The sequence below is a fragment of the Lytechinus pictus genome, unplaced genomic scaffold (assembly GCF_037042905.1).
Source record: "Lytechinus pictus isolate F3 Inbred unplaced genomic scaffold, Lp3.0 scaffold_19, whole genome shotgun sequence".
NCBI classification, from domain to species: domain Eukaryota; kingdom Metazoa; phylum Echinodermata; class Echinoidea; order Temnopleuroida; family Toxopneustidae; genus Lytechinus; species Lytechinus pictus.
The window spans coordinates 15,735,543-16,023,900 of NW_026974140.1; the positions used below are offsets into that span (position 1 = coordinate 15,735,543).

Consider the following 288,358-nt stretch of genomic DNA (forward strand, 5'->3'; position numbering starts at 1 on the left):
AAAAACATATCTATGCTTGTGCTTCTTTTTCATTTTATATCTGGTGCAATGATATGCATGTCACTAAATTTTGTTGGTTCTATTTCTACATACATCTATGAAGATTGCAGCTTTTATTCTAAATAGGAATGTTATTGGAAGGCTGGTGGTGGTCATTGAATTGTAATATTTTGCAGAATGAATTACAGAAATATATATGTATTTAATAATCAGATGGCAAAACATGTTAATGGGATGGCTTTTGTAATGACTCTGATTTCATGGTAAATTCAATAGGAAAGGAAAATTTGTGTCACATGACTTGTAAATAGGTAAATAGGATTATTCATATTGGAGTGTTTGAGGGTATTAGTGTGTGTAAAACATTTTGATTTGCTCTGTTAGGTTTAATAGGATTGAAAAGATGATAGCGGACTCTCCTCTTCTTAGAATTGATATGAGATTGAGTGAGTCAGGGGATAAAGAGGGGGAGGGGGAAGAGAACGATAGACAGAGATAAGGGGCAGAGAGAAAGAGAGAGAGGGGGAGAGATGGTAAACGAGAGAGCTATGATAGATAAAATGAGAACGAAAAGTGAGAATAGAAATATGGCTTCATAATCAAATTATTGGCTTTGCTTCACTCATGCATGCCCCCAATTCCCAGTAGAGTAGAAGAGATCGTTTGAGGATGAAAAGCCGCCTTCCAACTGAGCAAACGACTTACTAGGTGACAAAGAGGAGTCACCCCCGGTAACGCAGACCGGCCGATCCTAGATAAATATCGTCACGAGCGGAGGATGGCCGATGGCTTTGTCATTTAAATGAAGTGGAGTAGGAGGGTTGGGTTTGATTGGTGGAGGGAGGAAGGGTTGGATTATTGGTCTGGTTGTAGCATTGACTTTCCTCCTCCATCGTAAATATGATATTGATTAAACACGAGGGTAATGATAAGATATGATTGGATGGATGGTGGTCAGTACTTTACCCCCCTCCTCCTCCCCCTCCCTCGTCAGTGTGAGTAAGAGATGATGAATGAAGGATATCTTGTCTCATCCAATTAAATCTACCTGGTATCAAGTTTGATAATTTCTGGTAATACCACTTGAAATATGTAATCAGGGGTCTTAGTCAGGCAGAGCGCTTCAACATTAACTATCAACTTTTGTAATCTGTATAGAATGATATGATATTTGAGTTTGATGTTTTCAGTAGTATCTTGTTGTAAGCGATATCTCATTCATGTCCTGAAATTGAGGTCAAAGACACAAATTGATGCGTTCCCATTCTCTCTGCTGGGGACTGGACGCCTGATTGTTTATTTTGGTTGCAAGAGAAGACCTGGAGATGCACTTTGCCTAAATTGGTACTGATTGAACAGGAGGATAATCTATCATTGCCAGAATTCTGCCCCAAAATGGAGATGATTTGGAAATTACTGGTCATTGTGAGATAAATGCTTATTATCCCATCAATCCTAGAGAAAGCTTAGAAGGTTTCTTTCATTCCCTTGCGATTCATCTCTGACTTCAACTTTTAGAAAAAAGGTACTGGATGATGGAGTAGTTCTGTCCAGATATAATTCACTTTGCTTGTGGATCATTTTGGCCATTTTGATCCAGTCATCATTGAATTGATAGAAGTTCCACTACTCTCTGAAAAGCATATTTCCGTTTGGCTGGGATTCCTTCAATGGAAGATGTTCGGAGACAAAGGAATGTGTGATATTTTTGGGGATTCCTACCAATAGGTCAGATGAGGATTCTTGGAGTTCATTAAGAAGTTCTGACTCACTCCTCGTATCTAATCTGATGAATTGATCCTGTTTTTAAATAACCAAGATAGTTTTAAGAGGAATGACGTCATTCATTTTCTGGTCACACTGATGATTACTTCTTTCATCTTTTTCATCAATGGTTCATTGCTAGATAAATTGCAATTTTATTTTCCTAGGTGTTCGAAGGACGCAATGGAATGAAAATTAACTTGGATTTTGTTTCTTTCTTCAACACTTTTCCGAAACTTTAAACCCAGGCAAATTTAAAAGGAGAAATTATTTCATTTGAAAACTAAGAAAATGATTGCTTTATACTCATATTGTATTAATGTTTCTTAAAAATTTTAGTTGAAGGGGAAGCATAGGGGAAGTGTGTCACCATTTTATTTAATTTTTCATCAGAAACCAAAATTGCTTCCATCAGCACACAATCATTAAGAAGGAACTCTGCAGGGAAGACAAAATATCTGCAAAAGAAATAAGAATTTTATACAAAGACAAAAACATGATGATGATACCAGGCTAGCAATCACAAAGGTGATTATATCTACCTCGTCAGGTGACAATTAACCAGGCCGCAGCATTCAAGCATTTTCCCCCTCCCCTTCCTCATCATCGACCATTCTCCCCTCACCTCATTGCCATTGCCTCAGCCTCCATCGCTGAACGAACAAAGGACCAGAGCTGCCCATTCAGTAAACAATTTTGAGGAAATTGTGCTGAAGTTTGATTAGCTTACCATCCAATAATTGGAGATTGTGCAAACGATCGATGCAGTCCCGTCTATAGTGAATGGTGTTGGTGCATTGATTCAGCATGTTCCGTGGTAATGTTGAGCAGTAAATGTATCCAAGATCATTTTGTGTGATTTATAGAAGAGCAAGTTGGAAATTAGATGAATGATATGGTTGTCATGGTTACAAAGAAGGAACTAAAACTTTCTATGGCTTCCTATCTCTTCACATAATTTGATTTATCTCACATGGATATTGGTTTGTCTGATACCCTTATTCATTGAAAGTAACAAGAATAAAATTTTATGATAGCTTTCTTCTCAGCTTAATGTGGGCAAAATCACCATCAGACACATCTTATTCATGGAAATGACTTTCTCACAGGGCTTGTGATGTTGCCATGGTAACTTGTCTAACTTGACACCATTTTTCTCCCTAAATGATGGATACTCGATGCTTCCTGTGAAGTGCTTTGCTAGATTCTTGTTTCAAAATGTCGGTATACATTGTGGAAAAACTTTGTCAAAGTGAGTATTTGGCGAGATGAAATTGGACTTGTGGAATGGCGGAGTATCCTGATGATACAGCATACTGGTCGTATCTTCTCTCGTTTTGTCGACTGCCTCATCCCGCTGATAATCAACACTGTGCTACACCACATCTACAGGTAACATATATTCTTTATATTATTATAGCGGACATTACTAGGAAAGACTTTATGTGATGATAATCACACAGTGGCTGCTTCATAAAGCTGTTTGTTAACTTGTGCCATGTCGTGAAGTACATGTATGGTAAGCCAATTGTGTGTCTCAACCCCAGTTGCTGAAATTAAAATACCAATCAATCTGTATTGACTAATATTTATATTATTAAGGGTTTAAATTAAATTTCAAGGCAAATTGTATTTTTTTCTTAGTAATGTATGAAAACAAACAGAAATACTGTCAAAGTAGTTTGATAGAAACTCCACTTTCACCTCATTATTTGGAACTTCATATTCTAGCCATGAATATAAAAGTCAAACTTACTAACAGAGCAAATATGAAATTCCGCCATGGACGTACACTGTAGGATATATGGGACATTTCCCATTTCAGGCCATTGCATAGATTAAAGTTTCTCAAAAATTGCCAGTCAATTAAAAAAAAACGTTTTGCTTACCTGTTTTTGCCTGTATTCCATATGCTTATGCATAAACAATTCTTAAAAAACACTAATATGTATGGTGTATGACAACTGACAATGCTGCATGCATAAAGAAATTATCAATGGTATAATGTAAAACCTGGCAGCTTTGCAGTGAAAATTTGGAAATATGTTTTTATTGATTTTGTGTGCCTACAATGTAGTGATAAAGCAGTATTGATTGACTGGATGTATTTACCAACAATTTCAAATTACGATTGAACAAATATCACTTTTGAAACAATTACATGTAGGCCTACTGTTTGGAGAATGTTACACTTCATGTTCTTTTGAATGTATACTATGTGAATATTTTTGTAAAATTTTGGAATGGAAAATCATAAACATACAAAAGATAAACTCTGCAGCTTCTGTTATCCCTGGCCCAGGGTGAATTAATCCATGTGTGTTTTGTGTCTAAAGTAAAGTATGGACATGTTTGTTTCTTGTAGTACTTTGAGAAGTCATCTGATGAAGATGTGAACGCAGCTAAACTTGTTAGATACCGCAGGAGAAGAAGACGAAAAAAGAGACATGTTGAGGTACAGCTGCTCTCTATGTGTAGACAGCCTTCTTTGTTCACCTGCTGAATGTCAGAAAGACATTAACTCTGGTTAATGTCTTTATTGCTCTGAGAAATGAGTAGTTACTGTATTTTTGTTCTTGTACATTTGTCTAGATTCATAGTTTTATACAGTATATGATTTTACATACACACTGTAGATAGATTTAGTAGTTGTTGAAAGATGATTTGAGAATACAATAGTTCAATCACTTGATGGACATTCACTGTAGTTCTCTGGAGTGTTTCATCAAGCGTCATTTCAGTGATTTTCTCTGGCAAATTTGCTCTAAGCCAATCAGATGCAAGGATTTCAGTAGCTTATAACAATTAGCCACTGAAAATCTTGGACTATTGTTTCATGAAATTCTTTCCTGATTACAGAGCATTTTCCTGTATTCTGCTTTGTCTTCTGTATTGAAATATAGAAAGATAGTCACTATTAGTGTTGGTATTTATATGCATCGTAGAAGGTAGAGGTCCTTTTTTTTTGCATTTTTATTTATGGTAGGATAGTATTTAGCTTTAGGAATATATGTTTCTTATTGTGGAAGTCTTGCAAATGATGTTGGATAAGTGTTGCATTTTTTGGGGAGGGGATTACATTATGATATCCTTCTTGAAAAGAGGATTAGTGAAATAGAGTGAAGAGAAAAATAGTGAGAAAGTGAAATACAGAGAGAGAGAGAGAGAGATAGAGGATGGGGGGGGGGTGGAAGGGGTGAGAGTTTAGAAGGGTAAACAGTATTTTAAAGACATGCCCTTTTCGATGAAGAAAATTAGCACTTGACGTTAGAAAATTTGCACTTGACGTTAGAAAATTTATCTTGACCATGTCTTTCTTCATTTCGAAAATCAATTTCCTTACCATTTATTACCATTCATTTTGCCCAACTTTCTGTACGTCAAACATCCTTCTGTAATAGAAATCACACACATGTTCTAGTTCTCATGGCTCTTATAGTTAAATAGTTGCCAATTTGATAGCAAATAGTGGAAACACCGATAGCTGTAATGTGTATTGATTGCTCTTTCGAAGTTCATTGACCATTCTCTGTTTCCCATTTCACGCTTTGGTGAACGAGAAATTCATGGTCAGTAATCCTATGTGTTGTCTTCATGTTTAATGGAAGTATTACATGCAATGGGGGGGGGGGGGGGGGGGAGCACGCACTTTGACAATTAAGGGGATAGAAAATCAATTGGAATTCGTATCATTCATACAAAAGAATTGTTTCTGTTCTGCTCTGAAATGGTTTTAGAGCTAATTAATTAAATGGCAAGGGTAGCAATTATTGTCACAAAGGCAGGGTAGTAATGAGAAAGTTGATTGTTTGATCTGATCGTCATCAGGGACTTTTGATTATGCCGTAGTCATGGAGTTGATTGAAAAAATAAAACAAAGTTCATTGACCATTAATTTTGTGTTCATGATTTTAAATGGAAATTTACTGTAAAATTAAAATAAATTCACATTTTTTTCTTTTAAACTCCATTAACATTGGTCTTGTTATAGGTTAGGTTTAATGAAAGAATATATTTCTTTGCAGTATGGAAATATGATATAACCCATAGGAGATTATTTCACATAGAATTTAAAACTGAAACCCTAGGCAGCTTGTATTTACATGAGGATATGTAGGTTACTATTATTTCTCTTATTTCGGAAAGGAAATATCAATCACTAACAACAGATAGCTTCAGAATTGAAGAAGAAGAATAAGGATAGTTCTTAGGATCAGTTTGGGTCTCATTCAAGATTCATGGTTGTCTTCAAATGTACAGATTTGCACGTTCCTTGAGATATTGCCATCGGAAGGAATTAATGGAACCACTAAATATGCTATGTTAGGCAAGGCTCTGCTGATAGGTTATTAAAAATTTTACTAAAATTGATTGTAGTATAAAGTAGCTTACCCAAGTATGCAAAAATAAAAGTATAGAATATCAACTGAGTTATATTAGGAAGTTTGTGTGGGATTAGAATTAATCTTAATTTCATATCATGTTAAACAACACTGCCAGATCAGATACACACTGTTTAATCCCATTAATGCAGGGTGCCAACAGTATTATTTGATCCATTCGTAACAGAAAGCAGTAACTCCGGAATTTGAATATCAAAATGATTTGTCAATATTGTTTTAGATGTTTTATGTGCAATGATTGGCTTATAATAAAGATCTGTGATTTGTACTTTTCTTTAGTTTTTAATATAAAGGATTTGACTGTGAGGTCATATTGAGATGACATACAAGGGAATAATCATTTGTAAAATGGTTCTTGAATAACAGTATTTTTTTAAATATTACTCTTGCTGGAAAATGCACTTCATATTTTGTTTCCAACCTAATTCAAACTTTGTGTTTGACAAAATAGTGTGACGTAATTGATAATTGATATGATCCATATTAGTTTAGTACTATGATTACTTACATTTCTATGTAAATAGGAGAATTACACTGTAGATATGTGAACTGTACATAAGCCTAAAATGAATGACAGATATTCTGGTTTATCAAAATAGGTGATATAATACAAGTATTTTATGTGTTTGGCACATGTTACAATCCGTCCTTATGATATGCAGCTGCTTGTAATACACCTTGTGAAATTCCAGCTTAAGTTATTAAATCTCTCCTAAAACATCGTATATAAGATTTACAATGTCCGCTACCTTGGCCAGAAAGATTAATTAATTTCCTCTATCGTACATAGAAATACATACAAGGGACTACAGGCATAGCAAAAAGGGTAACTCATACATGAGTCTCAATTTGTCATTAATCTCCTGTTGTACACTGTTTCATCATTGTTCATGGCATTAGAACATGTTGCATTGATTTTCCAGATTTGTGTTTTTTAAAAGCTGATTTTGGTTTTATATCTGTGTTATCTTGATTACCCTGGATCCACTGATATATTTTTCGAGCATAATTTTCTTAGCATTCCTACCCAGTTTGGTAAAGTGTTTGTGAAGTGGAGTGAGTGGACACCATAATTCCAGTGGATTAATTCCATGGTATGCTTTTTTTAAGATAGGTGAGTGATCTTACAATAGATTTACACCATTGCCCTCAAAATATGAAATTCATATGACTATAATGATTATTTACCAATACCTTCTGACTAGGAAAATGTACCTTGATGTTGAGAACTGGTCTGGTGAGTCGGTGATTTTTCACCGATAAATTTTCTCCGAGCCAATCAGATGGAAGGATTTTGGTAGCTTACAACAATAGTGAAAAATCACAGACTATTAATTTCATGAAATGCTCCATTGATAATTTATTTAGAGTATTCACCCCTACCTGAAATGGATAAAGTTAATATTAGATAAAGTTCTCATAATTTGGAGGCTAATATAAATTTCTATAGCAAAGGATGTGCGTTATTGTTGCTTTACGTTATACTTTCTTTCACCTAGAGAAAAAAAATCTGGTAATTTGGAACAGTACATATAGGCCCATGAACTAATTAGTAGGTATTTTCTTTTTTGATATTACAAAAGTAATATGCTTCACACTGTCGAAATGTCTAATATTTCTAATTCTGATCAGAGTATAAAATCAGGGTAGTTTTCCTGATCAGGAAATACCAGGTATGTTGCTTTTAAAGTTGGTCTGAAAAGCCTAGTATATTTTAATGTCATACTCCTCAGAATAGAATATTTCCAGAAAGATGGTTGTTATTAAGAACAGAATGGAGTGAGGAAGAAGCTACCCCTGTTGAGTTTGGTTTAATATATATTGTATAATGTTTGTGTGATGTGCAGCTGTGAGCATTCAAAAGGGTTTTTAGTTAGGTGACATGAAATATTTCAATTTTTCTACTGTTATTGATACCGATTGCTCAGCGTTGTATGACTGATCTTCTTTAGATCTATCTGACTTCATTTGTGAATTAAAACATCCCGAAGGACAATCATCTAATGAAGTGGAAAGATATCAGCAAACATTGTGGAATTAAATAAATAGTTTCATGAATAGTAGCTGTTTGCATGTGGGATAGTGATGACAATAGTAAACAAAAAAACAATCATGAAATGAATTTGAACTGAAATATTTTCATTTAATAGTACTAGAAATTAAACAAACAAAGAATGATTGGGAAGGAAGAGGTGCATGAGGACAGGGATGGGTAGAGAAAGAAGAAGAGAGTGAAATACTGTAGGTCTGGGGCAGGGTACCTTTGTATTGAAAAGTCACTTCAGGTTTGCGGCTGAAAGTGAGGCTGTAATGTATGTATCGTTTGGTGATGAGAGATGGGATATGTCTCTGCATAGCATGAATGCTGACCTGTATGGATGAACTCTTACAGTATAAACATTGATGTTAGCATCAGAAATAAATATTAGGAGGCCTATTCATTCAGGCACCTATAGTACAAGTCATGTACAGTAGATTTATTATACTCTCATCTATATGAAATTGTGCTTTTCAGCTAATTGCTTACTTTTCATAATCAATATTTTGTCAAATTTACAATATAGAATTTTTTTTAATTCATACTTCATTCAAACAATATTTATGAAAGTAATGGTGGGATGAGATTAAATAATGCCTATTTTCAAGATCATTATGATGATGATGATTTAATGAATGATGATGATGATTGTGATGAATTGATGATGTGATATTCTAAATGAGGATAATAGTAATATAATAGCTTGAACAAATTCAATGAATTTTTACATATTCCAATAAATCCTCAGTGCTCCTAACATTACAATCTCTTTTTAAAAGTATCTAGGGGCCTACATTTCATTCCTACTTTATAGTGAACAGTAGAAGAATGGACTTTACTTTTTGTGAACAAGTCAATATAGGGTAAAATGCCATGATCATTGCATTATGTGGTCATGTTTAATGATGTGTAAATACTCATTTCTATAAAATCATTTACAATTGAGGGAGCACTTTGATAATAAGAAGAGTATAAAACTGACTCTTGAAATAAGATGGAGCATTATCATTCATATTTGAGCAGATATTGGGTTTTACACATATAAGTTTGAATCATTCTTTAAAACATGTATTATTGGTAAAATGTACATGAGACTGAATGTAGACACAATCAGGCACCAAAGAGTGATAATACATGGATGCAAAGTGTAGAAAAAAAGTTACTCAATTTTGATTAATGATTAAATATAGTGATATCAACCCAACATTATTCCTGTAGAGTTAAATACTCTTATTGGAATATAGCTTTGATGATTATTAGATCAAATGTGAACATGTGTGGATTATAGCAGTGTTAGTGGTGATGAGAAGAAATGAACTTATTAATGAATGTGTAAGGTCATCAGATGAGTTATGATGCCTTTAGGATTATCATGTCTAGAGGGGAAACATGTTAAAAGTAACCCTCGTCAGGTGATGTGAAGGTGTTATACAGGTGAGTCAATTAAAGATGCTACTATTCAGGTCATTCACACAAGAAAAAACTCAGCATTACTTAAAAAATGCATAGTTTAGGATGTACATACAGAAACTTGTCTGAATGGGGAGGGTTTCTGATTACCTCCAATTCGGTAGATTCACACAGTGAACAGCACATCACTAGAGGTGTTCAAGTCGAAGATTGAAAAGAGCTACCTACGATACGACTAGATATCACCGCGCCCTCTCTTACCCGCTGCATTCATACCAATTTGTCTAGCAGTGTACACATCCAGATCCACAATACAGTGCACCATCTATCGGTTGCAGCAGACAGGCAGAAATTCTGCCTGCGCCTGCATGCGATGTCGACCCTGAAGTTAGAAATTTGGTCCATTCGCTGCAACCGATAGATATCGCACCATATTGTGAATCCACCAAATTGTGATTAATCCTTTATCATGACAGTATATTAAATTATTAACCTACTAAAATGACAACATTTAATCAATGTTAAAGCCTATCCTGAGTTCTACTCAACAAAGGTAAATAATATTGTGCAAAAATTTTGACATTCAATTTTACAAAGACTGTATTTTTTAAATATAATTTTCCATTGATTGATTCTCTGTAAAAAAGTTAAATTTAAACATTAGACCTGATTAGCGCCATCTCTTGGTGATATTCATGTCTGATAGTTTTAGTTATCGTACATGAAAAAGCCATACAAGAAGTTTGTGCCCTGACATTTTTGTGCTATTTCATGCTTGAGACGTGGTCTCGTATAAATAATTCAGAGGCCCAAACTTTTCACTTTGTCAAGTTTATGAATTTGACCCACATTACGTATAAGATTTTAGATTATATCTTTCTCACTCTATATGTTTGTGATAAAGTCATTCCCTTCATCACCCATTAATTTAAAAAAGAAGCAAAAATTGTATAAAAATAATGATGAAAAAAACCCTTTAGCTTGAGCAAAACCTACTGTGGGCTTCTATGCATTTTTCTTCTCAGTAGAAATAATGTTGAACTTGTACTCCAAAGAAAAAAGAATACTTGCAGAAGAAAGATGAGGAGAAAGAAAGAAAAGGAGAGAAAGATAATCTTCCTTGGAATGTTAAATTTGTAGAATTCCAACCCAATAAAAAGGCCCCAGAAATGTTGATGACATCGAACTGGGTAGTTATGAAACAATTTCTTTTGTCTGTCTGGATAAGTCGTATTTGATTCTACATGTATTCTCATTTCCTCATGGTTGCATGCCTGTATGTCAATCGCGCGCTATTCAAAGGATCGGGGGCTCTTATTAAGTTGCCACGTGGATTCCAAAACCATCACGACAAGAGGAAATTGTCGTGTCATCCTGCATTATACAGGCAAAGTTTGGATATGGAATCGGCTGGAAAGTGGACATGTTTGAGGAGGTTTAATGTCTAGACATTGTGCAGATTTCCAAGTCCAGCCCTTTTTTGTACAATACATTATAGAAGGATGTTTGTCTTTGATGAATGTTAGGTCACATTGAACTGCAGCCAAACTATATAACCCATCTATATAAAAGACAAAAGGTAAGATTTCTCATCTTCAAAATGGTTAACATCATGAATAGATATTACACACAATTTGCTCATGTTATGCATTTTCTTAAAACTGCTTGTTTATTCCTAAAAGATGAGTGAATACATTTTGTGTTAGTTCAGAATTAATTCCTAAGATGCACTGATTAAATGAAGAATAATCATGTTTGTTTCCAGAGTTTTTATCCTAAGTTCAACTTTCAAAAGTAATAACCTTGGAGAAGATCATCACTCTTTTAGTGTATTGGTTATAAAAAGTAGACAATTATTTCCAAATGTCAGCAACATTTAAGGTACTTCTGGAATTGGCTTTTACCTCGAAAAGACATTCATCTAACTCTGAATTGGAATGATGCAGCTTTTTACAAAAATGGAAAGCTGGATATATTTTTGGAGTTGAAGTGACGTTTAGTTGCCAACTCATGTACTTTTCCTCGACCTGTTGGTGATGTTGAAATCCCTCAGATTTGTGGGTATTTGTAGTCAAGAGAAAAAGATAGTTATGGTGATAGGAGTCAGGTGTTGGTGAGGTCATGTTGTAGGTTGCTAAGGTCTCACCGATTACGCTCGTTACCCCTCGCTGTTTCTTGTTTGAAGCCATGACGTCCGTAGCGCATCATGGCTGGGGTTGGGTCAGGATACAATAGATTTAATCGTTGAAAAGTAAACTTTTGATTTTGTCTGCATCATGTCTGGTGTTTGTTACTCTGGAATCCACTGATGAGTTGTATGCTTATTTTAATGCTAAAGTTTTCCCTGTAAACTGAAGAAACAATGTTTTGGAGGTACAATTATATACTACAGTGGTATTGATTCATATAGTGATAGTTCCCTCACCCAACAAAACTAGCTTGCTAAACACAGTATGTAAGTGACTGTAAAAGTTAAATAATGTTTTTGTAAATAATAAATATTATATCACTCTGAAATACATGTAGGTTTGGGAGTTCACCAACAACAGTGATATTTGTGATCATGGTAATAATGATTTCAATAAAATCCTGATAATGGTGATGATACACGTATGTCAGATGCCAAATCCCCCTTGCTATTAGTCCATTAATTGATCTGACTATTACAAAGAAATTCTGTGGCATAGGCACATACAGTGTAACTTAAATAACACTTGTGTGACAGAATAAGTTAATACTGACCAGTTATATTTAGGAGCATCAAATTTTTGTAATTCTAATATTAACTTCAGTCTCATATAATAAAAGTTTGTAGCATTTGTTTTATCTGACTTCTGAATAGATACTGAAACTATACAAGTTGAGGTATTTGATATTTGATATTCAATGAAAAGGAGTAATCTTTATGTGAATTTGCTGATTGGATTAGTGTACATACCCATGGAAGTTCAGCATTTTCATTATGCATGTAAATATTAGGCATGATCTTCCAATAGTTCCTTTGAGTTTTTGATTTGCTATGGAAAAAAAAACTCTTCAGGCTGAATATATTTCAAGTAACTTTTCCTGTCTTAAAGCTCTCAGATAATGATTTTGGATTAGGTACATAAGTGCTTGAGGTATCATAACTCTGAACAAAGCTTTTGTAATTTGAGGAATAAATCAAGTTTGTCATTTTTTGAGTGAATACCAGTCTGAAAAGAAGACAATGTTAATCAATAAGGAGGCTCTGGGATAGATGAAGAGAAAATGTTTGTAAGAGAGAAGATGAGAGAAATAGATGATGATGGTTGCGAGCTGGAGGATGATTCATGGGAGCGCATCACCCTTGGTTACTATGGAAGAGATACCGGTATCTCTTCTTACCCATCTCAAGCCCTCCAGGCCTCCTCTATTCATACAAGACTCCAAACTAGACTTATGTTTTGTCTGCCTCTTTCTTAATCATAAGATGGAATTTCAGACATTTCATCTCGGTCCCATCACTCCGAGGGCATTGTCATGATAGGAAAAAGGAAGAATTTGAAGAGGAACATTCTTAGCTGATGCTCACCCAGGAGAAAGACCTCAAGAGCAGCCTCGGAGGAATATGTTGTATGAATAAGAAAACATTTAAGATGTGTTTTGTGATTGCCGCATCTGACTCACATGAAAAATGAAAGAGTCATTGACTTTCCTTAGGTCAGATTGCATGGATTTTATTTGATTGATTATACAGTTTATGTCATATTATTACATGTGGCAGGTGAGGAAGAACGGAAGGGAGGGGGAATTGTAAGGAGAGAAATTGAAGAAAAATGAAAAATGGTGAATAAGTGAACATTCAGGTTGTCACTAATGAACGAACACCTTGTAAATTTGTACTGAAAATTGATATTTTTTGTATTATAATTAAAATCAATAAATAATTATTTTGAATATTGTATTTATTTTTTTCGTTTCAACTTCAACAAAATTAACATTGTAAAGAAAAATATAAAATACAGAAATAATTAAGCAATCAATCCGTAAAGAGATTCATCTGATTGGTAGAACTCAAATAATAACATCTTTTCACAATAATTTTTTTTACCTGTGAGGTAAAAGCTCACAAGCCAAGGTATTGATTGTGAAAAGATGACAATTTGTTTCATTCAATAAACTACATTATCAATATAGAGTGTTCTAGCGATGCATTAAAAATGCATATTTTGGTCGGCATCAATTGCCCGTGCAGTATCAGAGCGTATCCCTAAAAAGGACCGAAATCTGACAAATATATCCCATAGGCTCCTGTACAAAATTTGCTATTGAATATGAGAGCTTATTCAACGGTTTAGGGCGCGTGCGCAAATGTGTAAAATATACAAGGTGTACAGCAATGAAAACAATGCGATACGCAGCATAGAGCACAACTACGCTCCATGACGTAGTGATATGACTTGTTAAATCAAATTTCTCCCTCTTTTTTTTTGGGGGGGGGGGATAGATGATAATAATTATATTGGATGGCATTATTTAATGAAATACCAGAAATATTCCACTCGTTAGGGCCAATATTCCACTCATCTGCGATTCGTGGAATATTTTCCAGAACTCTTGGAATATTTCTTGTATTCCATTCTGAGCCATCTAATATAATATAATTACATATTTCATGATGAAATCTTGATAAAATATGGTCTCTTCAGCCTTTGCTCTGTTTAACATTGACCAATCAACTCTCCAGTGTATCTCCAGTAGGAACTGTTATCCAGATGGAGTGCGGTAAATCTAAGTTGCCTTGTCAAGTTATTGCTTATTTCATGAGATAATTGAAGTTTTTGTTTGAACTAGATGCAAGGAGAGGTGGTTGAGATGTGAGGGGGGAGTGGATAAGTCCTCATTATTGGATGGGGAGCTTGTCCCTGATACAAGAGATACCCTTTTTAGGAGAGGGCCTGTTTTCATGTTATCCTTTATTAACTTCAATGTTTTAATATGCCAGCCCTACTGTACATTCAGGAGCTAGTTGAGACATTGTTCTCCCCCCCTTTGAAATCCTGGATCCTTCACTGTAGATGAACTTTCTATGAGCTGTGATTGATGGTACAGTATTATTCATTTAGGAGGAGAATGATGATGATGGAATTATTTTATATGATTATGGTAATTCCCTTTTTTCACACATATCCATACAGCTTAGAATGCAGTATTAGGGGCAAGTGAATCTGTGTTGAAATGAAAATCAAGCAGTTTTTGTAATAACATTCTCTTTCTTCAGAGAATTAATTTGTCTTGCTGTTATAAGATTCAATCATGGTTTTCTACCGCTAATTTATTCTTCCTTCTCTCTGCTTCTCTCACTTGATTTGTTAAGAGATTTTTACCAATTTCTAAGCATAATCTCCTTCCCTTTGCCGAAAGCCACAAACTTAAAATGCATATACGTGCAAAGAATTATTGGCAGTGTAGCATTACACTGCACTCCTTGTTTTATTCCAAAATAAATTCGGTTTTAAATGAAGAGAAAAGACAAGCAAACTAAGAAGTTGAAGAGATTGATAGAGTAGGGCTACATCAGTAGTAGAAGGAGAGGTCGTTTCATCCATATTCATGGGTGTTTAGTTTCAAAATGGAGTGAAAAGAGAGAGGCCTTGTTTAGGTTTGTTAACAGTCAGCTTGCATCGCTCAAGTTGCTTTCCCTGTCTCGCATCCAGAGATACCGCTGGGAGTCAGACCATCTTTGAAGAAGAAGATAAGAGAAGATTCCTTCGCATCTAAAGAAAGTCTGGTACATCGATCCTGTGACGTCTTAAGCCTGTTGTTCACAGTTTCCTATTGAGTGTGTATGTTGTTATTCAGTATGCTTGACCAGTAAGGACAGACAACAAATTAAAAATCATCATTTATTCCCATATCATCTTGGTTCGGAAGTCATCTTGAGTTTGTTGTAGCTATATTTGCTTTCTTAAATTTGCAACCTGTTTGCTATGTGGTTCTCTACATTTTTACAAGCCTGAAGACTGGAATTTTCCTTCAACATTCTTGTGATGCTCAGTAGCCTTTACAGTTGAGCACATGTAAGTATGACAAGTGCACTTTCACTTCTTCAAATGTTATCTTTTTTGTTGTAAAATATTTTCTAATGACTACTTTAAATATTTCACGCTTTTGTCATTTTGATTACCAATATCAGTATTTCATTCCTATAGACAGCACAAAATCTACATGTATGCAAAAATGTGTATTTAAAGCTTTTAGTTTAGATACAGATAGTCAAAATACAAAATGCTGTATTAATGGAATGCAAGATCTCAATTATGAGCTGGTGTCATCCATATAAAAAAAAACAGGTACTAGTGAGAAAACTTTATATCTCTTGTGCGGTGTGGGGGTGTGGGGTGGGGGTAATGAACACAGCTCATGTAAGCAATCCTGGCAAAAGTTGTTTGCTCTAAAACCAAAGAAAAGAAAAGATTTTGTCTTTATAGCCAAACTGAAAATAAGTAATGCTGAACACAAAATTATGTTAAAACCGTGCAGAGTTTGACCGAATTGGTTGAGACTGAGCAGGAGTCAACCGCAATAACCATCTAATGTTTTAATAGTTTGGATCATCTATTCTAAACGTGTGGGTATTTTCAACTTAAAGACTTTTTTTTAAAGTGTGGGTGATGATGAACTCCGGGTACTTCCTCATACTATTTGACCTTGAGGCAAGGTATATGGATCAATGACATTCATCAAGGATGTGAGGAAAGATCATCTCAAGACTTAAAGATGAAAGCAAACATAGGAATATTCCTTTCTACCTCTGTCGAAATAAGGAAAAAAGACCTGAAGATTTTCCTGGAAGTGAGTGTGTGTAGTGGGGGAAGATGATGATGGAGTAATTTAATTCTGTAATGTAAGATCTAGAGATTAGTGCTCTTCAGATCTTGTGAATCGTGTCTAAGTTGACTTTTTGGCTTAAAACCAGCCCTGTCCTCATGAGACAATAACTTCGTAAAAACATACATGAGATGCTTTCCTGTATGTTCTTATCTTGCTCCTTTATCTTCAAGCTTGTAAAGATCTTTAAGAAATTCATTCTTATGATTTGGATCTTAGCAGAATTGGAAGCTTTTGATAACATTACTAGTACAAGTAGATGCTTCCTAAATATCGGTTTAGTAATTAGTCCTATCAATGTGAAATTAAATCACTTTCTAACAAGTAACATCCATCGAGAGAGTTGTTTCTAGTAATTTGATTGCTCTCAGTATAAATATGATGAGCTGAACATATAGCTTGTGATTACAAGATCACAGGTATGGAGACAAGAGGTTGAAAACTAAAATGTTAAAAAAATCTAAATGAATTGTACCTTAATCCCATGGGAGGAATTCATAATGTCAAGAATCTTTGGAATAGGATGAGGAGGAGGATGAGAGGGGAGGGGGTATCATGATGAAAGAAACCTGTAAACATCTCATTGTCGGAAGATGAAGAATGAATCATCAAGTGACATTTTAGCAGAGGCGGCTCTCAGCAATGATAACATGACAGAATATCCTTCGCTTTATGACCTTGATATTTGATATTCACAACTGGAAAAATTAAAGATGGCTGAATCTGGGCTTAGATCTGACCTTCAGATTTTATTGATCAGATCCCATCTCGATAGGAGCCTTGCAGTTTAGGTGTATGCATTTAGATGATGCTATGTTTAACGATGGATGATATTTGATATGGGTCCTAGAGTTAAGGTACATGTATATGTAATAAAAGAGGCTATATCTGTGTTTTGTCATTAAAAAAATCCATGTACATACTATTTTGATACTATAATTTCAGTTTTTGGTTTCATTATCAAATACGTAGAGTTTGCATACCCCCCCCCCAGAGACAATATTGCTCATAGACTGAAAAATTCATGCATATTATGAGATTACAACTACGTTTTTAGAATAATCATCTTTAGCAATTGGAAGAAAGATACATTTAATGTAAACTTGAGGACATTTTCTAGCGGTGGCTTTTGACTGGGGATAAGATAACCCAGTTGATTTTTGCTGAAAGGACAAGTCCACTCAAACAAAAAGTTGATTTGAATAAAAATAGAAAAATCCAACCAGAATAACACTGTAAAGTTCATCAAAATCGGATGTAAAATAAGAAAGTTATGACATCTTAAAGTTTCGCTTTCACAAAAGAGTTATATGCAGATCTTGAACGGAATGCAAATGATGGGACTGATGACATCACCCACTCACTATTTCTTTTGTATTATATTGCATGAAATATGTAATATTTTGATTTTCTCTTCATCGTTATGTGATGCAAAGTTTTATTCCTTCCTGAACATGCGAAATTACCATTGTGTAATATTTTATGGTTCAATTAAATGGGTTCATATTACCAAATCTGTATAAAATGAAATATGGTATAATTCAAACAATAAAATACGAATAAAATAGAGAGTAACATCATCGACTCGCTCACTTGCATTTCATTGAGTTGTGAATATAACTATGTAATATAAGCAAAATTTTGAAATGTCATAACTCTCTTATTTTGTACCCAATTTTGATGAAATTTTAATTGTTTTACTTGTTTCATTTTCTCTATTGATTCATATGAAAAAATTTTGGTGGTGGACTTTACCTTTAAGCAATAGTGCTGTTATGGGTAAGAAAATTCTCTGTCGATATATCGCTTAAAATATCTTACCGATATTGACAACTATTGACAAAAGAACTACATGTAGGAGACAATTCCGTTGATTACATAGAAAATCTATACTCATTGCATTGATTAGCGATGTCACATTACTCGCGCTGGTCAAAATTTGTATCTGCCACTGTACCAACAATGCTTTAAAATCCATGTATATTGAATCTAAATGAGTACATAACATATTGTAAAAATATATTTATGAATATATCCCCACCTTTCACGTTATTAGCATTGTTTTAGGGTTGGATGAAATTTTATTGATGATTTGGGGGCTTTCTGGACATCGTTCTGAGCAGTCAACAACTTTCGCCTATCCGCCATTTGGATTTCGTGCTGTTACATCTTCGAACGTAGAGGGCAGCAACACAAGGCTGTGTTGCTTCTACGTTATTTGGTACTTGTTTTGGTCACTATATTGAGCTTGCGCTTGTAAATGTTTTCGATACCATCGAGTGATTGAGTTGAGGGCAGTCATGATGTTTGGATTGTCATGATTATAGCGAATTGAGATTGTGTTTTGTGGCCAGTAAGTATATGTATTTTGTTGATATTGTGGAGTGATTTCTGTGGCACTGTTCTGTGTATTTTGAGGAAAAACATGTTTTCCATTTGAAATGCCACTTTCTGTTTCAAAAGGCTGTTTCTGTAAATTCCGTCCGTTTTCCGCAATCGCGGAAAATCACTGGCCCTACATAATAGCAGGTATTATCGACTACAAGAGAAAGGTTATCGATAATCGCTATTAAATTGGCAAAAACATGCAATTATTGACAGGACTATAGCGATAAAGAGGTTATCGATAACAGCACTAATGAGCAATCAACTATTTCTATTTTTCTCTTCATCATTACTCCCTATCACTGTATGCAAACAATCGCTGAGGTCAATTTCAATATTATATTTGTCTTGATAAGATAATGTATAGCTATGACTGTAGCTTGAACTTCTCAACCATATCACTGTTGACACTTGAATTATTGAACTGTCTGTTCTACTTCATGAAATAGCTGTCACTTTGAAAAATTCTGAGGTGTTTTGCCCCTAATACACCTTAGGCAAAAATCAGAGAATTTTCTCAACATGCTATTTATAAACTTTTCAGAAGGGCAGTCTTATTTTCAGACCTGACCATTGCAATTAAAAAGAAGTTTGTGAATTTGTTCATTTGAATTTACGTTATCTGTTGAAGGCTTACAAAAGTTATTTATTCATGCTAAACTTGAACATTTTTGAAGGGTGAAAACAGATTTCTTATGTCTAAGCCATCACTTTCTTTACTTCTAAAGTTTGAATCCTGTTTTGAAATATGCATCCTGCACTCTTTGGAATATGTTTTTACACCTTAAAAAACTTAATTTACCCTTCTAATTTGTTGTTATCATTATCACTAACAGTTTAACAATAAACTTAATCTGAAAAGTATCACTTGGAATTGAGACTTAATTGTTTTTCGTAAGGATTAAGCGATAAGGACCAGTCTAAGGTTATTTTTTAAGTGTTACAACTATTCACAATGTGATGTTTGACTAACATCATATGAAACGTAGCATGTTCCTGTACCAGACTGGTGCAATCAACAGACCACTTAAACCTGATCAACATTTACTCAGCAATGTCATTCCAATATCTTTATTTACCTACTGGCTTTGCTTGAACAAAAACCCTGGCACCTTTTGAACTTTGCGCAGGCGAGATCCATCTCCCTCTGTTTCAATATGCTCCTGTATTGGTTCTGAGAGAGAGATCACATGAATGCTTTGAACATTAATGTCAGGAGGGATGGGGTATCTGCTTTTCCCTCCAAGATAATATTTGTTGAGGTTGTGTTGTAACATGTAGGAGTACTGGTTTGTTACCGTAGTGATGATCGTCTGATGCAGGGCATCAAGGATGAGTAGCTCTGCTGGACATTTCGTCATCTGTAGATCATCTGTGGATCTGTAGAAGGATGATTTCATTATAGCAGAACTCTTTGGTATCTGATCTTGCAGTGTTTGCTACTTCATCACAGCAGAAAGCTGTCTAGAAAATCCTTGTTGTAGTCTAGCCAAGCCATTTGGAGAGGTAGATCTTTGTCAGACATCTTTAAAGCCACCAGCATATTCTATATGCTGATATAATTTATTACAAGTTGACCTTCTGTTGGATGTGAGGATGGTCAGCCTTGAGTAAGTTTTGAAGTTGGATTGATTTATTCTTTCAGTTGGAAAAACACCTTCTGCAGACTTGAACATTATTGAAGGCAGGATATTTATTTTTACGTGCATTCGTATTATATGGGCCTATTTTATAATTATTTTACAATTTATAGAAAATAATATTTGTTTGAAGTCAATATTTAAGATCATTGACTGTAACAGATTCAATATCTTTCCAGTTGTATACATGTGCAATGTAGTACAGTGATTATTTTACCTTTTTGAAACCAATGTATATCATATGAAAATATGTTTTGATAACCGATTTGCAACATATTTTTAATAGATTTGCATTGTGACAAAAGCTGCATATATTACGATCCTACTAAATATCTTTTAGTAAAAAATGGTGTCAATAGACACCATTGCTATTTCTTAGTCTTCACAAGTATGAGTGTAATGATGATGAAAACCATAATGAGGGGGGGGGGGATGGTGCTGTACAAATATAATGATATTTTAAAATGTATTGTTGGTAAAGTAGTAATTGCAATGTTTCAAAACCTTGGTGAAAACATTGGAAGTAATGAAATCCATTCAGATGTGTGATTAGCATCAGTCGATTCTATCCAAGTATGATGTGAACATACCCTGAAAATATCCATCACACAATTTCAATGTCACCACTCTAACATACAGACTCTGAAGGGCCAATACATGGGGGGGGGGGGTGTTCCATTAAAAAGCAAAGTGTTACTTGGCTTGTAGTATGCATGCACAGACTCAAATCTAACACTGTAACAAATTATACCATGTCTGAGTTGGAGACTATACTTCAAACCCACTGTCTGTGTCAAATGTTATAAGATGCAGTCACATTATACATGAGTGAATCTAGTCTTTTACTTCCGACTCTTTATTATGCACTGTGAAAAAAAAGAAGGTATGTGCGTGCAGACTACTTGGCTTGCTGGTCTTCACCTGAATCATGTATGTCGAAGTAATGTCATTATCTTGATATGTAAACAAAACTTATTCTGCTTTAATAACTTAATTTCATAATTTCTTTTTGGTTAATCATGTTGCATGCTGCTTTTAGACTTGAGATAAATATAGAAAATCATCCAGTATGATTGCAGTCCTGAATAAATATTGGTAGTTGTACAGTTTGTTGTCATGAAAAAACAATTAAATTGCTTTCAGTTCTGATGAGAACTTGAGAAGTTTCAGAGGTATATTCCTGTTGTAATATTTCATGAAAGGAAAATACTGAATGTAGGCATTTGGTATGGTTTAGTGAGTCACTCATAACAATATGAATTCATGTACTTAGCGACCCTTTCCAATATCTATCACATGTTTTTTTTTTTTTTTTAATAACATAATGGAATGTAGATGGATTAAAATATATAGTGTAAAATGATGTATTATACCTCTTGCAATTCAGATGAAGTAATGAAGTCAAATGAACAAACCAAGACAAAATAAGGAGAGGAAAGCTCTTTTTAGATGCTGCAACCTTTTTATATTATAGAAAGCTTGAGAGAATTGCATGTCGAGGTGCTGCTGATTAATTTTTTGATGAATGTGCCGTTACCATGGCAATATCTTGGCATTAATTTGATCAGAGAGTTTACTTTTTTGTGTAGAGCAGTGGTGAGAACATTATCGATCCATGCATGATTTAATTTGAATGCATGAAGTGGTGGCGAATTGCTTCAAGTTTATGTGTCTCTTGTGTCTGAATTAGAAGCTGTTATACAACTGAAATATTAAGGGATTTTATATTGCATTTGGGTCTTTCTCTCATTTCGTCCTGTCTTTAATTTATTTTCAAGATTGTTGTGTGTGGAAGTGTACGAGTATGCCTTTTGAAACTTTAAATATAGTAAATGATCACACTGCAGACTTTTTGGAGCTTGTGATAATCACCTTGTGATCGGTTATTCTTTTAAAGCACATCAGTAACACTATAGATTAGTTAGTACCATGCTAGTAAGTATGTTAGTAAATGCTATCAACCAAAAATATGAGAAAAATAACTGAGCTAAAAAAAAATTGATACATAGAAGTGTTCATAGACTTATTGACTATCTTTTTTGTGTAAAATAGAATTGTTAATCATTAGATCCGGTCACAATTATTTTTCACAATCATTTTTCAAATGTCTTACAATACCCGCCTAATTGATACAATAATTTCCAATGTTTTTATGAGATACTTTTATTTTCATTTGAAGAATATATTAAATTTGTAAACCATTATAATCATAACATTTTTATAATGATCTTCATACTATTAAGAGAACCTACATGTACATATTGGCTTGTATTTCATTCTTTGCCTCTTTGGATATAGTGGAGCGTTGTGGCCCAGTGGATTAGTCTTCGGACTTTGAAACAGAGGGTCGTGGGTTCGAATCCCAGCCATGGCATAATTTCCTTCAGCAAGAAACTGATCCACAGTGTGCTGCACTCAACCCAGGTGAGGTAAATGGGTACCGGTAGGAAGTAATTCCTTAAAAAGCTGTGTGCGCTATGAACGCCTAGCTTAGCCGGGTAATATAGGAGCGCCTTGAGCACCTAACAAGGTGGATATGTGCGCAATATAAATACCCTATATTATATTATTATTATTATTATTATTATTATTATTATTATTATTATATTATATTATTATATAGGTAATTCTAGGGAATTATGAATATTATGTTAATACGCATTTCTTATAAACGTTTTATACCCATGTATAATCTAAGTGAGAAAAGTCCCTTAATCTTTTCTAGTCAGTTGCAATCTGCAAGCAGCTTGTACACATACTGTACGGTTTCATTCAGATCATATTTGCTTTCAATGTCAATGCTCCACTAGATTTGCTCATTATGTTTGCAAATGCTACATGACATTCAAAGTGGGGAAAAGACACCATCTTTTAATCATATGAATTTAATTGTTTACTCATGCAGCCTTACATCATGTGGTAGACAATGTACAAACGCTAGACAAATTAAGGGCTCTCTGGCATATGCACGTCTACACTGTATGCTTTTAAGTGTAGCTGACTAAGCATATACACTCGGCATTTATCATTGGATGCTAGCGTCACATGGTTGCTAATAGCAACTGATTTTTTTACTTCATCTTCTCGTTTCCCTGATGCATCGAGATACCTTTCTATAAAATTCTGAACGGAGCTTTTCTTTTGAACCCCTTTGAGTGCCCCTTGTTGATTTGAAGAATCTCACTCCCGTTCATCAAAGTCACTCGAATGACTGCCATTCTGTTCACGCATTGCATGCTGGGAAATCTAGGTTACTCCCCGTTGCTGTGCATTCTGACGCAATTTAAGGTCACCTGCAGGGCGTTTGTAGGGTACCTTTAGGATACGCCCTTGACTGAGATTTCAAATCTGGACAGATGGACTTGAAGAAATTCAATGGTATTCCTTTCTTCCATTTATCTCTATGATAAAAGGAGGATGTACATATTGGCAGTCAGTCGACATTGATTCTGAATTCATATTCTGGTAAATGCATGGTATGGTGATAAAGGAAGGTCATGCGGTAGAGATATTATTTTCTGTTATTGGAAGTATTCATTCTCCGATGCAATGAAGCTCTTTCATGGTAAGAATTTGGTAAAATGTATTTCATTGATGATGAACTGAGTTGTGATCTGAATATGATTATAATTTTTGACTGAAGTGCACTTTTCTTTTGGCAAATTACACACTTATGAAAAGGGTGTGTCTATGGATTGTGCATGTACTTTGTAACATAACATGCGGCCCACTCAAGGCAGAGCTGTTGAGTATTTAACCAGACAAAATAGCATTATAGGTACTTATAATAAAGAAAAAAGCAAACAGAAGAATGCAAAAAAGGTATAACTCCGGTGTAAGAGATTTGGAATCATTAAAATGTTAACGTTTTCTTTCCTTTGCTTTAGACATATCGTAGATTAAGGCATTTTTGACAAACCAATCCCTTTAGCACTTGAAATGTAAATGAGTCACCATTTAATGGAATTGAAGGTAGCCTTGCATGAGATGTAATCTATTTAGAATGTTCAATTAGTGTTATAATAACATCAGGTGTGGAAATAATGTACTTTTAGTATGTTATAAAGTACATCTCATTTCACTTATACATGTATGTGCTACTGCTTTCATTATATGACGTATAGAATCAAGAAAGCCAAAAGGGAGTGTTTCTGTGAGAAGCAACTTTTGTCAAAAATAAGTTCCTTTTATATGAAAAGGGGGTACTTCACTCAAAATGTCAATGAAGGTAAAAGTAAGGGATTTGAAAATATAATCAGCATAATACCAATTTCTGCTCATGATATAAATCAAATTTGTCAATGTATGTATTTTATATTAGGGCAGCTTTTCATTGCTTGTAGCTTTAGCGACTTTTAAATGTAGCAGTTCAAAAAGAATTAACACTTCTTTGATTGATAGAACGGCACTGTAACACATCATCAACACAATCAATATTTGAAATTGATTAGAGCTTTTTTTTGCAAGGTGTTACATCTAAAGTTAATGATAATAAGAATACATATGAATTATATAGCTTACTTTCTTTCTTAATTAGATGCTTAATGCTCTTCAGAGCAAATAAAATAAGAAAATAAAAATACATGTATATTACAGGTTCAAACTTTAACAATTGATGGTTTTCTGTCAATAAGCACTGTTATACATGTTCATGTATGTCTTCGGGTTGCTCCTGAAGGTGGTCGCTGACGTCTGTTTAATTGTACAATAGATCATATTCATTTATGTTTCAGGGCCCTTGGTATGTTTCATGAAGTTTGCTGTCAGTAATTTCCACTTATTTTTCCACTTAAATTTGCTCTCAGCAAGTCCCATGCAAGGATTTCAGTGGATTATAAGAGTTGTCAGTGAAAATTGTTTAAACATCGCTTCATGTAGGCCTGATAGAAAGGCCTAGTCTTGTGCCTTATCTAAAGTAGATGTAGAATTACTTGTAATACCATCACAGGGTATGAGTTTTCTTCTCAAATTCAATTATCAATTTTGATCAATGGAAAATACTTTTTAAATAGTAAGTTCTCTAAAGTCCTATGTAAAAAATAGAATTGGTACATTTGAAGGCAAATTTGAGGAAGGAGAGGGTAAAGAAAAAGGACTTGTGAAAATAGGGTAAAGGGGGGGGGGGGGTGAGTACGAGAGAAAGGAGGAAAGAGGTTGGTTCTGCGAATGGAAACGTTGATTATACTGTGGATAGGTCCCACTTTCAAGATTGGTAGCTATTTTTGTTCTTGCGGTGTTGAATCTTCAGTTTCAAGTAGCAATTTATTGCTCTTGAATTAGAAGAACAAAGTTGTATTTAGTCCATTCTCCCTAAGTTGGTTTCCTCGAGTTAAGAACAATCAGATTGCACTTACAAGCTAAATGTTTGACTAGACCTGTTTTTAGAAACAGCTTTATCCAATCTAAGTTAAATGAAGAAAATGAGAAATAATCTTGACTGTATCTTTCATAGGGAGGGATGGGTGTACTCATGTTGTATGACTCATGTTCGTTCGAAACCTGTTCATGATTTTCAGAGTGATCTAAGAATTAAAAACTCACATTCGTATCAGAGCTTGTCATCTTTTATTCATGTGCGTGCCAGGTATCTTTACGATTTACAGCTGTATGGATAATTCAAAGATTTTGGGATGGCAAGGAGACAAGGAAAAGAGATTCAAGCACTTAAAATTCCCTGTAGAGATTTATCTTAGAAGCTTTGAAGGAGGTCAGTTGATAACCTCTGACTCTCTTCTTTACTTCCTTCTACTTTTTATCTGTCTTCTTGAATCCCCTATTGAAGTTTTCGGATAGCTGAGATGCTGAAAAGAAGCGAAAAAGCTTTTGTATATTCTGCTATTTCCCCTTTCCCTTGCTTACCTATATGTTTCACTGATCAAAGTCCCCAATATTGTCTGAATCTTTAGAATAAAACATGGTGACATAGTGGCTCAGTGGTAGAGTGCTTATGAGTAGGAGGTCATGGATTCAATCCCTGGCTGAGTCATACCAAAGTCTAAAATGAGACTTTGCCTTCTTGTCGGGCACTTCATGATTTTAGAATATGGAGAAGGGTAATAATAACATACTTTGTTATGCAGTTCACGAGAGCTGGAATGGCTATCTTTGGGTAAATCAGAATTATTATGTCCTTAATATGGAGAGAGGCTCCAATCAATGGAAAAAAAGCCTAAGACATAATTTTCTTATTATTATAAACTACCGTGTACATATTGATAAATAGCCTTATTCAGAATAAACTACCACTGCAAGTTTTTGCAATTCTGGCTTTTTATTTATTTTTCTTAAAAAATTTAACACAGATGGTAGAAATAAAAAGTTCAATTATCCTAGCCATCTGCTGTCTCAATTGCGTGAACCTATACCATGGGCCATAGCACTTGTTGACAATGACATCTCCTAAAAAGCTAGAAGGGCATTTATCCCTTACATATTCAAATGACTCGCTTCCTTCTCGCTATGAACATCTCATATGAGATTTGCAGAAATGTCATGCCCTCTACTGCTGTGTAGGCAGTATAGGTCTATACATATTTGGGATCAAATTAATGTACAAATACTTCTACTGGTACACTGTAATGCCAACCACTGAATATAAAGCAATGGAAATGGTGAAGTCAATAAAAATTACATGCAGTGGTTGCTGAAGCACCTGTTGTACTTTTAGATTGGTATTATTAATTCAAGTTCATTTGGAGCATAAAATTGTGGATAGAGGTTTATGGGCCTATATGATGAAGGAGAGTCCAGAGGTGTTGCACAGAAGGCAAGCTGTGATGGATTGTATTGTGAAATTGGAGCTTTTGAATAGCAAGATGCTTTCATGAGGAGATATGTGAGTAGAACTACAATTCATAGGGTTTGTATTATCCGCAGTAACATGAATCGTTCAGACTGAGATGAAACCACATTCTATTGTTTTATTCTATTGTTCCATATTAATACAGATACTTACACATACTTGTCTGTTTTGCAAGAATGGAGTGCCTATACAGTCTAAATAAATGACTTTAACTGAGTATATGAGTCTGTTCTACAATTCGCGTAATGAGTGAACAAATTAGAAGGGGTTGAAATGGCATGTCAGGGAAATTTCTAAATTCACGAGTGGGCCGAACTTGACGTTTTTTAAATGAGAATCTAATTTTTTGACATATTTTTACCATATTTCACCATTGTCCCATTAATTTTGTTTCAGTGCATTTTCTTTTTTCTCCGTCATGGAAAATTTAGAGGCAGGGGGCTTGAGCCCCACCCCCTGTCTGTAGGCCAGAGTGTTCTACATCTTTCTTTAGCTATTTCTGACTGAAATGATAGAAAGAAAGGGAGGGCTGAGAGGGAAAGATAGAGTGGGATGGATGGAGAGAATTGTAATAAAACTGTCAAATGGCTAGTATCAGATGTATGAATTTGTAAATAGAAATTTGAGATAGACAAGTGACAGAGAGAGATAGTGAAAGTGTAACAGAGAGGTAAAAGAAGTTAAAAGGTTTAAAGCAGAAATACAATCTGTAGATATAAATCCACATGCTAAGTGGAGGAATTTAGATGAGACAAGGGGAAAGGTGATAGTTGTGCAAAGGCTGAACAATTAAATGAAAATAGACAAAAAGAGAGCATCTAATCAAATAATATGATTACATGACATCATATAGTAGTATTCGTCATCATCACTCCCTGAAGCGTGCTACGTGAAACCCCTAGCGTGGCTTATCTAGACCGACACCACCAGAGGCATCCAATGTAGATCTATCCTTTCTCTTTAGTTCCATCTACTGATGTTCATGCGGGCTTAAAACAATCATTGGCATGCGCTTGGAGCCTTAATCAGCTGCCATCTCTTTTTTAGGTTCATGTTTAAAGCCCGTCTCACTGAATCTACGATGATGCAAGGTGTGAATCAGAGTTAGTCATAGGACCGGTGGATTCCCGCTTGAGGTGTTCTCTTCGTCTCCTCTTCCTTGTTTCATCTTTAGAATGTTTATGGAATGAATATTCATGGTATATTCATGGATTCCCAAATGATGGCTGTCTGATCTCTTATCAGAGCATTTTGGCAGTTCATCTATTATGATTGTCAAGTGAATGAGGTATTGGATGTCAGTAGCCAGTTGCTACCTACCATGGCAAAATCCTTTCTCCTTTTGATGTCTTGGTCTATAAAATTTCACTCTCGAGATATAAGGCATTGTCTTATTTTTAAATCTTTAAGATTTGTGTGTTTTTTACATATTTTCATTTGCTCAATACTTTGGACAATGTATAAATCCCCGGGGGGGGGGGGGGGAGGGGGGGGGGGCAGTCAAATATATTGCTGTACACACGCGTGACCAAAAAACGCGTTTAAAGGGGTGTTTTTTCAGTTTTGGACGCGGTCCGCACGTGGACCCGTTAAGGGTATCAAAACACTGATTTTCAAGAAAAAGGGTGGTTTTGAAAGACTGGTCAATGGTCAATCGCGGGGTCAAACGTATGTAGGGTATATTTTTTCCCCCAAAGCTTTTTTTTTCCCCAAAGCTTTTTTTTTAAAGACTAGCCAAACGTGTTTAGGGTATGTTTTTTCCCTGAGGTCATATTTTGGCGACAACTTGTTTAGGGGCCCAAATGTGTAAATAAAGCCCGAAAAAAACTTGTTTAGGGGGTTATTTTGCACACAGAGAAAAACTCGTTTACGGGGTGTTTGGAAATTACTTGGTCACGCGTGTGTACATCAATATATTTGACTGCCCCCCCCCGGGATAAATCCCATACAAGACTTTATTTTTTACTCCTTTATTCTAAATTGTCCGATACCAATGCCTTTAATTCTTAGATGATTGGAAGTCTGTACTCTTGATTCTTCAAAGATAATTAGTTCTGACTGTGAGATGATTATCACCATGGCAACCGAACATCACTATGTAAACATTACACATCAATCACCAAGTCTCTGTAGATCTAGGATGTATTAATGCAGAGTTTGATCATCTCATGAACCTGTATTTTACAATGCCAGGAAATTAAGCATAAAAGGTACTAGATGGGGAAGAGCAAATAAGCATAGCAACCTGTTCAGACAACCATGGAAAATGAAATTATACCACTGTATTTTTTTTAAATTCTAGTGTGAATGACACATAACTTTCAAAGCAGAGCGTGTACCCTGTGAATGAGATAAAAAATATATTTGGTATTAAAAATAGGAATACAATCGTCTTTTTTGGATTAATGAAATCAGAAGTCAAAGAGGTGAAAATTACAACAAAGTTACTCCAGATTAACTGTTGTAGGAAAGTTGAAAAAAGTTACAACACATGAACAATACAGGTGTGACAGTTATGATAAAGTTACATTTACAAATTACAACACAGGTTACAAAACGTTACAGCATAATAAGTTACATCAGAGATTCATTAAGTTACAAGTTCATGTCACATGACATTGTACCCTCTATTTCAAGTTTAAATTGTTCATCAAACATAAGCCAACATCTTAAATTACCATGAGTTATATTGCCTTTTTTTACCCAATGCAATGTTGTGCAAATCACATTACATGAAGATGATTTCTCCATGGATTTGCCGTTTTCTCTTGTATCTAAGTGAACATTTACCCCTTCTCTATACATATTTTTTTCAATGTGAATGAGCCTTAAGATATGTTCATAGTTTGTGCATGCTCTTGGCTGTAGTAAAGTAGAGGGGGTGGTTGTCTTGGGGATAAGATCCATACTTTCTCAATTTTGAATGTGTAACTGTAAGGAGATGGTTTTAGGAGTCATAATAGGTGGTTTCAGACCGCCTCGAAGTTCGCCAGTTCCAGGTATTCTCTGATCGGGAAATTTACCCTGATCAGAAAATACCAGGTATTTTGGCGGTGTGAAAGCAAACTACGCGTAATATCCCCGAAAGAAAATACCCGATAAATAGTAGGTACTTGGCGAAATTACAAGAACTTTCGCGGGGATTTTTCCAATGTCGTGGGTATTTTGGCGGTCTGAAAGCAAATTACGGGAACTTTTAGCCCAGCGTGTCGTTGGGTGCGGCGCCGTGCATGGGTTGCTGCTGGGCTAGTGATTTTGAATTTCGCGCCTTGCTGCTTATCAGACCATACTGCGCATGCTCGTAACTTCAGGAACTTATCCCGAAGGGTATGTTTCAGGGCGGTGTGAATGCAGGAATAATTAATGGGTATTTTTCAGCCTAAAAAAGTTCTCGTAATTTAACGGGGATTCTTGTGATCGAGGCGGTTTGAAACCACCTAATGATTTGATATATTTCAGGTGGGGGGAGGGAGGGGGTGGCTGAGGGATTTTTCGGTTACAATCGAGCATCATTATCAAATCAAATGTAATTCTGAAACATATATATGTAACATATATTCATTTGATCATTATCATATCATATTATCATAAAAGAAAATAGAAAAAGGAACGTGTGTTAAGTTTATATTCTTACAAATTTAGAGACAATTACAAATTAAGAGATAAATTGAAATATTCTCATTTTGAAATGAAAATGGTGTAACCCTATAGCCATGAATCCATGATTATGGAAGTGTGCCAGTTCATCAAGAAGGGAGTGAACTAACCTCCTCTTCAACCAATAGATGAAAGCCTCTCTAGTCACAGGACTTGATTGTCCAATGAGGATCATGCAGTATGAGCTTGTTTATGATATCATGATTACTCTTTTGCATCTATAGGCAACTGTGAAAGAGAGAGAGAGAAAGCATGGGAAAGATAGAGAGAGAGAAGGATAGGTAGGGGAGTAGCAGAGAAAGGGGTTAAAGGGTGAAATATGGTGATAGAAGAAGGGGATAGAGAGGCCCAGAAGGAGTAACAGAATCAACTAGTTACGTGTTATCTTTCAAGGAAAAACACATTGTTTTAACGACTCAGTTGAGTAATATTAAAGATAACAGAGCCAATAATTGATCTTTGTGTAATTAATCATATATTCGCCATGAGTTTTGGGGAAATTACAATTTTCATCTACATGTAGTATTATTATTGATTGATTGATTTTATTCGTCAAGAATATCACAGGAGATTACAATGAAATTGAGGAAATACCTTGACAGGATAGCCCATGAAAGCCGAAAGGCTTATTTCCAATGGGGTCCTATAGTTAGTATAAAACATTAACATATTGTAACAAAAAATATAAACTACGACAAGTACTGGAATATTGGGGGAAAAAAATAAAATACATACAAACATATCCATCAGTCATATAATTTGAAAACATCTGAAGCAAACAATAATCTTCCTAATATGTGAAACAAGATTATATTTTAACATACCCTAATGTATACATTATCTACAATACTAGAAACCAACTGTACAAAATGTGTTATTTTACTGGTAATGCTGTTCTCGGGCAGTTTCCAGTTTTAGGTGATTTTTTAATGCACTCTTAAATTGACAAAAGAATTTAACGGCTTTTATTTTATCAGGAAGAGCATTCCAAGATTGGATGCCATTAAAATAAAAAGTGTTTCCAATATGTCCTTCACGTTTTGGTAATACGAAATTAAAATTACTATTTCGAGTATCGTACCTATGGATATTTGATACCCGGGTGAAATTATTTGCTATACATTGTATAATGATCTAATTTATCCGAATAGAATATTTTATGCACGTGGTGTAATACTAATTGTTGTGACCTGTGATCTACATGAAGCAATCCTGCCTTTTCAAGTTCATTATATCCGACATGTGCTCTTGGTCCTAAAACATTTATATATCTCACAATTTTATTTTGAATTATTCTTAGCTTTTTCTTATCCGTAACACCCAGACTACCGTACCAAGCCGCATTAGCATAGTCGAATAAACATTGTATTAACGCAAAGCATAAAATACGTCTAGACTTCATATTCAAACAGGTTTGATATCTATACAAAAATTTCAAGCGTGAATTAGCCTTTTTGGCGATTGAGTCTACCAGACCCGTCCATGATAGGTTACTTGTTAAATTAATTCCCAAATATCTTACTGAATCTTTTCTTTCAATTACCTGATTATTATATGAAACCTTGAAATCGTGTGTATATCTTAACTTTCGTTTAGAACAAAATAAAATGCTTTCCGTTTTCCCAACGTGTAAACTCAGCTTGTTGTCAGACATCCATTCGATGCAATTAGCCAAATCAGCACTAAGTTTTTTATCAATTATCTTGGGATTTGTATCCGAATATAGCAAGACACTATCATCAGCATATAAAATTAATTTAGATTCGTTAATACAAGTACACATATCATTGATGTAAGACATAAAAAGAATGGGGCCTAAAATGCTTCCTTGAGGGACTCCGCATTTAATAGGCAGTGAATCAGAAAGAACCGTCTGCATGGTAACTACCTGATGACGGTTAGATAAATATGATCTAAACCATGTCACACATGCAGAGTCTAAACCCATCACTTCTAATTTCTTTAAAAGTATGCTATGATTCACAGTATCAAAGGCTTTTTGTAAGTCTAGGAGAACCATTCCAACCATGCGCCCATGTGAAATTTCATTTCTGATAAAATCTGTTAAATGTATTAAACAAGTTTCAGTGGAATATCCGTTACGAAAGCCGGACTGAAATTTATATATTAGGTTGGTTTCTTGGAAGTATTTCTCCACTTGAGCATGAACAGATTTTTCCAAAATCTTCGACACTACACTTAATACACTTATTGGCCTATAATTACTAACGTCAGTTTTATCTTTCTTTTTATGTAGCGGGGTAACTTTTGCGAATTAATAATAGTGCACTTTAAAAATTGAAATGTTAAATCAACATTAAGAAAGGTTGGAGGAGTGGTCCAAAGGTTATATCCAACCTTGTATAAAGCTGAATCCAACAATTTGGGTTGAACCATTGAAAGTGGTAAATGCAGCATCTAGAAAAGGTTGTCACTCCTCCCACCTTTTAAATGTTGATATAACATTGATTTTTTTTAGAGTGTGACATAACTAAAAAAAAAACCAAGACAATGATGTCTCCATTATCTTCCTTCTTTAATAGTCCACTCAGTGTTTCAATTTTGAACCAGCTTTCAGAACAAGTATCTTTTTAATAGCTTTGATTTTGTTGGAATACTTTGAAATGATAATATAAATGTTGATTTGATTAGTCTAATCTTAGTGTGTCTTTCATTGAATCCTGGAGGTATTCCATAGCTTTCAGCTTTAAAGCTCTATGCTTAGAACATAGCTTACTCAAGCTCATAAAAGACCTTGCTTTAATATGAGCTATGACCATGGTGCATTTTCCCATTGACCTTCAAATTAGATTGACTTTAAAAAATCAGTCAGTGAAATGGTTTTACATAGAATTCAATATTTTGTAAATGGTGCATGCTTGATATATTTTTTTCTGTTTCCCTGCTTAATTTATTTGCATGAGTGTATTGTAAATTAAAGCATATAATTCTTTGTTGCCAAATATTTTGTAATTATTTCATTATAACAATTGAATATATAATATATCTATTGTGCTATCATATAAATCATTTTGTTTTGTATATAAAAATATAGATCAGAAAAAAATACTCCTTGGTTATTCTTCTATTATACAGAGTAGAAGTCATGTCATTTCCCTTAAAAGATGAAGGCAAAAAGAATTATAGATTAATGTGGGGGAGATTTTTTCTTCAACTTATTAAAGCCTGGATTATTTGAATTGGTGAACTCCCTATATCACTCACTATAGAAGCTTGACCATTTGTAGAAGAGGATTAAAAAGAGGCCTAAAGAAATATTAATTTAAGAGTCTGATTATTTTATTTTGATATAAACCCGACCTTTCCTTTCTTCTTTGCAGAATGGGGCTAAGCTCTCATGTGACTTTGGTTATAGTCCATCTGCACGAAACTGACAACACATGAGATTTTTTCATTTTATGAAAGTAATTAAGTTCTCCCTTGTTTCTGGGTGTAGGCGAATAAAGAAAATTAATAATTTTGCTAAATGATAGCAAAAGAAAAAAAATGTTTTTAGAAACTTGTCTTGAATGGCAGCCTGAGCAGGGATTAGGCAAATTTGAGCTGTTCTTTACATTTTCTTTTTATTAGGTACACGATATAATAAGTAGATCTATAGTAGGTCACTTTGAGAAATTGACTATTTGTCAATATGATAATACTCGGATTGCTAGGACGTGTATTAAAGAAAATGGCCCTTGACCTAAAAACATTGCACTCTCTCATTTATTACACAAATTATGAAATTAATCGTTTTGTTTTTCTCTCTTTTGTTCCTCTTTTTACCTGTTCCTGATTTGATCTTCGCTGTACTGTCATGATTTTCACCTTTCATTTGGTTCATCCTCTTTACAGGTGAGTATTATATTTGCTAGAGAAAAATTCATTGTCTTTACTAAATGATTCAATAAGACAAAAAAGGGAGGAATTCAAGTAGTTTTTTTTTCAGTTCATGTATGAGATTATACAAGACTTTTTGAAAGGTGAATAGAGATAAAGGAAGCAAAGGATAAGCAGGTCACTGCAATCTAGGTTGAAAGAAGCTATTTTTGTCTGCGGCAGACGTGATTGTGGTTCAATATTGAAACAGAAAATATGCTTCTTTTGTCACATGATGGAATCTACAATTTATTGATTTAGAAAGAATGTGAAGGAAGGAAGAGGAATATTGTATCATAGATGGGATATTTTCAAACAATAGACAAGAACTAGAATAGCTGGTTGTTTCTTGATTATATATTTTGAATGCTCACATCGGTGCTATTGTATTGGATAAATCAACAAAGGAGAATGTTTTTTATGCATATTACTTGAAGGGGAAGGTGGAGCTATTTGTTTGCAGGCTAAAAGAGTAAGAGAGGGGAGCAAAAGATAAAAACAATACAAGAATGAAATTGGGTAGGCGAATACTAAGTGATGAGTAAGATAAGTCATCAGAATTGATTGTTAGTGCATTATCTGAGGGCGTATGATTTAAAAATGATCAAAATTTTGAAATATGCATAATTCCTTAATGAAAGGATAAAAATACCCCTACCCAGACGAAAATAATAGAGGAAGAAGGGACAAAAGCACAAGAAAATGAAAAATGTGCTAAATTGAGAATGTTGCCAATTTGATGAATGACTTTTGTTCATTGTCTGAGACTGATTGAGAGATGGTGGGGATGACGATCATAGTAACGACATGGAATGCCCACGGCACCATGATATGCTACTGATGAGGTTTAAATGGGGCTTAAGACGAGAGGCGCTGTGCAGATAATTGGTTGAATTACCTAGGTGTAAGCAGAGTGTCATCCTTGATAGATCTACATGCCCATCAACCCAAGATGGCCTTTGTTCTCTGGGAAGCGTTGAGGATGATGCTCAAGTTGCGCCCCTGATGCAGTAATGACTGTGATGAGCATGCTCTTGATTGGTATACCATGCTCATCATCTCCATGATGAGATTGATGAAGAGGATGGACTCTACCTTAATCAAAAAGTAACAGTCTTGACTGAAGGCTATCTATTTTCATTTATCCGTCAGTTTATTGATGATTTCACAGAACATGATGCTTGATATGATGTCATCTTTTTTTCATTTTCCTTGTTTAAAAACTTTTCAGTTTGTAGATGACTTGATAAGGATCTTTTTAATCGATTTAAAGTAGTCTAGGGTGGATGTGAAATGGCTGGTGGTACATGAAATACATGATTAACCCATCAGCTACAGAAGTCCAGTAATCATCCATGTGACAAATGAAGACCTTGATTTGGTGAGAATAAAGGAGTTAAAATTTATTTGTTCTCCCTTTGTCTTTATAGATCATGAGCCTTGTGTGTTTGGATTCTATTGCCATTTTATTCCTGATCAAAATCAAGCATTGGTGATTTTTTTTAAGGGGGGGGGGTAATATATATATATTTTTGTTCTTATTGATTTTGCACAAGGTAGCTGGTGTATGTTTTTATTATTGAGTTGAGTTTGTAGCCGAGACTAAGTGAGTGGCCTGCCAAGCTGCTAATTGGTTTAATTGGTGAAGGTGCATACTAGGTGTTCAGAAGCCGTCAAACAACACGTCATCTTAGCTTGCTCAAGCTGTTCTGGTCAGGAGTGACTTAGTTCATGATTCATTTGACCAGCTGAATAATTGTTTAATTTACCAGCTTTATGCCAACACAATGTTCCCAAACCTCTGGTCCATAAGAAATATTAATTTGATATTAACAAAAGGCCTGATATAATTAGAGTTAACAATGCTTTTACAAGTCAAGGACAAACACAGCTGCGAAGTTAATGGATTATTTTCATTAACGTTACAATAGAAGTACATTGCATTGGCCTTTTATTATTTTTTAACAATGTTCACGCCTTGATGATGAGAAACAAAGGAAGATGAAATGCCTAATTATACTTGAAGCATACTCGGACAACAAACATATACATATAACCATGATTTTTTTTTCACTGTAAATTAAATGAATAAACCACTTTACTATTTGCAGAATATTTCTTGCAATAGTGACAAAATCAGTGTAAACATTCACAAACAAAATTAGGCAGCGAACCAACCAAAATATTAAAGAATGTATTTTTGTTGAATATTCAAACAAAAATTGAAGGATGTGGTGAAAACTTTGAGTGGACTTTTATTAAATTTGCAGTAAAGAATGAGTTTTGAAACTTTGGGGGGGGGGGGGGGCAATTCTTACAGCAATGCCTCCATTCTCCACTTCAATGTGTTAATTATAAATAATGATATGATATTAACAAATAAATGTTGCATACACTATGAACCTGTACAGTGGCGTACACAGGATTTTTGAAAGGGGGGGGGGGGTTGGGGTTTTAAGCTGAAAGAAATGTTGACAACCCCCAAAAAAATTAGAAAAAAGAAGGTCTTCACCATAAATTTTAAGTCGTTTCATTCCCAACACAAATTTGACAAGCAAAAAAAAATGGTAAAAGGTCTTCAAAATATCTTTAGGGGGGGTTGGGTATAAAAAAATGGAAGGGGGGGTTTGAACACCTGTGACCCCCCTGTGCACGCCACTGAACCTGTACCATAACCCCGTTCACATGCACCTGTTCTTATTGTGAACTCTGGTACTTATACATCGTTTCTATAATGCTTTAAATTCATGACTTCCTTTCTTAGCAATTGTTTCATGAATGGTGGAACAGGTTGATCTCAGTCATGAGATTAGTGGAAGGAAAAGGATTTATGAGAATATGAAAGTATGTGCATGTTACAGGAATGGTAATTGGGTAATAATAAGAGAGGGAAGGAAAAGGAAAGGGTGCACATTGGATGAGGGGCAGGAAAATGAAAGAAAAATGTGTTAAAGAATATTAGATTGATGAACTTCTTTTCATTAAGTTTTGTGTATTTGTGGAGGCAGGCTTTATATGGAGATATTTGTATTTCGAAGTAAAGAAAATTAATATTTGTGGCATTGTAATTGCTGATAAATTGTTTTATTACAAAAAATGATATTAGTAAGGTTTATGTAACCGAATAGCTTTTTCGTAACATAGAATTGTAGCTAAGACCAGAGAATGCCTTATATTTTGCTCGATAATTGTATCAGTCTATCTTAAATGTGGGTACATTCTTAATAAGAGTAATTGGAGCATTAGTTGTTAGAATGCCCCAAAGAAATGTATCAAATACATTCCCTGATCAAATCTTGTAAAAAGTACTCCTAGATGATTCGAAAGTAGCTTCATTAGCTCTGAACAACAATGATCGTCGATGTGATGCTGATGGATGTTTAGTTTCATAAGTGAGCATTGGGAGTGTTATGAATCGGTTCAAACTTTCTTGAGGCTAGCTTCCCTTTCCTTTTGAAACATCCCTTTTGATTCTCAGAAGGTGGTTTCAGACCGCCTCGAAGTTCGTCAGTTCCAGGTATTTTCTGATCAGGAAATTTACCCGATCAGAAAATACCAGGTAATATTGGCAATGTGAAAGCAAATTACGCGTAATATCCCATAAAGAAAATACCCACTGAATAGTAGGTACTTGGCAAAATTACAAGAACTTTCGCGGGGATTTTTCCAAGGTCGCAGGTATTTTGGCAATGTGAAAGTAATTTACGGGAACTTTTAGCCCAGCGTATAGTTGGGCGCGGGCGCCGTGGGTGGCTGCTGAGCTAGTGATTTTGAATCTTGCGCCTTGCCTGCTCATCAGACCATACTGCGCATGCTCCTAACTTCAGGAATTTATCCCGAAGGGTATGTATCGGGGCGGTGTGAATGCAGGAATAATTAATGGGTATTTTTTAGCCTAAAAAGGTTCTCGTAATTTAACAGGGATTCTTATGATCGAGGCGGTTTGAAACAACCTAGAGATATGCCATCCCAGGGCCCTGTAATACAAAGCCTAGGTATTGATTGTAAGGTTGGTTTCTATGATTGATTGCACTGAGCATTGTGTATGATCAATACAGCCCCACAATCAGTTGCTAACCTTGTGTTACAGCTCGGGCCCAGGTGATGCCAGATCAGTTGGCTTGATAGGGTGTCTACACCTCCCTTGATCTGCAAAGAGATAGATTAGTCCATTAATTCGTGATCTATACATGTACCCCTTCATCAATTCATCATGATAATGATGATGATATTTCTTGTTGATCCTCAAGTGTTCATTACATACAGGAATTGCTTCTGGTTAATTTTTGATAACTTTTTCCTGTGATGAATGGTACGATATTGAAACCAAAACCGAAACCTTGAATTGAATCCCACTGATATGAACCTAAGATTAAAGCAGTTCTTCCTTCATGACTAGCGATCATACATATATATATTTTTAAATACAAATTATAATTTGAAATAAGTTTTACAAGTTTTCTAAAATGCATGTTTCACCTATTTGCAATAAACATGTTTTATATCAAACTGACTCTTACTAGTGATGAAATTGATTGTTGATCAAAATCTCAATTTAGATGTGGACAGATCCTTTCCAAACTGAATTTATTTTTTCTAGCTAAGAATTACCCCCACTCTTTCAGATTTCAGCTATCGAGTCCATAGACATTTTTTAAATATCTCTGAAATAAACAAAGAGAGTTCAGAGAATAAGAATAGAGACAAAGTCTGTATCTACTTCTTATCCAATTAACACTTTAATTACTACTTATTTTAATGTCTTAATTGGCAACAGCAGGCAGCAATGTGTTTGCGATGGAGATCATCATCATTCCCAATCCATCTTATCACAAACATCTTGAACATGCCTCACCCATTCTTCAACATGATGATAAGAAAACAACAACCCGTCTGTTAATGAAAAACATCATTATCTTCCTTTATATTTTTTTTATTTTCATGGCCAAGCTCCCCCACTATACAGCTGTGTCTTGAAGAGCTGTAATTGACCTAGACCTTATATCCATCTTAAAAGTTCTTATAAAGCTTCTAAAGGGTGTGACTGCAGTATTCACTGCTGAAGGAGATAGCATTATTCCATCTTCTGAAGATACACGGGGATGTTAAAATAAATCCCTTCTTATCATTCTACCTTTACCTTCCAAACACATGTACATGTATGTCCAGTTACACATAAATGTGATGACTTAAAAAAAGTGATGATTTCTTATTTAAATATATTATCTTTTCAAAATGAGATGATGTAAAAAAATGGCTTGATTTCAAATAGTTGAACTTTAATGCTTTTACTTCTGTCATCTACCCTTTTGTATTTTATTGTCCCTGCCAAAGTAAAGTAGACTTACCTATTTTCAGAGCATGAAGCATATCACAATTCTATTTTGACTATGGTGTAGATATGAATTTGAATTGAATTGACAGTTAGACTTGTCAAATTCTGTCAAAATGGAATTAAGTTTGTGCCCCCATATAAGAATTTTCAAGCTTAATACGTTCTTGAAATAGAATAAGGATGAGTTTGTAAAAGAAGCATTGCCCTTGATTGAGGTTTATATTGGATTTACTTCATGGATCTCTGATGTAGGAGTACTTTATACTGCTTGCAATTATCATATTGATAATTATAACCCCGTCTTAAATACCCCTCCTCCTCCATGCCCAGTGTATAAGACTGAACCTTGGGATGTCTTGAAATAACCACTTATTTGATCGAACTCAAGAAGTTTACCCCCGCAGAGGCCCTTGAAAAATCAAAGAAGACAGGAAATTTGCTCATGCTCAAATCCTCTGCCAAATGACCTTCTAAGGTTTGTTTAAAGTAACATTTGTTTTAATCTAACTCATCTTCTCATTTTTATGTCCCTTTATTGATAGAGGGAAGTGAATAGAAGAAAGGAGAGAGGCTGAGAGAAAGATGATGCAAGGAGTGAGAGAGAAAGATGGAGGAAGAAGAAAAATATGGAATGAAATAAGATAAACGTAATAGACATTGATAAATATTTGAGAGAGAGAGATTGGTATTGAAGAGTCGAGACGTAATGCATTATAATATGGATAAGTATATACATGTAGGTAATTATAGAGACAGAGAGAGAGACAGACAGACCGACAGACTGACAGAGAACGTGAATGGTGGACAGATATACATGTAGTTAGATCAAGAGAGGGTTATAGAGGTCAATATCTCAAAGAGAATCAGAAAATTTTAAGAGAGTTATAAGGACTTAAAGCAAGAAGGAACAAGGTATGAAAGAAAGTTGATGACAACAAGAATGTTTGTTCCAACCCTCCCCCTCCCCAAAACAAAACTGTCATTCTATTAACCCCTTCTTCAGGAATCACCAAACAAGCCGCAGGCCTGTCTGGAGTAAAGGGGGTAGTCATAATTCCCCTAGCGACTTCCCTCTCCCGGTAAACTCAATCTACAAACTCACTCTCGTGTGTGCGTAGCGGTTATGACGGAGCTAACCCAGCTTGTGAGGGGTGAGAGAGAAAGAAGGGCAGAGTAACTTCTCATTCTTTTTCAAGCTTCATGCCCTCTCTTGTACACTCTCCCCATCATTGGAATGATATGAGACTATCATCATTGGTAGGGAGTTTGGACGAATGACTGCAAGTCACATGGGGGATCTGTCCTCTCCACATTTCTGTGACTTTTCTGAGAAATATTCTCCAGGAGTTTGATCAAAACTTGCAAGGAAATTTGATGCAGCGGAATTGATGCAGAACTTGGGAATCATTGCTTGGTTTATGCAATATTCTTCTTCTTTGGCTTGTACCAGAGCTAATGAATTCACATTTCTTGAGCATGATAGAAGATGCTGAATATACAAAGGTGGAATTTATCTTCTTGATTCTGAATGCTAATTTTATTTGTTTCAAAGCTATTGAACAGCTTACTTCTCATCCTGATTACACCAACAGGACTTAACATTTCTGATTTGCTTCTGATGCTGTTAGAATCATTTCATCATCACACTAATGGAGTTTTGATTCAGATGTTCTCATGATATAACACCTTCTCTTGTGGGAGTCTTCTTGAAAATCTTTAAAGATTTTGATTTAGTGAAAGAGACAGGTTGATAGCAGTCATGGTGGTGGGGTACGCTACCGGTATAAAGAAGACCAAGAGGGCTATTGCAAAGGTAAATCTTGCTCACTTTAAGTAATATTTAAAAGCATTATGTAGTTGAAGTTTGCAGGTTGGTGGAAATATTAAATTAAAAAAAGTTCAATTTCTATGTTTTCATTCTTGCTTTGGTAAAATTAAATTTATTAATCCATGTATTGCCATTTTGATAAGTGATATATTGCATTAAAAGTCATGATCACCCTAAAATTTGGTATAATTGAACTAGTTTAACTTATTTGCATAATTTTGGATGTGTGAAAAAGAGGGAGCTGACAATGTCCCACACTCAGTTTTTTATTTTCTATTTTATGAAATATATCAATTTTCCTCCTATATTATCAAAGATATATAGCTGGACTACTTGATAATTCAGTAGATAACTCAATCATTATCAAATCTACAAGGAATGAAATATTCTCTATTTCGTACAAAAAGAAAATATATATAGGCCTCGTGAGTGTGTGGTATCACAGTGTCCCTTATTTCTACATCACCCTGGTTTGTATACAACTTTTTGTATAAATTTGATCTCAACTTTGAAGTGTCATGACTTTCTAATTAGTAAGTTAAAATGTCAGAGACTTTTAATTTTCTCTGTTTATGCAAATCTACTTACTCTTGGGTTGGACTTGGCTTTTAACTGAAGTTAAGTTTTTCGTTCACTTTAATTTTTTAATGTGTTTTTAATATTTCATTTTTTATTTTATTATAGCATGTTGCTTGATGTTTGAAACTGAGGTATTATAAGGGGCAGGGATTACATTAGAATATTTTTGTGATATTATTTTCAAAAAGTTGAATTACATTTATTTGACATGCAATTTCAATCAACCATCTATGATTAACCTCTCAATTTTCCCTCGGCTGTTTATTTGAAGTGAAAAGTAGATTCATAGCACGAATCTGACCTACTTTCTGTATATAGCTCAGCAGAAACTTTATTTTGACATTCATCAATATAATTTATTACATGAAATAGAGTGATTTATGTGAGATAAAACCCCAATATCACATCCGTTAGTTACCTAATCTCATTGATAGTTTCCTCTTATGTGTAAATCTTTGAAGATTTTCCTCTTCTTAAACTTACAACTTCCTCTTTCAAATGGAAATTAAAAACATCCTCGCTGAGTATTTATATATCTCTGTCAGTATATTACATCTTATCTGTACATTTCGTCTTTTTTAAATCTAGTATATTTAAAATGACTTGATCAGCAGAGTGCAACTGTATGTATCCAGAGTCATAAATCTTCTTGAGAGAACTGACTTTGTTGTCGACAAATCATCCCTCATACTGCTTGAAAAAATTTAATTCAGAGATAATCACTTCTGAATATTTTACACTGCAATTTCACATGTTATCCTGTAATAATAATATTGCCACTTACTGAAATTATATTTTTAATTTTCTGATAATATAAATCAGGATTTTTCCCCCTGTTATTTCAATGAACAACATAGTCACACAATATACCATTCGTATGTCCTAAAACTTCATGTTTTGTGAAATGGAAGCTGTAAATGAAAGGTTTCCAAAAATGCAAAATTATTATTTTTTAAATCATTTTTACAGTTTCTGCCAGTTCATGAAATAAGGAATGAAATATGGTCAGAAAATAGACCAATATGACTTAAATAGGACTTGAATAGTAGTTGCACCAAACTGATTTTTTTCTTCTCTAACTAGTTTGTTTGAAGAGTCTGATGTTCCAACGAGTTATATATACAACTTTAGGGTTCTAATTCATCATATTTTGTAGAGAGCATCGTCTATGTTTGTAAGATGTAAAATTTATGTTTTGTTTTATGCCAACAAAATATCTCATAAATTAGTATTTGTAATAGCATTGTGCTAAGAATACGAGTAATGTCATAATTGCTAGTTTTTTAAAAGTTTCAATTGAATCTTGCAATTCTGTCAGGTGGTATATTGGTTTAGTCAATAAAATATGAATAAAGCAAAAATAAATATAATAAAAAATCTAGAGGTTAAGCCCTGTCATGATGAGAGAAATTATTAAATGCAAATTATTGAACTTTTATAACAAAGCTTAAATTAATAATCAATTATGGAAGTGTTCTAATTTGGGAGAGGGCTATCTTCCAGTACATCTTTATTAAGCTATATAGTCTCAGAGCGATTAAAGGGCATATTTGTGTCTATTTTTATTTATTTTACCTCAAAGTAAGAGACAATGGAAGCAATGATTACTTTTCTTAGTAAATCAACAATGAACAGACACTGTTTTGAATGACAGTGACCTCAACCTTATTCCTATATTTTTTTTACTTTGAATGCTGTGATTTAAAGAAATTACTCCTCTTATGCAGGAAGTTTTGTTTCCGTTTCCGCTAGTAAGACAATCTTCTTCAAGTTGTTTCTTGAGGGTGCAAATTATATTCGGAGATTGAGGATTATACTGGTACCCATCTTGACTTCTCAGGCTCCTCAAAAGTTGATTTCAAGACGTGACCCAAGGAGTTTGTAGAGAGACTGTTTTTAATTGCTTGTTGATTGAAGGATTTCAAGGAGTTAATTCTGCGATGAAATTGCTGTCGAAGCTGCGTGAAATTGATGATGTTATCTGACATGTTGAGAAGGAAAATATCAATTAGTCTCTGAGTTGACCTTAGTTTCTTAATTGGAATATTTATTTGGCTTTTCTGTTTTTTGTTGTATCACAGATGATATTTTTATAGAAAGATATGAAATCGAAAAATAGTATATATGTTTGGAATTAACCTCTCAACTATTGTATTTGGCTATAAAGTTTATATTTACTATCCTTCACATTTGAATTTGGAATTATGAATAAGCATCAACTGGTTTAATGAGTAGTGTAATATGGAGACACATGAGCGCAACTTTCATTTGGCTAAAAAAAAAAAGGTGGAAGAAAGAAAAAGCCAAAAAAGTTTAATCTAAGACACAGTTCTTATTACACTTTCTAAAACTAGTTTACTGGAAACCGATTCAGGAAACCAGTTTGGAAGATCGCTCTGCTAGCGTTCCCACTTGATCACACGAAAGTGGTTTTCAAAATCACTTCACGTAAAGCGATCTTGTTGCTATAGAAATACTCTCAGTGGGGTGACACGTTTCGCGCGAAAATTCAAAACCGCAGCATAGGCATTCTATACCTGTCGTGTGGAGTAGTGGGCTCAAAATGTGCGAAGATCGTTTCCCGAAGATGGTTGTGTCCTCACGCTAAAACCACTTTAAGGAGGCAAAGCGATCTTGAAAACTACATCGCAAGGTGGTTTTCTGAACCGGTTTTGAAGATCGCTTTCAAGATCGCTTTGACTGTTCTCACTACATGTTAAACTAGTTTCCAGTAGGCCTAAACTAGTTTTAGGAAGGTAGTGAGAACGGCGTCTGACAGTAGAAGCAAGGAACATCAATATTAAAGATGAAAGGGGACACTTTCCTTTGATATGGTCTACATTAATGAAAATATGGTAATTTACCCCTACCCCAAAACAAATGAATAAATGAGGGGAAGGAAGTATATTGATTATACTTTTTTATATTGCTGGATAATATCATGAACCACATATCTACTACTCTATTGACAAAATCATTGTATGATCTTTCAAAGAATAGCAAGCAGTCCTCCTTTTAAACCTATTTAATTTTGTTCATATTTTTTCAATTTCTGAAATAAATATGCAATATGTTGAACATGAAACAAATTTCTCTGTTCCAAAATGAAATAATACTTTTTAATTTAATGTGCCCCAAAATTTTGCTGAGTTAATATGGTTTAACACGGTTCAGAAGGTTAATGAGATTATGTTAATGGAACATGAAAGCTGGGTCTCGCCCGTATATAATGCCATCACGCACGTATGCATAAAGCACTATAAATATAACTGGTAAATTTTGCGGCAGGAAACAACAGATTTTGGTTAAAGTCTTGGAAACTTCAGGAGAGGAGAAGGAGGCAAGCAGAAATGCCTTCAAATGGTTTTAAATAATTCCTTTCTTCTTGTGTGAGTTTTAACCAACAAATTGTATTAGTTTGCACGATGATAAGAGAATCTTTATGCTGGGAAATATTTGTAATTCAAATATTTGAGTAGATTTTTGCCATGGTTCTTATACAGGAAGTTACTAAATGTATTAATATGGGCCTGAATTTTGTACATTAATACAAGATGTTTAATACGTAAATTCAGTACCAAAATTGAAAATATATGATTATTTTATTATGTCCATACAATGTTTAACATTTTCTTTTATCAACACATTACAACTTGATACACTCAAAGTAGAGAGTGAATTAAAAATCTAAGATATGAAAATGGTAATCTCAATTCAGGAAAGAATTCTTATAAAAACAAAATATTTCAGAAACTAGCCTGATATAGAAGAAGCTGTCGGCAGTCTTCCCCTTTTTCTATTCAACTCTTGCCATTCATATGAAATAGGATAGGAGTATAATTAATATTTGAGTGTAGTTCATCAAGTTATTTCTAGTATGTTTGGAGGATTAGGATCATATGAATTAATCTGTCATTTCTCTCTGACTCACTTTACTCAGTGGACCTCCCTTCAAAACAAAATTAGCCTTGTACCAAAACCCAATTTACATCAAATGTTATTTTGACCCTGTTTGTCAAACAATGCCAAAGTAGAGACAGGATGTTGTCATAATTTGTATTAGAATTAGAATCTAGGTTTTGTTGATGAATTTTTTTATTGAAAATATAAATAAAAATCTTTGGCAAAATCATTTATTATTCTATTATTTCCATTTCTTTTGTTTTCATTGCAATTGTATAAAAGATTATAAAAGAAAATTATCAATGTTCAGATGGTATAAATTACAGGTAAGCTCTGAGACTATGTTTCTATTAGTTGAAGAAATTCAATTGTATCATGGTTCGTAATAATAATCTTTGTTTTAATTTGTTTTGTATTAGTGTATATCTCCAGATATGTTTTGAGATCACATGAAGTCTGATTCTAAGAATACCATAATTTGTCAATCATTTTCAAAACTTGTCCTTCTATTTTTCAGTGACATTTCTAAAAGGCTAGAAGGTCAAATATAGATTCATTTCCCTTTTACTTGTACTTCTCTGGCACTTGTTCAAAAGAATACTGATATTGTTTTAAATTCGATTTATACATTTCTTTTGTTAAAGTAATTGCTGTTGTTTTCATTAACTTATTTTGAATATGATTAGAGAATGATTGTCAACGTTATTTGATTGACAAAACCAGGGAAGAAAAGGGCTTGATGGAACAAGAGGAAAAAGAAAAGAGAGAAAGAGAGAGAGAGAGAGGGGGGGGGGCAGGGGAGATTATTGAGTTTTCCATGTTTAATGGAAATGTGGTGAAAACATATTTCCTATTTGTAATTTAACAAACATTTCTGGAATTTCACTTACACGCACCTCTGCTAGATAGGCTGAGACGGAAAGTAGAAAGTTTGGGCAGTGAGATAAAAGAGTGTTGCTAAAAGCAATATCCTATTCAATATCCTTAATAATGATTGGGACAACATGCCTTTGAATTTCTGCATGACATAAAATGTTAAATCTATTAAATTATTGCAAGATTACAATAGATTGTCTCTCAATGAATTCTGACAGGAAAATTATTTAATTAAAAGTTTTAAGTGTAAAATTGAAAATAATTCAGATCAGATAGAAATGTTGTTCAATGGTGGAAGATAGTAAAAAGGGTGAGGGGCATGTAGAAATAGGTAGAGAAGAAGAGATGATGAGACTAGACAGAAAGAAAGAGACATATACCCTCTTCACAATGGCCACAAACACCGCTACAGTACCGGGACTGTCATGAGACTGTAGCGGTGTTGCCTTCAGTGTGAGTTCTTGGACCTGTAATAAACTACCCCGGGATAACCTCGCTATGACTCCACAACAAACTATCTCTAGGCAAGCCAGAGTAATAGCAGCAGGGCAGCCCCGCGACTGTCGCAGTGTCCCTTCAGTGTGAAAGCCCACCGCTACAACACTGGGATAAACCACTTGTGATATGTTTGCTATAATGTGCATGGGGCATCATGGTGTAGTGGCTATGATTCTTTTCTTTCAGTCTGAAGAGCATGGGTTTGATTCCCCGCCCTCAAGTATTTCCGGTGTGTCAGAGTTGGGTCACTCACGGGGTCACAAGCCTACACGTGTTTTGTTATGGAGGTCATAAAAATCATCTTCTTCAGTCTGAATGGATACATGAAATTTATCCAGGGACTGTGCCGGGATATTTTTCTACTGTGAATGCATTTATAGCGCATTTATAGCGGTGTGGCCGTCCTGCACCAGCACTGGCATAAATTTGAAAAACGACATGAAGATGGTATTAGAGAGAAAGAGAAAGAGAGAGAGAGGGGGGGGGGGCAGGGAGAAGAAGAATAGAGATGGAATGTAAGAGATAACTGTAAATAACTCTAGGTGTCATCCATAAGTCAGTGTATGCCTTTGACTTTTTAAACAAAACACAAAGAGAAGGTCAAGCGATTCGGCAGATAGAGAAGATGTTATTCTCATCACATTGTTGCCATGACGATGATGATGCGTGCATAGCATAGCGAGAGGGGCATTGACTCTGTGTACTTTGATTAGGATGGGGGTAGTATGACAGATAGCTGCCTAATTTGACAGTATGCTATTCATTTATTTATAGGATAGATATTCATCCATCTCATATAGCATGAAATAATACACTTTCTGAAAGGTCGTCAATGCTCATCCATGCAATCTTGTGTTTATCTTTACTTGTGAGTCATTTGATCACAAAAAAAGACAATAGCAGAATCTGTTGACCTACAAACTGCTTCCCTCTATTCATTTCCTATTTGCAGGAGATTAGTACAAAATTAGGAATCATTCTTAAAATAAAGTAGGCCTAATAATTTGGTTAGGGTTTAATTTTATTCCATGAAAATTTGTTATATTACTCCACATAAGACAGATTCAGAATAAATAAAAAGTGATAGGTTTATAAAATGTTTTAAACTCTTTACTTTTTTAGCATCACATTTTATCAATTATTTTGTCATGTCATGTAGTGTTAAGTTATCTGTCTTATCACATCAACTTTTCGTCACATTGAAGTGCTTGCGAGAAGGTGCGGTCACTAATGATATTCCGTGCATTCCGTTTTAGCCGTGGCTCTACCTTGTAAATTAAGTGAACGCAGGTGGATTTTGAGCAGACATCCATCTTTAAAACTAATCCGTCCACATCCCCTTTTGACCTAAATATAACCTAGGCTTGTCCGGCCAGTTCTTAGCCGATCCTTCTCAATTGAGTCTGTCATTTAGGTTCCTCATGCTAAAAAGGTGTGTTAGCTGTCCATGTTCTTGACTTAAAGCCAGCCTGTTTGAGTTAATAAAATGTTGTTTTATTAGCAATTGTAATGCTGACATTTTTGATAGGTTATGGTTTAATCTTGACATTTTTGTCTCACCTGCATAGCAGAGTGAGACTATAGGCGCCGCTTTTCCGACGGCGACGGCGGCGGCGACGGCGGCGGCGACACCAAATCTTAACCTGAGGTTAAGTTTTTGAAATGACAGCCTAACTTAGAAAGTATATGGACCTAGTTCATGAAACTTGGCCATAAGGTTAATCAAGTATTACTGAACATCCTGCCTGAGTTTTATGTCACATGACCAAGGTCAAAGGTCATTTAGGGTCAATGAACTTAGACCATGTTGGGGGAATCAACATCAAAATCTTAACCTAAGGTTAAGTTTTTGAAATGTCATCATAACTTAGAAAATATATAGACCTAGTTCATGAAACTTATACATAAGGTTAATCAAGTATCACTGAACATCCTGCATGAGTTTCACGTCACATGACCAAGGTCAAAGGTCATTTAGGGTCAATGAACTTTGGCCGAATTGGGGGTATCTGTTGAATTACCATCATAACTTTGAAAGTTTATGGATCTGATTCATGAAACTTGGACATAATAGTAATCAAGTATTACTGAACATCCTGTGCAAGTTTCAGGTCACATGATCAAGGTCAAAGGTCATTTAGGGTCAATGAACTTTGGCCAAATTGGGGTATTTGTTGAATTACAGCCATAAATTTGAAAGTGTGTTGGTCTAGTTCATAAAACTTGGACATAATAGTAATCAAGTATCACTGAACATCCTGTGCGAGTTTCAGGTCACATGATCAAGGTCAAAGGTCATGTAAGGTCAAAGAACTTTGGCCACGTTGGGGGTATTTGTTGAATTGCCATCATATCTCTATAAGTGTATTGGTCTAGTTCATAAAACGTGGAAATAAGAGTAACCAAGTATCACTGAACATCTTGTGCGAGTTATAGTAGTTTTCAAAATCAGCACTGCTGCTATATTGAATCGCGTGATGCAGGTGAGACGGCCAGAGGCATTCCACTTGTTGATTGATGATAGTATACCACCAAGAATGAATTTCTTTATGTTTGGTTGCTAAATTGGAAATGTTGTTTTCAGTCTTTTCATAATTGTTTAAATGGAAATATAATGTATATTTCATTATGTTATTTTCTAAATGACCTTTTAAAGCATGTTTGTACCTTCATATACTAATTATATAAAATAAACACTCGGCAACATTACTCAAAGTGTATGATTTTTGTCAAGAATGGCCTCAAATTAGTTTGATTCTGAATCTTTTTGGGTTTTTTCTGTATGTCTTTAGATTGGAAAGTTTGTTTGTTTGTTTGTTTGTTTGTATTTACTTCCATATAAAAAGAATAAAATATATACATGATCAAATTTAACAAATCATATAAATCATGTAAAATATGGAGGATAGCCAATTTCAGTGGTATTAACAGAATACTACTGTTCTTCCATGGGGTCCTTTAAAAGTCGTAGCAATTTGACTGTTTAGTATATTTATTTATAAAGCAAACTTGTCCATTGTAATGTCATTCTTGATTATTAAATATCTTATACTCGTAATCAAATGAATATTTAAGTACAAATGATGCTGCCTGATAAGGAGCTAGAAGGTCCTTTGCCAGAAATGCTGCTGGAAGTACTACGTTACGATGGATTCATCGTACCAATGAAATCAAGGTATATTACAAAGTGATTGAATAGGGTGTGTTAGAGGCATAAAGGGATGCAAGGTTTTTTTCTAGTTACCCTATTCATATAGGTAAGTTATCCTTCTGATGGTGTATATGAACGGGGTCAGTGATTTTTTATTTTATTTTGAAGCATTATATACAGGGTTTTGGAAAGTACTTCCCAATGTACATGGTAATATTACTTTAATATTGTAGTATCATCCTACATATTAACATGATATTTGAGAAGAATTCTCTCTTATTCTCTCTCTGTATCTGTCTTTCCTTTCCCTGACTCTCTTTCACTCTTTGACTCTCGGTCTATTTTTCTCAGTCTCTCAATGATTAAGAACCATCTCGATGATCAATGGGGTATCTCAAGGAGATATTTGACCTCCGCAGCATGATCTCTCAGGTTCATTGTCCAGAGAAAGGATTTTATTAGGAATCTGGATTTTATTAGGAATAGAGAGTAGGGTATGAATAAGAAATCTACATTATGATTTCTCTGAAGAAATAGGAATACATCCTTGGCTTTTATCCCCAAATACAATGTTTTTCTTCAGTAAAACAGAAGAAAGTGCACAAAGAAATATCACTGTAGTTCAGTTTCGTTTCTTCAGTAGTATGAATATGAATTCATCAATTATATTTCTTAAAGTTTATGAATCCAATCAGGTGTTTAAAATGTCAGTGAAATTATCAAAACTTGATATTTCTGTGCATACCTGAAATTATGTATAGTACCTTTATTTCTTGTCCTTTGCAATCTTAGGCTGATGTAGACATAGTGGTGTATCCATATGATGATGAAAGCATTTTAATATAGCACTATTTATCTGTAAAAAACATTTATCATATTGATTTCCTTGCACCCTAGCTTCTTTCTTATCTCATTTGTTTTGTAGGTTAGACCATACACGTAGTACTGCAGAGATCCTCAATAAATATGATATATCCCTATTTTGACACTAATCCAGTCATGTGTTTACCTGACATTTCATTCTGAGCTTCAGTCCAAAGATCACCCTGACATGTGTGGGTATCGTTGCCATGCTCAACCAAACAGGTGGATTATCTTTACCTGATGAGTGCATGGGATGACCTGGTGATGTGGGATTAATCATCTAATCCCTTGTAATCTGTCTTGTTATAAAACCACTAGACCACAGATTAGTGGACAGTGTGGAAGGGTTCCTTGAACCAGACGTATCGCCGTGTCATATTTGTTCGGCTATGTTCAGGTTGTAATTGACTCTGTCAGTGCCATCTCCATGGAAATACCATGCCAGAATATGGTGGTATTAGGGGGATGTGGTAATTCCAAGGTTTGAGCTGTTTGTTAATATTACTTTAAAAGATGTTTTCAGCTTGACAATGCTAACTGGTATAAAAACAAATGTTGCAATGTCTTATGGTTAACAAATGGTTAATCTGTGTATATTTTTGCCATCTATACAAATGTAACAGATGTACACAATTCCTTGATTTGATTATGAAAGTGTTAGAATTAAAAAAAAATATTTTAATACAACAGTAAGTCAGAAAATTAATAGAACAAAATGTACGATTTTATTGAATACGGATTCAATTTGAGAATCTTATTAGCATGACCCTTCATTGAATATGCCATCAAAGAACAATTGATCACCCTGAACCTTCTCTTGAAATTTCACCCTTTGTGGTTTGCATTTTTCAAGCAAAGCCTTAGTTTTTTTTCCTTTTTCTTGAGAAGTTCATTATGGCCTTGGCTGCCAGGGATATCTTAGAATCTGTGTCAGCGACATTCTGGCTGTGTTTCCAGGGTATGTTGGCCTGGCAGGCTGCCTAGTTTCTGACCAAGGTAAATGCCTGGCATATTGTATAGTCCCACATGTGCATGTTTCTGTCACTCTTCAAACCATGCCAACCTCATAGTCCCACACATGCTGCATTCATGTCAGCTTTGCCAAAGAGTGACATCATTCATCTAACAACGTTTGTCTTTTCCTGCCAACCTGTCTGCCAAACCACATTGACTAAATCCACATTTTCCGTTGTTTTGACACTCATCGCCATGACGATGTAACCTCTCTGTGTGAATGTTTGTTTGCTTGATACACCTGTAGATAAGCAAGGACTCGAAGGAAGAAGGGATACCCTGGTATGAAAGCTAACATCCCAACATCAGTTCATCTTAGGATCACTCGATTTTGAGTTTTTTATCCATGTTATTGCTCTAGCACTCAAACAGTCATCAATGCAATGTTATTGTTATTTTATTGAAAAAAAAGCCTCCAATCTCTTTTTATCAATAACAGATAATAAGTATGACAAATTTTCTTCTTCCTGATCATATGCAATATCAGTACATTTTATTTGTATCCTTGTATCTGTCCTCTGGAAATAATATGAAATATGGCTCAAAATTCTTTTGAAAAATAGACAAGTTATCTAATGAAGATGTTGACATATTTTAGAAGTTTCACATCTGGCACACTTGGGTGTATTAATTTTCTTCATTCAAAATTTGATAAACATTTCTAACTTGTAATCTATTTCAATTCCTAAATGTATTTAATGTTGTGGTCTATATTTTTTGTACTTTTTAATTAAATGAAAATAAGTTTAATTTTCAAGAATGCATCTCAGCTATCAAGATGTAGACAACCACAAGCACCTTTTATTTCACAGAGTTGTAATGTATCTACTTCCCTTTAACCAGCGAACCATTATTTGCTTGAATATTCTGTTTAGTGGGCTAAGTAAATCTGACTGCTAGGATGCTGAAGTCTCTGTTGAATAGCAAGTGTTGAATCCAGAATATAAAATTAGCCCGGCCCCTCTCTTACTGGGCCACAGGGAGCCATTCTTATGGATGAAGGCTCTACCTCAGATGAAAGGTGTTGAGATCTGGGTCAGGCGTGACATAATGTGACCTCATCTCTCTCTTTCTCCTTATCCCTGTGGCTCTCTACCTGTATCTATCTGTCTTACAGTAAATGTTCCCTTTATTTTTTATGCCTCTTTCTTATTCACAGAGATGCCAACCCTCCCGATTTCATCGGGAGGCTCCCGAAAATTCATCCCAACTCCCGCCCTTACGATTACCATCCTTATCCGCCCGAAATTACGATTTTTTTTGCATTGATCAAATTGGATTGGAAGTACATGTATCGTCTGCTGACTTAAGCATGTAGTAACTCCATTACGTTTCGCTGCTACTAAATTCTGTGTGAAAGGCAGACAAATAAGGAGCAGCGAAAAGCTGGTGCATGTGATATGCCCAACGGGAATCCACTGTGCACCAGGCCGGTAGGCCCGGCTAGCTTCGTGAGGCGTGCGCGCTCGCGGCCGCTGGATCTGTCGAGTCGTGCGATGGAATATCGGTGTGTGATTTCGGCGTATTGATGGGTTGATATTGACACGAAATGGCGGAAAATCAACAAAAAAAGACAAAGAAATGGTCTCGGAAGTATAAGACTGAATACAGTCTCCAGTACCCGTGTATTCGGAAGTCGGAAAGAGGAATCTACCATGCATTTTGCACAATTTGCAGCGTGGACATTAAAGTTGAGCACGGAGGTCGTGATGATATTCGGAAGCACGTAGGGAGCAAACGGCATACGGACATTGCGAAGACGAGATCTTCGAGCTCCACTAGTACCCTGTTGACTTATTTCACCAAGCAAGGGACCAGCGAGGAGGAAGACGTTACCCGCGCTTTAATAATAATAAAGAGGATAATTCCTCATTATTATAGTTGAACAGGTACTTTTCTTCTATTGTCCCCTCATTTTTTTTACATGTAAAATGCATATTTGATATTTTTATTTTTATGTCAAAAAAGTGGGAACAATGTAAAAATGTTTTTTTAAAAACATGTGAAATGCTCCAAAATAAGGGTCAGATTGCACCAGAGAGCATCTAGAAACCCAGAGCTTCCAGGGCCCTAAGGCGGGCCCTCGACCCCGGCCGCAAGGGTCGAGCGCTCCGCGCTCGAGATGTGCGCTACGCGCACATAATTTGGTGTCGGTTGCAAATCCTCCCTAATTCTGATTTCCAAAAGTTGGCATCTCTGTATTCAACTTCTTTCTCTATATCTTTCACTCTTATCTTTCTTTTATAAGCCTTCTTTCTCTGTTATGTCTCCTATCCTTTCTTTCCCTGATTCTGTCTCTTTCAAATGTTATCTTTCCCTTTTTTTCTCTGTCTTCCTCCATCTCTTTCATATACCCTCTTCATTTCTATTTCCTTTTCTCTCTCTTCATCTCTCTTATATGTCTTCTTTCTCTGTCTCTCCCTATCTCTCTCTCTTATATGCCCCTCACTCTTCCTCTCTTCTCTTATTTCTGTGTCCCCTGTATTTTCATCTCTCCACCCTCTGTGTGCCACTCCCCTCTCCATCCACCCCTCCAGATTCGGAAAAGGTGCTGTTAGTTGTAAGCTACTTTTACCCACATGTTTCTACCGTGTCAATGACTAGATTGATTTAAGAATTGAGATGGATAGAGTTGTTATATGAATGTCAAGACCACCCTCATCCTCTGCATCCTGTGTGATATTTATTCAGGTTTCCTTCTAATCAATGAAGACTGACAGTCGATATACCACCTTGACCTTCATGGTGGAATCTAAAGTGTCATATCCCCCTCAGATGTCCGATCACACATACAGTGGACCTAAGAGGAGATAGAACTTGCTTTGAATACGTATCCATCACTTTATCTTTCTGTAAAATAAACAGATTAATGTTGGTGTTTTTATGATTTACTATAACGTTTTGTACATGAATTTCCATAGACTTGTAGTTATACTAAGTTGATTGCCCATTTTGTCAAGGCCTCATATTACTACAGGCCTCAGTCACAGCGAGTGACTTGTCACGTGACGGCTCTAAAAACTGTAGATATCATGTAATCAGTAAAATGACCTATATCTTAGTTTTCACTGAGTTATTAAAAAAAATCACAAGACCTCAATTTCTTTTTTAATGAATGCTCAAGGCACATTTGTCATATAAATTTATTTTATTTAAGAACATTTTAAATAATGTATTAATCCAGTTTTTTATCCTGTTTGATTGTGAAAAATTGAATTAAAATTTATAATCAGTTGAGATTAGCAAAATAAAATGAGTATATTTATTATTTTCAAGACTACCTAGGTCACTGACATCTGATGTTTGATTATACTGTTGTACCTCCTACATGTGTTTGCCATGCCTGAGAGGCAAAATAAAACCTTTGAAGACAATTAGAGGAGGGATATTAACCGTTAAATTGCAAGAATTGCATGTCAAGCCAATGTCATTTTTTGTGCCTATGGTTCATTGATGGTTTGTTTTCATCATATCTACCTCGAAGCAATAATTTATTGCAATATTTACCTGCCGTAGGTGTTATGAGAATGTCAGTGTTCATTTACTTTATTAGATTTGATAACATTAAGAAGAGCATGATTAACATTGATGGTTGAAAAGGGGAATTGTCTTAAGGATGGTAATATTCCTGCATGATTTCCATTGTGTTCCATGTTCCATTATGATCCTCTTGGAAAGTTAATTAAAGAGTTTAGTTATTACTCAAGTCCAGGTTTTCAACATGAGACTGATTATCATGATTTCCGGCCTTAGTTATGATAACTTTGTAAATGCATATACAAATTGCTTTTCATGTTTGTTAATACATTAAATTTCCACATAAAAACACACCATAAGGATGACTCCTCTTTTATCCATTAAAAATAGCACCAATTATACAATTTAAATGACACAAACTGTCTAATAATATAAAAAAGATGCAAAATAATTACATGGAAAATTAGTTTACATTTGAATTGAAGGAAATTCATAAGACGCACTAAGGTAGCCCAGGTCATGGTTTTTTTTTTCTAAAAGGGATATTAAAATGAAACTCAATTCAATCAAATTCTTTAAATATTATTATATTATATTTTATAAGGGTATCCTTTGCCTGTATTTCATACATGTACCATACATTGATATATCTTTCTCAATATAATGTGTCAAAATGATGATAATGCAGTGACGAATTGAAACATGACCAAACGTCATCATTACCTCATCGTATGACTAAAAATCCTGTTTCAAATGTGCCATCAATATGGTACTGCTGATAGCGGAACTGGAGATATTAGCGGGATTTCACTCTTGATCTCTAGAATGTTAGAAAAAGCATTTGATATTCACAGGATGATATTCAGTTCAAGCTGAGAGGGGAAGAAGAGGTTTAGTATAAGATGAGATAGTAATGCTAACATGTTTCAGAAGGTTGCCCTTTGCCATTGTTGGATTTACATTCATTGAATGTCTCAAAATTATTCATAAAAGAAATCAAATGATTCTCGGTAGATTTATAATTGTATGACGATTAGGCATATGGGAGAAAAACCTGTTCATACCAACCAAAGATATTTTGCTTTTAAATTGAAAGTTCATACATCAAGATACAGAGTCAGGAGAATTTGTTGGTCTGTATAGGAGATGCGTTTTATCGGCATTAAATGAATAAATATTTGAACATGATATACAAATAATACATAATATACAGTATCTCATTGACAGTAACATGGCCTTACCCAGAACAACATAATTCACGCTGTCAATGAAGGGAATGGTTAAAGAGATACCAGTAAATAAACTTACAATATTGACAAGATAATAGGTTTTCTGATTCATTTGTAAGAAACCATGTACGTATTATTAAAGACTAGATTTTCATAAAACAGCAAAATGCCGAAAAATTGGATCTTGAGATGAATTTGTGAGTCATCGCCATGTCTTGGAGCATCTTCATTAGTTTGACCTGGGCATGGTGACATACAGCTTAGTGATTGATCTTGGGGCCACTCTCTGCAAGCGATTGCATTGATTATTGTGTATGATCGATCATAAACATCAACCTTGCAATTAATCGCTAAGCTTCATGTTACAGGATCTGGTATTCTGAATACAATACCTATATCAGGTCATTTTGTTCCAGGTCAGCTCGTCCGTGAGATTCCTTTGAATCTTTAAAGACATCCTGTCTTCCTAGACAAGGTAGAATTGATTTCCCTGAGACTTTGCCCTAGGTTTAATAAGTGTTAAGATATCCAGTCAGATCAACTATTGGAGATGCGGTAGGCATGTACAATTTTATGACACACCCTTTACCTGAAAATGCTAGTTGATATCCTCTATAGACTGTTCTTCAATAAAGGTGAATGGTATTGGATGAACATTAAATTCATGACACTTCTTGTACTTTTAACTTTTAAAGAGGCCATCTATATTTCAATATTACTACCCCAATCATACACTTACAGGATGCATAAAAAAAAAATGTATTTCACATCCTGTATTTGAAATTCTATGTATTTTAGTAACTATTTTTTTAGTAAGTATAATGAATATATTGGATTAGTATCAATTTTTTTAATACCCTGTAACTAAACACTAAAGAGAGTCATCTTATTGTTTATAAGACTGTCTAAACTATTTACATGAAAGGAAAATGTTTTATTATTTCTTGATACACCCTGTACTGTGAGCTTGATTTCCCCTGCCACCGTGCCTCCAGCGTAATGAGCGTATTGGATAAATGTAGAGCGCGACTAAACCTCTCTAGCCTGCCGTTGCATATCATTACTACAGGTAGCTTCTACTCCTCGAGGAAGGGGGTGCTTTCACACCAACAGGTGTCTCAAGGGGGCAGAAAAATGAAACCATCATCGAATATTCATCATTATCAAGGATTTATAAGAATTGAAAAAGAAATGAGTAAAGGAATGGAGATGAAATATATTCATGATTTGTTCTACAGTTACAGCAGGGTTTATGGGTTGCGATGAATGTGAATTTTGGCGGGAGCTCTATGAATTATGGATGGTTTGGGGCCGATGGCGAGCCATAAATCTGGTTATTACGGGAGGCAATTGAGGGAATATAGCTATTTGAAAATAATGGAGATCGAGTATGGGATAGAGGCAGAATGATAACGCTGACAATGATATTAGATATAAGGTTAAGTCAAGTAAGTTAGATTTGAAAGAGAGAGAGAAAGAGGAGAAAGATATAGAAGAGTAAAAGAAAGAGAGCAAGAGGGGGAGGGGAAGAGCAAGAGAGAAAAAAACCCAGAGAGAACAGAAGAGAGAAAAAAAAAGATACAAAGAAAATGATAAATTAATGACAGGGTTAAAAGGATGGAGATAGATTCTCAGGTAAATGATTTAAATTGACACAAAGTGAGAGAAATAAAAAAATGAATGAATAAAAGAGTGTGAGAGAGAAAGAGAGAGAGAGTAAAAGGAATGGAGGAGAGTATGGTAAGCAGTTTATGGTAAGGTTAGAATGTATACCAGACATCTTAATAAATCAAAGTATTTTTTAATGAAAAACTAGGATGGGGATGAAGTTGATGGGGGGGGGGGGATCAAGCAAGGAATGATAATAATAAAGTCAATTTTATGGCAAAAATCCTGGTAAAATAAAGATGGATAAAGAATGTTGAGATGTATTGCATTAGAGGGATTCCTCTTCCTGATTGAATGTCTGGGTCCCTGGGGGCCAGAATTCATAATTGTCACGTTTTTCTGTCAGTTTGGGGAAGCCACGCCAGATTAGGGGATGTACTATGAGTAATCTTTTATGCAAATTGAGGCACACCTCAACAAAATTAAGTGAAGTCTCTCCTGATAAATGTCCCCGGAGGAAGGAAGTCTCTTGATTAGCTATTCAAATCTCTTTTTGGATTGTCTGCATCATGTATTGTTTTAAAGGCTTTTTGAAAGTAAGATTGATCATTGGAAGTTGTTTTCATGTATGTATTCATAGATCATATCCTGGTTTTATCATGGCTTTAATCTCCTATCCACCATTAAAAGCTTCAGTGCAATATTTGTAAAAGTAGTTCACTTCCACGATAAGCCTTTGTCTGACTATCCAAATAGAAACATTATCTGACCCACTTATGTGAAGTTTTGAATGCTCTCTTTCTATTTGTTCATTAAAATAATTCTCTTTTGCTTACCCAATTAAAGAATTATGGCAGGAGACATCTTAGCTCCCTGTCCTGGTTTTTTTTCTGCCTATTTACCAACTGGGAAAAAGACAAGCATTTTTTTGGAGGAAAAACTTTTCTGTTAGTGCACTCACCTAGTTGTCTACTTTTAACACTTTCATGTCTCATTGGCAAATACCTGCCAATACCAATAAAAAAGCCAAACATTTCAAATCCATGGTCTCTAATTCACAAAAAGAGGTTAAACCAGGATGGGGTAAAAACTATGAACTATGTATATTTTTTGCTTAGGGTGCTAAATATGCTCAGAATTAATACAATTATTCATGAAATCTGCATAGTTCATGGTTTTGTGCCTCCTCTCTTCTTAGAGCTGCCCCAGCCTGTATTGCATGCAAGATTGCAGCCATTTTGGAACCAATACTTCCAACCAGAATTTTTATGGTTGCAACCCTGACCCAGAGAGCAAGGGTTACATGAACCAGATTTTTTCAGATTTCAACCAGAGTTTTGTCAGGCGAAGCGGAAAAAACTCCGGTTGGGGTTTTATGCATCGAGCCCCTGGTTTTAACCTCTTGAGAAGTTTGGCCATTGTATTTAGGCATTGCATTATTGTTGCTTTTTTTTGAGGGGAGGAGGTTGTCAACCACATTGTTTTATACGTGTTTGTCTAAAACCTTTTCCACACTTTTACTCATATTTTGTTTCAACTTCAAATTTCAAATTGCACTGTAACTCCTCATATGATGTCTCCTTACCCATTCTGTATTTGCAGGTTTCTTTCCCCTTAAGGAAAAAAAACCCTATTATAGTACCTCTTTTTATTTTCTCCTCCATCTTCTCATATCACAAGCCTCTTCCCACAACCTGCAGTAGACTCACTCTCTCTCTCTCTCTGATTGCAACTCCTGTTTATAAGGATCGCATCCCTTCTGCATCTCATTCTAAACTCCTAGTCATCCTTATGTTTAGCCTGAGGAGTGTATTTTGGATGTGAGCGTAGATGCCTCCACTCTCCCTTCAACCTTCCTCATACATCCTCTTCCTGTGTTCTTCATAGCAACGCATCATCTGTGCCCAGATGGGAGGAACACTCGTTCAAATATCTCTCTTAACGTGCCACCATCTCCGTTACCATGCATTAATTACTAATACAATGGCATCGTAGGGTGTGAAGCTATCGCACACAATCTAATGAAGAGGGCAGAAATATTTCTAGTCTACCAATCATCGTCATCATCGTTGTCGTCTCCCATTCTCTATGTGTCATCGTGCTTGTTTGCCATGTTCATCTCTCTCTCTCGTACATGCCTCGTCAACTGTGCGTTTATTCATTAGCTTAATCCACTCCAGCTTTTCCATGCTCTATGCACATGTGCGTGTTGTAATACTTTAGGAAATCCCTGTCTGCATGCTAACAGGTAGGCATTTTAGAAATATAATATTCTTGCCATCTGTTTATCAAACTATTTGTGTACTACACAAATTAATGTGTAATTAACTTTACTCTTTCTGTCTTATGAAGATAACTTTACCACATGTGAAGATAACTTTAACACATGTATGTCATTTTATTTTTTAAAACTATTTCAGTTGTTACAATAGTAGAAACTTAATTGTGGCAGAGTATAAATATTCCAGGAGAGTATTCATATTGTAATCTGCCATGTAACTTCTGATAGTCTCCATGACTTTCAATTTCATTATTCCCAAAATGCATTTCTGTTTGATACATTTAGATGTAGATGCATTCCATTTCCATCTTCTAATTAATCTCTGATGTATCTCTTAATTACACAAGGCCCTAATCCACTAATCAACACACCTGATCAACTGTACACAGAAGTGTTTAGTAATTCAGAGTAATTCCACTTTGATGCAGTAATTATAGTGTATTGAGTACTAGATTGTACAACAGAAGCTCATACTGTAATTAAAGCCATCTTTCTGAACAGATATTCTCCCATATTACACATGTGCTGTATTTTCTTTTTGCTTAAATGGATGATATTGTCTTGAAATAAAGTCGTTATTAAATAGGGGAGGGTTCCATGATGCAAACAATTAATGACTTTACTGAATAATTTGAACTGAGCCAATCATATACCAGGATTTCAGTAGCTTATAACAATAGATATTACTATTTGTTTTATGAAATGCTCCCCAGATGGCTGATTAATGCTTAGGTCACACGGCCACTTACGGTAGCTGCGGATGCCTGCGTATATTTGGATTATAAAAATATGTAATTGTTACCCCTCAAAATGGAAATTTTTTCATAACAAAATACCTATTATCTGTGTAAGATACAGATTATTTGCGTATGTTACGTATGAATTACGGATGTTGCGAATGAATTACGTATGTTGCATATGAATTACGTATGGATAACGTAAATTCTGCAGATGCTTTTGTATATTTAATCTGCGGCAAAATTTTAAGATTTTCAAAATTCCCGCTGTGGATCTGCGTATGCCTGCATATCTTGCAGATTGAATTGAACAGATTATTCCGGATGCTTACAGATGGATACGGGTGCATACGGATGATGTGGATCCTAGCGGATGCTTACGGATTTTAATCTGTAAGTATCCGTAGCTACCGTCAGTGGCCGTGTGGCTTAACACTGATTTTTAACCATTCAAAATTTTTTCTACGATGAATACAATTGCCACGACTGATCTGATTCGATTTGATAAGATCACTACGATTACTCCACGATCAAGACCCGTTTTAATCATGGCCCAAATCATGACCGTGGGAACTAGCTATTAGCATCCACAGCTACCGTAAGTGGCCGCGTGACCTAAGTACATAGAATAGAAGCATTGTGATTCAGCGGTATTGGTCCCATAATTTTGTTAGATGCTAGGTTAAAAATTAAGGTAGCGGACTGATGGTCTTCAAGGGAAACATGAATACCATCTATTTTGTTCTTATCGATTTTCACAAATATTAACCCAATATTTCTGCATAGGGACAGTTTTACAATATTTTGGGTTTACTCTGATGCATTATATTTTGTGCATCAATTCCCATTGACAAAAGGGGCAATTTAAGTAGTGATGGTCTTGCAAAGTATGCAATGATATTATACACAACTACCATAACTTTCTGGGTTTTTAGTATTTCATGAAGCAATGACATATCATTCTAAATATAATCATCACCCAGTTAATATTAATCAACTTTCTTTTTTATGTAATATATTGTTTAAGTATTATCTCAAGCATCAATACTGAATGTAATTATGATAATTTTAATGATTTGTGTATATAGTACTGTCTCCCATTTTGCCTAAGGTACTTTCTATAAATGTAATAATTCTTTTCTGCTCTTGAATGCTTCACGTCAAATAGAATCTAAACATTGTAAAACTAAAAATAACTTGAAAACAGAGAATGATAGAACATTGTTAATCCTTTCTAACGAACGTCATCCCTGTTGGCTTGCATGTAAGCAGGCCATTGTAAGGAAGAGAGGAATTACAGACTAATTACTCCTGCCAGATTGTTTTTCTAATCTGTTTTTTAAACTTCTCCAGTTTCATGTTGTCAGTGTTGGGTGAAGCGTAGTTGCTGAAGTTTGTTTTCACAGAGATGTGTGTAGGAGGAGTTACATAGTACCCACTGATGAACTGAAGAATGTTCCTCTGGCTGTCGTACAATATTATTCTTAAAAAAACGTTTTTTAAAAATAAGGTGTGAAACTTTGTGAAAGAAACGACACTCTAGATTACAGGGATTTCTAGTTTAGTTCTCTAAACATTGGCAGAAAAGGGAATAAGATTCAATCATGCGTCAATATTCCCTTGTAACTTGTGTAGGTTCTTTACTGACTTGTCTCATTTACAGAGGTATTACTTGCATAGCAACAAACTTTAATGCTTGTGACCTCACACCTCCCCCCCCCCCAAAAAAAAAAAAAAAAAGTGAGAAAACACTAATTTCAGGGGGCTTTATTTAGCCACATGTAGTGTAAACAGACAATTTTAGTCAGCGCTAATATTTGTATATTTTGTAATGGATTTGAAATTGTATTAACAGGCCTACTACTTAAAATATATTTGATATCTGCCTAGAGTTCTATGAGATGGGCATTAGCTTTATCATTGTATGTAAAGTTATCAATTGTTTTCTTTTAGCAGACAGATTGTAGTTTGTAGCCCTCTGTGATCTGTCCGACTCTGACTGCCTTCCTAATTTCCATTAACAATGCCATGGCTTCAGTCAGTGCTGTAATAGTATATCTGTGAAAATTTATGTTGTATTTGGTTCCAATGCTTGGATTCATCAGATATATTTCACAGCCTGGGCCCATGGTGTATTGATCAAGTTTTGAGATTATTATTCTTGGCTCCTGGTCTGTGTCTTCAGCTGATTATTCTGTATGGAAAGTGATACAGGAAGTTATTCTCACTTTGGAATTGTTCTATTGTCGGCATTTGATGACAGACTTGGGGAGAATGAAAGTTTGTTGGTTACTGCCACTGATATACAGAAATCTAGCTAGTTTGCTGCACAAACCCTTCGCTCTTGAAAAGTGGTCTGAATATGCAGTCTATTACATGGCTCTGATTGGGATTTGTGGGTATTGTGCTAGTCTTGTCTCAGAACCCACCTGTTGAACTAAATTTCAACAGGGTCTGTGCCTGTAGACTAATGTCTTACCACCATGTTGAAGTAATGTGTAGAAGTTCCATAATTTCAAAGATTTTTACAGAAAGGGTTTAGCGAGACTTATCACATTCCGTATTCATGTCTTCAGACATATATCTTGTGGCCTCTTTCTTTCCCATGGGCTCCATGACATTTACTCTGGCGACAATTACTCTGATTGAAAATCTGTACGTTAAGCAAAACATAAAACCTTACCTCCAAAATTAAATAACCCCTAATTCTTATCTTTACATTATTCTAAACCAAAAACTCTATTACAATCCTAACTCTAACCATATGCCCTCTGAGATATTAAGACCGGAGCAATTGTCGCAGGAGCAAATGTCGCAGGATCAAATGTTGTGTCACCCCCTGTCTTTATACAGCTACATGAGTATGCATCTGTAATAGTTTTTAAGAAATGGAGATACCATAGTGAATGACATGAGGCATTTTCAAGGATGTGCGATCTTCATATTTTGTCAAATTTAAACTGCCAAGAGTTTTTATTTTCACTCTTGAACCACTGTGGAACTGGTCACATTTTCTAATTTCACAACCTTTGTGTTTGTCATAAGCCCTCTTGATCAGAAAGGATATAAGAAATTGGAAAGCTTTATTCAGGATTTTAATTATTGAGCAAAATTGTCATGTGATTAAAAAGCCTCATGATGTATGATGTGACAAGGGTAATATGAAATCACCATGGCAATGAAAAAAGACCTTTAATGTAGCATTTCAACCCGCATAAATTTGTTTTCACACAATTGTTTTTTATCAGTGAGACGTTTGAAGATTCCTTCTAAGGCAAATTTGAGCTTGATATCAAATTAATTCACAAAATACTTTCCGAAATGTGAATATTCATTAATGAAACTATATTAAATAGAAAATATGATTTTAAAAAAAAAATTTAAGAAAAAAAATTAATTTCACTAATTTGCACCCTTTTATTTAAAAGCTTCAAAGAAATGTTGCAGGTTTATTGTGGCATGAGCAAATGAAAGAACAAATGATAACGCTTGATTTTATATTTTAGAGTATAAAAAATTGAAGTGTGGAAACAAGCCTTTTGTAACATGTCCTCATCGCCTGACAAACTCCTAACTCTCAAACATTAATGAATGTTAGAGGGATGTTTGATTGAGGAATCAATATCATGTTACCGGAATGAGCTCATTGTTTACACCTTGGTATTACCCATTTTATGAGTCTAGTAGAAATAATGAATTGGACACCGTCTATGTTTTAATTAACACATCGTTCTGTCAAACGATAGCTCCTAAGTATGGAGTGGAAGTGATGAAGGCTAAATTAAACTTGTTGTAAAATTGCTGCAACCATGCAGAGGGGAGTTTTATTACTTTTGTTTAAGTGAAAACCTAATTTATGGTTTAAGGAATCTGCCTCAGCAATATTATTATCAAGGCCCTCTATAGTCCATGTATTGTTAATTAGGACCAAGAAAAGCTCCCATGATTCATTGCATGTTATTCTCTTACCTCTGTCTTATTAATGCCAGTTTATAGTGATTGAGTCGGAGAAAGTCCTTTAATTGCAATAATTTTTACATGATTTTGTCTTCCATTGTCGGAAGAATATTGATTTTGTGTTAAATTATAAAATAAAACACCTATTGGTGGTAAACAGATTATGTCTAGGTATCAAAGTGTCTTTTGGCTATTATTTTGTTGTTTTGGGCACCTGTCTATTTTTAGATTGACTGTTACTTCAAGAGATTAGGAATTTAATTAAATGTAAGGAAAGAATAATTAATAATTTGAAATAATTTATTAGGTAGACAAGTGTATGACAATTGCTTTGTAAGAGGACAATGAGTGTTGGATATTTACAAAAGAAAGTGCAATTAATTGGAGATTTGAGGGGAGAGGAGTGTCACAGATTAGGAATGAAAAGAGAGATAGGGAGCGTAGAAACGTGAAGTGAAGAGCTGAGAATGCGTCAGTTCAAAGTAATTGTAAGAAGAGTGTAAACATGGATTGAATCTGGGGAACATCAGTTCTGAGGTTGCAGCTAAGTGGACAACGTAAATCTAGATCATTCTCCCTAGATGGGCTACCACCAATCCCATGATGCAATGGCAATCCACTTGATCAAACATACTGTAGCACACAAACCCGTCAAATCTGTACATCTATTTGTCGCCCGTTTCCCACTTTCCATATAATTCCATCTGACTGAAAGTTCACCCCTAATCTTGTTCTGTCAGGGCCTGCATTTCCTGCCCTTTCATTATCCCCTCCAACTTGGATCCTTTTTTTAGTTGGGAGAATATATTTGAATGGAATGATATTTGTTTTTAATTGGAGTGTTTGGGAAGCTTGGAGAAATAGGTTATTGGATGGGGGAGAAGCTTGGAAGCATTCTGATTCCAATTAATTTGATTGCTTTTATGAGATTTATTTCATATGCATCCATTTTCTATTTTTGTATCCTTTCTCCAAACATTTGTCACATGTTGTGCAAAGATTCTATGTTGATTTCTTTTGTGTAATGGTGAAATGATTGTTGACAATTTTTGTTCATTTGCACAACATTGATTTATATTTACCACTCTTTACACAGGTGAGGTAAAGGGCTCCTTGGTAGTAGTTTATTACTTTGATTGCTCAACTGTTTTAGGAATAAATTACATGCTTTGTAAAGCAATAGTCTTAATTATTGAGAACTTGGAATAGCAGTTCATTAGACAAGAACATTTTGTCTGTAAGATATTCATTTGACTATCTGGTAGTAATAAAAAAAAATCTCTTGCAGAGGGATTGAAATAAAATTTTTACAGTTATCAGTCCTAGTTTATAAATTAAAAAGTAATAAGATTTAGATTAGAATAATGAAATTAATCCTCAATCACAATTGGTTGTGTGTACCATTTGGTTACAATATGTAGCCTATTGCACACAATTACAAAGGTTGTGCATGACTATGGTGAAAGTGTCTCTTTAGATAATTATCATAAAATTGCTTTTAAAAGTGAAATCATTGCTTATACATTTAGAGCATGTTCATTATTATGTATCTTCTACTTCAAACTAAATTATATATTCAGGACACATATAAAAGACCAATAAAGTAGTACTCTTGAAATGATTTCCCCCCATTATTCCCCATTTATATATTTATTCCATCAAATGTATGATCATGGGATTTTGTTTTTAATGGGTTTTGGGAGTTATATATTCATTGGAGTTAGATTTATTTCTATATTAAATCAGCTGTGAATTGTGAGTTTGTCATCAAATAGACAAACAGTACCCAGGTTGCCCACTATACTGTATCCTACAGTATATATTCATACCCGAGTGGAATTGTAAGGAGCTAATAAACCATCTTCCCCTTTTCTCTTCCATGCTCACTTTCATCGATGCTAATGGTATGATGGCGGCCATCTTGGATGTGCTCATCTTTTCTTTCCCTCCGGTCATCCTATTTTGATGCTTCCTTTGATTACGTAGGTGAGTAAACTATACACACTGGACTGTCCACATCAGATTACCCTTCTCTTTCCCCCATCCTCTCCCTCCCTCTTATCCTCTCTCTTCCTGTCTCCCTCATTTTCCATGCTATCTTTCTCTCTATCTCTCCTTGTCTCTTTCTATGCCATAGTCTTCCCGTTTCCATGACATTTGTTCCTCCAAGCAATCCCTTTTCTGAATTTACATTTTGTTCCCTTTCTTTCACATCTCTGTCTTTCACTACATCAATCACCCCATTTGTCTCATCTATCACCATATCTCTTTCATGCTTTCAAGGTAACTCCACTTTTCTAACTTCTTCTCTGCCTCTTTAAAAACAGTAAAAAACAAAAACAAATCACCCTTATGTCTTAAGATCTAGATATATATCTAATTCTCTTTTTTACTTATTCACCATCACATATTTTACCGGCCCAACTCTGTACGTTTTATTGTTTCTAAATTACACTTAAAATTTTCTCCCAATTAACCTCTCTCAATTTCTGTAAATCTTGCTTTCTCAATTTCTGTAAGTCTTGCTTTCTCAATTTCTGTAAGTCTTGCTCTTTCTCTTAGTTGTCGTTCCTCCTACGTCACGGCGTCAATTCAGATACTTTGCTTACTGCAATCACTATTCTTTCCTGTCTCCTCATTATTCATCCATTTCCTCCATCTCTTCATGTCTCTCTCTGTCCCCCCCTCTCTCTCTCTCCCTCCCTCTCTCCCCACAGTGGTCAGATCATTTTGAATGCTGGATTCACTGTGGGGCCTTGGTAAGGGGTGAATTGATGAATTATTTTGGTTACCGTTTACTCAAAATTCTGTGCCCGTTTTGTGCTCAAAGCACTGACGGCTATTATGATACGGCATATGACAGAGTATGCTAGTTGCCTTGCATACCCACACTTTTTTGTCAAGACTACAATTATTAATTATCCTAGGTAATCCTTAATGATTTTATAACAATACAAAAATTCTTTATTTCAAATCTCTCCTTTTTAATTCTTTAGAAAGATGATCTAATGTGTCCTCTATATATTGCAGGATGATTAGAAGATAATATTTTAGAGAACATGATTTCTGAAATGTATGCATTTAAGAATGATTTAAGTGTTTAGGAAATGATAATCTTTCAACACCTATATACAAGGAAACTTATAAATGACATTTTTTGTCTGTGATTATTATATTAAGTATAATTAGAGTTTAGAGTGAAAAAAAATTAAACGGTATAGCAAAATTCAGTGACATCCCCTTTCCTCCATTCGCCATTTGCAAAGTTGTACAGTAAATTATATATGTGGGCTTATCCATTTCCTATTATGAAATAATAATGCTTTATAATGAATGTGTCTGTTTTTGGTAAGACTTGAATCAATATTTTATGGACTGATGTGGGCGAGTTATATGAGCAGCCTGAGTAGGAGGATGATGATCGTTGTCATAGTTACTATCTACTGCTGATGTGAAATCATTATTGAAATATTAAAAGTAGGATTATCTTATATGAGGGTTGGTAAGAAAATTTTGAGTCCCTATCTTGTTACAAATTCTAAATTTGAATTAAATGCACCCAGAAGCTGTTATTTCTAATGTCAACACTGATAACAATTTGAGGCATCATGAGATAAAACTGTTACTGTGACTCAAATAATTATTTTTTGTTGTATAATTCAGACTGTATTCAGGACAATGTTTTTGATGAACTACCACTGGAGACAAGATTCTTGCCCAAAACCTCCCTCAGGGGCAACTCACCCAGTGCCCATGGGAGTTTAATAAAAAATACTTGGAATGCTTGTAGGACGAGTCCCAAGGTAAAACTAAAAGTATCTAGATTTCTTCTTATACCAGTCTACCCTCCAATCTCTGGTACCATCATCATTTTACTGAATATATAACATACAAATAAAACTGAAGCATCCATTATATCCCCTGAATCTAGGAGAAACTAAGATTCTAACCTCCATCCTCTCAGGGTAGCATTGTCATATAAGATATATTCTATGATCATCAAGCTAAAGGTCAGTCTATAGATCTAGGTTTAATACTCCACTCACTTTGTTGATTGGTGATGGATGATCTCAATCTTATGGGAGGCCCATACTGTAACTAGTGATGAGATACAACTTTCTTGTCGCCATGGTTATAGGTCAAGGTTTAGATTGTCCTGATTTGGTACCATGGTGGTACTTTTTGGATGAAGATAAAGAGACTTTTCCAAAACCTTCTGTCTGGAGTCTGGACTTCATGGCTGTATGTTTTTCTGTCAGCTGTAATTATATTCATAGTCAGACAAAGTCTTAACTGGCATCACATGAAAACGTGACTCCTGTAATTTTTTGTATATGCTAAGAGTAAAATAAATAAGTTTATATTGTTTGTACTTTCAGGACCTGTAAGTGAATATTGAGTTTTGTGTAAGGCACATGATAAAAAACAAAAACAAGTAATTAAGGTCAATGGAAAGATTGTTAGATTTAATGACATACAGTACATTATCACATTATCTATCATATTAGGTAGGATTTATTTGTACTTTAGTATTGATTGCATGAATAAATGTTTTTTTATGTTTCCTGAAGATTTTGAATTTTCGATTAAATGTTGTTCCTGTTGATTTTACAGGAAATTTATTGGTTTTGTTTGGTTTTATGCACGATTAAAAATACATAAAATAAAAAAAAATATATACATGACGTGATCAAAAGATTATGTACAACAATATCTAGCCAATCTGGGTCCCTGGTTGTATTGATAGTAGGCAACAATTGTATTCTCTTTATTGTAGAACAAAAATTGTAATATAGAATGGGGTCATTAGATTATTAAAAATATTTTTAGAGAGATATATATACAGATCTGGCTCACTAAACAGAATGAAAGGTCAAATCAACAGTTGTTTAATGGAGATTATCTCATGATAGCATTTTGGACTGGTCAATTATACTGTGTCGGAAAGAATTGACAATATAATTCTTTTAGAATAAATTTAGATGTTCTATCCAAGACATAGTCAATATATATACCTAGTTATGATGATCATAAAAGACAGATATATGTATGGCTTTTTAAAATGTTCACCCATAAAGTGGCTTAATACGAATTGAAGTATCATAACAGATATTGTTCACATAGACATGTGCATTGAAGATAAGATTAACAGTTGTTTTTATAAGATTGTGTAATTGTGATGACCATTTGGATGGGTCAGCCCTTGACCAATAACAATAAAAATTTATCAATAGATATATAGATCAAATACTGACATTTGTTTCATTTGGATTATTAAATTTATGTTTGGCTCTCATGCTACAAAATCTGAGTTAATCAAAAGAAATGCAGAAACTTTTTTACAATTGACGACATGTCACAGTTGTCTGTAAATTTACAATATATTAGTTCGATGTCAGAATCTTTGTTCTTCCTCCTGGTTGGACCTACATCAATGAATAAAATAGTCATTTACTTGTAAGACCATTGGATAAAATTAAGCCCATTCCTTCTCAAAGGACATAATAACATAATAATAATAGTATGGATTTATAAAGAGTGTATATACCATTCAAAGAAGCATTGATTTGGCTAAAGCCCAGTAACAATTCTCTTGTCCAAAATAATCTTTTCAAATGGATCTTTTGTACATGTTCTTTAAACATATGAATATGTGTTAAAGTACATCAAGTGTACGTATAGGACAAGAATGATAGCATAGCCTGGCCCCAATTTCAACCCTGGGATACCAATAAAGTATATCTGGGACATGATCATTAAGAAGGCCTAAATAGATAGAGTGAGTGAGAGAATCGGGTAGACTTTCAGAGTGACGTTTCTAGAAAGAATGTTACAGACACTTGGTGTCATAGGAAGAAAGGCAATGGCCTCTTTGTAAATAAATAAAAATATGTTTATAAATGAATACAAAATATGTTTACATTTTGTTTTAGGGAATGAAAGATGTTTCAGTAAAATTTGTGGCAACTGAAGTATTTTTCATAAAGTATCATTTTATTTTATTATTCATTAAAGTTTCCTTATTCATTTATCACCTTAAAGGAATATTCTAATTATTTTAACTGGTGATAGGCAAATGAATATTGCATGGGGAACTACAAAAATAAGTTTCCAACTGACCCACCTGCACACAAGCATGCTCTGTGAGTGTAAGTAAAGATTCCCTCCCACATTGGATCAAAGGGGGAAGGTGAATTTCAGTCAATTAGATCACCTAATATAGCCATTAGATACATTTCTAGGATGATTGACCTCCCCAAATTGATGCGTTAGAAGTTTGGGTGATTGACCACCAATAACCAATCAGCACAATCTTTTATATTTAGGTAGAAGGGAAGGGGTGTATGGTCCTCCTTGTTTGTGCTGCTGTTTCCTCCAGTGAATATCTGGTAGCCTTGATTTAATTGAAATCTTTAAATGCCGAATGTATAGACAGAAGAGATCTTAAGTCCTTTCTAGCTACACCAATCATTCTTTCCTCATCTTTTAATGTAACCATTGTTGAAATGTTTATTTTCAATGTGGGAGCTAGCGGAACAGGATTCAAAGAAAACGGGATGATTAAGTGGTCGACAGGGATTGGTGCTATGCAAACATTCTTACTTTGATTTTAAACAAGACACAACAGCATAGGATCAAGGAATGTATTTCTGTTAAGCTGCAGAATAAAAGTTAGAGATCATTTACTCATCTCGGGGGATGGATGGGATCTATTCTGCATCTAAAACACCACTCCCTCAAATCTCCAACACAAGACAATAAAAAAACATAAGAGCACCGCTATGGAGACGAGACAGTGTGTCTAGATGCCTAAACGAGCATCACGTTGGAATCCTCCATCTCATCAAATGCCATGGCGACACAGACACTTGGGATATTGATCAGTGACAAGATTGGATGATAGCATCTCATGTGATTTGAAGCTCATCAAGTTATTGCATGGGATGATGGTCCTAATCAAACCTCTATCATTCAATAGCCTGAAAGAGATTTATCTCCTTTGAACAAAATATATTTCCTGTCATGTTAAGTGCTGTGAGACCTTGTGATTTACAGATTATATAGTTAGCAACTATGAAAAAAGGAAAAAAAAAATCTGTTTTAGTAGTAGAAATTGTTTACCAAAGGATTCAAACACGTGAATCTCCTTGATTTTACTACTGAGATTTGTTTTTCAATTTACAAATGATTATTTTTTTCTTCCAAAATATTTGATATTTATTTTTACTATGGAAGCATAGAATGGATTATATAGCTAAAATAGGGAAACAGACAAAGAGATCTATAAACATAAGGGGAAGAGAGAGAGATAAGATAATGGGTATTTTCTATAAGATTTTAAATTTTAATTCATCATTTTACATTCCAATGAATTTTTACTTTTTAAAAAGTCTTAACATTTCCTTTACAGTTTTTCAAGTTCATTAAACAGGAATACAGCCGAAGGCTATCGCATAACTATATATGAATGAATTCACTCACCACAAATGTTTTATTCAAGACTTTGTCTGACAATTCTAAGCGAGAGTAACCATGGTTTGCCTGGTCTTTCTAGTCGTAACATACTGCTGCGAGAATCGGTGAAGCAAACAGAGTTTGTTTACTCAGACAAAACCCATCTTGGGAATATGAAATGTCATCGCCACCGAGCCCCGGTAGAAGTAAAGAAAATAACAAAGTTCTTCTTCAGCAGGGCGCATGGGAACGGAATCCTGATGAGGACAGTATCGCAGACCTGCATGAAAGTTCACAGTAAATATAGCAGGAGAAGTGCAGGAATGAGATGCATTTGAAAAATCAATATGAATGCCATGTTTTCACCATGTACCAATGTGAATGTTAATGGAGACCCATCAGTCTCTGTCAATATGTCTACTCTCATTGGAAATATTTACAACAAATGTCATGTTTTTTCTTTTCTTAAAAAACTTTCTGCATGAAATTTGTTTGGCCCTATCCCATACTCCTGATGCAGTATTTTTTGTTGTTCAAATTCAACTTGAAGATGAATTTAATAATTCAATTATACTTACCTTATGTATAATGCAGTTGCCATATGTGACAGAATTATTTATTTATCAATGGATGTTGTAGATCAATGAAGAAAACAAAATTGAGTGTTTAGCTTCTTTCAATGTGATGGGATAACTGCTGCAAGTGTTTGATGTATATTACATCATAGTAAAAGTCCACTGCAAAAGATTAGTTTTTAAAATTCCCTCACATGTAGAAAATTGCACCCCAATGAAAAAACAGCTTAAATGCTTAACTGTCAATTATCATATTTTTATACAGATGAAATGTTATGTCCTCCCACCCCCAAAGAAAATAATATTCATTGTAACCCAAAATTCAACCCCCTCAAAATATTTTCCGTATCACACTGCTAGGTTTCCTTTTATGATTTGAAATAAAACATACTTGGCAAGGTGCCAATGTGAGTATTGGTTTTGATAATGTCAAGTGGATGCCTTGAGCATCAATAGATTGATAACCCACTTGGTTTTTATAGATTGGCCTTTAGATACAGGAGACAGTTTACACAAAACAATTCCATTATATTAACCCATGCACTACTGAATGCTCTAAATGAGGGTTGAAGAATGTTATCTTATGAAGATGTGGACAAAGTGGTTTGAAAATTGGAATCCAGAGGTGAACCTGTGTACACCTTTGTATAAATATGTTAAGGTAGAACTACAAAATTCACAAGACATATAACAGACTCCCCGCCCCCTCCCATTTGATAAACTTGGATAAGATCTATAAAAAAAAAACTACAACTCAGAAAATAAATGGAACAGAAAAAAAAGGGAAAGAAAGAAAAGAACTAGAGATATTGAGACACAGAAAATAACTAAAGAACATAATAATTAATGATTAATTACCTCAGAAAACTTAATGACTTAAGAATTTAAGATTAATAGATTAGTCTTTAATTAATCCAGAGCTGTAAAGACTGTATCTTTCTTTCAATCAAAGCTTGAAGAAAAGTGAAATGGAATGAAAGATATGTTTGCTATCAAAGAGGGAAAAAGATTTAACTGTATCATATTTGATCTGCTTCTGTGAATACTGAGTTGTTTAGATACATTAGCAGCTGAATGGGCTTATTTGATTACATCTTGATGAACTAGTAAATGTATTGACAGTCATATAATCTGAATAATATAAACCTTCAAGGCACCTATACTTCTGATATACTGTACATATCTCCTTTCATTCACGTTGGGTGGTAAGGAATAAAAGCCTTGTACGCCATCTATAGCTGGATATAATACACAGTTGAAGGTCCGCAAGTCACATGACTGGATTGAGGATACGTTTTTCCTCCTCATCTACTAGTCTCTTTGAACAGACTGCTTTACATTTGTCAAATAATCAATAATAATATTTTTCTTGATAATCTTGCAAGGTAGAGACTACAAAACTGCATTGTAGTGTAAAAGAAGCTCTTGTAGAAATGAATTTAAATGTATTACTCTGTTTCTATTTATTTCTTTTTATCATGCTGATGGAATATGAAATATAACGACAATGAGTTCATAAGCATCATACTAGCTTAAGGCTTATATTGATTGTCTGAAATGGTAAACTCTGGTTCGAGCTGCTTAGGGAATGTAATAAGCAAATTGTTTTTCTACCCTTGTATCTCCTTACATCAAAACTGGGTTCACTTTGTTTTTAGAGCAAGTGTCAATGATTCACAGTCTTTCTCACGCAATACATGAATTTTGAACAAAATTGCAAGAGGAGGTGATTTTGATTCCTGGTGAATTACAAAAAAGAAAATATCCCACATATTGCTGTTGTGATTTCTCTTTATCAAAATAAGTCATGAGCACAGCCATAGTAATCAATCTCCTGTCAAGTTAGATCCATTCTATTGTCATGATGTTAATTATTGAAGAGCTGGGATTTTCACCCTTTCAGGAGGGAGACCTACTTTTTCTTAGAGAGAGAGAGAGAGCAGCGTTGGCTTGGTCCAGTAGAAGCATGCATTGAATATACTATTAGCCTTTACTTATTTATTTCTTTAACAGACATTGACAGAGAAAAGAGAATGTACATTTTTAAATTACAAAACTTATGTTGACATGGAATGTAATTTCGTGAGAAGTGAGGAATTGACTTTGCTTTTCATATGAGAAGAGTGCTTTGACAGTAATTGAATTCAGTGGTTACATTTGTCAAATATTTCTGATATTTGAGAGATAACGAATGTATCTATCAAGAAAAATCTTTTAAATATACACCTTAGTTTTTATCCTTGTTTTTGTATGTTTGGATAGCTGCAGGTATTTTTTATTCCAAATAAATTTACAATAGATATTACAAATATATCCTGCTTGCAAGATATATAGTTCCTGTTTGCATATCTTTATTTGCATGTGTCTTTTGCTATAGGTGTTGAAATATATTCCCAATGTTTTTAGAGGATAAACACCTATCAAATTTACCAAGGTGTAGATACAGCAGGAATGGACGGATATGAACTGTACCTAACCTGGCTATAGACCATGATACCTGATGCTAGGGCTCCCCCTAGGCCTCTAACTGAGGTATGCCCAGGTAGCGCAGGTGTTATTATAGCACATATACCAAGCAATACAAGGTGGATCGTATAACAAGGAACTCCCTAGGAGTTCAATGTGTCTAGAGGTCCAGTGAAAGGGGCCGGTCTAGTGGGGCCGGTCTAGTCTGCTTCAGTCTATTGGTATTGTTTGGGATTTGGGGCACTTCTAGGTCCTTTAGAAAGTGAAACAAGGTTCAAAGAGGCACCTTGGATTGAGATAATTGTTACAAAATCCAAACAGGTGGATCTACGGATCTCCCAGGAAATCTGTCTTCAAATTCTTTTCATACACTTTGATAAACTGCTCCTGAAGATTTTGTTACACATTTACGTGTATTTTTTTCAGTCATTTGCAGCTTTGCTTACTCTCAAGGATTGAAAAAAGGCACATTTTGGTAGCCTGGAAATAGGAATGAAAGTAGCTTCTATTGAGTTTTATGGTGGGTTCACACAATGTCCTTGCATCAAATTATGTTTAGTTCAGTTGTCATTGTCAGCTTTGCACTTTGATAGGCAAGGCACTGATGCTTTTGAAACTGACAATACCTTCATAAAATGAATCTTTGTTTCATTGCCTTAGAGTTTCACTTTGTATTTATACTTTGATAAAAGGATGCAACGTTTTAATTAAGGTGCCTCTCTCTGACCATTTATTCATACCCTATAAATAGGTGTTTCTATATCTTATTGTATGATGGAGGGATTTTCCAAAAAAAAGTAAACGGTTTTGAAATGGCTGTCTTTGTATATCGACCAAACTCTGATCATGATAAAGAAAAGAAACACATATTAAGTGACTCATCAAATGTGTAACAAGCACTATTCCTATATATTTTTATTGATTAATGGATTCCTCTAATGTAAGATTTGAGGCAAAAATCCAGAAGTGTTCAAGTAAACTGGAATTCTTTCCCCAGAACCAGTTGAGAGAATAGCATACATGAAAGATGCACATGAATAGTAGACTCACAAAAGTGTGAATGAAAATGGTTTGGATGGTGGATAATGGACAGGATGGGTGTCGTTCTGACAGGATGGAATATCAAGGTGTTCCTCTAGAGAGCATGTCCCTCCGAGAGGTGAGTAGGAGGATGGTGATGATGATGATACGGTTTAACGGTTACCTAGGATACAAGATGGATCCAAGAAAAAAGTAGATCATTAATGTAATACATTGTTTGGGTGACTAGCTTTCTGTATCATTGAAGTAGTCCTGTCTTCAGATGGTGAGAGGGAAGGATGTGATGCTTGGGTTAAACCAAGTCATATCATTTTCATCCATCCCTGATGAAACCGATCTGACCTACCATGTCACCCTAGTAGGACATCCTGTCTTGGTATTGTGTGATGTGACCGGTGGATCCGTTTGTATCCTCCTCCTGGATCGCATCAATAGGATGCTGAGGATGTGGCATGTGAGAATGTTCTTGATGAGATGTAATTCAAGATGATGAGAGGAGATGGATGAAATGTATTCCTTGAGGTCGGAGGATCAATAACAAGGTGCTCTCGCTCAAGAGAGCTTGGTTTTTACATTAAAATGTTTGCTAGCGTCACAGAGTCTAGATTCCAACCTATGGGGTTATGGCAAGCAATGATCCCCATTAGGTTTATCCACATTATCAAATGCTATTAAAATGTAAATACTATTTCATGTAAGTCTGCAAAATGAATCATCATCTAAAATAGGTAAGACCATTATACTATGTTCTAAGTTTAAAAGCATAGTTTGGATAATCAAAAAAAAAATTAAGAATTACCTAGGGATTCTGTTATACTTGTGTTCATAGCTGAATTGTCATGTTATCTGTGCTAATTGGTATGAAATTAAATCATTAACATTTATGAATCATTTATAGTTATCAGGCCCCTTACAATGCAGTGCCTGTATTATTGCAGTGATGAACTGTATTCTCAATAATTGGGTTTGATTATTTAGTGGCAGCGGTGGGCTTTGATTATGTGCTACAGAACACATCGACCATGATATAGATTTTTATATTCTTCAAATGCTCTCTTGCCTATTACCCATCAGTGTAGGCAAATCCAGTTAATGATATCATATTAGTGTATTTATTTGTGTCAAGCTTGTCAGTTTATCATGAGATGGGCTCATGAAAGCGATGAAAGAGAACATATCATTGTCACTTTTTCATAGGTTGTTACTTTTTTTTCTTCATATGATTATTCTCCCCTCTATGAGATGAGTACATGTATCATCACAAGGTGGTGTTATAGCTCATCATTAAACCTATATAGGCCCCTGCCTTGTCCTAGGTGCTAATATAACACATCTCTGAGATGGATGTCTGGTCATGTGACTAAGGGGTGAAGATTAATGTTTCATACTGTAGCTTTCATTTACACCTTGAGTACCTCTGAATAGAAGTGCTAATAGTGTATTTTTATCTTCTTATTTGAATCAGACTAGCGTTATTGCGTTACATTGTTCAATATTCCTGTGACACTTCTAGAACAAATTTCAGTGATATAGACACAAATAAAGATTTGGTCCTTTTCATGCTTAACTTAGGCTTTTGTTATTTCATAGTCTCAGTCTTGTTCAGAACTAATTTTTACTGTGTGTGTGCAGTTGCTAGACCCCAAGCTGTTGCATGTAAATCTGAGATGTAGATATAGCTTTTGGTATTCTTTCTTAACAAGATTTTCACTTGCAACGTTTTTGGCATTGAATGGAGTGAAAAAAAAAATACCTGAGGTTTAAGAGCAATTTGCCCCCCCCCCCATTATGATATATAATCCTGTGTAAATTGCAAAATAGCCACTATTTATTGTAATTAGCTTCACTACTGCATGTTTTTTGGAATGAACAGAAGTAAGAAAATGGCCCGTCTCGAAAACTTACTACTACTACTACTACTACTGTAATATTTAGTAGCCACTTCAGTACTGAAAACTGGTCTCCCAGCGGGCCCTGCTATTATTATTACCCCAGCTTTATCTCTAGCATTGAAAGAATTTCATCCTTCCAGATACTCATTCACCTCACCTGGGTTGAGTGCAGCAGAATGTGGGTAAATTTCCTACTGAAGGAAAACATGCCATGGCTTGGAATCGAACCCACATCCCGCTGACTGAAAGACAAGAGTCATAACCAGATGACCATGACACCCCCAAAACTTCTTTCTTTCCCTACTTGAATGACTCTGAGGAAGTTATTATCTCCATAATTTTGAACTTGTATTGTTGGAAAATCTCCCAGTAGTAAACACTTAACCCTCTTTCACAGTGAATTAGTATCTCAATTGATTTTGGCTAAACACTTTTGATGTGGATGTGATGTCTTTGTTTTAGATCTTGTTTTAGATCTTGAACACATTTAGCTTTGGGAGAGAGATGTCTATCCTAGGTTTGCCTAATTATGAGTAGACTTAGGCAAGAGTTCAGGGGAGAGGCCCAAGTCGGGTGATTTTATAGGCTTTCTTTATGCCTTTCCATTGGTTGTCATCAATCTGAGCCCTTGTGTATTCACAATGAATCCATTATTAGCCAGCGATGATAGAGGCTTCTACAGAGGATGGAAGGGAGAATGATGCACTGCTTTAAAAGGAAAGAGAAATTGAAAGCCCTTGGATCATATCCAATAATTGGAAATTAGTCCATTAAGAATATTCTTGTATTGATTTATAAAAAATGTAGATAACCGGGAGATGAACTCATGCATTGTGGTTAAGTTTTACGAGGACAGCAGCGCATCAATTTGGAGGTCCATCCTCTTTGAGTTTGTGTGTCTTGATAATAGACCAAATTTGTTTTATATTAAAGGTACCATCATGAAGTTAAATTATATATTTTTAAGAAGTCTGCATTGTTTCATTGGGGGTAAAAGCACTGTGTCCTCTTTGAATTGTTAACTTAAATAAAGTAAGTTTGTGGGAGAACAGCATTTTAATATCCTAATTGGTGTCTCTCAAATAAAAAACACATTCAAATGAATGTTGGGGGGAAAATTTGCATAAAAAATTGTGTAAATCAATTGCAGTAATGTACTCGTGATAAGTCTTGATTGAATTTCTTGCTGTCATGATCACTTCTACCATGAAGGACTAATGTTAGTGATAGAGGAAGAAATTAATGAAGCTTGTGATTAAATCAACCTTCATTTGCTCATCAATTGAAGTCTTATAGAGACACTTGTATTAGACTTGAGACTTGATGATTTTCAATCTGGTCTGATTAGGGGTTATTGTAGTTCCCTTTATGAGATTAAGTCATCTGAATTGGTCTGTCTGCTAATCCATTCGGGATTAGGGATGTGATTAATAAGCCAAATTATTGTACATGGTTAGACATTGACTAGTCAATCAAGATGGTCTCAACTAGTGAAGTTTTAAGACTAGTTAAGACCCATATAGACTTGACAGTAATTTAGAGAGGGTTTGAAGTGGGGGTCCTTACAGACCCTCTTCAAGGGATTACAATATAATCACTTAATCTGCTTGTATTGTCTTTTTCATTAAGGGGTATGAGGCTTTAGGTATCAGTCCTTTTCTGAGTTATGTTAAGGAGCAGATGCAATTATGCTTTCATTCTCATGATCAGGTGGGGTTTGCATTCCCTCAATGGTATTATGTAAACATCAGATATGTTGCCCATTCATATTTTCAAAAATAATTTTCATGACCATGATTACTTTATATAATTGCATATTTGTAGAGCACCGGGGCTGTCAGATAATTATGTAAAACATAAGGTTATGCGAAGTGGTTCATCCTACAATTATCATCTGAATGGTCTTGAGGATCAGTTTTTCATGCCCCATCCTACCTCACCCAAGCTCCTTTGAGTGATTGTCTGGCCTGAGATGAATTGTCAGATTACCTGTAGTCTTGCCCATCATAGATGTGTCATGTTTACAGGAAGCTGATGACAGGTTAAGGCAAACGCTGTCAGACACTGCAAGGTCCTGTCTTGTCCAGGAAATTAAGGTCCAGGGATTCTGACCTTGTAATTGACTGGGTCATCCAGGCTGATGCCATTGTTAGGAATGGGGTGGAGTGCTTGTGATCTCTGCAGCATGGTTAAAAAAGGGTGAATGCCCACTTTATAGAAGTAGAAGAGTTTAGAGGGGGTACTTATTCCATAAGGATCATCCAGTCTGTTGATATTGGTGGGGATGGGATGCTTGTGATGAAAAGGATCTACAACATGGTTAACATGTGGTTCCTTTTAGGATTACAAGATAAAGGGGGGGGGGGGTATTATGTCATTGTCTGAGGGTTAATCCATCCTTGTCTTGACTCCATTGTCCAGGGATATGGACCGTTCTTGACTGGGGCGAGTAGGTTGGGGCACCTTTCAAAGTTCCTGCATATTTATATGCAGGAACCTGAGGGATATCAGTTGTTAAGATGCATTCCTATACCTGTTCTTCTATCCAAGTAGAATGCTAATTCATAGGACCTTGTATAGGGCCAAAATTAGGCCAAAGTGCATTGTGGCCAAAACAACGAAGATGCCGTAATATCCTAGGTAAGTTTATTTCTGAATTTAAACAACATAATGGGAAATTTCTACAGTGTAAAAGTTGAGGGGAGCATACTCGATCTGTATATGTTTTACATGAGCTAAAACTTTTCATAATACCACCCCTGCCCTAAACCATATCTCATGGGCGGAAATCCCAAGGGGGACAGGGGACGCGTCCCCCTACCATTTGGAAAGGGGGGACACAATATCAAATGTCCCCCCTACTATTTGTGGTCTTTTATGATGGAAAAATATATCATTCAAAATTACCTTACATTTTGGGTGATTTCCGGGGGGGAAAAGTCCTTGATCCGCCACTGGTCCCCCTACCTATGGGGAGAGATTTCCGCCCATGCCATATCTTGCACCATTGCGATACTACTATTGATTAAGACTTTTTATTCAGCTAATGACAATTTGCAGAATTGCATGAATGTTTATATAACCTCAGTCCTGTATCTCTGATTTGTAACCCTATACCTATACAAATACTTTTTATTTGTATGTTTTATCAATTTCCATGATTACATACAAAACAGATCACATGATTACTGTTCACAAACCTATACAAACTTAATGTAGAGTAGTTGTTTTTGTTCAGCAAATCCTTGTTGTTAAATGATGGACTATGTTGGGTTATGAAGGATTCTAGATGAAAGATAGATACTGTGAGGACCTAAACCTTGTCTGAAGATGCCATGTGAGTCACCATGATGGATAGATGATTCACATAAGAGAGAGCAATGCAGATGAGAGGCCCTCTATCTCAAAGATTGTTACATAAGTAAATTATCTGTTGAAGAGCAATGAAACAAATGTTCTTGAGATATTTTTTAGCTCGATAAATGCATAAACATCAGGTTTTTTTTTTGCAAGCCCTTAGTCAGCGGGTGGGTTCAATTAAACCCCTAAAATTTCCAAAAGCAGGAAAAATAGGGGAGGAAAAGGAGAAGAGAAGGAATGAGAAGGAATCAAATCCCTGAATTGAAAAGCCTGGCTATGCTTTCGTTTTGTCATGTGAATCATTTAAATCAGTTGCACTCAAAATAATCAAATAAAGTTTGTTAAGTCTTAACAGAAGTGACCAAATAATTGAAATTTGACCAAGATCTGTTAATAACAAACATGCAACGACAGTAGTATGCATTGTCAGGCAATATATGAAACAATGTAAACATGATATTTAATTGTTTTTCCTTTTCTTTCCTTTCTGTTTATTTTCATAACCTGCCTTGATGCCACCTTCTCTTAATCTCCTTGAACTGTGTGATGATTGCTTCTTCTGTATAGGTGAGTATATTATATAAAAACAAATAACACAGTTTTATTAACAGGTAGCTAGATGATCATGATAGAAGATAAAATAAATATCTTGATTAGTAGCTTTGTAGAGACTAAAAAGATTTCAACAAGTTTCAGTATCTGATTTGTTGTAAACACGATTTCTTTGGGTTCGGGGCCTAGGGGTGATGCAAGAAACCTTATTGCAGTCAATATGATATTTGCAATGACTTGTTTATTGCTAGGACCTGTGATTAATTCGCAATTTATTGAGAGCTACTTCTAATAGTAATAATGAAGGTTAAGATTATAAAATGGGATTAGGACTCGGGAAGACGAAAATAAAGACAGAAAAAAGGAGAAAGGAATGATGAGTTTGAGATTCCTGATATTTTTTTCTTGGGAGTTAGGTAAGCAAGTGCTTTGGGAAATAACAATATTTCTTATATCAAGAAAAAATAAATAAAAACAATAATAAACACAATGTTTAGAAGGGACCAAAGTCTTCTGGAACAATAATCATTTTCATAACTGTAGGAAGACGTACTTAGATAATTCCTTTGAGTGTCAACATCTTTTCTTGTTATGATTTTGTTAAGACCCATATAAAATGAATGAATAAAACCAGTTTATTCATTCATTTATTTTTCATTTTTTTATTGGTCTGCATTGAATCATAATATATTCTCTTGAATTCACTAGATTGAAACATAAGCTCTTTAAAATGTTATGTCTTAAAGATAGGAAGAAGCATGTAATTGCCCCATAGAGGATTGTGGTAATACTGGCTATTAAGAATAAAATGATATCAGAATACAAAGCAGGAATATTTGACGTCATTACTGATTTCAAAACAAGATTTCCAATCTCCATGAACTGCTGGGCAATACACATGTTGTTTTGTTTCTTGCTGTGATCGAGAGTACATTATTTTATTGGGAAGTATGATTTCAGCCGGCATTGATTTCTGATAGCGGTAGTTATCAGTTGTATCAGTTACAGAGCTAAATAATCTAAATGCATGCTGATGTAACACAGTACTTCAAGCTGTGTTATAGCGTAAGATCAGTGTGTTATGACTTTACATGTATATGACAACAGGTATATGGAAAACAAAATACGATGCCAAAAATATGTTTGGACCTTTTCATGATATTTTACACTATTCTATCAAGCTTCATGAAATTGTGGTAATAAAAAGTACCTTTACTAAAAAAAATGGATATTCAGCTTTTGCCTTTTGCTGATCTCATTAAAATGAGAAATTACAATTAGGATTCTGTTCAGTTTGCTACTGTTTATAATAGTCATTTGTACAGTTTGCATAGTTTAATGAAATCTTGATATTTTCACAAAGAATCAATGAAATATAATGAAAAATTGTTATGTCTTTGTAATATTGAAATTTCAGAATAATAGTTCAATATCATGTTAAATTCCAGAATCCTTTGATTCCCTTTGTTTCAATACATGGACAATCTTGTAGTCAGTGGGTGAAAATTAACTAAAAACTGTCTTTTCATATCATCATTCAGACTTCTCGAATATGTACCATACACAACAAAATACCCCTACAATTTTAAAACTATGAAGAAAAGAAGAAAATACATTCTTTTATTCAGTATTCATATATTTCTTTTCACATTCAAACTTATTGCGTGCGATGGTGGGATTATATGATCAAGGTCCAGGGAAGGAATTACAATAAAACAGGGATATTATAGACATGACTCAGTTCTTGGGACCACCTTTCCCTTTCAGTTTTCTTCCTGAAAATTCAATAATTTCGATGATTATAGGTTTAGTCACAATGTTCATATTTGGAAACTTTTTCAAGAGCTTTAGGTTGATAATGCTGACCCATTTTTCCATGTGAAGATCATCACCTATGTTCAAGAAATGGGTGATGAATGATATGGTTACTTTATGTACAAGTTTTTCAGCTTCAGATATTGATAAATGTTCCCTTTGTCCTGTTACTTTTGGTCGGTCATTGGCTGGGGTGTTTTTTTTACAGGATATGATCAAAATCTATTCTGGACTTTCCTTGATTTATCCAATCTGATCTGACTTGTTTTATCACAAATTAACAGCTGTATTTGATAAGCAAATGATTGATAGTCATGCTGTGTTAAAGAGGAAGAATATTTTGGGTGAAACAAAATTAACCTAATTTTTAGAGATTTCTAGAATATTTATAATCATTTATCCCTATTCTCTGTGTGAGTTGAGCGATCATTCTACAGTAAATGTATTTTTCTAGTTGAGAGAGGGCAGCAGACATGACTCAGTTGGCAATAATGAGCAGTGACATCCTCGGTTGATGATGAGAGGAAGAGTTGTATGAACTCATTGGGTTAATTTAATCTCAAATAAGCTATTATAAAACTTTTCATCTAATAATCTCAATATTAAAGATTTGGATTTATATAGTGCTCAGGCATTCATCCCATCTTTAGACCATTTTCCTATGGTAAAGGGGGTGTTTGCTCTTTGTTGGAAAAAAGGAAAAATATATGAAATACTTACAGGCCTATGGTTAGCAGATAAATTAAACAGTACATCATATCAATGTTAAATGTAATGCTTGAAACAATATCTATAATAAAAAAAATAGAATTGGTAATTTGTTTATAGATATGTTAGATACATATTATGAGGAGGGGATAGGAAAAAATTGATATACAAATGTTAGTAATTTCCAATAAGAAGATGGGAGAATTGAATCTTACAGAAATTATGAATATAAAACATTGGTGGGTTAAGTATGTATTGAAGTCATCCTGAGGTAAACTTGAATGAACTTGAGGTGACTACTCATAGCATAACGTCTGTCACTCCTCTATCCCTCATAATTGCACCCCTTTCTATCTGTGCACCTGTCATCCACGCACCCCTCATCGCTCCTGTTTGCGCCCATTTTGTTCATTAGAGGAAGAGCTCATTCCCTTCCCTTACACCAGAGGTTCAAATCAATCCTGAATATTTACCCCATGAATGTCTAGTTACATGTTTGCCTAGCACTGTGAATACTTCCAGATGGGATGTGATACTATTAAAGAGGCATTACAGTCCGAACTCTTTAATTTCACAATTCCTGAAAACTAGTACTTTTATTTGAGACAACCAAATTATTGATAAAAGTCTCATATTCGTTTGCATTTAGAAGAACAGCGTGATCACTTCAATGAAATGAGTTTAACCCAAATATACAGATATATGAATTTTGCAATTTTTTATTAAACTTGTAAGATAATAAGATTTTTAGATGAAATATATGATTTTTGCTGTATAATGATGTGATATCGATGCTGCCTACATGTATGCTGAATTATTGTGCATAATTTTAAGAAGCTGTCACATGAATTTCATTGAATGCCTTTAATGTTCTATTTGTGGACATTTGAGGTTTGTGTGTAAGAAGCATACTGAGTTAGTAATTCAATGCATGTGGATTGGCGACAGACCGTCTCATGCAGAAGTCTGGATATAATTGCTTTGAGCAGTAATCAGATTGCGCTATAAAACCTTACTTTGATCAATTAAGCATCAGGTTTTCGTTCTCGGATCTCATCCCGCAACCAGTGCACGTATTCCCAATCGTAATGTAATTTACATTCACACACCCACCAATCAGAATACAATCAGAATACAATTGATTTATTCTTGAAGTGTGAATGTGATGACTACTGAAGTGACTAAAGATGAAATGATGTGATTCCAACACTGGGATTGTGAATGAATTAGGCATTATACATTTCCAAGTCTGTGGATGAAACTTGGTCCTTGAAGAAGTAATTTTGTTACTTTGCCAGAAAAAAATGTTAATTAGATATTAAATAATCCTAATCTGATATTTTTACTTTTAATATTCAATTAGCCACACTTGATATATCAAATTTTTGCATATTTCCAGTTTTTATGCAATAGAATTTTCCCTACTTACCTGCTCTTAATATGACGATTTCTGGTTTTATCAAGATGTAATAAACATATTAGTGAGGATGCATTTTAATATTGGATTATTTTATTCATCCTCAGAAATCCTTGATAAAAAAGACATGTCAATCTTTTGTCTGTGAGAGAGATGATTTAATTTCAAGTTAGGAAGCTTTAATGAAATCCTGCCGGCACGTTACACCCCCAAACTCCGCCTCAGTATCCCACAGCATCCTCAGACACGCTGGCATCATATGACTGAGATGGTCGCTCCAAGATACCAACTTCCTCTAAATGCATCCAACTGTGTGATGTCCATCTGATACCAAAGAGGCATCCTTTTCGCTAGTCTTATACTCTCAGACACACACTAATTTCAATTAAAAATTTATCTTTGTTTTTCACCACACTTTGTTTTACTAATGAATGTTTAATTTTTATTTTTTGTCACATTTCACTCTTATGATAAAAAAAACATGAGGAATCAAATTTATGTAATTCTTGCCATACATACAAATGATTAGACATATAAGGCAATGAAACTCATCTTTATTTCATTCATGTTGGAATACATAATGATGTTGCTTCATTCACAGTTCTATTTGAACTGAGTGATGCATAGAGTGAAAGGTTGTGTACTCTATACCTTCATTGAAATGTTCAGTTTGATAATAATAATATCTAAGAAGCAGAAAGTTCTTATGTTATAATGATAGTAATATGCAACATTTATATAGCACTTAATACAAATGTTTTTAAGCGCTGCATACTATTACCCCAGCTTTATATAGGATAGATCGGATGCTCAAGCATTCAAGGAATTCGTAGCGGGTACCCATTTACTGCACTTGGGTGGAGAGTGGCAAATGTAGATAAACGCCTTGCCAAAGGATGCGAGTGCTGCGATGGGATTTGAACCCTGGACCTTGTGGTTCAAAGTCCGGAGACTTATCCACTGAGCCACAACACTTTTCATGTGTGTTTCCACTTTGGCTCAAGGCCATTTCAGCTTATAACAGAAAATATGATCATTTGTCAAGGTCTAAAATGAATTCATTTCCATCTGATACAAAGTATTCCTTCCTCGCAACATGTATTCAGGAATAAGCTCTCACAAACGTCATTCTCAGCAAGTTTCTAAACTCCAGGTCACGTTGTTGAAAGTATCTCTCCTTACAGAGCCAAACTCCAGGGTTTATTTATGATAGCAGGCCCAAGCTGGGATAGAAACTTTGTGAGATATATTACCCTCTTGGCCTTAAGTTGTCATGCAGAGGATAGCAGTGTAGCAAAGCTTGTCTGGTTTGGCAGCAGACCTGGCTACACAGTGGCATACCAGATGGGAGAAACCGTGAAATGTTTTCAGGAAATAATTCTCGGTGTTTCATCTGGGTTTAGAGCGGGTCGCTGATCGCTCAGCCCCTCTTCATGATCCTCACTGACTGGAAGTCAGTCGCTGGTATTAACATTCCTGTATCCTCTCGGCTGGACCAAGAACCTTCTGTCGCCATCTCTTCTCGGAATGAAGATAATGACTTGAGTCTCTACTGTCTGTTTATTATCTCCATCAACTTTACTGATTGACCCCACAAGCCTTGAGAATACATGTGACGACGTGTAATGACTGTTGTGAGTTCGGAATTCATTGACTTTTGTGTTTTGTTAATGCCTTAATGTCTAGAATCTGTAATTCAAACTGGATTTTTTTTTAAGATCATGAAATTCTTGCTAACCACACTTTAGCAGCAATAAATCTCATAAGATTTTTGAGCAAGTGTGAATATTAGGATTACATCAGCTTATAGATGTTATGTTGGAGTCTGTGAATGAGACTAAAAGGTGTAACCATCACCATGGCAGTACACATGTGATCAGAGAGGATGATTGATTAGATGAGAGTAATCACTTTGAAGTAAGGACTGGACATTCTCTCTTAGCAAACAGCTTTTTTAATTGACTCTTAGATTGGATCAGAAAGTATTTCATTTCTGCTGACCAAGAACTGCCATCCTCGCTTTCTAAAACTTTGCTCCTTCAAGCATCTCAAAACAATGTGTTGGTGGCTCCTATAACACCTTGCTTTTAACCCTTGAGTAGCATCATCTCTGCTTTTATTGCTCCTGTGAAATGTGAGGAATCCAATTAATGGCACACACTGAAAGGGTGCACAACCAAACAACCTTTTGCTGGAGTTGTGAAAACAGTGTTGTGTGTTCTTTTATTTTTCATCTTCAAACTCAATAGTTTTGAGGGGAAGCCTTCTGTGTTCTTACAGTGATCAGACAGTGATAATACATTTTACCAAAAGCATTTTCATTGATGATTTTGTTCATGATGATGAGGGACCTCTCTCGTCAGAATTTTAAGAATCCACAAGATTGGCATTTTGTTACTGTGTGAAGATTGAATCTTGTGGTCATTAACAAATAGGAGCTGACCCTATTGCCTCACCAATCAAAATTGTCATATCGTATCATATCCATCATCTCCCAGGCCAGGATCACATGTCATATCGCTATGATTCACTTCAACAATCCTTCTTGGCATGTAATCAGCAAATTGGCAGCATTTTTGTCATGAAAGGGAGATTTGAGCAGGATATCAGAGCGCGAATCATAAGGAAGTAAAGATCCTGTTGGATTGTGGGTATAGTGACCAAAGTCCAGGTATTTTGACAGTTGCTCAGCGATAGATTTAGGTATGATAGATGTGGCCATGGTCATCACGCTCTGAATACTTTCACTCCGCAGTTAGTCATCTCTTCCTTGATGGGTCTAGCTGTCACCTTTGAGGTGCACCGTAAAACTTTTATTGTGGATTCAGAGTTCCCAGCGATCTCACATGAAGCAATGTGCTCTCGAGCTTGTTGGTTGTTGCAGGAAGGAAATCAAGTATGTTAATCAAGAGCAATTAGCAAGATTTCATCCTGATGTTCTATTGAAGAAATAATGATTGCATCAATCTGATTTTGTATCTAAAGGCTTGGAAATTGTTTAGGATTTCCATCATGCATTTACCTGGATATACTTCATTTAGATTTCAATAGAGATCTAAAAAATGATAACTTGACTCGATAATAGTTGCAGGTTCCATTCTGTATCTGCTTAGCATTGGATTGGTATCGATGAGCTCCACTGACTCAGCACACTTTACCTGGATGCATCAGATAATGGTTATCTTCTGATTGTTGAACTTTGCCATGGGCATGCTTCATCAGCATCTTTTGAGAGGGACCTACTTTAGATACCTTGAGGATATCAAATGAGAAATGATAAGACTACTCAAGACATAAATACCTACCTATAAGAGCTTCAATACTAGTGCTGTAGCATTGAATATTTGCATTCGTCAGTTTGACTTTAGCAATAATATTTTGTTCTTGAATAGCGCATATCACATTATCATCCAACGTCTCTATGCACTTCTGAAGGACCATGGATATTATTGACCTGGGTTTGGCCCGGCAGACTATTATCTAACACACAAGAATATCAAGAAATTTATTCCTGTCAGGTACCCATTTACCTCACCTGGGTAGAGTGTGGCAAATATAGATTAATCATCATTAACAGGGTTGGTTGCTACTTATTTAGGATAGAATCCTCAGTATTGGTTTGCAATACAGGTAATCTACTTTAAACATGCTGTTTGAAGTAAACCATTGCTTCATGTAGAGACTATTTGGACATGGTTCATTATCGACAAGTTTCTGCCATTTTCTGGCTTGTTTCCTCCTATGACGTTAAATGGCGCACACAGCTGTGGGCAATCATTGTTTAATCTAGCGAGAGCTAGGCAAAGCCATAGCGATACAGACTTTATGAAAGTATATCCACATTGATAGGATTTTAATGACAAAGCCAAACCGATATTGCCGTTTTTCATATTCATATCTCTCAATAATGGCTGCTATGGACACCTCTGTATGAGGAGCTGGGTGCTTACAGTAATTTAGTTTGCTCTCTGGCTTGATCAGTGGAGATATTATATTTGGATGTGGGACCAGAGAACTGGAGTGACTTGTGGTCTAATTGGATGCATCTCGATATAGAAACACTTGCAGTATTAGAGGATTAGATGTAATTTCTACTTTATCATCAACAAATTTGATATGCGATTGTATTTCTATCTGAAAGGAGACTATGATTCTAACTAGATTAACTTTTTGAGTGAGATAAAACAGAGGAGAACTGAAAACAGATAGGAAAGACCATCAGTGTTTGATTCATCTATGTTTGGTATTTCTGGTCATGCCCTGTTTAATGGAACAAGATCGGAGCAGAGGAATATATTCTGTTTGTTTGTTTCATAAATATTTTGATGGGTGAGGCAGGCATTAAATCAAAATTGGAGCTTCTTAGCAACACTTAAAAAAACATTCAAACATCCTCCCGTCCCTCTGCCAGCGTACAATGACCCTTCAGAACCTTGCTACGGAATTTCAACTCTCCTTGTATCGCGGTCTTCGCGCTTGCCAACGGTGTAGCCTGCATCTCCTCCCCTTGTTTCTCCGTTATGTCGCCGTAGCGACGCATCTCAAGCTGTGGATAACTGGAATACCAGAATGGATTGCTTGCTAACTGGGCCTAGCGAGGGGCAGATTAATATGGAGGTAATGTTGATAGTGTTTCCTATCATGTAAAATGAATCATTCTAAATTAATGTTTCTCTTTGTGTGGTATATCCTAGGTTACTTGTGGTATGTTTTATGACAGTGCTTCTGAACACACAACATGTTGATTTGTTGTGAAATTGATCGGTCCAACCAGTCTACTTTTGAAAAATAAAGATTATTTTGCTTTAAAGGGATAATCACTGGTGGTAGAAGGTAAAGTTCATACAAAGGTCAGAAATGTGAGGTAAAGTTTGATTGATATTAGATGTGTAAATTATGATAATATAATTCTTATGTGAATTCATAGAGAGTTCATGAAATAGGTTTGTAAATCGGTTATCTATTCATTGTTAACCTGATTTAAAGTGACCTTTTGTTCTATGTCATTTTGAATCCTATCAGAATATTATCTGAATTCTCGTATTTGAGACATTGCCTTTACTATTGATTGCTTCAAAATCTTTCTCCTGTACTTTCAATCTATTCTGTTCGATCTGACAGTGCCTCAAGAAAGAAAGATTTATTCTTTAAAGGAGAATGAAACTCTTGGAGCAAGTTAGCTTTTGTGAAAGCAGAAAAATCAAAGAATAAGATCAACAAAACTTTGAGTAAAATAGGACTAGCAATAAAAGAGTTATGAGCATTTGAATGTCGAGATCACTAATGCTATGGAGATCCTCCCATTGGCAATGCGACCAAGATCTGTGATGTCACACACGTACAACTCTCCCATTCGGACACTGAAAATATACCCCAAAACATCTCTTTTTGCTCATTCTAATCATATGACAAACGATTCATCAATGATATAATGTTGTGAAACCTCTGTACTTGTCATCTCATAAAGAAAACACATAACCTTGTGATAGACTCTATAAAAGTGAGAATATAAGTGAAATAAGTACTAAAGTAATGAGGGAGTTGTACGTGTGTGATATCACAGATCTTGGTCGCATTGCCGATGGGAGGATCTACATGGCACTAGTGATCTCAATATTCAAATGCTCATAACTTTCTTATTATTCATTCAATTTTCCTCAAACTTTCAACAATATGTTTCTTTGATTTTTCTCTTTGATATGGATTCAGCTAGTTTCAAGGGTTTCATTCTCCTTTAATAAAGGTTGAAATTTAATGTGAGTTGTCACAGTTGTTAGCTTCCTGTTGTCAAAGTAAGTTAGGGGTACTTAAGGATCAAACTATGATGTCATTGGTTACCATCAGAACAATATCCAGGGAAAGATGTCCACCAGGGAACCTTGAGGGAACTACCCATCTTGGAGGGGGAGGGGTTGTCCTAGAACAGATCATTGAGGATTCAGGCCTCTGGACCTTATTATCCACTTGATAAGGATGGAGACAGTCAAGCCAATTGTACAAGATTTCATTTATCCTATTACAAAGGTGCAACGCCCTATATATTTTGCAGCTCTCTAAGCTGTATTATTGTCATGGACATAATAGTGCATATAATATACCTGAGTATTATTTTATATTGGTTGTAGGCCTATACCTCGTTAGTACCTCCTTGTAAATAAAGGACAGTGGTGATCATTAGATTAATAACATCAGTCAGTCAGTAGCCTGTTAACATTCAAAAGAGTTCATGAACAACGATCATGATGATTGGGGCTGTGTAGGCATATAGAAGGAGGGTGTGGGGGGTCAAAACCCCAATCAGATAAAGAGATGCCTGTTTGGCATCCAATTCACTCATCACCAAGGCACACATTCATAAAAATAAAAATTGAAAATTCAAGATCGTGGCAAGGGTTTGAATGCCAGCCAACATGGTAGAATGCATATCTGACATATTTTCTGTCATGCCCCCGTGTTTTTATTTTTTCAAATGTCGCCCGCCCATGCCATATACATTACGCTCGGTGTTTATCCTTGCCAGTACCTGCGATCTCTCTCCCTTGGCTTCTAGTTGCATTGCATGCATTGCATAAGAGTCGCTGGTTGGTTTTTTATTTCCAATATCTGATGTACCCCATGCTGTTCAGCTTGTGAGGCCTGATACTGGTCTCCAACGCATCTTACCTGCACACACCTAACCATGTAGTGGTTTCATCAATTCAAACTTGACCTGACTTCAGATTGACAATCTTTTGAAGAAGCATCAGAATGGGATGAAAACTATTAAACAAACATGGAAGGCTAGGGATGAATTTCAGTTTCTGGATCCCTCAGGATTCGTGCGTTGTTATTTCATAGTGCATCATTTGTCAAAGCAAAGAATTGAGAGTTCCAAGCTAAGGTAAGAAAGCAGGATTTTAGATGGTTGATATCTCATCTTCTTCAGATGAGGCTTAGAGATTGTGTTTCTTGCCTGGAGCATGGAGCAAAACAAACCGCAGGTATACTTTGATATGTAGGTGGGATGAGCTGCTCTGAAGAAAACAGAAATTGTTGTTTAAACTTCAGTGGTAATTATAGGATATTTTGATTGGTTCATCATTGTTGTTTCAAATATTGTGATTTACATATTTAAAATCATGTTTTAGGAAGCATTTATGCCAATCTCATTCAATGAAGTTATGATCAAATTTATATCTAACCATTTTGAAGTTGCAATAACTGTGGGTTGATGAAAGGATAGTCACAGGCTCCTGTTTGATACTATGAAAAAACCCTTTGCTGATATATATAGAAAGCTTATGTGTGATCTGTTAAAAGGTAAAAGAGAAAAGGAACATTTTCAATGGAGAACCATTTATTTCTTTATTCTTTATACTCAATTTTCAGTATTCGACCTTAATCTTCTTACAAATGCTTTATTTTTCTTATCCTTGCTTAAACATTTTTTGGGTTTCTTCAATCCTTCCATCCTTGTTTCTTTTAGCCTTTCACCCCCCTCTCTCTATTATCTCTCATCTTATATAATTTAATCTCATCCTTTTCTTTTGCTCTTTCTTTTCATATATCTTTCATTGTGAATGATGCAATATAACCAAACCGGAATCAAAATGAATTGTCTGTTTTGACACAATCAGTAGACATAAAATCAGATATTTGATAGATGCCGTAGTGATTGAATGAGTGCACTGCTTGGTTGGTTGGCTATTGATTGATTCCTATGCTTTTCACTATACCTCAATCACCTTCAGTATGCCGAACCATTTCTAGATCTATCATTCATGAAAGAAATAAATCAATATCATTTCACAGAATCACACAATACCAGACAATGTTTCTCTGTAGATTGCCGCTTCAGATTTTCAAAACTGACCCGTTTATCTGTTCGGTGGAGTTCTAGCTCGTTGTAATACTGAAGGTACGGCCTCCAGTATTCTTGGAATAATTTGGTGCAATTATGCCAAATCGCTGAAGTTTTCTATAATATTGTGAAATCTGAAGACGTATGTTGTAAACTGTTTACATTCTATCTTTTCATTATGGAGATCAGAGACTTCAAAGTAAAATTATGGGAAATGTGACCATTCACAGTTGACAGAGGTGGAAACTGAAAAGTATATTTTGTGATCATGGAGTATTTTTGAATCATAATTGGAGCTAGAATTGCCATGGATAAACATGTACAGCAGAGTACTTAAAGGTCTGAAATAAAGAACTTACTTTCTTTTGATAAATTACAGACATGTTGTGAACAATGGTTTCAGGACTTTGCATGACACAAACGTTTTTTGAGGTGTGTGTGTGTGTGTAGTAGTAGTAGTTCAAATATTTAGAGATTTCATTGGAGCAAAATAATAACCTATTTAGACATGCATAACAGTAAATAGTCCTTTGGATCCGTATAACTAATTTTCATACATTTTTATTTCAATTCATTCATTTCTTTGGAGAAGGAATAGGATACAAGGCTGTATGAGATGTTGGCTAGTGCTCCCTTACTGGAAAGAAAGAGAGATCAAGAGCAATACCACCGTGCCATGTTTATGTCAAGACCCCAGGAAAAACATGTGATGAAAATTAAAGATAAATATTTAGAGCTAGGAGTGCAGGGAATCTAGGCTAACGTAGGGGTTGTATCTACATGTTTGTGATTCTGGTTCCTTTCATTCACACAGGAATTAACATATTTAATCAAGGGACTTGCCAAATTTTCTTGTGAGAAACCAAGGAACGGATATGCCTACTTTTTTCTGAATGAAGGGAGGCTGTGACAGATGCTAAATTTGTTAAAGGAGGGTGATGACTGATATGAGTTTTGCTCACTCTACTAAAATAAAAAAGAAAGAAATTGATTCTAGAATGAAATACTTTGAGTCGATTGTCTGATCTGCATACTGTGTCCTTACAACATGACTATGACCTATTTTCATGGAACGGGAAAACAACTTGACCCTGTTTTCCTCTCTCTTTGAAGAATAAACTGTTTGGGAATTCCCCTCAAATGGATATATACTATTTAGTTGGCAAATAAATTTGTTGGAGCCAATAAAATAAATACACATCTTGCAGTTAGAATCATACCTCCATGTCAGATTTTTAACCCATGAGAAAAGTTGACCTCAGTTTATTTATTTATTTACAGAGGCTCCAGGAAGAATTAGATTATCAAATATTCCCATAAATTATTTTGATTATTTCCTCTATGCAAGCCAGACGTCAGTCAAATTTTTCAAATCACTTAGGCCAAATTTGAATCAGTACAATGGGTATCAGTGTTGCATATCAAAATATATAATACTGGTTGAAACAGGAAATGCAGAAAAAAAGAATTAAACACAACAATGTTATCTAGAAGTAGAATTTGAAGTCTAATATTAGAACATGGAAAGCCTTTGAAAACTCTAAACGTTTTTTGCTTTTAACTGTTTCTTCATTTACATAGCATTTGTTTATTTTGTTTTGCTGCATTTATAAATAGATGAGTGGTGGTTATGATGACATCTCAGCTTGTTATTTTTACTAAAATACCTTTGGTAAAGTTAGATGAAGGGATCATATTTTAGCTTTAAAAGATTATTGCTTTAACCTACATTTATGCTGATCTAACCATGGTTAACCAGGAACAATTCCCTGGTTTAACAGTGTCCAAAACTTTGAGAGAGGAAACCTGATTTTATTGTAGGTTTTGTCTCTTCCCAAATTTTTATGTGGTTGGATGATCTCATTTTGGGGTGCAAATAGTTTTTTTTTTGACATGGGAGATAAGGTTGAGAAAAAGGTCACTTTTAGCCACAAAGTATCCTATATTCGCAAACAACATTTTTTCCTATGTATAGTTTGCCTCACCACATCATACAGTATGGAATGCTCTTAATAAGATATATTAACTGTATTTGTAAAGAAATAAGTCCTCTGCATTGCCGTTATTAAAAAAAGAGAATTTTATTAGAAGCTGTTATTTGAAAAAAAAAATTGTGCTGATTTTGAATTGTAATTTCAGAATAGATAATTAACATGGTGATTTGATGTAAGCTGCATTCCAGTGCGTACATGAAATCAATATCAGAGAGCAGGGTTAAATTAATGTTCATAAGGAAAACGTCATGGCAACATGCACATAGAAGCTGATGTGTTCTGCGGGTATCAATAGATCGAAAGAAACCAATCATGTAATTTAATTCACTGGAATACGGAATAGAAAGCTTCTATGGTCTCCATAGCAACATCCTTCTGTATACAATGCATGTACATGTACAGTGCTCATGTTCATAAAAGTGTTTTATAGTAAATGTACACAATATATGATTTAAGTTATGAAGTTGATATAGATTTTATGATCCAATTCATAAATAGTTTACAGAAAGTGTTATTAGTAATATATGTAGTTTTTAATGTGAGATCTCTTTTTTTTTCTTCTGATCACATCAGTTTAGAGAGTGCCCTTTTCTGAACTTGAAGAAGGGGGGGGGACACTTATATAGAACATATGCTACTTAAAAAAGGGACTTTGCAAGTATAATAGTTTCATAAAATAGGGCAAGTATAATTGTTTCATGATATAGGGCTTGTACACAAAATTTGTATTGAATACTCACATATTGTATAGCCTACTTGTATACAAAGAAAAACCCTGCCATATATGCTGTAGTTTTTGGAAAATTATTTTATTTATTTCCCACGAAATACGTTTATTAAATTTTGTAGACCTCAGTGAGAGGTCCAGAATATTATGACATTGTCTTTCTGGTATGTCAGGTATGCAGTAGGTGAAGTAATATTAACCGTTATCATCTTAATTAATCCTCACTTTGATGTCTGATCACCTCTAAACCTCAATCTGACAAATCCTCCAACCATTTAAAGCAATCTTTCCTTCCCCTAACTGTTCTGACACAAAGGCATTCCAAGGAGTCGGACAATACCTGTTTAGTCCCATAATTGTTGGTCTTATGAAAGCTTCCACCATAAACAAACCAAAAGTTGATCCCCCTCATCTATGCATCCAGGTACAGTTGAGTGCCCCTTATCACACTCTTAACACACAGTTTATGCACTGATAAGCTAAGTGCATGGATACCAGTAATATCACTGTGTGTTATTGGTGTTGTATGTGTATGAGGGATACACGTGGACCAAACACACACTAACGAGACACCCCTAAAGGAAGTATTCAATGGACTTAGCACTGGTACAGTTTGGGAGTTCCTCACCAACAAACTTTGTCAGACAGTGCAGACCTGTACCTGCAAGAAGTCGGGTTTGAGTTTTATGTCGCATATCTGACTTAGGATTATATGCCGGTATATAGTTACTGGATCGTGTTGAGATTATATGAGGATTATATTGTGAACTTGTGAATGGTAGGAACTATCTTATAGTGTGTTGGAAGTTAATATTGAGTTTCTTGAAGACTTTCACTTTTTGGATTTGTCCCCCTCCCAAGGGGTGAAGTACAGGGCATGCAAGATGGTAAGTGTACAGACGGCTCAGACCGGGAGCTCAGAGTATCAGTGCAGTGCTATGGATATTTTTTTATGGTATATTTTTTGCTGTACACTGCAGTAGGATTGTGGTATATAAATATGGTTCAGAAAGGCCTACATGGCAAGAATCATTTTCCGGATTAACGTACGAGTACATGTATAAATGTACTTGTTAATGGTTTGTATGTAATATTCCACCTCATGCCATGGAGGTCATACTGTATTTGACATTAAAGTATTGTTTTTGCTTCTTTACATAATTGATTTGAATTTCACCCATTCTGTGTGTATTTTGATGTATATCAGTAAATTTCCTCACATAGGATTTATTTCTTATTTCTTAAATTTGCTTTTATGTCCTTGTTTGAAGTAACCGAATATCATCACAACATGGATGTGATGAACTTGAGCCAAGATGATGGAAGGTGTGTTTATACAAGGCCTGGTGATGCAGAACACCTGCTGTATATGCCAGACAGAAGTCCCTGAAATATATATCAAAATTTCCCAGCGTTTACTGACAATATCGATGATTATTGGGACCAAATGGTGCAGTAGACCATGCCTCACCAGAACTTAAGCCCCTGAATGATGAACAAATAATTTCATGATGAATCATTTGTGATTATTGGGCTATAAATTTGTATAGAATTTCCTTGAATTTTTTGTTTGCTTATTCAAAATGTGGAAGTACCACATTATTGCTATAAGTAAACAACATGGGGAGATCCAAATTGATTCATTGTGTATACATCGTATATTACATGGTTAGTGATTTTATGGTGCTACTTTTGGCACGTACATGTAATGTTGTGGTATATCTCAGCGGGATGATGTAGCTTATTGACATTCAAAACATTTCAGATTTTCATGAAAATGAAACAAAGCGTAAAACACACCCTAGATACACTCATTCAATGAACAAGGTTATGATATAACCTTGTTCTCTGTTATATCTCCATGTGTGGCAAAATAAGGGTGGCAATGTTTGGCTTATTTTCTCTTTTTCTTTGGGACAAATGCTTGATTTTTTTACATAGACAGATTCCATAACACCTATTCATCATACAACTTTGCTCTTAAGCAAATTTGATTCTTTAGATTATTTTTTCTTAATTAAAGATAGAGATTGAAAAATGAAAATTTTCTTGCCATATTACTTTCCACCAATAGAGGGCGTACACAAAAATATGCCCAAAATTCAAGTTTTTGAGCGCTCTGGTGAATACAAAAATTATTCCCAAGTTAATGATGAAAAATAAATTGCAACTGTATGGAAATTGGTAATTTTGGTCACAAAAGTTATTTTTTAATGATCTTTTTAAGTGTGTGCTCTGTACAGCATTGGCATGCCATAGTCCTACCTGTAGATTCCCCACAGGCAGGATGGTTGCAGTGAGCTAATGCCTGGATATGAAGTATCACAAAAGACAACTTGGATTATAGACAGATTTGTCAAAATTTTGTAATTGTTTCACTGCAAATTCTTCATTTCAAGAAATCCTGAAATGAAAGTCCAAATTCAATTCAAATAAACATTTATTTTCTTCCATTTCAAAACATTTTTCATAAACATTAGTTCATACAAAAATCAAATTGTTATGAGGAATATAAATATGTACATGTTTGGTATAAAGAAGAAGGCGTATACCCTAAAAGCCGAGGCTTGTGACGGGATACGCCTATAGACAGAAATACAATACAATGAAATGCAAAATCAGTAAAAGTCCAAGTACCTGCAAAAGTATAATCTAGATGTTATATTTTTTTCTCCAATTATTTTGATACTTTATAATGAAGGCCATTTTACTGTGCTGAGTACAGAAACACCTGGGTGTGTTATGACTTTGTGTTTTGAGCCTTGACTTTGGAAGAGTCATTAGAAAAGGGGTCAATTTTCATTTTGTTTAATGAGCTGTTTTCATGATGTTAATTCCAAAAAGGAATAATACCCTCCATGTAATGTAATTTCATTAAATGAGTAATTTATGTTTTTGAAATGTGTCACTACATTGGCATGCACTTTTAAGGAGCGAAAGTTCTATTTACACTTTTTACTTTTTAAGAGATGTGGAATATAATTTGAATTTGAATTTAATATAGCTTAGAGATTACTTGCCCCTCCCAATAAAAAAAAATATACATCTGTCTAGTCTGCTCGTCAGAGGATTACCTGGTTACATTATTAACACCAAAGTCTCTATGAGAGTGTCAAAATTTGTATAGTAATACACACACACAAATATAGAATTAGTTTGAAAGTATAATACCCTTTCATTTGAAGCAAATACCATGATAAATAAAATAATGCATGCATCACTTGCATTAGATTTGGCATAACCACAAATGTGCTTAAATGCATATTGTACTCATTTCATGTATTTCTTTTTAGCATATTCCTTCCATCTTAATCATTCTGAATACACAGTCACTATCATTAAATTCTCCTTGCTATATGTACATAGTACAATACTTTTAATGAAAACATCATGATAATATATTGAGATAGTACTATCACTGTCGTGTCATCCATCATTATTGTTATAGAATTGAGATTCAATCTCCCACTTTCCTGTTATTCATGACATGTAGTTCAAGTACATCATGTGGATTGCGGAAAGGAAATTTATCAATATATTGAACACAGTTTCCTGTTTCGTCAATTTATACATATTTTGTCACACATCCATTGTACATGTAGTTATGCTGTTAAAACTGAATAGATTTCAACAGATCTCAGTGAATGTCCTTTTTTCATCTAATGCACTCATAATACAGGTATTTACAATGTATTCAAATAACCATTTTCACTGCCCTTAGAAAACAATGTTTAAAAGTTTATTGAAAATAAGAATGACATACAATTGACCCCCCCCCCTAAAAAACGAGATAAAGGAATAAATAATAGGAAGAAAGAGACACAGAATGAATATCAGAGGTAAAAAATAATAATAGTAATAGAAAAGAGAGATATAAAAATAAAATTAAAACACTTATGATAATCTGAAATTCAGGGACCGATATAATAAATAAAGACTGTATTGCATATTCAAAAACTCTGTAAACATACCTGTGCTGAAACAAAGCCACTATATTTTGTTTTGTTAAACCAGTTTAAATCAAAGACCTTGTATATGTATTTAATAGACTGTGTCAAGGAACATATTTTTAAACTAGAGTGAAAGACAATAATTTAGAGACCTTGTTGGTATAAAATACAATAAACCTATAACCTTGGGTATGACAAGATAATATGCTACATCATATCCTATACCTAGATCAAGTCCATTGCCAGTGGAAGTTAGAATTGTACACCCCTTAGGGTGAATTATACATTGCCTCCTATGGACATGACAAAAGGGATTAACACATGGATAGGGGGATATCCCCTTTCCTATCCATATCCTGATATACATGGTTCCACATCATGTTGTAGGATACGTAATCTCGTCCATATCCTTTACCAGATAATGGCCATTATACAAGAAAACAGGGCTATTATCATCCTCTCATCAGTGCTTAATACTGCTTATACACAAGCAACCTTAATATCATACGTCATAGGTCTGTGGGTTTGTGGTGTATAATAAAGAAAACAGGAACCAAAAAGGAAATTTTATAACTATTCCATCCACTAAATTTTCTAGGGAATAGTAGGCAACAGGGGCAGTATTATATAACAAGTTTCTCTTTTTAATTGAAGAGTGAATAATATGGTGGAATAATTTGTTTGATAAGTGTTTTTAAGTTAGCCTATTAGAGATTAATCTTTTACTGGAAGAACATAGTTTACAATTCATGAGTAAACATCATAGTACATCATAATGTTCTTCATTACCACATTCAGATTGATTTGCTATTAGAAATTGATAAATAGTTAAGGAAGTGTTTATTCTACATAAAGGGTGTCTGATTATACATGTATGAAAATTACATGTACATTGCAAATTAATAGATCTTACTTTAGAGCCCATCTTGGATAAAATATAAGTGGTACCCAAGGGTATATACAAGTAGGGCTACTATACACGTACTTCAAGATTGTAAACCTTGACTGCTATTTTTCTCTTTTGAGATCAGAGAATAGAAATATGTACAAGTGCTAATGTGATAAGATAAGTTTCGATAATGGTATAGAAAGTGAGAGGAGAGACAAGCAACAAGTAAAGATTCAGGAAGTGACGAGGGAAATGACAGATCACAACATGCTGTGAGCTTTCGTAGAAATGAAGGTTTCATGGTCTACCTTTGCGTATCGTTTGCCCTGTGGAAATTTTTCATCTTTCTCTTTGTTTTTTTTTCTAGATATGAATATTCATCAGAAAGGTTGATCCCTCACTCAGTTCCATTGTGATATTGATTCATGATACATAATATAAATTATGTTCATAACCCCTTGCTCATACACATTTTTCTATGGCAGGGATTGCCAAGAGATCTAACAAATAGAACAAGTCACTTTCAATTTGAATTATAATGCATATATTTTTTGCGTAATGTTTTGTGAACTACAGTTTCACTGATGTATTGTAAAGTCAATTAGAGATACCTTTGAATGTCAGATATTGTACATGTATATTGCCATGCAACAATATTATGAGCACAGTGTCATGTTTTTAGTCCTTGTTTGTGTATATGGTTTGTACCTGTCCCTGTTTATTATTCAGCTCTGATGAATCAGAAAACCAGTTTCCTGTCATTAGTTAGAGGATTAGTCCATGAAAGCATGGACTAAAAACAAGTCTGCTTTAAGTCTAAAAACAAACCATGTTTGGATGTAGTTATGGTCTGTAGTACAGAATATAGATAGTGATCCCCTTCTATGTTTTTTTGCCAGAGCCTGTTATTTGCCCACATGAAGTATGCAGAGTAGGTGGTGTCATTGGGTAGTTTCAAACCGCCTCAATCACAAGAATCCCGTTAAATTAATTCTCTAATTTCTCTAATTTTCTAAACAGAGAAATTAGAGAATATTGGGTTGGCCAGAGAAGGATGTAAAATATTTCACTTTCGCAGAAATAGCAGATGGTGTTTCCTTTCTATGTTCCTTCCTGGTTTGAAATGAAACAAGGAAACTCATTTTCATATCATAGACAATATGATCTAAGAATTGTGTTAATACAATAATACTTAGATACATACACATCCTTCCTTCATTCCGAATAATTACATTGAAATGTTATTCAATCGATATTATGTTGTTAATATCATAGCAATATACCGGTACTTTTGAATATTGCTTAATTGATTACTTAAAAATGAAGAGTTCATAAATATTGTGATAAAACAGTAATTGTTGGTACTATCTATTACAAAATAATTTTTCATACAATTTTGCTCATAGATCTATGTGTGAACTTGCTTGCAGGTGATGTACTGTATGTGATTCTGTTTTTTATAATCCTAGTTCACAAACTTTGTGCCAGAATCTCTGGCTACAGCTATGAACTCATCATTAATAGGATTACCTATACACCAAATAATTCAAAATAGGCAGTTTCAAACCGCCTCGATCACAGGAATCCCCGTTAAATTACGAGAACATTTTTAGGCTAAAAACTACCCATTATTTATTCCTGCATTCACCCCGCCCCGAAACATATCCTTCGGGATAAATTCCTGAAGTTAGGAGCATGCGCAGTATGGTCTAATAAGCAGGTAAGGCGCGAGATTCAAAACCACTAGCCCAGCAGCCACTCACCGCGCCCAACGACACGCTAGGCTAAAAGTTCCCGTAAATTGCTTTCATATTGCCAAAATACCTGCGACCTTGGAAAAATCCCAGCGAACGTTCTCGTAATTTCGCCAAGTACCTACTATTTAGCGGGTATTTTCTTTCGGGGAAATTACGCGTAGTTTGCTTTCACATTACCAAAATACCTGGTATTTTCTGATCAGGGTAACTTTCCCGATCAGAGAATACCTGGAACTGACGAACTTCGAGGCGGTCTGAAACCACCTTATGATCCCTAAATATGTCACATTTTATAGATTCATTGCTGAATCACCTCAGATTAAGGGTCATGATCGTTTGACTTTTATAAGAAATAGATGGTGGTTTATAACATGACGTAGATTATGACATTCAGCTCACTTTGAAAACAACCCAGATTTCCTGATTTTTACCCCAGAGATAAGAACCGGTTAATTATTATGATAAAAGCATGAACCACAGTGACATCACATAGATGAGGTGATCATTATCACTTACACTTGTATAAAACCTATATTTTTTTTAAAGACATGATATAGACATTACAGGGTAAGAATGATTAACATGACAAGGTCAGACAAAAACTTTGTTTGGGGGCCAATTTTCTGCTTCCTTTCATTCCAAATCAAAGTTTGTAGGCACATTGAAGCCAAATCTCATTTACTGAGGGCTAGTTTTACATTTTAAGGTGTGAAAACAGCCTGGGCACCCTTTAATTTTCCCTAAATCTGAAATTGTCCAGGCTCTGAAGATAAATTCTCAACCATCAAAACTTCCAAATCTCTCGTGAGGATTCCGAATTATGATATTTTCCTTTAGGCTCGGGACTCCACCCGGCAACGGCATCTCCAAAGCGGAAGCCCCAGCTCCGCACGAGGAGAAATTGAATCTGGGGGTGGATGCGTAGATGCCCTTCACGCTTGGCAATTCTTAAACAGCGTAGTCCCGGTACGTGGGAGCAGGGGAGCCTTTCACGAAACAAATAGTCATTGATTTTCACTGAATATTGTTATAAGCTACTGCAAATCCTTGAATCTGATTGGCTGAGAGCAAATTAGTGTATAAAATCACTGACAAAACATTTCATGAAACATTCCTCGATTCTCTGAGGGGTTGATCATCAACCAGCTTTAAAAGCGACTCTGAGATGACTCAGAGGAAAGGTGAACTCTAGTCAAATGTTGGGGGATATCTCGCCTGGTACCTGGGTAAGATTGAATTACGTGGGATTGATGAATGCCAGTTCTCTTTGGATTTCAACCCTGACTTTTCAAGCTTTGAAGATATTATTTATTCATATCTTAGATTATTAATTAAGCAAGCAGGATCAGGTTTAGTGAATGTGGAAGGAATGCAGTCTGATGGAAAGATGCTGCTTTACAGGAGAGGGACAAGCTCCTCGGGGTAGCAGTTTATGCAAACCCCTATTTTTCAATAAGAAATATTCTTATTGCTTGCACAATAACTACATAAGTTGAAGACATCTTCCAATCACAAATATTCAATGATATGAAAGTTCTATTGTTTATTTAGGAAATGTTTTAATCTAAATTGAAGTTGTCTGTTTTTTACTTGCATACAGTATTTTTGTACAGAATGCATGCACATTGGATAGTACACATACATGTAGCCATACAATGTGTCCCTTTTCTAAGTTTTTATCAAACCGAGTTTGACAGAAAGTCAATTTAATATGAGGAATGAAAATACATTTTAAGTGTCAAACAAGAAACTCTTCATTTGAGTGTTGCCTACTGGAATAAAAATAGTGACTGAAAATGTCAGACATTCATGAATTATGCCAGGAGCAACATATTTCATAACTCAGCTAATCAGGTCCAATGTAAAGAGCAAATTAGATCACACACCATGCTTATTTTTGCACATGTGCGATATATGCCTTGGGCTTCGGAACATTTCATTCTCTACGCCTCATAGAAAGACCATCAACATGGTGAAGTCTGTAAACATCAGTATGGCATTGCTGCAAGTCATGATTCCTGAGGAACTAGTCTTCATTGTACTGGCTATAAAATTAAAATGAAAGGAAGGAAGAAAGTACATATGAAGATGGAGAAGTTTGATGGAATATTCCTGTCGAGAGATGCAACATCCATTGCATTTTGACATATTGGTGGACAGCAAAGTTTGGGGGGGTATGAGTACACTCCTCATGTGTTCCCATGAGGGATTTATTACCCCTCCTGATAGCTTTGGGGTATTTTGTGGTTTAGGATGGCATGAGATTGATGATGAAAGGATGAGCATGAATTGGGTATCTCCTATTGCCTTATTTGTACATGGAAGCCTCACAATCGGCTTTCATGCAAGGCATGTTTTACATCAACATTTGAAGAATCAAAGTTTGAGAAAATTGCTTGGAAAAAAATTTAAAAAATAGTTGAAATTGGCAATTTGGAAGCTTTAGACTTGTCTATAACTGTAAATATCGTGCTTAAATCTTAAACTAAATCAAGGATAAAATGTCAATAGCCTCTATAATAGCTTGTACAAGAAGACATAATCAGTTATACATATAATATGGTTACTGATTTAGTGAACATGTAAGCCTACATGTACCTTTTAGAATTTGAGGAAGTTTGCAGTGTATATAGAAATATTTGAAATTCAGTATTTTTATTTGAAGTCAAACTACTACTTATGAACTATGAATGATTGTTTCAAGGCCATTTCCTTATTACATGGTGTACTTCAAAATTATTTATGTTAATGCAATTATCAAGATGAGGTTAGTGAAACTAGTGTTAAAGTAGATCCTTCCTTTACAAGTATCACAGACAGGAGGAGCTTTCAAATGTAATTTGTAAGATAGCCTAACAGTATACTAGTCTCTGAAATTTAATTTTACCCACATTATTGTCAATCTTTGAGTAGGGAAAAGTGAAGAACTTCAAATTATGATTATAAAAGGAACAAATGAACAAGTAAGAAAGAGAGAGAGAGAGGGATAGAGAGAAAGAGAGGAACGAGCAGATACATACATAAAGTAGGCCTATGCAATACTGAGAAAAAAAATTATAGAAAATGCTAATTCGGTGTAGAGCATTTGCTTTGATAGTGTTTGCTTCGTATGCAAACTGGCATTGTAAAAATAATGTCAGGTATAAATGCATACCTTTCAAATATTGAGCAAAGCATTTGTACTTCGAGGTTTTCAGAACATACGTACATGTAGAAGTGACGAACGCTTCATCGTCATGACCTGACACAATCAGTTTATAAGACTATCTCACTGCTTTTGCAGTTTGATGGTTCATCTCAAAGTGTATCCTGACATGCACACAAGTCTGTGTCCAGCCTCAAATATTTTCTGGTCCATCCATGTACAATTGTAGCGTTCTGACACAGTTACATAAATGTTTGTATAAATCATGTTTTCAACTTTGCACCAACCATTAGATTGTTCTAAATAAAATCACTAATATCATGTATTAAATGCAATATGAATGTTTATGAACTTTAAGTTGGCGATTGAGGTATAATTTATGTTGGAAGTTGGAATATTTGTTAGATAGACTGCAAATTAATTAGGCCTTAAATTGTTTTTCTTATACATGTACATGTAGTTCACAGAGAAGATTTTTATAATACAGTTGTCTTTTCATTTCGTACCATTGAATATAGATATTTCAAATACTCATTATTGCATAAATGAATTGTAAACATTTTATTATTATAATACACGTATCAAGGTGGAATATATCATTGAAAAATAACATTGATAGAAATTGACATGACAAAAAAAAATATGTGAATCGTATAGATTGCATTAATGAGCACTGCTCAGTTTAGCTTGATGAAGATAGCCTCCTTTAATTCATTATACTTGTTCTAACAAAGTAGGGTTCATCGACTACACTTTATTGTGGTTGTATGTATCATGGAGGTATACCTGTATGTCAAAGTCTACCTGCATATTTCATATCTCATAATTGATTGAAAGTCAATAGCAAATGGTACACAAACCAACACATTGGCGTTCATGTGGCATATAGTTTACCAGTCTCCAGCACTCACTCTGCCACGTGTATACATGTATACATGTACTGTACCTGTATATTTATTTTATTTCATCAAATCCTTCTTTAATCTCCTCTTCTGTTGCACAGTGATATTGGCAAATAGGAAATTGCAAAGGTGATTATTGGCGTATCAATTGGTATTGGTGATATCCATGTGGTAAAAAAATGGATGACATACTGTATCGCCAGTTGTGACACATTTACAGTAAAGGGAAGATGGACATCTCATTTTCATTTATTTGTGCATTTAAGATTTTATTTGATGCATAATAGATCATGGCTTTTGGCTTATCATACATGTATGTTATCTATGTGACAATTATAATCTAATAACATATAAATAATAGAAGAATACACATGTAGGCCACTTGTAGGATATAGTTGTACATTACTTTGGTCATTTTTCAAATTTCATGTGGATCAGATTGCAGGTGTAATTTCTTTCATCACCTTCCTATAACTCTTCAAATGACCATTCCAGTGATGCAGTCCTGTTTCCATGGTAACCATTGACATCAGGCCCGGCGATGAGGGACCAGTCTCATCCGCCACGAATGCTCATCATTCAGGTGTTTGTAGATTACACAATACCACCCTCCCCAAGGCATGGTAGAAGGCAGAACCTATAAATAAATAACCGCTCAACCACCATACATACACAGCATCATACCCATCTGATAGCACTCACACACTCACAGCACCAAACGACTCTCACCAGTCTGTATGAAAATCAATTTCTATGATCCATGCAGAGATAACTCGACTACTTTCTCACTCCCTCTCTCTCTCTGCCCACGTTTCTCTTGTGTCAGGCCTATCTGTAGCTCATTTGCATATATATGAGTTAAAAGCCAGAGTGAGGAGGCCACAACTGATATTGTTTTCATCATTAGTGAGGAGCGATGGAATGGATCATGCGCAGAGCAGAGCATTCCCATCCAGTCAGAACTATAGAGAGAATCGTCAAGAGAGGGAGAGAGAAGAGAAATATTGTGAAATGCTTTTATCAGTGTTCAGTTTAGAGTGCATGGATGTGTGGCATATGCCTCGATCTATCTCAAACATGTTTGCGTTGGCATGTTCGTGTCGATACGTCGGGATTGATTTGGGTGACTTTGGGTCTTCCATGTCATGCACATACGTGTTCAGAGAGGATTTGTAAAGCTGTTTAGTTTCCTAGTTTTGTTGGTGTCGTGTTCCGTGTCATGGCGTTGATACGAACTCATCTATGCCGAAAGATCGCACTAATCTAGCAGAAAGATGGCTTTCTCTTTTCTCATGTTCGCCTATGACCCTTTCTTGCTTAGCCCCAAAGACGTGAGTTGTTTGTTTTATTTTATCTTATTTTATTCTAAGTACAGGCCCAAAAGCTGAATTTTATTCAGTTGCTGGGTAAACACTAAACAAATCGTTTATTTGCAATATTTTGTCCTTCAGAAGCAGAGATTCAATGACAAGGATGTATTTTTATATTTTGGTATACTGTACTTTTCCGTCATTACTATTTCAGTCAGCATTTTCCCTCTTCTGATGGGTTGATGAGTCTAACGCCATGATGACACTACCTCCTTCCAATATTCGACTAATTTTATTGTATATTCATTTTAATCCTAAAATGGTGTGATCTTATTTTATTACATTTGTCTATGTACCGATCTCAGACCTTTTTATGAATAATGATGGTAGAAATATATCTCATAACTTCCTCGTTTCAGGTTGGTGTTTATTGTGATTAATTTCATCTTAATATCATATATATTACACTTTTTTGTTACACTTTTTTGTCAGAGGACATTAATTTTCCAAGAATTCCATTTGATGAGAATCTCATGAGATATCAGATACATGCATTTCTTTTGTTCATATGGTGAAATTATATAAAAAAAAACCTTTGTATCATTGAAAAGCTTGAGAAGACCAATTTTAATTTGCCCACCATACAGAAAGATTTGACTTTCCAGTTTTGTAGATTTTGCCATGGGTTACATTCGTAATATTTGTTGCAATCGCCCAGTCAGCGGCTGAGATCATGGGGGGGGGGGGGTGCTGAATACATGTACATGTATGTATGTTTTGTTTATCATATTTGTGATACGGGATAAGCATACATGTACATGTTTTGTTATTTTCAGATCAGAGTTCCTATTTAAACAAAGCATAACAGATTTTATGATTACATAACTTCTGCCACCCATTTATCAATCTCCATCTTCACCCCACACTTAACTCTCCACTTGGTCGCATGCACAATCAATATATTTACCAACATCATTTCATAAACATGGGACTGATTAATGAAAACACATGAGCCTGGCGACAGTTTTCTCATTTCCTCAAATCGATTGTCGACTAAATTCAAGGGTTGTCATGTGTGTCCTCTTCTTCTTTTATCGTCTTTATTACCAAAACATATGTTTGCTTGCCATCCTATTGGAGTCTGTCATGGTTTGGTGTTGGTATTTCATGCCTAGGATTCCAAAGGTCCTTGGAACATATGTAGCAGAATTGTGATAGTTTCCTTGTGTCCAACTGTTTAAAGGTACATGTAGAAGTGATAACTTGTGATTCCCAATATTGATAGGAAAAATGCTCCAATCTCTGTTTAAAAAAAGTTTCCTAGACAACTTTGAATGAAAGGCAGTTAATCTTAGCTTTTTGTCAGGAAGATGATAAACAATTAAATAATTGTACAATATCATTGGAAATTGTCCTGAAACATTGTTCAATTCTCCTGCCATCAGTGTTTGGGACTTCAAAGGCCATTCTTTATCTTGATTTTAAATGATTTATATTCAGATTTTATACACTTCAATTCAATTCAAACTATGAAAACAAAAACAAGAACAGATGGTCCAAAGTCTGGTACATGTCTTGTGTACAAATCGTGTAATGAAATCACAGAATACACCGTACATTAAAACAATCACAAGTAAACTTGATAAAATGCAAATAAAGTGCATGTACCTTTGCATTTTCAAACAATGTTGTAATTATACAGTCATGTTGTGAAGATTACCGTCTCAATTTACTTAATGCCCTGTAAGCTGTACCACAGGTCAGACCAGTCTTATGATGATTTCTACCCGATTAATTTTGAAGATTTACAAATTACATCACATGATGAAAACCACAATGTCATTATGTAGACAGACTTTAGAAAAAAGATTATAACAGTGATTATCAACTGGTCTGGTCTTGTGTGAAAAGCCAGAATGATAGAAATCCAATTCCAATATAAGGCCTACAGTATATTCGGCAAACATTTATGTGGTAAAGCCAATTGTTTGCATGTGACACATGTGGTATGTTCTGTGGTTAACTTGAGGATAGAAGAAGCATAGAGTGGTATGTTTCATTTAATATTTGCAATAATTTTATCTGTTAAATGCAATTAAGCTGTGTACTTTGTTCATTTGAAGCTTCACTCTGGTTAAATCCACATAAATTTGGATAATAGGCTTGCTGCTTGAATATACGCCAGTGATTCTGAAAACATATCCATGTTTAACATTTACCCTATGCTAAGTCTTTTGTTATACCTTTGTTGAAATACAGTACTGTAAATCTTGAAAACTTCAATATCTATTCCAGCTTCATTTCCTGTCATGTGTTGCCTATGTCCTTCAGTATGAAGTATCAAATATAGGCAATCATCAGACCATGTTGGCACTTGTCTGCGTTTGTTTTTTGATGAACACAAAAGAAAAGAAGATCCCACTTTTAAATAAATATTAGCTCAGTGTTCATGATCAATGACATATCAAACATTAAAAGAAAGGAAGATTCCACTTTAGATCAATGTTGGCTCAGTATGCATGGTGATATAAAATACTTGAAGGAATTATTGTCTTTTTGTTTGCCAAGCACTAAAGTTCAAGTAGTCTCTTATTTTTAATGTCCCTCACCTTTAAGTTACTGTAATGTCGATGGTTCTTGATGTGAAACAAATAGGTATTCAGAAAAAATATATTTCTACTAATTCTCTTCCAGGAAATTTGGTGGAATGAGCACTTTCTGTGTTTCTATTGTTTTTTAATCACCCCGGTATATTTTTTTATTGCATTACCTGCTACACTAGGTATTGATGATATTGAGATCTGTCTTTATGTGCTATCAGATATATGTACATGTTGATGGATGCAGGCACAAATCATGGTGATATAATCAATAATGGCTTCCAAAAGTAGGTGACTAAATCTTTGAACACATCATTGATTGGATCTGTCAAATTGCTACTAATCTCGTCAATATTAACTCTCCATTGTGTCAACATGTACATCTGTGGCATACATAAATCCTCGCCGTCATGACTGTATAATGATTGAAGAATTTGTTAATATATACAGTACATGCACACACCTACAAATCATCATTGTACTTAAAGATACACTGTGCTAGCCTGCTCCAGCACTGATGATATGTTTCCAATCCATTTGTAATTAGCTTTTCTAGGCGCTTCTTGCCGAAGGTGTCGCTTGGTGCTTGCCAGGTCTGCTGGAGCCAGGACAGACACGCAACGAAGAGAGCATATGAAGCGTGACAGGCCTTGTCGGTGGTGATGTACGCAGTGAAAATTGGGAGTGACATTTATTTCAACCTGGTAGCTTCATAGATATAAATTTAGCACATGATCACATTAGGAATAAAGATCATCTACACTTTTTAAAGTGCATACATTGATATTTTTATTTAATAAACTTCAGGTATTGAAATCTGTTACATTTCCCTTATCTTGATTCAGGCAATGATGCACTGTTGAAGGATGTAAAAAAAAAACTTTGAAGAGATTTTTGTTTATCTAGGAGAGATTAGGCAATTATTTTATTAAATATAAGATCAAAATGATTTTTTTTTGGGAAATATATAATGATCCACTTATTCTACATCTACTGTAGATGTGAATTATGGAATAAGCTTGGATAATAGCAATGTTTCCTAAGATGAATAATTCCAGTTAAGGGTGACAAAGGATGGAACAGTTTGTTATATGAAATTCGGGGGGGGGGGGGGGTGAGTGGGCATACAGTACAGCATCTTGTATGAGATAATTGTTCAACATCTTATGAAGACAGCATCACAATTGCGCACACACAAAAAAGGGGAAATTGCAACTAAGCTGAAGAATAGAACATTTTGGTTTGTCGTTAATTACATCAAATTAAATTCCTCCAGTGCTGCATGTATGCATCCCTAAGGCAAAGTATAGAATAGCAGTAAGGTTCTTACCACTTCTATCTGATTTAAACAAGTGTAACTTGATTATATGGAATTTTACCATAGTCAATAGATACTGCTCGCTATAACGATGCGATGTAGTTTTTTTCAATAGTATAAACTATAACTGGACAGGCTATAAATGCATAATACAGGTATATGATGGAAGCCTTGACCATGGGATAGTTTCTGTCCATGCATTATTTATAACCATCCTTCATCCCTCACCACCCAGTACAGCCTACCATAAATATTTAGATTCCCAGTGAGGCCCTGCTTTAAGCAAATGAATTACATGCATTCATGGGTTTGATTCCCCTTTGAATTTTCCATGAGAATTCCATATCTTAAGAGATGGAGTGTAGAGGAATTGGGGTACACCAAGTCTTCCGTCGAGTTTGCCATTATCTACTCTGGAAGTCCAATTTTGATGATAATTGCACCAAAAACTGGGTTGATTGATTGATTAGAGATGAGTAATATTGCAGAACAACTGCCCTTTCCGTTTGCTGGAAAAGGTTATTTTGAATGGCTTTTGTAATCAAGTCCAGAGCAGGTGTACATGTATTTTGAAATTCTACTTTGGGTTCTGTATATTGTATCAATAGCAGTCCTTTCCATATAATTTCTAAGCAATTCAGTAATTTTCCATCAGTGTGTTCCTTTGGGGCAGGGATGGGGGGTGGGAAGTGGAGGGGAAGGTCTGCTTATAGCAAGAGAAATTCAAAGTTTTTTTAGTTGGAGACAAACTGACTTTTTTCAGTATAGTAATACAATTTCTCATTTTGTGTCTGAATGGGAAGGATACATTAGAAGTACTTGACCTGGCCATGTTTTCAATCTTGTGTCAATTTCTGCTTCTTGATTGCAATATTTCTTTTCTCATTCCCTGAAAAAATCCATCTAAATTGCTCTGGGCTTGATTGCCTCATTTTCTGCTGCAGAATAATCAAAGTTTGACAGGTGTATTTAGGCTTATGCATAAAAACGGAAGAACACTCGCAAAGAAAGACCAGAGTGGGTAGATTAGTAATATAGATACATACATTGACATGTGTGACACTAAGCTTTAGCAGAATAGAAATGATGATAAACTGTCCTATTTAAAATGCTAATCACTCTTACATGTATGTGCTGTTCTTTTGAGCATAGAGACAAAAAGATATACAATGACATGTTTGGAAATCTGTGCAAGTTATATTTAGTTTGCTTTGGTTTGTGGTTGTGTATCTTCGCAACCAACATGTATGGTGACATGATAATTAAAGCCCTTCTATTGAGGTTCAATTCAGAATGATTTTATTATCCAAATCTTTAAATAATATACATAATTTATATACAAGGTAAAAATCCATAATCGCTAAAATTCATTGATAAGGAAAAAAGGAAACAAACACAAAGCAGAGCTTGTAAATAACGCTGTTCCCTTGTTTTTACAAAGATATATCGCATTCTGATTAACTCTCCTTTTATTCACATGTTTACTATTGTATATTTTCCTGTTACTATTGATGTTGTTTTCACAAATCAACTTTATAAACTTTTCACAAGATTATCAAGAGTATCATAAATACCCACCTCAACCCCCTCCACCCCCACAGGTAAATTGATCACATATGAAAACATGTTTGAAGACTGCAATAAGAATTCTAATTTTCGCCTGGATAAGGAATACATTGCAGATATTTCCATGATCGATTTCAGGCGTTCCTTCCAGCCATATTGTACTCATAATTTCATTGTATTTTCTTTCTCCTTTGAAAGCAAGACATAGATAACATTGCATGCATGAGCCTGGTTTCTTATAACCTGAGTAAGTATGTCTTTGTTCCATGCAAGTCAGCAGTCAGTAGGTGTGTTAACACCTTCTGTATCAGAAAAAATATTTGAAACATGCTTGATATCTGAAACATGTTTGTAATTATGCCTCAAAATACCCAATAAAGATTTTATGAATTTACATCTGCCTGACCCAGGCAAACATTTTGTAATTATAACATGACTCATGCATTCACTTTGCAATGGATACATTGCCTCTCATAGTTCTAATAATGTGCTTTTGCGATGCAAATATCCCCGTGATATTACCAAAAAAAATCCCTGCAAAATTTCTTGAAATTTTGAAAATTCCCTCTTAATGTATCAGTCTAAATTTGCTAGCTCTCTCCTAAACATTATTCCTGCATAGAATTCTCTCATCTCCAATAGTTGTTTGTTTAATGAGGATTGGAGCTTACCATATGTGCTATTTGCTGGTATTTTCTTTGGAATATTTTGCAAGTACATGTATGTCAATATACCAGAGGAGGGGTTGCTATGATTTCCCAAGTCAAATTTGCTCTGAGCCAATCAGGGTATAGAATTTCAGTAGCTTTTAACAAATAGACAATGAAATCCCTGACTATTTGTTTCATAAAATACACCACAGGTATTTTCATGATAGGGCTGGTATGAAAGCTTCCTAATGTCTTCAACATTCTCTGTTTGGTTTGAGATGATATTAGCAGAGAGTTGGTTCAAGTTGAAGTATTCAAAGTGAAAACTGAGACAGAAAATTACATTACTTTCTACTCCTAGAGGAGGTTGGCATGGCAGCTCGCTGCTGGGAGGTGATTGACAGCAGCCGCTGGAAAACATTCCGCTTCTTTTCTCCTTTGCTATAGATTGAACCGAATTAGGATTCGTGGTTGAATAACAGGGATTGCATGTATTGATCTATTCATTAAAAGTGACGTTGGTCAGTTTAGGTCTATATTGTGCATTGAAACATACAATTGTTGAACTAGACCATGATCCTAATGAAACTATTTCCTATTGGAAGTCTTTGTATACTGCACTCCAAATTTCATGTTCGTATTTATATCAACAGGCTTTAGAGTGCTTCAGAATTTTTGCTGTGAATCAGCATAGGAATTAATGAAAGGCTTAGAATTACATGTTCTAATAAACATGTTGCTTGTGTCATTCATGTTCTTGTCATACAATACGAAGGGAATGTACACGTTGAGTAATATTTTCCTGATTCAAACTTGTAATTAATGCAATTCCCCCCCCCCCTAGGTAAAGTGTTGCTTCTGTATGTGATGTACAGTAGTAGATCTATACTGAAAGGCTAGCAGCTGGTTTAACCATTAGATGCGTGCTGTTGTTAGGCTCTCGAAGGATAGCTGGTTTTTGTGTTGACCGAGGGGACGAGTGTGTTCTACTTCTCGTGTAATTTGATTTGACGAATGCTTACCCATCAACCCCTGGGTGCTGTCAAAAATCCTACTATGTAACAATCAACAAAATGAAAACAGAATGATGGGTGTTGGGAGTAGTAACATACTATTGTACACAATTTCTTTTTTAAATATTGAAAATACTTGAAAGGCCTGTAGGTAAGCATGAAAAATAAGGATAGACATTCCTTATCGTAAGGAGGAAGGCCCTGTTTAATACACAATTTTCAAAAATATATAAAAAATACCCCCCCCCCCCCGCTGTGTAAAAAAGGCAAATTGCGAAATCAGATAATGAATCATAAACTTGAGAAGATCATGCTTTCTCATTACAAATAAAAAAAGATTTACAACTAACACAATCACGAATTCACTTTACCATACTTTGACCAAAAATACATCCCGTAGGCCCAGAATTTATAGGCCTACTTGGCTTTGACTGACTTTAAAAAAGTGTCATACAGTAATGTGTAGCAAACATAATTTCTGTATCTTTGAAGGGATATACATGTAGATCCAATGAGCATCCCAAACCTTTCCTGTTTATGACTGACAACATTTTGTATGGTATCTTGCGAAATGTACCAATTGGTTTTCCCCCATGTTGCATCACTTGCAATTGGAATATACCAAAACATTCCACAACATGTTGGCATGAACAGTGCCATGTCTGTGCTGGCAAATTTTTCCCATCATGCCCTATCAGTATCGTTCTTCTATAAATCTGATCATACACCATCAGCATCTTACTGTAGTAGCATTACCAATCTCAGATATGGGATTCTTTCTGTCATTTTGCATCTTATACTTTTCCTTTCCTTGATTTAAATTCTGTGATGAGTTAAAAGTTATCAGGTATAAAGAATTGTAAATCGTGTTTATTGTTCATCATCTTCCAGAGTGTTTTGAGGGAATTTTGATGTGGTTTGTTAATAGTACAATCTGGTTATTAGCCAATTGTTTTTCCTAGGAATTAAGGCAATTAAACTGGATTTGTGTTGGATTATAAACCACCAAATGATCATAGTGACGCCTGTTAGGTAAGTTGATCAAGCAATTACAACATGAGCATCACCTGACTGACTGCCCATTTGATTTTATTAATCATTTATTTGCAAGACGATATGAATGCATTTCAAACTCTTTCCAAAGACTGTACATGTAGGTTGGAGGTTTTTTTTAACTTCTTTTTCTTATTATATTCACTTGAAATTCAGATGGACAGAATAAATGCCATGCTGATATATTTTTATAAGTTTACCTCTGTAAATAGAAGTAATATTAGATCGTCTACAACATATGCTTGTGTTTTTATCAATATTTCACGTAAGTTGTTTCTTTCCCTTTTCATCTTCTAAGGCCTCTTATCCTATTCAAAATTGAACATATGCTGTAATATGTATTAAACTCCCACGTCTCTACTTGATTTATGATGGTGATGAACTATTTTCTAAATGTCAAGTTTTGTTCTCAAAGCTTCCCGTCCTAGTTTATATGAAACCCGATCACTGTAATGTCCAGTAGAGCATAGACCTGGTTTCTCTGGTGTGAGAATGCCTTCCTACAGAGAGGATTAGCTGCTATGTATCATCGTATATGTCACCTGTTTCATCGCTCCCTCTTATAATATTGATGGTTTCTAGATCAAGTGAGCGGCGGTATTCACTATCTTCTTCACACTATAGCTTTATTTTTTAGCGTGAAGCTATGAACAAGATTGGTAGATGAATGTGCAATTATGTAACAAAATATAAAATAAAAATATTAATAAAAAAATTGAAAAAAGGGAAGATTTTTTCTTTGCACAGTTCATTGTATTTTTTTATATTTTCTCCTTTTATTGTATTATAACCCCTATTTAAGGGGCAAGCTGTAATAATAAATGAAAGTATGGCAGATTCATTGTATCTTGCAGAATAGCTAGATGTAATATGAAATCCTGATATTCCCCCACATTTTGTATTAACCAATGAAACAAGATTAGAAGAAATTTTGGTACAATCATAACTACCTACATACTTCATTATTTTCTATCGCTATTGGATTTCTCTGTTTCTTCTCGCCTACGCACACAACCTGTCATACTCAAATTTTAATTACAGCCGTCTTGCTTTCTGTTCTTACTCCATATGTCCATTGTGATAGTTAAGCCCTTGGTATACGTATGTGTAAAGGAAGTGAATATGTGCGTGGGTTAGAGAGAAATCTTTATATGGAAAGTTTGTTCAAGTTATTTCACCGGATGCTGTTGCCATGGTGATAGGAACAATTATTGACCAACTGGATAGGCATCAGTCCAATCTTCCCTGTAAGAGGATAATATTCTACTTATACCCCCAAGGACGTACATACCCATATATGGCATCAAGATTAGATTTTTGATTGGCAGTCAATGTCATTTTTAGCTCAATGGTCAATTTTTATTCCTGTGGCGATTTATAAAAATAGCAAATTTTAGGAACTGCTTTGAAGGATTACACTTGTACTTCAAATTAATTTGCAAGATTCAAGATCACACAGCAGGGTAGAGTTTTAGAAGAACTTCAAAAGAAGAGATGGCTTGTTTAATGTAGGGCTTGACTGATTATGATTTTGTCCATATTTGAAGAAAAAAATTAGTAAATATGATTTGACAAAAATATGAGATAGTGATGTTAAAATGTTTGGTTCAAAAGAAAACTTAGCAATAGGGGAGCTTTTCATGGAAAGTTTAGGCAGCAATTTTCACTGACTATTGCTCTCAGCCAATTAGATGCAAGGAATTACAGTATTGTATAACAAAAGTCAGTGATTTGTGTCATGAAATGCTCCCCATAACACCCTTAGCTGAGATGATTAATGCTTGTAGATGTTATTCAGAAATATTACATTGGTTTTCAGGACATATGTTCATGTATTCACCATCGTATGATGATGCAGGATTATTAGATAGTTATATTGGTTGTGAAGTCTTGAAATAGCGTGGTTAGTGAACCGAAAGGGCCACTTTTTGTTTAGCGATGGAATAACTTCTAATGGAAATGTCTGGCCATTTCTGAAATGTCAGGATCGGTTTTTGAGCGGATCATTTCACCAAATAGATCATTCACCTTTGATGCCTGCCTTGCTGTTTGGAAAGAGAGAGGGAGAGTAAGAGCTGAAGAATTCATTAGAGAGCATCTGCTCGTTTGTTTTTCAGATCAGATTGAAGTTATCTACTTTCTTCCCATGTAGTTTGTGAAGAGGAAGAAGAAGAGAGGGAGGGGGGGGGGTTGGAGGGGGATCATTCAAATTGAGAGCTGTTTCATCAAGGAATTTATCTGAAGACCTATTGATATAAACATAACATTTTAATGACCATGGATGTACATCATATAGGATTGTACTTGGTTCCTTTAGAATGTTATCATGTTTACATCATTTAGTCACGCTTCTAGACTCTGTGACTGTATCCATCTTGCCTTGGTCTGTTGAGCTACAGTTACCCCCTCAAAAACTGATTTATACTTCTTACTTTGACAGTTTATGTGTCTGCACTTGGCAGTGCGTGCTTCATTCTAAAAGAGTTCAAATGCCAATGTGATGCAGTCACACTGCTATAAAAGTATTGTAACCACAACTTGGCTTTTTAGATTTAGGACTTATTTTTCCGGATTATTTGGCCTTGGGAAAGGCAATTATCTCATTTACAAGAAATTGATTCGCTGAAAGATGCAGGGCCAAGGCTTTAGTTATAGAAATATCAATTTTTATTGGCACTATATTTATGTTATGGAATTGAAATTTCAAACCCCTTTTTGTGTGTGGTATAATATTTACTTTTTATATGATTTTTAGGAAAAAAATAATAATTCACTATGTTTTATATTTGTTATGAATCATGTTTGTATTCATCTCATTTGACATCAATTCTTAAAAGAAATTTAAACCTTCATTTTCAATATAGATTCAAACTTGAACCAATTTAAAAGACAAAGCTTCCTGCCTCTCTATCATTTTAGGACATTAAGATCAATTTCCAGTAGAATAATTCACATTACCATGTTTAAATGACAGTAAGATAATTGCTAGCTCAAGCATGAAATCATTTTATCTCTCTTCCCCCCCAAAAATGAATTATTCAAGATGCCAATTGCGCATTTCAATCCACCTTCCCCTATCAATCTAAGCTTCCTATCTCTCTTCTGAAGATTATTCCTGCGTAGAATTCTTCCATCTCCAACTGTTGTTAAATGTTAATGAGGATAGGGTCTTGCAGTATTCAATGTGTATCTTAGCCTGCTCCTCCCAAAGCATGTAACCTAATTAATCTGTTCCCATTGGGCTGAGTTCTACTGTCAATATTTGCCTTTCAAGACACGTTTGTTGGTTTGTTGCACACTTCACAACTCAGATCAGGTTCTCAGTATATGAAAAGCCACAGGGGGGTATTTATGATACCAGCTGAGGATTATATGTAAGCATATAGAGGTGTCAGAGGTGATAATTGAATATCAATTAGGCATCAGAGAAAGGCAGAATTAAATAATTGTGACACATTTGATGCATTATTTAGTTGATTAATTCTCAGACTTTAGCACCATATTGCAATATGAATAATCATTATATTTATATAATTTGGCAAGTGTAATTATAATATGAAAGGAAATGTTATGAATTATGAATGTGTATCAAGAGGAAAATGATGAAATATGAGAACAGAAAAAAATCAATGGATTTAAGAAATGATGTTGAACCAATCCAAAGTTATTTTACAAAATTACTTGTACATCGGATGTATAGCGTCTTTTCCACTTTGATTAATTGCTCAAGGTGACTCATTATTATTTTGATACCTTATTGACATCCATAGAAATTAAAGGAGAATGAAACTCTTGGAGCAAGTTAGCTTTTGTGAAAGCAGAAAAATCAAAAAATAAGATCAACAAAAGTTTGAGTAAAATAGGACTAGCAATAAAAGAGTTATGAGCATTTGAATGTCGAGATCACTAATGCTATGGAGATCCTCCCATTGGCAATGCGACCAAGATCTGTGATGTCACACACGTACAACTCTCCCATTTGGACACTGAAAATATACCCCAAAACATTTCTTTTTGCTCATTCTAATCATATGACAAACGATTCATCAATGATATAATGTTGTGAAACCTCTGTACTTGTCATCTCATAAAGAGAACACCTCACCTTGTGATAGACTCTATAAAAGTGAGAATATAAGTGAAATAAGTACTAAAGTAATGACGGAGTTGTACGTGTGTGATATCACAGATCTTGGTCGCATTGCCGATGGGAGGATCTACATGGCACTAGTGATCTCAATATTCAAATGCTCATAACTTTCTTATTATTCATTCAATCTTCCTCAAACTTTCAACAATGTGTTCCTTTGATTTTTCTCTTTGATATGGGGATTCAGCTGGTTTCAAGGGTTTCATTCTCCTTTAATAATGAATCACATTCTTATTTTGTGATTAATTATTTATTTTTTTATATTTTTTTATCTTTCAGTCTACTCAGGTAGAGTCCAGACTGCCTACGTTGCAGCCAAGGAGGTCTCTCCTGCCTGGACCCAAGACTCATTATCCACTCCGTAACACCGACATCAAGCCACCTCATCTCATACCATCAACTCCTAACGTACCATTCCGCCATCTGGTTGTTGGACAGCGTGTGGAGACCACAGACGGACGGGTAGGACTCCTGCACTTTAAGGGCAAGACGCACTTTGCGCAGGGATGTATGTGCGGCATCGAGCTTGACGATCCCATTGGCAAACACAACGGTTCCGTTGACGGGATTCATTACTTTGAATGTCCTCAAGGGTACGGGGTGTTTGTTCCAGCCCACAAGGTCCACAATCTACCTCCCCCATCGCCTTCAAGCCCAACATCAACTCTTTCATATAATTCCAGTACTAGTATATGCAGTAGAGAGAGCAAAGACTCTAAACCAAGCAGTAGGATACCGACGTTAGGTTTAGCTGGTGGTAAACTCCCAAGACCAAAGACATTACCTGTGTGCAAAGACTCCAATTCCAAGCTGAAGCCCAACAAGAAAAACAGCAAGAACATTGACTGTGGGAGGAGTGATACTTCTTCAGAGAAGTCCTCAACATCTAGCAAGCTGTTTCAATCCAAGAAAATTAGTCCTGTACACACTAATATTACCCATTCAGGGTGGACAGGAGATAATAGAACTAAAGGTAAAAGGACTACAGATACTCAGGTTAATAAACTTAAACCAAATCATAATACTACTTTCACTGTGAGCGACAACAAACGACAGTATGCGAGGGTGACCTCACCAAAGGACAAACCTTGTAGGAGTAGTAGTACAGAAACTAGTAGTAAGACTCTTCTTCAGAGGAAACTTGCACGCAATAAAAATGTGAACAGTAAACTTAACTCCCGCCCAAGTCTGAATGACTTGACAAGGACGTTTGAAGAAGGTGAAGCAGATGAAAATAGGAAAGACAAACCTGATATTGTGGAAGGTTGTTACTCTAAATTGAATGAGACCTTTGAACTTGATAAGGAGGTGTCATCATTTTTCCAGGAATCTTGTTCAGGAAGCCTTGGTTGGGACGACTCGCATTCGCTCAGTCCACTTGAAGATAGTTCATCTGGTCGTGAAAAATCAGATTCTAGTTTAGCGTGGGACTTTGAAGTCCCTCAATCTTCAACTCCAGTTCAAATCCACCTCCAAGTAGGTTCAGATATTAGAACTTCTATACCAGAGGAACCTAGGATTTACCCTCTAGGTATTGGAGCCACTGCTCCAGCGTTTCCAGTGGATAGTCTATCTAGTTGTGATACTGAAAATACAGATGAAGAAGTGGAATATAATGAATTTTTGGCAATTCCAACATTCTTAGATACACCAACAGGCCGCTACAAATTTGATCTTTTAACTCCGGAAGAACTTGAACAAGCTCTGAATGAATACAATCTCCTGCCTGAAGAATTACAGGATGCAATAGAATTTGAGCCTCAATTCTCTGATGTTAAACCAAGGATTTGGGAGCCCATTACAACGGTTGAAGACGAGTTTTTAAGGGAGTCGAGCAACGCTCTTTTCTCAGTTCCCCTGACTGCTATGGATCCTGAGCTCAAGGAAAAATATGAAGGCATTGAAACACCACCAGTGGACAGTCAGGCTACCACACCACTAGGAATTGCTTCAAATGGAATGGAAGTAGATTGTTATCCACAAGAAGTATTTAATAGTGATGGTAAACAAAGAGAGTATCCTTCTGTTTTGCCAACACCTACATCTGATGGACATACTGTTTGCTTGGAGAAGTATGGGGAGCATGTGCAATCGCAGAGTACTCTGAGTGATGCCAATGATACAACTCTTGTAGACAACCCATCTAGTATGGACGATGGTGTAGATCTCTCTGAGGACTTTGAAATGGAGGTGGATCCTCACAATACAACGTATGATGTGGATGTTGACCTTCTTGATCAGGAAGATGAAGAAACACCCACTTCATCTTTTGTCATTCAGAAGTGTGTTGAGAAGCGACAAGAAGGTGATGGTCAAGAGGTCAAGGTTGGCATGCACTTTGAGAGCAACAATAACAGCCAGGTGCCAATGTCCCCTGTTGATCTTCTTGAAGGAACTCAGCATTTAAAGACCTGTGATGTGCTGGTGCCCATTCCAAAGACAGATAAATTTGGTGCCGTTATCGTTTCATCTGGAACGGATGTGGAGATATCGCAGCATAACGGAACAACTAGTGGAAGGATAGTGACATCGATGCCTCAAAAGACTTGCTTTCCTGTGACTTCTAGTGAAGTTCAACACAGCAAATTGGAGCGTATTATGATGGATACTGAGGAGGACCTCAAATTTAGGATGGATGAGATGGCAGTAGAGGCCAATATGGCTGATCTTGATGAGAATAAAAGTGTGGAGTCAGAGTGCAGCAGAACGGAGAGTGATAGAGCTACAGATAGACGGGATACGAAGACACATACAGGCCAACCTAATGGTGAGTTACAGGCTGTCATGGAGGTTGGAATGTGTCTCATGTCCCAAAATGAATCTACTGTTACAAATGGTGTCAGGAGTGGAACGAAAAGTCCCGGCCAGCACTCCAAAGAAGAGGAGAAGAAGGATGAAGAAAAAGCAAATGGTGTTACTAAGAGAAAATCTCTGTTGCTTACACCAAAGAAGGTCTCTAAGAACATCACTTCTTCACATTCAAGCCATTTCCAAGTTACGTTAAGTAGACCAAAGACAGGAGCACCACCAACCTCCAACACATCATCCAAATCTCCACCTGCTCAAAGCCAAGGTGAAAAAGACAACAAGAAAACATACACACCATCATCTTGGAGGAATGAGAAGAATGGATCTACAAAGACTGGTGTCATCCCTAGGAGGAGATCTGCAGAGAACCGACAAACAAGTCGGTTGAACGACAAGAACCACCCAGGAAGACACTCGGCTGATGCAACACACCTGGTCCAGAAGCTCCAACCCATCCTGGACATCAAGGAAAGCAGGAGGGCAGAAAGTTCTTCATCAATGGAGGTGGATCCAGGAAGCATCACTTCATCCAATAGGAGTGTGAGGTCAGAGGTGACTGCTAGCAGCACAACGTCAAAGATGAGCTCAAAGAATACTCAGAATGGTGAGTGATATCAGATTGTTACAACTTTCATGTGTGGTAGACTTTTTATATTCAGAATTCACAGCCTATTTCTAAACTGGTGTTATTGACTTGCATTCATATTACATGAAAAAAATCCATTATCAGTGAAATTGTGCTAAGAATGAAAACACAGCCTGACCTCTCTTAATTCTCATTTTTGGATGGTCTAAAGTAAACTATTTGAAATCTTGTATTGTAGGAGCTGTAAAGTAATCAGAAGGACATCTTTACACAATCACTTAGACTGAATGACAGGTGTTAAAGTATGTCAATAAAAGTGTCCCACAGGACATTGGAGCTAATATACAAACTCTTTATGCAAAGACCTAAGTAAACTTATTCCCCTTTCTCAAGTACACTAGGAAAGAACATTCCTACGTTCTTACACAGACACTGTCTTGGATCAGTTTTTATATCTGTCCTGGATAGAATAACAGTATTAGTTGTTCTTGAAACATTCAGCCATGTTTTCTTGTTTCTGTCTAGGCAAACCTAACAACAAGACAACTCTGTCTTTGAGGAACTCCTCGGACACCAAGAGACATGAGCGTAAGCCTAGTTCCTCCAGTGTGACTTCAGACCACTCACAGAGAACTGAGTCCAGGACCTCCATTTCTTCTAGACCAAGCTCCAATAGTTCTAGAGAAGGTAAGACACTATGCATGCCATTCTTTAGCAGCTTCTTGTCAATGAGATATGTTTGCATGTACTAGATGATTTCTTGGCATCTTTGGATGTTTCAGGATAAGATTTATATTTAGATTTTGGACATGCTGTCCTTTTAACCTTCATTGGCCTTTCTCTTGTTCTTGCACCATATACAAGAAATATGAATAGTTCTTGACAGGTCACATAGAGTTTCTCTAGGAGTTTGGGGTAGTGCTGTATCACGCATGCTTGCACCAGTTTGCAAATTGCTGTTAAGTTTGCTTTTTATTTGAAATTAAACAATTCGCAATCCTAACAGGACAATAATACTGCACTACCATCAAAATCGTAGTACCTGTTTGATCTACCATATTTTCTTTTATTTGAGAGATTAAAATTGGAGATATAAAAGAAAGGCTTAAAAGTTCTGAAAAACCAATGTAGATTTTTAAACAAAGGACACCAGACGATTCCCAAGAACATATTTCAACAAGAAATGGGAAAGGCCAATGAATATTACCTTGAAGGGGATTCTATGTGATAAAGCAATATTGTATTGTTTCTATTGTAAGGCATGTGTAGGTTTGGAATATATTACATGTATCAATGCGCAAAGTGATATTTATGTGGATATCTAGTACATTGTAGTTTAATATCTGTAAAATAATATAAGATAATTTCATGTTTTAGCAAGGCTGTGTGCTGTTGACTATTATCAAGATAGTTTGGAGAAAACAGAAAATACTAATCTGATAAAAATAACATGCAATGCGTTAATTTTTGTCTAATCTTCATGCAGTTGACATTTCGCATTGTACATATATATGAGGGTACTATTCCTTTGTGCTCCATAATTATTTTGTGTTAGATTTGTTAGGGGAAATTGATCCACACAGTGGCTTATGATTGTGAAATTTTAGATGAGCATTCATTAAACCTCTCACTGACTATTGGCTCATGATCAGTAATGGAAAATTAGTTCTATATTTAGCCTTTCTCTCTGCATATTTTATTAGCATACTAGTAGTAGACTCTGAATGTAACCTTGAGTTTATGTGTAGTGAAAGGGAAGAAGCTGCGATTGGATTGAAATAAAGATCAGATTGAAATCTAACTGGTTGGGGTTTAGAATAGAAGCATTTCAGTCTTGTTCATTTGATCAAGTCTAATTAATCCTTCCTGTCAAAGAATTACTAGTGATTTAATCTCATTTTGTGAAGGGAAAATTTGATTTTATGTAATATATTGTTAACAAGTAATACACTTAGCATTTAATAATGTAAGAAGTCAGCAAAACCAGTTAGTTATGAATGATTAAAAAAAGAAGAAATATAAAAATATTGTAAAATCAAGCAGGACTGAAAACAAATTACACTTTATAGATAACACAGTTTTCCAGTTGATTTGTCTTACTAGGGGTGAGGGTTATGTGGTCTAAAAATGTATTCAATATCACTTAATAAGTGAATGATAAGATCATATATTTAGAGTAATCAATATGTAATCATAGAATCATAATCATTATGTATTTTGTAAAACATTTGATACATTTAGGATCTTATTATGAGTAGTACTAGTATTATATTAAGAAATAGATATCAGGAGGAGATTTTAAGCAAATTTTTCTCAATATGTAAAAATTCGCTCCTTTGGCACTCTGCAGAGTGGATTTGTCGCACTATAAATCCTAACTTTTTATTAAAAATGATTTAACAAAAACTCTCATTTATAACTGTTTGCCACAGCTTCATTTCGCTGATCAATATTGTTCAAGCAAAAATGGCTCTGGGAAAGTATATGCTGTGTATATATTCCAACATCAATCAGATATCTAATCAGAATACGTGATGAAGTGTTCCTAGTGGTATTTATGTGTGATCAATTTGAGAGCCCATCATAGCCCATTATGAAAGCTCTTCGGCCTTTTCAAAGCCCAGCGCACAATAGGGAAATGATGAAACCACGGATTTACCAAGAGACAAGATAGGGTCTATCTATCGTTGCTTAATGATGAGCACAGCAGGCTATATGCTGGTGATGCATAACAAATTAAGAGCCTGGCATTATCATATTGAGGATGGTTGCTAACATACTACACATACTGCATGGTTGCAATAATGAATATATATATATATATTTCTTTGACCAGTTGGTGATTTAGAAACCAGTCATGAAAAAATAAAATCTGTTTATTATAAAGATGATAATTTATAGTTATTAATCAGTACAATATTTACTGTAAGTCAACATTTATATTATTAAGCCTTGATTTCTCAGAATATCTATGGTAACTAATTTGAATAACTTTGTAAAATCAACTATTTGCTTAAACTCTCCTCCATTCTGATTTCTGTACACCTATAGATGTATAATATATAATATATTGTCATGTTATTGCTTGGCACCAGGCATTATCAGGGACAGTGGTAGTATAACTTCAATGTATTAGGAATTTTCCTGCCAGTTCAAGTAGTAAGATTCAAATAGCAGGCATAGTAGAAGGAAATATTAACCTAGTATATTGATAGAGTGAAATAGTGATATAGTTTAGACCAGCCATGTCTTTTCATATATTAATGAAAATCCCCTGTCTCTATCTTAAAACCTATATTGATCAAAATAAAACAAATTTTATCTGGGTCTCATAATATGATTAAATATGAATGTTTGGCTAAGTTTTTGGATTGATCATACACAATAATAAATGCAATCAATAATATAATTACTTAGCTTTGTTATGTGGCCCAGCTAGGTCCTGATAATGTTAGAAACTCAGCTCCTGGTCTAGACTATCTCACATGTTGTTAACATAAGAAACTTGCATGGTTATTAACATTTAACCTTGTACAACTTTCTTCTTTGTTTTTTTTTTCAATATCTCTTCCATGATTGCATGCAAAAACCCATGTAACATACCACTTGCCATTTCCCTTTCCTGTTTTTCATTATTTTCTGTTCCTCTTCTTTCACCTCATTGTAAATTTTCAAATACTTTTCCTTTTTCAACACTCATCTTTCCCACAACTCTGTCGTTGGTCATTTCTGTAAACTTTCATACTTTCTTTCACTGACAATCACAATCTTCTCACTGCTGATCCTCTCCTCTTCTCTCACGTTCTTTTTATCCACTCTCCACTCCTTTATCCTTCATTTGCATCCTTGTATATATTCATACCTTCATGCTTTTTGTTATCGGCATCTATCACATGTAGCGAGACATGCTCGACGCAGTCGCGCAACAGTCGGTTCCAACTCATCCACTAGAAGTGAGTATTTATAGTATCCAATAGATACTAAGCAGTGTTCCCTCTCATTCATTTGCCTGTGGTTCTCTGTAGCCGTTGTCTTTATAATGTAATAAATATGTGGTAGTCTTCTTTCTTGTGCATGGTGTCTTGGTGCTTGTTTTAATAAGTATTTGATGATTTTAACATGTTTTATTGCATTAAAGTCTGTTCGGAACAACTTATTGAACTACATTCTTTCTCTATATGAGAGAAACAAAATAGAAGATGGTTTTCAGGGCATAAATTAAGTATTTTACCCAAATCTTAATTTTTACTTTTCCACCTCCTAACTAAGCTTCAGTTTGATATCAGGAAGACATTAACTCATTTGGCCTCAACAAAGTTTATGCCCTTTTGGCTGTCACATCCGGCGGGTGTTTCATAAAGCTGTTTGTAAGTTAAGAACGACTTTAAGAACGACTGGTGATCCTTTCTTGTGTTAAATGGTATATTCATTGGTGATGGTTAAGCACGTAAGAAAGGTTCACCAGTCATTCTTAAAGTCGCTCTTGACTTACGAACAGCTTTATGAAACGGCCCCCTGGAATATTCTGTTTATCTATTATCCTTTCTATTTCTCATGAATTGATGCCAAGCCCCTTTTCAGCACTAATGCTTTCAGACCTCCATTACATCCTGTATATTTGTAGCCAGTGCATCAATTTATTATTTGACTCTCATGTCTAACCCAAACAGAAAACTTGAATCAGGGAAATAAAATTCATGAAATATGAAATCATGCAAAATCATTCTTCTTCCACTTCTACCAAAATTGGTATACATAATCCATATGGGACTTTGGATAGATAATATTACAATAATATTTCGTGCATGAAGTTTTGATGTGTGGGATGGTAATTGGTTTCGATACAAGTTACACTCTGTTTTTCACTTTTATCCCTGGTACATGTCGCTTACAATTTATTTCAAATTGTATGTTTAACATAATTTAAATGTATTTTCTTTATTTCTCAGGCTTTTTGACAATTTCACTCGTGTATCCTGTAATTTTATAACATGTTTGTTTATGTTATAATCCATCTATCATGTTTTCTTTCTTCATTTTGTTTTGCTTCCATTAATACCTCATTTAATGAAGACTTTGTTTTGTTTGAAAACACAGGAAAGCCACTTTGCATACTTATGATTATAACCATTAAAAACATCTACTCGTTGAGAATAACACTTCAATAATAGTTTTATTCATGAAATCTCTTTTTAATTGATATTAGACTTGATAAAGGAGACATTCCATCCCTGCTCTTTTTAGAATATCAAATAAATCTTATTAATTAGAATTTAATCTATGTCATTGTATAATGAGGGACGAGCATTACAGACCTTGATTGTCTGTTTAGCATAGCCGTTTATCTGAGAAATGGGGACAGACAAACCTAGATTCGACATCATAAAGGTCAGACTTCAAATAGATAGCCATCAAAAGTCGAGTTTGTTATTTACCTGATCTCTGACCAGTCCCTGTTTATGAATAATATCTATCACTCCTGATTACTTGGACAAGAGGATCTCTTCAGTTAGCTACATGCTATTGGTACTCTGATATTATCTTTTTTTCAACATCTCATGTATTTTTGTTTTTTATCAATCACTATAATTTCATATACTCCTTTTTATGATTATAAATTCCCCTTTGGCTTTTCTTTCATTTCATAGCAACACTTGTCGGTAAATGCACAATTCATGTTGTACAAATAACATACAAGCATGAAAACAAAGTTTGTCACAGACCCATAAACCAGAGCACTCCACTCTGGTGACATGAAATATCCACTCAATCTTGGTTATCAAACTAAAGCCTGCCCTCTTGTGTTTACTGCACAGTTAGTGTCTCTGTCTCACTCACATTTGGATAAAGTGCACATTTGCTTTACACATGATATGTACATCAATGGTTTTAATTTCATTGCAAAATTGTTTGAATTTCTTTGACTTTTAATTAGAATTATTTTCTTTTCAGCTTTATTTCATATATGAGCTATGTATTCACTAAATGTTCCTGTACACTAGACTGCTCTATTCATAGTTTGATATATATTTTGATATTCAGTACTATGATTTCAAATATTTATACTTAATGTTCCCTTTCAAAAGCTTCTTGAAGTGATAAATAATGAATGCGATTTTAACTTGATAATCCCGAACAATTCAATGATAACACTGCTTTCACATTATTTTATGTTCATTCAGCCATTAAAAAAAATGAAACTGCACATAAATATTTAAAGAACAAGTTCATGCTCTTAATTTCTTTTACAGGTTTATTTGAAGTATTTTTTTATGTTTTATTTTTGTCAGATGTGACATCATCCAAGCCTCCTCCATCAAGTACCACTTCCCGCAATCGACAGAGTGGTACCACAACCAGTGGACGTACTACCAAGTCTACATCAAAGACTAGTCAAGATACTACTCATGTAGATGCAGGTATAAATGCTTGTGAATGAGATGCATCAATATCTTCATTTGATTCTATTTTTCGCTCTTTCCATTGTTTTTATTATTGTTTTAAGTATTTTATTGTGAGGGAAGATTGAGAAAATTTCTCAAAGACACTTGGCATTTTGAGGGATTATAAGAAAAATTAATGACAAGCAGTCAGGAACCTTAAGAGTTACAACATCATTCTCAGATAAAATTATAAAATGAGATCATGATATGGTTCTTGAGATGCAATGGTACAGTTCAGTGGTATTGATGGGTTAGTGGTTTTCAGCCAGAAGGTAATGGGTCCAAAGCCAAGTCATTGTGCTAGTGCCTCTGTAGCAATTAAGACATTTATCCTGATTACAACCTCGGTGAGATGTAAAGCTGTTTGTCCATTAATTGCTTGCTCACTCACTTACCTGTTTTCTTAGTATCAATCAAATCATATTAATGTGATTTTTCTCTGAATAGCTAACTTGGATATGTTCTATCATGGACTGGGTCTATGGTTCTATATATATACATTGTATATATCCTATATATATATATATATATATAAATTGAAATAGACCTGTGTATATCTATGTAATATTAATTTATTTTATTTTCTGACCCAGCTCCTACAAGAAAGATTGCTGTTCCATCCAAGAAGTCTTCTGATCATCATAGCAAAAAGGGAACAACGAACCAGAAAGGTACACTTCTCCTCCTTTCCTTCACTTTTTTACCCTTTGCAATTTTTTTTAACATAAGTAGTTAGGAGCATTGGTATCTCTCTGAATGCCTTTGTTTATAGGTGTTTTTCTGCTAGTTTATTACACTTCCATTAGCATTTATCCAGGAGCAACTACTCTGTTCTCATACTCAATGTATCAATGCATCATCCCTATCTTAGCCATCACCCAGTATATCTCTCGTTGGGATGTGTAACCATAGCAACTACTTTGCAATCCATTGAAGCCGACCTTGAAGTCTCATTATCTCCCATTGATGACCATTCCTCTTCGTCATGCTCTAAATATACTAATGGCAATGAAAGACGTCAGGATTAGAATCTTTCTGGGATTATAACCTGTAAGTGATCTGAACAGTTGTAATGAAACACTCGGAAATAACCAACTCTGATGAGCAACATAATGGATGTGTACTAACCAATTCCTAACATTTCTAACTTGGATTTGACTCATTTAAACCTCTGTAGGGCATCTAGTGTTTAAATTGCTAACCCACTGGGTATGGAGACAAGGTGGTCCCTATGCAATGTGGGAAATGAATAATTCACTAGTCAATGTGTTTTAAAAGGATGTAACCAGTGGATATCATATTTTACCTGAAGTTCCTATAAAAGTTCAGAGATTAATGTTGTACCAAAGCCATGGATCACTCTTAGCTATCATTAATTTATAATTGCTACTCATGTCCTAGCAGTCCTAGTGAACCCATTTGATACCATGCCCTTAGTACTTTTAATTACTACTTTGTAACCAGCAAATACTGCAGGAGAGCTTTTCATGGAGAGTTTATCAGTGATTTTCACTGACTATTTGCTCTCAACCAATCCGATGTAGGGATTTCAGTAGCTTGTAATACTTGTCAGTGAAAATTCAATGATGATCACCTTGCAGGATGACTTTCACCAAAGATGCAACCTGAAGTCATTGCCTTGCTCTGCTTCTACCCTACCTTAAACATCTATTCTTCAAACTAATCCCTTTGGATTATCTTCCCATCAGTGACCTGAATGGCTTTAATCCGACATCCAGAAAGGATTTATCCCTGGGATCACTTTTGAAGTTCAATTATTTTCATCCCAGCCCTGAGTAGTCATCCAGTTTATTGGTAGCAGATGATCATCATCTTGTCATAAATCTCATGGATTAGAAACCTTCTGGTCATTGTCATGTAGACATTAAGAAACAAGTGATTTTCAATCTGCATGATCAAGTTCTGCATTGGATTATGCTTTGATCCTTTCTGAGTCTTGATAATCTTCAAAGTATGAATATTAAAAAGGAGTTTTGGATAATACTGAGCTTGTAAACTACTTCAGTTGGCCATAGTCATATATCTTTGCATCTGATTTTTTGCCTTGTCTTTCCAATGGATGCCTATATCAAAGAGTTGATTATTATGGCATATTTGAAAATTGGCCTAACAATTTCTGCAATTTCCTACTGTATTACTGATTTAAGAAAAAAAATCTTCTGTCTCAAGTCACATCTATGCAATTTGTAATATGTAATATCATATGGTTATTCTATGCTTGTAGATTAGATGAAACATCAATTTTGTATCCTGCTCGAGGATATTTTAGGTTATTTTCAATATAAATAACTTCTAGATGTCCATTTTTGAAACCAATTTCTCATAGTGTGTTTATTCATACGTCATATTATTTTCAGAATCCGTAGCATCCAAATATTTGTAACTTTCCTTTTTGCATTAAGAGGGATAATGTCACAATTTAACTTTTGGAAAGGGAATATAACGCAGGATTAAATTGAGATGAGAGGAGATAGTTGGCATTCCTGTTTTTATCTATATTTAGAGTCATAATGAAATTTAGGTGTGGTGATTTCAAGTGGATCAATTTGTTAATTGGGTTTGAAGCATGAATTCAGATGTGACTCAGTGTCATGTTCTGTGATGCTGCAAGATTTTTGGGAATGTATTCATGGACTTTTAGAAGGTTTGCTGTAAATCATGCTGTTATCCAAGCCAATCAGTAGATCTCTATCCTCTCCATGTGATATACAGCCTGCCTATCAGACTTCAAGTTTGTGATGTCATTTGGATTTGATTGTAAGAATGCATATGACTCTGACTAATACATGTTAATCCCTTGCACATGAATCCAGTTTATGAAGTGTCAAATAATCACTAAAATATGATTTGACAGACAGAAGAACTATATTAAATGATGGAATATGCTATCATAGCTTAGGGAACTTTCAAAGCTTTTGCATTATAAAATGTGATAGTGAACTTACCAGATTTAAATTGGTAATTTATTTTTTTTGAATTTTTTTGAACTGTTGAATAACTCAAAATCAGGAATAATGAAGGCAGATGCAGGGAGATACTTGTTCATGCCCAGTTGCTTGGTTTTCAATTTTTCTTAAAATTTGAAGACCTTTTTCATGAATAATGTGAAAAGTCACAGAGGTCATCCATTTCTGTCTGTCACTCTCCTGTATTCATAAAGGAAACACCCGTCTGTGAGCTGATCATTCGTGATGACTGAAGCAGGAAAGGTTGGGAAAATAAAAAGAAAATTTGAGAACGGGAAATACAGATATCTCCTGTCCCGAGGAATCGTCTGGCATTTCTTATCGACTGTCTTCTCCGGTAGATGGTGGGGATGGGAGTCTGAGATGGTTAGGGGGGCTGTCACACTAGTCATGTTTGGATGGGAATGCTACTTTCCTCTCACAAGGGTCCGAATTGGACAACTGCCTTTTTGCTGATGTACATATGACAAGCAATTTTCTCCTTTTAATCCTATTTCCTGATATGAAACTTTCCATACTTTATATCAAGAATTGTGTTTGTAACAATACAAACTCAATAAATCAAATTATTTTATCAAGAAATCATTTTAACACCTTGAGCACTTAATATACTGGATTTGGTGCAAAATAATATATTATTTTGTGCTTCTAACAAAAGGCAATTCTTCATATCAGGAAATAGATGAAATGAGAGATGGCTTGCCATACATACATTGATGTTCTCTGGTTAAAGCGCCTAGGTTTAACAGGCCCTTTAGGAGAGGATAGTGACCATCCTGACTCACTCATCAACCAGGGAATAAGGGCCTGGACCAACGAGGGAATGCAAGAGATACAGCTACCCTTGATTCCAAATCTGCTGATTCTAAACCAATATCCTGTTACAATTCATAAGTTAAGGCCGATTAACAGAGATAATTTGTTGATTAGTGCAATGTAGATGTGTTAGTTGCTGTCGGGTGCTGTCAGTGATGGGCTATTGGTAATGACTACTTCCTTAGGTCTATTTGTAGCTGACATCAAGGCAACCATAGAGGGCTCTTTGACGTAGATTGAATTGAAATCATCCAGGAAGCTTCCCATGGAAGGACTCACTGGTGATAGTGGAGGGGGCCTCTTGTACCCATGGTAAGGGGTGCGAGGGGGGTAAGAAATAGTGCTGACGCACTCACGCACTTACCAAGAGATTAACACGTTACCATCGGATGCTATCGGAGAGCAGTGGTTGACTTTGAGTTTGGAATAGGACAATCTGTGACCGGTAAGAGCCAACTTGTGGACCTTAAACATGAGGGTATGGTGATATGCTTGGAGCGGCCATTTTGCGTCATGTTTACAGGCAGGCTTCACACACGCACCAATGGCGTTGCTGTGGGAATACGACCTTGCATATCTCCGCTGAAGGTCACGTTGGGTCAGCGGATCGCCACTCATATTGTTTGGACACGGACAGAGTGTTGTCAACACCAAGCCAAGTTGAAGGGTAGATATCATGTTCGTATCTTTCTTCAAACTCACTCTGTTGATATAAGTGAGGTTACTGACTGCCAAGTACTATATAAAAAGATATGCTGATATATAATTCAGTTGCACAATAACAGCTGACCTCTATTGTTTGGACATGTGATGTAATAGGTGGCTAAAATAGGGATTTGGTTGATTCCATTTTTGATATTTTTTCCTTCAAAATGAGACTTTTTATAAAAGATTGTGGACAATTTTTCTTGCCAAGACTCTTTGTTGTTTTGTAACACCTGTTATATTATAATTGAATTTTCAACTTAATTTAGTCATTTTATTTATTTTCCTTTGTGATGAGGTTTATGTGTCATTCAGTTGCATAAAGTAATATAATTCTTTTGCATTTACTCCTTATTGAGGCTCTCTACTTTTCGTGAAGTTAGTATTAAAAGATATACTTTTGGTTACCCCCTTCCCTGTTCTGTCCCCCCTCATCCCAATCTAAAGTCATTTCATAACTTTCTTTAAGGTTCCTCAAAGATTTTAAGTTTTAATAGAGACTTCCATGCAAGGGTAACTTGATCCTTCCTTTTACTTAGCTTTTGATGACATTTAAGAAATGAGTGTGGGGGGCAGGAAGTTGACTGGTAGGAGGGGGCAAGGGACCATGCTCCTGTTTCTTACCCTTGAGAGAGGAGAGGAATCGCGGGGGATGAGATGTTTGTTTTAATTATATGGGTAAGGTATGGTTGATGGAGAAGGGGTAAGTAAATGAGATATGTAGTCAGGGATCTGAAGGGTAGAATTTGTAAATATTCCTTTTTCTGAGTGGATGGTCAAATCATAAATGCATTTATTACACTATCTCAAAATTGAAAGTTAAATGCTTGCTTAATCATTTCATGAACAATTGAAAAATTGTTGGTTTTTGTTAATGTCTTAATTCATATCTATATATTGAATTCAGCTTCATGTTTAATGCAATGTCATTTTTTATTACAAGATCAGGAGTAAGTTTTGTTTAAATGAATTACAACTTTTATGTGAGAAAAAAAAAACCTTGGGAATTACGCTCTCAATGAATGACAAGTTTTTTTTATGTTTTTTTTATCATTATTATTATTTTTTATTTTTTTTAGGGGGGGGTTAATTTATATCTTTATTAAATTATCTAATTTTGTCCAACTAATATGAAGTACTGTTTACTAAACCATAGCAAGATTAGCCTTATATATTTGAAAATAATTGAAAGTTCACTGATCATTAAATGTTGACTCTGTATTCCAACATGGAGCTATAAAACACATAGCTCCTTGATGTGATCATTCTCTTGGCAGCCATAAGTCTTTAGATGGGTGTATCCTGTAGTCATAGCCCACCATATTTCCTCATTTTCGTAGATCTTTTAGTCCAGGAGATGTTTTATTCTGATTGTTGAGCAGTCTTTCAGCTTGATAAATATCCACCTTCCACTGTGGAAGTGGTTACCATGGCGACATTTCCCTTTCCAATTTTAACATTTTGACAGAGAATAATGTTTATGGACTGCAGCCTGTGTTGTTTTTTCCCCTCTCTTTCCTTCTCTCTCATTGACTTTACTACTCTTTTTTTACCCTTTCCCTACAGATTAATTAGATTTTCTTTATTTACATGTATTTTTTTGGGGGGGGGGGTGGGGGATGCAAACTTTCAGTATCTTATCATATTTTTTCCTTTGTAATACCAAAATGTCAAGGAGTACAATTTCAGAAATTATATTTTGTCTTATAGACTTGAATATTCTCCTAAGTTTTCCGTTATTAGTATAATCAATTCCCTTTACAAGAATTTGTAAAGTACGAAGTGACTTTAATTTTTAAAATGGCTTGCTTTATTTTGAACACTAAATCTCATCGAGGAAATTTATAGGCCCATAATATGAGCCCAAAAATACAGTCAAGACCATGTCATACGTTTTCAAACCTTGGCAAAGATTCAAATATAACATGACAGGGTATTAAAAAGATTTGGACAGCCCTGAAAGGATTTAGGAAAAAAGAATTAGAATGCACTCATAATCATCTCACCCGTAAAAGAAAAAATACAAATCCAATTGTATTCGTGCCGCCTGGATATATCTAAATATAGTCTGTGATCAATATCTCGTATTTATGATGTAAAAATGAGTAGTATTATGATGTCAGATACTTGTTTGAGTTTTAGCATGATATCTAGAGATTATTTTATTTGTGGTGCCAACTTTGTACCCAATGAAAATATTTGAGGAATATCAGTGAATAATGAAAATGATAGATATGACTTTGATTATTAAAGGCAACTTATAAACCATTTGTATATTGTATGTAGAGTGTTGAAGGTGCTAATTGTCATTAATTCTCTGGCTGTAGCCATTGTGTTTTAATACAATTTGGTTGTTTATATTCAATAGATGAAGTTAATGAGTGAAGAAAAAAACAACACTTATACATAAACTATTGTTATTGAAAGATATATTTAATTTAAGAGAGAAGTTTAGTTCATGCATATAGGAAATATAGAAAGACGGTCAAAGACCCAATGAATTTATATTCTTTTCATATTTTCGTATTTATTTATCTATCTATCTATTTTAATCTTTTAAATTTTTTGGGGGAGTGGACACATCTCCCTATTCTGTAAAGGAGGATATTCAAATAAAAACCCTGAAATATTCTGGCATCTACCCCTGGCAAACCCCAGAGTTCATATGCTGATTACAGCTTACGTAAAGGAAGCACATATTGGACCATCCTTCTAAATTTCTTTCTTACTTCTTCAAATTGTGTAATTTTGACCATATATTATTAATTAAACCACCTGTACACCATGTCAAGTAGGAAATAATACATAGGATTTTGTTATGATGTTTATATGAGGGTGTAGGTGAAGTATGAAACGGCTTCATGGGCTATTAGGTATGATATGGTATTGCATAGTATGGCGTGTATGTGTGATATGATTAAAGGATATGACGTTAGACTCTCACTGTATTGGAACCAGGCCTTCTGTCTATGTTATTCCTAATATGATTTTCATGATTTTCGGTAGATATCGGAAGTGTCCTTTGTTTAGTCATTAACGGAATATATTGACAGGAATCTAGATACAATAAACAGCCAAATACAACAAGTTAAGAAATGAATAAATTAATATAGTTGTATCATTGATTAATAGGTATGTAAATTAGTAGTTAGGATGATAGTTATGTATTCATGATATCAGAATGGTGTTTCAGAGCTCATTCCACCAGTATAGCATATGGTGACAATTATTAACTCATAACATGCAGGCCTGTAGAAAAAAGGGCATTATGAGATATGTATTCCTGTTGCTGATCTTAATGTTAGACAAGCCTTGAAAGTTAATCGTTTGGACAGATGTAACCTTTTGTCTCTAAGAACCATTAGACACATTGTCTCCATCACCAAGTGTTTCCTAGTCTAACATCCTGTATGCTACATCGGGTGTGAAGCTTTAAGTGAAATTATTCAGAAAAATGTGACAATGCAGCGAATATTTCCTGACCGAAACTTCCACTCGTGTTAGAAATCTTTTCTTGCTATAGAAGCACATTGACTTGGATATCAATGTGGTAATGAGGAGATAAATTGTCATCATCAAATAGCCTGAGTGGTTGGATTTTTCATGATAAATTCCTTTAGCTATTTAGTTTTTGACTTGATCTCACTGTTATGATTTATTATGATTTTTCCACCTAAAGGTTTTTATTCTTAGTAATACCATCCATATAGGTGTACTGTATCCTTGAATTAATTAGTTCTAACACAAGGTGTGTAAATCATTCCTAACAGGATGTTATATTTTGACCGCAAAATGGCCTCTGTATTTAAGATTTCATTACTTGTCACTTCCTTTCCAAAACTCTGCCTATTTCTAATTCATTCTGAAAGTGAATGGGTGAGATAAGTCCTGTTTATAGCTTCAATAATGATTACTTCAGTTGGGAGCTAGTAGCTACTGGTAAACCAAAATACACTCGTGTAGAGTAGTATGCAATCATTGAAAATTATGTCTTCATAGAGTAACTAATCATCTTGTCAGTGTGCTGTTAGAACCGAGAAAGGATTAAATATGTATTTTTGTAGTCTACTTCCGTCAATATTTGGAGGTAGGTGTAGTTACATTATTTTCCCAAAATATTTTTTTTATTACTATGTCTTTCATTTCTGTTATAGTGGAATATGGGCTTTTTGTTGATAAAATATAAATGCAGATACAAAATATAGAATTGTAGTAGTGCTCACCACTGTATCGTTTATAACTTGGTTTGTTGAAACTGATGACATTGAAAAGTCCTAGAATTAGGCAAAAGATTCAAATAGAGAAGTCTACCCTAATAAAACTTGAATGAAACTAATAAAATTCTAAAGAAAGTCCTTTATATCAATGAAAGGTCTCTATCAGTAAGGAATAAGTTATGCTCTGATTACTCTTGAAGTACAAATAATCATCACACACTTCTGAAGGAGGAACTGATCCAAGCGTTATCTTCCTAACACTTTTCTTTCGGTCACAGGGCACAGGATATAGCACGTCGGACTGAATATTTATATATTGTATGTTTAAATAACAGGATAGGAACAAGTACTATAACCTAATGCTATTCAGCTCATTAATTGCAGGCATAATAGTGCTATTGTGGGAGAATTGTTTGACAAGGTTTGAACTAGATCTTGAATGCAGAACTGGTTGAATCACTGGAATATTTGCCAAGTATTGGAGATTTTTTGAAAAGTCAGTTTCTGTTTATCCTCTGCAAGTTGTTTTCAAAAGACGATATGGGACTTACTTCTTCAGCATTGTGCATGTGTAAGATGACTTCTGCTCTACTCCTATGAATATTTAGATGGGCTTGTTGAACTTGTGGGAAACATTATGAAGTACCTCATGATATAGAGTGTTAGGGGATCGGTGACTCTACTGGATTAGTGACTGTCGTATTGTTGTACTGTTTGTTGCTTATGCTTCATACCATTCCATTTCTCTCTTAGTGACTTTGTAAAATGATCAGGGTCTTTGTCTTAAGTGCATACAATTGGTGGCGATCCTGTTCAAATTTTGTACAGCAGCCTATTGGAGAGGTTCATCTTGCCCCCCCCCCCCCCCCGATGTACCAAATACATCACAAAATCACTGCCTTTGGTCCATACTATCCATTGCCCCCTTAATACATCTACATATTTTCACTGTATAATTAGGAGGTTAGGGGCTATTGACACCTGTAGGTGCTTTTTATGATAAATTCTAACACTCCCTGCATTGGCACATGTAGTTACTGTGTGGCTATGTCAAAGTAGAAATATAGTATAAATTCCCACTTCTCCTCTGGCAGCTATGAAGTGAGGGGGTAAGGAAAGGGATGGAGTATCCTGCTGTAGAGACCTCATAGTCTTTCTAACTGTGAGTGGGAAGGGGGAAGGAAGTCTTACAGTTGGTGAATCAGTTCCAACCCTGGTCAGTCCTGCTATGAAATAATTTTGACATTTACAATTCAACTTGTTTAGTATCAAATTCCAAGTCAACTCTAACCTTTTGAATATCTAAGTCAAACAAATCATATTCATCAAGTCTTAATCAGAGCTAAGACCAGCAGTCTGGAATGAAGTGCATTCTTTTATATTTTTGTATCACATATATGTACCTGTATATTAACAGATTTCAAGTAAACCACATAAAATATTTTCCTTTATTCTTTTCTCTTTTTGTCTTCCATAGACCCCCATCAAGACAAACATGGTCAGAAACCCAAGACGACAGCCCACACCCTACATGCATCCCCACCAGATCTGGTCTATACATCACTCGTCAACGGTGAAGCATCGCAAGAGATCAGGCGTCTTGAGTCGTTATGTGAGACAAGGTTTCATCAGCTTTCCAAAGCCAAAGAACAACTCCAGGATGCTACCAAGGGTTTTGATGCCATGGCAACCATTGTCAAATATCTCTCACATGAGGTTAGTCATAGATTTATTTGTTGTTAATAATATTAAGACAATTCATAAAGGTTATGATGAATATAATAGAAATTTAGGGTAATTCATGTTCTGATATTCTATTCAGAGATGCACAATACAAATTAAAAGAATGAGAGAGCTTGTTCAAGTGTTATCATGCAAAGAACTAGTAATGTTATTAAAAAGATGATGATTAATATTACTTTTATTTGTTTAATTCTCAAATTCAATGGTTAATTATTCCAAGGAAAGGTGCTGTAACTTATAAAACCTGAAAAGAATAAAAAATAGAAATCATTATAATATAGAAATTGATATGGCTTTGTGAGCAGAAATCAATTTAATGATTATTATTTGATCATTATTATCATGGGTCATTGTAGTGTCTTTGTATGTGTGTGGGAGATGTATTTCATTTCTATCTAGACCTACAAATGGACTTCGCAACAGAAAATCACTATTGAGAAGAATCACTCATTTTGTCTCCATTTCATAGATTATTTTTCTATTTTTCCTATTTTGTTTGTACAGGTCGATGGCTTCTCTTCTCCCTATCTCAAAGCTAAGAATGAAAAGCTGCAGAACCAGGTGACAATGTCAACAATTGAAACAGGTATTTTACATTATTATTGCATCATTTATCATGACTGGTTGATAAAGTCAGAATAAAGTATTGGCTAAAGACTGATGCAGATTTATTCATCTAAGACTGAGGAATTTCAGATGAAATGTAGATGGGCAATCCCATAAAATAAGTACATCTGACCTCGTATGAAGAGTTACAATGCTCTGAAACAAGCATGGCTTGAACAGTTATATTAATGAATTGCACCTTAAATCTATTTGGTCTGGTATTAATTCATATATTTTCAATGCAATCTAATAATCTCATGGCCAAATAAGAATACGCTCTTTATTTTGCATCAAGATAAAAGGTTGCTCAAAGGATAATGTATATACATGCCTGTATCATGAGATGGTTTAATGGTTAACATTGCAGAGTAATCTCCAAGGAGCTGTGTTTCAGGATGACTATAACAAGTAACAATTTGTTCTCATTATTTCTTCATCTTAGCTCAACAAGAGGCTGAGATTTGTCGTCTCCAGGAGGAGCTGAACATGGAGACACATACCCATGAAGAGGAGATTAGGAGAACAGAGCTCCTTCATATAGAGGAGATTAGAGATCTTACTGAGACACTCAGGGCCAAGCATAGCAAAGATATACAAACAAGTGAGTAGGAAGTCTGCTTTTATAATCCTGACATGACTTTTTTTTTTTTTTAAAGGCATAAAATGGCATAATAACATCCTCTTATTTTATACATTCAGCTTTTAAAATCATATTTTTCTGAACTGAATTACGTCATGAGATATCAGAGAATAAAAAATAGATCAATGAAGTCTTGAGTGTAGGTTAATTGGGACAGAACTCTAGAGTATTGTTTTTGGATAATGTGATGATCTTACATACTTCTTTAGGGAGTCCCTTGTTCATGGACAGTTTCTCTTCTGGCAAATTTTCTTAATGTGTTAGACCAAAACTTTTTTTTATTTTGTTAATAGTTGTTATTTGATATTCTTCAATGTAGAGATATTATAGTCACTAGTTTAAATTCCTTCATTTTGATAAAATGGTAGTCTTTTTAATAGGATTTACAAATAAACTATTTTGTAAAGACAAATTTAAATAACTATATTTCCATGATTCCCCTCACAGTGGCCACTGAGCACACACAGGAAATTAGAAGACTAGCAGATGGCCACCAACAAGAGGTGAGGAATGAAGGAAGATAGAGGGGTAGTGGTGGCGGTCAATGTGATGAGGATTATGATGATGGTTGTTATTATGATGTTGATATATTGATGATGTGGAAAAAGATGATAGTGGTGATAATGTTGATGGTTATGGTGACAGTGATGATGTGGGTGATGATTATGATGTTAGTGGTGGTGGTAGTAGTGGTGATTATGGTGATGGTGGTTGTGATGATGGTGGTGGTGGTGGTGGTGGTGGTGATGGTGATGATGATGATGATGATGATGATGATGATGATGATGATGATGATGATGATGATGATGATGATGATGATGATGATGATGATGATGATGATGATGATGATGATGATGATGATGATGATGATGATGATGATGATGATGATGATGATGATGATGATGATGATGATGATGATGATGATGATGATGATGATGATGATGATGATGATGATGATGATGATGATGATGATGATGATGTTGATGTTGATGTTGATGTTGATGTTGATGACGATGATGATGATAGTATCGATTATATTGATGATAGTGATTAGTTGAATGTGGCCTTTTTTGTAATAAAACCTATAACCCCAAAAAGACCAATGATGGACTAACATATTTCCTATTTTTATGCCCAGATGTGTGACATGACAGCGAGTCATCAGAGTTTAATCCATGATATTGAGGACCAACACGCAGAGCATGTAGCTCAGATCAATCAGAATCACATAGACCACATAGAGGAGATTACCAGAGAGAAAGACAAGGAGATAGAGACTGTTAAGAGAGATGCAGAGGAGAGGATTAGAGAGCTACAGGTAAAAATATCAAATTTATTGAGACTTGTAGTGTTGTCCTAATTATAAGTGAAATATGAGCTTGGATTTATGGTTTATATCAAACATGCCTTTCATTTTTTGAAATATGTTGGTTTTGGTGGTCATAATTTCCTACCTGATTGCGAATAAAACATGAATGCTTAAAGGAAGATTATGTGCTACAATCGCTATTTATGGATTCAGTTCTGTAAATCAACATTTTATTATGATTTTGCTGATATACATTGAACCAAGGAACTGGTAGGCCTATTGGTTAATTTTAGATGTTCTTTTTATAGGCAATCAGATTTTGAGTGGTGCTATAGTTAAGCTGTCACTCAACTTAGTTTGATCAAGAAAACTTACTCTATGACCTATGCATACACCACTTAGACTTGTATAGTCTCCTCATAATATGTTGAATATTTACTTTCTTTATTTCGGCAGGATGAGATTTTCAAATGGAAGTACCAATGTGATTGTCAAATCAAAAGAACGCAAGAATTAGAGGAAGCCTTAAGAAAAGACGATGATGCCAAAGTTCAGGTAAATTCTTGAAATAACAGACTTCATTTTTGTACAAATAACCTTATTTTTTGTGGATCCTTATGGACTACCTTACCAGCTAATGAAGGGTTGTTTTCTTCTCCAAAACAATAACCAAAAAACTACTTACTTTTATCAAAGTAATTCAATAAAATCTTATTGATTTGTTAACCTACTGATCGACTGAAGAGTTGTCTCACTATGCTATCTACACCTGGTGCTTGGTATTACTCTTTTATTATATTTAACAAAGTCAATTGTGAAGGGTTTCAGTTTGGACGTGTAGTTCATTCCTTGGATAGTTTGCAGAGAAAATTTCACACCTATCTAAATCTTCTAGATAGTCGATCCGATGTAAATGTAGTGGTGGTGATGTTGTGATTTTGATTCTACGAAGGCCATTTCCCTTTATTATTTATTCGGCCAAATAAATAAAAGTTTAAAGTATAAATGAAAAGCATTGTCACAATACATTATACATTGGCCCTTGGAATGACAGGGATAGAAAAAGGTAACTGTGGCAAATGCCCTATACAAGGGAATAGAAATATAGTCGTAGCTGTATAGCTTATGAAGGAAATTATGAATTTGATTGTTTTCTCTTTCAGGCTGCCATAGCTCAGTACAAGCATCTACCAGACGAGGTAGCCAGTATGAGAGCTGTCATGGAGATTAAAAATCAAGAGATACATGACCTCAGGATAGCAAAGATGGCTCTTCAAAAAGAGGTTAGCATATCTAAAGAAACTACAATACAAACTTAAGTCAATTCGTTGTGGTGCTAATATGTTATATTCTTAGTTCTGTGAATTTGTTTGTTGTTGAGAATGCAAAGTAATTGAACACAAAGACTGTAATGGGGCAATTCCTTGAAATAACCATCCTTTTCGTACATCCAACCCACACTTGTTTGATTCTACTTCTACTATTCTTCTATGCTACTTCTATTCTTTTCACATCATAAACTGCTGAAGACATGATAATTTGAGGGCATGACAAGTTCTTAAAACTAGAAAATTGAGATACAATATTTCAAGAATGTCCAATACAGTCTATGTCAGTGGAACATATGTTATATAATTTCCCAATAGAAAAGAAAACACAGGAAGTCTGTCATATCTGCTCCTGCACCTCTCTTTCTATGGGTGCATGTTCCTCCTTCATGTCTGTGTATGCTCTTCTTCTTGTAGATTTATCTTTGATAATTGAACAAAAAATACTTAATATTTTGTATTCCAACATTGTGATTATTATAATGGTTCTCTTTTTCTTAGGTTGACTTGATTCCTGATAAGGATGAGAGGATTAAGAACTTGACAGCGAAGGTTGAAGACGTCCAAGCACTCATGCAACGCAAAACAGAATATGAAAGGTATGTAGGAACAATCCATATGTATACTGGATAGCAGAAGAGACCAGAAATGGGCAGCTGTTGTTAAAGATTTTACAGTCAAACATACATAGGTTGAATCTAATGAGCCTCATAATAAAGCTTTAACTTTGAACTTGCATGACTAAAAAAGCATGAAGAAAAAGAAATGTAGATAGAATTCCTAATATTAAATATGATTAAAGAAAGGAGTCTTGTGAATATCCTTTGCAAGGTATGCATTTGAGAGATGAGATTTTGTTTGCTTAGAGAGAAACCAAGAAAATGGAAATATGCAAAATTTAAACCTTGCATCTTACACCTTAAAACAGTGTTAGGAGAATTATTATATTAGGTGAAATGTAAAGAATGTAAGATGAGTTTAAGGAAATTAGATGTTTTGCATTGTGAATTCTTACTATTCCTCAAACAGGCAACTATCAACTGAGCATGTACACTTGCGGGCCTCATACGAGCGTGAGAGTAGCGTCAATAAGAGACTTTCCATGGAGAACGAGGAGTTGATGTGGAAACTAAACCAAGGTGATAACCTTTCACCCCCACCCCGCTTCAAAGCAACGTCCACCCCTTCACCATCCCCATCACCGACAGGAGCACGGAAAGGCTTCTCGCGATCAAGCTCCACGGAGAGTCATGAAAGTGGCGTTTTCTCACCAAACCATCCGCATTTATCGTAAAATGACGATGATGAAGGATGTGCTCGCATGGGTCTACTGATGAGGTATAACCATGTACCAGATGCGTTCAATGAAGATGCAGGATATCGCTTGTATTGGTCAATACCACTGTGGTATATAGCAGAAGATGTCTTCATCATATGCCTAGATTGTCATCATGTGGATGATAGAGGGCACTTCTCATCAGATCGCTGAATATTCCACATTGCAATATTCTGAAGGTTCAACGAATTGTGATTTATCTTCTTGCAATATTCTGAGACAAGAAGGAAGATAGTGATATAAAATTTGATGGGTTTTGAGATTAAGGTCGTCTAAAGGTTATATGTTGCAATATTTGAAGAGAGGATGATTATGATAAATGAGGCAACGATGCTACAAGTGGCATATTATACAAAATAATGTGATTAGCAAATCATGCATCGGAGTAGTAAGATGAATGTGAAACAAGAATTAATGCATGTTTGAAAGGTTTTACTGAAATCATAAATTTTAAACAAACGGACATTAATATTAATCGTTACAACATCAAACAGTAGACATTTATTTGAATAAATCCTTGTTATGATAATAAGTAAATGTTGGACTTTCGCGTATTCAGCAGTAGTACAGTATATGTGTACCTAATACTATTTCATTTCGTAAACAGTAGTCAAGTAATCAAAACTCTGTTTGAATTCAGTAAAAAAGAATAATGATTGTTTGCATCTGAAATTAGTCAATGTTGTGAGATTAACAGTAATAAACTCATGAACTGCAAATACTTTTCAGCATTCTCTTGATTGTCATATTATAATATGAGCCTCTAAGATTTCAATGTGTGAGAAAAGAAGCAACTCAAGAAATAATGAATTAATTTAAAAAAGAAAATAATATGAAAGACAGATTGAAATGTACTTAAAACTGAATTAGTAACCTCCATAGTTATGGTGAAACATGAAATAAAAATATGCTACTCTTGAAAATGGACACAAAATTATTTCTGTCTCTCTCTTTCATATTTGTTTGCCACTTACTCCTCATTATAAATTATACATGCCATGAATTTGACAAAATCTTCATTTCTTTTAAGAATATATTTGGAAGTATCATCATTAAGCATGATATTTAAAGCTTGTTGTTCAGAAAAATACACTGATTTTTATATAAATAGTGAGTGTGTCCCTTGCATGCTTATTAATCTCCATCAAAAATATTCCTGTGACAACCTTTTTCTTGTGTCTTTTGGAGTTCAAGTGATTATTTCAATCACTTAGTTCAAAGTCATAGAAGTGAAACATGTGATATACTTTATTTAGAATGGAAACTACTCTTTTTTTTCTTTCGCTTTTTTTTCTTCAGTGTGCCATTTATATATTCTTGGGTGCCAAAGACAAAGATATATTGCCTTTATTTGGAATTAAATCTTTCTGTTTTGTTTGTTGAAGATAGTCTACTATTAGATGTTAAGCACCATTAAATTATTCTGAAGCAGCTCACTTGTTTAGTATTCAGGAAGTGATAGGTTACAGTGCCAGTAAGGCTTAACATTACTGAAGATCATATTCCTTCAAATATTCTTGTGAGGAATAGATTTAAAGATAAGATACCATGGTAATTGAAGAGTTGTTGGTGTAGTCCCATTGTGTAGTATTTGTGTGATGGTGTTAAAGGGGTTTAATTGATTGTTCTCCACCAAGAGTATGACCTCTGACCTTGTATCCTCTCCCAACACATATCTCTTTCTAAAATATAATGAATATTTCTGATTGTAAATAAAATGTTTATTTGTGTAATGATATTCTATTGATTATTTTACTTTATTTTTAAAACTTTCTATCAAGTTATGCTCTTTGTAATTACCTCATGAAAGATCTGTATATCAAGCATTGTGTAAATTATGTGTCATTTCATAGTTAAATTATTCCTATCTAGTGGATAGATTACGAACATTGCACTTTACCACAGCCTACATATGGATTACAACTATTCCTCTTAATAATTGTAATATCAATATAGATTTTACTATCAGGTATAGGCTAAACATGAGCATATACTGCCAATTAAATCTTTAAAATTGGTGTTTGAAACTAGATATTGTTTGGCTAGATGCCAGATGTCTACCAAGAATTAATATAGAAGTAGATAACATAAGAGACGCATTGCGGAAGCTTGGGTTTGAATAGAAATCAGAGCTTGGTATTCTTAGATGAAAGGCACTGCATGCTAGAACATGTGTGTGAATATACAATTGTTTCATATAATTGAAACAAAAATCAGGTATATATATCTGATTTATATGAATGATTTCAAGACATAGCTTATGTAAAAGAAATTAATTAAGTAGTGAACAAACTATTTTTTTTAAGTTGAGGAATTAATATTCCTGCAGAAGATTTGGTTAGATGGTAAAATATATTCTAAAGCATTTATTATGAAGGAGATATTATTTAAAGTAGAGGAATTTGATATTTATGTTATGGGGGTTTAGTTGTTGCAGATATGAACTTTGGTAAAGTGCAATGATCATGGATTGCATGTTTGTTTATTTCTATCTTAGGGAAATTAAGGACCAATCTAAGAGACTGGTTTCTTGTTCCCTTCTTACTGCTTTAATTGGTGCTACTCTATCAAGTGTTAGATCGGTGATGGGTTTTCATTACATGTTTTAATCACACACTGCACCACAATCTTCTATAGTACACTATGATCTATAGTATTTAGGATGGTTGATGATGTTTTAGTGTTTAGATTTTAAGAAATCTTCCTTTTATGGATGTTTTCCTTTTTCCCTTGTGTCTTCATTTTTCACCTTCCCTCTATTTGTGATTATTTTCTTATTTATTATTATTTTCTTCTTAAATGAAATCAATTAATTTTGATGTACTTTTTCATTGCTTTGTTTTTAATAAATTATGAAAAAATATAAATACCACATATTGTTAGTTTTCATTTATAATCAAATTATTGAGTAAAAGATATGTACCAGCTAAACTATATGAGTTATGTGAAATACGGGGGAAATAAATTAACACATTAATTCTTTTGAAAATCTTTATAATTTGTCAAAGAATGGGTTAAGAAGCCTATTAATTTGAATCTAGTAAATCTGTACTTCATAATATTAGGATTGTAGATATCATGATCATGTTTGAACTAGGTGTTGCAAATTTCAGACAAAGTGCATTCTCTACATTCCAAAAAAATGTTGGTAGTGATAGTTCATTTTGATAGGAATGTTAATAATCAAAACAGGATTGGCTAACAAACATGTTAAGGAGGAAACATAAAAGATATTTTAGCTTTTAGGGCAAAATCATGTGTATTTGTTGTAAGCTAGGCACACCCAGTCAGATATTATTTGTCACTTTAACAGTGTTGTCATGTTATTGGTTGATTTTGTAACAGTTAACAAGCACAGCCATTAATATCATAAGCTATGAAGATTTCATTAACTTCATGATAGCCAGTAAAATACGAGCCACTACTGGCTTTTCAACTCTCTGGAAGTTTGCTTCTTGTAAGAGAATATTAAGAGTAAAATATTGAGCTGTAACTGTCAATGCAAATAGTGTATACTATTTAATGGAGCCATATAGATTTGTGATTAATTCAAAATAGTAATTGTAATAGAAAATATAGACAAATTTAACCGTTAGTTCCACATTCTACCTGTTTCTATTAACATAATTTTATCAAACCTTAGCAATGAGTAGACGTGTCTGTAAGCTCCCTGTACAAAAGCAACATTGTGTTTATGTTGCAAGATGCTATTTTTGTTGCGTCTGTCTTTGTATAAAGTTTTGAAGTGTTCTTTCATTGTGTCTGTATCTTTTCTCTCTATCTGTTTTTCTTCTAAGCTCTCTTTCATTTTACTATATTATCTCATTGCATTATGGTTCAACAGGTGTGTCAGATTTCTTGGTGTTTTAGCAAATTTATTTCTATCTGTGATTGTCTTTCATGTTTAAAGGAAATATTATGTATGAATTGTTTAAAAACAAGCATTAATGTCATAGTTTCACTCTGTGCAAATTGATTTTTTCAGCATTTTCTTTATGTATTTACCCTTTAACACCCACCTTTTATTTCTTTATTAATCTTCAAAATAAAATATTGTCTGTTTGTTCAAGAGAACCAAAAGAAATATCTTTATTCGTTTAGCAATTGGACATATCATACTTTAAACTATCTACTAAATGTAGATGAAAAATATTGCAGCAATCATGTTACATTTATAAAAGCAATATCACTTAAATTATTGAACTAAAAGTCACTTTATTCAATATTTTGATCTCTATTTTCCTCTAACAGATATTTCACAAGTTTTCAGTAAAGTCCTGGCTCTTTTCATGTGTGATCATGCTGTAAGGAAATGTTGTACAAACATTTGATCAAAACACAATACATTTTTTCTTGTAATGGCACTTAGTGTGTGAAAATGAATTTTTAAAGCAGCATTTAATGGCAGACAGATAAAAGAGAAAATAATATCAATTTGTCTGTTTGATGAAAATGTCTTGTACTGCGATCTAGTTGTGTGCTTGTTAAAATCAATAGTATGTTGCTTTCTGATGATACAATGTGTAAACTAGATACTATACAAGTAGGGTTGTGAAGATATATGTGCGCATTCTATGTTACAATGGATATTGTTGAAAATCCAACTGCTTTTGATCTGTATTTATATATTGTGACTGTACATTATGAATGATGCCAATATTATAAATTAACATATTAAAAAAAAGACAAAATATTTATTGCAGCTTTTGTGTAATACATGCTCGTTAAAGGAGGGAGGGGAGGGGAGTGTATTTCAAAATGAAGTTTATGACTTCCTTATTTGTGTATCAAATAGAAGAATAATAATAATCATGAACACATCTTTTTATGTAGCTGTAAATTTGTCGTTGACCCCTAAATTGGTTGTTTTTAAGAGAAAATGGGAAATGTGTATTTCATGTATATCTTCAAAATATTTGCATGTTTTATTTCAGGTGTACAATAAAAGTTTTTGTTTATATCTAATATTCATGTTTCAAAGTGTTTTGTATACTCTGTGGAGAAAATATGTGCCCTTTTCCTTTTCTCTTTTACTATTTTCATTCTTTTTCCTCTTTCTATCCCTCTTCATCTGAAATACTTATCTGAAATACTCATCTCGACAGTCCATGCACACCAGAGGATCCTTTCCAGTATCACAGAGCCTAAAACTAGTGTAAATCAATTGCTCGTGTATACATGTTTTGGTTAATGAGTGATTTGGTTTGACATGGTGACCTGGAATAGGTGTTTCATTAAGCTGTTAGTAAGTTACGGGCAACTTTAGGAACGATTGGTAATCCTTTCTTAGGCGCTAAATCAACATAGATGAAAACTTGTGTATATCATTTACCACAAGAAAGGATCTCGAAACATCCGTAAAGTCGCTCGTAACTTACAAACAGCTTTGTGAAACAGCAATACCCACCTGGACCGGATTCAATGTGACAAGGTCGTGACTCATGCTTGTCTTTACTTTCCATCTGTGTCTCTTTTTCATTTGTGCGATTGCACAAAGATGGTTTTGAATCCGCAGTCTAAAACCATGGTCTATGCAGATTTGCATTAATTATGGTTAACTCGGCGCATTTATAATTCAGTGTGTCCAATAATGAATGCACAATCATAAAATACAGACTTGTTGCTTGATTGATGATCAGGCCATTTTTAATTGAGCCCACTGTTAATTCACATGAACAGTTGGCCTATACACAGTACAGGGTAACTGTTGTAACAATGTCAATTTAGCACCATGATAAAATCACCCATTCATTACTCGACTTTTTTAAAATAAAAATATGTACAATATTGAACACTGGCGTAAATCCAAGTGGTGTACCTATTGTTCGGGGGGGGGTGATCTATTCTTTTACCCCCCTCCCACTTGAATAGTACAACATCAAGGATTTACACCAATGATATTGAATGTAATTGATGTACATCTGTGATTCTGCATTAAACCATGGTTTTAGACTATGGATTCAAACCATCTTTGTGAAATTGGGCATTTCTGTCCCTATATCTCTGTCTTTCACCTCGTTCTCTAAAACTTAAATCATAATCTCGTAAATTTGTCATATTTACAAACCAGACATAAACCTGCAATTAACATTTTAAATCATTTTATTTCATAATATACTGCTTTAATTTCATTTTATTTTCAGACATATTTAATAAGTGGAAGTAACAAGTACATGACAGCCCAGAAAAGAAATCTTTCACATATCATTCAGACTCTACTCTGAGAAATAATAACTGGAGTGTAGAAGTCTGAAATTAATATAGATCTTGAGCTATGATTTCAGACAATTATCAAAACAAATGTTTGAGAATTGTTTTGACAGTGAGGAAACTGTATATAATGCTCCTGAATAGTAAATGATTTCCTCGTCTGTGATCATATTTTCTTTGAGATAATAAATAGGCAACACACATTAAAGATGTCAGTTCCACATTTCAACCAACGATATATCATTTTTACATATGATACAAGAGAATTTATTTCTCCTTTTCCATACCTTCGGCTCATCACACACATAAAAATAGATTTCTAGAGCATTCTGTTCATTAAAACAGCAAAATAACTTGTGTGAGCTTAAGTAGAATTTGATTAATCTTAAATCGGTCATATCAGACAAGTTAATTTTTTTTAATAACTAGATGGATTACCCATCAAACTATATTTCATTTTTTATTTACTTTGTCATTTGATTCACAAGAAGTAAAAATAATTGAAGTTAAAAAAATATTAATTTCCTTTCCTAGATATCTTTGTTTTCTTCCCCAAATTCATTGACAAAGTTGGCAATAAAACTGCAAATAGAAGCATTGTTTGAGCATGCTAAAAATGTATGTAGAAATTGACCCAAAATAGAAAAGCAATGTGAGTTGCAAATCACTCTTGTTCAATGTTAAAAATAATAATAGATGTGTTATATGGCATTACAATAATATCTATAGCCTTTATTTCTCCTTACACATACAAAAGCAAATTTCACTATCTTTTATCCCTTTTTTCCAAACAAAATAAGTCTCATGTTTGCTTTGAAGATATCCTCTTAAAAGTTCAGCACACTACCAATTTTTCTGATCTCTTTCAGATAAAGTTTACATTAATGCCCTTTTACAGGATTTACAGGATAATAACAAGTGTTAAGTTTACCTTACATTATTGATTTTCAAGCAAGGTTTGTGTGGTTCAAGATAAATTTAAATAGTACTAGAATATCTTGATCATAACTTTTTTTTTTGGAGGGGGTTGTGGTTTCTTTGAAATATTTTACGTTGTTTTACTCCATTTACCAGATGACATTCAACATCAAGAATATATCCTCATTTTCTAGGTCAATCAATATACTGGTTTTCGTTCAACACCTTACTTGAAATCATACAATTACATTGTAGATATGACCTTAGAAAAAATTATCAAATTCAATGCTGACCATCCCATATAATTAAGAGACTAGCATTATAGAGGTAACAAAGTAATACCAAAGATACAGGACAGACCCACTGATCTGTACACTATCAGATAATATTCAGATCAGCTGGCAGACCTCTTTGAGGTGTGTTTGGGTTATACACTGTTCCATGCTGACCAAGAGAGGGCACCACCAGTTTACTCCTCTGTTCAGTATCACACTAATCAATAGGAACCTCTAACTTCTTTCTATTGAACATTAAATCACCAATAATGTACAAACTGACTTCTAAAATAACCCGATTCTAAAATTTGTCTTTACCAAATATAAAATCATAACAATTGTCTAAAAATGAAAATTCATAATAGATCACTTGCTAGTTTATAGTTACATGAGAAGTCTATCATCACTGCAAACTGAGATGGAAAACATCGGAATGCAGCATTGTGACTGAACCTTAGAAAGATCCCAATCCAGTATAGGAACATAAATTCAACCTTACACGCCCCAGTCACATCAACAAAATAATTCCAAACCGGATGATTGTATGTCAATGGAAATAGAATAAAAAGTTTTGGTCAGTCGGGAATTTATTTCACTGATGTGACTGTGGTGGCATTATATTTATACTGTATCACATAAAGATTATCAGCAGTACTACATATTAAAAGGACAAGCAATTTTCAGCAAAATTTACAAAATAATAATAATTATACAGTAATGTAGCAAATAAATATTTCTTCACGCATCTCTAGCATTGCACACTAATGTTTCTACAAATATGATAACCTATCTTCTGAAAAATTTAGGAATTATATTGTAGGAAATATGACCAAAACAAGGACAAAAAGAATGTGACCAACTTTATTTATGTATTAAGTATGTATTCATCATAATTTTTAAGAGTAATTTTGTTGAATAAATATTACAGGAAAATCACTAAGAATTTATCAGACTGTTTGAAAGTAAAAAAAAAATCCATGCCCGAAGAATGATTACAAGGACTTCAATTTACATCCCGATGTTAACCCCACTGTTCTGGAATCTATACAAAGGTACTGAAAATACTATCAAAATAAAAATATCTTTGACAAATATTTGAGGGAAGGAATAAAAGAAGAGAAGCATGAAAACATTCACAAAGTAATGAAAATATAATGAAAGACCTCCAATCCATATACTTTGCAAAAAGAATGAACAAATAAAACTTAAAAGAGAAAAAAAACCTGAACAATGTTTGTGATATTTCACTCAGATTTTGGAAGGAAGTATATATAGTGCTGATCAAAAGAAGAAAACAAACAAAAAATCATTTGTGCTGATGATAATAAATTCAAACAATTGTGAGATTATATTGTATCAAAAAGAAACAAAAAATATTCCACAGCAAATTCAATTTGGTCAGATGTAGTGAAAGAAAAGTAAGATCACACTTTCAGAATATTGGAATCAGTGCCATGTTTGACTTCAAATCATTGTACATGTCATTATTACATTTGGCAAGTTATTATTAGAGTTTATATGAAGAAAGAAAAAAAAAAGGAATAACATAGGATCCATACCTTCCTACATTACAAACGGTTACAAGAAAAATAATCTGCAAATAAGTTAACCAATTCTTGTGGGTTTACTGTATAATTAACTTCACTATCTCTATATATTTACCTTACCTCAAGGAACTGAGGCCTGTTTTTATAAAAGAACTATGGTATTTTTGCCATTATCAAAACTACCATGGTAACAGGGCTCAGCTGCCAATCACAGTCAAGGTTTCCATGGTAGTTACGACAGATCTTTGCGAACAGGTTCCTGGAATGCCTTCAATCTTTACAATCACTTACTGATTTCTTGTATTCATATTTGAAGAAAAATTGCCCATAAGGTATTGATAGCTACACTAATTAAATAAAATTTCTTCCCAAGATATGACATTATTCTAATTGATATTGCAAAAAGGAATATACATGTATGAAGCAAGCTCTACCGAGCTAAGAAGTTTAAGACAATGTACGGCTCTATCCATTGTTAACAAAATAAAAAGCAAATAGTGTAAACCCATTAGGAAACCAACCTAACATATTACACTGTTCTTGTTTGTAGTAAAACTTTTAGTAAACAAGCAGATCTCAATACAACAAGATAAAAGTGAATTGCAAACATTTGAAATGTTGTTTAAACTAATGATATTGCATATTACCCAAAACGATTGTGTTTTACCTTTATTATTAAGTATCCATCTTTAACATGATCTTCATTATGACTCAGGAATTCCCAAAATTAAATGAACTGTAAATAGAGCTACCTTCCTTTCATAATTAACAGTTTAATTAAGATATGACAGAAAAACCATGGCATTTTGGGGGTTTGAGGAAAGATAAATACTGTCACAGAGACAGCAAACACTTTTTTCTAACCCTGCTGCAAAGATGTTTGAACCAATTAAATTCTTTGAAAAAGTTAACATGAAAGTTTGTGAGAACGACTTTGGATAAAAAAATCTCCTTGTATATTTTATGTTCCTTAATGTAAAGTGGGTGGTTCTTTAGAGTACAGTAACATAAGAAATAGCAATAAGTTGAGAATCGGGATTGAACTTGGGTAGAGCATCATCCTAAAACCTGCAGAGAAGGCATGGTGAAATCCACCTATAATTCTGAACTTCCAAACCATTAACCAATGAGATGAGCATTACACATTCTATGGTAACAGCTCAGGATTTGTTCCAGGCTGTAAACTCACAGCTTGTCCACAGGTTGTGTGATACAGAATTGCATACACTTTATCTGGATCTATTCAATCCTTTCTGCTGGGGAACCAATGTGTTTGTAAGTATTGCATGAGAAAATCCAAGAGAAAGTACAGCTTACTAGTATTCCTAATATCATAAACTGTCACACACTAACCATGATAGGTTTACTTGTGATTGAAATGAATAAAGTTCACATGAATCTTAGTTAAAGTCTCATATGGTATAAAGAAGTGCAGGTCCTGGGTGGTGTTTCATAAAGCTGTTCGTGAGTTAAGAGCGACTTTAAGAACGACTGGTGACCCTTTCTTATGCGCTAGACCTTTGCCAATGAACATTTTGGTGTCTATACCAATTACCACAAGAAAGGATCACCAGTCGTTCTTAAAGTCGTTCTTAACTTACGAACAACTTTATGAAACACCAACCAGGTTGTAATATCCCTTCTCCCATCCCAACCCATTACTGACCATTCATTGTATCAAGTAAGGAGCTACCAACAACATTGAACATTCCAATCAGTTCTGTAGGTACACACAGTAGTAGTACAGCAATTCCTATCATTTACTCATCATCACAGCAATGAGGCTGCCATATCAGAAAGGACTCCGACATTCCACTGTCACTCTACAACTCCATCTGTCATGCAACAGCCTCTTGCTGAAGATAAAACCTCGGTGCATTCATATTTTTTGCATCTTTCTTGCATTCATCTTATATAAACCACTAGCCATTGAAGTAAATGAGTCCAGCAGACGTGCCATCACTTCAGGTTAGTTCACATTTGGTCCAAATATTATCTTCTTGTGATCACAGATGTCTATATTATTCCTGCTGCATTTGAACAACTACCATTGCAGTCCTAGGTCCATCCTCTTCCTAACATCAACTATCAATTCATCTCAGATGTTCATTAGTCATTATCCTATTCACAATCTTCCATGACCACCAAACTGCTTCCAACACAGGAAGGGTTCATTCCTTCATGACTGTCATACAACAACTCCCTAATGATGGACTAGACTAGGCACATCTCCATGAGTTTGGAGCTGGAGGTGTCTGGTAGCAGAATGAACCACCTTGGAAGATGTTGTCAATAGCATCCTTCTCTCCAACTATCATCTCTCGTCTTGACTGAACTTCGAGGTGAAACAGTCGTTCTATTGACCAGAAGCAAAAAAAATTGAAATTATACCAGTGCAGAAAGATTTGGGCCATGTTTCATCAACTTCCAATAATCAGAATTCTAAAATCAGTGGTAACTACCATGGTAACATTCCTTGAAGGATAATGAAATCAGAATTAACACTACATTTACGAGGAGTTATCACTGACGAGGTTTCTAGACATGTAACAGGATCTAGCCGTACTGTTGACGCAAATCTGAATATTTAAAAGAAGGGTAATCATAGCAATCCCCCCAAGAAGGATGTAGCCCTTCAACAAGCCTAGTTTCTTTCACTCAGAAACTTATTTAAATATCCTTTAGTTGACATGAAAATCATGTTTTAAACTTACACCACACATTTATGGAGTGCCAATTGCTATTTCACTCACTAAGTGAAAATTATTTAAATAGGTCAGTAAAAACGTGTTTAAAAAATCAATTTGTTATGAAATGAGAAGGAAAGGACAGGTATACAATACATTTCAATGAGTTATTTGGCGCATTATATTTTCTTGAATTTGAAAGATAAAAGCAGGCATTCCATATAAATGTAGAGTAAAGTTTTGGTTAAGAGTTAAACCTGTGTATCAAAATACCTTCTGAAGAGTATTTACCTATTATTAGGTGATGGTATACCACTTTTAGGAATAACAGCTGATCTAGGTCTAGGTATCTGACTCTTTTCCATCTGACTTGATCTTACTGGAATGCCGCTACCACGATGAGGTGATGCCCCTCGTAGCTTGGTGGGTGATGGCTGTTTTAACGTCCTGGGAGAGGGCGCCCTGTAATGAATTCAGAGAGAAGTACAGATGCTTATTTCAACAATATCAATGATCAAAATGAAATAATCATGACACATACATGTAATAATATATAAGTTATTTAGGAATTATGAGGCAAATTTCTGAAATCAAGTTCATGTCCATGTGAGCTTTGACAAGGCGGGGTGCAAAAAACCTTCTTGCCCACTTACCAAGGCTAGTAAAATTATGTGCATTCAAGAATTTCTCAAACTCACTTCCCTGGGCTGGGCAAGTGTTTATTTTTCAAATAAATATATGAAAATTATAGTAACATTATATATATGTGGGAAAATTCTTAATCATACCTAACAATATCTCAACCCTCGTTAACACAGTAGAAATTGAAGTAAGATCTGTGAGCTTCCTCTTTAAAGTACATTTGATCAATTCTATAAGGAGTCTGTGAACCAAAAATTAGCATTTTATTGGTATTATTTTGTTTATTAGAGCAAACTGTTGATTTTGCGCATAAGTTAGCATAATCAATTAGCAATGAGATATTTTGCAGAATTTGATCTTACTGTTTTGTGGATTATGCCATGATTAATGCACATGCCAATTTTCGTCGTGATCATGCAATCGACGGTTCAGATCATAAGGAGGGCTGAATCAGCCCCCTCCCCCGTCTTCTTAGGCATTGAAACAGCCCAGTCTAAATAGGGTTTAAAGTCACTCTTAACAGCTTTATGAAACACCCCCAGGTATTTAACATCGCTACCACTCCTGAAGACCAACTCAATACTTACCTATTAACAGGAATGCTGCTAGGTTGTTTAATTCTACTTCCCGAGTCTACACTCGTCATATCAGGTTGATAATGATTTTCATTGTTCATAGGAGTCTGTGGTGGGGTGCATGGTGTGGGGTGGGGTGCTGGTGGTTGGATTACGTACGTACGGTTGTTCAGGTTTGGCAAGCTACCTCGATGACCAGGCGGTTTCTCAGCTGTATAAAATAAAAAATATCAATATTTACCACAATTTATATATCGTTTTACTTATCTTATTGGCATTTGCAAATATTCAAGCAGATCATTTTGTCAGTTATGGGTTTACAATGTTGTGTTGAAAGAAGTTGATTAACAAAATATATATTTTTCAGGGAATGTTTTCAACAGAGACCTCGTATCAAAGTGTAAGCATCATGCTATCGAAGTACAAAGTAAAACTACATTGAAAAACTATTCCCTTTTCTTTGCAGCAAAAGTATAAGATTAAGGAAATATTTTCATCACCTTTTATTTTTCTCAATATATTTACTTTGGCTTATTTGGATTTTTTTTAAAGGATTTCTTATTCTGTGAGAGTGACAAATATAGGTGACATGAAAGTTAAAAAAAAAAAAAGATTTTTAAATATACAAATGTATTCTTTTCATAAAATATTTTCATCTCAAGGTACTCATTTCTCTTAGGATAAAATAAGAAAATCATTATCAACAATCCATTACATGATCAATGAATTGCCCAATATTGTCAAAGAATGAAAGTAAAGTTAAGTAAAATCCTTATTTACACTGCAGCAAGTTTCACAGAAAATACAAGACATTAATATCCTAAACAAGAGAAGTAATTATATGTAAATATAGCATAGAATACTACTCTCTCAACTAAAGGATTAGACAGAAAGTTGGTTTTATCAAGTACATATATTATACAATAATACATGCAGGCTCATATGCGACATGTATTGTAATATCTCATTAGTATTGGGAACATTATATCAAAATGCGAACTATAGTTAATGAAGTATTGAGAATGTGATAAAATAACAAAGCATTCAAATACCTTTACATAATATACATTAGTCTATTACAAAATTAGCTATAAATGATGAACAAAGGTTAATATGAGATTAATGTGAACATGTTGTTATGCATAATGTTATTAGGTGAACTAGATGCACATAGGAGAGGGTATTGACAGGGAAGTGTTCTCTCATCGCCATGGCGACTGCCTCCAAGCTGTTCTTCCTGCGTTGAGAAGGTGACTTACCAAAGAAGTTTGTAGGTCTTTGGAGTTCAGCCATGATGTCAAGACTCTCATCACCCTCATCATCTTCTATCTCATCATCTTCCGCATTAAGCATTTGATTCAAGGCTTGCCTGGCCGTACCAGGACTAAAACTATATCTACGCCTATCCCCTGCAATGGTCGGATGGATGGTGGGAGGTTAGAGGTGAAGGGGTCAAAGGTCACAGCATGTGACAGGTGATGGGTAAGTTTAGTGATGATTATAGCAAACCAACACCAAAAACCAAAACAAAAGGAAATGAATGAATGAAAATGAACACAATGAACTTAATCAAAACAATAGGTGTAATATAAAAAGCATTTGAAGATGGTGATAAGATGGGGGAAGAGTAAGAATAGTATGGAGAGAGAATATTCATGTTGATTAGCAAAGGTGATCATTTCAATGGTGATGAACTGGCTGCTGTGGGATAGAATTGGAATGAAATTGCACATGTGATCATTCTTTAAGTTAGCTATCACATACTTTATGTTGATGAAATGTTTCCTAAATCATGCTTTTTACAATAGAAAGAATTCCCTTCAGAAAGTCAAAGTAGAGAATATAAATGCAAAAGATGCTGCAAGACATAATTGAGTAAGTCTAAATCTTTAACTGGAACTATTTAATTGACTCTTTCAACCCCAGGTTTGCAGTTAGGCCTGTTGCTTAATAATAAAACTTTTTTTTTCCTCAATTTTTCTAAATCTCTTTTATGAAATACTTGACTTTAAATCATATGTTTATAAATATACACTTAGACTTAAAGAAAACAATTCCTTCCCTTGGATATTATACATTCACAAAATTCCAAAGACTTATTTTTTTAAACTCCAAATGATTATTTGGAAATCATAGCAAGCACAAAGATTTTTTAACATAAAGTGAACAAAAAAATTGAGCAATATAAAAGCACAGATATCAAGTTACAGCAGTTTTGTGTGAAAGTTTTGCAAATATACAGAGAGAAATAGTGCCATGCACCCACATATAAAACATACAGCAATATATTTTATCCATGATATTGATATTCCTGATTACTTGCAATATTTATTAGGAATTAAAGTGGGTTTATCCTTTGTCTTTCTATACAACCCAGGAAGAGGAAATGCAAAGGACTGCCAGCAGATATTACCATTCCAGATGGAAAATAATCTATACTTTAACATACAATCCACTATAAAGATGACTTTTATTCACTTAATAGATAACTTAAGATCTAGAGGCTTTTCTTCTCTTAAATTTGAAGATGAATATGATACAGTCACACCAAGGAAACTAACTCCAGACCAATCAAAGCTATTACATTATTACCAATGTTATTACCATTACTATCGGTCGTTTTGGAGATGATTTTGTCAGTGTGACTGTATTATGAATGAGAATGTGTGACAGCATGTTGGGGTTGACAGGGATGACTACAGCTTCCTGTATGGGTGGGTATGATCTGTCTATGGCCTTCTTACCAAAGATTGCAAACATACAGGTAAAACTTCTTCAACTTAGGGTGTGTTCAATGTCGGTTTCCAAATTTAAACGGCAACATGAAACATGATTGAAAACGTGATTACAAAATGCGGATATAATGAGAAATAAAAGATGTGTTCAATGTCCTCCATTCCCAGTCGTAAAAGTAAATGTCTTTCAAATCATGATTACAAGGAAAATTCAAACGTCAAAAACATACACTTGTAAATGCGATCAGTTCAAATTTTACGACCTTGAGCATCACAAATGCGACATTGAACAAAATTGAGTTTAGAAACGTCTTTGAATTTGCTCTCGCAGTGGAAGCCTACACAAACTGGTGCCAGAACTACTCTTTCTTGTGATGGGTCAAACTGCGCACTAAAGCTACGCTAACGAAAGTGGGAAATTTAAAGACGATCAACATATAAACGGCTTTATATTTTCGACACTGAACAGTGCACCGCTGATCCTGTTTGTGTTCTGTGTTTTGTAATTGAGTTTTCAATCATGATTCATGTTGCTGTTTGAATTTGAAAATCGACATTGAACACATTCTTAGTCATGAATGTAAACTAGTATTGCTTCAGTCATACAAGGCTTCCATTAAATCAACACCAGATCAACAACAACAAAAAAGACCCTACATGTAGGGTCTTTTTCATTACAGATCGAGCAAGCGATCTTAAACACATAGGAGTAATGCCAAAAATTTGTTTACAAACCCTACATGTAGTTGAAATCATTTCTTAATCACAAGAAATATGAATGATCCCTTTCGACATTGTGAATTAATGGATTGATTTATTTCTACACATTCAGAATGAAAATTGCAGATGTATTTCAATGACTTGTTATTAAATGGTGGTGGTAAAATTAAGAACTAAGTAAAAACGTTTAACAAATGTTTTAACTACCACCAGAAGCAAAACTGTTTTACCATTTTGTATATCCTTAAAACCCTTTAGAAAATAACAAAATAACAAAAACACCTTGAAATTGCAAGTTAGCATTTGATGACACTGAGCTAGTGAGCTGGTTCAGTAGTGTGATTCAGAGCATTAGCCCTGTGTAAAGAAGTGAGAGTGAATTCTATGCTGTTTGGTGTGTATCATGCAAAGATAACGAGGGTACGGAGAGGAAATATTATGGTGCTGCATGTATTGTCCTAAAGTTAAACCACTATGATCAGAAGACTAATATCATAGCAGATGATATAAGCAGTTGCCCGGCAGCAGTCAAATATTTCACACCTTTCTGGTTAGAAAGGACCACTATTGCCTAATAATAATGAATGACTTCTTGTTATTTGCCCTATCCACTGTGTCACAGAGGGACACCAGCCATATGGCCAATGTGTAATTATAATCTCTCATTCGCAATCATGGATGGCCATCATCTTGAGATATACTGTGTAATACTATGCTACCTTTAATTAAACACTTGCACGCATTGTCTTGATTCATCAATGGCTAATTACAGGTATTTGGAATCATATGATTACTTTTATTCAAGAACATATTTGAACCTTCTTAAATCTGATTATATTTCCTTATTTTGCCCATAATATTTTGGGCTGAAATTCTCAAGTTACATGTAATTTGAAACTCTATCGAGTTATATTTAAGAAGAACTAAAAACTATAAAGAAAAATCCTCCAAACTTCACTACTTCAAATGCTTAAGAAAGGAAACCCTACACAGAATAAAAAGAGACAAACATATCATCACTTTTCTTTTCAATCATTGCTGCTTGCATTCTTCAAAGCTGTGAATCTCATTGCTACAATGTTAGCTTATGATTAACATTATTGTACCGAGGTTGAAGCTTCCAACAAGCTCCTTGGTTGTACCTTCTCAAATGAGATACATGTAGGATTCTACAAGGGCAATAATGGTGTTTTGTATTCTATCAATAGCCTTTGAGTCTTAATGTTCAAGCATGAGTTTTTCACACTAATCAATCCCCAGAACATCAAATATATCATCACGTACTTAACTTGAGATAACTTAAAAGGCCATTCAATATGCAGCGAAAGAATAAATTCTTGTGTCATGTGTAAGTTTATGATAACAGTTTGTTAGTCTCTCAGGCCATGTGATATTACAAAAGAAAAGTATTTGAAAGGTCATCGATAGAGCAGAAAGCTAGGCTTTTATCATTTTGTACCAAAGCTCATATACTGACATCAAAGGTCAAACAACATCCTCCTTGAGAGTGTGAATAACCCAAATGATGGCAAAATTAGATTCTCGTATCCAATAAGTTTTGTTTTTATTCTCTCTTTCTCTCTCTCTAAATCGACAGCTGCCATATTAAACCCATTAATTCTATTCAAAGATACATGGGGATGCAAAGACTAATCTAGAGAGATACATATAGCTGCTACCCGTCAGCTTTTACCAGTTTGCTCTGGTAACTTTATGTATTGAGACAAATAAATTTTCCGCCTTTGCTCAATTCTGCTCTGTAAATTAAGACTACAAAATTATATGCAGGTTATAAAATAATGACCAGATGTAAGGACTTATCTTTAAATCAAATTTTCATATAACTTCATTTTTAGGTATATAATTTCTTGAGTGAAACCCTCTCTTCATCCTAATTTTTTTAATTTTTATTATATGAATGATGAATGTTGGTATCATCAGTGATAGGTTGCTTTAAGAACTTGCATGAGGTTTTACTGTTCTGATGCCTGTCATAGAAGGATTTATTATTAGAATTAATTCTTACAAGTATATTAATCCAAATATTTGAAACAAAAGAAATGATAAATGGAGCATGGCTTGCAAATATAACTGATGTATGACTGCAATCTGATTTGCTGCATTCTAACGAATGAATAAATGTGAATAAAAAAGGGGAACATTCACTACCTTGTGGGGCTTTCTTAGATTTTACCACGGGTTGTCCTAGTTGACGTCTGCTTCCTACATTTCATGAAAAGATTACATTTTTAGCCAGAATACCACAACACTTCAGACATTTCACAAATATTACAATTTTGAAAGTTTTTTCTTTCCCAAGAATAGTAAATAAGTGTTAAAACACAAGTTAGTGCCAAGTTTAGTTTTAGTGTTAGTGGTGAACAATCTAGCTACCTTTTTGATGTGTTCTCTGAGGACTTTCAAGGGACGGACTCCGTCTGACGATAACCTTTTTAGAGGGCGCTTTAAGCTCCCCATTTCGGACATCTGGATGTCTCCTATGCAGACCGTTAATCTTCGAGTGTTCTACAATACACACATACACACAACACACACACAGGGATAATATATGATGCAACAAATAAAAACAAAAGGATTACTACGTGCAATAATGATTATGAAAATTCTAATTACTAAATGTCAACTCAGGTTATAGTGTATTATAACAAAGCAAACAATAAGATAGATAAATACAGTACTGCTTGCAACAATGAAACCTAATACTAATTATGAAAAACAATGCTATAATATATTATATTGAAATGATAAGGCTGCACAGATAATATTTATATCATGCATGGTAGTCCCCCAAATAATAGGATATCATGAATTTCAAAATGACCTCTATATCATAGCACCAGTATACATATTTATAAACCAAAATTTCACAATTTCACCTTTGTCCCATTAAGACCAAATGATAAGATTTCTTCAATCCTACTATCTTCCATCATTTTCATTATCATTCATCTTTCTTCATGTGGTTTCAAGAATAGCTTTACTTTATCATGATTTTCAATCTGAAATGTCAAAGGCTTTGGTATACCACACTGGCATGGGGCAACATCACCCAATACTGAGAAAGTAAATGTCTGAGGTTGGAAATGTTCATTGTTATTCAAGACACCCACTCAATAATCATTATCAAAGTACCTTTATAGCTAATTCAAGTGTTCCCAAATTTTCCCATCACTCTACATGTATAAAGTGTGCCCTGGTACAGGTGGATATTGATTAAACGAGTTCTCTTTCTTTTAATCTTGGGATTTAAAATAATTCTTCATTCCTTTCATGTCAGTTGAGTTATTACTGCAAACATTTAGGAATTCTAAAAAGAGCACACAAACAGCAAACATGGTTGGGGTTTTATCCTTTCGACAGATGAGTAATTAACCAAGGAAACATTTGGATCACTCAGTACGGGTAGAATGTCATAAACAGGACGCGACATTAGCGCAGAGAGACCACAACATACATGGGGCATGTTAAAGCATACAGGTACATGAGGTACATAGAAAAGACAAGGTATCAAGTTGGGATTATTCATGTTGAAAATTTTTGGAACCCTTAATGCGATAGTTTGATGTTCCCCTAATAACAGCCATTTTCAACACCTAAACACATTGCTAAATTGGATTTAATCTGAATTTCAGTTGATTGTTGGTATAAATTGATGATACAAACAATCGAAAGAAAATATTTGGATTGATGATGAAATTGTTGTATGGCATTTCAGGGCAGTTAATATTCATTTCACAGAAAAACCTCACAGGAGACTTCTTATTGAAGAGCCATTAACCATTTTTGCAATGGTGTGATTCAAAAGCTTCCCCTACCCTCCATCTATCAAAACATTGTGCTTTTGCAGATAAGATCTAATTTGATTCAACTTGTCAAATAATATGATTTTGGGACCAAATCTGGGAGCCTTTTCTGTTCATATTTTCCCCCAGCCTAAGGATATGACAATTTCAATGCAAGAAGCAACATGAAAAGAGAGAAAGGTGACAACCTCATGGTCTAAAAACTGATTAACATGTCACATGGTAAAGAAGAATGAACAATGCTCACCACAGCATGCATATACATTTAGCATCTTAGTACACAGTTTATATTAAGAAACCAATATTAAATTTCGAGGCAATATCATACATGGATAATACTAGAAAGCAATGATAATCCAATCCCTTTGCCTAATGGAATATTATTATTTTTTTTAAAGGAGTAAATGTATCTTACCCTCTGTTCCTCTGAGTCTGTTTACTGCATTGTGTTTAGCATCTCCGTTCCTACCATCTGGTGTTCCCCTAGGTGATAATTCTTTCCTTTCATTACCTGAAGAGTCATACAAAATAAGATCTTAAATTTATATTTGCTCTTAAGTACAAATTAAAAGAGACCTTGCATGAGAAGTAAAAAGTGTGCATTTGAAATATGAAATCATAAGGTATGGATGAATTAAGAAATATTTACTTTTGAAAACGAGCTAAAAAGTGTGAACCAATTTAACAGATATTACTTCTGAAAAGGAACTAAAAAGTGTGAACCATTTTGAAAGACTATACTACCTCTGAAAAAAAGCTAAAGGATAAATAGTTACAGTGAACACAACTTCAAATTCAAATTCATTTATTTCACATCTCTAAAAAACATACAAGTATATTTGTAATCATTCCTATGATAGCATCCATTAGGGGGAAAAAGGTAAATGTATATGTATGCAACAGTATGACATACATTAACACACAAGTATACGGGGAATGGAACTTTTCTAAGAAGTCAAGGAGAATAAGATGTGACAAAATTGAATTTAAACCAAATTGAATTGAGAGGGTAACATGGCAATATTTACTTTTCTGTTGGCATGGTTAATAAAGGAATGGAAGGTTGAATGATGATGCCCATGCCAAGAAAATGAGAAGGAATATTTAGTTTTTATTTTGGAGTGCAATAGAATGAGGATAAAGATCTCTTGTGAGTTTTTATTAGATTCTGCAAACCTTCATTCCTTTCAATATAAAAATGCAGTTGAGGGGGTTTATTTCCATTTGATATTAATTTATTTAGGTTATGTTTCAGTAGATTTTCACCCCAATGATTTTCTTATACTAGGAATGGCAGACATAAGTTGTCAACCTGCCCCTTTTCCGACATCTTGAAAATGAAAAATGTCTATTTGAAGGTTTGCTGAGAAACTGTACACAATGTTATTATGATTCAGAATAGTAGCCATAGCCACAAACATGCTATCACCATCATTGAATGATGTATTGTCATGGAAGGGGTGGTGTAATCTTAAAACAGATTGATGAATACATAAATATACTACAGAAGGACCACAGTAATACAGGCATCACATATTTTAATGTATTGTTCATTTTAATAGATTACTTCAAACGATTCCCAATTGAAAAAGCATTCACTAAAAGACCATTCAGTTGAACTGTTTTAATCAAATCTTCAGTTCATTCATATGTTATTTTATTAAACTGAGGAAAGCCATATGAAAAATGTGCAAAAGGTTGGTAGAATACCATGCAAAACAATATGTATAATAATTTAGTTAACACTTCAATAAACATTAGCTCAAGCTTATTGTCAAGGAGATTTGGGATCATTACTGACTGATTTTTTTTTTTATTATTGGGGAATACACAATACAGTAAATGTGTTAATAAATGAAATCAAACCACTAATCTACATTTGAAAAGCTTATAGAACTACATGCTACAGTTAAATTGGAAAGTAAATAATGAGATTAATCTCGGGTTACTTTAGGGATCCACTCATATTAGAAGTATGACTGATTGGGCTGGCTGAGTTCTTATGATTGTAAAGTTAATTTATCATCAACTTTATTTTAACACTCAGTAACAGTGGCTCAGAAACGTTCTGACCTGACAGAGTTTAGAAAGGGCAAGCTATTGTCTGTTAACAATGGTTCAACCCCACAAGATTTATTTCTGATCAAGATTCTGGCGTTACTTCACATTAATATATCCAAACAGTTTGCACCTTAAACAGACTTTACACAATCTTACAAAGAATAGATTTGATTTATATGTACAGAGTTAAGACTATTCTACTAAAACAACAAAACCACAGCAATCAGAAACACAAAAGTGCACAGTATCAAACAGATCATCATAGGAATGCATGCAACACTTAGAGAGGGGAAAGCTTTAGAAATACTCTTACTACAGACAATGCAAAAAACTAAATCTTTAAGAATCCAACAAGTACGTTAGAAATGCATGGAGTGGATAGGAAGGCAGTAAGTAGGCAAGGCACACAAGACACATAGACATTGTATTCCAGACTACCTTCACCGCTTGGACGTCTAATCTTCTCCTGTGACAATCGTCGACCAATGACAGGTCTGGCATATTCCCACTCTTCAAACTCTTCTGGTCTGTAATCTTGATTGTTTCTAGGACTATATAAACCATCTCTTCTCCCTCCTAATGGTGTATGGGTGCATGAGGGTAGTGGGGGGGGGGGGGGAGTGGTGGAGGGATGGAAGCATTCAGATATAATGGTATCAGGTGGGGTCATTATTAATAGGGTTATTAATCTTATTATGTAGCTTCATGGTAAAAAGCAGTTCTTATATCAAAGAGTAGAAGTGTATAAATGAGTAGCATTGCAAAGCAGTCATGAATATTTGTAATTTTATATTTGGTTAATATCTATTTAGTATTTCTTAAGTAGGAAGAAATGCAAAAAAAAAACAATTGTGGGATATATGGGCAATTTCTACCAATAAGAAAAAGTTAATCATTGCATATTTTTCATTACACAATTTAATCAATAATCAAAACCCTGCTACAATGGTGTTTTTCATGCAAAGCTGACATTCTAAAGTATGGCTACAATGCAGAAGTATTTTTTTAATCATAATTTCTTTCTTTAAGTAAATATTACAACTATAGCTACATAACTTGCCTACTAAAGTTGAATATATTATTAATTGCTTTAAACTTTACAAAGATCTTTCTTTCACTCTAAATTTCCTCTGAAACTTTTCCAATTAAATTATGTTTTTTTTTTCTTATTAAGGGTAACTTAATGTCCCTTTTATGGGGGATTTTGGTTGTAGCACTTAAATGCAATTAATGCCATCTCTAAATCAATTCATCATCAAACATGTGGGGAGGCAAAATACCAAACAACCAACAGTCTTAATCTAATTTTACCACAACTGTATCACACAATCATTCATATATATCCAAATGCATTTCCACTCAATAACCAATCTTAATATTATGACTCAAAAACTCCATGCTTAAAAACTCTAATTATCTAAGTCACACACACTGACATGTACACAATAAAGTCATTAAATTGTATTATTCTACATACAATGCACACAAATACCAGAGTCCTGTGAGACACAAAGCTTAGCAATTGATCATACAACTGATGTTAATAACTGTAAGTACATTGGTGTCAATGCAATCAATCATATCAGTTTATTTTATGATCAATTGCTATTATTTGTATCAAATACATGTAGAGGCAATGCAAGGCATACCTTTTTTTTTTTAAACTTCATTGACTACAGAATTGCATATATTTTTCTTGTTGCAACCTTTTATAGCAATTTTTCTAATCATTTTTTTTTTCATTTTGCACAAAAATAGTTTAAAATTAAATTAATACCAACGTTACCTTCTCCTGCTTTGCGTATTCTCTCAAAGGAAGGTCTCCTTCTGACGACATTTGACCTTTGACCTTCGTCTCCATCTTCACTCTTTCCCTCTGTGCTGCTTACGCTAGAGCTACGAGAGGCTGATCTGTGGAGGGCGTTTTCTGATGAGGCAGGGGACACTGATATTCTTCTTGGTGAGTTGGCAGGGGAACTGTGCATTGCTTGCCGTAAACCTTTAAAAATATGATGTGGTAGGAAAGGAAGAATAAAATCATGATTAGATATTTTGAGCTCTACTAAAAATGATAAAAATTGGGATGCAAAATCAAATATTACAGGATTTATGAATAAATATTCAAAAGAAGTTGTAGATAAAAATTGCATAGATGACCCATCAATGAGAAGCTAGATAAATAGAAAAATGAAGCAACTACTAATATGCTGCACCACCAAAAAAATAAATAACAAAAACAAAAAAACAAATGCTAATCTTTAAAACCCTACAACAACTGATAGACCAGACCCATGTATGAAAAGAACTCAATAACCTAATAAACCCAATAAATTCAATCCTTTTTGGGTCACTGGTCTGTACACATGACTACACATCAAAGTAAGTTTGGGCTGACCACTGTGATATCAAATCACCTATAAAATGGACAGAGCGGACAAGCCTTTTCAAATTTCAAACAAATCAAGTACACTGTAGAATAGATTTATGTAAAAGACACTTCTTCCTACAACCCTAAATAGTCCACAGAGCTTATCTCAAACTGAAACCAAGCCTAAACAAATCAAAAGTGTGAACAGTTTATTTTTAAGTTCACCTAACCCGGGCCTGGATGCAGAGACCAATACAGTGTTTGGATAGATGATCCTGCAGATCTAATTTACCTCATTGACACTTGATGCCTTCAACTCCCTCTTGTGGTCACAGGTGGTCATAGCAGGGGACTAATTAAGAATTAGAACGCTGCACTTACTCTCTACCCTGCTACAAAACCTTCACAGAACCTTGTCAGAACCATACAAGGACTCAAGTACGAGTACTCTTTGCTGGAGATGATATTCATTTCCGGAAAAACAATCTTGAACCCTCTCACCCTCACACATCTGTACTATTTATAATACAGAGCGGTTGATGCAGACAAATGGTAGTTCTGTCAAAGGCACTACTAAAGTGCAGCAGAGACAGCTAGTTTCTATCCAGTGCCTATTAAAAACTCATAACCAAAAGGCATGAAATAATAGTCTTAACATCAGGGAGTTCATGCATCGCATAATTGTATCTTCCATCTTCATCCCTTTAATATCCAATGCCTAATACTTGCATGTACATCTGGGCCTTGCCTTACAAAGAGTTTCAATAGACCTGAATCAAACTCAAGTTGTAATTGATCTAAACTTCCTAATCTCTTAACTACACAATTTGAGATCAATCACAATTTGAGTTTGATTACTGTTTGTAAGACTACGCCCAGTTCTTCTACTGGACAATAGTAATAACTAGATCTCTTTTTCCAGAGAATTCAAAGCACAATATTCATTACCCAGGCTACAGCTTGAACTGCTAGTTCATCAGCAGTGCTCATTGCATTCAAGGATTTAATCCTGCCAGGTACCATTCACTGCACCTGGGTTAAGTGCAGCACAATATGGACAAATTTCTTGCTGAAGGAAAAAAAATGCCACAACTGGAATTGGAACCCATGACCATCTGTTTCAAAGACCACAATATGTCCACACTTAAAGGATCAATGATAGACACACAAAGATTCTTACTCTCTTCTTGCATTCTAGCTAGTATCTGTACATCCGTCACATCTTCAAGCTTTGCTAATCCCATCCTTTCCTCCTTACTCGTCCTTCTCTCTCTCCTCTGGGGTTGGGATGGGGGCGGAGATTGACTTCTTGGAGATGTTTCAAGTTTTTCTAAGAAAGATAAAAATGCATTGATGATGATTCTTTATAACTCTACACTACTGAAATGAACCACAAATTTCTCTGTAACTTTTATCTAAACTCATGAATCATATATTTATCTTGAAGAGCAATATAAAGTTAAAATATACGAAAAAGTCAAAATACAATTAAATATTAATGGACTACACTTTGATAAATAGTAAATTATTGGTACTCTTGGGACAGTTTACAAAATGCAATATTTAAAAGATCTTTCATATTACCTATTCCTCTCAGTGGATCTCCACTGCCTTGGTTTGGAATTTGAGGTTGTTGCAATGCTATTACACTAGGTCCCATGCTATTTCTGTTCACTGTAAAGAAATAAAAGATATGGATGTGAGTAAGAAACAGACTAGTCAGGCACTATATGTTAACAGGCCACAGTGAAAACAGATTTGCTGATTCAATTGCTCCTTTTTTATTATCCTGTGTAAATATGTTGAACAAATTAATTAATCAATCAATTAATTTATAATTAATCAATGAAAATACATAAATACTGTATCTTCTTTTTTTTGTATTCTACAGAAACATCAATGATCATCATGTTCTACAGTGTAGAATTTATTTTGATTGATTTTCTTTAACTTCCACATTTAACTTGGCTTCAAATATTCAACCTCCTACTGTATTTGAAATAACAGTCTTGAAAATGGGTGGCACAATAAAACAAATTTCTGCTCTGTACATAAACAATGATTCTGGAGAATGGAGACTAACATGTAGTACAACATTCATCAATCAATCCCCGCATGAAGTTAATTAAAAAAGACTAGACAGATTAACACTAATCAATTAATGAACCTGTATGAATGTTCATGATCGGGAATGTCACACTTGTTTATCACGAACATCCTAATAACATTTCCTTTCAGAAAGTAACAAAGTAGCTCTCCTACCTGGTGAGACATGTACTGAATACAACGTATACTTGATATTAGTTCATATACATAGACATGTATGTACAAAGCCCATGAAAAAGAACTTCTTTAAGTTATTTTGAATATTTTCATCATCAATTTGGTAGTCTTTTGAATAAATTTTGTAATACTGAATAACCTGATGGCCAATCTATAAAATGTTACATATGCCACATTTCTCCCCTCCAACTCAATAAATCCATCCATCTATCCATCAAGACTTGTTTTCTCAGAATGGTTCAAACATCTCAGGAGAATCCACTATCCATGGATTAAAGCCCGGGCCATTACCAAAATGAAACAATTTTTATTTCCTTTCATTTCAATCTCCCCTCTCGCAATGTGCCAATCAACCATTCCTTCATTTTTTACTCCCTCCCACCCCATTCCCCATTCACCCCCTTCTCTATCCCTCTCTCTATTTCCACCATTTCACTATTTTTAACACCAATTTCTGGTTTAGGTTGTGAATGTGGTTATGTTATGTGTCTAGTTTTCGAATGTGAAAGTCTCAACCAGGAAATGTTTATTATTCTACTTGTCTCCATGTGGTGATAACTAGACTACAAACAGACTGGTTCACATAAGATAATTAAAGGTCTGCAGCAAACCTTACAAAACCATGATCAAACCAACGCTGTATTGGTTTTAGATTTCAGCACTATCCTTCCTGTTCTGGCTAAAATCCTATTCATTCCTAAAATATTTACTACATGTATATACTGTACATGCAAAAGTAAAGAGAAAAAAAAATGGAAGAGAGAACTTGATATCTTCATAATAGCACATAATAGTTGCCCAAGAATAAAGGAAATGGAATATGATTCCCATGTGCATAATTTTCTTGATTTATTGATGGGTATACAACTTAATGGGAAATGACCTACTTGTATATGGCTGTTAATGCATATATATGTATATTATATACATTAGTTATCTACCTACTTAAATGAATTCCATCAATTTAGCAAGAAATTTTACCTTGGTTTTTATTTTGTAACTCATAGTATGACCTACCAAAGATTGACAAAGTTTTCAATAATTCATTTTTAAATCTACACCCGAAGTGTATCTGTAATGATTACCATCTGGTAAAACATACATGTAGTTTTAATCCAATATATTGTAATTAATAACAAGGCAACACTATTCAAGATAGTATTTGTACCCAATTTCTACACCCAGGTGGAGAGTGGCAAATACAGATAAATGTGTTTGATACTCTACCTCTCGAGACTTCATCCAGCTTAGCAAGTAGACATTTCTTAGCCGATTCCTGGTCTCTGGTAGGATTTTCAAAGTCTTGTCTGATCCAATCATATGGACTAATACACTTCTGTTCTGGACTAGCTATTTTGATTGGTGATGTATATAACCTGGGAAAACATGAAGAAAAAAATTATCAATCTTCAATAATTGCATGTTTCGGGGGTTCCTCATAGACATACACAACATTCACCGATGTGCTCTTTGTATTATTACAGTTCCTTGCACCAAGTGAAAATGATTTCATGAAATATTCAATTTTTAGAATATACAGCTTTGTAAATTGTTAAAGGGTATTTTCTATGCAATACATTACTGTGATAGTGAATTGATTGCTATTGTAGGAATTTTATGTAGCATATTTGCAGTCACTTCTATGTACAAGGAGGCCAACAGTATCTGAAATAAAATTTGATCTGTGTGTGTCTGAAAACATTTGCATGACTGCATTCACAAGGTTGAGATGAATTAACAGAGAGCATACATTTTTGCTATTTTTCTACTTTGAATAAAGGTAGCCCATTCCATATGTCCTTGTTTACAGATATTAATGAATGCTTTGGAATTCAGTGAGCTTTGCAATACATATTATGCCTTCAGTGAGCTTCGCAATACTATATTATGCCTGAATAGAGCCGTTGTTGGTCCAAGGTTAACTGTAAACAAGATTGACAGTCACACATAAATAAATGAAGAGAATCAATTAGCGACAGATAGAGGGGTTGGGTTGTTTATTTCACACGGCGACAGGTTATTTCATTGGCTGTCTGTAAATGGTGAATGAATGTCGATAATTAGCGCACACCAGCAAAGTTAATTTCAAAATGCACAGCATTCATAGAAGGAATGAAAAGTAATACAATATTACAATACAGGCCCAGGGTACACTTTACTAATGTACAGTATACTAAATAAATGAACTAGTATTCAATACTGTCAATGTAATACAGAAATTGTTTTAAATGTTTATGTGAACCAAACTCCTTCTTTGAATAGCATGTACAAGAAAGAAGAGGTGGTTTCAGACCGCCTCGAAGTTCGTCAGTTCCAGGTATTCTCTGATCGGGAAATTTACCCCGATCAGAAAATACCAGGTATTTTGGTAATGTGAAAGCAAACTCACGTAATATCCCCGAAAGAAAATACCCGCTAAATAGTAGGTACTTGGCGAAATTATGAGAACTTTCGCGGGGATTTTTCCAAGGCCGTGGGTATTTTGGCAATCTGAAAGCAAACTACGGGAACTTGTATCCCATCGATCACCGCGATAAGTGAATTTCCGGTTCATAGCCCGCGCTGTTCGATATGCATGGATATGCGAGGCCTACCGAGCGAGAAACCCAGCACCATTGCATGCAGCGATAAACATACTTTTCATGCGATGTGACTCGGGGTTCGAGTTTGACTAGGTGGTTGATTCTCCTTCTTAGAAAGATAGTTCTACGAATTAAGGGTGATATTTACCGGTATTATAAATTTTCATACCAGATGACATCGCACTGAAGTGAGGAGGCCACCAAGGCCTTAATTTCAATGTGGAGAGAAATCTAGTGCAATTGCAGATGACCAAGGGAACAAATGATTTGCGCATACGATCGAGTATAGTTTGTACGTGCTAGAGCTAGGCCGGCTGCAGGTGGATTTCCCTCCCCGGCCGTCCCCCGATCGTACCGCTAAAAGCGCGCGCTTCTTCGTCTGCTACCAGACAGTACTGTGCATGCTCATAACTTCGAGAAATTTCCCCAAAGAGTGTGTTTCGGGGCGGTCTGAATGCATAAATAATTATCTGGTATTTTTGAGCATGTAAATGTTCTCGTAATTTAACGGGGATTCTTGTGATCGAGGCGGTTTGAAACCATCTAAGTTCTCATAATATGAATTGAAATAGTAGGCCTACATGTATTTAAAGCTATTTTTAACTCAACATTTCATTACAATTTACATTAAACATTTTTAAGCCTCTAGCCCAACACAACAAGAACATAGAATGAGCTTTTGAAATGACAATACTATTGAATTATCTGTTTAATCAGTTTTTCTGTATCTAACAAGATTGGGGACTTGTGGCTGACAGAGCCACAAAAAATGTCATTTTAGTTGATTGTCAGATATGAAATGGTACATGAGGGAGAAATGAACAATCACATATGAATTGCCTCTAGCATATATTGATTTGATCCCTGAATTATTTTCACCAGCTCTCCATAATTGCCTTCTGCATTTATAACATTCATGTCCTGACATATGATTTTTTTTTATAATAACTTGAGCATCCTGCCAGCAGCTACAGTGTACATAAAAGGTGTTTAAAAATGTTGATCAGTGCAGATGGAGTTGTAAACATATTGAAAGAACGACTTCTATTCATAAAAGAGAAGAATTCTGTCTCTACTTAACACACTGTAAATAATGGTCCACTTCAAAGTGATATTGTATTTCACAATAATTCTCTTTTACATACATGTTATGTACCGGTATGTATTGTACATCATAAACAAAAATAACCAATAATTCATTTTCCAGATTTGAAATCATCTTTCAGTATACAGTGCGTATCAAAAAAAAGTTTACACTTAGAAAAAGTCCTGTAAAATTATATACAGTTGTAATATCCTGAATATTTTTCCACATTTTAACATTGGTACAGATCCATTTAAGCAAATGACGATATAACTCGATAAATATTTCTGCTTGAGTGAGCACCACTTACTTTTGAAAAGTTAGTGAAAAATTATTTGCGCAGAACTTTGAAATAGTTATGCGAATAAAGTAGACTTCAATCATGAAGAACACGTGCAATTTAGCTAGCAAAATTGATTTGAAGATATCTTTTACCTTTTTTTAAACTTGTTTCCTTGCCCAAAACATTTCGAATAGTGCATTGCGCCCCACCCCACTCCCCCACACACTGAGGCCATCGTGACGATATTTGCTTTACACTAAGCTGTGATTTACATGAAATGACTTAGGCTTGATTTTCATTTTTTTTATCATTGTCAAGCTTGGGAAAAGTGTGGAGAAACAAGTATTAAATGAAAAATGAAATGTTAACCCACTTTGAATGATAAAAACTTCGTGAAAAAATTGCTGGAGATGTCTGATATAAACTTTTGTTCAGATTCAGTTATGTCCTTAGATCCAGCTGGCACAAAAAGGATGAAGGTTGTGCTTACTAATGTTGAAATTTTAATTTGGGTGGCAAAATTGTTACAAAATGTTTAAATGTATCCGTTTTATTTCAACTGACTAATAGTGCAAGGGAAATGTATGACAAATGTTTCGCAGGGTACGTTTGATTTCGCTCTTTTCCCTTGACACAGCGTGAAAACTAGCATTTCTGCACAAACAGATTTCTGCGAGCTTTACAAAAATGGACAGTGCTCACTCAAGTGTAACATTCTGTCAAAACTTTTACATTCATTGGATAGATAAGACCCAAACCAAAGATTATATGTGGAAAAAATACCCACATGTTGTATATCTTTAAATTCCCAGGGCTTTTTCAAAGTGTAAACTTTTTTGATACGCACTGTAGAATTTGAAGAAGTGAATAATTGTATTCATTAATATCGCGACTGAAAATGACTCCATCACGATCACTAGCAATTTCATCAACATCACCCCATATATTCTCCAAGGCATCACCCTGGGAGGAATACTGAATCACAAGGTGGGATGTTTGGTTGTAATGATTCATAAGCTATGGGACTTCACACATACCACATCCTCCAAGATAGAAGAAGATGGTTTGAGATGGCCGAATGGACATCGTCATAGAAACACCCTAGAGGATAGAAGGAAGGAGGATGGTGGATGGAGGAGGCCATGTTGGAGGGCAGCGTACTATAAAACTAGGTCTGACACCATACATGTGATGACCTATGCTGTAGGCTACTTAATCTTGATTAATTGCCTACATACATCCCTGTAGCCATGGGAAGTGTATCAAGGATGAACAAGAGATTACTTGATGTTGGACTGGGTCTGGTTGTACATTTTGATACAGGTAGATGTCAATATTGTGGCATGTACAGATAATGTCATGATATATTTTTACCTATTCAGCATTCACAGATTGTTAACTTGTATATTCCAGCATTGGTTTCACTTTACATGGAATATATAGAGGCATGTTTTTATGGTGTTTACTATACGTTTAGACTACATACAAGCTTACATGTATGTATAGGTGTATCAATAAACCCCCGCCCCCCCCCCAAAAAAAAAAAGTCACTGTGTAATGTTTACATCTACTTCCCCCTTTCAGAATTCTGATTGTCAACACAGTTAGCTTGTACCTTATAAGCAATAACATTTTTATCCCATCTGTGAATTCTGAAACATTCACTTGACTATTTATGTCTAGAGTTATATCTGAAAGATCATTTTAATGTCTACAATTAAAATGAAGATGTTTGGAAGAGAAAGACCTGAACTGGGTGCATGTAATTGTAAATGCTCATTTATTCTGCTTCCAAGTCCGCCTGATCTGATGATCATTCAAGGATAAAAACCTGAGCATCTTGAGACAGCTGAATCCCAGACAAGCTTTTTCTCCAGAGCAGTCTCTTGCATTATAAACCTCATTATTCCAGATACATAAAAACATCTACATCGTAGCCTGTACAGCAAAAGAGCAGGGTGTCCAGGTACTGTATCTGTCTAAATCCAATTCTACATAAGCCACAGCCTTGTGATTTGGAACAAATGGTAATTCCATTAATATTAATAGAGAGTTGGTGATGTTATTTGCTTCCTTACTTATTTCTGATGGTACTTTAACTCAACAAAAAAATGTACAATCTACATGTAGTTCTAAATGAAGGCTTCAACATCAGTAAAAAAAAAATTTCCAAAAATCATAAAATGAACAGATACAAAGTATATTTTCCAATCATTGTTCTTGGAAATCTTAAGACTTTTTTATTCTCTCAAACTGCAGTTAATGTAATTTTTTTCAATTCTAGACTGAAATTTATAGATCAGATTACTTTGGCATATTAGTGGTATATTTTGTATATCAATATAATGGTAATAAAAACAAAATAGTTTCTTCAATCCAATTAACCCTATTGACTTTATAAAGAAGGTAGAGTTTTAATTTTCTAAATTCCAATTTGACATCCCACCCCACCCCCCCCCCCAAAAAAAGGGAGAATATAAAGGTCATAACTGACCATATTATTTAATTCTTTTGAAACTTTTTTTTTTTTTAAATAATGATAAAACAAAAAATGTGTATATTATGAGCAGAGGACACTCCTGCCTGACTGACCCTTAATCTCAAAATTTACACTTCATCAATTTGATCAATATAGATGCTATAGATGAAGAAAACAATCCCGGTATATGTACATAGATTTACCTACGGTATACAAAATATTGTCACCATTGACCATCATCCCATTTGAAACCATTCTAAATATAGTTCACAGTAAAAACTATTTTATCTGCAGCTGGGCATGATCAAGCATCTAAATGCATTCTGCCAGGCTTTTAGCAATAACATACTATCCATCACTCATACCATGGTGGGTGCTACTGCTCTTACCCAAACTACGATATCAACATAACCATTTACTGGTAAGGTATGCTAATTATATTCAACAGAGGAAGCAAGCAAGCATTAGACTGCAACTAATTGTATAGGAATAGAGATGAGATTTTGTTTTAATGTCCATGTATAGTACACTGATGATGATAACACTAAGAATGACCAATTAGGGTAAAATGTACTTAGTGGAATGAGCATGTCAATTATAGTAGGTCAATAAAAACATTTGAGTTTGAATGTATTGATGCACTCTGGTAAACATGTACATGTATGGCATTGAAAATGCAAGTCGACTCTCAACCGTTATTCTGTCTAATGGCAATGGTGTTTTTAGGTTTTCGCATTCTATAGGTGGTTTCAGACCGCCTCGAAGTTCGTCAGTTCCAGGTATTCTCTGATCGGGAAATTTACCCCGATCAGAAAATACCAGGTATTTTGGTAATGTGAAAGCAAACTACGCGTAATTTCCCCGAAAGAAAATACCTGCTAAATAGTAGGTAGTTGGCGAAATTACGAGAACTTTCGCGGGGATTTTTCCAAGGTCGCAGGTATTTTGGCAATGTGAAAGCAATTTACGGGAACTTTAAGCCCAGCATGTCGTTGGGCGCGGGCGCCGTGGGTGGCTGCTGGGCTAGTGGATTTGAATCTCGCGCCTTGCCTGCTTATTAGACCATACTGCGCATGCTCCTAACTTCAGGAATTTATCCCGAAGGGTATGTTTCGGGGCGGTGTGAATGCAGGAATAATTAATGGGTATTTTTTTGCCTAAAAATGTTCTCGTAATTTAACAGGGATTCTTGTGATCGAGGCGGTTTGAAACCACCTATTGTGGAGGTTTGCTAAAGCCAGCTGATACTCAAGACCATTACCAATTAAACCTCATGAGACCAATGATTTATAGCTATCCTCTGTAGCTGTCTTCAGAATAGTTTTAGCTTTCAACTCACACAGGGACTGATGTGTCATCTATAAATACTGTAGTAGTATTTATTATTTTGTGTGGTAGGAGGCAGTCCTAATAGGCACAAATAGAAAGGTTATGCACAGTCTGAGTAAGTGATTTATCCCTTATATCACATCCCTCCATTACACAAGACCCCACATTACCGGGCATACTACATGTATGTGCTGCACAATTCACAGATCAAACATTAAAATTGGAGAAGAGTTTGGGCTTAGGGAGCATTCCATAATTTTTAAGAACCTGTCAGACATTTTATCTATAAACAAAGTTTGTTTTATCTTATAGTTACCCTAGGAACAATGCTTCTCAGTCAATCAAAATCAAGGAAAGTTGGGAAATCTGACAGATAACAAATGTTGATGAAATGCTCTCCTGAAATCAGATAATTTACTTTAAAATAACACAAAGAAGATATCATATCCTCACAAAAATATGAATTAAGAAATACATGAAGTGGGAAAAAACCCACAAAACTAGGATCATTCACAATCTACAAAAAAGTAGTTTCACATCAGAGTAAGATAGAATGCCATGTCAACTTGAAGTCTTGAACACATCTCTCTGGCTTTTTACATAATTTTTAATTCCAGTGATGCTGTAATTCTTTACATTTAACAAGTCATGAGTGGAATATGAGAATCCAAGAAGTAATGAGAGCTCAACTTTGAGTAACTCTAAATCAGGGTAAGATGTTATATGCTATAAGGATACATGTACATGAAAATGCGATGAAAAATATATGGTACAGTGGGATTCATTTTAAGATTTTCCTGTGATATCGACTACATTTACATGTACATGACACATTATTGTAATACATGTACATGTACCTGTGGGCTTGTTATATTAGTTAGCCAGCCTACTTGCATGCCTTTGAAACATCCAGGCCTGGAAACATCCATACTAAGCCCCCTAATGTTATTATCACTTCATTGTCTGATCAGAGGTTGAAAGACACTGACTCTGTACCCTGGCTACATTTTGGGGTTCACAACAAGAGCTAATGACGTAGCAAAAAACATAAAAGAATATTTACTTTGCAAGGCTCCTGACTTATTAATCAGATCCAATTCCAAAACAAAATTAAATGGATATTTTCAGAAGCCAGATTAGCCATCCAATTCCAACCCCCCCCCCTTACAAATAGTTTTCTATTTGTTAACGTTGTACAATGTAGTGTAAATGCAGCACCTGAACATTCTAACCAAACAAATGTTTGGAGCGTCAAACCATTGTTAAAAGGCAATACCCATCCCACTAAATCTTTCCCAGAAGTTTGGACACTACTTTATTACAGGTACTGTTTTGCTTATTTCAAATGAAACAAGGCAAAAGGCATATTTATAGACAAAATTGTACATAACTTTCTTAGAACGAATGGCATTCATGCTATATCTTGAAATGTACCAAAATACCATTTTCTTGTATAAAAAAAAATGTAGAGCTTCTTTAAGTGCTTATCAGTCAAGGGTAAATGCTTCCATAGACCTTCTCTGAAATGGATCGATTGATAGGAGACTTTCGTTGCATTCACAGATAGCTTGTCGCTGTGAAAATATCATGTGTTTTGCTAGCAGGCATGCTGTTCTCACGTTACTCTCTACAATAAATATATCAAGGATTGAGAGTCTGACAGAAAAAGTTAGAGAAATGCTGCATCAGCAGAAAACATGTATTATATGTAGAGTTTGGTTTGTTTAGCAGAGGGAGGTAATAATTGAAAAACAAATATTTATCTGACACTGTTAAAACTGTTTTTGTTAAAGCTGATGTTTTAATTTTACCATGGATCCTAGGATCCATATCATAAAGTATAATTTAAAACCTTCATCATGCCACTAACATGACCCTTAAAAACACACACACCTTAAGCATTAGTGCTAATATCCTTCACATTTTTCCTTGATAAATACATGTATGTAATTCAAAACAAACTTGGTCATAGACAAAGAAAATACTGCAACCAGGACCATGTACAGAACATACTTGTGATACTCATCTACATGTAAGTCCGAGCTAATTCACAAGATATCTTTATTACAGGTATGGATGATTTAATTTTAAATTCATTTTATTTCACCATTCTCTAAAAGTAGATGGACAAATCGAAATCGTACACCCTGACCTTTCTCACTCTAATAAAATGCAACCTAATGAATTCTGGATTTATGGTTGACTATAGCAGAGGCACTTTGCAATCCAAATTTGTCAGTATTGGCATACATGTACACGTTTTCTTACCAGAACATGTGAACCTACATATTGCTTTAATTTTTATATTGAGCCATCGCAGTAAATAAATCTAATAAAAATTCAAATCACTGTGAACATGTATATTGTACTGGGTAGACATGTACATGTACAGTACATGTAGGCCTTCACATAGTAATCCCCTACAATTATGATTGCTTTTTAATACAAAATTGTATGCTCATACACTAATACGGATACGATGAAAATTCATCGGTCAATACATTTAATTTTAAAAAAACCTCAAGCTATAAAAACTACAAAAACAAAACATCTTGGGCTACTATAAATGAAGTCCAAAAATGTACTGATAGAATCCTCACAAGTACACACACAGTTTTTATATCAGGCCTACACACATGTATATACCACTACAAATTACAAGGAATGGCTGTTGAAGTATTAAGCCAGATGTTCAAGAACTTCTCAACATCCAAGGCCTTTATGAGTTTTCAGCCAAAGACTGGATAACAGCTGCCAAAAGGGGCTACCATGTGTCACGTGTTCAAATGAAAAAAAATGCACTTTTACTACATGTACATTATATTACATGTTTATCTGCTGTGTGCCTGTGTAAAAACCTGTCCCTTGTTCTTGAAAATGAACAAACAAGTATCTGTCAGCAATGATCAAATTATCATTTCCTTTGAAAATACTGCATTTGGGGCATTTTTCTTTTGAGTATCCAGCAAACATTCAGTTAGGCATACAGATGTAGTCCTATAAACCTGGAATGGAGCGGAAGGTATATTACATAGCCTACTCATCAAAAATATTTTTTTTAAGTAACATTGAATTCTATCAAGCATAATAGGCTATTAAAAAATAAAAATGATGCAGTTCAAATGAAGAAGTATATAATAGGGGTGCTTCAAGTGCTTGAATGTCATTTTCAACTACGGGTCTTTCCAGATAAACACATACATTATTTCAGACAACCAATTGTTACATCTAATTTCTCAGCACATTGATGAAATTCAAATTTATTTTTGCCCAGTCAAGAGTATAAATTCCTCTTGACAGTTTCTAGGGGAATACCCCCTCCGGTTATACTTTACGCACTCCAAATATGGAAGCAGATTTTGCCTGACTCACTACTCTCTTCTAAACCATACCATTGCAATACAAACATACACTGTCTGGCGGGGGCTAGCCTTGTGTGATGTAGACTCATCTTACCACAAGTTCATGGCAGGTACAGCCAAGGTTTAGTCTGGATAACAGTCATTCTTCAGGCATAGTCTCTGAAAACTTCTATAGCCTCAATGAAATTAAAGACATGACTGAAGTGAAAGTGAAGAAAGAGAAGAACATTGGGTCTACAATGTACACTATTCAAGTACTCTGAGAAGAAAAATGTGCCTAGGTTTCATTAGTACAATTTACATAAGCTTCTGGCGGAAGACATCCAGCTTTCGTTGACTTTATATTTTCCTTTTATTTGCCCCTTCAATGAAAAAAAGAAAACATACAAGGAAATATATAATACAACAGCAATTAATGTAGGAGTACTTTCACCGTAAGTGACTGTCCAAAACTAGTTTTTTTTCTGTGTGTCCACTGAATGTAATCATATTACTATCAATGTGCTGCCTTAAGTGTCTCAATTGATCAATTCTAATTAGCTGCTCTCATTAAAAGAATTATGAAAATTCAATTTGCATTATAATGTTGATGACCCAATGTCATTGTAAAGTATCATTGTCATCAATGATCATGTGTCTACACAAAACATACAATGAAAGTCTTTGCATACATGTACATGCACTAAAAATTAAAAATCAAATAAAAGTAGGCCAAATTCTGAAAACATTCGAGAGGAGAAACATGGTTTTATTACAGCCAGCTTCATCATGAAAGAATCTGTTTGAAGTTAAATACTGGCACTGTACATAATTTAAAATGACAAACATTATCTGTGGAGGATTCATCAAGTTAAATGGGAAGATGCATCAAGCCCTATGGAATGACTGGATCCACGTTGGCTTGGTGAGTCATCGCTGTAGTAAAGATGTGACTGCCCTCAAGTTCACCAACAGGTGAATACAACAAGAATTACATTTGATGTAGAATGTTTTAATGTAAATATGTGGATTGTTACTGCATAGTAGTTATTGTAGTCAACATTATATACATGTACAAGTAGGTCTACATAATTGGTCCATAATGTATTGTTGCATTATTTATGGGCACAGCCATATTTATTCTTATTTTGTAATTTGCAACTGTAACTCTGCTGGAGTTATACGTAGTATACATGTACATGTACAATGTATGTAGTCACACAGGACTCGAAGTGAAGAAATTAGTTGCAAATACAATGAGGCAGAACAAATCAGGGGCAGATTCAGGTAGGGGAACATCCGGCCCATGCCCCTCTCCCCTTTTGTAATTTGAAAGGCACAAAAAATATTTTTCTGGTGGATATGTCATGCATACGCAAGCTTGCTTGTCCAATTTTCCTGGAACAAAATTGCTCTTATTTGTTAGTGAAATCTATTTTTAAACTTTAAACTTTTCCTGGATAAAAATTGCTTTGATAATTTCTTAGTGAAACCCTTTTTTTTTTGCTTGTCAGATTATTCCTGTGTACTTTCGAGGTTATTATAGTAATTCAACAAATACTCCCAACATGGCCAAAGTTCATTGACCCTATATGACCATTGACCTTGGTTATTTGGCCTTAAACTCGCATACGATGTTTAGTGATACTTGACTGCTCTTACATGTATGGACCCCTATGAAAAACAACATTTGCTGATCTGGGTGTTCCGTCCCATGAGTGGTAAATAAATAAATGATAAATAAATAATGAATAAATTTCATAAATAAATAAACAAATAAATAAAAAAATAAATAAATAAAAAGTCCAAGTTTCATGAAGAAGATCCATAAACTTTCAACAACAAAAAAGTTATGATGGTAATTAAACAATTACCCCCCAACATGATAAAAGCTCATTGACCCTACACAACCTTTGACCTCAGACAGGCAGGATGTTCAGTGATACACCGTTACCCTTATGTCTAAGTTTCATGAACTAGATCGATTAACTTTCAAAGTTTTGACAAAATTTCAAAAGCTTAACCTTGGCTAAGATTTTGATGTTGATTCCTCCAACATGGTCTATTAAAGTCCATTGACCCTAAATGACCTTTGACCTTGATCATAAGACCAGAAAATCAAGCAGGATGTTCAGTAATACTTTATTACTCTTTATTTCCAAGTTTCATGAACTGGGTCCATATACATTCTACTTTATGATGACATTTTGAAACCGTAACCTTGTGTTAAGATTTTATGATGATGATGCCGCCGCCATCAGAAAAGCGGCACATTAGGCCTCACTCTGCTTTGCAGGCTAGACAAACATGGATGCAATACACATTCATTGCTGCAGCTTATTTCATTAAAAGGGAGAAATATCATTCACACATAAAAAAATGAAATCATAATTATGACTTCATGTAATAACATATTAAGGGAAAGTGGGGATGTGACATCATCCGCCTGCCTAACAAATATTCATGACTACGTGCATATAACTGTTTTCACAAAATATTGCTAAACTTTAAAATTCAATAACTTCTTTACTTGAATTCCGATTTGATGAAATTTTCAGCATTTTGCTCAGTGAATTTTACTCTGTTTATTCTGATGTAAGAACATTTATTTCACATAAAAAACCATACTAATATTACAGAAAATTACAAAACAAAGAAATTGCTCCATACATATAAAAGAGAGAGAAAAAAAGACATACAAAAAAATTTAAATACAATAGATTATTTAATAAATAAAAAATTTAAATACTGATTTTAAATAATTATTTTAAGAATAATAACTATTTAAAATCAATATTCAAATTTCATCATTTAATAAATAATAATCTTAATCTATGAATTGATCTTCATAACATAGCTCATTGAAGCTACATCATATTGAAGCGGTTGGGTCAAGTCTATTGTATTTGCAGTGTTTACGAAGGGATACACGACATCGGTCTGGTAAGAAACCTCTGATTTTTCTTCTTTTTTTCGAAATTGTACTACCTTTATACGCATTAGGTGTATAATAGGATCGGTAGTTCCAATGTTAAATATGAAGGGATTTCCCTTCTTGTTTTGATAGTTCGCTAGGCAGTCCCATATGCGTGTCTAGTAAGGCTCTTATCGATAACGTCTTTATCGCTAGTCCTTTCGATAATCCCTTGTTTTTTGCCACTTAGCGATATCGATAACCTTTCTCTCGTTGTTGATAGTACCTCTATTATGTAGGGACACAGTAATTTTCTGTGATTTCACGGAAACGGCCTTTTGAAAGTGGCTTTTTAAACAGAAAATTATGGAAAACATATTTTTCCTCAAACTGCAGTGAACAGTCAGTTACTCCAAAAAACGAATACTTACTAGCCACAAGACACGATATCTCACCCCCACTTCGCTATAATCATGAAAATCCAATCGTCGAGACTGCACTCGACTTCATTCGATCGAATAAAAAACATCACTAGCGTAAGCTCAAATATTAGTACTAGAAAGGCAGCACACGGCCGTATGTGTGTTGCTGCCCTCTACGCTCCGGTTAGTCTAAAAAATGGTAATTTAGAGCCAGTAACAGTTTCCTCGCACATATTAATTCACTGCCAATTCCAAAACAACGCAAAGGCAAATTACGCATGCGCAGAAATCGCAGCACAATTCATGAATATTCATGAGCGGGACTAAAGATCGAGATCTTTCGCATTTGTATCAGACCTTGATCTATAGTCCCACTCATGAATAGGAGGATGGATATGGAGTGAAATTAGAATGAAAAGAAGTTTTTTATTCTTTTTAAGGTCATGTTGTTGCACAAGTTTTATATTTCCCCTCATAAAATCCCACCTTTGTCACTTGAAGTATCAGAGCGAGTTTTGTACCTTGAGGTTTGGGAAGGAGTATCGTAGTATAGCGGTAGTGAAGTGGAGCCTACACGAATATCACTCTTGAGCCTGAGGTAACGTAAACGCCATGCCTCCTGCACCCATGGGTTCATATCATCTCGCGTGCGAAGGAATATCAGTCATATGCACGCGACACACACGACACATCCAAAATATACTGGGCTTTTGCCCACATAAAATATCACGCATAATCTGGTATTTCACATTCTGCTATGACACTTAACCGAATCATTTAGATCCTTCCGTGACTTCTCCTTGAAGTTTCTTTTAAAAAATATGCATATTTTCTTGATCTGTAGTGAAGATTTCACGGAGATAAATATTGGTCAGCGTGGATATCAATTTTCGCCTAAAGAGGGCGCGCGATTTATATTCATATCAAAGACACGACAAGGGAAAGACTAGGCAGTGCCTAGTCTTTCCCTTGTCGTGTCTTTGATATGAATATAAATCGCGCGCCCTCTTTAGGCGAAAATTGTAGGCACCTACACTATTTTACACGCAAATCAAAGCAAGGCATTACGCGAAGTCCGTGAAGTGTCTAATCCTTTCATTGTATAGACTTTGGTATACCGTATTATTGACGTACGTTAAAGCTTGTACTGCTGGTTTCGTTCCAGGCATGTGTATTTTTTTCATTTTTTTTTTATTAGTCATCGTTTTAAAGGTAAATGCTAGTTTTGGTAACGATATCAAAATGAGTTCGTACAGAATCCAATGAAATCACCACCAAATAGTCTGTTTGTATTTTAAAACGCATGTGCCAAAGGATTCTGGAAGAAATTGTGTAATTGCTGAGAAATCAGCAAATAAGCACAGGATTCGGGTAGAGCGTCGGGCCCGACGCTCAAAGCAATAATTATACACTGTCCCACGTGCGCTTATCTGTGTTGGGGAAGTTCAGTCTGAACATTTTTCAGCGTAGATTTCAAGATTTTACAAAGTTCAGTTTATGTAACTGTACCAGATCTAGATCCTCGATGATATACTGACAATTAAGCCTGGTTTTACAGACTTTCTCATGAAATCAGTGTTTACTGCAACTACTGGAATTTCTCTTTAAATTAATTGCAAAAAAGTGTTATCATCGCCAATAGTAATCTTGAATTATCTTTTTGAAGGTATTTTATTTATTGGTGCCCATAATTAGTAAATTAATCATAAGAATTGCGCATTCAAAGAATTTAGACACAGTTATAAAATTACCAAGGAGCTGAATCAAGGTTGTGAAATTTATTAGCGCCCCCAACGGGCTTCCTTGTATTTCTGTAGAAAAGACAAACGAAGTCACTTGCTAATGGCAATGCTAGGCCGAGGTAAGCAAAATTTGCTCTTTTTGTAATGAAATTATTTACAAATCATAGTATAATTTTTTGATGTATTGCTACATATGGTTGGAACTACCCCTTATCGACCACCTAATCTTCTAAGCATCGTATCTGCGAAAATATTCATCAATTTTACCCAGTTTTTGTCTCATTTGTGCAGAAAATTGAGCAGATCAGATTCCCATGTTTCGCTTGGCGACTCCGATTCAATCCGCGTATATATCGACGAACAACGAATACGACAATTTTACATTTGCTCATTTGCACCCGTCTTTTGAAACCGACCACCCGCGATACGCTAAGTTTACGGCCGATTCTTGTCGCGGTGGCGAAATATTTTTACTCTTCAAAATCAGTTCTATGATGTCAACATGCTAAATTATCGTCTCACTACTTCCATTGCGAGCTCCGGCACATGATTCGACGATTGACGACGGATATTTGTTCTAAAGCCATTTCCTATCGGATTTCTTGGTTTTTCAGCAAGGTTTGGGTCTGGTCAATACAATTTTGATTACCGTAATTCTACTAAATTTTTACTTTTTGTTGCTTCTTTTTTTCTTGTAAAATCGATTCTTACCGTTTCTAGCTATGGACACTGCGCCTACTCTCCCGCACGTATCGTTTGTAATACGCAATCATTTTAACGCGCGCAAGGTGGTCGGTTTCAAAAGAGGTGGTCGATATGTGGTAGTCTCACCATACCGGAAAGAGCCCCGGTGCGTAGCGAGGAGTTTCGGCAAATGTTACTTCAGCAATGAAGCGATGTTTGCCGACTACTTCGAAAATCCAGGGTCAAACACGGTCCCTTGTACGAGGTAATAGTATATAACCTCGTAGTCGTATTACTATTAGTGTGAGTGGGCGCTGGCTATAAATCTTTTTCTTTTGCATTGCTTTCACTCAAGTTTCAGGCTTTGCCTTTGGCTTGCCTTTGGCTTTGCCCGGGCTTTGGTTTTCTTTTTTTTGTGTTGTTTAGAATTAGACTAGAGTCTAAATACTCACCAAGTATCATCATCTGAATCTCCTAAATTAGTGTCCAATACTTTAACTGCATCGAGAAGACCTTTATCAGAGTTTTTTGTCCTTGTCTCATTTATTTTTCCCGATTTGATATCTCCATTAGAAGTCAGGTTCGTGTTGGCTTCTGTCAATGGCAGAGTTCCATTCGATGCCGGACTCCCGATTGCATCCGCTTTGCTTCGAAGCAGTTCGTTCTGTTTTTCAAGCTTTCGGACCAAATCCTGAAGCTTTTTCACTTCAATTTCAGGGTCTATAGTGTTCTCCATGGTTTTATACCTAACTAGGCTCCGATAAATGTGAAGATTTTCGAAGAAATCAACGAAAACAGCAATGTTTATCTGACGTTCCTTTCCTTTTCACGGTAACCTACTCTTCGCCATGTTGATTATATTGCAATAGGCTGCGCATGCGCAATTTGGGCTGTGGCTTCTATTTATGTAGTCTAGTTTTTACAGACACTATCTTTTTCCTTTTTTTGGGGGGGGGGGAGGGGGTAGTAGAGTGGACAAAAATGCAATTTTTTTAAATCAAGACAAGTTATTTCCTCATTCTGATAACATACCATAGGATATAGGCATATTCAGGCTTCTGATTTTAGTATTGATCGAACTTTATTATAAATAACAATTTTGTAGGACCAGTAGGGTCTAGAGACTCTAGACTATACTAGACAGCTGTCTGTTTTGTGGAGTTTTTTAATATTTTTATTTATTTTTTTAAATTTCTCCTCGTATTTTGGTGAGTGGAGCCAACGGAGTTCAGCGGAACAACCAACATAACAGAGACCAACGCTTTTGGTCTAGGTCTATACTAGATCTATGTATAAACGAGCTAAAAATGTCGCAGGGGGGCACATTGGAAATTCATAAAAAGTCGCGAGCAAGCGGAAGTTTGGGCATGTTTAACGATGATGATCTAATTTTGTGTTATTTTGACAAAATATCACACAAATTATAGTATCATATTTTATCGTTCCCCCTTTCCTTTTCTTTCTTTCCCCTTTTATTTTCGCCCCCCCCCCCCCCCTCGGACATGGATTTTTATTTTTAGGGGGAGGCAAGAGCCTGCCCCCATCTGTACGCCAGTGATATTGTAATGAATTTCACCACAAGCACACTAGGACCTGTCATTGGCTGACAAGCAAGGGGCAAAGGGCGTGGGAAGGGAGCACTGATGTCCCCTCTAGAGGAGAGTGGAAGCATGGTCAAAGTAGTAGGTCCATGGTGGAAGGGAGCATGTAGTTTGAGGGCATCCATCGGTGCCATATACAGATGGGGGGCTTGGGGCGATTGCCACCCAAATATTTTACGCCCCCCCCCCCCGGAAAAGAAAAAGTAAGAAAGGAAAGGAAAGAGAGGAGGGTGAAATATTATATGATTTTCTAAATATTATGTTCGCTAAAAATGTTGGCTCATTAGGCCGCTATCATCCATGCATGGAAAGAATCACATCTCAGTACTGGGACCTGGGAAGCGGGGGTGCTGGGGAAAATTTCCTGGGGGTGCTGCGTGTATTATTTTCCATAGGCAGCACCCCCACGAAATTAGGTTCCCCCTGTATTTTTTAAAATATGTTATAATTCACATAATTATCACATCCGACAATCGCAAATCATTTACATAGTCTTTTACATATTCCAATAACATCCCTCCTAAACACGACTCAATCAAGCTCTGGCATTCCGATACAGAAGTGTTCGCGCGCGATACTTGCATAGTTTACACATTTGGTTTACCATGGACCTATCACTATCATTCGTAATAGGTCCATGGGTTTACACACTACTCGATAGCAGCATGGACCTATCCATGATAGCAGGGAGAGAAATATGGGAAATGGGTGTGGTTGGACTTGAAACTTCCAGGTTTTATGTCGAATCAAGTGTGCGCGCGTCCGACCTCCGGCGTGTTTTTTTTTTATAATCAATTACAAGTAAGACAATAGAAATCAAATTTCACAGTCTTTTTTGCCCTGCCCCATGGTCCTGGGAAGCGGGGGTGCTGGGGGTGAAGCACCCCCAAAATTTGGGGGTGCTGCATGTGTTATTTTCCATAGGCAGCACTTCCTGGAAAGCTAGTGGTAGGTGTGATAAATGACAGAAATGAAATCAAAATGAACGACGTTTTGTAGAGCCCCCCCCCCCCCTTCAGAATTTTCCGACACAGTACTTAAAATAGTGTTTAAATTCTTCACCCCTTTTCAGATCGGAATATGAAATGTTTTCTGCTCGCGCTTCGCTCTCGCGTTATTGATTTTTATAATTAAAAAAAATGTATGTAGAATGCCCAGATACTAGGTCTAACTCTAAACATGCACACGCATGTTTATTCAGATACGCAGCTTGTTTGGGGGGTACTCCGGGCTGAAAATATTTATATCAAATACATTTTATCAAAATAAATAAATTTTATGAAAATCTGATAACGAATAGTTAAGTTATTTAATTCTACAGTTTAGCAATAATTTATGAAAATTGTGATATGCATGTCATAAATACTTAATATGTGGGTTGACATGGGCGGAAATCTGTAACCAAAGGTAGGGGGGACCAGTGCCTGTAAAAATTTGACAAGCAAAAAAATAAAATAAAAAGGTTTTCACCAAAAATGTAAGGTCATTTAGTCCAAAATACATTATTATTTGATTGTGAAGTTATGTATTTTTCTCCATCATGAAAGACCAAAAATAGTACTAGGGGGACATTTGATCTTGTGTCCCCCTACTATATTTGGTAGGGGGACACGTCCTCCTGTCCCCTCTGGGATTTTCGTCCATGTGGGTTGAAGATGTCACATCCCCACTATCCTGTTTCGTGTGTTATTACATGGAATCACAATTGCTTCATTTTTTTCATACCAGTGTGAATGATATGTCTCCCTTATAATGAAATAAGATGCAGCAAAGAATATTTAATGGACTAAATCAGTTGTCAATTAAACTGTTTTTGGTTTTTGAAGGGAAAATATTGAATAAACCTAATTATATTAAAATACAAAAGAACAAGTGGGGATATGACATCATCAGTTTTCTCATTAAATATTAATGAAGACATGCTTAAAACTGTTTCACCGGAATAATGCTAATCTTTAAAATGCAATAACTTTGATATTCCTTGTCGGATTTTGATCAAATCTTTATTCTTATGTTCGTCTGATTTTTCTTTATCTGTTCAAACCATATTACATTCAGTGCGGAGTAGATCAAAATATCAAAAAATTTCTGCTCGCGCTTCACACTCACATTATTAATGTCAAAATATATCCAATTACCCATCATTTTCTTGATTTACAAAACATGAATAGAATGTCCCGTTTATAGGTCTGAAATCTCAATTTTGTTTCCGCTCGCGCTTCGCGCTCGCATCAATACCTATCCTGTTCTTGATTAGAAAAGTGCTTAGAATGTCTTGTTTTTTGGTCTAAAATCTCAATTTTGTTTCCGCTCGCGCTTCGCGCTCGCATCAATTGTATAGTTATATACTTATCCTGTTCATGATTAGAAAAGTGCTTAGAATATCTCGTTTTTTGGTTTGAAATCTCAATTTTGTTTCCGCTCGCGCTCGCATCAATTGTATATTTATATACCTATCCTTTTCATGATTACAAAAAGTGCTTAGAATATCCAGTATTTAGGTCGGAATGTCAAAATTTTCAGCTCGCGCTTCGCGCTCGCATTATTCGATTGTTGATAGATGTATCGTCTTAATGGGTAACTGCAAATAGTCCTTATAACACGTCCCTTTCGATCAGGCCAGAGCGTATATAAAAAATATCTGCTCGCGCTGATCACGTTCCCAGTTATTATTTGTTACATACGCATCTTGTTCCGAACCACACAAACATTGCTCAAAATATCAAATTTTCAGGACAAAATACATGAAATCCCTCCCCTCGAAAAAAAAATAGCTCGCGCTTCGCGCTCGATTTATCTAACTACATGTATATGTTCTTTTGTAAGAAGAAAGCTAAGAAGTGACTGTCATATATATATATATATATATATATATATATATATGAGGGTGAGGGTGTGTGGGTGTAATTATGGAAAACTTAATTGTGTCCCCCCCCCCCCCACCTTTGAGGAGAGATTTCAGCACCCCCACTGAAAAAATCGTTCCCAGGTCCCTGGATTCCAGTGAAAAGGCTCATGACGAATTTTTAGCACGTGTGAAACCAAACTAGAACATGGTTAGAATCACGAACGCTAATCACAATCACGAATTCAAATTTTTACTCCAGATGCGAATTCAGTTTCACTCAAAGTACGGTACGAATTTTGCGTGTGAAAGGCTTGACCTATATACTAAACATCTTTTGGGGCGGAGCTTGCATTTCTGTAGATAATACAATGAGCCCCAATTGTGACCCCATCCCCAGTCAATCATGGATCCATCCTTGAATCGAGGAGTTACTTATTAAACTGATTATCTCATGAATCTCATGAATGTGTCTAACTAACTTTTGAGAAAACTATTTTTTAGAAAGAAAACAGAATAAAAAAAGACACGCCGAAAACCTAATCAATTAATCTCAAACGACCCCCCCCCCCCAAAAAAAAAATAATGCAAATCTGATTTTTAAAGACAGCCCAGTGGGTTCGAATTACTGCTCTCGTCCTCATTATGTTCAGCGAGTTTACAATTCTCTGGTCTATCTGATTAAATAGAGGACAGTATTCTTTTCAAAGTGATTTTGAATGAAGTAGTTTCATGTTGAAGAAGATGAACTTTACTACTGCGCCACCAATCGACTAAGTCGAGAGATGTTTCGAGGGCGGATAGCTTTATGATCGTCTGTTAGAGGCGGGCACAGTCAAATGCATTTATTGATCAGCAGCTGATCATATATACAGGGCACCAGTACACCTCCAGAAACATAACACTTTCTGCTCAACGCTAGACATCAGAACAAGGAGAGGGACTTAAGAACAATAATAGGTATGTAAATGCACTTTATTTCAAATAAATGTATTTGTTATTTGAAGATGATGATACATTATTGAATGTTGAAATTGAATTTCATTTCATGTCTGTTTCGAACAAAAAATATGGATTTTTATCTTCTTTTTTCTTTTCATGTTGCTTTGCAATTGATTTTTTTACAGAATTACGTTTTCAGTCACCAGCGATTTGAACTTTTTGTTATTACGATCATCAATCTGTGTGGGTTCATTTTGCCTTATTTCTCATGTTGTCGATCCCTTCGTCATATACCAAGCTTAAACACTTTGAGACGGGATTAACATCTCTCATATTCAAACCGACTGTAATGCACATCTTAACGCAAAATTTTGTCTTCTTAACAAAAAATCAAGGCAATGAAAAAGAAAAGTTCCAAGTCCGAACCATCACAAGCGAGGACTGGCCTATACAGGCCTATACCTTTTATCAATGTATAAATTCACTTATGGGTTCATTCTGTAAAAGGTATTTTCATAATTTGGTTGTCATTCAATAATATTAATACTACGATCAGGAATAATGAGTAAACGAGTATTTTTGTTTGAGCGTATGATCAGTAGGCCTATTGATATTGAACACTTCTGATTCTTGAGAGTTGTAAACAATAAATGATCAGTGACCCGAACTGACCTATGATAAAAAACAAACTGCTTTATCAAAGTATATCATGCTTAGAACAGGTCACATCTACCTCGTATAGGGCTTTTCGCCTTGATATCATTCGTGCATTATATTCACGTTATTGTGGCGATCATAATGCTTTTTGTGAATCTTATAATAGAGAGGGAAAATCTCGCGAGGCTGTTTGCGATCGACCCGAACAATGCAGTGTTTTGAAAGGCAGACGCCAACTAACGTGTTCCAATGTCGCTTGAAATCTATTTCACTCAATAATAGTCTCTGTATAATGCCAGCGATCATCAACTATGATCAACGTTATGTATATTGTACTGACTCTTATTATATTCCCCCTTCATATTCCAGTCTGATATGTTTCAGAGATGATTTTCATCAACATCCCTGGGTTCCATTATTTTGTTGTGGTTTTCATTTTTGTGTTGCCAAAATTATATGGCCCTATAGAACCAGAGTATGATTAACATTATAGTATTATTGTATTACAATCATATAGCGTTTAATAATCATGGCTTACGTTTCATTACAAGAAATGAAACAATGAGTGATTATACTTTGCACCATTGTGGTCGATCTGACCCCCCTTGTTTTATGAAATGCTGGATTAAGTAATTTGATTTTGAGTCAGAGATCATTTTTTTTATTTACGTAACGAGGTCTGAATTTCAGCCTAAGAAACAGCTGCGGCAACTATATTATATCAAATTTAAAAAACATATCAATATTATGCGTGCATGCACACAGGCGATTCGCTTACATACACTATATCATTCACGGGATCAAGAAAATATTTATATTCAGTGAAGGATTTTTTTATAATGAAAATTTATTTATTCCAACGTTTGCACTATAAATTCATTCATCATTATGATAACCCTCGAAATCATATTCATTCTATAATATGCTTTGGTCATATCATAGACCTAGGTCCATGGTCATATGCCTCGCTATATTATTTAGCCCTTTAAGTGTGAAATCCAATCTGGATCTATAATGAGAACCAGATTACCTGATCATTTTGACTGCGTTAATTTCTTACGTGGTCATAGGCCTAATGCAATTTTCATCAATGATGCATAAAAAATCCAAAGTCTTTCTGTTGCCATGCCATGGCAACAAAAAGACTTGATTTTTTAAATACTGTTTTGCATGCATTGCTATATAATGTTTGGAAAAGTATATAAAATAAATAATATTTAATTTTGGCAACAGCAAATTCGTATCCTTGACTCACAAATCCACTGTGCAATGTAAATAAATGTTTTTTAAGCCCGTATACAGTGATGATCGCAAGTGGCGTATGATGAGAGTTAACAAAAATGACGGGTAAGAAGGTGGCGTATACATGCAGAGACACTTTCTAAATAGTCGCGATCAAGCAAAAAAAAATCAAATCTAAAAAGATGGAAATCGAATTATGTGACGTATTTTACGTAATAAATTCTAGTTTTTTCCTTTTCCTCATTAGTTTTGCTTTTTTTCTCGGTATTTTAACATTTAGAGGGGTAAGTGCCCCCACATTGCCATCATCTGCACGCCAGTATGATGTTGAAATAAATCAAAACATTAAAGTCATAAACACTATTTTTTAAATTTCATTCTTATTTTTTCTATTCATTTATTATTATTTGCGGGGAGGGGTATCTGAAGACCACCCTACCCGAAACTTTTGAAGGCTGTCAACAAAATCCACTGTGGCTGTCATCAGAGTAATGCTGAGAGTGATCTAATGTATTTTTTACTACTGAATTTTCAACATTTCTTACATTGTTGTTGTATATTGATGTGGGCTTATTGATTGTGATGTTTGAAAGTTCTTACATTTAAGCCGTATATGCGCAAGAAGATAGAGAGAAAAAAGGTCCCTTCATCCGTTCCTCTTTTACCATACAAAAAGTCGTCATGAAAATGATAATTAGGATAAAGAGAAATGAAGCGTATTGGAAGAGTCTGTCAAGAACTCGGTGAGACACGTGAGAGTCGCGATATAGAATGTCTAAAGGGGGAGACACAAAATGAACAAACATGACGAGATAGAAGCGAAGAAAAAAAAAGACTGATTGTATGTAGGTTTGGGAGTTACTGAGGAGTGTTAGATTTTAAGGGAGCATCAAAAGGGGAGCATAGCGACGAATGTTGACGTATGCTGACGAGTATCATTTGAGACTTCAACAGAGTAGAAGAGAACTGATGTTTGTTCCTGACCACAACAAACCCGATGGCTAATAAGATTGACCTTGTATGACCTTGCCCTTGATATCAAAATGAGGTCACGAAGGGTTAATCATATGACCTTTGACATTGCAAAACATCTGCAAAGTCTATCCCATAATTGACACCTCCAGGCACTTTACCCGTTTATTTTCTGTGCCTATATTTGTCGACATTTCTTTCATCGTACATGATCGCTAGGAAGAGAGAAAGTGTTGACGGTTTGGACCCGGGGTTTGGGTTAATTTTGGCAACGTTTCAACTCAATTTGAGTCTAAATAGTCATGTGAAAGTCATCTCCGTTTTTTATCTAAAGATCAAGACAATGTTGGAACGACCATACTCGACTGGAATAAACTCCCTGCAGACATAGTTAACTCACTATCTTTGGACTCCTTCAAAAATCATTAAACTAAATATCAATTAATACTTCGAGCCACTCTTCACATAGCGTGCTCTTCAAGTTAGCGTGATGTGCCAATCCTGGTATTTTGCTGACTGAACGATACAGATACAGATAAGTAAATTCATGCAGTATTCCTTCCCTTGCCTTACACGAATGAGCCTATAGGAGGCTATGTAAGCCTATGTCGATTTTAATCATTTTTATTGAGATGTTATAAAAGCGATCTGCCTCTTTTTAGATACAAGCCTAGCTCTTATATGTTTATCACAATCATAAAATTGTTATAAATTATAATAGTTTCATGCAACGTCCATGAAAAAGGAAACCCCCGTTGCTGAATTCAAACGTTGTTTTCAGTGGCGTACCGTAGGTCACGGCATGGGGGGGGGGTGCACAAGCAAACATTTTAGTGGGCGCGCAAAGCACGCTCAATTGCCAGGTATACTGACCTACTGAGAAATTTTAAAGATTGTGCCAGATATGTATGTCACTGATCAAATAATGCGAGCGCGAAGCGCGAGCTGAAAATTTTTGATATTCAGACATAAAGGTGGACATTATAAGCAAATTTGTGTAATCATAATGCGTACCCATCTCACTAAACAAACAATGCGAGCGCGAAGCGCAAGCTGAAATCTTTTTTATATATTGACCCCAAACAGGGACATTTTAAGGACTATTTTTTAGGAATCCATTAAGAGTATACATATTTAAACATAGCCATCTCACCATAGCGCCAAGCGCTTGCTGATTTGGTCAGAATTACATCTAAACATAAGCACTTTTTGTAGTCATTGTAATCATTATTAACATACGCATCTCACTAATCAAATATTACGAGCGCGAAGCACGAGCTGAAAATTTAGGACATTCAGACCTAAAGAGGGGCATTTTAAGGCTTGTTTGTAGGAATTCATTTTAAGTAGTCATGAAAAAGAAGCATATATCACTACATAAAACAATAATAACTCGAAGTGCGAGGGAAATATATTTGGTGTATATTGACTTGAAAGCAGGATTATGTATCTCGTTAAACAGACAGTGTGACCACCAGGAGCGATGAACACACAGGTCCTGAGCAAATTATGTTTCATAAAGTTATGAAAAAATATTTCTTATGTAAAATAGCATAATCTATATACATATTTTAATGTAAAATAATTTCTTCTTTCCCACTACGTTTCCCTTCCTTTTCCCTCTTTTCCCTTTTTTTTGCCAGCCGATGGGGTGGGCCCAGTGGCGTACCTAGGATTTTCCACAGGGGGAGCAAAATCGGCCGCCAAAAAAATTGACAAGCAAAAAAAAAAAAAAAAAAAAAAAAAAAAAAAAAAGGTCTTCAAGCTCGTCGGGGGGGGGGGGGCATAAAAGGTCTTTCAAGCTCGTCAGGGGGGGCAGTGATATGTATTTTGTATGGGTTGTGGCTCGTCAGGGGGGGGCAGAGTGCCCCCCCTGCCCCCCCGTAGGTACGCTAGTGGGTGGGCCCCCCCCCCCCCCCCCGTAGTTACGCCACTGGTTGTTTTGTTCCCCCTCACTTTCTCTCTTTCTGATGGAGACTTGGCATTGATTGGGACACTTGGATTAAAAATTGTTTGATCCACCACCTCTATATATCAACACAGGGTTCAAGATGAAGGGAACTCGGTAGCTGATGATTCAAATTCGAGACCAATATCTGAGATATTAATTAAATCTTCTTTTGAAAGTCAACTCCTTGACAGTAATGCTCCGGTAAATCAATTGACACCATAAATTGCTCCGCCAAAATACAGGAATCAACTGAATCGGGGTGAACTTTTAAAACGACCGACATTATATTCGACCCGTAATAACCTAATGTTTCCTTTGAGACTCGTTAACAGTATGATACATTTAATTCATGTCTCTTGGGGATAATGAAAACGTCATGTCTTGTGACTCTATCAAGTTCGTATAAAATATAAGCCAATATAACCTTTACCCTTTTAAAATGAAAGGCAATGTTATAACACTCTGTATTAGACAGAGAGCTTTTAGAAAAAAGGAGAATTAAGAATCAGTTGAAAAATATCTTTGAAAAAGGGATCTTTCGGTAATTACTGAATTTACTTGAAAGTTAATGATCATTAATTTTTAATGTCTTACACTCAATTAAATAAATCTGTTCTTAATGCATCAATCTATACTCAGAGAATATAATTATACTTTGCAATTAATGTAAACGGAACAGACAAGACTTAGTGAATAATCGAACAGGTAATTTGCTTATTTTCTCATGACTTTTGTTCAGTTGCATTGTTTTGTTTATTAGGGCTGTGACCGCTCGGAAAGTGTAGGAAAAAGACTTTTGTGTTATAGACTTTGAAAAAGGAATATAGGAGAATATATACGGTGATCAAAATTCTTACATTATCTGTACAACATTTTAAAATTTTATTTAAATAGAGAAAAGGCCTATAGGCAAAATCCGTGTTGTTTCATTATTGGATTGGTTCTCTATTCAGACAACAAACCGACTGCGTGATATCCCTTTCTATGAATTGTCAGGAAGGCATTAATAATAACAACAAACAAACAAAAACATACCTCTCTACACTCTACACCCCCTCCTTCCGGTGTAGCGAATGCGAACTGACTCTAAAGGGACAGTGAAACCGGCACTTGCTGATCAAATTTACCATATGCCTATCCAAATACAGTTTTAAAGCATGTATTCATCTCCAATTCACCTCACATAATCTGTATGAGACTAAAATTTAAAAAAGAGGTGCCTTGAACTTCGAGAAAAATGGAAGAAATATGTAACAAGAAGTTTTAATTTTATTTTTAACAGAGGACTGGGGGAAGTAATCAAGTGTAATGGGGCAAACCATCAAATTTAAAATTTTGGAGTTTGGATAAGATTCGCTCTTTCTGAAAAATACAAGCGAGCGAAGTGAGAGAGCAAAAAAAATCTGATTTTCTTTTTTGAACAAGTAAAATTGATTAAACATTCATGAAAATTATAACCCTAAAAATGCGAAACAATATCTTAATATATATTTTTTTTTTGGGGGGGGGGGTCTTCAGAACCACCCCTCCCCCTCCCCTCCCACCACCCCACCTCCCGGATGAGCCGGATTTCCACATTATGCTAGGGGTTCTAATTACTTAGGTAATTTTACCCTCTTTTGAATTGGTCAGTATTTCATTTATATCATGGCTTTCAAGATTTACCATGTCACTTGTGTAATGCACGATAATGGAATGGGTCACAATAAATTGGGCAGTCCCAGTCACTTCCTTGGAAGCTTCATTAAATTTGAGGTGAAAAGCTGTCTTGGTCGTGCGTTCGGCCATCACGCATGACAAAATTGTAATTAAGAGGCTGATGGCGGTTTTTTGACCAATGGTTATAAAAATCTATACAGACTAGAACTGGCGTATTGTAGATGGGGGACTTGGAGCACTTTCTCTCAAACAAAGTTTCATGACCAAGAAAAAAAGAAAGAAAGAGAAAAAGAAATAAACGATGAAGGGATGAAAGGGTGGATTTTTACTAATCATGATAATTACCTTATTTTCATGTCAAATCTATAACTAACAAAATTATGTTTTCATGTTATAGAAGTGATTTTTTTTTTAATTTTAAACTTTATTTTGATTATATTTCTGTTCCTGTTATGACATGCGACATTATGGATAATCCCACATATTATTGGACTTTTCCTCTGCATCATTTTGAAGCATATTATATTTCTCGGAAGCCTCGACGATGATATAGTCAATATAAATACTATATGCATGAGATGATCAAACCGTGTTTAAATAGGCCTATGAATTAATGATATATTATTATTCTGATCCTGCATGAGTCATCAATCAACACTTCTTTAATGGGTATATATATAGGGGGCATGTATTGGTAGCCAGATTCGTTGCAAAGGATTGTGAATAAATTCCCAAATTAATCGTTAGAAATTTATCACAACAACACAAAGTGTAGTACTCTACTCTAAAAAATGCTCCATGAAGGTAGTTATGTGTCCAAACCAACATTGGGCATTTCTTTTGGGCATTTTTTTATTTATTCAGTGTGATGAAAATTCTGCCCATTCTAAAGTAATTGCTGCTTATTTTTTAACCTTACTGGACAATATGTTTCCCTCATTGGGTAAATAAAAATACTGCCCAAAATTGGTTGGACACATAATTACCCTCGTGCTGGTTAAAATTTTACCCAATATTTTTTACAGTGTACACGTAATGGCACATTAATGAACTATTGCGCATTCCCCTTACAGGATTAAATGGAATTGTGGTCAACCGTCAATTCACTTTTATTTATTTTGGAAAGATGGTATAGGACAAAGATCTATAGACAAAGCAAAAAGATAATTTTAGAGACAAGAAAAAAATATTGTAATTCACATTCAATGAAAACTTCTATTATGTCATGATAAATGTTAACTTTCTTTTATTACCAGGAATATTTTACTATATTCTCAAAATGATCCCATATAATCTCATGTTAAATCATTTTTCTTGAATGGAGGGAACAATAATTATATGGATGTGTGGTTAATGTTTAATTTATTCTCTTTCTTTTGTTGATTTTATTATGTATCTACAAATAATTCAAGATGTTTTTTTTTTGTATATCTTATTACTCTAAAGTCAGCTGAAAACTATGCATTCTCGTTGTCTTTCTATCACTCCGACCCGATATATACCATTACTTCTAAATGACACTTGCAAGGCTGCTCTGGGATTCATTTAATAAGCTTACTTCAAGGATCAATGATCGGTTACCATAGCTACGCTTTTAATTTGAGCCAATGCATATGAGGCAATGTAACTGAACATTAATATACTCCTAACATGTCATTCTTAACATTTTTAAAGACGCCGTTCAATTACAAAAACGCGCATTATTGTCTCACTTGACTTTGTATCAAAGATAAGTCCTGTTGCAATCTCATCTATCATTTTTTGACGCAATGTTACGCAAAGTATAGTTTAATTTCCTTAATGCTACCCCAAAAAATCTGAAAATATTCATCAGCACGTATAAGCTCATACTGGTCCTCTTATATTTGATAGCTTTTAATACAAAATGTTTTTTTCCACCTTTTTCGGCGGAACACACCTTTCCCCCGAGTTCTATATATAGGGTAGGGGTTAATTTCTTGTCAGTTTATGATTTTTTAGATCTGCCATGTATGCAACACAACGACGCGTTGCGACGCCATCTGTCACTTTTAGTATGGAGTAGGCTGGCACATGCATGTTGTATAAAAAAACGTAATAAATGGTGTGTGTTTTTTGTTGTTGTTCGTTTGTATGTAGTGGGGGCGTCGTGGTCTAGTGGTTACGAATCTCGTCTTTCAATTAAAGGGGCGTGGGTTCGAATCTCGGCCACGGCGTGTATTCCTTCAGCAAGAAATTTATCCACATTGTGCTGCACTCAACCCAGGTGAGGTGAATGGGTACCCGGCAGGATTAATTCTTTGAATGCACCAATCGCCTTTAGCAGCTGGAGTTACAGCCGGGGTAATATATGTATATAGTGCGCTATTGAATAGGAAACTAGATAAATCGGCGCCTCGTTAATGCTATATTATTATTATTATTATTGTATTCGCAATTTATTAAGTACACAATTTGCATACAAAGAAGTATAGATGCATAAGAATCCACATTAGAGAGGGCAAATAAAGAAAAGTTAATGTCTTTAGAAACGTTATGAAAGCCATCTTGAGTAGATAAAACATTTTTTTTTTCAAATTCAGACACGCCCACATACACCTAAAGAAACTTTAAGCAATCACCCTCATCCCCTCCCCTCTCTCTCTCTCTCTCTCTCACACACAAACATATACGAAACAATGGATGCCCTTAAGAGTTTGTTGGTCAGATCCCTATTGCAGCGTGTACAGTCATGATGGTAAACAAAGCGCGAAAAATGTCCTCTTCAAGACTTCAGCACCAAAGCTAAATCACGAGGAGAAAGAGAGGGAGAGGTGAAAAGAGATGCGTGCCTGGCCGGAGGATGTTTATCTCACCTGATTCTCTTCTATTCTTCGTCTAACTTCCTGTTACCATCAGCAATGATAGATGAACAGGTGCATCAATCACATCCAGGGGCGTCGCTAGGCCTTTTCCAGTAGGGGGTATAGTGGATGGCCTGATCACCGACAAATATCGGTAGCGATTACCGATGTCCGGCCACCATCAATCTTGGAAGTGTTCTACATTCTCCTCAGACACATTTTCTTTCGTCATACCCAGGATCAGTTTCAGCTTTTATCGATGGGGGGAGGGGAATATTTTCATAAACATTTTCCCGTCGCGGCCGCCGAAATCTGAATTTTTTTTTTTTTATAAGGGGTCATTCCTAACTAAATTTTCATTTTTAGAAGCAACATAATGTATATCATGTGGCCTTGATATACATTACAACGCGAGCGCGAAGCGCGAGCTCAAATTTTTTGATTTTTAAAAATATATTTAGCCCTAAAACATGAACAATGTGAGCAGCTTTTGTAATCATCATTGGGGTATCTAACTAAACGATCCATGCGAGCGCAAAGCGTGAGCTGAAAATTTTAATATACTGGCCAGCAAAAATACCTGTTGAAGACTGTTCGCAGTGATCTATCAAAGAACACATTTCTCTCCAATCCCAAAATGCGAGTGCGTAGTGCTAGGTAAATAATTTAATATTCCGACCTGACCTGAAAACTCGATTGTAACCATGAAGAGGATGGACATATCAAGCAAACAATCGATGCGAGCGCGAGCTGAAAATTTGATTTCCAGCCAGAAAACTGGACATTTTACGCACCTTTTCCATGAGTAATATGCATATATAGTCATTCATGTGAGCGCGAGCTGATACTTTTAATTAACCTTTCTGAAAAAGGACCTGTTTATCAACGGTTTGCAGTGACTCATAAATGTAATACATTTCCCACTAATCAAATAGACCGAGCTCAAAGCGCGACCTGAATTTTTTGGAGATATTGGACCTGAAAACTGGACTGGTTAAAAATATTTTTAAATAAAGAACACAGTAAACAAGCGCGAAGCGCGAGCTGAAATTTTCTTCAGATTTAGAAGTATAAACGGAGCATTCGAAGTAATGTAACCATGAAGAATGTCGGCATAGAACTAAGCAACTGTTAAGAGCGTGAACAGTTTTTTTTTAATTTTACAATCTGAAAATGTAACATTTTCTACACTTTTTGCAATCCTCAACATGATGATTATCTAATCAAGCTTAGATTTGAAATCGGACATTCCATGCAGTTTTTGTAGTCATGAAAAGGAAGGGTGTCCGCTGAATGATGAGAGCGCGAAGCGCGAGCTGACAATTTTGGATATTTTGACTTAAAAACTAAATATTTTCATATGTTTTTACATTAAAACAAACTCAGTGTCTGCATCTGTAATTGAACAAGCTGTGTATCTCAATAAATATTAATGCGAGCGCGAGGCGGGAGCTGATTAAAAAAAAAATATTTTGACTTAAAACGTTTTACATGTTTCTACATTAAAACAAACTCGGTTTCTGCATCTGTAATTGCGCGAAGCGCGAGTTGAAAATTTTGGGATATTTTGACTTGAAAACTTAACATTTCACATATTTTTACATTAAAAAAACTCAGTTTCTGCATCTGTAATTGAACAAGCTGTGTATCTCAATAAATATTAATGCGAGGCGGGAGCTGATTTAAAAAAAAAATCTTTTGACTTAAAACGTTTTTACATGTTTCTACATTAAAACAAACTCGGTTTCTGCATCTGTAATTGCGCGAAGCGCGAGTTGAAAATTTTGGGATATTTTGACTTGAAAACCTAACATTTCACATATTTTTACATTTAAAATACTCAGTTTCTGCATCTGTAATTGAACAAGCTGTGTATCTCAATAAACATTGATGCGAGCGCGAATCGCGGGCTGAAATTTTGATTTACTGATGTACTTTTTTTTTTCCTTCCTTTTTTCTCTTTCTCTTCTTTCCCCCTTTTTTTCCCTCTTTCTCCCTTCTGTTTTTTTCTTTCTCGCTCTCTTTTTCCTCCACTTTTCACGACGGCAGCGCTGATTTACCGACGATATCCAAATTATGGGGGAGGGGTGTCGCACCCCCTTTAGCGACGGCCCTGATCATATGTTACTCAAAGGGAAGCATCAAAACGTCCTCCTTGTAAGTTACCCCCCTCCTCGGCCCACATGGTGAGAAAAGGGTCGATATGTGACAGCGTTTTCCATCAAGCTTTTGTGAAAGCCCCCACCCTCTTCCCGGTTGTCTCGAAAGGGTGCGGTTACCCCCACTCCACTCCCGCCTTTTCACCCATACGGTGTAAATGATGATAAAGATTATGATAATGATGGTGGTGATAATAAAGAAGGGGAAGACATAGAATCTACCTTGTAAAATTCATTCCCTAAGAATGGTCCACCTCTCCCCCGCCCTTATATATTTTGTATTCTTACTATAGATACAAAATTTAAATCCCTGTTTTTTTCTTCAGAATGCTTGTGACTATTTTGCACCACGGACCTACTAGGTCGGTCCATGTTTGTATAGGCTATACTAACCGCACAATTGGGGGTTCAAATTGGCAAATTCTTGATCTTGATGCATACTTGACATTGACACATAAATATATAAACAGCAAAATAAAACACGGCTATGTATAGTCTTGAAAGAAAAACATAAGTATTTATTTGTGATAATAGTATTTTATTATCTTCAATATGATATGAGAGTATGATAATTCTTTTCGTTTGTAAAAGAACATTGTGCGACAGTGCACTTTACCTTGGTGCGTCAACAAACTTTGCTATTTGCACTATTAATGACCCCACAATTCTTCTATATCAAGTTATAAGTTCATTATTGAATTTGGGAAAATATGTCTCCCAAGGCAAGCCATTATGATTTTTTTTCATCAGCGTCTCGACTTTATTTACACTCTTCTAAAAGCCACCGCACACCTGAATTTGGAATAAACTTTATAGATGTGCAAATTGAAACCGGGAACATTCCACCGTCTCGACTTTCAATGTTGAAGATTTCAGTCCTTTTTATAAGAATAAATCGAATGAAATATCTCATCGTTATGACGTCATAGCAGGCACATGATTGGGTACGATTTGAAACCATTTACGCCGCCATATTATTATGAAGGCTTATTATTATTAGCCCTACTTTCTTAACATTTAATAATGATTTTGTTACTATTTTCCAGAAAACTTGCAGAATACTATTGGTTCAAAAATTGAGAACGTTGGCCATTCGTATGCAGAGAAAAGCCACACCTCGACCGTTCTAAATGCAGTTAGTCCTATCTGCATGCCTTATGCAGCACTTTTATTCTATATTTCATTGTATTATATCTAACATAAAATTCTTTCGAAATTCAGATATGACTGTCTACTAGTTTTCTAGATTTTATTTGTGTGAATTACTGAATTTAGGGGAAAATTGCTATCGTCCTTTAATAACAGAAAAACAGCTAGGTACTATTGGCAGTATACTCAAAGTCCACTCTGTGCCCTCTCATCGACTCGGTAGTGTGTAACCGATACGTCTACCGAGAGTGAACACACCGTGGCATACAATAAGGGTGGGAAGAGGCGTAGGAAATATGATACATAAATTCTCGTGATTTGATTCCTTACTGCAAATACAGAAAATTGAAGAGCCATTAATGATAGGAGCAGGAATGGGGCGATTCGGTGCATGCGACGACAACAAGGGGAATATAGCTCGATAGTGGTTACAGTAAAATTCATTCTCACGTTGGAAGACTCAGGAGAATACCCTGCCCTCGCGAACTAACACAATTTCAAGAGTGATCGAATTTGATTATTTCACTTTCCAGGAAGCGAGGTATGTCGTCTGCCTGTACTATCGGTTTATCCGTGGCGCCTCCTAACATTATACCGTCTCTCTATACAGCTGTTGATTCCCGCTAAATCACACTGCATCACGCCATGCTGTCGCTTCGTATTGTCTTCCATCTCTCGATCATCGCTCAAAGCTTCGGCTCTGATACGTGCACATCAATGATTTCGGAAACTTGCTTGCCGTATTTGTCACCATCCGTGCGACTCAAATTTCTTCACTCAAAACATACGCAAAGTCACTTTTCCTTAAATGCTTAATTTCTTTCTCTTTAGCAGCATATTCAGACAAAGAATGCCAAATACTGTATTGGATAGGGAGATTTACTAACAAGTTTCAGGAAACGATGTTGATTAGTGTATTTTATGTGTTTATTAAGATATAACTCTTAGCATCCATTTTAAACAAAGATTGTTATTCAAAAACACATTTTAATGACTGATATACAACGCTTGGAATCTATTTTGCATAATCTTGTCGATGTACATGCTAATTTCCTTGCAAATTCTCAACGCATGTTGTCAAGAACAACATATATTTTAAAGGGATAGGCCTATCTTGTTTCCAAGTGCCCAGGAAAAATATCCTATACGTTGAGTATAAGACATAATTCTGTGATTTGTGTCATTATGTTATTCTAAAAATAAATCGTGACAATTAAAACCATTATTTATGCCGAAGTGAAATGCGTCATTCTCTGTTGAATACAAAGCATATTGCCAGTTACAAAATGCAGATTGTTGATCATAAAAAATACGACAAAAATAGTTTGATTGCATCATTTATGAAATTGATTTTGCCAATCCGTATCACCCAGCCCCTGGTCATGAAAATAGAATGAATCAATTTCAATCAAAAATTGACTTTATCTGGCTCCATTTCATATTGCGATGGATGCAATTTACACATGTATTTTGGGAGGAGTGGTGACTGGTGAGAGGTCGTGTTTGAATGCAAAGTACAACCCAAGGTGCTATATGCATATACAAGATCATGTTTTTATAAATAAAATTGACAACATATAATGTCAAATCTAAGATTTGTTTCCTTCAACTTTTTATGAGCAAATTTTCTTCTAAAAGATTAACATTATAATTTGCAAACTTATGTCACATTGACGACATCAAATCAAAATTGATTCCATTTGATATTAACTTAAGATTGTTTCCAACCCCTCGTCTACGTACAAAGTCGACAGCAGACATATTGAAACCGGATGCAATTCCTTTGCGATTGGACCAACTTCTTTTCATCAATAAGCGGTGCTGTGACGAATTCAATATTGTAAAACATGTTATTACAAATAAATACATATTTCAAACAGTCCTCGACCTCAAGTATATATATCTGCATACCGTCTGTCAATGTCAAACATGGCATCCTTGTAACGTTGATTAAACTTATTTTGCCAGTACCTGGACCTTGGAATGGTAAACCGAACTTTTTGGTAACCGACTTTCGTTTCAGGTTCATTGTTTTTCCAATCTTTCCTCTCAATAAGGTCACATTATATTTACATAGACTATCATTCACCCATAGACTGTATAGTGAAGCTGTCTTTGCAAAGAGAAAATAATGATTACCACCCGAGTAATCCACGTAAGATATTAAGGAGTTTTCGTTTCCAGGACGCTAGACGGATTCAAGAACATAGAAAATGTATTGTCAAATGCCCATTTATGACAATGAACACAGATTATTGGTGAATCAAATCAGCAGTTTCGTCCTGAACTCTGGACAAAATAATTTAATGACATATTTGCTATATTTTCGTCAGCTCCGAAACTTCAGATGAAACTGCTGTCCCGATTGAACCAATAATTTTCGACAAAGACCTCCCAGCTGTTCATTGTCATTTGACTAGTATTTTTAATACATCTACTGTCATGACTGTGTTCTTAAATCACCTATCTACAGCATGAGCAACCGTTCCCCAGGGGCCCGTTGCAGGAAGAGCTGCGTTTGATCTCAAAAATCAGTTGCAAGTCTCGAATGCACATCACATTTCATTGGTTGAAAATCAAGTTGCGTTTGATTGCAACTCTTTATGCAACGGTCCCCTGGGGCCCGTAACACAAAGCTTAGCAATGATTGTATAACATTTTCTACGATTGATTGCATTGACTACAATGTACAATCAATCGTAAAAATCAAGCGTACGATTAATCGCTAACCTTTCGAGCCCAGGGCACCGTCTTATAAAGATTGCGATTGATCCGATCAACCACAACTATGGAAAGCCAGCAACGTCAACATCTAAAATTGGTGGATTTCTATACAGTTATGGTTGATTGGATCAATCACAACTATTTGTAAGACGGAGCCCAGGGCACTGTCTTACAAAAAGTTACGATTGATCCAATCAATCGTAACTCTATGGAAATCCATCAGTGTCATATTTTTTTCCGTAGGAAATTTGCACAATGTCCTTTGAAAACAAAGAGAAGCGTACTGAATTGTCAAGAAAACAGTTAATGTATGAATATACCTCAAAACTAGAAAATATTTTGAACAAACATGTATTTTAGATGTTGACGTTGCTGGCTTTCCATAGTTGTGATTGATCGGATCAATCGTAACTCTTTGTAAGACAGGGCCCAGGTCTCTCTTCCTGACAAAAGAATGGGATATACAAAGTAAATTTGATAGCTTTAGAATACTATTCTCATTTAAATCAATTTCTTTATAGTTTAATGCCAAACTCTGCATGACAGGGATACTAATGTACCTCCTGTTCTATTCCCGTGCAGATTCCTCCTAAGGCAAACAATTACAGAGAGCAAGATGAGTCTGAGTAAGGTGTTAGAGTCTATTCATAACAACCATCTTGAGTTCATCCGTATGGAAGTCTCTGATGTATATGGCATTGCTCGATCCCGGACTGTCCCGGCGCGCCATTTTGAAAGAACATGCAAGTCTGGGCTCTTCATGCCGATGGCCACCTATTCCTTCAATGGGGCAGGAACTGACGCAGATGAATACGGCTGCGGGTTGTGTCGAGAAGTTGGGTATGGAGATGTGAAGCTGTTTCCAGACTTAGGGACCTTTCAAGTATTACCATGGTGTGAGAATACTGGTCGAGTTCTGATGAATGCGGAGCGCGATGGGAACCCCATGATGGTGTGTCCTCGACGAATTGCAGATATCCAACTGCAGAAGTTGGAGGAAATGGGATACTCTCTCTTTTCGGCTCACGAATATGAGTTTCATGTGGTGGATGCTGAGACGCGTGAGCCTCTCTTGAAGGATGGCAATCTCTTGTCGACTCTGAGGACATACACTGATACCAAGCTTCTTCATCAGTTGATGAGAGATCTGCCAAAAGTTGGAGTAGACATCGAAAGTGCTGAAGGTGAAGGCGGGGTTGGCCAATATGAAATCACATACCGTCCAGAGTTTGGACTACGATCCGCTGATAACGCACACACATACAAGATATCAGTGAAAGAGATTGCTAGGCAACACGGCTACATGGCATCCTTCATGTCCAAACCTTGGCCGAATCGAAGCGGTTGTTCGTCTCACTTCTGTCACTCTCTCTGGGATGCAAAGACCAAAGAACCTCTGGTTTATGAGAAGGACAGCCCTTGTGGGATGTCCACAGTCGCTCAGCACTGGGTGGCGGGACTACTAGAGCATGCACCTTCTCTTACAATCCTTGCCTCACCGACAGTCAACTGTCTAAGTCGTCTTAAACCAAACACATTCGCGCCTATCAACGCGACCTGGGGTATTGACAACCGTACCACTGCTATACGAATCAAGATTAATGGACAGAAGGGTACCTACATCGAAAATCGAATCGGTGCCAGTGGGAGCAATCCTTATCTTCTTTTGGCAGGTACTGTCATAGCAGGAATGGACGGCATCAAACGGAAACTACCCCTTCCTCCAGAATTGTCAGGAAGCTCGTATGAGAACGGTGATCATCCAGCGGGTCAAGAACTCCCAAATAACATGGAGAAGGCTATTGAGGCGCTCAAAGCAGATACAGTGATGGTTGAAGCACTCGGACCTGACTTCATAAAATGTTTCTTGGCAATGAAGAAGAAAGAACTTGTGGAATCCCAACAAGCTGCCACTAACAAGGACCAAGAATGGGAAATGAAGATGTTCTTTGAATATCTTTGAAAAGGTAATTAACCATTAGAACTTCCATAATCGTCGGGTATATAGGTTCAAAGAAAAAAGTATTCCCCCAAATCCAAAATGATACTAATGTAAGGTGGTCATCGTGGAATATCGTTTTGTTGACTGCACAAGTGATGTATGACTTCTTTAAAAGAACATGTATTTATCATGATGTATTAAATTTTAGCTTGACAATGAATCACATTGATTATCAGTCATTTTTATCAAGTTTAATTTGATAATGAGGTAATGATTTTACATTATAAGAGATCAAAGCTGTTTTACTCGACCCTTTACTGAAATGCGATTAAAAATTAGTCTTCTCTAATAGGGTTTTATGATACATTTTCATCGATGTCAAAACAGTCCAAGATCTATCATTCGGTATGTAGATCAAGAATATTGTTTTGAGTGGCTTTCCTAACATTGCACATTCCATACATTTTTTTTATTACCTCAAATACGAATGTCTTGTAGACAGTAGTTATTAAGATGACCTTGTTAAATAAATTTTGTAATTGTGTTCCGGGGTTGCCACAGAGTCAAGCTAAGCTTATAGTTGCAACCCCTGCAACCTTTTTAAAGATCTTTGCTATAGAAATGTTTTTAATATTTTGTGATATCTTATGTATTTTCTTTGTTACTTTGTATGATTTATGAAAGTTGCAGAAACAATAAATTAAAAAAATGAATGAAAATGAAAAAGTATCCGAAACAGAATTTGCTTGCAGTGATCATGGTACCTAATCCATGTTGATTGTGTTGATCCACATAATCTTGAGAAAAAAATCAATCTTGTTTGAAAGAATTTGATCTTGATGCCTCAGAAGCACCGGTGCCATAGCCATTTGGTAATTTCTCTTCAACGCTCACTCTAATAATGACTTGTGACTGATGTAGTTCGCAAGAATATGCGTAAGAGAATCGTTATTATTTGATTGTTGGTACTATTCTTTATGCTCGTGATTGATTGTTTATGTTGCGGATTCTTTAAATTAATTGATTAATTGTTTACCATTGATTGATTTGATTCGTATAGATTGATTGTTGATTTGATTGAAAGTATTTGCTTGATTTACACGTCGTTGAACATGGTTTTCATTTTATTGTTATTGTTTATACGTTGTTGATTGAGTTTGATTGCACTGATTGTTCTACTACGTTAAATGATTGACTGTTAATAATTCATGGTTTTATAAACATGTTATTGGTTGAATGAGCAAAGTTATAAAGCCACTTTTAGTTTGTCCCTCCCCAACCCCAATCAAACTATCCCGGCACTCCCCTAACCCTCGCGGAGAACGAGATTCATGTCTTTTCAGTGATATTTACCAACGATGCTATTGAAATCTGGGAAAATCTAAAATCATTTGCTTAAAATGTTTATGTAATTACATGATGATTCAGTGCTTAAATTACACCCAGAGACGGTTTACAGCCTTGTGAATAATTCTTGGGATGCATGTACTTTTTTGTTGGTTCAATATTATATTTGGACCTTCGCAATTTGGAGGGAAAATTTTCTTAAGGAGAAAATGTATAGTCTGCGACTATTTCGCAAATTAAAAAATAACAATATGGTGATCTTTATCTCTTACCATACGGAATTTCATGAAGAATGATGTTTGCTTATCGTGTTTTATGTTTTATGACAATGTTTCTTGTATAGTGCAACGTAGAATTGACTTTTATACATTATATCTCAGTCTTGATTGTGAACAGCGTATAGTAGAATTCTTTCAGTCAAATTTAATACAAAGCTTTGCGTATTTTACAATTACTCTGATTGTGTATTAATTTACGCACAGATGTGACGAAACAACAGGCCTATTTTGTGAGTTTAGACATTCTCGATAGTTGAATTTATCAAAGATTGTTTACGTAATGTTAATATGAATGAAATTTATTTTGTATAATTATTTTTTCGCATAATAAAAACCTATAAGGTAGAATGTCTCTGTAATGATGGGTTATATTATCATTAACTATAATAATGTGCCGGTTACAAAAATGCTTGTGGATTTTATATTGAATTATATATTAATGATATCATTTGATATATATTTTGTATATTTATACTTGATATACTGTATTAAATCGAAGTGAAAAGTCAACAAAAAGTATCCCTTTTGTTAAATTTTGTGTAATTTTCAGAGAAAATTACATTGCCATAAAAAGTAATGCCAACAACTCTATGTAGTTCCGATATCATCACGTTTTGAAGGTACATGCGTCTATGGATCTTAACTTCAATTGACTTGTATTGCCTCTTCGGATGAAAAATTGTTCATTGAATTCTGGCAGTTGGTCTTAATAGCGCTCCTCGAAGCTAATGTAGCGAGTATTGAACATTGTTCAAGGAGAAAATGTGTTCAATGAATAATGTTTAACACGTTTAAAGAAGGGCAAGGTCGAGAAAGTTAAACACTAAAATAAAAGGAAGGAAGAAAGAAAGAAAGAAAGAAAGAAAGAAAGAAAGAAAGAAAGAAAGAAAGAAAGAAAGAAAGAAAGAAAGAAAGAAAGAAAGAAAGAAAGAAAGAAAGAAAGAAAGAAAGAAAGAAAGAAAGAAAGAAAGAAAGAAAGAAAGAAAGAAAGAAAGAAAGAAAGAAAGAAAGAAAGAAAGAAAGAAAGGAAGAAAGAAAGAAAGAAAGGAATGAAAGAAAGAAAGAAAGAAAGAAGAAAGAAAGAAAGAAAGGAATGAAAGAAAGAAATAAAGAAAAAAATAAAGAAAGAAGAAAGAATGAAAAAGAAGAAGTATGGGAGAAGAAGGAAGAAGAGGAGATGGAGAAGGAGTGTAAAAAGCAAAAAACAGATGCGAAAGTGAAGATGGAGGAAAAGTAAGGAAGGAAGATGAAGAAGAAAAAAAGAATGGAAGAAAGATGGGTGTATGTGTGTGGGAGGAAGGGTGAGAATGGGACAGGATGGTACATGGAGAGATTGGGAGACATGCAAAAAGAAACCATGAAGAGAAAAAAATTGGCATAACCCTTTTTATTGTCAATAATTACTCAAGCAGTTTGCATTTCTTCAAGTGTTACTAACTTGAAAGTCCATGAACAAATCTGACAAAATCTATCAAAGGCTTACGATATAGGAAAAGAGATTCACATTTCATATTTCATCGCATCTTGGATCATCTGAGATGGGTGGATCGAAGAGGAGGAAATGAAGAATAAGTCTCCCTCGGGGTGTATTTTGTTTATACCTTTTGAATGATGCTTCCAAGGGTAGTATGATAGATGCAGCTGCTATAGGTCTAGATTCCCAGGTACGTGGTAAAGACTGCATTAGACTGATTGACCGAGAGTTGACAATGTTAGGAAGAAAATGGCAGTCAGAGCCTATTCAATCATGCAAAGCGGAGAAGTACATCGTTACTGGCAACGATTTTTATTCAGGGTACAGTGCTTTAATACATGCATGTATTCATAATTATACAGGATATCGCACCCCATATTGCACAAAATTTATCTACTCATGCGGAAATCGTGAATAAGAATTGAGCATGAATTCATTTTATAACGAACAATTTTTATTGTTTTTTTTTCCAGTCTCAATAATGTCACTCCATGAAAGTGTGACCATGATCGTTTCAAATTTCTGGTAAATATTGGTCTATTTTTTCAATAATTTTCGCGAAAAATTGTTTTTACTCGAAATCGAAAAGGGTAAATGCTCTTGAGATCGTACAAAATAATCTTCTGCTTTCGACTTAGTGAAAGTGTACTTAAAATTTCGAAAATAGGGTATGTGTACTTGGAAAGTAACAAGTAGAATAGTTTTGTATTTGTAAATGGATCGCATTCTGGGTTGCAGAATGATTATGCTATAACGGGGCAGTCATTAGTTCCCGGTATTAGTTATTGCTAAGAAAGTAAAAGAAGAGAAAAGGAGAGAATGAGGGCGAGGGCTGACAGATTGACAGTCAGAGGCTATAGCAAGAGAATTAGAGTAGGCGAAAGAACAATAATTTTCTTCTATAACTGAAATGAAGATTAGATTTGATGGGGAATTCCGAAAAGCAAAATAAAGAGGCGAATACAACTAACAAAAATGAGAATATATAAACAAAAGAAGAATCGAGTAACGGTGAAGGAGAAGGCCTCGAAGGACGCCTACGACCATACCATGCTAAATATAGTGTGGAAAAGGAAAAATATACATGGCCGCATGTCGTTTGATCTTTTGAAAAAATAATAATTGCAAGAAATGCATTTACTGAAATCAATCAAAACCAATAATTGTTCCTTAAATTTTCTATGCTTTCTTGTCTTAAAATTTGTTTTCAATTCCACCAATTAGACCTACTTCTAAATGTTATAAATAATTCATTTGTTATGATAAAGAGTTAAAATTGATATATATATATGCTTTTAAAAAGTCAGTAAAGATGATGTAATGAACAACGAATATCTATCGGTAACATTTATCTTTTAAATTAGCTTATAATTAAATTCTTTAACATCATTTTTAAAGACATATCCCATGTTTTATGTCCAGAGTTTCTAAACAGACAATTTCTTGAACAATGACAGGGATCACTCTTGGAAATAGTTAAACTCAATCCTAGCACACGATTATGCGGATTTGCGCCCTCTCGCATTCGAATGATAAACGTGTCATATATCGTTCTTGGGTCAAATGTCTTGTTTTGTTTTTGTTCAACCAGTGTGAAATTAAGTATATATTCTTAAAGCATAGGCGGATCCAAGTGCCCCCCCCCCCCTTATTGGCGGAACAAAAAAAAAGGGGGGAAGAAAAAAGAAAGAAAATGAGGGGAGAAAAAGAAGAGGAAAAATAAAAGGAGGAAGACTAGTGAATAAAATAAGGTGAGGGGAAGACTTGGAAAATAATTTGTTAAAAAATCTTTCATATCACCATATAAAATTTCGCTCGCGCTTGCGCTCGCATTGCCTGTTCGATGAGATACATATCTTGCTCAATAGGCGATATTTGATAATAAAATTAAGGTCGTAACAATGAATTTGCAGATTATCAGTGAAAGGGCTGATGTGCAAATTAAAGGCGTTTCGGAGGCAATGTCCAAACCTATTAAACCTAGAAAAAAAAGTCTAGAAGAGACGGTTATTCACACGCCTATTTGGAATGAAAAGGGACTTTTTCTCATCTGATTCCTAATGTATTTTCCATTATATCTGAAGATGGGGGAAACCCCATGTAAGTTGAATAATCATCAAAACACGTTTCTGTCTAGTGTAAGCTCAAATCTTTTGCCATCGGTAGGCTCATGCATATATCCAAACACTCTGACTAAACTCAAAGCAAATAACAATACCCTGAGAGAGAGAGAGAGAGGGGGGGGGGGGAGATCCACAATGGTATACTATTTTTTTTTAAACCCTCATCAACGTCATTATTATCATCTCATCGACATCATTATCAGGCGCGGGTCCATGGGTGTCTAGCGTGTCCTCCCCGTCCCCCTTTTACTGTCATATTTTAATTTTTTTTTACTGGAAAATGGTCTTGGGTCTTGGTCTTGCATTTCTGTGATTTTTGTTAGAAAATACCCCCACCTCTCTCATGCCTCTGGTCCCTTATCCTTATCCTTCCCTGATAAAAAATACTTTAAGGTAAAAAGCCAGTATCATTTGAGACAAGGTGAGACATGATATTGGGAAAAGGTGCGTACCCACTTGAATTCGCAACATTACTTACCATCATCATTGGTGTCGACGTCATTATTGATGCAGTGTGTCATAGTTCCAAAGAAAATCAAGATGATAATGAAATAATTCCTAATTTTATTTTTATTGTAATTAAAGAGGCGTATCATAACTTAAACCCTTGAAAACCACATAATTAGTGTCAACCCCGTTTCAGATATTGGGAGCTAGATTTTCACGACCAAGAAGAAAAAAGAGAACACGAAAGAAAAGAGAGAATTGTGAAATATGATATTGTTTTCTGAATATCATGTCAAAATCTATCACGAAATTTGATTTTTGTAAAAACAATTTAGATGACAAGTAGAAAAGGATCTCCATTCCAAAGAGAGACTTATTTTTATATCATCCTCACCTCTGAAAGGGGCACATGCAAGAGGGGGTGCTGCTGTTGTTTTCATGTTTGGGGTAAATTCGGGGATGATGTGTCCTCTGTGCACCCCACTCCACTCTTCGTACCTCGATCGTATAGGTCCATCAAAGCCAAGCTATAGTTCGCACATTGGACGACGTGAAAAGGCATAAATATTTTGATGGTTGAAAAGCTCTTGTAAAAATGCCAAGATCGTAGTGTGGTATAAACCAAATGCAACCGTCACACTAACGAAACCGACTCCAAACCGACCTATGGTATGACATTGGTAATATGGTCGGTCTAGAGTCAGTGTGGCTGCGGCATATGTATATGCCTGAACTAAGTCCTTTAGACCACTGTCATAATAATCTATACCTTTTCCGGTATAATGTCATGTTCAATCACGTATTCGTTTCCTTCAAAAACAGCAGGAAAATACTTTCAATATCGTGTGATGGTCTAATCATGGTCTTGTGTTAGAACCAGATCGAACCGCTCTATTATTATTTAAAACAAAGTTTCACCAAAATTACACCCTCATTATTTCAAATCTCAATGAAATGGTATAACTTCGTACCATGCTTAATTTCATTCGATGCTGCCCCCCCCCCCCCCGGTAAAATCACGAATATATTTTGTATCGACAGCGTTATCTTGTTTATGCTGATACTTTGGTAAATTTGCAAGCCTTAGAGAAGTATTTTGAGGTGTGAGTTTTGCAAGGAGTCAAGCAATCAAAAAATCCAACGATGCTTGTAGGACTATGTCTGTTCATTGGTCCATGGACCTAATATAGTAGGTCCATGATCGGTCCAAGTGAATAAATTAATACGCTCCACGCTATATGTTATTAGTTGCATGTGGCAAGACAGAAAATCCATTACTCAAAGTCGTACACAAAAGCAATATCCTTATCAAGCCGATTCTTAAAGAATTTACAGAAGGTGCTGAAACCAATTTTTCTGGTAGACTGTTCATAGACGCCCCCAAATAAACAAATAAAAATAAATGAATGAATAAAAATACAAAAATGAATAGAAATAAAAATTGTAGTTATAGAGCGTTGAATTCAGGCGCGGATCCAGGGGGGGGGGGCACGTGCCCCCCCCCCCCCCTTTGAGAAGCAAAATTAAAATTTGTAATGTAAAATGCCAATTGAAGACCTTTTTTTTACTATCTTTTTTTTGCTTGTCAATTTTTTTCGGATACAAAATATCCTTAATTTGTGGTTAAAAACCTTTTTTTTTGGCTTGTGAAAATTTTCCTCCGAAAAATTTGTCCCCCCCCCCCTTTGGAAAATCCTGGATCCGCCCCTGGTTGAATTTGATTTTTTTATGTGAGCAATACAAACGCAATTATTTTCATTTGTAAAATTTTCACAAGAATCAACCCTAATTACTTATAAATTCAAAGAAACCAGCATATGTTTCAGTTTAATGACTTCATTAAGGCGAGATAAGTGAGACAATGAGGTCAGTCCTAGAGATTTCCCGTTAGTTACGAAGTGACCATGAAAAACAGGTTAGCGAAGTGTACAAATTGTCTGATCAATAAGGTCCGATTTTTTGTACTACGCCCAATTACTCTAAAAACAGTTCTATGCGAGTGAAGGGAGCGAGCCCCCCCCCCCCCGAAAGATTTTGAATAAGTGATTGCTTTATATTTTTCATGTGGCAAGGCCAAACCGGCCAGTACAACGATGAAGCCCACCACCCCCCCCCCCCCCGTTTCCGCGGCCCCTGGATGAAACACTGTCAATATATGTTCATGATATGAGTAAAACATATATAGGCAAGCATTGATTTCAAAGTTTTATATTAAAAAGACTCTCTTTAGAGAGGAATGGGAGTACGGAAACACGCTATTCCCAGAAATTGGTGACTTTATATCCCAATCTGATAAGGATTCATATGGGAATTTCCCCAAGGATTTTCACTGTTGCAGTGTTAGTATTCTCATTTTCAGATGACACATTCTACCCCCCCCCCTTACAAAAACTGAGAAAAAAATGATCTTGGATTCCGAGCTCAATATGCACATAATAGTTACATCAGATGACCAAATATTTTATGTATGAATACATCATCTTCATTAACCAAATTATGAACTCTTAAATGTTTTTCCCATTCTGCTTTACAAAATGTATTGATCAAATTATTTAATGAATCTGGGGTTGTCTTTTTTTTCAAGCAATGTGCTTACGAAGACAGTCCTTCCCCTGCTATGCTATAATAATTTGGTGGTAGATCATTTTGTTTGGAATAATATTTTTGGAACGCTTTATCCGTGATTGATGCCAAAACACAGTAATCAATAAAAAAATTATAATGTTTGTTATGTTAGGAAAACTATATACGAAATGAATGCATGCAGAGGAGAACAGATCAAACCAAATCAAATTTGAAACAACATTGGAATTGATGAGTCGAAGACCAAGATGAAATATTTTCTACTTGGTGGTATCATCAAATTAATCTTCACAGGTGTGTTCTCTGACATCTTGGTTAGGGTCCCTCTGAGCATGCTGAAAAGATGTAACTAAACATAATTAAGGACTTGAAACATATTAGAAAACGTGCTTCACTTTCTACAGAAAATGATAAGAAAACATGAACGTTATTGTTGCAATATCTAGAGGGTGTTACCTTCAGATTAGTCATATCAAGTATTTTCCCAGTTATACCACAAACACTGTCAATGTTTTAGCGACAAACAATCCTTCACAATCCTAATGATTACCCAACTACGTCACTAAAAAGTACCACTGCTATCACCATCATGACCAATCAGCTGTTAGGAAGTCTTTCCGCATAACAACACTTTGCAATCCTTGTGCAATAACCAAACATATATACCGCAGAGGCTTGAAGATAAGTTTAGAACTGAAATACAACTCAATCTATATGGAATAGGATTCTAATGGTGCCAAATGTATATCGCTTGTATTCAAATTCGAAATCAAGATTGCATTACTAGCATTGATTGTATGCATCGTAATTGCATTGTGGCGAGATATAAGCATCTAATTTTGGCAAGGGCTCAACCGAGCTGGCAGAAAAGTACTGCATTCATAAAACTGTTTGCCAATCATTACTTCAGATTCGAAGATACTTGAAGAGAGGACCTCCTTTATCCACGGCGCTGCATCTTTATCTTGTATTCAATTTTCTTGGACAAGACAATCTTTAAAGTATTTAAAAATGGCGATCATCATGAAGAGTTGTTGTTGCTTTGAAACGATTGAGAAGGGAACGGTGGCTTCAGCTATTTACTCTATGGTAAGTGTTGTATGAGTCTCGTCAGAATCATTGCTTCCCTGATTGCATATTAACACTCCTAGAAATTAGATCATATACTTCGATGTGACATACTTACAAATAATTATTAAGCATTGTTGAAAATGGTAATTGACCTGATGGGCATTTGGACTCCCGAAAAGTTCCACGAGAGAAGGAGACACTGGAATACAGATGCGGGTTGGGGACACATCAGGGGCCGCGGAACCGGGGGGCTGGGGGCTTCAGCCCCCCCCCCCCCCACTTTTTTCCAAAACCGTGTACAAAAACGTAAAATTGACCATAATGATTGTGATTTTTAGCATGGTCAGCCCCCACACTTTTGGCTCAGCCCCCCACTTTGAAAACCGTTCCGCGGCCCCTGCACATCCCCCATGCACCAAAGATACAACTGCGGAGGGGGGGGGGGGTAAAAAGGAAGGAAATCTGTTAAGAAAATATATTTTCTTCTTGAAAAGGTCAAATAATTTTGGATCTCTCGCTTCACCCCCTCAATATGACACTCATGACACCACTGGTGCCAGACAATATTATAAGCTATTTCAAAGTGGATTTGACAAACAACCCCTACACTTTATTCACACCAAGCAACCCCCTTTTTGCGTATCATATATTTCAAAACAGATCCAATAATACTTGAATAAATTCTCCAGCATGCTTAAATACACTGTTCACTCCTTACATCATTTCCCCTAAACTTTTGATGCATATTTGATTACAGTCTGTGTGATGCAGTCATTTTAAAGTTCATTTTAAGTTTAAATCTAAATGCCTTGTAGTGAATGACGGAAATTAAATTAACATTTAATGAAAGCACTATAAATCTGATTTGGGGGTGGGGTGCGCTGTAATAATTATTTCATTTCGTTTCATTTACTGGTTTTCGCAACATTTTTCATAACCAAAATCTGGACAAGAAAATACATATCTAAAATTTGACATCAAGATAATGAAAAATAATTTTGTCATCAAACATATCAGTATAAATAAACAATTTAAGTGGTATTTTCTGTTACACAATAAATAGGATGGTTGCATTTCGTTTCATTTACTGGTTTTCGCAACATTTTTCATAACCAAAATCTGGACAAGAAAATACATATCTAAAATTTGACATCAAGATAATGAACAATAATTTTGTCATCAAACATATCAGTATAAATAAACAATTTAAGTGATATTTTCTGTTACACAATAAATAGGATGGTTGCAAGGGTCGTCACAAAAGCAAAGCTTGAAAACGTGACAGCCCTGGAAATTAAGTTAGCCAAAATCATATTATCTACTGTTATAAAACGTTCAAGTGCATGAAGGGACTCGGTGCGGGGGGGGGGGGCAAGGGAGATGTTTGGTCCTTAGAATGAAATGTTATTTAAAAAAAATAAGCTCTGTTGTTTATTTTTTAAATACATGTTCTAGATAAAAGTCAATGTCTCATTAAAACAATAATAATAATATATTTTTAATTTGTTAGGTTTAATTGCAATTCTTTTATGGCTCGTTTAAAGAAATAAAATGATATTGTCTGCTTGAGTGAATCTGGCAATGCATTCCAAATATCAGGTCCAATTCTTTTATGGCTCGTTTAAAGAAATAAAATGATATTGTCTGCTTGAGTGAATCTGGCAATGCATTCCAAATATCAGGTCCATGATTTCTTAGTGTTTTATGTGCAAATATAGTGTCCTGGGATTATTTAAGTGAATATTATTGCATGTTCTTGTTGGATGTGAGTGTAAATTGCTATTATATGAAAATAAATCCGTGAATATTGGAGGAAACATGCCATAATTATATTTACGCATAAAAAGTGATATTTATATTAATATAATATATATTAAATATTTTCAGACGTTAAAAAATTTAAAATATTGCGTGTCATTGAGAATGTTTTCAAAAGGTAATGTGCATGAGGATGGGGACATTATTTGCCCGAAATCATTTGACAAGTCAGGTTTGAAAGTGAAATTGAATGTTGATCCGCATCGAAAAAAAAAATGGAAAGTCATTTGAAGTAGGTCGTCGGTGTTTTGATGACATGATAATTTTAACACATCACCAGCACGAACGGTGAAGCTCCTTTTATTCTAATATTTTCTTTGCCGGAGAGTGTCTAAAAACAAAAAAGAACTCATGATGTTTTGGTGAAAGCAGCAATGATTCATATTGTTCTATTGATGCGTGCATGATTTTGACATGGGTGGATTGTTTTGAAACTTGTGTTAAGACTTTGAGGATATCATACTTCCGTTCATGGCCAGAGAATGGTGTGGACCTGGTAGATTTTGGAATATATTTTGGATGACCCCCCCCCCATCAAAATATAATAAGAACGGACGTTTTATATTGACGATCTGTATTTATCAATATCCTTAGCGTTGTTTGATAGGAAACTAATGTCTTTCCTCTTCATTATGTTGTGCTTAACTTATCAAATTACGCTTGTTAAAAAATAAAAAAGAATGTAAAACTGTTTATAATCATTCAATGAGTTAGGATAATCATGAGATAATGAGAAAAGAGTACAATAAAAATTTTGGTCATTATTTCAGAAAAACGCAGACTACAATGCACTTCAATTATACAGAGATGACTTTTACTATCTTTTAATTATACAAACTGCCCAGTTACACCCCCATGAAAGCATGATCCGATCATTGTTGGCCAATGCGAGGGTTTGATGGATTCCGGATACCGGATATCAGCTGCATTAAATGGGTCCGTTAACCCGAGATCTGTGGCAGATAAAACATTTACGTTTGTCATATCCCAAGCTATGATGTATAGGGATGGGCATGGCTTTCTTTCATCGACCACACCAGGAGAGCATTTCATGAAACACCTAGTCAGATATTTTCAATGACAATTGTTATAAGCTACTGAAATCCTTGCATCTGATTGGCTGAGAACAATAAGTCAGTGAAAAATCGCTGATATTGAAGCATGAAATATCCTCTGTAATCCCTTAATCCGATTGAAAGATTTGGAAGAAATACGAGATCACTTTTCGAAAGCGAGACAGTTCTATTTTCAAAACAAATATAGTTTTAAGCACATGCATCCATAATCCCCATGCCAGCATGAGATAATTTTTGAACATGATAGCAACAGTGTAATTGATATTCATGAGTCTAAAATCAATTTCAGCCTGTCCACATGCAGATGTAGAAGTCATGCAACAATATACAAAATTTATTTCAATATCATGAATTTTTAATGTTCTTTTTTTTTTCATATAGCTTCATGATATAATAAGATCACATGCATGGTGTCCATAGTAATATTTTTTTTAATCATTATAAATCTGGATGTGGTCTTTCTTATTTGTTTGCATTTTTGTAGTTGACATCTATCATCGCATTCGGATGGGTAACATACAGGATTCAACCTCTTCAAACATTATTTCAAGGTGAGATTTATTAGTCTTTTGACAAAAAAACCCTTCCGATAATCACAAATTAATGAACAACAAAATACAAATGAAAACACAGAATATAATTCGTTCCCTTGTAAACCATGAGAAAGGAATGACATTAATTGTGTTTCAATACACTTGAAATTATTCACGATTGTCTTTAAAAGCTTAGGGTAAACTCAAATCCCTGGTCAACTCTATCAAAATTTGAAGAATAAAAGCAATTCATCTAGATTGGCACCACGGTGCTCACTTTGGGAGGAATGAGGGCTGAAGACCCCAATATAGTACTTCCCCGTCAGCGGTAGTTTACTGCAAATATTATTTTGTTTCAATTTTGTATACCCCCTCCCCGAAATATAATTTTGGTAGACTTCTTATATTAAAGCGCAAAGAAAACATGGAGAATTTGAGTGCCAGAGATCAGGTTGTATCTATAATTATATAGCGTGATATTTGTATAGCTCCAATGTTAAAAAATTTTGTTCATGAATAATTGTACTTAGTTGTGAACGACAACTAGTTACGAAATTCAAATTTAAGTGTTTTGTTTTACCCCTCTCAGATATGGAAGGGGATCATGAGATGCACATCCGAGCTATTTATATTTCCTATATGGTAGCTGTCATCTTAACTATCTCTTTGGTCGCTTCGGCTATGATTCTTCTTATAGGAACCATAAAGGTAAGATACTCAACATCTTCATCACAATTAAAACGAACTTATAGCATGAAAATTATTTTGATAATGATGATCATATCGCACAGTTTTACCTTCCTGGTGTATGGGGGGGGGGGGCTTGACCGAAAAAGTTCCATGACAGGAAGAAAAAAGAACAAATGTGAAGAAAATATAAGAAAAGTGGTGAAATGTGATATTATTTTCCGAATACTGTGTCAAACTATATATCGAAATTAGATTTTCATTTGAACAATGTTAATTATTTTAATTCGCTCGCTTCCCTCGCTCTAGGCTGTTGATAAATTTTGCTCTATACACCATGTTGTGCTCTCTCAAAACTTTTGACGCATTGTAGCATCGGTTAGCAATTTGGTAGTTGATCCTCCAGAATACTCCTGCGAGATTTTTTTTATGGAGGTTACGGTGTCTAGAGAGTGAATTTCAAGGGATTTTAAGTTTATATTTTATTTGTTTCACCAAGATTTACTGTTTATTTCTTTATTCATTTTCTTTTAACAGGGTAAACGTTTCTTTATGATACCTTTCCTCATCATCATCTTGATCACCATCGTCCTTCAAGTGCCCTTCACAATCTTCTTGCTCTGTCATTTTGTTAAGGTGAGTAGTCACATCATCATGTCCATATATCATTTATTTATAATCTAACAATTGATGATCTAACTGAATAACTGAATAATTAAAAGTACTCGGAATGCTATGCGAACTTAACAGTACTGATTCCAAATTTCCTATTGTGAATTCGTATTTTGAATAAAACATTGTACCAATTTTAACTATAGCAATGTTTTCAAATGCAGGAAACGGACGTGACATCTATTGCAAATTTGCTTTTGGTAGCAATGATTTGGGACATACAAATTTAGTTTCAAGTTTCTAGCAATGTCTTGCTAACCCGACAATCTTTGAACTTATAAGCTTCCTTTCTCGCTCTCTTCATTTCAGACCAACTTTGTGAATCTAACTATTCTGGTACACGTACTTTTCAACGTACCTCTCGTCTTTTTAAATGTAAGTAAAAAATCTAGTGATTCATTTTAGAATTATATATGGGTACAATTAAAGATGTTCAACAAAAACATAAACAGATAAATCAATTAGGCTCTAGCATGTCTACAGTGCGTATCAAAAAAAGTTTACACTTAGAAAAAATCCTGTAAAATTATACATTTGTAATATCCTGAAGATTTTTCCACATTTTAACATTGGTACAGATCAATTTACGCAAATGACGATATAACTGTCGAAAAATATTTCCGCTTGAGTGAGCACCACTTACTTTTTAAAAGTTAGTGAAAAATGATTTACGCAGAACTTTGAAATAGTTATGCAAATAAAAGTAGACCTTAATCATGAAGAACACGTGGAATTTAGCTAGTAAAATTGATTTGAAGATATCTTTTACCCTTTTTAACTTGTTTCATTGCCCAAAACATTTCGAAAAGTGCATTGCACCCCACCCCACTCCCCCACACACCGAGGCCATCGTGACGATATTTGCTTTACACTGAGCTGTGATTTACATGAAATATGGCTTAGGCCTGATTTTCATTTTGTTAATCATTGTCAAGCTTGGGAAAAGTGTGGAGAAACAAGTATTAAATTTCAAATGAAATGTAAACCCACTTTAAATGATAAAAACTTAGTGAAAACATGCTGGAGATGTCTGATATAAACCTTTGTTCCAGCTGGCACAAAAAGGGTAAAGTTTGTGCTTACTAAGTGTTCAATTTTGGTGGCAAAATTGTTACAAAATGCTTGAATGTATCCGTTTTATTTCAATTGACTAAAAGTGCAAGGGGAATTTATGAGAAATGTTTCGCAGGGTAAGTTAAATTTCGCCCTTTCCCCTTGATACATCGTGAAAACGAGCATTTCTGCGCAAACAGACTTCTGCGAGCTTTACAAAAATGGACAGTGCTCACTCAATAGTGTAACATTCTGTCAAAACTTTTACTTTCATTGGATAGATGAGACCCAAACCAAAGAATATATGTGAAAAAATTACCCACATGTTGTATATCTTTTTAATTCCCAGGGCTTTTTCAAAGTGTAAACTTTTTTTTGATACGCACTGTACATTGTTCTGAAGTGACGCATGGCACTTTACATAAGCCTGCATATTCTAGGTTTTTATATTGTTATTATGTCTGACGATTTCGTTTTTCCTCCCAGAATTCGATATAAACAGTGTCATTCAAAAATATAAACCTCCCCAATAGTCGCCTTTTTTATTCACTCACCTTCAACTGTTCAACATTTCAAGTCTTTGAAAACTATTGAACAATCTTATATATCCAACATGACGATCCAAGTTCCGATAAACTTAAGTATATTTTCTACGATTTTATCATTTGACGTTTCTTTTGATAATCATATACAAACGTTCAGGATCGTATTTATAATTTGTATTATTGGTCTTGTATTTTATTAGATTGCAAGTTTTTTCTGTGTGATCGCGAGGTTTCAGCAGTTATCATTCGAACCTGAAGATTCATCCGACTCTGACATCGAAAGCCTGGATGAAATCAAGATTGAAAACTTTAATCGTCTCAGGAGAGAATCTCAACATATAACGGTAAACTTTTTTTTCCTTTCGTGACTGTATTTGTCAATTCTTTTAACTCAGTGCATCGATCCATGTTTTAGATTAGGGGCGGCAAAGGTAAAACAAACAAAAAAGTCTCAAATATTCGACGCGCTTTGCGTGCCAGTTTATGATAACAAAATTTGCCGGAAAATTTACAATGGGGGGGGGGGGGCGGGGGGGGGGGGCAAATCGTTATGTTTGTCTCCCCAAAATAATTTCACTGTGGATCGTTCACCCCTGCCCCCCTACCCCTGGATGGAGGTCTCTGCAATATTACTTTAATTGACATTCATCCAGGGTTATACAGGCCTTTACAAGTACAAATACACTCAAAAGACAAATCAGTAAAAAAATGACTAGTTAATAGGGTCAGCCGCTGGGTGCAACTGTTATTCTAGTCGTATTTAACTATTTTCTAGTCGTATTTTACTAGAACAGAGATATTGCTGACTAGAATATATTTCAAAAGTGTGACTAGACATATCAGTTGCACCCAGCTGACTAATAGTCTTGTCATTTGACTGATTTGTTTTAAGAGTGTGCTATGTTGTATATAATTTTCCATTATATACTATTATTATGAAAATTTCGATTTCATTGCATGCTGAGTCATGATATGGCAAAATTTAAACGGTGATGTATGTCACAAACAAGGCCTCAAACTAACATTAAAGTTATTTGACTCATCAAGTTTGCTTTCCCTCATATTAATGTGATAGTTTTTAATACATTTGGACAAACTATACAAAGAAACACTGGGGTCAAACATAAATATTATTTTCCTGATATATATATATATAGCCACAAAGTTTCTTTTAGGTAGCTCTTATACGATTGATTGTTTATATATTTAGCCCAATAGAGATTATTATAACCAGGGTCCCGTTATATCATTACCGCATTTCATGCATTATACTGAATCTTTTATCGTCGATTACTTACCAGATGTTTCCTTATTATTATATTTATCAACTCCACAGATCTTAAAGATACACACCACTGTTTGAGGCACCCTCGGTTTATTGGCAGACAGACGCTCATTTCGGATAATTCAGTGACGTTCTTGAATGACGACTGATTATAGCAAGACAACAAAAACGATGATTACAGCCATGATGACGGCGACGAACGTGATGATGATGTTGATGATGATGATGATGATGATAATGATAATTGGCAAAACATATACGTGATGAACTTTTCGCGAGATATTGAAATCTCAAACAATTTATTAGAAATACTTTTATTATAAAAAAAGTAATCATAATTCCTAAAGTGAAGTTATGTGACTAATAATAGACATTCAAAAGATGTGACGTCAATGCAATACATGTTTTTCTTTGGGAAATATGCTGGTTCGTATCTTCCAATGTAATTCTCTTTTGCGCTCTCTCTTGCTCTTCCCCCATCTGCTGCGCGCACTCCCCGTTTCTCCTTCCCCCTCTCTCGCTTTCTCTCTCACTTGACACTATTTTTATTATGATATTCAAAATTAGTCTGAATTATTTAATGTATTGAATAATGTGATGATTGCGATTGGGCAAATATCATGAGCATGCTATACATACCGTCTTTGCGCTGTTGCTTCCACTGCCATTTTAAATCATGTTATTTCTTAGTATATATAACCATACGACACTGGCCTGATGTTTAGGATTACATTTTGGCATGGATGCTCTGAATTTAGGCATATAAATATGCATCATGTATTAAAAAATATGCAGATAATGATGCAGATGTTTCCTAATACATTAGTCAGGAACTATTTCTGGAGGGTCCAATATTTAACCCTTCACATTCATTGCCCTTATTATTATGCTTGATGAGTGCATTATGAAGGCCAATGTTGTCGTAAATAATATTTATATTGTAATTATAATATATAAGAAATATTTCATTGAAATAAATATTCATATCTTGTTTAGACACGATGTTACTTTTTTTCAAATTGCAGCTTTACTGCCCTAACCCAACGTATTAGTATTGAAAAAATGTGCTTTTAGTCTTGTAGAAATATTGCGATGAAAAATAATATATTTGTCTTGATAACATGTTTATATTATCCATTAACATTCATGATGAATGATAGCATATTGGTCTTTTTTTAGCATTTTGTGCAGCTTACTCTGGTAAAAGTGCTTTATAAGCCATTTAGTTTTTATCCAAGTGTGTATTGATTGTGTATAAATATGTATGGATGTGTAATCATAAGTTATATTGAATGAATATATATTTTTCAATGTCCCTTTAAATAAGTTACTAGTATTATCCATTTAAAAAAGAGAACTGTGCTGCCTCATCAGTTGAAAGTATTATACACAAATGCCTCGTATTTTTCGTAGCTGTTACTTCATTTAATAAAATGATCTGAATGTATGTGCATTAAAAAAACTTATCATGTAAATATACCATTTATATACCTATTCATTGTGAATATGTAAATATACTGTCTCTATAAGAGGCAAGTTTTAGTTTATAAACTGTAAATAATAAAATGAAAACAATGCCTCAAAACACTTAATTTCAGATTCTTTCATTTTGATTAGTGATGCATGATGATGAGCAGTGTGGGTGATGGTTATGATGGGGATGTCGCACTGTTGGGGGTGACGATGATAATGATGATGATGACGATTATGGTGGTGGTGGTGGTGGTGATGTCACTGATGTTGACTGATATAGTGATGATGATGGTGGAGATGTCGGTAGTATAAAGATCGTATCTCTGTGGTGGATGACGATATGTCGAGCGCCATCTATCGACCTGGCACCACCAAGTTAACTTTTACGAGATGAAAGCTATCGTTCTAGAAAGAATTGGAATAGTGTGGAATGGTTATTTACATATATATACTGATGGATCCAAACAGGAAAATTTTTGAACGGGGGCAGCATTTTATGTTCCTCAATATGAAATAAAAAAGTATTTCAGGTTATCCAATGTAAGTATCATGACATGAGAGCGGAACCACTGAGCGGAACTCTTGGCCATTTTAATGGCACTTGAGTGGTTAGACTCCTTTGATAAACCATGTTCAGTTGTAATTTTTTGCGACTCTTTGTCAGCACTGAATGTGATTGATTCATATTTCATAAAATGCACCATTATTAATGAAATTTTATTTAAAATTCATAAACTCAGTTTGAAAGATATCTGTATTAATTTTGAATGGATTCCCTCACATTGTGATGTTAACGGCAATGAGATCGTCGATAAAGCTGACAAGAAAGGAGCCGCGAAAATTTTTGTAGACATCGTTTTACCAAACACAATAAATGAACTCACATGCTCACGCATGATATTTCAAATTAAACAGCACTCTTCCGGCCTCTGTGAGGTGTGCAAAGAATTTGAGACTATTGAACATTGTATTTTATTTTGTTCAAAATATGTAAAGGAGAGACGCATTATGTTTAATAAACTTAAGATGAATGATCCGAATCTTAAACAATTATTGTTAATTAATCCCGATTATACACTGTTGTTGTTGTTGTTGTTCGGAAAGAAGGATTTCGAATTTTTATTAATAAGAAATTAAGAAAAGACAAGACAAACGAATAAAAAGGACGTGGAATTGTATGTGATTTCACATTTGAATTGTTATTTGACCCGGGTATTTGACGAATATTTTAAGAAATTCTATAAATATATAACTAGTAGCCGAGCTGGTGTGCCCTTTTTCACGAACAATCATTTAGCACGCGCGATATTTAATTTCTCTATTTTTATTGAAGTGTTATTCCTCGAAGATGTCTAGTTCATGTAGGACCTACTAATATAATAGGTGGATGGGTGACTAATCTATATTAATATGTCATATATTCGTCACCAATGGTTTAACGTCGTATGGACCGCCTTTGCCGACGACGTCCTACTTACGAAAGTGACTGGCGCGTATAATCTGGAGAGCACATGCGCTATGCACAGCGATTGAAGAGCGCCATCATGTTCAACAACAACAACAACAACTTTTACAACCAACCGAAAAAAAGCGAAATCGCTGAAGGCAAATGTAGAGTCAAGACGATAAGGAGACAAACAAGCTGTTTGAATCACGAGTCAAACTCCTGTCCTGCGTTGTTTCGTTGTAATTATTAAATTGACTGACTTATCGGCTGCCGACTTATCTTCAATCAGTTCAGCAAGTTCAGGTGGCTCCTTCAGTCACTGTGAGTGTGAACGGACTGACCCCATCCGCCCCCGCCAGCGGCCAGGCCAAGGAAAGGCGGCCCAATCACGTCTCCGACATCTCTTTGGAGACTTTGATAGGGACTTGAGAGTCTTGAGACGGTAGTTGCTCAGTAGTTTATTGAAAAATGGCTATCCTCACACGTTGTTGCTGTTTTACTCTTCGCAATGGCTCCATTGCTGCAGCTATTTATTCTTTGGTAAGATTATTATTTTTTAATAAATTAAGATAAGATTTTTTTATTAAACTCAAACTGGCGCCGACAGATTATGGGATGATGGGATTGATGAGATTGACTCATTGATTGAGACATGTTTGTTCGTGAGACATTTTAATGAATTTTACAAGATTTTTCAGCCTTATCCTGAGGCTGAAATAAGTCATCTCTCTTCTCATGTGTGTCAGTGTGTGTGCGCTCGTTGTGTACAAAGTCAATGGGAGATGAAAGAAGTCACCATGGTCACAGCCGCTGACGAAATAAACAGCAGTGAATGGAGTGGTGACTTAAACCAGGATAATGCCGATTTTTCAAATGGCACCTTTTACAGTACACTTAATAATCTATCCATTTGGTAAGCATAAGGTCTGACTTATAAAATATTCTTTGGGTATGTATAATGTACTGTTCATCTGTCTTTCTTTAGACTTTAGTTTACTATTCAATTGAACACACAAATAAATAATGGAACTCAGTCATATCCAACTTCCTTCAGCGAGCAAATGTAAATAACGTTTTAGATCTAGGCCTAGTCACGTATTAACATGATTGCGGACGCGGATATTACTGCGTACAAAAACAATTTCGTACCGTAAGACTTCCGCAGTTCAATTTCACAGAGCATACAAACATACAGTTCTACAAGATTGCAAAAACAAGGCGAAAAAATAAAACTTTTACCTTATTTTTCTCTGAAATGACAGAAAATGGTTGAAATATCGTATAACATAGTTTTGCATTAGTAATTGATATATTTTCTGACAGAAATATGGACCTGATTTGCCGAATTTCAATCTCGTCCGCTCCTTGAGGTATATTGCGTAATGCGTATGAAGGTGTAGATCTATGCTGTATAATACAGTGATTAGAGCAGTCAGCAATTGACAGCGCATCGATAGAACTTGATGAGCGTTATGATACGAACGACCATAATGCAAAATGCTATTAAAAAGAAAAAAAGAAAATTAGTTAGCAAACACAGATTTATTACCAACATCTGCTCAGATTAGATAAAGCAAACAAAAAATCACATCAATTCTTTCTTACATCATTACAATCAAGAATATCTTTATCCGTCCGGCGTGTGTCCGGAATCATGATGTAATTTGTCACGTACGAAAATAATTGTTTTTCGTGGAGGGGTATGCGGCAAGTGCGATGCAAAGAAAACGGTTGGTAAATATGCAATAATTTTATCATATTCATAATTTTCATATATTTGGAATAGCAAGTGCAAATTTTTCTTGATTGTATTTCCTCTAGTTGTCATTTTGTTCACTGAAATGAAGGTGTCCGGCAATAGTATACACTGCCATGCATAAATCCCCATTCTCTGATTCTAGAGAAATTTGAACCAGTTATCTGTCCCAATTCCCTTCCTTTGTGATAAAAATATATTACCAAAACCTGCTTTCTGTAGTATACCTTCAATGTTACTCATCCATTTTGACGTGAACTGCATATTTTGATCTTAGTGCATATTAAAAACCAAGCTATAAATCAAGAAAGTGTACTTGTCATCCTCACCTGTCACAATTCTGAGCCAAAATCCAATCGTTCTACAACTGATATGACTTAATAAGGTGCTGCGCCCAGTTACTCCATATCTGGCATCTGGAGTAAACTTATTTACCCGTAAAATTGTTCTAAAAAACTTTCTGTGAAAAATTTCAACTTGAGCAATATCTTCATAGCCCCATACATGTACTTCACACCCATATGTCAGTATTGGTAAAATCATCCAATCAAATAATTCACACTGTATCAATGGACAGTTGTAATCTTTTTGCTTATGCTCATAAACTGTACAAAGCTTTCCTTGCCTGGGATACCTGCTTTGTGGCTGTTAATTTGAATGTACCTTTATACTTAAAGGTCAAGTCCACCCCAGTGAAATATTAATTTTGATAAATAGGGAAAAATCAAACAAGCATAATGCTGAAAATTTCATCAAAATCGGATGTAAAATGAGAAAGTTATGACATTTTAAAGTTTCGCTTAATTTCACACAACAGTTATATGCACATCCTGGTCAAATCAACATTTTGTTGGGGTGGACTTGTCCTTTAAAGAGATGGTCCGGGCTGAAAGTATTTATGCTTAATAAATAGAGTAGAATTCACTGAGCAAAATGCTGAAAATTTCATCAAAATCGGATAACAAATAAAGTTATTGAATTTTAAAGTTTAGCAATATTTTGTGAAAACAGTCGTCATGAACATTCATTAGGTGGGCTGATGATGTCACATCCCCACTTGTTCTTTTGTAATTTATTGTATGAAATTAGGTTTATTCAAATTTTTTCCTCCAAGAACTAGAAAAATTGGATTAACAACTGATTTAGTGCATTAGATATTCATTGCTGCAACTTATTTCATTATAAGGGAGACATATTATTCACACAAGTATGAAATAATGAAAAAATTATGATTTTATGTAATAACATAAGAAAACGGAAAGTGGGGATGTGACATCGTCAGCCCACCTAATGAATATTCATGACGAATGTTTTCACAAAATATTGCTAAACTTTAAACTTAAGCTCGCTAAAATTATCTCAAACTGGTATTCTGAAAATTCTTATAACTCTGTAAGGACGTCCCCCATTTTGTCTCTGACACTGACACGCCCGATGTTAATTGGGAAGTTCACCCTGACAAACAGTTTACTGCAAAAATAGCAGAAAAAATAATAAAGAATGTTTGAGAAAAATTCATCAAAGAATAAAGAATTTGTTAGAATTTTAATTATTTGATTTGTGAAGTCATATGTACTTTTTGTATATTAATAGACAAAACATTTCATGCCTGTTCCTAAAAAGAAAAAAACAATTCATCATGAAGCATTAAATATTTAAAAATTTGTGCATATTATATTACATGTGCAGAATATATGGGGCAGCTGCTCGTTTATGACGTTGCAAATCCAAAACCTAAAATTCTTATAACTTTCTTAATCTTTAATGGATTTTCTGTTTTCGTTACATCAAACTTTTCTTCAGGGTGAACTTCCCCTTTTTTATTTGATTACATGTTGTAGGTAAGTGCATCATTGACATGAGGTGTAATGACTCTTGTGCCCCTGTAGACTGAAAAATCCACTGTTTTAGAGGAGTTTAAAAAAATTGTCTGATTTTTCTCAGTTCTACCTACAAGTACTAGTGAAGCCTTGATACTCTGAATTTAGCCAGATGAAGTCGAAGGGGAGCTTATTCTTAGGAATTGTCCTTTTGTATAACGAGATGTTCTTGTGGGATCCAGCAAGAAATTATTACTGTTGATCAGGGTTGGCACGTTTTAAACGGTGTGTTTTAAAACATGTTTTAAAACACCCGTTTTTTTTACAAAAAAAAAACATGTTTTAAAACGCCCCATAGACTTGTGTGTTATAAATATGCATGGTCATGGATAAGATTTTAGATGAATATTTTTTATACTTTTATCTCTTCTTGTGATATATTATTTTCTTCTTTCAACTAAATCTCTTTCTCAACACCACTCTTTTTCTCCTCTCTCTTTCCCCCCTTATTCTCCCTTCCTCCATCACTTTGTCATGTTCCTTGAAATCCTTTTGTTCAATTATAACAAACATCTGAGTGTTGCGCTCACTTTTTAGACAGGGAAAGAAACACTATTTAAAGCTCAAATGTGTAATAGTAGTGAATGAAATGGAAGTGTTGCACAAGCATAATAATATTTTACAAATCGACAGTAAAAGTGACATTGTATTCTTGAGGTACACACGAAAGCAACTTTTACGCTTCGTAAAGACTAAAGATGAAGAAAAGTACTTTAATTTGGTATAAGTTAGCTGGTAAACCTTAAAGGACCAGGCTCGACCCAAGAAAAATACATGATGAAAATTTCGTCAAAATCGGATGTAAAATGATAAAGTTATGATATTCTAAAGTTCTGCTTTTTTCCACGCTGCTACGTCATATTATTGTCATCAAATTTGGTACCCAGAGGCAAAATGTGGGCAGGGTCATTGTCGCCATGACATAGTATTTATTTGTGAAATTTCTGTGTGAGCTCTAATATCGCAATGACAAATGACGCGGTGGGTTTGGGGGTTACATGTGCTCGGCCGCGCGACCCGCCGAGCATCTTTAGTTTTATATCTGATTTCGATGAAATTTTCAGCATTATGCTTGTTTGAATTTTCTCTACTGATTGAAATCGACATTTTACAGGGGTGGACTTGACCTTCAACCTTAACAATCCCAGGGGACCATAATGGCCCCCTAAAAAAATTATATGATAAATCCATAAGCACGACAGGGCCACGCCATATTGTTCAAGACTATTTTTTTAGGGATGCATGCTTGGGTATTCGATTATTATATTACATAAGTGCATGTCAGACCCCAAATTGCTCAATAACGTGATTTCATGTATGAAGCCAATGCAAATTTTTCGCCAACATTTGTATCTGTATCAATATCTGTACATGATTGGAAAATTATTGCCCATAATGTCCATTAAAAAATGATAAAAAAACCCAAAACTAACCAAAAAACTGTACATAAGAAATATTTAAAAAAAGTTAAAACAAACAATAAAAAACATTTTGATCAGAATTCCTCAATTAAAGAAATAAGCAGTTCAAGGGCTAGATACCCAAACTTGTATTTCATGCACTAAAATTGTTATAATTGCTTTATAATCAATATGCTTTATTTCATAAAGCATATTGATTAAATAAAATCAAGATTTGAAAGCCCATAGTCTATAGATTATGTCATTTTCTTACATCGTGCAAATTCTTCTCACCCCTTAGATTGGCATAATTCAAAAGTACGTATGTACATGTATGAGGAATAAATAAAATGTCAACTTACTTTTTTTAGTAAACTTTTTATTAGAAATTCAGTAACAAAAAGTGTAGTTATATCTTACTTACTCCAAAATGTATTTAAAACATCAAGAGCTTAAATTGTACTGTATTAAGTGTATAGTTTAATTGATTTACAGAAGATTTCAACGTTCGTTGGGGAAAAAACGTTTTAAAACGATTTAAAAAGTTTTAAAACAATAAAAGACGTTTTATTTGTTTTTTTTATAATAAAAAACGCTTTTTATTACAACCCTGCTGTTGATAAATATCGCATACAACGTTAAGTTATATTAGCCCCCTACAGTGTACCTGTTGTAAATTTTTATTGTATTTTCCATGGAAGTTATTAAGGAAAAGAGAATTTTCAGAAAACATTTTATCTTGATATCTTGTGCACAGCAAAATTTGTGCTCCGTTTTTAGCTTTATGCATATTGTAGCTCTGACATCATGTGCGCGTAGTAAAAGTTACAAGAAAAGTTACAGGAATAGATAAAAGAAATCAAGAATTGTCTTAAAACAGATTTTATTGTAACTATGAGGAAACAAGAATATTTGACAATTTTCAGAATTTACGGCCCAAGTTTTTGGACAGCGCTTTTTGTATACTGGTAGATTAAATTTCCTTTTTGTTCTTTACTTTTCATGTGAAAATTCATTGAATTTACATTTGTAAAAATGGAATTCATGTTTGGGCTGTGTCCATTTTCTATAGCAAAACAAAATAAATTTCAATTTTAATGTTAGATCAAGTTTGAAACAGAATTACCACATTTTCATAAATGAAAAATACAATTTTTTTATTGAAAATCTCAGTCCCTACAGATTCCTATAAAAAACAAAGCTTCCTTTATTGTCTTTGGATCTCACATAACATGTGGATACAAAGTAGTTGTGTAACAGTAACAGTTATCCTTAGCAGTCTTGACTGACCTCTGTACTTTGTTATGTATATTACTAGTTTTATCAATATTACAATTTTGGAAAGTGGAGAAAGAAGAAGAATGTGAGATTAACTACATGTACATACTTCAATGTACGTGTATGTACATTGATGAACATGAAAAACTTGTATAATTTACTCCTACTAAAGTCAAATTTTGTATTAAAAAGTCCATCATTTTGGTCTCAAGAGATTTTATTTAGGCAGAGTCACCCCTGTTTCATTTGATCTAGCCTGATTTGGTATACACTGACTGACTAAACACTTATTGTGCTTCTTTGTCTTTTTACAGATTCAATCAGCATTAGCTCTTGGAATATCATCATTTAAGATTCACATGTATGTAATACACCATGGTAAGTGCAATAGTGCCGTGCGTTGTCATTCTATAGATTTGATTTTCTATTGATACCACATTTTGCACATCCAGCAGTAACTCTGAAGAGATTTTTAAACAAATCAACAAATTGGGAGGGGGCATGAATATGAAGCACATAACGTCAGTGACAAAATATAAAAAATATGCCATTATCAACATTGGGGCCATATATATTTTCAAGACTTAAAAAAAGGTTCATAAAGAATGGAAGGCATTAGGAGTTTTTAATCCATTTTATTTCATTTTTTTGTAATCCCAATCTCCCCCCCCTCCCAAAAAAAACCCACCAAGTATGCCTAGAGATTAGCCTTTAACAATATTTTGAATGGAAATTTACATTTGACATCAAAATATGAAGTAGAATTTTCAGCCATTAGGAATTTAAGCAAAACTTCTATCATTTTAATTTTTGGGGAAGGATTTTGGTTTCCAGATATCATAGGGGTTTACTCGTTCTACATCAGAAGTTAAGTGACGTCAAATAACATGCACCTGAACATTTAGATCAGACTCATTTGCATATCATCATCATGTGAAAATTATGAAACTGCTGAGGTACTTTAGTACCATTTGATTGGCCCAAAGCAAATTTGTTATATTTTGAACAAGGAATAAGATAAATAAAATAATAATCAAAACACACCGTTTCTATTTCAGTGATACATGAAATGCCAGAAAAAGAGCGTGCCCTGTTCATTGCTACATGTGTTGATGTTGGATTCTTCTCACTTCTCTTCTTCTTCTCAATCATTTTACTTTATGGAATCAAGAATGTAAGTATACGTGTTGATTGTGCAAACATTGTTTTGGTTTCGTATATTAGATCTCAGCTCATTTAACACTACTGCACCTCGGAATTGGCGCCTAATAAATGCTGTGTTTATATAATTATTACTACTGTAGGGTCTTTGGTCTATCAGTTTGGTAGACCAAACTGATACTAGTACTTTAGTAGACCAAAGATAGTTTTATTAATTTGTCCAAACATGGCTTGTTGTATTCCCACCATCAAGGGTTTGAGAGTTCATAGTAGGTGATGCTGCACCAGCCTAAGTTTGCTCAATCTCGAGATTTTTGCCCAATCGGCCCTCTTCGCGATTAATCTCGAGATTCAAGAAACCCCATCTCCACCAGCGCAAGAAGAGCAATTCATGCTCGAGCGAGACATCGGTGCATTATGGTCTGACGCCGTGAATAAGTAATCTCAAGTGCGTCTGCACCTGCGAATTAGCGGGATAATTTGTAAGTAGTGCGCTATTTTGCAAATAATCCTAAGTTGACCTAGGATTTCAATCTCGAGATTAATCCAGCGAACCATCCCGATGATTGCGTCTCCATTCGAATAATCTTGAGATTGTTCAGATTGGGATTATTTGCTGGATCAGAAATAGTGCGATTATTTGAAAACTCAGGCTGTTGCAGACGGCCCTAATGAGAGTTCATAGTATGAGAGTTCATAGAGGTTTAAACTTATTTCAGCTTTTGCGATTTGATTTTCAGCTTATTAGCTTTGGGGTGAAATTCCTCTGTACAAAAATTTCCTCCTTTTAAACTACTTTATTTTCATAAGTTCATTTGTGGTCATGCATAGTCATGTAGGATAATGATCATTTTGTCTTAATCAAATGGTTTGAGTTTTGTCATATGTGAATGCTACTCTGTTTTCATCAGTTTTTCCATAATCCTAAAATGAATCGGCAACATCTATAGATCTCTTAAAAAATATGTTTTTTATAGTAATATATGAATTACATTTTGAAAATAAAAATTAAAAATCTGAAAGTAGCATACTGTAGTATCAGTGTAAAGCATGTTTAAATGAGATTATTAGTGCGCATCTACATTTATTACATTTACACTGTGAAATATATTGTGCAAATAACAAGCTTTAATTACTTTCTAATCTTGTATCCTGTAAAAAAAAAGGCAGTGTTATCCTGAGTTAGTTTTTCTCTATGTATTCAAATCAATTTGTTGTTTGGGTGGACCTGGTATTTAAGATAATCTACCAATGGTTTGCGTTTTTCATTGTATTTACTGCACTATTATAGTGAAGTTATTAGTGGCAGCAGAATAAATTCAATATACATACATGTATTGAATTGTTAGAAGTTAAGAACGAGAGGTACATGTATGCCTATCCCATAATAGTGTTTAGTATTTCGGGGGGAAAATAGTGACTTTTATATATTTTTTCATTATGGTAGAATATTTTCGTTGTAGATAATATATACATAAAAGATAAAATGATATTTTTTTCTCAATTCTTTAAAATTATAATTAACAGAAATACAAGATATGGGCTTGCATAGTATTCATTAGGGTCTTCATGTAGGTTTTTGCAATGAGTGTCCAAATCAAGTAATCCTGAGTGCATTACATATTCTATTCAAATGTACATGTAGCTCCTAAGTTGATTGAAATGAATGTACATGTATTATTCATAGTCATAGTGAGGCAAGTATAAAATTACACTCCAAGTCTCCAACCCCACATAAATTTGCATATATATGTACACCTGTAAGGCTACACTGCTTTTTATATCAACAACTAAACCATGGATTGCCCACCTTTGGATAAGAGCTGCTGCTGTTAAACTTCAGCTTTAACCTCATTCGTATCATACAGCTGATTGGATTGAACATATTTGCTAGAACAAGACATTTAACTCTCTAGTCTCCATCCCACATGTTAAAGGTCAAACCGCTTAAATTTTTGAGACGGTATCCAACTAAACCACGCATCGCCCACCAATGGCTCTAGAGCTTTATGAGCTCTAGGCGTTGGTTACTACATAAATGTCTCACTTCAGCTGCATGGTGTAAATCACATTAGTTTAATACAAGAGAAGAGTATTCGCCTAACAGTAAGGACATAAATGTTAAGGTATTGACTATTCACATGCATGTAACATTTGCTGCAGTATACATGTATGCCACAAAGTATCTTAGTATCTTGTATCATTGATCCTGCTTGTATGTAGAAGATGGCAATCCTGTATTGTCTTTCAGTACTCGACTTGAAAACAAGAGACAGTATACTTCGTTATATTCAAATTGCAACAAAAAAATAATAATTAGATTTATAACAAACTTGGATTTTCGTAATCTGAATTCAAAACCTTTTTGAAAAACTTCATATTCTCATGTGTAAACTCCACAACTACAATTTGGGAATTTACATTTGATAGGGTAGGCCAGGGGGGGGGGGGTAAATGTAGCCCCCAGTTAGTTTTTAGCTCACTACTCAAGTTTGCCAGTGTCAAGGGGATTGCTGTTTGCGTGGTATTTGAGAAGTTCCTTAGCACATATCTTGAGCATGATCAATTTAGCCAGGAGCGCAAATCTAGCAGCACCTCAAAATATTACTTTTTAAAGTAGCATTGCCACTTTAGAGTGGTGAGTACTGTACCCACTTTTAAGGCATTATTGTACATTCCAGTATTGTAGTAAAATTCACCACTTTCCCATTTGTTTTCTGACTGGAGGTCGATGAACTTAACATGCCCGATGGAGCAGATGAGCCCCCCCCCCCCCCCCCCCCGGATTAACACTGTATGGTTGCATCTGTTAAAACAGTAAAGTGCATTGTAGACATCTCCAGTTTCTCCACACTTGTTTTATGTACACTAAAAGTTTCCGTTTTCAATAGAACATGTAAAAACATACCAAAATAATATATCTGTAACAGTTGAAAACACAATCTGACAATCATTTTTTCACAATATGTTATAGAATTAATAAACAAATCCTTTAATAAATGGAGGCCTTTGGGAAACTGATTAATCCTGTGATCGTTACTAGTAAATATTCAGTGATTGTATCAAACCAACTATTTTTACTTTGAATAGAGCAACACAAAATAGTTTTTTTTAATCAAGGGGAAATGGGGCAAATAAGGCCCCCTGATAACAATGTTTGGTGCTCATTAATATGCAAATGAGATTGAGTAGTTCTGATATATGTATCTATTGGATGATGTAGATCTACTGTAGATCTACATGTAGTACTATACATTCAATCATGTTTGTACTGCTATGATTGGAAGTATGAAAAATAGGGCCTTACTTTTACCTCCCCCTACTGTACATGTACTGTACATAGACAAAATACTGTAATTGTATTTGTTTTAAAGTCTGATGTAAGGATGGAAGCAACCTATGATATTTTTAATCTTGATAATCATAAATTACAGATATAGTCCCTAATATTTTGAACATATACTATTAATATGAAAGATGATTGGCACTTTTGGCAATAGAGCTACATGTACAAGAGTGTGATATGAGTAAGGAAATATGACTCACTTTCGGCTGAGGCCACTTTCTCCTTTGATGACGCACGTTATGGTTATCATCAAATCTCAACAATATTATTCTTCATGTAGCCAAATATCAAATTTAAGCAGGAAGCACTTGTGGTTAGTAAAACACATTTTTGAATGCATATTACTGGTACATAAATATACATGTATGGCTGTTAAAAGTAAATGGAAAAGGTATAGGCCTACTTGCAGTGTTTACATCAATGTCTACAAGCACATACATGTATATTTGGTCTACCTCTCAGGTAGTCTAATATCACATTGGCTAAATCCATTTGGTCTACACTATACTTGATCTAATTCATCATTTAGTCTAATGCCCAGTTGGTCTAATTTCCACTTAGTCTACTTTTTTTTTTACTTTATCAAATGAAAATTTGGTTCATAAAGAGTTAGTCTAGATCCCGGGGGCAGGGGAGGGGGCAGTCAAATGTATTGCTGTACACATGCGTGACCAAATTATTTCCAAACACCCCCTAAACTAGTTTCCCTTTAAACACATTTTTTTGGTCACGCATGTGTATAGCAATATATTTGACTGCCCCCTCCCCCCCCCCCCCCCCCCGGTCTAGATGTTAGGGAATGTCCACTAAGTGGTGTTAGACCAAGTGGATAACAGACGAAATGAGTCTACATGTAGCCTTACCGCAAATCAGGCAAGAGACGAGACCAAATGAAAAGTAGACAAAGGTGTGTAGTTTTTTGTCCCATCTTTTACCATAAAGTGTACTGAGCATTTCTTTTTCTCTCTCTTTTACCGACAGAACAAACGATTCCTGTTCCTGCCATACATTGTGTGTATGACAGTGCTGATTATCTTAATGTGTGTGATAATCCTACTGCTAGTTGTGGTTGTAAGTAATTAACCATGAAAAATAATGTACATACTGCCCCTTTAACCAAAATTGATTTGATTTATGACCAGGGTAGCCACGCTAAAGCTGGGGGTAATTGTATTATGTACCGTTATGCATATTATCATTATTATTATGTTGGTGTATAATGCTGCATGCATGTATAATTTGTATATTTGTGATCCAATTATCTAAATGTACATATGAATTTATTAAAACAAATCATTTTCTTGACCTACATGTACAGTAAGCACCACCCAAGAAAATAAAAAGCTTAAATCATTCCTACGCTACAGATACATGTATTATGCATTTGCTGCCTTTTCTATTGTATACAGTACCATTTTAACCTTGCACAGCATTCCTTTTATTTTAAAATTCCCTTTTCTGAGGTGTATGGATTTAATATATAAAACTCCATATCCTGAAAAGATTTCCCCTGTTGGAGTCCAAAAATATTGTTGGAAAATGTACTCCGAGAACGTTCAACAAAAAAATAGGATTTGTATGAGAAAATTGTGATATTTCTTTATATTCATGTTTTTTGTTTTTTTTTAAATAAAAACATGATGTAATCTCCCAGATAAAATTAACAGAGGTCATTTAGACTTTTCTAAAAATAACGAAATTTCTGAATTTCATGTCCTTCCTATTCTGTATTCTCTGTATTTGAGCCATGTGGAGTAGACTTCAGGATGAAATCTAGTATTGTTCCCACCCCACCCCTCCCTAATTGAAGATTGGTTTAAGGACTTACACAATATATTGCTTGTGTCCTAATTTACTAATTTAAAAGATAGGGATTACTCACTTTGAAACTAGTAATATCAACTGTAACTACCATCTTACATGTATATGTCCTTTTTTTACCTGATAAGAACTGAACAGTTTAATTATCTAATTTTGACACATTTAGGTATTATAAGAGTCATTTTTTTTACCTCCATCCTTGCTGTGTTTTTTTAAGCTTATAATGCACATTATGGTTTTGGATTCCATAAATAATTTTTTAAATGAAAACTTGTATGTAGCTTGTAAATGATAGATTTATTGTTATTTTTGTTTTTAGATTGTAACCTCAATGGAGTCGGAAGTATTGGGACTTCTCATTGTCTCATTCTTTACTGGATTGAATGTAAGTATTATTTCATCTATATATAAAAAAGTGTCCTCATAACAAAAAGAAATGATTTGTATAGTGTATTTAGGATTTAAAATCAATTGTTGTATGGATAAGTTAAATGTAATAATACAATTTTTGATAGTTACTATCCAGAAGCAGGTAGATATTATGCCTATTGTATTCCAGGCATGGTATGTTGACTAATCATTTTATTAAAATTAATTTCTGTCATGATGACTGATTTTGATGCAATCTTTAATTTCATAAAACAAATTTGATGAGATGACTACAAGATCTCAAATCCCATGTAAAGGTGTAAAAATGATGAAAGACATTGAGGACCCTATGAAACTAAACCCTAAAAATACAACATGACTATGCAAATTTTCAACCTATTATGTACATGTATCCAAGAAAATAAGATCAACCCTTTGTTTTGAGCTCATTGGCTGTATACACACATAATAATTATATACTGTTAACCTTTAGTGTTAAAGGGGCATCTCGCCTGAAATTAATGTGATTTGAACTGATGAAGTCAAATGAGAAAGATTAAAAATCAGAGAATATAATGACTGAAATGCAAAAGCATAAACCTATCTTAATCATTTCATTAGAAATCTATAATTGAATCACATTTTTTCCATACTGCCTCTTATCTTGACTACATGTAGGATTTTTTTTTTCATTGGTCTCACTCTCACAATGTGAACTTGATATAAACCATTCTTATATACCTGTATATTTATATTTTTTGTTCCAGCTTTACTGTGTGTTATGTGTTACATCACTGTATCGGGAATTCAAGGAGGGTCGGTATGGAATGAGAGCTATCTACCGGGCCCAGGGAGGCAGAGTAAGTAAACGATTAATCCTCTTCTAAATACTGAATGATGAATTCTTAAAACGGTCCCCCAAAGTTCATGAAGCTACACCTTCCCTCAAGGAAACTGGACTGAATAAGTAGCCTAGAGTCTCTAATTGGGACTTGTGCCCAGAAGGACTCAGTAATTGAAAATTTGGATCAACAAATTGTAGTTGTGCTAGTCTTGTCCCAACACCCACTTGTCGATTAAAGTTTCAATCGGGGTCTCTGCCATACAGACTAGGGTACCCCCATGTGGAGATCAAGTTGTTTTGACTAGCAAATTAAGAATTGATGAGGAGGCGCGATAGCTCAGTCGGTAGAGCGGGGGACTCGTATTCCGGTGACCCGGGTTCGATTCCCACTTGGTGCGCTAGTGCCCTTTGGTAAGGCATTAATCCTCAATACCAGGTCCTTCGGAGGGGACCTTAAGCCGTCGGTCCTCTGGTTGCTTGCTTACAAGCATTCATGCTTTCTTAGCAATCAGGTAAAAAAAAAAAATAAAAAAAAACAAGAAGTGCTGTACATGTACAGTAGAAATTCCATTTAGTTTGGATGATGCATAATAAAGTTACACGTTTTGAAGTTTGTATTGTTTAAAAGATGATTCAGATTTTAGGCTTTAATTCAGAAATGAAAGAATACAGATTGTAAATAATGCATTGATTACTAGATTAAATCTATTGATTTATGTAAAAATTATTTCCATGTCTTATTTCATTTATCATCAATCTTGCAACATCTTCAGAGGACATGTTACTATGTGTTATAAATTGTATTATGGCCTCAAGGGAAAAGGGGCTGAGGAGAAAAAAAATTGTGATTGTAATTAAATACATGAAAAATGGGGGAATTATCCATATCACTTCCCAATTTTAGATTTTTAAAACAGCCATAATATTCTTATTCCTTGTCTGATTTCTTCAAACTTTCATTTTCCTATATCTTTTCTTTTTTTACTTCCATGTATTTACTTTATTATCAAGACTGGATTTCCCTTTAAAATGCAACCATGTAAACTTATTTCATGATTGATAATTACCTGCAAATATGTTCAGTCAATGATCAGAAGGTAGACTAGCTTCTGTATTTTCATCATCTTTACACACATTTATGTACACACATATTTTAACTTTTTAACATTTCAATTGGTTTAGAATAAATGATGTGTTGAGAAAAAAAAACAGTTATAGTTATGGGAATTCTCACTGAGGTATTCTTTACATCACAAAGTATTTGAATTAAATATTAAAAAAATCAGTACAGTCTATGTATAAGTCCACACCAAAGAAGGGATGAATTGGTCACCAGCTTACATGCTAGTGTTTTATTGTATAATATTTTCCAACTTTCCCCACAGCTTTCTAACACTGACAACCCGATTGAGAAAGTGGATGACATCAATAACTTTGAGAATGCCAACTTCATTCCTCAGTACCCTGGTCCACCTGCCCCTAGTGATAACAGTGTCACCCCTCCACCACCTGTACCTGATCCCGTACCCTACTCTGCTCCCATGATGGGGGCACCTCCTCCTTATCAACCTCCTGCATACCCTGCTGAGAACTACCCAAAGACAGATGTCCAGACCGCTTGACCGCTTGTCCTGGGTGAAACTCCACGATGATGATGCTGGTTTGTAGAAGATGATTATTGCACTTTGCAGCAGAAGAAAGGTGTTCTACTGTATTATGCACCTTCTTGTGAATGTTGTTACATCTTGCCAATTCGTATTGACTTTTGTCTTTTTTTTGGGGGGGGGGGTTAGGGGGGCTCCCTAATATTTCTTTATTTCACATAGACAACAAGGAAGATAATGCTATTCAAAGTTTGATGTGTGGCAGGCAAAGTTTTGAAAAATAAGTGGCTATAACAAGCTGCGTAGATGATTCTTCCTTCAACCACCTGCCTTCTCGATCAACAGGGTTATCATTGCTAACTTGCAGAATTATGACATGAAAGTGAAACAGTGTCAGTGAGATACTGCCATTTAACCTCTTAAATCAGTTGTCTTTGTAGAGCTATTTCTAATATTTAAAAAAATCTGTTTACGGGTCATGTGATCAAAATAATTTATGTCATGTAATTAAATCATGCCAATATATCAACTCATACTACGGTTTCATGATGGGATACATGTACAAGAATAGATAATGTAATGTTAATCAAATATATTTTTACAAAATTATAAAAGGAGAAATTATTGTGCTTATGATTGATAGTATTCTGCATGTGTATATATTGCCTGTTTGTGACCAACTCTAAAAATGTATGCCTGTGCACATAATGATGTGTACTGATAGTAGAACCTGTGATTAATGCAAGGTTTATGTGTTATTCACTTTGTTTTGCCTCTGCCATCACTTTTTATTGCAATGGTCTTGAATGCTTAAATACAAAAGAAATAGTGAGTGGATGGCGTCACCAGTTGCTTTGTTGTAGTGTAATGATTATACGAAACCTGACATGCCTTAAACATGAAATTATACCACCAATCAAAATCACATTCCTAGAGTTAGAAGTTATTGGCATAGTATGGCAACTAATACATGTTCCTCGCTGTTCCATTGCTCTGTTCTTATTTTATACATAAGACTGTCTTTTGAAGTTTATAAGCTGTTTGTGAAACCAAGTTTAATCCCTTGATGATTGTAACATGGTGGTCCCTGTTTAAAGATAGTGGGGATAATTGAATGACAGACAGTCAATTTGTCATTAAGTATTTTTTTACTGAACCATTTCTTGTATTGTGTACATTCTCTCCTTTGATAATATGTATAAAGACATATACACCAGAAATATTAATAGTGCAATATAAAGTTTATATATTTTTGTCTTGCCTGCATAGCAGAGCGAGATTATAGGCGCTGTTTTTCCGATGGCGGCAGTGTCAACATTGAAATCTTAATCAAGGTTAACTTTTTGAAATGTCATAACTTTTTATACCTAGTTCATAAAACTACGGCATAAGGGTAATCAAGTATTACTAAACATTTTGCCTGAGTTTAAGGTCACATGACCAAGATCAAAGGTCATTAAGGGTCAATGAACTTAGACCACATTCTTGGAATCAATTGAAATCGTAACCAAGGTTAAGTTTTTGAAATGTTGTCATAACTTAGAAAGTCTATGGACCTAGTTATTGAAACTTGGACATAGGGGTAATCAAGTATTACTGAACATCCTGCCTGAGTTTCAGGCCACATAACCAAGGTCAAAGGTCACATAGGGTCAATGAACTTTGGCCATGTTAGGGGTATTTGTGGAATTGTCATCATAACTGAGTTCATGAAACTTGGACATAAGAGCAATTCCCGAAAATCCTGTGCAAGTTTCAGGTCATATGACCAAGGTCAAAGGTCATTTAGGGTCAACAAACTTTGGTAATGTTGGGAGTATTTGTGGAATTGTCATCATAACTTTGTAAGTTTATGGATCTAGTTCATGAAACTTGGACATAACATCTGCTTTCATCCGAACCTTCGTACCAGTCAATTTTGGTCAAAAATCGATTCGGTCAGCATTGTTGTATCCCCTATGGCTTTTTTGTACAGGGAAAATCCAAACCGCTCAAACCAAAATTACAATCATGTAGCTCTTTTTGTGATATTTTCTCTGATCCTTGGCTTTGTGTAAAGATAAAGAAACCAATGTCAAGCGACTGTCTTGGTCTTTCCAACTATGTGTTTCTAGCAATGAATATGTTGTAAGGCAGGGGAACTAAGTGTGAAAATTACAGTAAACTTTGAATTCAATTTTCTTTGAAATGGGTTTGCACCGTCATATGTTTGATATGACGGTTCGGATGGCCGTCAATGATAAGAGCAACCATGTATCCCTGAACATCCTGTGCACGTTTCAGGTCACATGACCAAGGTCAAAAGTTCAAATTTTAAGGTCAATGAGCTTTGGCTGTGTTAGGGGTATTTGTTGAATTGGCATCATAACTTAGGAAGTTTATGGATCTAATTCATGAAACATAGACATAAGGGTAATCAAGTATGAATGGTTATTTTGCACACGTCTTAGGTCACATGATCATGGTCAAAGGCCTTTTGGGTCAATGGACATAGTATTTTATTATCATATGAGTGTTTTCTTTTGTGAATGATTATTCAATAGCTGTTTTCAAAGTCAGCACTGCTGCTTAAGCCTGCTATATCAAATTGCATAATGCAGGTGAGACTCTGCCAGAGGCATTCCACTTGTTTGATCAAAATAATCAGAATGCAGAATGTAATATTTGTTATTTGTCTGTCACAGACAAGATGGTTCATTAGTTATTCGGAAGAGCCTTCAACACCTTGTACATTACAAAATTCACTATTAAGTCTTTATTGTGCATTATGATAATCAGTCTATTAGCTTGAAAGGCAACGAGATGCACCTATAAAGTGGAGTCTATGGTATATTTGGCTGAGGGGAATGAAAGTATCCACAAAGCAGAATCAACCCATAAGAGACATTTCTGATCACTTTTAGAGTGGTATCAGTGTCACTGAATCTTGTTTGAGTATGAACAAACAAATAACATTGTTCCAATATTATAAATTGCTGTATTTGTCACTATAAGTGTTGATATGTGAGATTGTACATTATTTCCATTATTTTGGAAAGGAAAGTTTTTTGTGGCTTTGTTTAGCATTGAATAGCTTTGAGAAGCACAAATTTGTATACCAATGTAAAAAAAAAATAGAATGAATCTAAAAATCCTCACAATAATGTTCATGGTGCATCTAGCAGGAATAAGTTTCTGAAACGGTAAGATATAAAGAGAGAGAATCATTTGATCCTTTAATGGAGTAATCCAGTTAATCATATCACAAAATGTTCCCAAGGCATGCAGGTTAGATCAAACTGATGGTTAAGCATCTTTGGTTTAGTTTATTGGCAAAGTGTGGCCAGTGAGATTTCCCATTTGTATACACATGGCATATATTGGTTTGTTCTGTGCCTTCCAAACTTCAGCCATTTATATGTGCTCAATATGAACTGGCAATTTGATCTTCTCTTAGTTGGAAAGTCTTCATGGGTTAGAGGTATTTGATTTAAGTTTTAAATATGTTTGAATACATACAATTACTAATGAGATTTTGTTCCTTCAATTAAAATGTCCAATTTTTTGCTTTATATTACTTTTTTATATTATTTTCACAGTTGGTCTTGCCACCAGAAATTGCTCTTTTATTTTTATAGTACTTGCCATGAATTTCAAGAAAATATCCCCTGAAGTTTGAAACAATTTTCATGCCAGAAACTTCCCCATCTTTTGGTCAGCAAGTCTGGTAAATTAAAAATATTATGACATTTTTATTTTAATTTTTAATTTCCATTTGCATATGCTTAGCTATTGTCATCAAGCTCAAATTTGTATATAATTCATTGCATAAAATGCATGTATTCTTGAAGATGACATGAATTTCATAAATTTCTCTTTTATTTTGATAGTACTCGCCATGAATTTAAAGAAAATAACCCCTGAAGTTTAAAACAATTTTCATGCCAGAAACTTCCCCATCTTTTGGTCAGCAAGTCTGGTAAATTAAAAATATTATGACATTTTTATTTTTAATTTCCATTTGCATATGCTTAGCTATTGTCATCAAGCTCAAATTTGTATATAATTTATTGCATAAAATGCATGTATTCTTGAAGATGACATGAATTTCATAAATTTCTCTTTTATTTTGATAGTACTCGCCATGAATTTAAAGAAAATAACCCCTGAAGTTTAAAACAATTTTCATGCCAGAAACTTCCTCATCTTTTGGTCAGTAAGTCTAGTAAATTAAAAATATAAAAACATTTTTATTTTAATTTCCATTTGCATATGCTTAGTTATTGTCATCAAGCTCAAATTTGTATATAATTTATTGCATAAAATGCATGTATTCTTGAAGATGACATGAATTTCATTTATACTGTATAATACCATGCTGTCTTTACTTTGATCAAAGTTTGCTGAGCCAGCATAATATTTGCCAAGCTTTGAAAAACATAGCAGATTATAGCTCAATTATGTTTAGAAAGCTTTTATCTGTATTGGGTAAAAAGGGCCCTCATATTTTTTTTTTACATATAGCTGTCTTTTTATCATGTGAATAACATGCTTCAATTAAAGAGCACATATGTGTCCATGCCTTTACATGCAGATTGACTGTCTTGAGTTTGTTATCTTGTATATGAATTTAAGTCTTTAACAAGAAAAAAGGGAGGAAAGAGAGAAGAGGGAGAAAGATAGAGGGAGGGTAAAAAAGGTGCTCCATCTTTGACAAGCATCTTTTTAAAATTGATATGTAGATCTTTCGAACTTTATTCTTTATCTTGCACATTTTTATCTAAAAAGAACACATTCATACAAAAGAAACTTATACACTGATTAGGATAATGGTTGTGGGGTTCAATAAAAAATTAAACCTTAATGATAAAAAACAAAGCTTAAAAGATTATCCACTCGAGAAAGAATTAGATATTAACTGGGACTACTGATATTCTTCAATATATATTTAGAAATTGAAAAAGTATCTGTTTATTTCTAAATCAGGGTAGCCCCATCATCAGTAAGATACTGATTTTCTTGGGGGCTGTGTGAAACACAAAACAAAGCTAAATTCAAGCGCATTTAATACAAAGGGAAACGAAAAAAAAATTGCATTTTTAGGTTAAGAAACTTGGCAAATTATCATAACTAATACATAAAAAGAACATTAATTTTGTGTTCTTAGCCCTATGTACATCACCCCAATTCCCCCTCTAAAATAATACTATCCACTCCCAATAGTTTTTAAGTAGCATCAATATGAATTCGGATAATAACAATAGTGTACCCAAGAACTAAAATAGATAAGAATAGATTGAAGAAAAGAGAAGGAAATTGGGGGATTAGAAGGAAGGCAAAGGTAAGAAAGGAAATAAGAAAGCAGGATTCAGCATATACTAAGGAGCGCCAAAGTGATAAGAAGTAGGCACACCACCAAATTGATAGATCGGCTATGTAATCATACTTGGTCCTTAATGTAATGTACTCTCAAAACTGCACAGATCCAAAACAATTCCAGGGGCCCGTTTCATAAAACCTGTTACAATAACACATTTGCAATAACGGTTAAAAGCTATTGAAATAATTCAGTTTGATTGGCTGATAGTAAAATTGTAAATTTTGTTACTAAAACAAGACTTTGTGAAACAGGACCCTGATCCACCATGGCCACGGACCAGCAGAAGCACATTCAAACTATAAAAAAAAAAAAATAATAATATATTTCAAAGTCCCAAAGGATTTAAATTCATATCCCTGGAGGTCCAAAACAACCCTCCTGCACTCCCCCCTCAAAAAGAAATGCAGAAAAATGCCGGGGTCCCCAAAACTACAGATGGTCTGGGGGGGGGGGTCGGGGCTGTCCCAAGTCCATGCAATCTAGGGTGTAGCAAGGTATGGTAAAAACATGTACAAAGCTTTCAAAATACTATAGGCCTGCTTTACGTATGTAGGCCTATCAACACTGGATCCTATTCAAAACCATTGTGTACCTGTTCTAATATAACATCAAGAACAATTCATAAAAAAGAGAAAGGAAACTGCCAGTTCAGATGATTTCTGTTTTCATTCTTTAATTTTCATAAAAGTCCATAAAACATGTTTCGTGTGAGTCGATCGGTGAACGTGATAGGCAGTGTCGTTTTCACACATTCTACAAATTAAAGAGGGGGAAATCGGACTACCTATCCTTTTCAAGATACACAGGCCCTTTTTTCTTTTGGTTAAAACTAGTGAAGAAACATAGCTCGACCGGATAATTCTTTTTGAAAAGTTTAAGCACTGATTAGTACATTTCTGTAGACTGCAAAAATGATTGTCCTGTTCACCTCCGGTGGGACTCGAACCCACAATCCCCGGTTTAGGAGACCGATGCCTTATCCATTGGGCCACGGAGGCACATGACGGATTATTAAAAGTCATCCGAATTTAATCGCCTATTAAAACGACAACTTACGTCCTGGTCTACTGATCTTTTTTTATCTAAACAACAAAAAGTGACAGGCCTATACCAAAATAAAAACCAACTTCTGTTCACAGAATCGGATTTGTAAAATAAATTGGTAAACATTTTGCACACTTTAGATGCTAATTTTGGTGTAAAAATAATTTGATCTGTCACTATTGTCAAGTCATGCATGAGTGAGTATAGGCCTATACAAAGGCCTTCTAAAGGCAAATAAAGTATAGACGCTTAAAAGAACCACCCAGATAATCATCTCGTCATGTCTGAAGCCCCTTAGAAAAAAAGATCAGATGATGAGATCTTGAATCTCTTCATGTCGATATATTTTGTGGGTGAGATGATCAGATACCATGATCTTGGAACTCGTCCACGGCCCTGGGGTACGGGGGCGAATTGAAGAAAGCAACACCCCCCCCCCCCCATTTTTCAGGGTGAGTGATCAGGATGACAAGCAAAAAAAAAGTTTACTGTTTCCCAATAACGCAGAGTTTGGAGCAATAGTCCCCCTTTTTGCTTTTTTTGGGGGGAGGGGTGGGGCTTTTTCAACTCCCTAAACCCCTTACTTAAAATTGTGTAAGATCTTGGATCTTGTCATGTCTGCATATCTTAAAAAGATGATCAGATGACAAGATCTTGGATCTCTTCATGTCTAAATCCTGTAGAATCTATAAAGATGATCAAGTGCCATGATCTATATATAATTTATGTCTACATTCCGAGATAAAGGGGATCAGATGACGAGATCCGAGATCTCGTCATGTCCGCATAATTTTGGAGAGATGATCAGATGATATTAGATCTCGGATAATAGCCATGTTTACATCTTTTTTAACAAAATTCAGATCATTCAGATGTCATCATCTTGGATCTCGTCATGTGTTCATCTCTTTTAGAAGAGATGGTCAGGTGACCCTTCCCATCCCCCTTCTCCTCTACTGTATTATTCTCGTCATCTTTGTCCTATTCTCCCCCTCCTTGATATTCCTAGTTTCTTATTGAAGATCATGGATCCGTGACCTGACCGTTCTTTTCTACAGGATGTAGATATGACGAGATCCGAGACAATTAAGGTCGTAGGCAGAATCTTTTTCCTGGGGGAGGGACAGGACCCGTTAGTTTTTTTTGAAAAAACACAAAAGCAAGGGAGCTAAGCAACCGAGCTTGTCATTGGGGGCACTTTTGCATTTTAAAAAGTGACATTTATGAATTTCTTGCACACTACATATTGGTGAATTTTGTGAAAATTTTAACACAGACACCCAAAAAATGTATTCAAAATTTCTGAGGGGCAAGAGCTCCCTGCCCCCCCCCCCGGCCCCTCCCCGAGCTGGTTACGGCTATCCGAGATTTTATATCATCGGATCATCTCTTTCTGACGATGTAGAAATAACAAAATCAATCAGATTATGGTATCTCATCGATCATCTAGCTCTTTTTTACAGTATAGACAAGACAAGATAAGACAAGACAAGATATGATTATGAATATCTGTGTGGAACTATTAAGCTCCAAAAGTCTAAAGAGCTTGATCATGAATTAAAAAAAAACTAATCATAAATTAATATAATAGTAATCACCTACCAAACCCCAAAACACCGTCAAAAGTCCATTGAAAAAATGAAGTTAGATATTCCTGGGCAAAATGAGTCTCGATCGGAATAGACCTGAATAGATGTTCCATGAACCATGAACAAGAGAGAGAGAGAGAGAGAGAGAGGGGGGGGGGGTAGAATGAGGAGAAAGTGGTTTAGGTCTAGCAGGGCTCCTGTATTTTCCTAACTTATTTTTTGTGTGGTGATTTTACAGTAAGTGGAGTGTCTTTAGGCTTATGGGGGAAGCATCAAGTCTAGAGAACCAACAAGAACCAGCTAGAGACTCTAGAGTCCATAAGTGCTGTATAGTTGTAACTTTGTCATTATTGTGGTAACCATGATGATAACATCATGTCTAAGCGGCTAAAACAATCATAAATTACGGAATTAAAAAAATATGGTAAAGTTAATAATTTGAAATTGGAAGGTTGTGTCTTTATGAATTGGGTCCCAGGATCGACTTGGGTTACTTTTTAATAGGTCAAGGATAATCCCAGGAACTGAATTTTCTCCAGTTTAGGTTTTTATTTTTTGCTCGCGCCCCCCCCCAAAAAAAAGTGTATACCGGTATATTGTATGTGATAATATACACCTTTTTTTACTTCCTATGCCGGTACCCAAAAATAGATTTTGTGTATTTCATATGTCAGTAGGAATTATCTTGAATCTAGTTTGCTCCAGTTTTTCAATTAAAATTGTCGAAAATGGAAGGGGGCGTGTCAGCTCGCAGATCTTACCCCCCCGGCCCCCCCCCCAAATCCGGCCCACGTATATATCGGCGCGCGCGCGCCCGCGATATAATTCGGATATCGAAATAGACTACTCGACTGACTTAACGCGATAGGAAGGCGAAAACGAACGATGTTGTAAAACATGGGATTATATGCTACTTCAGGAAGTGAAGATAGGTAAAACTCTATGGATCTCGTCTAATGTTACAAGTTGAGGTATTTTTGTTAGGTCTTTGTCTCAATGTGAGAGAGTCATTGCCGTGTCTTTTTACAAGTGATTGGTGTCTGGCACCGCACTGCATGCCGCGTTTGCCGTGGGAAGACAAGCCTGCGCCGCGGCCGCGCAGGTGGCCGTGGATAGGCCCATGGCCATCGGCACGTCACCGCTCCGTTTCGGGCTGCGTCGCCGCTCCGCGCTGTGACTGTGTGTTGTATATTAAGTTAGTGTTGAAGTTAGACCAAGGCAAAAGCTTCGGTCTCTGTTATGTTGGTTGTTCAGCTGAACTCCGTTGGCTTCACTCACCAAATACAGAGACCGAAGTTTACTTCTAGCCCCGGGGGGGCCACTTACATTGACGAGTGGATACCATGCGCGACAAAAAAAACACGTAAAAAGGATGTCTTTTTCAAGATAGGGCACGTTACGTACGTAACGTGATAAGGGTGTCAAAAACACAAAAATATTGAAAAAAGGGTATCTATTTCGCTCGGAAAAATATACGTGTTTAGGGTCAAATGTGCGGGGATGATAAAACAAAATCAAAATGTTGTATAAAGGATGTCCTTTTTGCCCCAACACTACGTGTTTAGAGTCCGATTTGCGCGAGGTGTGGAAGATGGGGCCGTACTAAACCAAAATAATGGTGTCTAAAGGTAAAACCGACGACCGACGGACGCGTGACATAACAATAAAATATCTCTGTACTTGTTTAGGGGTTCATTTCAGGGAATACTTGCTAAGAGTATCGTTTTGTTTCCAATACTTGTTAAGGGGTGCATTTTCAGAATATGGAAAATACATCGCTGTACTTGTTTAGGGGCTCAGTTCTGGGAATAGTTGCCAATAGTATTTGTTTCCAATACTTGTTAAGGGTAGGGTTTCACACGCCAATACTTGTTAAGGGGTGCATTTTCAGAATATGAAAAATACGTGTTTAGGGTGCTTTTCAAGACCCCGTGGTCGCGCATGGTATCCACTCGTCAATGGAAGTGGCCCCCCCGGGCTTCTAGCGCGATCTGTACCAGTGGCAGTAGACAGTAGAGGCGCACAGCCAATATTGGACTTGGAGACTGTCTCCAAGACCAAGACCAAGTCCAATGTGGTACCTCGAGCGAAGTTCGTGCAGGCTCCACTCCACTTCACTACCGCTACACTACGCTCCACCTACCCGAACTTCGAGACCATGAACTCGATCGGATATTCCGAGTGACAAAAGGTGGGATTTTATGGGGGGAAAATATGAAATTCATGCAACATCACAATCTTTAAAAACAAGTACAACTACAACTAATATTCTTACTTTACACAAAGTTTCACTTCTTTTCCATGCTTCTATCAGACTCAAAATTGGTGATTTAGAGCCAACATGAAGTAACATGAAGTTCCCCACACGTATTAATGCGCTGCTATCGCATGCGCGAGGGCCCGAGCTCGGACCGGACCTCCCGCATAATAACGCTTCCGCATGCGATGTTTTGAAATCGGCAGCGCATTAATACGTGTGGGGAACTTCATGTTGGCTCTAAATCACCAATTTTGAGTCTGATAGAAGCATGGAAAAGAAGTGAAACTTTGTGTAAAGTAAGAATATTAGTTGTACTTGTTTTTAAAGATTGTGATGTTGCATGAATTTCATATTTTCCCCCCATGAAATCCCACCTTTTGTCACTCGGAATATCCGATCGAGTTCATGGTCTCGAAGTTCGGGTAGGTGGAGCGTAGTGTAGCGGTAGTGAAGTGGAGTGGAGCCTGCACGAACTTCGCTCGAGGTACCAATGTGGGAGATTATCTCCAATATCAGAGACTTTTGTAAAGAATTTGGGTATCCAATTTCAGAGACAGTCTCCAGTTTTGGAGACCAATTTCCTTTGTTTACATTTGCTGCAAAAGGATTACCTTGGTGGCAAATAAAAATGTGATAAGCAGATTCCTCATGAAAAATTACCCCTTTTCACCGTCTAACGCCCGTCGGTCTACTTTAAAAATTCACCGTCTACTTTTTGTTTTGATAAGGATTTTTGTTGTCAATCACACACAAAACAAATGGGCTTCTGACCTCAGTGAGACAAAATTTTGGGTTGAAAAAATCATGCTTTTGTTAGTGTTGTTTCTTTTGTCCTTTTGCAAAGCAAGTCTCCAATGTGGGAGATTGTCTCCCCTATTGGAGAGAGTCTCCCATATTGGCCGTGCGCCTCTACTGGTAACCTAATAACCTAACCCCACCTTGAATGACATTATTGTGCAGGGGCTAGGAAATCAACGATACACGCACATTCATGCCCTTACTTTCACACAAAGAGATAAAACGATATTGTCCTGCCATAATTTGCTTTGATATTGGCTCCAGTAGTATGTTCACGTACAGCTCCAAGCCACGGGTGCGTGTGCAGCTACAGCCCAGATACAGACGTGTTTAGACATAGTTTTCGCCAACAACCACCACGCGGATAATGTGATCGTCTGTTTTTACTGAATCTGGTCACAGGATTCCTTTTGATTTCATTCCATCATGTCCAAAATTTTGAATTTGGAAACAGCTACAATTGTACCAGATTACAAAGCATGAATTGTCAAGTACAACTATTAATAGTCGATGAGAATATTTATACACAAAAATATGTTAAAAGTCCTGCAGAATATGTTTAGTATTGAAAAATATTGAGACTGCAGTGAAAGAATATAAAATATATGATGAAAAAAATGCACATACATGTAATGATATATGAAAGGTTTTGTGACAATTTCATAATAAATACAAAGAACACACAGCTTGGTAAAATCTTCTCTTGATTAAATGATGATTGGCGGGCACTTCTCATCCTTCCTGACGTAGATCTGTCCATTCTGTGTTCACATGAACTTGTAACCAGCATCTCAGCGGGCCTTGTTCAGATCCTTCATCAGTTCCTTTGTGGAAGAGATCAAATTTTCATTGATGTAGATTTTGCCATTGGTGCTGTAGCCAAGATCTCTTGTGCTGAAGGTCTTCAGCTTTCTCCTGTTGTATATGGTGTTGCGAGCATGTATTGATGTAAACATCATCAGCTGCTCACAATGATAGCACATGGTATCTTGTCCAGCTGGGCGTTTGGATCCAAGACAATGAATGACATTGAAGTCGGAAACTGAGAGGTCAGGACTTACGTGCTTTGCGATGTTGAGGGTGATCCTTTCTAGAATCGCTCCCAGTTAGGAATTCCAGATACCTCTCAGTAGACTCTTCAATGGTACTGGTCCAGGCCATTGAGCTGAATGCTCAACTCGTTGAACTTCTTCTGAAGAGATGTACATGTATTCTGCTCCCTTAGAACTTCGTTTTCTTTTTCGATCCTCTCCGCCTTGACCTTCCTCTCAAGTTTCTCATTTTCATGCCTTTTTTATGCATGTCTTCTTGCTACTGATTGCGGAGTGGCAATCTGCGAAGGCAAAGAACAGTTCTTTTACTTCTCTCCAGTGCTTGCTCCTTCCCTCACAATGTCGTCTGGGATGTCCATACATGCTTTGTAGGCATGTGTCCACATGGTTTCCCACAAATCTGCTCCTCCAAGATATTGTTGTCTGTATACATGGAATGCCTGCAGGGTGTTTTCCAGGCTTTGAACAAGAGGGCCTAACTTTGGATGAAGGATCCTTACCTCTAGAAGCTCTAGTAGGTGGATGACCTTGTCTTCAATTAGAAAACAATCCCGCTCAAACAGGTAAATCTTCTTGAAGATTCCCAATTGCACATGAAGGGTTGGGATAACTACCTCCATTAAAATAAGAACTTGTTTCAGTTTCCTTGCAATGGGAGGATTCGGTTTCTGAAGTGATGAGACAAAATCGGGGACCTTCATAGCTCCCAACATCCAAAGTATTGTGTGAAGTGTTTGGGTTTTCAAAATTGCAGACCTCTATTGCCAACTTGAATGAGCCTCCACCATGATCTCCCCCAAAATTTGATCCATACCTCATCTTTGGGAATCGCGTTATCATGAGTTATGAAAAATCAATTCCTGTTGAAAGATGGGTTATTGTATTATATTACCAAGCACACTTGGTATTTTTTTCCCTAATATTATCCATCAATCTACCCAAAACCATATCAGACGTATATTCTGGGATAACAAGCCATTCAATATGTTGCATCAAAAAATTTGTTTTCCTCCTATCCTTTAGATCAACACAAAAGTCAAGAACAAGCTATTCAAATAATTGACTACCTGGGAGTGGAGGATTAAGTAAATCACTAATTATATATATACACACAATTCCTTTATCTAATCACTCTTCATAAAACAAAACCTCTTTGAATTTGATTTAGATCTTCAATTTCTGTTAAACAAACTACAGCCATAATAAAGACATAATGAGGTGTCTGAATTATAGCTTGCCATCTTCTTAAAACTTCCTCCATAGAATACATTGTAAAACAAAATGTTCATGTCAAGTGAATGATCAACAAAACTGGATGCTCTGTCCACAGATCTTAGAATATCTTTGCTCTTTCCACAGATTGTGGAATATCTATTACATTCTGTCGTACAGTTGCTTCAATGGTGATTTCCTGCTTTTTTAAAAGCTACTTCTTGATGTTCTACTGGCCTTTGCAGTTTACATGTATGTTCTAAGAATGTTTGTAGGAGACCAGTTTTCCCACAAACACAGTAAACCTCAAGTTCACATAGAGTTCTGTATAAAAATGTGGACTACTTGTAATGTCATCTACTGAAATTTTCATGCTACAAATTGGATGTTCTGAAACTTTACATGTACATTCTTCTTATTCTTGGTACTGCAGTCAAACTATACAAGCAGGTAATAATTCCTGCTTGAAGTTCATACTGAGGCACTCAATACAAAAGTTGTGTTCACAGCTTGTTGGTACTCTTGTACCACATGCCCAAATAAAGTGGCATATTGGGCAGGTAAATGAATTGTAGTCGTGTCCGTGGACAGTTGATAACAGCTTCGGAACTGGAACTCACAGTACTCCCTCTCTGTAAATGTTCAAACAAGTTGCTAGCTGGTTCAGAATGCTCGACAGATTTTGTCCTGTGTAAGCATTCTTATGTGTAACTCCTTTTTTTCTTTGGAATTGGTCTCCAGTTATGATTGCAGATGCTGCAATTGCGTCTTTGATGTTCCATTGGATTGCCTTAAAATGTTTTGTTTCATAGTATGTCATTCCAGATTAATGGTGTTGAACTTTTCTCAGACATTTGGATGTTTTGTATGAATTTCGTTTTGATCTTCCAGAGTGCTTGCTTCAAAGACAGCTAGAATTTTTTCTATACTTTTACACCATAACACCATCTTCCTACTAGATGTCTTTGTCGCAATACATGTCTATTGGTATCTCTTGTCTTCTTATTGCTTGTCTTTATGTGTTCACTTGCAACATACTGTACTTGTCGCCAGTTGGATATTTTGGGTGAATTTCATCTTGATCTTCATAAGTGCTTACATCAAAGACAACTAAAATTCATTCTATACAAGTTAGTCTTTTACACCATAACATCATCTCTTTAATACTAGACTTCGTTGTATGTCGCGATATATCTCTATTTGTATCTCTTGTCTTCCTATTGGCCCATGTATAAATCTGTCAGGATACCAAAAAGCCTAAGAGGTCATATATCTAATATCAGTTATGGTTAGGCTGTCATTTTTATTTTATGTACCTCTGAATCACCATTTCTTGTATGGAACTTTGTCAAATACTAAATTCTCTTTCCACAATTTAATGTCTATGTTCCAGATATATGTGATTTTGAGAGAACATGGCATATCCAGCAAAACCAAACCGTGGTCGTGGGCGAGGCAGAGGAAGAGGAACTGCAAGAGAAACCAACAATGTTGATATATTCGGTCAGCAAAAAGCTACCAGACAATCACAGGCTACCAATGCATGGGGAAATTCAGCATCTGCAAGTAGGTGAAGCGGTTATGATAAACAATCATACAGTCTTAGGCTATTTTCAGTGCATTTTATCTTTAATGGTCTGGCAAACAGTGTTGCAAGAAAAGTTGTAGAATTTTGTATTTTAAAAACTGTTTTGTTGAATTAAGTGAAACTAATTTGTTTGTATACCAGTACTGACTTGGTGTAAGCCAATTATAATCCACATGATTTGATTCCATAAGTTATTACATCATATAGGTACATCTTTGCTCGTCAATCATATAATTTTCTTGTGGTAGAAATTTCCTAACACTGACTTGTGATTTGATATACCAAAAGATGGAAACAGGAAAAATGGGAAACAGCCAGAGAAAAAAGAAACAACTCCACATCCTGCACAGTATGTACCACCTTCAACTCAAACCCAGAAACAAGCACCACATTCTCAACAACTAGCTCAGTCTCCACCACAGACCAAATCTCTAAGTGAGCAGTTTGATTATGATTCATCTTCTGATGAGGAGTTAGATGATGGAATTGTGAACAAGATACTGCAAGCATATGGTGGTAAATTAGGTAGGTGCTGAACAGGTCCCATTCTTACAAAGGAGTGGGAGATCATTCTCAACCATGAAAGGCCAGCAGTGGAGTTATTCTTTTGTATGCAGACAAGAATGACCTTGTTGGTGAACAAAAATAAATGATATTAGGAGAAGTACTGATACATTTTGAGAGGAGATGATTTGAAAATGGATCTGCATTATAGATGATGATGTTACTGATACTTGTTGCCTCACTGGCTTTCTTTTATAGATTAATTTCATCAATGGTCTTTCTAAATGATTTGTACCCAACTCAATTTTATCACCACCCAACACTCTTCTAAACAATTGATCATTTAAGATACTGTGAACGGGTATTCTTTGATTCTTATTGCTTTATATGTAGTTCATGACATTAGTATAGTTATAAGGGATGTTGTAAAGTGTATTGTTCGCCATGTTTTAGTTTTTGTCTATGTTGTCTAGAATAGTAACCGCCTGGCCTTTTGCTTTATGACCATAGGTGACCAAGGAGATGGTGTATTATCAGAGAGTAGACAGAATCTACAGGAAGCATGTCAGTCTGGAGCTAATGACTGCTCTGTATGTCTCGGCAAGATCAGACGTGTGGATCCAGTAAGTTATGTATTGACATATAACGTGCAAGTCAAAATGAAACATGGACGTTTTAATAGATAGAAATATGAACAGTATGTTGGAAGAATCTCTTCCCTGTACAATAATTTTGAATGAAAATCTAAAATCATAGACTTTGCAAAACAAAACATGCTTTGTTGACTTTTAATGCAGAAATGATTAGTGTATTTGATCAGTTGAGAGTATGTAATAGGATGATTAATCGATATAAGTAATAACTTCCATAGTTAAATGGATAGGTATATTTGTTTTATACTTGAACTTAAGAAAGTGTGTATGTTATAGCTAACAATATAAGATCCATATTTCCTGTCTGTCTCTGTGTAATAGATTTGGACATGCGATTCCTGTTTTACAAGTCTTCATCTGCAGTGCATTCAGAAGTGGGCCAAAGAAGGTATCTTACAGGCAAGTCTGCAGAAAGAAGATGATGATACATCACCAGCTCAAAATGTCTGGTCATGGTGAGCTGGTTTCTTCAAGTCTTTATTTCAGTTTGTATAGATCAAGAAACAACAGGAAATCTTTGATAGATACATATTGGTTGATATTGTGTGAAATAGTTCACTTCTGTGAATCATTTTATTTACTATTTTTACTTTTATTCTGTTTGTGCTTTCCAATATGTTTGGGCATATGATAATTACTGTTTCTGTGGTTCTTATTATACTTTACCTGTTCATCCTGATTTATTGAATGATCTGTACCCACATGATACTTCTTGTCAAACAGACTGATATTACAGATTAGTGATATACAAACATTGAATAGGCACGAGTGTGATGGTGGAAGGTTTCGCATGAGTTGAAAGAAAGCAGAGTTGAATAGAGTGTCTCTTTTTTTCATTGGATGTGAATTGTCGTACCATTGCACGAATATTCGCTATTTGTGTTGTACAACGCTTCAGAAATTAGTGAAAATACAAACAATAATCGATTTGTTTTCTTATGTTTATCTTTGAAACCTGCATTTATTTACTACGCGCAATGAATCAAATTGTATTAAGATGTCAAGACAGTGCAATGGTACATTATGGACGGTATATGTGTAATAGTACGAATGTTTGACATTCTGTCTCCTATTTGCTTGTGTACAACAAGCTAAGTAGGCGTTTTACAATATTAGATAGTGATGAAGTCAAAGCTGTCCTATTTTGTAATTCCAACTGTTCCCTGTCCTTTTTTGAAATTCTTGCAGTCCCAACTGTCGAACAGAGTACCCTATCAGCCAGTGTCCCAGACAATACACCTGTTTCTGCAAGAAGGTGGTTGACCCTCCACCGCACCCCTGGCTTGCACCCCATAGCTGTGGTGATACTTGTAACAGATCTCTACGCCCTGAGTGTGGTCATAAGTGCCTACTACTCTGCCATCCTGGTTCGTTAACAGTTTCCTTTATAAAAGGGGTTTGGTGTCATATGTTGAATTTTACCACAAGTTGTTACCCGTTTGTAGCACTGTCTAGAGTTAATGGTTTATTCATTTGTTTTGGCAGTAGGTATACTACCAGCTAATAAAGTATGATCAGTGATAGACATGGAAATCTTAAAAATCTTTAGCTTTTTCTAACACTCTTTTTATTGCATGGACTGTTTTAATAATTTATTGTCTAGGATCAAGAGATAACTGTACACATATTCTTCATGATATGTGGTATTCTTTTCTCTGATCATCTACATGTAATCCAATAAGTATTTTGTTGCATTCTATGACACTCATATCCAAGATGTTTATTATTGTAATTGTTACTCATTTATTATACCGCCCTTTTCCCAGTAGGCCCAAACCACTTACAATGAATGTATGAAATAAATAGATTAAATGAAATCATATGTTTTCTGTTTATTTTATCAGGTGCTTGTCCACCATGTCCTCAAACAGTGAGGTCTAAATGTCACTGTGGCAGTCAGGCTCCTCAGCTGAGACGATGTAGCTCCAGAACCTGGTCCTGTGGCAAGACCTGTTCCAAGGTGCTTCTCTGTGGTCAGCATACCTGTACCCACCCATGCCATCCAGGTATTTACTTCGTACTCACAATACTTTTGGTTTTTGCTTGCTTTCAGATTACCTGATAAAGTCAATATATTAGCTTAATTTTGACAAATGAGGAAGAAGGCTATTTACTTTGTAGGGTAGGGTTAGGATTTGCATTGAGGCATGAAGTGCAGTTCTTTAAATATCTGTGATTCCTTTGTCCAAGGTAAGCATCCTTAGCTGCTGGTTTCCATGGGATGATCCTTAGATCAATGGTGCGATAGTGTTAATGTCTGCACAGAAGGCATTTGTGTAGTATTGATCGTAACTTCACCGGGGGGGGGGGGGGATGTTTCTCAGTTTATGAATCAAATATCTACGTGCTCACACAGTATTTAGTGTATAACCTGTTAGATGAATATGAAGTAGTGAATGTGTCTTGAGCATAAGCCGGCCATAAGCTGAATACAGCGATGTCATTTGTGTGCATTTAAAGGACAAGTCCACCCCAACAAAAAGCTGAATTGAATAGAAAGATAATAATCAAACTAGAATAACTGAAAATTTCATCAAAATCGGATATAAAATAAGAAAGTTATAACATTTTAAAGTTTCGCTTCATTTCTCAAAACAGTTATATGCACATCCTGTTCGGTATGCAAATGAGGGGACCGATGACATCACCCACTCATTTTTTCTTTTGTATTTTATTATATGAAATATTTTGATTTTCTCGTGATTGTCATGTAAAAAAAAGTTTCATTCCTCCCTGAACACATGGAATTCCATTATATTAACATTTTGTGGTTTAAGCAAGGGGGTCCTAATTTTCAAATTTATAGAAATTGAAATATTGTATAATTCAAACAATAAAAACAAAAGAAAAAGTGAGTAAGTGATATCATCGACTCTCTCATTTGCATATCACTGATTGAGCATAGATCTGTTTTGTGAAAAATAAGCTAAACTTTAAAATGTCATAACTTTCTTTTTTACATTCGATTTTGATGAAGTTTTCTCTATTTATTTAAAGCAACTTTTCTCTGGGGTGGACTTGACCTTTAACTAGGAAGTTACTTAAATTCGCAATTACTCTTTGTGATACACCCCTAGATTATGAGTAGCTAGTAGGATTCTATGAATGCTATTTGATGTCTGCGTAATCATCTTGTCTAATGCATACATTAGTAGTCAGTGACAATGAACAGTAACACATCACCTTTATCTATGTAATTACTTATGGCTACCATCAACAACATTTTCTCTGTGCGAACATGTTTGCCAAAATTCACTTTATTCTTGCACTTTCTTTCTTTTTAGGTGATTGCCCACCTTGTCCACACACCAGTCGACAGCCTTGCCTATGTAAGAAGAAGGTCATGCTAAGAGAATGTGCATCGCCTACTTGGGAATGTGGTGAGGTATGTGGTAAACCTCTACCCTGCGGTCATCATGTATGTGAGAGAACGTGCCATGCAGGAGGGTGCGGGGAATGCCCCCGTATGGGGCTCAGGAAATGCCCCTGTGGAAAAACAGGTTTGTTGTTGTTTCTTTCTAAAAGAAATATTTGTTATGAATAGAGTTATATACTATTTTGGTCTGATGTTTTAGTAATGTAATATCTAATTCACTGAAACAAACGGTAAAGCCAAATATACATTCTTGCCAGGCGGGCACTGTAAATTACATATGCATTCTATCAGTCTAGTGAAATTCGTCTCCTATATATCTTGGACTGTTTATCTCCCTTTAAGAAAACCCTTTTTCTCAACAATACCAATATTTTTTCATAACTTTATTTTTGTCTCACCTGCGAAGCAGAGTGAGACTATAGGTGCCGCTTTTCTGACGGCGGCGGTGACGACAGCGACGTCAACACCAAATCTTAACCAAAGGTTAAGTTTTTGAAATGACAGCATAACTTAGAAAGTGTATGGATCTAGTTCATGACACTGGTCATAAGGTTAATCAAGTATTACTGAACATCCTGCCTGAGTTTCAAGTCACATGACCAAGGTCAAAGGTCATTTAGGGTCAATGAACATTGGCCAAGTTGGGGGTATCTGTTGAATTACCATCATAATTTTGAAAGTTTATGGATCTGATTCATGAAACTTGGACATAACAGTAATCAAGTATCACTGAACATCCTGTGCGAGTTTCATGTCACATGATCAAGGTCATTTAAGGTCAACAAACTTTGGCCAAGTTGGGGGCATATTTTGAATTACCATCATAACTTTAAAAGTTTATGGATCTGATTCATGAAACTTGGACATAAGAGTAATCAAGTATCACCGAAAATCCTGTGCGAGTTTCAGGTCACATGACCAAGGCCAATGGACTTTGGCCATGTTGGGGGTATTTGTTGAATAACCATCATAACTCTGAAAGTGTATGGATCTAGTTCATAAAACTTAGGACATAAGAGTAATCAAGTGTAACTGAACATCTCATGCGAGTTTCAGGTCACATGACTAAAGTCAAAGGTCATTTAAGGTCATTGAACTTTAGCCATTTTGGAGGTAATTATTAGATTGCTGTCATAACTTTCAAAGTTTATAGATATGGTTTATAAAATGTGGATATAGGCGTAATCAAGTATCACTAACAAGTCTTAGGTCGCATGATCAAGGTAAAATGTCATTTATTGTCAATGAACGTAGTATTGTATCATTATATGAATGGTGTTTTTTGTAAATAATTATTTTATAGTAGTTTTCAAAGTCAGCACTGCTGCTATATTGAATATCGCGCGATGCAGGTGAGACTGCCAGAAGCGCTCCACTTGTTTCTTTTCAGTCTACTTTCGTTTACAGTTCATTTTCGTGGCGCAACAAAATCTTGAATAATATATATATATATATCATGTTTCAGTGATTATGGTACATCATCTATCAAGTGATGTCCTGGAGGGCATTTGTCAACCTTTCTCTGCTGAAAACTGTCAACACTGAATAAATTTGATATCGTAGAGTGACTGAGAAGCACTGTCCATTGACTGTTTCTATGGCAACTGTCAGAAAATAGTGCTGAAGACTTTCATGAAATGGTGCCCTGAATTAGTCCTTACTCTCTCCAGAAATAAAGCCCCTACCCCATGTCAAAGAGGAGACTATCCCTTTTAATCAAGTAAAATTTCATTCTAGTCTTTCTATCTTTTTATGAGGTTTTGTTGCCTCAACAGCAAGTGTGTTTTTTTTTTCCTCCATTCATATTAAAAATGATTTCGCAGGACAAGCTGTAGCAATATATCACTATGCTTAATGAAATATCACAAGTATTGTTATCAGACCGAGGGTGTCAGTAGAATTTATACATTTCTGTTCAATTCTAATATTCCAATTATTTACATCTTTTATGTTGTAGCATTACAACTCAAATGTACAGAAGACATTCCTCCATGTGGAGATACGTGTGATAAGCCACTACCGTGTGGGATCCATCGATGTACAAGACGATGCCATTCTGGCTCTTGTGAAAGTGTAAGTGTATCTCTACTGAACCTCAAATTTGAACATTAACCTCTACTAAACTCAATCAATTTCTTTGAGATAATGGTCAATTTTATGTCCTCAACTTAGCAAAGAGTTTACACTGATCATTTCTGCAATAAAAGTAAACTACAAGACAAAATTTAAAGAATAATGAAAAAGTCGTGGATGTTCTTTTATGTGATTATGATGGAAGCAGTCCATTAAACAAATTTTATTGTACAATGCCTACATTATGGGATGACAATGAGTAACTTTTCTGAAATTGGGCCTTTGTGTTCAAGGAGCTCCAATTGTTCCTAACTTAGCTTGGAAACTTATATTTTCGATTTCTCAAAGTTTAGGAAATTCCTTGCTGTCATTACCTATTTATTCTTGGATTGAGTGAGGCAATGGTAGATTCATGTCAAGATATTACTGAGGTAGAGAATTTGAACCCTGGACATTGTGGTTCATAGTCTTTGAACCTGTCTACTGATTCACTTCACCTTAACAATAACGCACAACAGGTTTTATCTTAGAATTATATGACATCTAAAAAAAAAAGTAAAAAGACTCCAATTCTAAACAGGTTTTTATCTCATTATCTCCCATTACTTTGTTTTTTTACGACAGTGTCTTCAGATGTCAAGAAAGAAATGTCGGTGTGGAGCAAGAGAGAAGATGTTACCTTGTCAAGAGGAGTATAAATGTGATCATAGATGTACCAATATGAAGAATTGCAAGAAACATCAATGTAAACGAAGGGTAAGTTAGCTGCAACCAATATGTAATCACAACAAAGATAGAATTAGATGTTTGATTTTAAAGTTGAAAACTGAATCCACGTAATTAGACTTATAGTCATCATTTAATGCAATTAATTTTTGACAAGACTGTATTATTGTAGAAATGTATAAAAGATGAAATCCATAATTATGATATATTGTTTTATATCTAGCATTAATTGTGAAAGATAAAGAATGCAATTAACCAATGTGTTGGCTCAGTTGGTATAGCGTCTGTTTCCCAACTGGAATGTCAGAAGTGCAAGCCCTGGCTGTGTCAGACCAAAAGACATTAAAAGATGGGAGTTGCTGGAAACCTGTTTGGTGTTTAACGATTTAAGGGATAGAGCAACGTTGATGTGGCACTGCATAGTGGCTGCTGGGGTCACGATTAATTGGACAAAATTAATTTTTGGAGTGTCTATTTCAGACATCTATTTCAAACAATGTATCGATTTTCATAATACATATATTAATTACATATATATACATATATTGAACTTTTTTTAATTCTCATATTTATTGATGTGTCTTTTATAGTGTTGTAACGATGATTGCCCTCTATGTGAGCAACAATGCAACAAGTATCTGCCATGTGGAAACCATAAGTGCCCTTCTTTATGCCATCCAGGTAATAATATCACAAATCCTTTTTGAAACATCTTCATATTATATATACCAATGGGATTTGCCACTTTTGATGGAAATATAATGTGTAATACACATGTAGTTGTTAGAATAGGGATTTCGTACTGAACAACGATTTTGAGAGTCCGGAATCTTAATTAGGCTATTGATTTCTGTTGTTTTCCAGGGAAATATCATAAAATTTTTCTGAAGAATTTGTTTATTAATAAAAAAATGTAGGAAAAGGGACACTGATCATGTGAGAAGATACTATGCATTTTAGGTGTTGATCTAACCATGGAGTGTGTTTAATACTCTAAAAATACTTTTGAAAGTGACCAATTCTTTGAAAAGCTCAAGATGTCTGACATTTATACAGTTGAGGTCAAAATAAAAAAAGTATGTTATTATTACCTGTTAGTCTTCTGATCAATGTTGTCACAGGTCGATGTTTTCCTTGTCCTTTGATGAAAGAACTCAAGTGTCGTTGTGGACATACTAAGATATCTGTAAGATGTGGTAGGGAGAAGACTATCAAACCACCAAAATGCAAAAAACCCTGCTTGTAAGTATTAGCACTTGTTTCATTATGTAATGTGTAGAGTGTAACCCATGAAAAGTCAAATATTGGTTGTAAATATTAGTCAAATAAATACTAAACTCTCTTTCAATGAATTACATGGGTATTATTTGTCTCATTGAAATAGAGGAATTTAATTATCTCTTTTTCTTTGAATTTATCTAGTTAATAAAAGTAATTTTTAGCTTGAAATTGTAAGTAATAGTCCATTAGCTATTGGAGTTTAATCCATTGGAAAATTAACAAATTTCCTTATTAAAAGCAAATTTGATTTGTTTTGTTAATAGGTTTATTGTGTTTTGTGTGCTGGGTTATGCACATGTATACTGTGTATATTGGTACAGTTTCTGTATAGAACAGAAATTGTAATTATTGCAAATGTTTTGTATGAAAGATACATCAAAATATAATTACTTTTTATCATTCAATATGTTTGTAACTATTAAACAAATATATAATTTGACAATTATTTTTGTGACTTTTATTGACTGATTTCTTTTAATTTCAGGATACCTCCTGATTGTCACCATCCTGTAAGAGAGAAGCATAGCTGTCATTTCAACAAGTGTCCTCCTTGTAAGATGCAATGTAATAAAATACTTTCCTGTGGTCATATATGCCCTAAGAAATGTCATGATGCTGTGATGCACAAAAATGTAGAAAACAAGGTAAGTTTTGGAGATAAATGCCAGTTGTGGTATCAATCACAAATCGATTCAGGGTAAAATTGGACAAAGTGATCACATGTAGTAGGCATTCTGTGATTGGAAATATTCATTCTAAGCAGACGAGTCTTTTATAAGCTATAACAGTGCACATGCCCATGTGTGCAGTTCTAAGTTGTTAATTTTCAGTTTATTCTGTTGGTTTTTACCAAAAAAATTATAACATTTATTTTACAATATATGGTTTATTTTATCTATGTCAGAGCTATGATGATATTGTTATGATTTAATGTGATTTAAAGACTTGGATCTTGAGAAATTCCAAATCTTTGAAAAAAATATAAAGCCTATGAAACACACCAATTAAAAAAACACTAGAATATGCTTCATTATATGACTGATGAATTGTAATATCATATCAACTTCTATGATTTTGCTCATTTTGTATTCTGAGTAAATGTTAATTTCATAAAGGTATATCACAATTCTCTTCATGTGTATAAAACATCCCTGTTTGTCTGTATCTTGAAGCAAATAATTATACAATTATTTTGGTACCATTTTGATACAATCATTTGGATACTGTAATAATTTGTCACATAATATGAGTAGAAATGACAGCCTTCAGTTCATACAAATGTTGCCAACTGAATCTGTATATTGTTTGTTTTGTTATGAAGGGACCAAGAGCTCCATGGCAGCCAGCTCCTAAACTAGTTACCAGTATTGTGAATGAACCCTGCCCACCATGTCAATATCCCATTCCTACAGAGTGCCTTGGTAAACACGAGGTATGTTTATACGAACAACTTAAAACAATTTCAAATTATCTATATCCACCATGGTAGTATCCTATCCTTATAGAATACTTTGATACACAAGGGGTATTTGATTTCTCACATTGTGAATGAACCCTGTCCACATTTCAGTGCCTTTTACTTCTTTGAGTATCATGATAACATTGGAAGTTTCCTGTAAACTAAACTTATTTACATTGTGAATGAGCCCTTGCCACAATAGCACATTTTAGTATTAGAAAAAATTGTATTTAATAACATAAAATATGTATTACTACTGATTGTATTTGGTACATTTTATAAAAATGAATATTCACATATTTCTGTAAGTTGTGTTAATTGAAAAATATATAGATTGTTTTTAGATATCCATGATGACTTCTAACCATGTTCCTTGTATCCCCTGTATAGGTTACTGACTTGCCGTGCAATAGAGCTGCTCCTTTCTCCTGTCGACGACCTTGTGGGCGTGTCTTAGCTTGCACCAACCATCGTTGCCAATTTGAATGTCATGATGTCCAAGGTGCTGACAATAAAACTAAGGTAATTTAAGACAATGCAGCTACAGAGATAATCGTTGGGGCAATGGAAATTGATGTTAGGTGTGAGATAAGGAATAGAAAGATGAGATTAAGGAATGTTGCCAGTAACGTATTTGAAATCGCTTACAACTTTTAGTCACTAGTTTGCCATTGATAGATAGGTTTAAGTATAGTAAACGACTATATACTTTGAGTTGTAAGTAGGAGATGAATAGTCAGTGGAAATTTGTTGTTAATCGCAAGATTAATGATAGAATTTGGACATAACACTGACTTTATATTGATTGCAAATATCTGTTAATGCCTCCTAAGAATCAGAGACTGCTCTCATGTGGGACCATGAATTTTAAGTAGAGGTGAGTATAGGAGGATTATCCAGTTATATGTATTTCTTAAAACGTCTTTAATGTTCCTGTGTTACACATTTATCCAACGCATCCCAGAAAAAAAGAAAACCCTTTGTCAGTGATATCACTACCATCATGCATGTTTTGATTATATATTTGACATTACCAGTAAGAGTTTAATGTCTTCATGTAAAAAAAAATTGTGTTTAAGTACTTTGTGAATCATCCTTACAAGGTAGATTATACACAATAAATATTGAGGAATGTTAGAAACCTATCAGCAAAAACTCTTGTGTAAATTATTGTTATTATTATTATTTTGTGGGGGGGGGGGGATGGGCAGGAATGCAATGTATATTAATATATCAAATACCTTTCTTTTGTATTCATTCTTTACAGGACATTGCAAACTAAGTTTAAATTCTTATTCCAATGATGCTGAATCGCTATATGGATTAAATTATTATTGTAATGTTATTTCAGGCAGGGACAAACTGTCAGGAGTGTGAGGAAGGGTGTAGTAAAGAGAGACCTGAGGGGTGTAAACACCACTGTAGACTACCATGTCATCCTGGTCCTTGCCCCCCTTGTAAGAAGACTAATAAGATGAGATGTCATTGTAAGGCTATGGCTCTATATGTAGAATGCAAGTAAGTACAGTTAACCACATACAAGTGTAAAGTCAGTTCATATTTAACTTGTGTACATGGGCAATAAAAGGTCATTTGAGATAAACCATTATGGCGGTTTTCAAATGCATTGACCTTAGCAGTTGTGATTTGATGATAATTTATATATTTTTTAAAAACATTTTTTTCATTATTGGTATTTGACAGTAGCCCAAATAATAGTCATGTGCCAAAAGCGGACAATTCCACAAAAAATTTCCCAACTTGGTCACTGATGTACTTTTCTAGTCACTTGGTCTTTCTTTCATAGTATTTGAATACTACAGTATGCTGTGTAGGGGAAGCTTATGCAATAATGCAATATGTTAATTTGAAATTGTTAGTGCTCATTATAATGAAATATGAGAAAGGTCATTTGAGAAAAGCTGATCATGACCTTATTGGAGCTTAACTTACAGGTATGCCAAATGACTCTTCAGGAAAAAGGTGTTCTATATATTAAGTGGTAGTAGTCTTATAACTTTTTATTCTAAATTGTATTCCTCTTCTCTTCTTTATTCGAATTGCAAGTAAGTAAGTTATCTTTAAATAGAAAGTAAACCTTAGGCGAGTTGAAAAGTTCTACGAGAATTCAAATGACCACTATTTACAGGTTATATTTATATTGTAAAATGATATCTTTAAAGAGTCGCCCCCCTCCCAAATACTGCTATAGATGAGAGTGTATTACCTAATAACTTTGAGAAGATTGCTTGATTACATCTCCCAAACTATCTGCCCCTCTTGTAGTATCCAATGTTAGAACTTTATAAAACATTTTATTTTCTATTCAGTGCTTGGTTAATAGCCAACAAGTCTGAGAGAGAGGATCTAGCTTCATGTAAAGGACCATGTCCACGCCCTCTTTCCTGTAGTCATCCATGCTCTAAGACATGTCATTCAGGGACCTGTTCTGATCCTAAGGCATGCACCTACAAGGTACCAAGGAGGTGTCCTTGTAAGCGAAGAAAAAGGGTAAGAAAACATGATTTGTGTTCCGTTTTTAGAAAATTATATTTCCTATTGTCACAGTTTATTCCTTTCTATCTGTATTTACAAACTGTGTTCTATGTTCTTATTAAAATAATTCAGAGCATTGTTGAATTTTAGTTTGAGATCAGATTTTGATAGACTTATCTTGTATCTGAAGTCTTAGGAATTAATGACTGGTTGATCTGTCAAAATGTTGGTTATGGGGGTGGGGTTGTTGTTGCCATAATTGCAGGACCAGAACCCAGTTTGTAAAGACTTGAATTTATGGTAAACTTTTATTGAAAGTTTGATTTTGATTTACTTCTGAGCTCTGTTACCACGGTAATTACCATAATGGCAAAGTTATAATATCCTTTATAAAATAGCTCTGTGACCCAGATAGATTTGATATTGTGACTTGATGTAGGATTATCTTGTTTTAATATGTCTACATTCGTTTGTGACTTTAAAAAAAATGATAGGAATTCTTTTGTCATGAGGCTCAAGGTGGAAAGGCTAAAGTAGAATGTGATGATGTATGTAAACAACAAAAAGATAAGAAGCTTCAACAAGATGAGGAGAAAACAAGGAAAGCAGAAGAAGAAAGACTTGAAAAGGAAAAGGTACCATAGAATTCTGTGTTAAAGATTACTTTTTCATTGTGCAGAAAACAAAGTTTCTATCAAAATTATTATAACAAGTTTTTGACTTTTTACACTCATTTAGTATAATTCCATGTTTGTATATTAGATTTGAATTATAGAAAAACCAAATTAATCAAATCAAATTTATCATGTTATAAAATGCAGAAATAATGCAGATTATTAAACTGTAGGTAATTAAAGGAGAAATATTGAAAACTAAATATCTGTAAGTGGTCAATATGGAGAGACAATGAAATGGGGATGACATGAAATCTGACTGTTTAGACCTAGGGAGCATTTCATGAAGAGTTTTGTCAGTGATTTGCACTGACTTATTTGCCCTCAGCCAATCAGATTCAAGGATTTCAATAGCTTATAACACCTGTCATTGAAAATTACTGGTAATACTTTTCATGAAAATAATACTCCCCTATTCATATGACCAACAAATCGCAAACATCTCAATTGATTACTACCTTTAAAGTTTTATTTAATTTCATGAGTATCTACAATTTGAATTGGATGGTTTCTTTTCTGAAATTTCTAATTTTGCAGAGGGATTTGGAAGAATATGATCGTCTTACGAACAAGAAGAAGAAACAACGCAAAAGAAGAGAGTATGTAGAAGAGGAAACATTGATGGAGAAACATGGCAAACTCATTTTAATTGGAAGCAGTGTGATTGTTGTGATAGCATTCATGGTCTATCTATTGATCCTTCAATGATTCTTTTCTATCAGAATGAAAATATGAATATATCTATATTTTATCATGGAAAACAGGGATGAAAAATATATACACAAAGTATACAGTTTATGAAAAACTCTTATAAGTATGAATTTATTTATGTAGACTCCTTTCCAAAGGGTTTTCCGTAAAGTATTTTCCTGTAGTCTGCTGTAGTGCAGTTACCAATCACTTCACACATTAATGAATAATTATGAATAACATGTCTTAGAAAAAAATGAAAGAAGATAGAAAAATAGGAAACATGCACCATCTATATATGCTCATAATGTTTCTCAAGATTACACTACTCAAAAATATTAAATGGATTCAGAATATAAGTGCCATCCATCTTAATCCGTAGCTTTCCCCAGATTACAGTCTTCTTGGCCTTAGTCGACTTTGCAAAAGGATTGAAATTACTGCTTATTGAGCTTATTGAGCAATGTGGTACCATTATATCATAAAATCTTGAGTGCACATGCCTCACATTGTTATGCAATGCTGTACAAATGTGTAGTAGATGAAAATTATTTCATATTATAGGGAGTTGTAAGAAACTCACATTCAATTCCAACACAAGTGGAAGTTTAAAAATCAAGATTTAATCCTTTGATCAAATGCAAATATGTTGTTGATTTGTGTTCATTTGCAACTTTCTTGCAATGTCCATTACTCTTTGGTACTTATGCTTGGTTGACAATTAAATGTAAGCTTCTTTCGACTCCCCATATATTTCTTAGCTTGTTCATAGTTTCTTTTCTGAAGGCATTCCACAAAGCCTTTTTTTAATTGTTCTTGTTGGTCAATTTCAAATTTGAGTCTGATTTAGTCTTAGTTATTGAAGTTTAATTTGCAGCATGAATTTCGCAAAAACTTGAAATAATGTTGAAATATATTATTGTTTGATATCCCTTGCTCTTTCACTGTGTTTAATAGTATGTTTGGTTAGTATGGATTTATGGTGTAAGCAGGTTCTTCCGTATTTATTTAGAATAACATTCCTTTGGTAGTCTTGACTACAGTGTTAATATTTTTTTTTCAAATAGATAAATTTTAGCTTTTACACTTTACAATGATATATTTTTTCTTATTACATATGTATGTTTTGCAGAGGATTTAGAAATAGGGATGGATATGTGCAATTTAAAAGAATCATATCGTTGTATTGAAGGTGGTCCAATATTTAGGTGCAAATGTTTGCATTTGTCCATTCCTCATGAAATGAATTATTCCAGTGGTGACATTAAAATGTAAGATGACATATCTTTGATAATGATAGAATGGTTGGCAAGAATAATAGCTAGTGGCTCTGTCTATAAAGTAGTCAGACCTACTAGCTAGTATTCCAGTTCTTTTGAATTTGGCTCACTTGCAACTCGCAATAAATTTGCGAGTTTGAGGCTAAAAGCTGGGGACATAAATCCCAGTATTATTTGTGTTTCTCATTTGCAATCCAAGAAATTCCTATGTATTTTCATTTAAGACCATAAACTATATTTTCATTATTAAACTATTGTTACCGCATAATCATTGAACACTCTAGTAGATAAAATTTAAATTTTAAAAACACCAAAACATCCAAATCGATATTTTGTCATTTGAACATTTTACACTATTTCAGTTACCAAAGCTAAGAGACTCTTTAATAATCATTCTTCTTTTTTCATTTTTGAATTCTGAAACGAAAAACAATTTGTAATTCGTATTCTTTGAGACCATTTTCAAGTAGTAAAGAGAAATGTCATTCAATATTGTCATTGATATGATGCCATATTAGTTATGATGGTTAAGGTTTATATGATTCTCAGTACAGTATAATACTGTTAAATTGAAATTAGGTAAATGTATTTGTCTATTATGGATTCTCCTTTTATATCTAGTAGGAAAGTAAATGTTTTTTTAATTGGCCAAGGAAAAATGTAATAACATTTTTTAATACAAATCTGCAACTATTCATGATTCACAAAATATTAGTGAAATAGATAAATGAAATTAAATAGGATTTTGGGGAAGTGAATGACAAGTGTATAAGTTTTGTCATATAATATATTTTTGAAATTTCTTTTTTCTTTTTTTGTTTCTTCAACCATGATTGGCCAAGTTTTACCACTGCTTTAGGATTCGTGTTACTTGTTTGTTTCAACTCATTTAAATCAAGTTTGTGATTTTCTTGAAGCATTGTTGTTTTACAAGGGTATTTATTCTCATATTGTTGATATGCAATGTAATGCTTATGGTTTCACCAGAATAAATGATGCCTTATCCACAACTAGCATTTGTTTTCAAAATCTTTCAAATTTGAAATAAACGCTCAGGCAATGATGTGCTTTAAGAGCATCATTGCCTATTTATAAATTTGTGCTCAATAGTTAGTGAACCCCACCACAAATGCACTCCTTGCTGAGCTTTGAATGTTCGGCAAGACCAGAGAAACAAACTTTATTGAATGTAATGTTTTATCACTGACTTAACAATTGATTATCTAACACATGGCAGAATTTGAACAATTTTAAATATGTTCATTTTCTGATGGAGTTCATTAACTGCATATGTTGACCATAGGTAAAAGAACAAAGATATGGATAAAACTTGCACTAGTCGACCTTCCATAAGTCAAATATGTGCCCAAGTCAAAGCAATTTTTTAGACAAGATTATGCAAAAATAGTGTTATACACCTCTTCTAAGTTGAGTTTCTTTCAAGTCAAACAGATTTCTGTGTGGCCTCCAAGATTTGACTTCAGCAAAGTTACCTGTACTAGTTTATGGGGAGCCCAATCTCTGCACAAAGAAAAGTTAGAACATATCAGTAATTCATGTTTTCACCTCATACGCCTATTGCCTGATTAATTATTTTTGTTGCAGGCATGAAAAATTGAAATCTCATCCTGCTTCAAGATATTGGAAAAAGATTCATTTTGCAATTTTCGGAAGGGAATGTCACATCTTTATTTGCCATTATTTTTTTTTTGATGTGGGTTTGGGAGTGTCTCGCAGAAATCCATGAGTTTGTAATTTTTTAAAAACATTTTCAAGGATAACATATGCATTTACAGTTCCATGACAATTGCTCCTACTGAAAATCCACATTTTAGGCCAAACACGCCTAACCTTCAAACCTTGCCTTTATCTTAATATTTACATAATTCTGAACAAAAAAACTTGTTACAACACTAACCCTAACCTCACATTTTAAAGGTCAATTCCACCCAAACAACACATTGATCTGAATAAAAAAAGAGAAAAATTGAACGAGCATGATGCTAAAAATTTCATCAAAATCAGATGAAAAATAAGAAGTTATGACAATCTAAGTTTTTGCTTATTTTTCTCAAAATAGCTTTATTTATAACACAATGATATGCAGTTGAGAGTCAATGTCACTCACTATTTCTTTGGTATTTTATTATATGAAATATATCCCACATACTCAAGGTAGAATCAAATCTTGTCTCACATTATGAAGAATCTTTTTAAAACTGTAATTACATACAAAATAGTGAATGGGTAATGTAACTGATTTTCTCACACACAGACAGTATGTGAATATAATTGTTTTGTGAAAAAATGAAAGAAACTAAAATGTCATAATTTTCTTATTTTACATCGGATTTCAACGATACTTTCAGCGAGTTAAGCTTGTTTGATCTTTCTCTTTTCATTCAAATCAACTTTTTGCTGGGGTGGACATGCCCTTTAAAAAAAATTGTGGAGGAGCTACTCTGATAAAGGAAATGATGCGTTACCTTCTATACATTGGCAACCAAAAGAAAAATTCCAAGATTTTTCGAGAATATGATCTGGAGAAAGTTTCACAAAATATCCTTTCATAAAAAGCTGCCCCGAAGGTACTAATAAAGGTGTTGAAAAATATCTTATATCACTCACTATCCGCTTCCTGACTCTAATGAACACGTTCTTGCACAAAGTAAAGAAATATTCTCCCCAACAGAGCTCATTTTGTCTAACAATGACTTGATCACTACATGTATCTGAATTTGCCTACACTAATAAAAGTATTTGTGCTAGTCTTGTGTCAAGACCAATTTGTTGAACAGAGTTTGTTTCAGAGTCTGTGCATGCAGACTACACAAGCCATTTCCTACTTCCATTCGACTGTTTGAAAGTAGAGTAGATACAGTATGATTCTATTCATTTCATGTCATTCCAGCGGCATCAGGATTCCGTCTCTTGGCCAAAGGACATGATGTTGAAAAAAATGTCTTACCAGCATTAAAGTTGGCATTGGCAAATCCAGGGGGGGGGGGGGGGCAAAGCCGGCCCGTGCCCCCCCCCCCCCCTTTGAAAAGTACAATTAAAATTTGTAATGTAAAAATGCCGTTAAAACAGAAGTTTGCCCCCCCCCCCTTTGGAAAATCCTGGATCCGCCCCTGAAAGTTGGCATATAACAATGGACGTATGGTAAGTCGTTTGTATCAATAATTCAATTCTTGATGTAAATGATACAACAGCTTTCCATACATATGTCTGCATAGGCTTGCTTAATGTGACTTCCCATTAAGGCAGAATCTTCATTAGTCTTTCTACAGAATACACTCATAACACCCTAAAAAAAATAAAAAAGGTGAGCTTTAAAACAGAAAAAAAAACTGACATGGACAAAAACAGTTTGTTGCTTTAAGCAAAATCAAAACATTTTAATTTATTATATGTAAATATGAAATGAGAGATGGATTTTTCTTGACTTAATCTACAGATATACATTCACAGAAAAAAATGAAATTTAAACAAAGTCTTGGTATATAATCATATGACAACAGTAGTGTTATACACTGCATGTACAAAGAATTTCTGTACCTTCGTACTTTACAAAATAAACAGCGTTAATAATATTGATGATAACATCAATAAAAATAAAAATAGCAATAATATTAGGATTGATAATAACCACAGGAATTACTATAATAAATAAACAATAATCATAATAAAGAGAGAGTAATCATAGTCTTGAGCACTAAGCAGAGTGGGTAAGCCTTTGTAAATAATAATAATAATATTAATAAAATAATAATAATAAAGTAATATATCAGAATTGCACCAAATCTAGTCTAATTTCTATCCTATGAAGCATTCTCAAAGTGCACGCGATATAAATATTTCTTTTACATTACAAATGGTCATACATTAATGTATCGGCAAGTATTAACTGCTTCAGACTACCCATTACTATATTTTCCCATTTTGTGATGTCTCAGCTTTAGCTGATCAAAATCGATCTGTAGTCTGTACTAACTCTACGATGCTACTATGAAGGATGGAGTAAATAACTTGACAAGATATCAAATGCTTAATTCATTTTATGTAAAAAGATCATACAAGTTCATAGGGCCTCTTACTTTCATGTATGTAGTGCCTATACTTTCAAAAATATGTATGTTCTTACTATTTAGTCCAGTCTCAATATTTTTCAAAACATTTTTCAAAATTTTTTACAGCATTAAATCATGTAAACATACCTTTGGTACATTGACCCAATGCAAGAATATTTCATATTTTTCCCTAAACAGTGTAAATTATTGTTAATTTTGAACAGCTTTCTTCACACAAGAAAAGTCAAAATCACTGACCCCTGTGTCAGAAAATGAAATATAATGTTATAATTTATGGGGGGAAAATCCTGGGATTTATATCTGATAAATGAACTCTGCTTCCAGTAGGGCACATTTCATCAACATATGTTGTCAGATAAGTTATAGGATCTTGTCAGATCTGAAAATTGTGAAGCACAGGTCTCTGGGATTTTTATCGTCAGTTTTGACAAGACTAATCATGAATTGCTTGCTCCCCTCTTATTTTCCATACAGCTTGTTGCAATAAACTTATGACCATTCAAATCTACTGATATCATAGCATTTGATTGGCCAATGGTAAGTTTGTGATGAAAGTTGCAATTGATATTTTGAACAAGTAAAATGAAATATAACCTGTGTTGTTATAGAACCATTACTTACTTTAATACATGCAATTGACTTCTTCTCTAACTCCCAAATGCTTTGTACAGGGATAACCAATTAGTTAGTTCATGCACCAGTGGGCAACACTGTTTACATCACCATATATGTGAAATTTTCAATAAGTCTTTTGCATGTGAATTCTATAAACATGACAACTTACGTTATAGCATATTATGAAGTAACATGTCTCTGTTGTACGCTGGTAGATAAACATTCTCATTGATACTCAACCAAATGCATAGGAGTCTACTCAAAATATAAAACCATATTTAAAAAAAAAGTTTTACTCAATTTTCATCAATGCTAATTATACAATATTGCATAAGGTAGGTGTTTGGTAAACAAAACAATTCATTAGATAGTAAATGCAATAAATAAAAATCATTAATGAGAAAATGGGCTAATGAAAGACAAAACTATTGAAATATCCCTTTTTTTACTTGGATGTTGTTTTCCTGGGTAGATGCAAAACCATTTTCATGTACATAAAAGTCTGCATTAGCCAAATAATCACCTCTATGTCAAATAATATCAGACTAATTTAAGCAAAGTATCATTCTTCTATTGCCACTTCAAGTAAAAATCTCTTACTGGTAACTCAAAAATAATTTCAAAGAAATTAATTTCAGTACATGTAGTTACCTAACAGATGATTTTTCATCACACCCCCATACTATCTGGATCAGTTTCTGACAGACATATTGCCCCTAAGACGTGTCACTCCTCTCAATAATGTTGATTGATTAAATGTTGATTGATTCTGTAATTCTGTAATATGCAATGATGCTGGACCTATTTTGTAAAATACCAATAGAATGAGAGTCATGGAATTGAGTATGGATAGAAAGATATTCATAAATAAACATTCATGCTTTTATTTTCAGTAATTGTCTAACATAGCACTATTTCCCAAATTGTGTATGACTCGAACCAAATTGGTATTTCAAAAATCAGTTTGTAAGTTATGCATGACTGGTGATCCTATCCTGGGTACTGAAACAGATTCTTAATTATTTTGATTTCCATCAGCTGAAGTTGAAATCTGATCATTATCAATTAAATTCTCACTAGTACACCCACTTTAATGAAGAACTCAATATTTCTGAAAATTTGACAAGGGTTATAGGAAATTATAGCAATAATTCTTTTTCGATTCTTTTCCTAGGAAGTTGAAGCATTTTTGTATTGTCTACCCAAATGTGTGCACTCAGAAAGATTCTATAAAAAGATCATAGTAAAATTAAAGAAATATTTTTTTTGGTATAACCTAAAAGGTGTAAGCATTTTGTATTGTCTACCCAAATGTGTGCAATCAGAAAGATTCTATGAAAAGATCATCGTAAAATCAAATAAATATTTTTTTCTTTGTATAACCTAAAAGGTGTAAGCATTTTGTATTGTCTACCCAAATGTGTGCAATCAGAAAGATTCTATGAAAAGATCATCGTAAAATTAAACAAATATTTTTTTCTTTGTACATTAAGGTGTAAGCATTTTGTATTGTTTACCCAAATGTGTGCAACCAAAATATAAAGTGATCAATATGAAATTAAAATCATACTATTCATTCATTATAAGGTGTAAGCATTTTGTATTGTTTACCCAAATGTAAGAAATCAAACGTTCAATGGATGCATGTCAATAGCAATCTAAATTTACTTCTTAAACATTTCATATGCAATAGTTATATTCCTAATTCAATCTTCAATCTTGTTTCTTATAAACTCAAAAGTGATACTCAGTGATAATTGATAATTTCTTATACTTCAGGTGCAAAGTGGAAATGAAATGCTAACAAGATTCTGCACATTTTGTCCATATCAATATCATAAATCATTCTTATTAAAAAGGTAATTTTTGAAGGTATTGTGGAAAATTCATACTTTAGATTTGAACAATTCTATTTTGAAAAACTAATTCCAAGTATCAATTTCCTTCAAATACTGAAGGATATTGTTTCAGTGCTAATTCATAATTTGCGACTTGGGATACAGGATACAAATTAATATTGTAGAAATTTGAAGTTCATTCCAGTCACTGCTAGCCAGTTAAATACTATTGGCAAAAAATTCTTTCATTACCTCTTATGTGTGAACTAAAATCTAGATCTATCCAGAAAATGTCTTAAAGTGTACAAATGTACACAACAATTATCTATCACCTCATTTTGTATCTTTTTCAAAGCTATGAAATATCTCCACAATCAAACAATTGCCTATGATAGAAAATCAAACTCGGGTTGCCCGATGTGACATCTTTCATCCAATAATCCATGCTAAACATTTCATTAACCAAGATGATTTCCCTAAATTTCTTTGTATTCTGGTGCCATATGTGTTTCCAGCATTCTTTACACACATAGATATGATGCAGTTGGACATCTTCATGCATAATAGTAAATGTTCATTTCAATGCATAAAACAAAAATCATTCAACTTGACTTATTACTATGTTATCTCAGTGCTTAAGTTACCAAACCAAGGAAATGGGTGAGAGATGGATACATAGATGGAAAGAAACAAAGAACAGGACACAGAAGAAGCAGAGGAATTTACACCGAATCCTCCTACAATCATCATGATGAAACAGATACTTCGGAAAAAAATAAGAAAGAATAGAATCCAAAAATTCAAAAATCAACAAAGAAGAGGAATAAGAATGAAACAGTAATGAAATCTCATATGATTCAGAAAAAACAAGAAAGAAAAAAAAGTGAAATTACAATGAAACACTTCTGAAACCTGGTCTAATCAATGATATATTGTCCTACAGAGGAATTCAATGAAATCTGTTGCTTTGTTGCTACGGCAGGCAGCCTTGGTTTGGAGTACTGGTTGTTTTAGAGCATGCCAAAGCCTTTAGCATGTGTGATGGCTTTGAGTAACCTCTCTTCTAGTTTGGCTTTGCTGGAGTACTCGGGAAGCAAGAGAACATTGAAACAGGTGTGAGAAGTTGGTAACCTACATGAAGAAAGATAAACGGTTGTTATTAAAAATGATCAATGAATTCAAAGAAAAGTATGTAAAACATTGTTAGAAATGAAAGTTAACACTTTGGGAAAATGAGGAAAGCTGCAGTGGAAGAATCATTCCGATGATAAGTTGAATTAATACTGTTTAAAAAAAAATTGAAGCTGGTATAATTTTGTACAATTTTGATTATGTATCATAACATGTTTCTGTGCATAAGCTTTAGGGAAGAGTGACTTCATACAATGCAAAAAGTGTATATTAAAGACCATTAAGTATTAGATTTCATGAAAAATTTAAGACCATTAGGGTGCTTGCCCAGAAACTTTGGTCTGTTTCATAAAAGTAACAAATTGCAATAACAGTTAAAAGCTACTAAAATCAATTCATTTGGCGAGTCGAGCACAGAGTTCATTATTTAGGTCATCTATGCACAAGAATGCGTGCATTGTTTGATTTATACACCCCCCCTCCCTGTGTTACTGAGTTGCCCCGAATGCTATATTTGATCTAATTTCTAGATAATTCCAGACCTTGCACTATCCTGCACTCTGACATCAGAGTGCAGGATAGTGCATTTGGTATGATGTCAGAGTGCAGGGTAGTACATTTGGTATGACGTCAGAGTGCAGGATAATGTATTTTGGATGACATAGTTCAATTCAATGAATATCATGTGATCCGATTTAGACCAATCAGATTACAGAACATTTTTGGGAGTTGTAAAATATGTAATGATTTGCACTATTGCCTCATATGGTGAAGTCATAATCTCCCTTTCCACAGCCCAACAATGCTTGAAGCAAACAAAGGAATGCCTGTGCTGAAATAACTTAATAATAATAATAGATACAATAATAGATACATCTTAATTAGATGTTCAAGGAGCTCAAGAGCAAATGCGAGAAAGAAAAGAAATAAAATTTTGAACTCTGTGGAAGAGAATTCCTGGGTCGGCCCTACATGAGCAAGTGCTCGTCTCC

At 34.9% G+C, this 288,358-nt stretch overlaps 7 protein-coding genes and 1 non-coding gene across 12 annotated transcripts in view; 5 read left to right on the forward strand and 3 right to left on the reverse strand.

Moving 5' to 3' along the window:
• The first annotated feature begins 20,019 nt into the window (after positions 1–20,019).
• On the forward strand, positions 20,020–150,649 carry LOC129260813 (microtubule-associated tumor suppressor 1-like). 3 transcript variants are annotated; one of them, XM_064114374.1, is made up of 15 exons: positions 20,020–20,462; positions 122,592–125,724; positions 126,232–126,393; positions 129,606–129,659; positions 131,997–132,125; positions 132,743–132,820; positions 142,352–142,590; positions 143,122–143,203; positions 143,666–143,824; positions 144,311–144,366; positions 145,002–145,181; positions 145,629–145,727; positions 146,336–146,455; positions 147,002–147,099; positions 147,530–150,649. In XM_064114374.1, exons 2-15 carry the CDS (start codon positions 122,823–122,825, stop codon positions 147,792–147,794), a joined length of 4,623 nt encoding a protein of 1,540 aa, XP_063970444.1. In that variant the 5' UTR covers positions 20,020–20,462; positions 122,592–122,822; the 3' UTR covers positions 147,795–150,649. The 3 variants fall into 3 exon arrangements, with proteins under 3 accessions (XP_063970444.1, XP_063970442.1, XP_063970443.1); XM_064114372.1 differs by lacking the exon at positions 20,020–20,462 and adding an exon at positions 109,644–109,983; XM_064114373.1 differs by lacking the exons at positions 20,020–20,462; positions 129,606–129,659 and adding an exon at positions 109,644–109,983.
• A 3,284-nt stretch (positions 150,650–153,933) lies between these two features.
• Positions 153,934–192,277, reverse strand: LOC129260480 (SLAIN motif-containing protein 2-like). The gene is made up of 12 exons (XM_064114601.1): positions 192,035–192,277; positions 175,909–176,080; positions 173,983–174,072; positions 173,579–173,728; positions 171,817–172,029; positions 170,469–170,606; positions 168,385–168,480; positions 166,540–166,671; positions 161,950–162,099; positions 160,703–160,901; positions 159,765–159,935; positions 153,934–159,142 (listed from the first exon to the last, which is right to left on the reverse strand). The coding sequence occupies exons 1-12, from the start codon at positions 192,275–192,277 to the stop codon at positions 159,076–159,078; spliced, it is 1,821 nt and encodes a 606-aa protein (XP_063970671.1). The 3' UTR covers positions 153,934–159,075.
• A 17,561-nt stretch (positions 192,278–209,838) lies between these two features.
• On the forward strand, positions 209,839–216,339 carry LOC129259934 (lengsin-like). Its single transcript, XM_064114433.1, has 2 exons — positions 209,839–210,081; positions 212,847–216,339. Exon 2 carries the CDS (start codon positions 212,881–212,883, stop codon positions 214,225–214,227), a length of 1,347 nt encoding a protein of 448 aa, XP_063970503.1. The 5' UTR covers positions 209,839–210,081; positions 212,847–212,880; the 3' UTR covers positions 214,228–216,339.
• A 6,808-nt stretch (positions 216,340–223,147) lies between these two features.
• Positions 223,148–232,779, forward strand: LOC129259933 (uncharacterized). Its single transcript, XM_054898052.2, has 7 exons — positions 223,148–223,547; positions 226,908–226,974; positions 227,546–227,664; positions 228,181–228,279; positions 228,625–228,690; positions 230,114–230,257; positions 231,250–232,779. The coding sequence occupies exons 1-7, from the start codon at positions 223,470–223,472 to the stop codon at positions 231,274–231,276; spliced, it is 600 nt and encodes a 199-aa protein (XP_054754027.1). The 5' UTR covers positions 223,148–223,469; the 3' UTR covers positions 231,277–232,779.
• A 1,442-nt stretch (positions 232,780–234,221) lies between these two features.
• On the forward strand, positions 234,222–254,149 carry LOC129259931 (uncharacterized). The gene is made up of 7 exons (XM_064114359.1): positions 234,222–234,658; positions 240,747–240,810; positions 241,491–241,606; positions 245,921–246,010; positions 247,080–247,145; positions 247,897–247,989; positions 249,359–254,149. The coding sequence occupies exons 1-7, from the start codon at positions 234,587–234,589 to the stop codon at positions 249,593–249,595; spliced, it is 738 nt and encodes a 245-aa protein (XP_063970429.1). The 5' UTR covers positions 234,222–234,586; the 3' UTR covers positions 249,596–254,149.
• A 1,712-nt stretch (positions 254,150–255,861) lies between these two features.
• TRNAR-CCU (transfer RNA arginine (anticodon CCU)) lies at positions 255,862–255,934 on the reverse strand. Its single transcript has one exon. It is a non-coding gene; the product is annotated as a tRNA-Arg (tRNA).
• A 2,456-nt stretch (positions 255,935–258,390) lies between these two features.
• Positions 258,391–280,705, forward strand: LOC129260474 (NF-X1-type zinc finger protein NFXL1-like). Of its 2 annotated transcripts, none has more exons than XM_064114144.1 (19): positions 258,391–258,501; positions 264,285–264,457; positions 264,768–265,004; positions 265,494–265,606; positions 265,958–266,091; positions 266,825–267,003; positions 267,481–267,642; positions 268,921–269,136; positions 270,970–271,085; positions 271,710–271,841; positions 272,402–272,492; positions 272,933–273,053; positions 273,577–273,736; positions 274,414–274,524; positions 274,942–275,073; positions 275,903–276,069; positions 276,882–277,062; positions 277,542–277,682; positions 278,259–280,705. In XM_064114144.1, exons 2-19 carry the CDS (start codon positions 264,307–264,309, stop codon positions 278,427–278,429), a joined length of 2,715 nt encoding a protein of 904 aa, XP_063970214.1. In that variant the 5' UTR covers positions 258,391–258,501; positions 264,285–264,306; the 3' UTR covers positions 278,430–280,705. The 2 variants fall into 2 exon arrangements, with proteins under 2 accessions (XP_063970214.1, XP_063970215.1); XM_064114145.1 differs by having other exon boundaries at positions 258,393–258,540.
• A 4,962-nt stretch (positions 280,706–285,667) lies between these two features.
• LOC129260811 (ubiquitin-protein ligase E3A-like) overlaps positions 285,668–288,358 on the reverse strand; it is a 24,450-nt gene continuing 21,759 nt past the window's right edge. For both annotated transcript variants that reach the window (XM_064114158.1, XM_064114157.1), the window contains exon 12: positions 285,668–287,366. In XM_064114158.1, coding sequence (XP_063970228.1) covers positions 287,246–287,366 — 121 coding nt within the window. In that variant the 3' untranslated portion in view covers positions 285,668–287,245. The remainder of the gene's footprint in view (positions 287,367–288,358) is intronic.

What these genes read in the sequence shown, in the direction of transcription:
- LOC129260813 (XM_064114372.1), top strand. Translation starts at nt 109,927, where the DNA reads ATGGCTTTCTCTTTTCTCATGTTCGCCTATGACCCTTTCTTGCTTAGC. An exon ending in TAGCAAAGATATACAAACAA is followed by an intron (nt 143,825 to 144,310) that starts GTGAGTAGGAAG and finishes TTCCCCTCACAG; the next exon opens with TGGCCACTGAGCACACACAG. An exon ending in CGCAAAACAGAATATGAAAG is followed by an intron (nt 147,100 to 147,529) that starts GTATGTAGGAAC and finishes TTCCTCAAACAG; the next exon opens with GCAACTATCAACTGAGCATG.
- LOC129260480 (XM_064114601.1), bottom strand. Translation starts at nt 192,277, where the DNA reads ATGGAGAACACTATAGACCCTGAAATTGAAGTGAAAAAGCTTCAGGAT. An exon ending in AGCTAGAATGCAAGAAGAGA is followed by an intron (nt 172,030 to 173,578) that starts GTAAGAATCTTT and finishes ATATTTTTAAAG; the next exon opens with GTTTACGGCAAGCAATGCAC. An exon ending in AATACGCAAAGCAGGAGAAG is followed by an intron (nt 170,607 to 171,816) that starts GTAACGTTGGTA and finishes ATACACCATTAG; the next exon opens with GAGGGAGAAGAGATGGTTTA.
- LOC129259934 (XM_064114433.1), top strand. Translation starts at nt 212,881, where the DNA reads ATGAGTCTGAGTAAGGTGTTAGAGTCTATTCATAACAACCATCTTGAG.
- LOC129259933 (XM_054898052.2), top strand. Translation starts at nt 223,470, where the DNA reads ATGGCGATCATCATGAAGAGTTGTTGTTGCTTTGAAACGATTGAGAAG. An exon ending in CTTCAGCTATTTACTCTATG is followed by an intron (nt 223,548 to 226,907) that starts GTAAGTGTTGTA and finishes GCATTTTTGTAG; the next exon opens with TTGACATCTATCATCGCATT. An exon ending in TTCTTATAGGAACCATAAAG is followed by an intron (nt 227,665 to 228,180) that starts GTAAGATACTCA and finishes TTCTTTTAACAG; the next exon opens with GGTAAACGTTTCTTTATGAT.
- LOC129259931 (XM_064114359.1), top strand. Translation starts at nt 234,587, where the DNA reads ATGGCTATCCTCACACGTTGTTGCTGTTTTACTCTTCGCAATGGCTCC. An exon ending in CTGCAGCTATTTATTCTTTG is followed by an intron (nt 234,659 to 240,746) that starts GTAAGATTATTA and finishes GTCTTTTTACAG; the next exon opens with ATTCAATCAGCATTAGCTCT. An exon ending in CATGTATGTAATACACCATG is followed by an intron (nt 240,811 to 241,490) that starts GTAAGTGCAATA and finishes TTTCTATTTCAG; the next exon opens with TGATACATGAAATGCCAGAA.
- LOC129260474 (XM_064114144.1), top strand. Translation starts at nt 264,307, where the DNA reads ATGGCATATCCAGCAAAACCAAACCGTGGTCGTGGGCGAGGCAGAGGA. An exon ending in ATTCTGGCTCTTGTGAAAGT is followed by an intron (nt 271,086 to 271,709) that starts GTAAGTGTATCT and finishes TTTTTACGACAG; the next exon opens with TGTCTTCAGATGTCAAGAAA. An exon ending in AACATCAATGTAAACGAAGG is followed by an intron (nt 271,842 to 272,401) that starts GTAAGTTAGCTG and finishes TGTCTTTTATAG; the next exon opens with TGTTGTAACGATGATTGCCC.